This window comes from Oncorhynchus masou, chromosome 1 (genome assembly GCF_036934945.1).
Source record: "Oncorhynchus masou masou isolate Uvic2021 chromosome 1, UVic_Omas_1.1, whole genome shotgun sequence".
NCBI lineage: Eukaryota > Metazoa > Chordata > Actinopteri > Salmoniformes > Salmonidae > Oncorhynchus > Oncorhynchus masou.
Window position 1 is genome coordinate 74,510,503 of NC_088212.1, and position 288,358 is coordinate 74,798,860.

Here is a 288,358-nt window from a genome sequence, read left to right on the forward strand (position 1 = left end):
CTTCACAGATTTGGCCCTTGTCTGTTTTTTCTGGACTCCGTACCTGCATGCCTGCCGTGACATCAAGCCTGTCTGCCCCTTCTGTCTGCCCTGACATCGAGCCTGTCTGTCATTCTTTACCCCTTGGACTCAGAATCTGGTTTTGACCTTTTGCCTCTCCAAGACCAGCCTCTTGCCTTTTCCTTTTGGATTATAAATAAACTACAAAGACTAATCATTTTACTCCTGTGTCTGCATCTGGGTCTCACCTTGTGCCCTTATCGTACGAACTGGCCATGACAGACCCAGCAGACTTGGACCAGCTCCGCCACACTGTCTCCCTGCATGGAGCCACCTTCGGGAGACATGAGGAGTTGTTACAGGACCTTCTGGAAGGGCTCCGTTCCTTGACGGAATGCCAAAACCAAGGGATTAAAGAGATTATGGAGCAAATCAGGCAGTTAGCTCAGAGGCTGCCTCCTACCTCTGAGAAACCCCAACCACAGTCTTTTTTCCCCCCTATTAGTAGTGAGCTTGTACAGTCTACCCTGGCTCCCCGAGAACCCGCTTACCACCTCAGGAGCAATATTCTGGGGATCATGGTACCTGTCTGGGTTTTTTCTCAGTGCTCTCTTATTTTTGAACTACAGATATCTTTGTTTCATTCAGACCAATCTAAGATAGAGTATTTTATTACGCTAATGTCGGGAAGGGCACTCTCCTGGGATACGACAGTTTGGGAGCAACAATCCGCCATTTGTTGTCATCTGGAGGATTTCATGGCAGAAGCAAGGAAAGTATTAGATTCTCCGTAATCCAGGAGAGAGGCGGCCAGTAAACTTCTTGAATTACGTCAAAACTCCCTTAGTGTAGCAGACTACGCAGTTGATTTTCACACATTGGCCTCCGAGAGTGCCTGGAATACAGTCTCTTTTTGATACTTTTCTTTGCGGATTATCTGAGGTGGTAAAAGATGAGCTAGCTGCTCGGGAACTACCGGTGGACCTCGACTCCCTCATCGCCCCCACCATTGGAATTGATGGACGCCTAAGGGAACGCAGGAGTGAGAGAAGGTCTGGTCTCGGGCACACTCGTTCATCTGCAATGGCTCGCTCCCCTTTCGAAGGAATCCAGAAGTCTCCAAAGGCTGTTTTTCCGAGAGCCACCTGAGTTCCCTCAAATCATCGACAACGGGTGAGTCTGATACACCACAACCTATGCAACTGGGAAGAGCTAGATTATCGCCATGGGAACGCTCACACAGGATTTCATTGCTACCTGTCCTGTGAGGAGACCTAGATCATTAGTAGGTAAAAGTACTCTGGTGAGTCAGACTGGGAATTCCCTAATTCCAATTACCTGTACCCATTTTGCTGTTCTGCTGTGTGGAGACCAGTCAAAGTCCTTTCGGGTGCTCATTGACTCTGGGCTGATGAGAGTTTCATGGACGCTACCCTGGTATCTGAACTAGGTATTCCCACTCAACCCCTTTCCGTTCCCATGGATGCCAGAGCACTGGACGACCGTTCCATTGGCAGAGTCAATCAAAGCACATTTCCCAGGACTCTGTGGATATCTGGCAATCACAGTGAGTCAATACAGCTGCTTCTCATTGAGTCTCCAAACATCCCTTTGGTTTTGGGATTTTCTTGGCTCCAGAAGCACAATCCCAAAATTGACTGGACCACAGGTTCAATCCCCTTCCCCTAAACGTCTGCCTACAGGGTTCACTCTGCGCTGACTGAACGCTAACATTGAACGCTCTATGTCCTCATGGGTGGACAGGGTGGATAATTGGCGGATGGAAGACAGGGTGGTGCCGCTTCTCGTACGAATGTTGTTATTTTATCTAAAACATCAGGTGTACGCCGACCCCAGCTAAGTAACTCATGCACAGAGTTAAAGTGCAATTATGTGTTTTAGCTCTAGTACTTTTCCACGATTGTCAGTTATGTAGCTGCTCTACTGATAATCTCAGTGCGTCCTTGCTGGGATGACACAATCAGTCTACTACCGGAGAATATCAACACCAAAGAGGACAGTACACAGCGTACCATAATGTTCTGAATAATGGCCAAGTCTACCTCGCTCCCTGTTCCACTGAACCGCTTAGGCGTAACAAACACAAATTCAACATTTATTAGAAACTTTTAAACTACCTGTTCACTACCCTCCTACTCTCCGGGGATGTGCAACTCAGTCCTGGGCCTTACATCACCGAGCCAGCGATACTCACCGGAGTGGAAAGCAGTGGATGGCCTCGTCCACTGATCGTCGCTGTTGTGGAAGTGGGTGAGTGCTATGGTCCCATGGTTTCTTTTGACTCACCCGGCTCCAGGATATATTTTGACTCTTCAAACATACCCAAGCCGCTATATGAGATCCCTGACGCTTCTGGTACGCAAGCTGTTTTAATTAGTTCCCCGCATCCAGTGCAGGCGGGAGGGATTGTTAATTGCGCTAACGAACTGCCCCTAATCAAAACGAAACAAAACTGCCTAAACCCAGCCGTCAGAAAAGACAGAAAATGTCACTTTTTTTCAATGTGTCAATCACTCTCGAGTCATCTGGGACCTCGAGCTAAGCCCAAGGGACGACTAGGGGGGCACTTGAACATTCGTAATGTCATTGTAATGTCTGTAGTCGGTTGAAGAAGGAGACCAAGGTGCAGCGTGGTAAGCTTTCATGATTTTTAATAAAACTGAACACCGCAACAAAATAACAAAGTTGAACAAAACTAAACAGTTCTGTCGGGTGCAGACACAAAACGGAAAACAACTACCCACAAAACCCAAACGAAAAAGGGCAACTTATATATGATCCCCAATCAGAGACAATGATAGACAGCTGCCTCTGATTAGGAACCACACAAACATAGAAATAAAGAAACTAGAATGCCCACCCTAGTCACACCCTGGCCTAACCAAAATGGAGAATAAAAACCTTTCTATGGCCAGGGCGTGACAGTCATTCCAAAAAGTGATTCAATTCAACATCTACTCAGACTATTCCTCTGCCTCAGAGACACGGCTCCATAAAACCTCTCCATATGCTGCTTTGATTGTGCCTGGCTACAATGTTTTCAGAAGAGACAGGATTGAAGGAAGAGGAGGGGGTCTGATGATTTACATTAAAGAACATATCCGATGTAAACAAATTGAGTGGTCATGTGATAATGAACTAGAATGTGTTGGCCTGAAATGTCTCTTACCCTTATTGGAATGTATAGGCCACCTTCCACCAAAAGTGTGTTTTTTGATCAGTTTAATAACATGCTTAGGGAATGTGATTTTGGGAAAGAGGTCATCTTAATGGGAGATTTTAATATTAATTATGAAGACAAACAAACAAACAAATTATGAAGACAAATTATGAAGACAGGAAAACCCTCAAACTAATACCTTTGACCTTACACAGCTAGTTAAAGGGCCAACCAGGGTGACTTGTTGCTCTAAAACACAGATTGATTTGGTGTTCAGTAATAAACCAGAGAGCGTGACTAAATCATTCAATATGGTTACTGGGCTATCTGATCATAATCTGACATTTATAGCCAGAAAGCTGTCCAAGAGCAGGTTTAACCTCTCTTGGAAAGCCAGATCAACTAAGAACACCTAAGTGAATTAAACTCGTTTTGAAAACTCAATTAAGGGAATTAACTGGAATGATCTCTTGTCCTCTACATACGTGGAAGCTGATAGTCAGGTTTTTCTATCCACAATCCAGACTACGATAAATTGTTTCCTATAGAGAATCAAATCCAAACCTGGGCAAAAGAGCACTCTTCCTTGGCTAAATGGAGAAATCTGGAAATTGATGAAAGAACGAGATTATGCTCTAAAAATAGCCCTAAGATTCAAATTAGAGCATGACAGACGTAGGTTTACCATGTTGAGAAATAAGGTGAAGGAAATCAGACAGGCCAAAGCAAACTTTTTTTATTCACATAATTGGTGAAGCAAAGGGAAATTCTAAACTGATCTGGGAGAATCTGAAAAAGTTAACAGGGAAAGACCATAGTAACACTGCAAAAAGACTAGAAATCATGGTGAATAACAATCTAACACAGGATGCAGTCAAAATAACAATAGCCTTCAATTTCTACTTTATTGACTCTGTCAGGGTACTGACACAGAACTCCTCCACTGGTTTCTTGGGCTCAGTGCTAGTAAATGACACTCAACTTGTATTCATCATAAGGGAGGTTTCTGAGTTAAAGGTGAACAAGGTGATTAGCTCACTAAAGAACTCTGAAGCCAAAGTTATGTTTGGGCTGGACTCTACCTTTCTTAAAAACTACAAAGAGTCACTCATTGGCCCCATTACCAAGGTCACCAACACATCTATTGGTCTCGGGGTGTTTCCAAGGGTATGGAAGTCGGCCATCTTTAAATTGGGCGACCCTGCTGACGTGAGTAACTACAGGCCCATTAGTATACTACCTGTGGTGTCTAAGGTTGTTGAAAAGTGTGTATTAGAACAACTGATTGCACACCTCAACAACCGCCCCTTCACATTACACTCCATGCAGTTTGGCTTCAGAGCGAAACACTCCACAGAAACGGCCAACTGCTTTCTTCTGGAAAATGTGAAGTCCAAGATGGACAAAGGGGGCGTTGTTGGGCTGTGTTTCTGAACCTAAGGAAGGCTTTTGATACTGTTAACCATGAGATTCTCATCACACAATTGGCCAAGTTCAACTTTTCCCACGATGCCTTGAGATGGATGAAATCATACCTTGAAGGCAGAACTCAGTGTGTCAGAGTGAGCAATGGGCTGTCACCCACTCTTAGCTATGATGTGGGCGTGCCCCAAGGGTCAATACCGGAGCCCCTCCTGTTCAGCCTGTACATTAATGATCTGCCTTCTGTCTGTACTGGGTCTGAAGTTCAAATGTATGCAGATGATACAGTGATATATGTGCATGCAAAGAGAACAACAAGCTGCACAAGAACTCACTATTGTAATGGCCCAGGTTACAAAGTGGCTCAGTGACTCGTGTTTGCATCTCAATGTGAAAAAAACAGTTTGCATGTTCTTCACAAATAGGGCAACAGATGCTACTGAGCCAGATGTCTGTGTGTCAGGGAAGAAGCTCCAGGTGGTATCTGATGCTACTGAGCCAGATGTCTGTGTGTCAGGGAAGAAGCTCCAGGTGGTATCTGATGCTACTGAGCCAGATGTCTATGTGTCAGGGGAGAAGCTCCAGGTGGTATCTGATTTTAAGTACCGTGGCATCATACTTGATTCCAACCTCTCTTTTAAAAAGCATGTGAAAAAGGTAATTCAGATTCAACCAAATTCAACCTAGCTAATTTCCGATTTATACGAAATTGTTTGACTACAGAGGTAGCAAAACTACTTAAAATCTATGATACTCCCCCACTTAACATACTGCTTGACTAGTTGGGCCCATCCTTGCTGTACAACATTAAAACCTATTCAGTCTGTCTACAAACAGGCTCTCAAAGTTGATAGGAATTGCCATCATCACTGTTACAAACAGGCTCTCAAAGTGCTTGATAGGAAGCCCAATTGCCATCATCACTGTTACATCCTCAGAAAGCATGAGTTGGGAAAATCTTGTACAATACACTGACGCATGTCTTGAAGATCCGAAATGGCCTGGCTCCCACTCCACCCAGTATTTTATTTTTTGTATTTCTCCCCCTTTTTCTCCCCGATTTTCATGGTATCCAATTGTTAGTAGTTACTTGTAGTTATCGTCTCATCGCTACAACTCCCGTACGGGCTCGGTGGAGACTAAGGTCGAAAGCCATGCTTCCTCCGAAACACAACCCAACCAAGCCGCACTGCTTCTTAACACTGCACGCATCCAACTCGGAAGCCAGCCACACCAATGTGTCGGGGGAAATACCGTGCACCTGGCAACCTGTTCAGGGTGCACTGTGCCCGGCCCACCACAGGAGTCGCTAGTGCGCGATGAGACAAGGATATCCCTACCGGCCAAACCATCCCTAACCCGGATGACACTAGGCCAATTGTGCATCGCCCCATTCATTCGGGCTACAGCAACCTGGCGGCTCCCCTCTCTACACTCACCTCTCCCAAGGTACCGTTCACATGGTCCCCAATAGCAAACAAGGCTTTTGTGGATTTGAAGCAACGACTCACCACTGCCCCCATCCTCATCCATCTGGATCCGACCCGTCAGTTTGTGGTGGAGGTTGTCGCTTCCGAAGTGGGAGTAGGGGCCGTTCTTTCCCAGCGATCCGTCCAGGACCAAAAACTTCATCCCTGTGCCTTCATGTCCCATCATCTCAACTCGGCGGAGAGGAACTATGACATTGGCAACCAGGAACTTCTAGCAGTAAAGATGGCCCTGGAGGAGTGGAGGCATTGGTTGCAAGGGGCGGAACATCCCATTTTGGTTTGGACTGACCACAAGAATTTGGAATATCTTCGCACAGCCAAGCGCCTTAACTCAAGGCTGGCCCGGTGGGCTCTGTTATTCACTAGGTTTAATTTCACCATTTCCTACCGCTTAGGGTCCAAAAATGTGAAGTAGGATGCCTTTTCCCGCCTGTACAGTTCTGCTGCCACACCCTCGGAATCAGAGACCATTCTCCCTGCCTCATGTTTGGCGGCTGCGGTTGTCTGGGGTATTGAGGCTCTGGTTTCGCAAAGCACAACGTTCCCGGATGTTTGTTCCTGATCCGGTCCCAAGTTCTGGAATGGGCTCACTCCTCCAGGCTTACCTGTAAATCCTGATGCTCATCGTACCCTGGCTTTCCTCCGACAGCGCTTCTGGTGGCCCACCATGGCTCCTGATGTCTCGGCCTTCGTAGCCTCATGCATGGTGTGTGCCCAAAGCAAGACTCTGCGGCAATCTCTGTCTGTTCTCCTTCAGCCACTTCCTGTTCCTCATCGCCCCTGTTCTCATATTTCCCTGGATTTTGTCACCGGGCTTCCTCCATCAGATGCCAACACCACCATCCTGATGGTGGTTGACAGGTTCTCCAAGGCCGTCCATTTCATCCCTCTTCCTAAATTACCTTCCGCCAAGGAGACAGCCCAGCTCATGGTACAGCACGTCTTCCGAATCCATGGACTCCCGGTTGACATTGTCTCGGATCGGTGTCCCAAGTATTCGTCCTGATTCTGCAAGCCATTCTGCACCCTTTATCGGGTCTTCGAACCAGCCTGTCCTCCGGGTTTCATCCCCAGTCCAACGGCCAGTCGGAGCGAGCTAATCAAGATATGGAGACGGTACTCCGGTGACTTGTTGCCAGTAACCCCACCACCTGGAGTCAGCAACTGGTCTGAATGGAATATGCCAGGAACACTCCCCTGCTCGGCTACTGGACTATCCCCCTTCGAATGCTCCATGGGATATCAGCCCCCGCTCTTCCCTGCGCAAGATGTTCGTCCATCGCTGTCGGCGTACCTGGAATATACCTCGGGCGGCTCTTCTCAAGACAACCTCCTGGTATCATCGACAAGCAGACCGCCACCGGACTCTGGCTCCTCGCTGTCGGACCTACCCCTCTGGATAGAATCCCATAAACTTTCCCCGTGTTTCATTAGTCCTTTCCCCATTTCTAGAGTAATTTGTCCGTATGCTGTTGCCCTGTACCCTCCATGTTCACCCTAGTTTTCATATGTCCAGGATTAAGCCCTTGTCTCACAGTCCTCTGTCTTCTGTTTCTAGGCCCATCCCTCCCTCTGGGTCATCGATGGCCAGCCGGCGTATACGGTGAGACGCTTCCCGAGGGTTCAACCATGGGGCAGGGGTTTCCAGTACCTGGTTGACTGGGAGGGTTATGGTCCGGCAGAGAGGTGCTGGGTTCCTGCTAAAGACATCCTGGACCGGTCCCTCATCGCTGATTTTTCACCGCTGGCACCCCGGTCAGCCAGGTATGCACCCAGGTAGGACGCCTGGTGGCATCCCTAGGGGGGGTACTGTCACGCCCTGATCTGTTTCACCTGTTCTTGTGATTGTCTCCACCTCCTCCAGGTGTCGCTTATTTTCCTGGTGTATTTATCCCAGTGTTTCTTGTCTCTCTGTGCCAGTTCGTCTTGTATGTTTTCATGTCAAACAGCGTGTTTTCCCGTGCTCCTGTTTTCTATTCTCTTTTTCTAGTCTTCACAGTTTTAACCCTGGCCTGTTTTTATCTGGACTCCGTACCTGCCTGCCTGCCCCTTCTGTCTGCCCTGACATCAAGCCTGTCTGCCACTCTTTACCTCTTGGACTCAGAATCTGGTTTTGACCTTTTGCCTTCACCTTTTGGATTATAAATAAACTACAAAGACTCTAACCATCTGCATCCTTTGTCTGCATCTGGGTCTCGCCTTTTTCCCTTATAGACAGACATTCTACACATTTGCTTGCAAGTTGTTTGCATTAATGATTGACACTAAAGTGGGACACTTGGGTAAAGATACTCATCTTTATATTGTAATACCGTTAATGTACAACCCAGACTGCATGTTGGTGCTGGTGTAGCCTACCAAAAAGAACACAGCCCAGACAGAATGGCACAATTGTGAAGAAAGTGATTGATCTATTCTTGTATCCTACTGATTGTAGGGTGTTCCAACAACACAGTATAGGGCGAAGTTTACATCCTAATGCAACAACACAGTATAGGGCGACGTTTATATCCTAATGCAGACAAGGACATGTTTTACCCCATGACCTAGGTATTTTAAAATTGTGTTATAGGTTAGGCCTATGTGTTATATCACATGAAGTTGAAATAAATATTGTATTTTATTATACAGCATTAGGCTATGAGTTATAGAAATAGCTCTCTTGAATCAAACATGAACCTTACTTTTGCGGCATAATGCCAATTTGTCTAGATATAAGACAGTCTAAACAACACTCACATAGAAAGTATGCTATGACAATGGGATCAGCCAATTTGGACTCAGGGGTAGACGTAACACAGAAAAAAATCTATATTCCAAGACACTCAAATTAGTATATGTTAGGTTTGGTATGGTATCTATTAATTTGTGACAATATGTTACGAATTTAATACATATGATATGCTATGAATTTCAATTTGTTGTGGCCAACTTTATCTAGGTGGCTAATGCCAACGTTAGAAGTTGGGGTTAGGAGTTAGATTAAAGGGTTATTGGGTTTAGGGTTAATGGGAAGGGTTAGCTAACATGCTAGTTGCAAAGTAGCTAAAAAAATTAGTTGCAAAGTTACTAATTATCCACCAGCCTTTTGTTTTTGCCTTTAGTAACATTCTGTCTTATGTAACCATAACAAATGTAATATATCATGCTAAATTGAGTGTCCCGAAGGTTCGTTTACTATGTTATGTCTAGTCTGAGTACAGGCTGAATCAGCGGTGAAAAAATATAGCTTTTTTAACCAACTTGATCTGTGTGGTGCCAGCTGGCCGGCAAGTTATGCTGCATGCCAACAAATGGCCAGGAATCATCATTGGGAAATCAAATCCTCAGAAATAGCAGAATCACGATTTGTTGATTGCTAGAATTGATCGAAGGCTGATCAAAGTTCATCGATAGTCATCACAGCTAAACTTCCAGCCAAACCTTTGTAGAGGGAGAAGTATCCTATTGGGTAGAGGCAGGGTATAGAAACATGTGCAAGATGATATAGCCTACATAACTATTTCACAGAGGAGAGCTTAGTACAGACAGCAAAGTTAGAGAGAAAAATGGTATTAATTCAGTTATCATCCCTAGTTTCAGAAGTGTCGCATGGACAGGCTTTCTTAGGTCTGTGTAGTTTACTTATTTCCCTTATTGTTCTTTTGCTGATCCGGCAGCTTGTGAAGCAGAGGAGACCACGAGGATTCCCTCCTGGACCGTCACCTATCCCTGTTATAGGGAACATTATGTCTTTAGCAACAGAACCGCACGTCTTTATGAAGAAACAGAGTGAAATCCATGGGCAGGTACGGTACTTAACTTATTGCGTCAAAGTGGCTTGATTAAACCTAGTCATTTCTTTGTGTTGGCTACTTGTGTGCACCCCCATGTAGGCTAGTCTTCTTGTGCTCAAACCGGTTTAACTATTGCGGTTTAGCCTATTGAGTGTTAATTTATGAATACGGATTTTTTGCATTACAATATGTATTTTTTATAGCGCTTTTCATTACAAAACAGAATCTCAAAGTTGCTTTAATTTCATTCGTGAAAAAACAGTGTGAAATAAGGTTTGAAGGTAGCCTAGTGGTTAGAGCATTGGGCCAGTAACCGAAAGGTTGCTAGATCGAATCCCGAGCTGCCAAAGTAAAAATGTAATTCTGCCGCTGAACAAGGCAGTCAACAGATTGTTCACAGTTAGCCTGTCATCGTAAAAAATACTTTGTTCTTAACTGACTTGCAGAATTCCTTGTGTGTCAAAATATTAGTTAGGATGGACGCTCCATTCTTGTCCCTATATCTTGCGTCAGCCTAGAAAAAAAACTCAGAAAACTGAACAGAAGAGGCTCGCTATTCGCTAAGTGTTGGCAGGCTCCAGCTGCGCTTGCAGCGTTTCGAAAAATGGCGAAGGTACGCTTAGTCAGCATGCCTCGGCAAATAGAGCTAGACTACCTCCAAACTAGCCTAATAGATAATTTGCAATTTAGATGTTATGTCATACTACTTAAAAAAAAAAAAACATTTTGGGAAAACAAATGGCATATTATTTTGGATGTCTATTTATTCAAGTATTTTATCTCAGATTTTCAGTCTTGATTTGGGAGGCTACTCAGCAGTGGTTCTGAATGGATATGATGCCATCAGAGAATGCCTGTACCACCAGGGTGATGTCTTTTCTGACCGGCCATCGCTGCCTTTATTTATGAAAATGACAAAAATGGGAGGTAAGAAAGTCAGTTATAATGTATTCTGAAATATGTACATTATGACATTGGTATATTGTTATTAGATATTACATGCAAATACAAGCTTGGTGTTATCGAACTCTCTAGGCTATTTTATGGTACATGCTCAGTAAGGTCTCATTATGTCTGCTCTAATCTCAATATCTTCCTTCTCAGGACTTCTGAATGCTAAATTTGGCAACGGATGGATTGAACATCGTCAACTGGCCAGCAACTCCTTTCGTTACTTTGGCAGTTTTCAAAAGCCCCTCTACCAGAAGATCCTGGAAGAGTGCATGTTTTTTGTGGATGCCATCGACGAACACAAAGGGAAACCCTTTAACCCAAAGCACCTTGTGACCAATGCTGTGTCCAACATCACCAACCTCATCATCTTCGGTGAGCGTTTCACGTACGACAACTGTGACTTCCAGCACATGATTGAGATCTTCAGTGAGAATGTGGAGCTGGCCGTCAGTGGCTGGGCCTTCCTTTACAACGCCTTCCCATGGATCGAGTACCTCCCCTTTGGAAAGCACCAGAAGCTGTTCCGCAACGCAGCCAAGGTCTATAACTTCCTGGAGCAGATCATCAGGCGCTTCTCGGAGGGCAGAGTGTGCAACTTCCCGCGCCACTACATCGATGACTACCTGAACAAGTTGGACAAGAGTGCTGGCGACTTGGGCACCCCGTATTCCAGGGAGAACCTAATCTACTCTGTGGGCGAGCTCATCATCGCAGGCACGGAGACCACCACCAACACCCTACGCTGGGCTATGCTCTACATGGCCCTCTACCCCAACATTCAAGGTCAGTGTGCTGCCTTATAGCACAGTAGGCCTCAGCACCAAGTCCCCTGCCTTGTCCTTACTCAAGTCTCATCACCCTGCCTTGTCCTTACTCAAGCCTCATCACCCTGCCTTGTCCTTACTCAAGCCTCATATCACCCTGCCTTGTCCTTACTCAAGCCTCATATCACCCTGCCTTGTCCTCACTCAGGCCTCATATCACCCTGCCTTGTCCTCACTCAGGCCTCATATCACCCTGCCTTGTCCTCACTCAGGCCTCATATCACCCTGCCTTGTCCTCACTCAGGCCTCATATCACCCTGCCTTGTCCTCACTCAGGCCTCATCACCCTGCCTTGTCCTCACTCAGGCCTCATAGCACCCTGCCTTGTCCTCACTCAGGCCTCATAGCACCATGCCTTGTCCTCACTCAGGCCTCATAGCACCATGCCTTGTCCTCACTCAGGCCTCATAGCACCATGCCTTGTCCTTAATCAGGCCTCTTAGCACCCTGCCTTGTCCTCACTCAGGCCTCATAACATCATGCCTTGTCCTCACTCAGGCCTCTTAGCACCATGCCTTGTCCTCACTCAGGCCTCTTAGCACCATGCCTTGTCCTCACTCAGGCCTCATAGCACCATGCCTTGTCCTCACTCAGGCCTCTTAGCACCATGCCTTGTCCTCAATCAGGCCTCTTAGCACCATGCCTTGTCCTCACTCAGGCCTCTTAGCACCATGCCTTGTCCTTAATCAGTCCTCTTAGCACCCTGCCTTGTCCTTAATCAGGCCTCTTAGCACCCTGCCTTGTCCTCAATCAGGCCTCTTAGCACCCTTCCTTGTCCTTACTCAGGCCTCATCATGTCAAGTGGTGTATAAGACCTCCACAACGTCCCTCCATCTCTTCCTGTCCTTTTCTATTTTGTTTGTCTCTTTTTCAGATGAGGCCTATTCTGGTATTAAGCTCAGTTTCAATGGTTCGCTAACAGGTCATCCTTGGTCTTTCTTTCTCCTCTTCTCCTCTGGTGTCCAGTAAAGGGACTTGCCTCATCCTTATTTAACCTTTCTCCAAGCCATAACATACAGCAAATAAGGTATATATTTTTTCTTTCAACTGTACAAAGTTATACACTCCCTCCCCTCGGACAGTGAAGCTACAATTGTAAATGTGTCTCTATAATTCACCATTTTAGATTTGATATCAAATATTTTATATTAGGTGACAGGACAGAATGTTCCGTTTATTTGAGGGTATTTTTATATATATATATGTGATATCTGTTTTACCGTTTAGAATTGAAAGCATGTAGCAAATGTATCTAATCCCCCCCATTTTGAAGACATCATAAGTATTTGGACAAGTTCACTTAGTGTTTTAACGTAGTAAAAATGTAGTATTTGGTCCCATATTCCTTGCACACAATAACTGCATCAAGCTGTAACTTTAAAAACGTGTTGGATTCATTTACAGCTTGTTTTGGTTGTGTTTCAGATTATGCTTGGCCCAATAGGAAGTGAATGGTGGACAATGTACTGTATTTTAATATTTTGTAGACACTTGTATTGTAAGTAAGAATGAAATGTGTTTTTGAACACAGCTACATTAATGTGGATGCTACCATGATTAGGGATGTCATGAATTGGAAATAAAATTACTCCAGTCATCATCCATCATTCATAACCCAAAATTAACCAAAACAAACTCCAAATGCATCCAACGAGTGTGTAGTCACAAGCTTGATGTAGTCATTGCGTACTAGAAATATGGGACCAAATACTAAACATTAGACCGCTTTAATACACTATAAGTGAATGTGTCCAAATACATATGACATCTTCAAATGGGAGGACTAGGTATGTAAAGTGCTTTCATTTCTAAACATTAAAACAGATATAAATGAAAATACCCTCAAATGAAAGGTGACATTCTGTACCTTCGCCTCATATGAAACATTTAACAAATCCAAAATGCTGGAGTATAGAGCCAAATTTACAATTTTAGCTTCACTGTCCAAATACATACAGAGGGGAGTGTATGTTTGTAGGTAATTAATAATAGTTTTTTTAAATATATTTTTGTTTAAACTATTTTACTACTAAGGTATACGCTGAGTGTATAAAACATTATGCTCTTTCAATGACATAGACTGACCAGGTTATTGATGTCACTTGTTAAATCCATTTCAATCAATTAAATCAATTTTATTTATAAAGCCCTTTCTACATCAGCAGATGTCACAAAGTACTTATACAGAAACCCAGCCTTAAACCCCAAACAGCAAGCAATACAGATGCAGAAGCACGGTGGCTAGGAAAAACTCCCTAGAAATGCAGGAACCTAGGAAGAAACCTAGAGAGGAACCAGGATCTGAGGGGTGGCCAGTCCTCTTCTGGATGTGCCGGGTTGAGATTATAAGTGTACTAGAGCATCTGCTAAATGGCAAAAATGTAAAAATGTACATGGCCATTAAGGCCAGATCGTTTTTCAAGATCAAACTTTCATAGATGACCAGCAGGCTCAAATAATAATCCCAGTGGTTGTAGAGCATTAGAATATATTTTTGCCATCACGGGCCAGAATCATGTATTCAGGATTATACATTATACATAATGTACATTATACATTATACAAAAGTACACTGTGCATTCAGCACCACGGACAAAACTCTTAACGGGTATGCACAAAAACACAAGAAAGAAAGAGAGCTCAACATTACATTTAAACTATCACTATCAGTGTGAGGAGTGAAGTCTCTGATGGGCATTGACTAGAGCAGTGAAGTCAGGTATAGTTTTGACATCGCTATGTGCAAAATTGCTGGGAGGCGAAAGTCAGTAACAGATGATCTGTGCCTTGACTTATTATATTTTATCACTGAAAATGCCTGTTCACATACATGGGTTGACCCAAACAGTACAAACATCACATAGACTATTGCAGCATAAATACTGGAGGCTGAGACGGGGGGGAACGACACTGATACCCCCGGACAGGGCCAACCAGGCAGGATATCACCCCACCCACTTTGCCAAAGCACAGCCCCCACACCACTAGAGGGATATCAACAGCCCACCATTTCCTAAATCAAATCATATCAAAGTTTATTTGTCACGTGCGCTGAATACAACAGGTACCCCCCGGACAGGGGAATGCTTACTTGCAGGCTCTAACCAATAGTGCAAAAAAAGGTATTAGGTGAACAATAGGTAGGTAAAGAAATAAAACAACAGTAAAAAGACAGGCTATAGAAGTAGTGAGGCTACATACAGACACCAGTTAGTCAGGCTGATTGAGGTAGTATGTACATGTAGATATGGTTAAAGTGACTGTGCATATATGATGAACAGAGAGTAGCAGTAGTGTAAAAAATGGGTTGGCGGGTGGTGGGTTGGACACAATGTAAATAGCCCGGTTAGCCAATGTGCGGGAGCACTGGTTAGTTGGCCCAATTGAGGTAGTATGTACATGAATGTATAGTTAAAGAGACTATGTATATATGTTAACCAGAGAATAGCAGCAGTGTAAAAAGAGGGGTTGGTTGGGAGCGGGCACACAATTCAAATAGTCTGGGTAGCCATTTGATTACCTGTTATGGCTTGGGGATAAAAACTGTTGAGAATCCTTTTTGTCCTAGACTTGGCACTCCGGTACCGCTTGCAATGCAGTATTAAAGAGAACAGGCTATGACTGGGGTCTTTGACTATTTTTAGGGTCTTCCTCTGACACCGCTTGGTGTAGAGGTCCTGGATGGCATGCAGCTTAGCCCCAGTGATATACTGGGCTGTACGCACTACCCTCTGTAGTGCCTTGCAGTCAGAGGCCGAGCAATTGCCGTACCAGGCAGTAATGCAACCATGCTCTCGATGTTGCAGCTGTAAAACCTTTTGAGGATCTCAGGACCCATGCAAAATCTTTTTAGTTTCCTGAGGGGGAATAGGCTTTGCCGTGCCCTCTTCACGACTGTCTTGGTGTGTTTGGACCATTCTAGTTTGTTGTTAATGTGGACACCAAGGAACTTGAAGCTCTCAACCTGCTCCACTGCAGCCCCGTCGATGAGAATGGGGGCGTGCTCGGTCCTCTTTTTCCTGTAGTCCACAATCATCTCCTTTGTCTTGATCACGTTGAGGGAGAGGTTATACTGGCACCACACGGCCAGGTCTCTGACCTTCCTATAGGCTGTCTCGTCGTTGTCGGTGATCAGGCCTACCACTGTTGTGTCGTCTGCAAACTTAATGATGGTGTTGGAGTCATGCCTGGCCATGCAGTCGTGGGTGAACAGGGAGTACAGGAGGGAACTGAGCACGCACCCCTGGGGAGTTCAAGTGTTGAGAATCAGCGTGGCAGATGTGTTGCTACCTACCCTCACCAACTGGGGGGGCGGCCCGTCAGGAAGTCCTGGATTCAGTTGCAGATTCAGTTAGCTTAGTGATGAGCTTTGAGGGTACTATGGTGTTAAACGCTGAGCTGTAGCCAATGCATAGTATTCTCACATAAGTGTTCCTTTTGTCTAGGTGGGAGAGGGCAGTGTGGAGTGCAATAGAGATTGCATCATCTGTGGATCTGTTGAGACGGTATGCAAATAGGAGTGGGTCTAGGGTTTCTGGGATAATGGTGTTGATGTGAGCCATTACCAACCTTTCAAAGCACTTCATGGCTACGGACTTGAGTGCTACGGGTCTGTAGTCATTTAGGCAGGTTGCCTTTGTGTTCTTGGGCACAGGGACTATGGTGGTCTGCATGAAACATGTTGGTATTACAGACTCAATCAGGGATATGTTGAAAATGTTAGTGAAGACACCTGCCAGTTGGTCAGCACATGCCTGGAGCACACGTCCTGGTAATCCATCTGGCCCCACAGCCTTGTGTATGTTGACCAGTTTATAGGTCTTACTCACATCGGCTACAGAGAGCGTGATCACACAGTCGTCCGGAACAGCTTATGCTCTCAAGCATGCCTCAGTGTTGCTTGCCTCGAAACGAGCATAGAAGTGATTTTAGCTTGTCTGGTAGGCTCGTCTCACTGGGCAGCTTGCGGCTGTGCTTCCCTTTGCAGTCTATAACACATAAGACGAGCGTGAGAGACGGTGTAGTATGATTCAATCTTAGCCCTGTATTGATGCTTTGCCTGTTTGATGGTTCGTCGCAGGGCATAGCATGATTTCTTGTAAGCATCCGGGTTAGAGTCCCGCACCTTGAAAGATGCAGCTCTACCCTTTAGCTCAGTGAGAATGTTGCCTGTAATACATGGCTTCTGGTTGGGGTATGTACGTACAGTCACTGTGGGGACGACGTCCTCAATGCACTTATTGATAAAGCCAGTGACTGATGTGGTGTACTCCTCAATGTCATCGGAAGAATCCTGGAACATGTTCCAGTCTGTGATAGCAAAACAGTCCTGTAGTTTAGCATCTGCTTCATCTGACCACTTTTTTAAAGACCGAGTCACCGGTGCTTCCTGCTTTAATTTTTTGCTTGTAAGCAGTAATCAGGAGGATAGAGTTATGGTTGGATTTACCAAATGGAGGACGAGGGAGAGCTTTGTACACGTCTCTGTGTGTGGAGTACAGGAGATCTAGACTTTTTTTCCCTCTGGTTGCACATTTGACATGTTGATGGAAATTTGGTAGAACTGATTTAAGTTTCCCTGCATTAAAGTCTCCGGCCACTAGGAGCGCCGCCTCTGGGTAAGTGGTTTCCTTTCCTGCTTATTTCCTTATACAGCTGACTGAGTGCGGTCTCAGTGCCAGCATCTGTCTGTGGTGGTAAATAAACAGCCACGAAAAGTATAGCTGAAAACTCTCTAGGCAAGTAGTGTGGCCTGCAATTTATCACAATATACTCTACTTCAGGCGAGCAAAATCTAGAGACTTCCTTAGATTTCGTGCACCAGCTGTTGTTTACAAATATGCACAGACTGCCCCCCCCCCTCTTACCAGAGTGTGCTGTTCTATCCTCCCGGTGCAGCGTGTATCCCGCTTGTTGAATATCCATGTCGTCATTCAGCCACGATTCCATGAAACATAGGATATTACAGTTTTTGATGTCCCGTTGGTAGAATATTCGTGATCGTACCTCGTCTAGTTTATTGTCCAATGATTGCACGTTGGCGAGTAGTATTTACAGTAACGGCAGCTTTCCCACTCGCCTTTTCCAGGTCCTGACCAGGCATCCGGCTCTTTGTCCTCTGTACCTGCGTCGCTTCCTCTTGCAAATAACGGGGATGTCGGCCCTTGCCGGATGTTTGGAGAATGTCTTGTTTGTTGAAGAAAAAATCTTTGTCTAATCCGAGGTGATTGATCGCTGTTCTGATATCCAGAAGCTCTTTTTTGCCGTAAGATACAGCTGCAGAAACATTATGTACAAAATAAGTTACAAATAACGCAAAAAAAACATAATAGCACAATAAAACTGCTGCCATTTCTTCCGGTGCCATTTCTACCCTGAGACAAGGCTAAGTATAGCCCACAAAGATATCCTGCAGCACACATTTACATTACATTACATTACATTTAATGTAATGCTCGAGGGGGCGCAAAACCGGACAGGAAGATCACGTCAGTGACTCAAACCACTCAAGTCAAGTATAGTGATCAAAATCCTGGCATGATGTGACACACCCTTTCTAGGGACGGCATGGAAGAGCACTAGTAAGCCAATGACCCAGCCCCCATAATAAGGTTAGAAGCAGAGAATTCCAGTGGAAAGACGGGAGCCGGCCAGACAGAGAGCGCAAGGGGGATTCGTCACTCCAGTGCCTTGCAGTTCACCTTTACACTCCTGGCCAAGACTAAACTCAATCATAGGACCTACTGAAGAGATGAGTCTTCAGTAAAAACTAAAAGGTCGAGACTGAGTCTGCGTTTCTCACATGGATAGGCAGACCATTCTGTAAAAATTTAACTCTAAAGGAGAAAGCCCTACCTTTAGCTGTTTGCTTAGAAATTCTAGGGACAATAAGGAGGCCTGCGTCTTGTGACCGTAGAGTATGTGTAAGTATGTACAGCATTACCAAATCAGAGATAGGTATGAGCAAGTCCATGTAATTCACACATCTACCCACGCTCCTCCCCTCTGGCGTTCGGCATCGTCGGTCTACTAACCACCGGTCGTGCGATCCATCATTACACACACCTGGCATCCATCATTACACGCACCTGCAGATGGAAGCCTGTCCTCACCTGGACTCCATTACCTTCCTGATTACCTCCCCTATATCTGTCACTCCCTTGGGTTTCTTCCTCAGTCAATATTGTTCCAGTGTTCACAAGTAAACGCCACTGTTATGTTGTCTCGTTTCATGTTTGTTGCTTTATTAAACGTTTCTCCTGTTTTGCGACTCACAGATTCATCGTTACAGTAATGATTTGTAGGTTATCAGTAAAACTTAGCCTTAACAGGAAGTAACAGTACTGGAGTAATATGATAAAATTTTGTGTTTCTTATCAAGATTCTTGCAGCAATATTTCAAATCAAATTTTATTAGTCACATGCGCCAAATATAACAAGACCTTACAGTGAAATGCTTACTTACGAGCCCCTAACCAACAATGCCGTTTATAAAATACAGATAAGAATAAGAAATAAAAGTAAAAATTAATTAAAGATCAGCAGTAAAATAACAATAGTGAGACTATATACAGGGGGGTACCGGAACAGAGTCAATGGGCGGGGGCACCGGTTAGGTGAGGTAATATGTACATGTAGGTAGAGTTATTAAAGTGACTATGCATAGGTGATACCCATTTGGGTAGCCATTTGATTAGGTGTTCAGGAGTCTTATGGCTTGGGGATAGAAGCTGTTTAGAAGCCTCTTGGACCTAGACGTGGTGCTCTGGTAAGGCTTGCCATGCGGTAGCAGAGAGAACAGCCTGGTAACAACCTGACACCGCCTGGTCAAGAGGTCCTGGATGGCAGGAAGTTTGGCCACAGTGATGTACTGGGCCATTCGCACTACCCTCTGTAGTGCCTTGCGGTCGGAGGCAGAGCAGTTGCCATACCAGGTGGTGATGCAACCAGTCGGGATGCTCTCGATGGTACAGCTGTAGAACCTTTTGAGGATCTGAGGACCCATGCCAAATTTTTTCAGTCTCCTGAGGGAGAATAGTTTTTGTCGTGCCCTCTTCACGAATGTCTTAGTGTGCTTGGACCATGTTAGTTTGTTGGAGAGGTCAATCATCTCCTTTGTCTTGATCACGTTGAGGGAGAGGTTATACTGGCACCACACGGCCAGGTCTCTGACCTTCCTATAGGCTGTCTTGTCATTGTCGGTGATCAGGCCTACCACTGTTGTGTCATCGGCAAACTTAATGATGGTGTTGGAGTCGTGCCTGGCCATACAGTCATGAGTGAACAGGGAGTACAGGAGTGGACTGAGCACTCACCCCTGAGGGGCCACTGTGTTGAGGATCAGCGTGGCGGATGTGTTGTTACCTACCCTTACCACCTGGGGGCGGCCCATCAGGAAGTCCAGGATCCAGTTGCAGAGGGAGGTGTTTAGTCGCAGGGTCCTTGCTTTGAAAGCACTATGGTGTTGAAAGCTGAGCTGTAGTCATTGAATAGCATTCTCACATAGGTGTTCCTTTTGTCCAGGTGGGAAAGGGCAGTGTGGAGTGCAATAGAGATTAGAGGTCGACCGATTAATCGGAATGGCCGATTAATTAGGGCCGATTTCAGGTTTTCATAACAATCGGAAATCGGTATTTTTGGACGCCGATTTTATAATTTAATTTACATTTTTGACAACTTTATTTAACGAGGCAAGTCAGTTAAGAACACATTCTTATTTTCAATGACGGCCTAGGAACGGTGGGTTAACTGCCTTGTTCAGGTGCAGAACGACAGATTCAATCTTGCAACCTTACGGTTAACCAGTCCAATGCTCTAACCACCTGCCTCACGAGGAGCCTGCCTGTTACGCGAATGCAGTAAGAAGCCACGGTAAGTTGCTAGCTATATCATTAAACTTATCTTATGAAAAACAATCAATCAATCAATCATAATCACTAGTTATAACTACACCTGGTTGATGATATTACTAGTTTATCTAGTGTGTCCTGTGTCCTTAGGGATGCCATCCCGTTAGATAAAATACGGAACGGTTCCGTATTTCACTGAAAGAATAAACATTTTGTTTTTGAAATGATAGTTTCCGGATTCGACCATATTAATGACCTAAGGCTCGTATTTCTGTGTGTTATTATGTTATAATTAAGTCTATGATTTGATAGAGCAGTTTGACTGAGAGATGGTAGGCACCAGCAGGCTCATAAGCATTCATTCAAACAGCACTTTCGTGCGTTTTGCCAGCAGCTCTAAGCATTGCACTGTTTATGACTTCAAGCCTATCGACTCCCGCGATTAGGCTGGTGTAACCGATGTGAAATGGCTAGCTAGTTAGCGGGGTGCGCGCTAATAGCGTCTCAAACGTCACTTGCTCTGAGACTTGGAGTAGTTGTTCGCCTTGCTCTGCATGGGTAACGCTGCTTCGAGGGTTGCTGTTGTCGATGTGTTCCTGTTTCGAGCCAGATAGCGGCGAGGAGAGGGATGGAAGCTATACTGTTACACTGGCAATACTAAAATGCCTATAAGAACATCCAATAGTCAAAGGTATATGAAATACAAATTGTATAGAGAGAAATAGTCCTATAATTCCTATAATAACTACAACTTGAAACGTCTTACCTGGGAATATTGAAGACTCATGTTAAAAGGAACCACAAGCTTTCATATGTTCTCATGTTCTGAGCAAGGAACTAAACATTAGCTTTCTTACATGGCAGATATTGCACTTTTACTTTCTTCTCCAACACTTTTTTTGCATTATTTAAACCAAGTTGAACATGTTTCATTATTTATTTGAAGCTAAATTGATTTTATTGATTTTATATTAAGTTAAAATAAGTGTTAATTCAGTATTGTTGTAATTGTCATTATTACAAATAACTTAAAAAATTGTCCGATTAATCGATATCGGCTTTTTTTGGTCCTCCAATAATCGGTATCGGCTTGAAAAAATCATAATTGGTCGACCTCTACTAGAGATTGCATCATCTGTGGATCTGTTGGGGTGGTATGCAAATTGGAGTGGGTCTGGGTTTCCTGGGATAATGGTGTTGATGTGAGCCATGACCAGCCCTTCAAAGCACTTTATGGCTACAGATGTGAGTGCTACGGGTCGGTAGTCATTTAGGTAGGTTACCTTAGTGTTCTTGGGCACAGGCACTATGGTGGTCTGTATTCATCACTAACTGAATTTAATGTATTGCTTTATCTGGGTAGCCAGAGAGGAGAGCATTGCAGTAGTCTAATCTAAAAGTTACAAAAGCAAATTAGCTTTACTGCATCATTTCTGTACCAAGTTTCAGATTTGTGCAATGTTACAAAGATGGAAAAAAGCTGCCCTTGAAATATTCTTGATATGTTCGTCAAAAGATAGTCCAGCGCAATGCAGAGGTCCTTCTGTTTTATTTGAGACTGTATAACCATCAACATTCATTTTCAGATCAAACAGCAGATATCTTTGTTTCTTGGGACCTAGCACAAACATCTCTGTTTTGTTCGAGTTTAAAAGTAAAACATTTTCCGCCATCCACTTCCTTATGTCTGAAACACAGGCTTCCAGGGTAGGCAATTGTGGGGCTTCACCATGTTTAATCGAAATGTTCAGCTGTGGGTCATCCGCATAGCAGTGAAAGTTGACATTGTATTTCTGAATGACATCAACAAGAGGTAGAATATATAGTGAAAACAATAGTGGTCCTAAAATGGAACCCTGAGGAACACCGAAACATACAATTGATTTGTGAAAGCCATCCAAAGAGAGTCAATTCTATATTTTCCAACAGATAAGATCTAAACCAGCAAAGAACTTTTCCGTGTAGACCAAGAGGGTGATCAATGGTGTCAAAAACGTCACTAAGGTCTAGGAGCACGATGACAGATGCAGAGCCTTTGGTCTGACACCATTAAAAGGTAATTTACCACCTTCACGAGTGCCGTCTCAGTACTATGATGGGGTCTAAAACCAGACTGGAGTGTTTCGTATACATTATTTGTCTTCAGGAAGGCAGTGAGTTGCTGCTGCACAACAGCATTTTCGATATAGGCCGATAGTTTTTTAAATTTTCAGTGTCAAGGTTGGACTTTTTCAGGAAAGGCTTTATTACTGCCATTTTTAGTTCATTTGGTACACATCCGGAGGATAGGGAGCCGTTTATTATGATCAACATAGCAGGACCAGGCTCAGGAAGTAGCTCTTTCAGTAGTGTAGACAGAATAGGGTCCATTAGGCAGCTGGACACTATTCAGCATAAAACAGCGTAGAACTTTCTTGTATTCTGGAGCCTCAGAATGGAATGAGTTGCCTCTGCCCATAAAAGCAACGTCCTCTCTGGGCAGCTTTAAAATTAACGTAAAAATAAGTTTGATGTCTTCTGTGCCCATATGAATAACCCCTACAATGTAACTGCAATGATGAGATAATGTTCTGCTTCTTTGTTTCAATGCCGTTCTGTGTTTAACTGTGTTCGATCTTGCCTAGCCATCTTGTTTCAAGAGGACCACAATGAAAATAAGTCCCAGACTTTGAGTGTTATCCTCCATGATTTTACTCATATGCATGTATGGGTTTGTCAAGTTTTGTGTGTACTTGATTTTTAAATGGTCAAATTAATAAACTAAACAAGGATAGGGGACAGGTTAAAGAAATATGTTTAAGCCTTGAGACATGGATTATATATGTGTGCCATTCAGAGGGTGAATTGGCAAGACAAAATATTTAAATGCCTTTTAAATGGGGTATGGTAGTAGGTGCCAGGTGTAACAGTATAACTTTAGACCGTCCCCTCGCCCATACCCGGGCGCGAACCAGGGACCCTCTGCACACATCAACAGTCACCCTCGAAGCATCGTGACCCAAAAGAGCAAGGGGAATTACTACCTCAAGGTCTCAGAGCAAGTGACGTCACCGATTGAAACGCTATTTAGCGCGCACCACCGCTAACTAAGCTAGCCGTTTCACATCCGTTACACAGGCGCACCGGTTTGTACAAAGAACTGCAACGCTGCCGGGGTTTTCACGCTCAGCAGTTTCCAATGTATTTTAGGAATGGTCCACCACACAAAGGACATCCATCCAACTTGACACAACTGTGGGAAGGATTTGTATTTATTAGGGATCCCCTTGCCAGCAGCTACTCTTCCTGGGGTGCAAACATATTAAAGGTTTTCTTATTTCTGCAGATACTAGATAAGAGTTTAGCAAGTAGAAAGCACATTGTGATAAAGGTATTGACAGTTTGCTGCTGGTGTTTCCTCTGTGTAGAGAAGGTGCATAAGGAGCTGGACAGTGTGCTGGGAAGTGAGAAGTCCCCCTCGCTGGCGGACAAAAAGAGGATGCCCTATGTGGAAGCGGTGCTACATGAGGTCCTGCGCTTCTGTAACATCGTGCCCCTGGGTATCTTCCGCGCCACCACTCAGGACACACTGGTGAGCGGCTACAACATCCCCAAAGGCACCATGGTCATCACCAACCTGTACTCTGTGCACTTTGATGAGAAGTACTGGTGCGACCCTGGAACCTTCTCACCACATCGCTTCCTGGACAGCAATGGAAACTTTGTCCGACGGGAAGCTTTCCTACCCTTCTCTCTGGGTGAGTCTGGCTTCTTTCCACTCCTAGGCCCCCAAAGAGAGTAGCACAGACTCTCACACACATACTGTGTACACCCTCTCACTTAAATGACTTTCCTCTTGCCTAATCTAAATGGTAATGCTTAAAAACAGGGTTAATAGTCATCATGGGGATGAAATTCCAATATATTAGAGATTATTCTGTATATTTGTATACTTTTTAGGGAGTAGTTCTGAAAGTAGCACTCATAAGCCAAAATGGTCCCCAAAAATTGCATACTACAGATATGCAGATATGTGCACCACGTCATTGCTCTCTCTCTCTCTCTGTGCTGTGTCCACTGAGCTGGGCCCGCCATGTAACCTCATTGGATAATGCTGGGCAGGCCTCTTTCTACCTGTCACTCAAATGTGAGAGGCTGAAGCTCATTGGCTATAACTCAAATTGCTAGGTGGCAGGCCCACAGAGGGAAATGTAGGGAAAATAACGCAGCACCGCTTCAATAAAAGTCTCTTTCAAACTAGGGATTTCGTGTCTAATTGAGGTAAGACAGTACTTCTGCTCATAGATTATGCATGTATGAACTACACATTGAAAAATACTTTCTTAGTTGCCAAAGTACCGGAGCATGTCTTTAACTGTATACCCCAGCTATGATCTCATTTCATTTTACCTACAATGAGTCAAATGTAATAAAAGCTAGAGCAACTCCGGTATTACAACAACCTTACGGGTATGAAGGCCCAGTAATCTATTTGAGCACTTAATTAATAGACTGGTGAGCAAGCCTGTCCCTGGGGCTATTGCAGACGACAACGCTGCCATTAATAAAGGAAAGTACTGCTAAGACAGAAAAACACCACCATGTCAGTTCAAACAAAACAAATCCTCTCAGTCATACCACCCATACATGTGGTTCCCTCTATTGCTCAAGTTGCGCTGTGTATGTAAGTGTAAACCTTTTCCCAGCCATAACCTATATCCTAATAAGGTAAACACTAAACAGCTGAAAACAGTGATAGTAAAGGACCTTTACGATCACTTAACAGATACATTGAGTACAATAGATATGTTGTATTGGTTGAATATTCACTGGAAAACAGTAGTCAGTAGTAGCTGGTGTCACTAAATCGGCAGACGGCTCATTGTAATGGCTGGAATAGAATGGTTTGATACCGTTCCGTTGATTTCATGTCAGCCCTTCACCAGCCTCCCCTGAGTAGAGTAGATGATACAAAGTATGACATGATCTTCACAAAAGTCAATCCATGTTGTGTGGTTTGTCCTCAGGGAAGCGTCACTGTTTGGGCGAGCATCTGGCCAGGATGGAGATGTTCCTGTTCTTCACCACCATGCTGCAGCGCTTCCACCTGCAGTTCCCGCCCGGCACAGTGCCAAGCCTCACCCCCAAACTGGGCATGACACTGCAGCCGCTGCCTTACTCCATCTGCGCCGTCCGCAGGCAGCAGTGACAGATTCTCAGAAGGCACAGCCCGAAGGGGTGGGGGGGGGTTTAGTCAGAACTAAACAGGGGTCTAGAGCTTGGACTCCTACCCTGTGTATTACACAGAACTGCTAGAATTCTAAACATCAGCCGATGGTTGTTTCTGAGAAATTGCATGTTTGCACAGCACCATTTGCAAAGTAAAATATCAGGTGGAACTTCTCAGTAAGTTTAATCGAAGATAAGAAGTGTGAATATTTAAACAATACATGCAGACATATACTATGAATTAACCTTGAATTAGAATTTACTTTTTATCTGTGTCCTTATCAAATGTCTCATCTTCCCTGCGGGATTACATCAATGATTGACAGGATGGGCCTCTATGATGGTTCACAGCCCTGTCTTCTCTCTCACAGCCTGCCTAGATGAGAAATGGGAACATTACCCACTGGGCACACACTGGTTGAATCATAGTTGTTTCCATGTCATTTCAATGAAATTACATTGAATCTATGTGGAATAGACGTTGAATTGATGTCTGTTCCCAGTGGGTAGTTTCAGCTGTTTCTACAGCAGTGAAAATAAGTAGACTAGCAGCCAGCTTTTCCTAGAAGGCTCTGGACATGGTGTTTAGTCTGGATCAGTGCCATATCAAGCAGTCTGAACTAACAATGAACCCGATCTCTAGGGATTCTTCCATGGAAAAGCCTTCCCTCAGAAAGCTACTGCAATATCTGTAGAAAATGTCTTTGTGATGCTGTCCTTTGTGATTTAAGTAAATTTTACTTTTGTCTATTATGGTCATACTTTGTAATAAGAACAATGCCGTTTTGGTACTCCACTTACCTTTTTTACAATGTTTATGGTGTGCCTTTCCTAAGAGAAATTCAAGTTACATATGTTTTATGCCGCTTGTTATTTTTCTTCAACATGCTGACAGTATATCTCTCAATAAGTTATAGGAAACATTTCTGGAGAGAAAACATAGACCTATCTAAACTACAGTACAGGACTAGTCAGACATGGACTTTTGCAGTAAGCCGGCAGAATGTGTCCAGACTGGGTCGTCCAGGGATACACAGACACTATAAATAATCTTCATGTGGTTGGAGCTGAGCCTGGGGGGGGGGGGTCACCCATTTCCTTAAGTGACCTCTCACTTCTACTCAACAGACCAAAGGGCTAGAAAAAAAACTCCAATGCAATGCTGTGCTGTGCATATATCAGACTTACTGGGTAATATTTCATATTGATGTAATGTCTCTGGCTATTTTTGGCACCCAGCATACCTCTAACTGCACTTCTCAGAAAGTTATGCTGAGGTAGACAGACTGCCAATTCGCCTGGATGAGCACCTTGTTTGTGTGCATTGAAACTGTAACATTGCAGTAATTTCAGCAAACATCAGTGTTCCAACTGTGGTTGTTGGCAGGAGGATCTAAACACTTTAAGGACAAAGTTATAGTACAGTTACATTCAAGGGGATTTTTATGCCACACTCAGTACACACACACACACACACACAGTTACAATTGAGTATGTGTGTGTATGTATCAATAAAATCATTTGAGAGAACAGTTATTTTAGGGATGGTGTTTTATGACAGCTATAAATAACAAAAATAATTTCCCCCACAATTTTGATATGGTTGAACAGTTACAACAGACATACAATATCTCAATGCTACATAAGGGTAACAGCCATTCATAGAAACTTTTATGACAAGAACATTAGAGGACACTGTGGTTCGTGAGACTGCACAGTGACAAGCCAACAAACAAACTTTTACAACATAATGAGCCATAAAATGTGGGGGGAGGTGGCAGAGGCATCACAATTCACCATCAGAACTTAAGAGATGCAGTGTCGCTCAACCCGAACGGACTGAAGGGCCACGGTTAGGAGTCGTGAGCTCTCCTCCACAACACCTGGGCTGGGCTTCACCAGCATCACTTTGAGCCTGCTGTGGGACATGAAGCTCAGAGACCTCTGGGTCCAACCATAGCAAGCCCAGTGTATGAGGGCCCAGAGGTTGGGCAGTGAGCAGGGACAGTTTGGCACTGGTTGGGTGGATGGGTGGACTGAGTAGACAACACAAGAGTTGAGAGAGAAAGTGGTTATGATAAGGAGCAGGGAGATGCTGAACCCAAAAGAAAAACACCAAACCCCACAGTTCAACATCTGTAGTATCAGATAAAAACTCTGGAAACAGGATGAGAATACCAGGGTCTCACTGTACAATATGTCAGCTGTGTGTAGAAAACAGATGCATTCTGTTGATTAATTAAAAAATATAATATATTTATACACTCTATTTATATGCAGATATTTTTTTGTGCAGAGGCTAAACACTTGTTTGGTAGTAAAATGTGGACATTTATATATATTTTTGTCTTTAAATATACTAGCTTGAATTACACTGCCTATTTGAGAACTTCCTTCTCCAGAGAAAATGACTTGATAGGGTGATAAGTGAGTTCGGCTTGCAGGTCTGCCATCTCTTTCATTAAACTCTTTTCTAGTGGAATGCCTAGAGTTTTTACAGACAGAAATATAGAACTATTAGTATTAAACCATCTTATGGTACAGAGAATAAGACACTATAAAACCAAAACAAAGGTGAAACCCTGGATTACTTAAGTCCTGGCCTGGTTGTGGGTTTGGCAAAGATCTATAGTTTTTGTCAAAACATCATTTTCTGTAGAATGACTGAAATTAAATGAAGAGGTTATCTAGACAGAGTATGTGTAAAAACAATGCCAACAGCAATGCACTCAAAAACACCTTTACCTATACTGGTACATGAATAATCATGGGATTTTACTGTACAAAATGTTGCCTTGCTGCAAACAGGTCTTTTACAGTCAACTGACAATCAAGGATCCCAATTCTACAGTGAGGTCTTTAGAAGATCAAGCTGCCAGCGGGGCAGCGGAGGTTGACAGAAACACTTTGCTCTATCACAGAGGAGCAGTTCAATTGCTTGAATGTGTTTGTTTTTCAAGTTGTTCATACAAAGCTTAAAAACTATTTCAATCACCGAGATTTTGTTTTAAAGTCAATTACTTAAATTCTTGCAAAATAATGATTCAACTTCACGAGAATCCTGAGTAACCGTGAAAGAATAGATATAATCAAAAGAAAAAAAAACATCCCTTCATTGGAACAGCACTCCATTGGAACAACAGAGAACATCTCATCTCCGACAACATTTCAATGACTTGCGACCAAGCGTTCCTGAAGAAAACACACACACATACACACGCTCACACCAACTAAATAATATAATATAATAATATATCCCATTTAGCAGACGCTTTTGTCCAAAGCGACTTACAAGTCGGCTGGGGCCACTACTTTTTTACATATGGGTGGTCCCAGCGGGAATCGAACCCACGACGCTTGGCGTTGCAAGCGCCATGCTCTACCGACTGAGCCACACAGGAAACCAATAAAAAGAAGAAGGAAACATAACAGGGCGGTGGTACACATGAATAAAAGGCATCAAAAACGATGCAGGTATAATGCTCATTTTCAGTCAACATCTCCACAACGTCTCTGTGACTGAGTCAGTGATACAGTGTTTGGTGTCGCCAGCAAGGGGAGAGGACTGCACAGACCAACATAGGGTCTGGACCAGGGGACTCAGTAAAGGTTCAGACAGGCACATTTGATATATAAATTTAGAATATTCCTGACAGTGAGCCTGAAACAGTCTCAGTCTCTTGTCTTTCCACGTTTGAACTGTTCGCTTTGGTAACGGATGTCAACCACGTCAAGGTGTTTTTTCTTTTACTTTATTTGAAATCATAGGATTTGTTTTAGTACCTAAGGGAGAGTTAAGTGCTCTGCGTTCAAGGCAGCATTACAGCCAGATCACCATGGAGGGCGCATCCAGACCCTTTTCCTCTCTTCCTCTCCACACCAGTGTCCTCAGCTCTGGTGTTTGTTCTTGGTCTACTCTCCATGGGGTGAAAGTGCATAGGAGTGGGGTTCCCACCATTGCAGGAAGAATCCCCTCACAGTAGTAAGGCCTTTTTTCAAAACAACATGACTGCATTAGCGTGTCGGCACAGTGACAATTTCAACGTGTGGAGATCCAGCAGGGTCATCCTGTGTGTGTATGTGTTTGTGTATATGTCTATAGTACGTGTGTGCACGTATGTGTTGTGTATAAATATTTTTTTGTGTGTGTGTGTGTGAGAGCGTGTAAAAGGGAGGAGTTGAAGGACTTTCGCCTTCACTGTTCCGCCCTTCCCGAGCATCCTGGCTCTGTCCCTCCTCTTCCTCTTCTTCATCATGCTACTGGCGCTCCTCCCCTTCCTCCTCCTCCTGAATGACCTGGATCTGGTCGTCGGAGGGCGAAGGGGACAGGCTGAGAGGCAGGCTGTCGGCCTGCTGCTTCTCCTTGCTCTTCTCCTCCTCCTCGATGGTCTTCTTCCACACCTTGTGGTTCTCTGTCAGGTGCTGCATGATGTTGCAGAACAGCCGACGCCGGCCGTTTCTCCTTTCTGCATGGGACCACACACAAAAAAGGATTTAACATCCCAAAGCTTTTTAGTTGCACTAGCAAGAAAAAAAAACTCCTGCTCTTGATGGAAATGTTAAATGCTCAATGTTAAAATTATAAATGTATCAACTCACGATCATATATCAATTCAGAAGGGTAGAAAATGACGTCTTACTTGGTTCGAGCTCCTCCTCCAGCTCGTCTTCGTCAGTCTCTGTGTCCTCCAACTGCTCTTCCTCATCCTCAGAGCGCTCCTCGTCGATCCAGTAGCCAGGGAGCAGGCCAGCGGCGTCATACGAGTTGCAGAGCGGCCCCACGATGTGTGTGATGAAGGACTCCTGCAGCTTGGCCAGCTGGGGAGAGGAGCGGTCCATGAAAGGGCTGATGGGTAATCCCAAAGTGGCTTCCTCATCCCCCTGTAGATGATCGACAGACAGGCAGACAAACATTTTCACTAATTTGTCAATTAAGATTAATGAATAAAACAATCTAATTTCACTTCGTAGAGGGATAAATGTGACATTGTGTTGATTCTAGCAGTAACAGACAGCAGAAAAGGAAGCAACAGTTCTGGGTAGGCTATGTCTGTTTTCCAACCCTGGTCCTCCAGTACCCCAACAGTACACATTGTTATTGTAACCCTGGACAAGCACACCTGATTTAACTTGTTAACTAATCATCAAGCCCTCAATGAGTTGAATGAGGTGTGTTTGTCCAGGTCTGCAATGAAACTGTGTAATGTTGGGGGTACTGGAGGACCAGGGTTGGGAAACACTGGTCTATGTGATATGTGAAGCAACAGTTCCGGGTAGGATATGTGATATGTGAAGCAACAGTTCCGGGTAGGCTATGTGATATGTGAAGCATCAGTTCCGGGTAGGATATGTGATATGTGAAGCAACAGTTCCGGGTAGGCTATGTGATATGTGAAGCAACAGTTCCGGGTAGGCTATGTGATATGTGAAGCAACAGTTCCGGGTAGGCTATGTGATATGTGAAGCAACAGTTCCGGGTAGGATATGTGATATGTGAAGCAACAGTTCCGGGTAGGCTATGTGATATGTGAAGCAACAGTTCCGGGTAGGCTATGTGATATGTGAAGCAACAGTTCCGGGTAGGCTATGTGATATGTGAAGCAACAGTTCCGGGTAGGCTATGTGATATGTGAAGCAACAGTTCCGGGTAGACTATGTGATATGTGAAGCAACAGTTCCGGGTAGGATATGTGAAGCAACAGTTCCGGGTAGGATATGTGATATGTAAAGCAACAGTTCTGGGTAGGCTATGTGATATGAGAAGCAACAGTTCCGGGTAGGCTATGTGATATGTGAAGCAACAGTTCCGGGTAGTAGGGTATGTGATATGTGAAGCAACAGTTCCGAGTAGGCTATGTGATATGTGAAGCAACAGTTCCGGGTAGGATATGTGATATGTGAAGCAACAGTTCCGGGTAGACTATGTGATATGTGAAGCAACAGTTCCGGGTAGGATATGTGAAGCAACAGTTCCGGGTAGGCTATGTGATATGTGAAGCAACAGTTCCGGATAGGATATGTGAAGCAACAGTTCCGGGTAGGCTATGTGATATGTGAAGCAACAGTTCCGGGTAGGCTATGTGATATGTGAAGCAACAGTTCCGGGTAGGATATGTGATATGTGAAGCAACAGTTCCGGGTAGACTATGTGATATGTGAAGCAACAGTTCCGGGTAGGATATGTGAAGCAACAGTTCCGGGTAGGATATGTGAAGCAACAGTTCCGGGTAGGCTATGTAAAGCAACAGTTCCGGGTAGGCTATGTGATATGTGAAGCAACAGTTCCGGGTAGGCAATGTGATATGTGAAGCAACAGTTCCGGGTAGGATATGTGATATGTGAAGCAACAGTTCCGGGTAGGAAATGTGAAGCAACAGTTCCGGGTAGGCTATGTGATATGTGAAGCAACAGTTCCGGGTAGGCTATGTGATATGTGAAGCATCAGTTCCGAGTAGTATGGTATGTGATAATGTATAACAGGAAGGCATGGCATTGCATTACATTGCAAACCTGACATGTGTGCCATGCTGAGTGGAGGGGTTCCATACCTGCTCATAAAACTCATTGACAATGCCTTCTGTCCACTTGAGGTGCAGATCGCGTCCTTTGGCCGGCCCATTGATGTCTGCCAGCTTAATGCAGACTTGGCACACCAGCAGCCGGTCATTCTCATTAGTCCAGTCGATTCCTGGACTGTTCACATCATTCACCTATTTATAGCAACACAAACATTCACACAGTGATTATAACTGCCAGGCTCCTCATTTCTAATAGAGATCCAGCATGTTCCTTTAAGTATCAACTCTATTAGCCATAAAGATAATGTGTATTGTTATTGCCTTTGCCAGTATCGAAATGACAGGAAAAACAAAGTATCAACAGAATGGAAACAGATTTTCTGAAAATGTGAGGTTCGTCATCTTCATCTCAAACCTTTGAATTGAACTCGGCGAGGAAGTCAAAGTGCTTCTTCAGGTCTGTGGCGAGGATGGCCTCGATGACCAGGAAGCGAAAACGTTTGAACTCCACGTGGTCCAGGTTGGCCAGGAAGTTGAACTCTGGCTGGGACAGGTAGAGGCTCCAGGCCGAAGCAGCGTGGTGGTTCTCAAGGACCGAACGGTCATTATACAACACCGCCTGGGGAACAGAGGTATGAGACGGAGGTAGAGGAGAAGTGGATGAGGGAAGAAGAGAGTGAGTAGGATGAAGGGTAGGTCGAGTGGAGAGGGATGCGGGTGGGTCAGAGGACAAGAAGAAGAAAGGAGAGGGTAAAATAGGAAAGAGGAGGTTGAAGAAGGGAACGGTAAAAGAGGGAGGGGTGAGCAGGGGAAAGGAAATTGGGTCAGTGTGCTTTGGATTAAATAATGCAGACGGTCTAGACATGTTGGTGGACAGGTGGGTGATTAACTGACTGCCAACATACTGTTAATCAATATGTCAGGGTTGAGCTGCGTTAGTGGCTACGAGGAAGGCATGGCCCACATGTCAGGTTAGCAATGTAATGTAATGCCATGCCATCCTGTTATACAGTATCACATAGCCTACCCAGAACTGTTGCTTCACATATCACATAGCCCAGTGTTTACCAACCCTGGTCCTCCAGTACCCCCAACATTGCACAGTTTCATTGTAGACCTGGATGATTAGTTAACAAGTTAAATCAGGTGTGCTTTCCAGAGTTACAATAACAATGTGTACTGTTGGGGTACTGGAGGACCAGGGTTGGAAAACACAACCTAGACAGTATGCACTGTCCTATAATAGTTCATGATAGTGCAAAACACTTTTTATACAGTGGTATAGTTTGTTTGTCAACCTTTGCTGTAATGTTGTAGCAAGAAAAGGAATTGGCTGAATTCTTAGGAATTGTGGGAACTTTTCCCTGACATGTGAACTAAGTGTAATATTATACCAGTCCCTCACTTCATTGCTTTTACCATGAGATCCAAGGCTGATTAGAACCTATCTATGTAGAAGCTTTAAGTCCAATAAAGATCTCATCCATGAGTCACAGGGACCAAATGAATGCTGTCTGTGACACAAGCACAACACTTCCCCTTTCCTAGGACTTAACAGCGTGTGGGAACACAAATGGGAACACTTACTGAAGTGACGGGATAGGTTGTATCTCTTCCTGATACAGGTTTTACTGTTGAACAGGTGTGGGTTTGCTAGCTGAGATGGTAGAGCAGTGGCTTTTGGGATAATAACACTTACCTGAGCTGCGTTAGTGGCTACGAGGAAGGCGTTTGTGCGACCGGGGTGGTCATAGTCATGCATGGCAGCTGCTACATATAGTGCCATGAGTTCCAGAGCAGGGATGTTCCACGCCAGGCAGCCGTAGTTGTCGTCAGAGATGGACGAGCTCTTGGAGGAGGCGTATGATACCCGGCCCGGCGAGATCCCACTGTCTGAATCTAGAGAGAAGAGCAGCAGCTTTCAGCAACGACATACTGGGACCTCACACTGTCTGAATCTAGAGAGAAGAGCAGCAGCTTTCAGCAACGACATACTGGGTCCTCACACTGGAACTACATCATAACTGGAGAAGACTTGACTGTGTTATAAAGTGAAAACAGGGAACTAGTGTCACATTAAGAACAAAGTATGTAGAGTAGGATTTCTACAGGCAGGTTAAGCTGGTGGCCCAGTGACTCAGACTACTGCACTCCATTTGAAAGATTAAAAGGGCCAAAATAAGCCATAAACATGCTGAGCTCAGCACAGACAGATCTCTATCACGACAGAGGCTTGCTCACCACCCCATCTCCCCCCTCTCCGTTTCTCCACCCTTCCCTCCCCCTCTCTTTATCAGAAGGCAGCTGCTCCTCTGGCAGCTACTGAAGGATCAGTCAGTAAGCGAGCATTAAATCATTTCCGATGGATCAAAGATGCAGTACATAAAATATAATTAGCAGGGATGGGAGTGGGGATCCTGGCATTTTAAACTAAACCATCTGGTGTCTGCCGAGAAAAGGACAAACACTACAGGAATGCCTACACTGGTACATCAAGAGGCTATCATAGAACTAGAAAAGTCAATTTCCTAAAGAAAATGTGTGCTTGCTAGCACGTCTTAAAGTATTTATGGTTGTGAAATAAGTTAGAGTAGTTATAGTGAATACAATACTAATGGTACTGACTGGTTCATAAAGTAGAAAAAGTAGCTAGATGGGAAAATTGAATGATTGATTGATTGAATAGCCTACCCTGAACATGAAAGTTGGTGAAAGTTGGTTTGGTGTCTCTAGCTTGAACAGTTCAAGAGTTATTATTGTTGGTGGGTTATTAAATGCCAATGTATGCTAATTTGAATTGTTATAGTTTAAAAAGTTTTTAAGTTGTTTTAATGTATGTAGCTATAATAGTTAAAAAAAAAAAAAAATATTTCACCTTTATTTAACCAGGTAGGCCAGTTGAGAACAAGTTCTCATTTACAACTGTGACCTGTTGACCAGCAGTGCGACAAAAACAACATCACAGTTACACATGGGATAAACAAACGTACAGTCAGTGTGTGCAAATGTAGTAAGGTTAGGGAGGTAAGGCAAAAAAAATAGGCCATAGTGGCAAAATAATTGCAATTTAGCATTAACACTGGAGTGATAGATGTGCATATGATGATGTGCAAGTAGAGATACTGGGGTGCAAAAGACAAAAAAATAATAATAACAATATGGGGATGAGGTAGTTGGGTGGGCCATTTACAGATGGGCTGTGTATAGTGATCGGTAAACTGCCCTGACAGCTGATGCTTAAAGTTAGTGAGGGAGATATAAGTCTCCAAAAAGAACAGTAGCATTTGAAATGAATACCACTGTATTATCATGGTTGAAATTTAATTCAATAAGTGGTATGCTAATTTTTATACATTAAAATTGTTTATTGTTTATGAAGGTGTGTTAGAAAATGTTAAGTTAGGATAGCCTGAATGTTTTAAAGTTGGTCTTGTAACTTAATTTTGTTAACAGTGTATTTCTATGGTTCTCATTCCAACCTCATGTTAATTAATTCAGTTGAATAAGTATAGATGGATAGAAGGATTGATTGAGACAAGCTGGAGGAGGAGGGGCTATAGGAGGACGGTAGGAGGAGCTATAGGAGAATGGGCTCATTGTAATGGCTTGTAATGAAATTGTAATGAAATTCATGGAAACGAGTCAAACATGGGGTGGCAGGTAGCCTAGTGGTTAGAGCGTTGGACTAGTAACTGAAAGGTTGCAAGATCTAATACCCAGGTTGACAAGGTAAAAAATCTGCCCCTGAACAAGGCAGTTAACCCACTGTTCCTAAGCCGTCATTGAAAAAATGTATGTATTCTTAACTGACTTACCTAGGTAAATGAAAACCATGTGGTTTCCATATATGTGATGTGTTTGATACCATTCCATTCCAGCTATTACAATGAGCCCGTCCTCCTATAGCTCCTCCCACCAGCTGTTGGTGGGTTATTTTATACTAATTTAAATAGTTTGCTTGGAAAATGTTTAAGTTGTTTTAATGTGTGTAGTTGAAATGGTTAAAAGGCAATAGCATTTCAAATGTCTACCACGGTGTTACTATGGTTGGCAATGAATCCATGTTTTGTAAATCTATGCTAATTTAAATGGTTTCTAGTTTATAAAGGTTTTAAAGAAGTCTGAACAGTGCGCGCTAACCAAGGTTGCCAGGTGCACGGTGTTTCCTCTGACACATTGGTGCAGCTGGCTTCTGGGTTGGAGGCGCGCTGTGTTAAGAAGCAGTGCGGCTTGGTTGGGTTGTGTATCGGAGGACGCATGACTTTCAACCTTCGTCTCTCCCGAGCTCGTACGGGAGTTGTAGCGATGAGACTAGATAGTAGCTACTAATTGGATACCACGAAATTGGGGAGAAAAAGGGGTACAATATCTTTTTTTATTAAAAAAAAAAATCTGTATAAAATCTAAGGAGGGTCAGTCTGAACATCTCAACATTGGTTTATCATTGATAGCTTAAGATGTGAAAGAGGAGATAGGTCTCAAATGTTTGCTATTGAAAATATTAAATATTTTGTCAAGAATTCTAAGTTGGGGCAGTTTGCACATTTGGAAGTTGGATGCGGGTTAAAAAGCTTAAATCGTTTAAGCTCTAGAGCGTGCGGAAGAAATCCAATAATAAGAGTATGTATGAAATTTAGAGTGGTCTCGCCTTCAGCAAGCACACTAATAATAGAAAGTATGTATGTTAGGAACTTGAGTGAAGACCCAAACGCGGTTTTAACAGAAAACAGAGTTCTTTAATAAAAAACAGGAATGGCATAAATCCTCTTCCAACGTAGTCAATGGAACCAAAGAACGTAGTATAATGCAGGTTGCACCTGCCATGCATGCAGACTCCGACAGGACAGGACAAGGTGGAAGCAAACGAGACGACAGCTTGCTTCTGGCATCAAAAAACACAAACAAGAATCAGACACTGAAAGTAGCAGGAACAGAGAAAGAAATAGAGACCTAATCAGAGGGGGAAGAGAGAACAGGTGGGGAAAGAGAGAATGAGCTAGTTAGGGCAGATGTAGAACAGCTGAGGAATGAGAGACAGAGAAGGTAACCTAAAAAGACCAGCAGAGAGAGAGAATGAAGAGAAAGGACAGGAACAGACATAACAAGACATGACAGTACCCCCCACTCACCGAGCGCCTCCTGGCGCACTCGAGGAGGAAACCTGGCGGCAACGGAGGAAATCATCGATCAGCGAACGGTCCAGCACGTCCCGAGAGGGAACCCAACTCCTCTCCTCAGGACCGTACCCCTCCCAATCCACTAGGTACTGATGACCACGGCCCCGAGGGCGCATGTCCAAAATCTTACGAACCCTGTAGATGGGTGCGCCCTCGACAAGGATGGGGGGGGAGGGACGAGCGGGGCGCGAAGAACGGGCTTAACACAGGAGACATGGAAGACCGGGTGAACGCGACGAAGATAGCGCGGGAGAAGAAGTCGCACTGCGACAGGATTAATGACCTGGGAAATACGGAACGGACCAATGAACCGCGGGGCCAACTTGCGAGAAGCTGTCTTAAGGGGAAGGTTCAGAGTGGAGAGCCATACTCTCTGACCGCAACAATATCTAGGACTCTTGGTCCTACGCTTATTAGCGGCCCTCACAGTCTGCGCCCTATTACGGCAAAGTGCCGACCTGACCCCCTTCCAGGTGCGCTCGCAACGCTGGACAAAAGCCTGAGCGGAGGGGACGCAGGACTCGGCGAGCTGAGATGAGAACAGCGGAGGCTGGTACCCGAGGCTACACTGAAAAGGGGATAGACCGGTAGCAGACGAGGGAAGCGAGTTGTGGGCGTACTCTGCCCAGGGGAGCTGTTCTGACCAAGACGCAGGGTTACGAAAAGAAAGACTGCGTAAAATGCGACCAACAGTCTGATTGGCCCGTTCGGCTTGACCGTTAGACTGGGGATGAAAGCCGGACGAGAGACTGACGGAAGCCCCAATCAAACGGCAAAACTCCCTCCAAAATTGAGACGTGAACTGCGGGCCTCTGTCGGAAACGACGTCAGACGGAAGGCCATGAATTCGGAAAACATTCTCGATAATGATCTGAGCCGTCTCCTTAGCAGAAGGGAGCTTATCGAGAGGAATGAAATGAGCCGCCTTAGAGAATCTATCGACAACCGTAAGAATAACTGTCTTCCCCGCTGATGAAGGCAGTCCGGTGATAAAATCTAAAGCGATGTGAGACCACGGTCGAGAGGGAATGGGAAGCGGTCTGAGACGGCCGGCAGGAGGAGAGTTCCCAGATTTAGTCTGCGCGCAGACCGAACAAGCGGCGACAAATCGACGCGCGTCACGTTCCCGAGTGGGCCACCAGAAACGCTGGCGAATGGAAGCGAGCGTACCCGAAGGCCGGGGTGGCCGGCTAACTTGGCAGAGTGGGCCCACTGAAGAACGGCCGGACGAGTAGGAACGGGAACGAACAGAAGGTTCCTAGGACAAGCTCGCGGCGACGGAGTGTGAGCGAGTGCTTGCTTTACCTGCCTCTCAATTCCCCAGACAGTCAACCCGACAACACGCCCCTCAGGGAGAATCCCATCGGGGTCGGTGGAGACCTCAGAAGAACTGAAGAGACGAGATAAAGCATCAGGCTTGGTGTTTTTGAGCCCGGACGATAAGAAATAACAAACTCGAAACGAGCGAAAAACAGAGCCCAACGAGCCTGACGCGCATTAAGTCGTTTGGCTGAACGGATGTACTCAAGGTTCCTATGGTCAGTCCAAACGACAAAAGGAACGGTCGCCCCCTCCAACCACTGTCGCCATTCGCCTAGGGCTAAGCGGATGGCGAGCAGTTCGCGATTACCAACATCATAGTTACGTTCTGATGGCGATAAGCGATGAGAGAAAAACGCGCAAGGATGGACCTTGCTGTCAGAGAGAGAGCGCTGAGAAAGAATGGCTCCCACGCCCACCTCTGACGCGTCAACCTCAACAACAAACTGTCTAGAGATGTCAGGTGTAACAAGAATAGGTGCGGATGTAAAACGATTCTTAAGAAGATCAAAAGCTCCCTGGGCGGAAACGGACCACTTAAAGCACGTCTTAACAGAAGTAAGGGCTGTGAGAGGAGCTGCCACCTGACCGAAATTACGGATGAAACGACGGTAGAAATTAGCGAAGCCCAGAAAGCGCTGCAGCTCGACGCGTGACTTAGGAACGGGCCAATCAATGACAGCCGGGACCTTAGCGGGATCCATCTTAATGCCCTCAGCGGAAATAACGGAACCGAGAAAAGGGACAGAGGCGGCATGAAAAGTGCACTTCTCAGCCTTCACATAAAGACAGTTCTCCAAAGGCGCTGGAGGACGCGTCGCACGTGCTGAACATGAATCGAGAGAGACGGTGAAAAAATCAGGATATCATCCATGTAAACGAAAACAAAAATGTTCAGCATGTCTCTCAGGACGTCGTTAACTAGTGCCTGAAAGACAGCTGGAGCGTTAACGAGGCCGAAAGGAAGAACCCGGTATTCAAAGTGCCCTAACGGAGTGTTAAACGCCGTCTTCCACTCGTCCCCCTCCCTGATGCGCACGAGATGGTAGGCGTTACGAAGGTCCAATTTGGTGAAAAACTTGGCTCCCTGCAGGATCTCGAAGGCTGAAGACATAAGAGGAAGCGGATAACGATTCTTAACTGTTATGTCATTCAGCCCTCGATAATCCACGCATGGGCGCAGGGACCCGTCCTTCTTCTGAACAAAAAAGAACCCCGCGCCGGCGGGGAGGAGGAGGAGGAGACTATGGTACCGGCGTCGAGCGAAACCGACAAATAATCCTCGAGAGCCTTACGTTCGGGAGCCGACAGAGAGTATAATCTACCCCGGGGGAGTAGTTCCCGGAAGGAGATCAATACTACAGTCATACGACCGGTGTGGAGGGAGAGAAGTGGCCTTGGAACGACTGAACACCGTGCGCAGATCGTGATACTCCTCCGGCACCCCTGTCAAATCGCCAGGCTCCTCCTGTGAAGAAGAGACAGAGGAAACAGGAGGGATAGCAGACATTAAACAGGTTACATGACAAGAAACATTCCAGGATAGGATAGTATTACTAGACCAATTAATAGAAGGGTTATGGCGCACTAGCCAGGGATGACCCAAAACAACAGGTGTAAAAGGTGAACGAAAAATTAAAAAAGAAATGGTTTCGCTATGATTACCAGAGACAGTGAGGGTTAAAGGCAGCGTCTCACGCTGAATCTTGGGGAGAGAACTACCATCTAAAGCGAACAAGGCCCTGGGCTCCCTAACTGTCTGAGAGGAATGTCATGTTCCCGAGCCCAGGTCTCGTCCATAAAACAGCCCTCCGCCCCAGAGTCTATCAAGGCACTGCAGGAAGCAGATGAACCGGGCCAGCGGAGATGGACCGGAAAGGTAGTGCGTGATCCAGAAGGAGAGGCCTGAGTAGTTGCGCTCACCAGTAGCCCTCCTCTTACTGATGAGCTCTGGCCTTTTACTGGACATGAGGTGACAAAATGACCAGCGGAGCCGCAGTAGAGACAGAGGCGATTGGTGATTCTCCGTTCCCTCTCCTTGGCCGAGATGCGAATACCCCCCAGCTGCATAGGCTCAGCATCCGAGCCGGCGGGGGAGGGTGGCAGTGATGCGGCAGGTGGCAGTGATGTGGAGAGGGGAGCAACGGAGAACGTGAGCTCCTTTCCACGAGCTCGGCGACGAAGATCAAACCGTCGCTCTATGCGAATAGCGAGAGCTATTAAGGAGTCCAGACTGGAAGGAACCTCCCGGGAGAGGATCTCATCCTTAACCTCGACGTGGAGACCCTCCAGAAAACGAGCGAGCAAAGCCGGCTCGTTCCAGTCACTAGAGGCAGCGAGAGTGCGAAACTCAATAGAATAATCCGTTATGGATCTATTCCCCTGACATAGGGAAGACAGGGCCCTGGAAGCCTCCTCGCCAAAAACAGAACGGTCAAAAACCCGTATCATCTCCTCCTTAAAGTCCTGATACTGGTTAATACACTCAGCCCTCGCCTCCCAGACTGCCGTGCCCCACTCACGCGCCCGTCCGGTAAGGAGAGAAATGACGTAGGCGATGCGGGCTGCGCTCCTGGAGTAAGTGTTGGGCTGGAGAGAGAACACCACATCACACTGAGTGAGGAATGAGCGGCACTCAGTGGGCTCCCCAGAGTAACACGGCGGGTTGTTGATCCTGGGCTCCGGAGACTCGGAAACCCTGGAAGTGGGCGGTGGATCGAGGTGGAGTTGGTGAACCCGTCTTGTGAGGTCGGAGACTTGGACGGCCAGGGTCTCAACGGCATGTTGAGCAGCAGACAATTCCTCCTCGTGTCTGCCTAGCATCGCTCCCTGGATCTCGACGGCGGAGTGAAAAGGGTCCGGAGCCGCTGGGTCCATTCTTGGTCTGATTCTTCTGTTAGGAACTTGAGTGAAGACCCAAACGCGGTTTTAACAGAAAACAGAGTTCTTTAATAAAAAACAGGAATGGCATAAATCCTCTTCCAACGTAGTCAATGGAACCAAAGAACGTAGTATAATGCAGGTTGCACCTGCCATGCATGCAGACTCCGACAGGACAGGACAAGGTGGAAGCAAACGAGACGACAGCTTGCTTCTGGCATCAAAAAACACAAACAAGAATCAGACACTGAAAGTAGCAGGAACAGAGAAAGAAATAGAGACCTAATCAGAGGGGGAAGAGAGAACAGGTGGGGAAAGAGAGAATGAGCTAGTTAGGGCAGATGTAGAACAGCTGAGGAATGAGAGACAGAGAAGGTAACCTAAAAAGACCAGCAGAGAGAGAGAATGAAGAGAAAGGACAGGAACAGACATAACAAGACATGACAATGTATGAAATCTAGAGTGGTCTCGCCTTCAGCAAGCACACTAATAATAGAAAGTATGTATGAAATTTAGAGTGGTCTCGCCTTCAGCAAGCACACTAATAATAGAAAGTATGTATGAAATTTAGAGTGGTCTCGCCTTCAGCAAGCACACTAATAATAGAAAGTATGTATGAAATTTAGAGTGGTCTCGCCTTCAGCAAGCACACTTATAATAGAAAGTATGTATGAAATTTAGAGTGGTCTCGCCTTCAGCAAGCACACTAATAATAGAAAGTATGTATGAAATTTAGAGTGGTCTCGCCTTCAGCAAGCACACTAATAATAGAAAGTATGTATGAAATTTAGAGTGGTCTCGCCTTCAGCAAGCACACTAATAATAGAAAGTATGTATGAAATCTAGAGTGGTCTCGCCTTCAGCAAGCACACTAATAATAGAAAGTATGTATGAAATCTAGAGTGGTCTCGCCTTCAGCAAGCACACTAATAATAGGAAGTATGTATGAAATCTAGAGTGGTCTTGCCTTCAGCAAGCACACTAATAATAGGAAGTATGTATGAAATCTAGAGTGGTCTTGCCTTCAGCAAGCACACTAATAATAGGAAGTATGTATGAAATCTAGAGTGGTCTTGCCTTCAGCAAGCACACTAATAATAGGAAGTATGTATGAAATCTAGAGTGGTCTTGCCTTCAGCAAGCACACTAATAATAGGAAGTATGTATGAAATCTAGAGTGGTCTCGCCTTCAGCAAGCACACTAATAATAGAAAGTATGTATGAAATTTAGAGTGGTCTCGCCTTCAGCAAGCACACTAATAATAGAAAGTATGTATGAAATCTAGAGTGGTCTCGCCTTCAGCAAGCACACTAATAATAGAAAGTATGTATGAAATCTAGAGTGGTCTCGCCTTCAGCAAGCACACTAATAATAGGAAGTATGTATGAAATCTAGAGTGGTCTTGCCTTCAGCAAGCACACTAATAATAGGAAGTATGTATGAAATCTAGAGTGGTCTTGCCTTCAGCAAGCACACTAATAATAGGAAGTATGTATGAAATCTAGAGTGGTCTTGCCTTCAGCAAGCACACTAATAATAGGAAGTATGTATGAAATCTAGAGTGGTCTTGCCTTCAGCAAGCACACTAATAATAGGAAGTATGTATGAAATCTAGAGTGGTCTTGCCTTCAGCAAGCACACTAATTATGCTAATAAATATGTGGCATATTGTGGTATATTATGGTAATAAATGAGGGCTTGGGGAAGTCCAGAGTTATACAAAATGAAATAAAGAGAACAGAAATAGTGCTACCTGTGTCACTTCCTGTCACATGCTCATTGTGGATCTGCTGGAACCCTGGAACAGGCCGGGTAGTCAGGTACCAGACAGCATGGAGCACGTCAGTGGCATGGACCCGGTTATGATCTGAGTACAGGCAGAGATTCACACTGGACATCACACATCAGTCACAGTAATACCTCACCACATCATGTACATGAGGTAGAAGCTACTATTACATATGATGGTGCATGTCTGTATGGTGTCCTGCTGTATGTAGTGAACTGTAGACCTATTATGGGGATTCATTTCTACTTCATGACAACCTGGGTAAATCATTTCAAATAATACTTGAAGTGGGAATGATTTAGCTGCCTGGAATAGTCTAAACTGGCGTAATTAAGCGAAATTAAACGCCATTCAAATACTTTTTCAAATTCTTATTTTGATATATTTTTTACATCCCCTTTTTTCTCCCCAATTTTGTCATATCCAATTACGATCTTGTCTCATCGCTGCAACTCCCCAACGGGCTCGGGAGAGGCGAAGGTCGAGCCATGCGTCCTCCGAAACATGACCCGCCAAACCGCGCTCCTTAACACCTGCCCGCTTAACCGCGCTCCTTAACACCTGCCCGCTTAACCCAGAAGCCAGCCGCACCAATGTGTTGGAGGAAACACAGTTCAACTGATGACCGAAGTCAGCCTGGAGGTGCCCGGCCAGAGCGTGATGAGCCAAGTAAAGCCCCCCCAGCCAAACCCTCCCTTAACCCGGAAGCCGCTGGGCCAATTGTGCGCCGCCTTATGGGACTCTCGGTCACGGCCGGTTGTGACACAGCCTGGGATCGAACCCGGGCCTGTTGTGACGCCTCAAGCACTGCAATGAAGTGGACCGCTGCGCCACTCGGGAAGCCCATACCTTCATGTTTTTCACCCAGGTCTGATAATTTCTACATCTGAGTAGAGAATACACCAAGTGTTAATATGGGCTTTGTGCCTGGACTGAAGAAAGCACAGGCAGCACTATACTCACAGGGAATATCCCTATAGCCGTTCTCCAGAGCACAGAAATAGGACATGAACTCCCTCACAGGGATCTTAAACATCTCAAACAGACAAGTGTCCTGGAACAGAGTGTAGGTCACCTGGGGAGAAAGACAACAAATAAAACACCTAGATTAATTTAAAAAACAAATACATTTTTTTTGACATTAACCAAGCCATTCCCCTCAGACACAGACAGTGAGACACTGGGAGAACAGTGTACTCAAAACAGCACATAGAGGAATCCCCAAGAACACCATGAGCATTCAGGCAAATATCAGTAATGGGGATCATACCGTTCTCAACATTTAAACCAATCATTCAAGTGAGTTTCTCCAAATAAATACATTCAACGGCTGCTTCACAAAACTACTCTTAGCCCTATGGGTTCTGGTGCACTATATAAGGAATAGTGTGCCATTTGGAATACAACTCAGGTGTTGCTTATTCAAATATTAATTGATGTAACATAGTGGTTCCCAAACTTCTTATAGTCCCATACCCCTTCAAACATTCAACCTCAGCTGTGTACCCCCTCTAGCACCAGGAACCGTGCAATCTCAAATGTTGTTTTTTGCAATCATTGTAAGCCTGCCACACACACTATACGATACATTTATTAATCATAAGAATGAGTGAGAGTTTGTCACAACCTGGCTGGTCTTTCAAGCTGTCAAGCATTCCCTTGGCAGCAAAGAGCCTCTCGGTGGATGCTGCAGTGTACCCAAGTAGCGTCGGGAGCAACTGCACTATGTCTCCCTGTCACGGCTTTTGCGCCATCTTTTGCGGCATCAGTACAGATACCAACATGAGCAGCAGCTACGTTTGGCTACATACGGACCGTTAGTGGAATTCCCGTGAGAAAGTAACGGTTAATGTGATTGGATGTTAATTATTTGACTAGACTACCTGTATTTGACATTGTGTTGTTATTTGGCTGAACACTAGATGGTTGAATTTTATTTTTGGCAGTGAACCGAGGCTACTCAGGCGAGAGAAAAACCTCACCCAAATGTATAGCCCCGTTGGAAAATATAAATGTACTGTTTGAAAATGTGAAGATTATAAAATTGAAAAAATAAAATTCAAAAGTAAAATAAAAAATAAAATTTGAATCATATTTTTATTTGGCGTACCCCCGACGGCATTGCCCCAGTTTGGGAATACCTGATGTAACAGATCATGGCGTATGACAGATAGATGGTTGCTATATGGTTGGTATGTGGTTGTACTGACATAGCTGAGTATTCTTCCTGTCTTCCCTCCTGTTCTGTTCATCAGGTCAAAGATCTGGAAGTTCCAGCTGTTGATCTTCTCCATGAGGTCATCGTGGTTCTCCAGCAGGGGGTCTAGTCTGAACTCACCCTACAGGCAGGAGAAGACAACAGCACAGACACATTTTAAACAAACACACACACACACACACGTTTAGATAAACACACACATGCATGCAGGCAGGCAGACACGCTCACACACACACACACACACACACATAAAAACACACACATACATTAACACACACATACATACACACCCATTAACACACACAAACACACATTAAAACAGACACACATTAACACATACACACACAGGCCCGTAGACAACCAGACTATTCAAAACACCACATCGTAAATCTTATGAATCTCATTCCTCTGTTAAGGGGATAGAAGCAGGCTCCAGACTGACTATGTATGCATTGCTTTTGAATAATTCGCTTTTGAATTACCCCACAGAATCCTCAGATGAACCCTACACAGTTGTCTTAACAGCTGGCTTGATTTAACGAGGCTTGGTTTGTCCAATAAAGAAAGTGAGAGCACAGCCCAAGTAAACGGCGGGGGCATTCCAGGACAGAGCCAGATCAACACTACCCCCCATCACACTGGTTTACACGGCTGTTAGATACATCACAACAGACTGAAATACATGCACCCAATGAGTGTCTGAGGAAAACCTTTACTGTGTTCCCAGAACTAACTAGAGGACACATCCTATAGCTAGCTACACTGTTACATGTGTTGGCCCTCACTCAGAGGGAGTCTCCTGGTTAGGATAGTTTAGTGGCAGCAATGCTACACACAGGAAGTCTAACGAACGCTGTAAGGTGTTGGCATTGACTGAGACATATCCCTTCAAAGTTACTGTTATGTAACAGCGTAGCCTACCTTTGTTTCTTAAGTCTACACAGAACAACACAGAGTAAAATGACAGAGCCAACACAATGTATTTCAATAGGGAAGGTGCGTTGGAGTAGCTGAGGGGAGGCGCGTCAGGTTGCATGAGGTTGTGCTAAACAACGCACTACCAAAACACTCTCACAAAGGTACATAGCTCATACTCCTCCATTAGCTTGTGTGGGAATGCACCCTTAGCATACTGTAGCACTGCATACCTCTGTTTCCTGAGTCTGCTGCTCTGTGGTGGCGCTCTGCTCCTCCTCGTCTGTCTGGCCCCGGCTCCTTGCGTCTGGATTCCTGTCCCCGATCAACTCGGCCTCCACACTCTCCTCCCTGATCAGTGCCTCCCCCATGAACTCTGACCCCTCACCTGCTGTGGAGGAGACACATTGCAAATCACAGTGAGTTGACCACTGGTTTCACATTCCGGTGGGAAGCATTATTCGAATGAATTGACTCTCTGGTACAGCATGTCCAAATGGTTTTCAGTCATTTGAGAGTGGAAACAGTAAGCTAAGCCATGGGAGTGTGCCCAAAAACCCTGTGCAGCCTATGTCTGTACAGAGTGAGGCTACATTCCAGCAGGTGTCATACCTGAGCGTCTGCGCTGGGCCTCAGCATGACCAGTGAATGGCAGGTGTCCCTCCCCCGCCTCCATACTGGGCATGTTCTTCAGCATCTGACGACCACAGCTACAGGGTGAGCAGAGGGACAAACACAGCCGCACTTATCATCAACACACATACTCTACTCTACAGCTGAACTGGCTCTACAACACCAGGAGATAATGGAGGGGGTAGGGGAAGGGGGTAGTAAATTGCCCTACCTGGTGCACAGGGCAGCGGGGCTGCGATAGGGCCCCTGGAAGTCAGCGGAGCTGAGGATGTAGCCCAGGGGCTTGTGCAGGTTGACACTGGGCTTGGTGAGGAAGTCAGCTGTGTCAGGGAACTCCACCGGGGGGCGCGTAACCTGGGAGGAGAGACCTCCCCCTTGAGGACTGTGGCTGGGGGAGCTGACAGGACTCAGACTGGGGGACGCACCTGTAGAGCGAGAGAGATAGAAGAGAAATGAGAGAGAGAGATAGTCAAACTTAAAAACATATTCCACACAGTGTATCAGACCTGTGTGTACAGTAAATCCTCATGGTCTCACCTGCTCTCCTGGGTCCGGCATGGTAGGTCAGGGTCACAGAGGAGGACCTCTGCTTAGGGATGGTCAGCAGGTTAGCATTGGGCCCATTGGACAGAGAACCCGTGCTGGAACACACACACACACACACACACACACACACACACACACACACACACACACACACACACGGCACTTACTGCTAGAACTAATGAGACAACATCAGTTAAAATGCTTTCATATTCAATCTACACCATTATAAATGTCAACTTTTTCACACCCGCTCTTATGTATAATGAAGAACTTAGATACATGTTACATAGCATACAGTAACACTAATTATATGACTCATTTGGTGCTCAAAGTAAGACAATGAAAATCAATGTTGAAACTGTATCCTTGAAGAAGACAAAGATCCATAAAAGATCAAGTGACTCATCTAAACAGTGTTGGAACAAACAGAATGAAGGAATGTTATGGTCATTATCTGTTAGGCATATCAGTTTACAGAGCTTGACCACTACTGCCTCCCAGTGGATATAAAGGGGAACCACATCTTCAGGGAGTTTAATCAAGGACAGATGGTAAAGAATGTGTTGCTGAGGGAGGGCCTGCTTGTTCATATCAGGGTTAAAGATGGGGCGTGTGCCATGTTGAAAATGACTTGACCTTGAAAGATATTCTCCAGTACTTTTATATACCTTTTAGCCAGTAGTTCTGAAAGTAGTGCCCGCGAGCAAAAAGTGGTCCCCGAAAAACTCTGTACTACCACTCAAATGTGTTGATATGTGCACCACGTCATTACTCCCTTTCTCTCTCTACTGTGTGAGTGTCTTGCTAGCTGTCACTCAAGTGGTGAGGGGCTGAAGCTCATTTGCTAAAACTCTAATTGCTAGGGGACTTGCCCACATAGAACTACTAAACTAAATGCATGCTCTTCAGCTGATCGCTACCCGCACCTGCCCGCCTGTCCAACATCACTACTCTGGACGGCTCTGACTCAGAATACGTGGACAACTACAAATACTTAGGTGTCTGGTTAGACTGTAAACTCTCCTTCCAGACCCATATCAAATATCTCCAATCCAAAGTTAAATCTAGAATTGGCTTCCTATTTCGCGACAAAGCATCCTTCACTCATGCTGCCAAACATACCCTTGTAAAACTGACCATCCTACCAATCCTCGACTTTGGCGATGTCATTTACAAAATAGCCTCCAATAACCTACTCAACAAATTGGATGCAGTCTATCACAGTCAATCCGTTTTGTCACCAAAGCCCCATATACGTACTACCCACCATTGCGACCTGTACGCTCTCGTTGGCTGACCCTCGCTTCATACTCGTCGCCAAACCCACTGGCTCCATGTCATCTACAAGACCCTGCTAGGTAAAGCCCCGCCTTATCTCAGCTCGCTGGTCACCATAGCATCTCCCACCTGTAGCACACGCTCCAGCAGGTATATCTCTCTAGTCACCCCCAAAACCAATTCTTTCTTTGGCTGCCTCTCCTTCCAGTTCTCTGCTGCCAATGACTGGAACGAACTACAAAAAGCACTGAAACTGGAAACACTTATCTCCCTCACTAGCTTTAAGCACAAACTGTCAGAGCAGCTCACAGATTACTGCACCTGTACATAGCCCACCTATATTTTAGCCCAAACAACTACCTCTTTCCCTACTGTATTTAATTTATTTATTTATTTTGCTCCTTTGCACCCCATTATTTTTATTTCTACTTTGCACATTCTTCCATTGCAAATCTACCATTCCAGTGTTTTACTTGCTATATTGTATTTACTTTGCCACCATGGCCTTTTTTTTGCCTTTACCTCCCTTATCTCACCTCATTTGCTCACATCGTATATAGACTTGTTTATACTGTATTATTGACTGTATGTTTGTTTTACTCCATGTGTAACTCTGTGTCGTTGTATGTGTCGAACTGCTTTGCTTTATCCTGGCCAGGTCGCAGTTGTAAATGAGAACTTGTTCTCAACTTGCCTACCTGGTTAAATAAAGGTGAAATAAAAAATAAATGAATAAAACATAGGGGTAAATGTAGGGAAAATGGCGCCGCACAGCTTCCAGAAGAAAGTTGCTTTGAAACTAGGGATTTCATGGCAAATTGAGGTAAGACAGTTATTCTGCACATAGATTATGCATGTATGAACTACACAGTGCCACATCCAGCCGAAAACGTGAGGTTTAAAAAGTACTTATTAGTCGCCAAATTACCGGGACATGTCTTTAACCTTTAACCCGGTGTCTGAACTCTGAAGTCCCACCTGTGTGTGGTCGTACCTGGTCATATTAAGGTCAGGGTGTGTATGTGTGTGGTCATACCTGGTCATATTGAGGTCAGGGTGTGCATGTGTGTGGTCGTACCTGGTCATATTAAGGTCAGGGTGTGTATGTGTGTGGTCGTACCTGGTCATATTAAGGTCAGGGTGTGTATGTGTGGTCGTACCTGGTCATATTAAGGTCAGGGTGTGTATGTGTGTGGTCGTACCTGGTCATATTAAGGTCAGGGTGTGTATGTGTGTGGTCGTACCTGGTCATATTAAGGTCAGGGTGTGTATGTGTGGTCGTACCTGGTCATATTAAGGTCAGGGTGTGTATGTGTGTGGTCGTACCTGGTCATATTAAGGTCAGGGTGTGTATGTGTGTGGTCATACCTGGTCATATTGAGGTCAAGGTATGTGTGGTCGTACCTGGTCATATTAAGGTCAGGGTGTATGTGTGTGGTCGTACCTGGTCATATTAAGGTCAGGGTGTGTATGTGTGTGGTCATATCTGGTCATATTGAGGTCAAGGTATGTGTGGTCGTACCTGGTCATATTAAGGTCAGGGTGTATGTGTGTGGTCGTACCTGGTCATATTAAGGTCAGGGTGTATGTGTGTGGTCATACCTGGTCATATTGAGGTCAGGGTGTGTATGTGTGTGGTCGTACCTGGTCATATTAAGGTCAGGGTGTATGTGTGTGGTCGTACCTGGTCATATTAAGGTCAGGATGTATGTGTGTGGTCATACCTGGTCATATTGAGGTCAGGGTGTGTATGTGTGTGGTCGTACCTGGTCATATTAAGGTCAGGGTGTATGTGTGTGGTCGTACCTGGTCATATTAAGGTCAGGGTGTATGTGTGTGGTCATACCTGGTCATATTGAGGTCAGGGTGTGTATGTGTGTGGTCGTACCTGGTCATATTAAGGGCAGGGTGTATGTGCGTGGTCGTACCTGGTCATATTAAAGGTCAGGGTGTATGTGTGTGGTCATACCTGGTCATATTGAGGTCAGGGTGTGTATGTGTGTGGTCGTACCTGGTCATATTAAGGTCAGGGTGTATGTGTGTGGTCATACCTGGTCATATTGAGGTCAGGGTGTGTATGTGTGTGGTCGTACCTGGTCATATTAAGGTCAGGGTGTATGTGTGTGGTCGTATCTGGTCATATTGAGGTCAGGGTGTGTATGTATGTGGTCGTACCTGGTCATATTAAGGTCAGGGTGTGTATGTGTGTGGTCGTACCTGGTCATATTAAGGTCAGGGTGTGTATGTGTGTGGTCATACCTGGTCATATTAAGGTCAGGGTGTGTATGTGTGTGGTCGTACCTGGTCATATTGAGGTCAAGGTATGTGTGGTCGTACCTGGTCATATTTTGATCAGGGTGTATGTGTGTGGTCGTACCTGGTCATATTGAGGTCAAGGTATGTGTGGTCGTACCTGGTCATATTAAGGTCAGGGTGTATGTGTGTGGTCGTACCTGGTCATATTAAGGTCAGGGTGTATGTGTGTGGTCATACCTGGTCATATTGAGGTCAGGGTGTGTATGTGTGTGGTCGTACCTGGTCATATTAAGGGCAGGGTGTATGTGCGTGGTCGTACCTGGTCATATTAAAGGTCAGGGTGTATGTGTGTGGTCATACCTGGTCATATTGAGGTCAGGGTGTGTATGTGTGTGGTCGTACCTGGTCATATTAAGGTCAGGGTGTATGTGTGTGGTCATACCTGGTCATATTGAGGTCAGGGTGTGTATGTGTGTGGTCGTACCTGGTCATATTAAGGTCAGGGTGTGTATGTGTGTGGTCATACCTGGTCATATTAAGGTCATGGTGTGTATGTGTGTGGTCGTACCTGGTCATATTAAGGTCAGGGTGTGTATGTGTGTGGTCGTACCTGGTCATATTAAGGTCAGGGTGTGTATGTGTGTGGTCATACCTGGTCATATTAAGGTCAGGGTGTGTATGTGTGTGGTCGTACCTGGTCATATTGAGGTCAAGGTATGTGTGGTCGTACCTGGTCATATTTTGATCAGGGTGTATGTGTGTGGTCGTACCTGGTCATATTGAGGTCAAGGTATGTGTGGTCGTACCTGGTCATATTTTGATCAGGGTGTGTGTGTGTGGTCGTACCTGGTCATATTGAGGTCAAGGTGTGTATGTGTGTGGTCGTACCTGGTCATATTAAGGGCAGGGTGTATGTGCGTGGTCGTACCTGGTCATATTAAAGGTCAGGGTGTATGTGTGTGGTCATACCTGGTCATATTGAGGTCAGGGTGTGTATGTGTGTGGTCGTACCTGGTCATATTAAGGTCAGGGTGTATGTGTGTGGTCGTATCTGGTCATATTGAGGTCAGGGTGTGTATGTATGTGGTCGTACCTGGTCATATTAAGGTCAGGGTGTGTATGTGTGTGGTCGTACCTGGTCATATTAAGGTCAGGGTGTGTATGTGTGTGGTCATACCTGGTCATATTAAGGTCATGGTGTGTATGTGTGTGGTCGTACCTGGTCATATTGAGGTCAAGGTATGTGTGGTCGTACCTGGTCATATTTTGATCAGGGTGTATGTGTGTGGTCGTACCTGGTCATATTGAGGTCAAGGTATGTGTGGTCGTACCTGGTCATATTTTGATCAGGGTGTGTGTGTGTGGTCGTACCTGGTCATATTGAGGTCAAGGTGTGTGTGGTCGTACCTGGTCATATTGAGGTCAGGGTGGGGTCCCGGTCTCTTGCCGTTGTTGCGTTCCCAGCGGGAGGAGGCCGACTCCAGAGGGGGGAGAGTGGAGGAGGTGGAGCCGCGGCGGAGTTGGGGGGTTGGTAGGCTGTTCCTGCTGCTAAGACCCTAGGTGTGTGGAGGGGAGGAGGGAGACATTATTACATTATGGTCAATGATGCTATAACACAGTCAAAGGCAGATCTATATTCAGCTCACCACCAGGTTACATAGAGTAGAGCAGGTGTACAACTAGAAACAACTAAACTGAATCTACGTAACACTGGTGAACACATAGAAGAGGAACATTCATTATGAGGATAAGATACCATGTATAAGTGGATAATGTGTTGGCCTGCTAGTCTCAGCAGCCTTCTTTCTGTGTGTTAGTTATGACCTGCTAGTATCACATTCAGAAGGTTGCTGGAGGCCCACCTTCAGGGGCTTCCTGTCGCCCCTCTCTGCAGGGTCCTCCACCTCGGTACAGGGGTAGAAACCTGGGAAGGGGGTGAAGGGGTTGACCCTGGGCCGACAGGAGCCAGAGAAGGTCCCCATGAGGCTGCTGACGCTGCGCAGGGACGAGACGGTGTGTGGCGACAGGGACGAGTCCATCAGCAGGTCAGACACCATGTTCCTGGCCTCGTTGATGACCGACAGGTCCACTCCGTTACCACTTACCGCTCCCTGGGGACATGGAGGAGACAAGGGGACACATGTCAGAGAGATGCCTCATTCAGCAGAGCACAAACATACAGTAGATACTGTACTAGAGAAGAGAGACTGGTGTCCTTTCATCATTCCTTTACACTGTTTCTAATGAAACCAGATTGGATTTAAATGACCAAACAGAAAAGCTTCTGAAGAAGAAATTCCTTCTTAATTGCCATTTTTTCCTTAACTATGGACTTATGAAGAAAGTTAGGCGAAGGTGCTATTCCTCCAAAAGGTTCTTGTTTTTATGTTACTTCTTATGTTTCTCCTTAAACAAAAAAATAAGTATAAATGAGATGCTTGAAAATAAAGTAATTTAATTTATTCTTGGAATTCCCAGGTAGCTAAACCATTGTCTTATAGAAAGAATATGAACAAACTTTATCTGAAAGTTTCAGTGTTAATTGTTTTTAAGCCATGAACATTTTAGACCAGTAATCCCAATTAGAAATATGCTAACATGATTGCCATTGCTAGATAGACAGCTAGCTGGCTGGGTTGCCTAACGACAAACATCTCAAGATAGTTAAGAAGTTCATAAGAAGACATCTGAGAAGTTCATGAGAAAAATCATTAATTCTTAAGACATTTTTGAGGATCTGCACTAATGAGTTTATTTTTCTTCTTCTAAAGAAGCTTCTTAAGTTTTAGCGTAAAAAGTGTTTAGTGAATCTGGGCCCAGGACATCTACAGGTATCACACATACGCAGATACACTGTCAGATAGCTGTAACAGGACACTGCTGGCCTCATTGTGATGGGACTGTACTCGTCATTCCTCCTCTTACAGCAGTAGAGGGTAGTGTGAAGGGCAGACAGGCTTGCTGCTGAGCTCATGGCATTGATGCTGGGTAACTGAAAGGCTGTTTGGACCAGTGATGTCAGTAATAAAGGGGAGTGGTGCTGGCTGGGCATGGTACTGGCAGGGCATGGTGCTGGCTAGGCATGGTGCTGGCTGGGCATGGTGCTGGCAGGGCATGGTGCTGGCTGGGCATGGTGCTGGCTGGGCATGGTGCTGGCTGGGCATGGTGCTGGCAGGGCATGGTGCTGGCAGGGCATGGTGCTGGCTGGGCATGGTGCTGGCAGGGCATGGTGCTGGCAGGGCATGGTGCTGGCAGGGCATGGTGCTGGCAGGGCATGGTGCTGGCTGGGCATGGTGCTGGCAGGGCATGGTGCTGGCAGGGCATGGTGCTGGCAGGGCATGGTGCTGGCTGGGCATGGTGCTGGCTGGGCATGGTGCTGGCAGGGCATGGTGCTGGCTGGGCATGGTGCTGGCTGGGCATGGTGCTGGCAGGGCATGGTGCTGGCTGGGCATGGTGCTGGCTGGGCATGGTGCTGGCTGGGCATGGTGCTGGCTGGGCATGGTGCTGGCAGGGCATGGTGCTGGCAGGGCATGGTGCTGGCTGGGCATGATGCTGGCTGGGCATGGTGCTGGCTGGGCATGGTGCTGGCTGGGCATGGTGCTGGCTGGGCATGGTGCTGGCTGGGCATGGTGCTGGCTGGGCATGGTGCTGGCAGGGCATGGTGCTGGCAGGGCATGGTGCTGGCAGGGCATGGTGCTGGCAGGGAATGGTGCTGGCTGGGCATGGTGCTGGCAGGGCATGGTGCTGGCAGGGCATGGTGCTGGCTGGGCATGGTGCTGGCAGGGCATGGTGCTGGCAGGGCATGGTGCGGCAGGGCATGGTGCTGGCAGGGCATGGTGCTGGCAGGGCATGGTGCTGGCAGGGCATGGTGCTGGCAGGGCATGGTGCTGGCTGGGCATGGTGCTGGCTGGGCATGGTGCGGCAGGGCATGCTGCTGGCAGGGCATGGTGCTGGCAGGGCATGGTGCTGGCAGGGCATGGTGCTGGCAGGGCATGGTGCGGCAGGGCATGGTGCGGCAGGGCATGGTGCTGGCAGGGCATGGTGCTGGCAGGGCATGGTGCTGGCAGGGCATGGTGCTGGCTGGGCATGGTGCTGGCTGGGCATGGTGCTGGCTGGGCATGGTGCTGGCTGGGCATGGTGCTGGCAGGGCATGGTGCTGGCAGGGCATGGTGCTGGCAGGGCATGGTGCTGGCTGGGCATGGTGCTGGCTGGGCATGGTGCTGGCTGGGCATGGTGCTGGCTGGGCATGGTGCTGGCTGGGCATGGTGCTGTCAGGGCATGGTGCTGGCAGGGCATGGTGCGGCAGGGCATGGTGCGGCAGGGCATGGTGCTGGCTGGGCATGGTGCCTGTGTGTGGAGTAAAAGTGCAGCGCCCAGTGACGACAGCTAGGTGGCTGTGTGTATGTCATGACACTGACGGAAATCCTGCCTGCACCCCTACCCCTCGTCACCCTGTCCATACTACTGACTGTTGCTGTGCTGATAGACACCATATAAAATACTAGAGGGTTTGGAGAACTAGGCTGCCCTTTGAAGGCCCGGCTCTGTGGCCACAATGAGTGGTGAGTGATGAGTGGGGCACACGTCAGTGAGAGGAGCGCTGCTTCCTGTTGATCTACCTGTACAGTGTGTCTGCAAAACACTGTGGACCCCAACAGGATGACAACACATACAAGGCACAAAATACACACACACATAGGCAGGCCGACACACACAGTCCAAACATCTACACACACACACAAGCTTACAAAAAACACTGATGCTTCCATTTTACGATGCATGAAGTAGACCTAGCATAAAACGTGTGTCAGCGATTTGACAATAAATTGGAACACAAGGCCAGTATACTAGATTAGAAAGATTATATGGAGGCTCTCCAAAATGTATCGAGATACATCTGATTTCCTAAAAGGTTGGAGTTAGTTAAAAGAAATCCCCCCTCTATACTTATTAATTCCAGCCTCAATTCTTTGAAATATGATATACTGTACCAGTATCCAGATGAGTATATGATATACTGTAGTCAGTATCCAGATGAGTATATGATATACTGTAGTCAGTATCCAGATGAGTATATGATATACTGTACCAGTATCCAGATGAGTATATGATATACTGTAGTCAGTATCCAGATGAGTATATGATATACTGTACCAGTATCCAGATGAGTATATGATATACTGTAGTCAGTATCCAGATGAGTATATGATATACTGTAGTCAGTACCCAGATGAGTATATGATATACTGTACCAGTATCCAGATGAGTATATGATATACTGTACCAGTATCCAGATGAGTATATGATATACTGTAGTCAGTATCCAGATGAGTATATGATATACTGTAGTCAGTATCCAGATGAGTATATGATATACTGTAGTCAGTATCCAGATGAGTATATGATATACTGTAGTCAGTATCCAGATGAGTATATGATATACTGTACCAGTATCCAGATGAGTATATGATATACTGTAGTCAGTATCCAGATGAGTATATGATATACTGTAGCCAGTATCCAGATGAGTATATGATATACTGTAGCCAGTATCCAGATGAGTATATGATATACTGTAGCCAGTATCCAGATGAGTATATGTATACTGTACCAGTATCCAGATGAGTATGTGATATACTGTAGTCAGTATCCAGATGACTATATGATATACTGTACCAGTATCCAGATGAGTATATGATATACAGTAGTCAGTATCCAGATGAGTATATGATATACTGTAGTCAGTATCCAGATGAGTATATGATATACTGTACAAGTATCCAGATGAGTATATGATATACTGTAGTCAGTATCCAGATGAGTATATGATATACTGTAGCCAGTACCCAGATGAGTATATGATATACTGTAGCCAGTATCCAGATGAGTATATGATATACTGTAATCAGTATCCAGATGAGTATATGATATACTGTACCAGTATCCAGATGAGTATGTGATATACTGTAGTCAGTATCCAGATGAGTATATGATATACTGTAGCCAGTACCCAGATGAGTATATGATATACTGTAGCCAGTATCCAGATGAGTATATGATATACTGTAGCCAGTACCCAGATGAGTATATGATATACTGTAGCCAGTATCCAGATGAGTATATGATATACTGTAATCAGTATCCAGATGAGTATATGATATACTGTACCAGTATCCAGATGAGTATGTGATATACTGTAGTCAGTATCCAGATGAGTATATGATATACTGTAGCCAGTACCCAGATGAGTATATGATATACTGTAGCCAGTATCCAGATGAGTATATGATATACTGTAATCAGTATCCAGATGAGTATATGATATACTGTACCAGTATCCAGATGAGTATGTGATATACTGTAGTCAGTATCCAGATGAGTATATGATATACTGTACCAGTATCCAGATGAGTATATGATATACTGTAGCCAGTACCCAGATGAGTATATGATATACTGTACCAGTATCCAGATGAGTATATGATATACTGTACCAGTATCCAGATGAGTATATGATATACTGTAGCCAGTACCCAGATGAGTATATGATATACTGTACCAGTATCCAGATGAGTATATGATATACTGTAGACAGTATCCAGATGAGTATATGATATACTGTAGTCAGTATCCAGATGAGTATATGATATACTGTACCAGTATCCAGATGAGTATATGATATACTGTAGTCAGTATCCAGATGAGTATATGATATACTGTAGTCAGTATCCAGATGAGTATATGATATACTGTACCAGTATCCAGATGAGTATATGATATACTGTAGCCAGTACCCAGATGAGTATATGATATACTGTAGCCAGTATCCAGATGAGTATATGATATACTGTACCAGTATCCAGATGAGTATGTGATATACTGTAGTCAGTATCCAGATGAGTATATGATATACTGTACCAGTATCCAGATGAGTATATGATATACTGTATTGTAGCCAGTACCCAGATGAGTATATGATATACTGTACCAGTATCCAGATGAGTATATGATATACTGTACCAGTATCCAGTTGAGTATATGATAGGGGGGGGCGAGAGAAAGTAGAGCGAAAGAGAGAGAGAAAGAGAGAGAGATGAGGGAGCGAGAGCGAAATGGGGGAGCGAGAGAGAAAGAGAGAGAGATTGGGGAGCGGGAGAGAGATGGGGGAGCGAGAGAGAGATGGGGGAGCGAGAGAGAGATGGGGGAGCGAGAGAAAAAGAGAACACTAACCTGATACTGGGGCTTGTACCACTGCTTCAGGTCCCAGTCCCATAGGATCATCTGAACGAGAGAAACACACACATAAGTGTGTTACAGATAAATATATATATACTCATGCAGGTATTCATTCATCAAATCAAAGTGTATTTGTCAGAACAGGTGTAGACCTTACAGTGAAAAGCTTACTTACAGGTATTAGGTGAACAATAGGTAAGAAAAGAAATAAAAACAACTGTAAAAAGATAGTGAAATAACAGCAGGGCTATATACAGTAGTGAGGCTATATACAGACATAGTGTAACTGTTGTAGCATATTAAAGAGGTCAATGAGAAATAATCTATTTTACAGCATTAGACATAGTGTAACTGTTGTAGCATATTAAAGAGGTCAATGAGAAACAGTCTAGTTTACAACATTAGACATAGTGTAACTGTTGTAGCATATTAAAGAGGTCAATGAGAAAGTCTATTTTACAACATTAGACATAGTGTAACTATTGTACCATATTAAATAGATCAATGACAAACAGTTTATTTTACTGCATTAGACATTGTGTAACTGTTGTAGAATATTAAAGAGGTCAATGAGAAACAGTCTATTTTACAACATTAGACATAGTGTAACTGTTGTAGCATATTAAAGAGGTCAATGAGAAAGTCTATTTTACAACATTAGACATAGTGTAACTGTTGTAGCATATTAAATAGGTCAATGAGAAACAGGACATTTTACAGTATTATACATAGTGTAACTGTTGTAGCATATTAAAGAGGTCAATGAGAAACAGTTTATTTTACTGCATTAGACATAGTGAAATTGTTGTTGCATATTAAAGAGGTCAATTAGAAACAGTCTATTTTACAGCATTAGACATAGTGTAACTGTTGTAGCATATTAAAGAGGTCAATGAGAAAGTCTATTTTACAACATTAGATATAGTGTAACTTTTGTAGCATATTAAAGAGGTCAATGAGAAACAGTCTAGTTTACAACATTAGACATAGTGTAACTGTTGTAGGATATTAAAGAGGTCAATGAGAAAGTATATTTTACAGCATTAGACATAGTGTAACTGTTGTAGCATTTTAAATAGGTCAATGAGAAACAGTCTATTTTACAACATTAGACATAGTGAAACTGTTGTAGCATATTAAATAGGTCAATGAGAAACAGTCTATTTTATAACATTAGACATTGTGTAACTGTTGTAGTATATTAAATAGGTAAATGAAAAACAGTCTATTTTACAACATTAGACATAGTGTAACTGTTGTACCATATTAAATAGATCAATGACTAACAGTCTATTTTACAACATTAGACATAGTGTAACTGTTGTAGCATATTAAAGAGGTCAATGAGAAACAGTTTATTTTACTGCATTAGACATTGTGTAACTGTTGTAGAATATTAAATAGGTAAATGAGAAACAGTCTATTTTACAATATTAGACAGTGCAACTGTTGTAGCATATTAAAGAGGTCAATGAGAAAGTATATTTTACAGCATTAGACATAGTGTAACTATTGTACCATATTAAATAGATCAATGACAAACAGTTTATTTTACTGCATTAGACATTGTGTAACTGTTGTAGAATATTAAAGAGGTCAATGAGAAACAGGACATTTTACAGCATTATACATAGTGTAACTGTTGTAGCATATTAAAGAGGTCAATGAGAAACAGTTTATTCTACTGCATTAGACATAGTGAAATTGTTGTTGCATATTAAAGAGGTCAATTAGAAACAGTCTCTTTTGCAACATTAGACATAGTGTAACTGTTGTACCATATTAAATAGTTCAATGCGAAACAGTCTATTTTACAGCATTAGACATAGTGTAACTGTTGTAGCATATTAAAGAGGTCAATGAGAAACAGTTTATTTTACTGCATTAGACATTGTGTAACTGTTGTATAATATTAAATAGGAAAATGAGAAACAGTCTATTTTACAACATTAGACATTGTGTAACTGTTGTAGAATATTAAAAAGAGTTCAATGAGAAACAGTCTCTTTTGCAACATTAGACATAGTGTAACTGTTGTAGCATATTAAAGAGGTCAATGAGAATGTCTATTTTACAACATCAGACAGTGTAACTGTTGTAGCATATTAAAGAGGTCAATGAGAAACAGTCTCTTTTGCAACATTAGACATAGTGTAACTGTTGTAGCATATTAAAAAGGTCAATGAGAAAGTCTATTTTACAGTATTAGACATAGTGTAACTGTTGTAGCATATTAAAGAGGTCAATGAGAAAGTCTATTTTACAACATTAGACATAGTGTAACTGTTGTAGCATATTAAAGAGGTCAATGAAAATGTCTATTTTACAACATTAGACATAGTGTAACTGTTGTAGCATATTAAAGAGGTCAATGAGAAAGTCTATTTTACAACATTAGACATAGTGTAACTGTTGTGGCATATTAAAGAGGTCAATGAGAAAGTCTATTTTACAACATTAGACATAGTGTAACTGTTGTGGCATATTAAAGAGGTCAATGAGAAACAGTTTATTTTACAGTATTAGACATAGTGTAACTGTTGTAGCATATTAAAGAGGTCAATGAGAAACAGTCTATTTTACATTAGACATAGTGTAACTGTTGTAGCATATTAAAGAGGTCAATGAGAAACAGTCTATTTTACATTAGACATAGTGTAACTGTTGTAGCATATTAAAGAGGTCAACAAGATAGTGTTGTTACTTTATTCACCTCTAGTAGTTAACCTAAAGTAAACACATGAGGGTATGATAGAATCAGGTCAAACAGCTTACATAGACGAATTACCAAACGGTGGACTTTCAACTGCTGTAGAGTGTTATTTAGGCCGACACACACAGAGAGAGCTATTGTGTCTAACTTATGCCATTTGTAGAAAGGAAAAACACAAAAAGCAAACCACCGCAACCAGCTGACCACAATGAAACGTCAACAATGTTGCTCTCAGATCTTATCTTGCCCCCATTACGTCAATGACCAGCATTTCTTCATGATCTGTCAGAGAAAAGTCACCAAACAGGAGCTCACAGTCTCACACAAACAAACTGCTACTATGCCACGAGTGTTAAACTTCCGTTGTCACATACTGGGTCGTAGGTTTACTTACTACACACTGCAACAACTAGATATACAGTAGATGTTGAATATATGTGAATTGGTTTAGATAGATCTACAGTACAACCTCTAGAAACTAACGCTAACGATACCATTTTTGACATTTGTTGATATTATTTAATTCACTAGTTTGCCTGCATCTTGGACAGTATTTTCACTCCAATAAAACATTTTAAATAGGATATTGCATATACATTTGTTTAAATTGTCAAACTACCACTTCTGAGAAGAATAAAATAATAGCAACAAACATCCAACAGTATCTGTGGATGATCTATAGTCTAGACAGAGCAGAACAGTCTGTCCTGAAGTAAATGCGTCTTGGGAGCAGTTTGCCATCATACTGGGTGATCACTATACATGTCCTCTCAGGGAGAAAGGAACACAGGTTAGTCACCAGGTTGAACCCAGAGAGCAAACACTCATTCCCTTGAGACTCAGAGAGCATGTAGTCTTTCTACTGGCCACAAGGGTGTGTGCTAGAGGCATGTGGATGGATGGACACACTTCAAGGCCTCTGCTCTCTCTAGTCTTTCGTCACAGACCACCTCTCAGACTTAAACAAAAAAACACAGCAATTCACATCTAAATAGACACAAAGCCCGATCCCAAGCAGTCATTATGTAAGATTGAAGTAGACCAGTATACACTAAGCTCAACTGTCTGAGAGAACATTAGAGAACATTAGCTTAAGTGTTAGTTCCCTGGTTCCCAATGCACTGGAACATAGTGCAGGGATATGAAAACAACCTCCTTTCTGCATTGTAAGAAAGCATTTATTATCCAGGTCTCTTTGTTTCACATAATTGTAAACGTTGACATGAATCACATTAGTCCAACATGTAATCCTCATTTGCTTCTTCGCGTTAACTAATGGAGTAAATAAGGATATCTTTGTGATTGCACAAGACCCTTAGTCTAGGTTGTGTGTTCAGTAGTAGACTTCTACAGAGTGTGAGAGCAGGTGTAGTGAGGAGTGATGCACCCTGGGAGTGTGAGTGATACCAGTGTTGCTCTAAATAATAATTGAGTATCAGAGACCAAGAATTGCAACCAGAGATCCTCTGAATGAACACAGAAACCAAAGCATTTATGTCAGGGGAATGTCATCCCAAAACATATTTTACACCAGACACAAATAACACGAGGCCATTAAATAGGTTGACAAATGTATCTGTGCTGCGCTTCTATGAGATGCCTCATTCCTTCCTCTCCAATCAGAGGCAGTTTCATTGATCAGACCGGGATGCTCCGTGTTTGTCATCAGAATCTGTACAACGCAGCCAAACATTTAGTACAGCAAATAAGCACTGCCATGGCAACTCAACAGAGCCCAGCAAACAATGCTCCAAACGCCATGGTGACGGGATGGCGGGAGAGGGCCGGAGGAAAGATCTGTCAGACGTCTGCTTGTTTACAGAGAGAGCGGGGTGGAGGAGAGAGAGAGATGGGTCGGAGGGAGGGGGAGAGTGAGGAGAGACGAGAGAGAGGGAGTGACAGAGAGGGAGAGGTAAAGAGAGGGAGGGAGAATGAGAGGCTGCCATGGAGTGTAGTGGATGACGCAGTCGAGACGTGCTACTGGCCTGGCTGTCAGACTGGAGCTAGGGAGTGTGTTCCTCAGACACGTGTGTCCCTGTGACGCTTTGTTCACACCTCTGTGAACACGCACGCACACACATACACACGTACGTTCTGTTCGTATCTCTCTGTACACTCCATGTTCATCTTCACCTCAACATGTAGTCTCACACGAAAAATGCCAAGCTCTGTTCACACATGATTTGACAGTGAATGTAACAGTTTCAGAGAAAGAGGAATGTGGGTCAACAGCAGAGTTCAATGGCCACAATACACAGGCCTGTTAGCTAGCCCCCGTGTGTGTAACAACAACATTATGCACACACATACACACACACACCTGCCTAATTACAGATTCACCAGTTTTTAGGTCAAAAGAGAGCATCGTATAACATGGTACAATACTGTGTACAACAGTACCAATGCAAATATGGAGGATTGTAAATCAAGCTATGCTACATCCTCTCCTATTTTAACACAACTCTACTTGTAAATTCAAATGGAGGTAAACATACTGGGACATTCTTATCTGTATGAGACGGTCACAATATAGTTACAATATAGGGCCTGATATAGGCACAATAGTCAGAATATAGAGCCTAATATATTCACAATATCGGGCCTAATACACACTGCCGATAAAAGGTTTTAGAACACCTACTCATTCAAGGTTTTTCTTTATTTGTGACTATTTTCTACATTGTAAAATAATAGTGAAGACATCAAAACTATGAAATAACACAGAAATAACACAATCATGTAGTAACCCAAAAAGTATTTAAACAAATCAAAATATATTTTATATATTTGAGATTCTTCAAAGTAGCCACCCTTTGCCTTGATGACAGCTTTGCACACTCTTGGCATTCGCTCAACCAGCTTCATGAGGTAGGCACCTGGAATGCATTTCAATTAACAAGTCTGCCTTCTTAAAAGTAAATTTGTGGAATTTCTTTCCTTCTTAATGCATTTGAGCCAATCAGTTGTGTTGTGACAAGGTCGGTGGGGTGGAGGGGGGGTATACAGATGATAGCCCTATTTGGTAAAAGACCAAGTCCATATTATGGCAAGAACAGCTCAAATAAGGAAAGAGAAACGACAGTCCATCATTACTTAAAGACATTACACGTCAATCCAGAGCATCCCAAACAGGCTCAATGGGTGACATGTCTGGTGAGTATGCAGGCCATGGAAGAACTGTGACATTTTCAGCTTCGAGGAATTGTGTACAGATCCTTGCGACATGGGGCTGTGCATAATCATGCTGAAACATGAGGTGATGACGGCAGATGAATGGCAGGACAATGGGCCTCAGGATCTTGTCATGGTATCTCTGTGCATTCAAATTGCCATCGATAAAATGTAATTGTGTTCATTGTCCATATTAATGCCTGCCCATAGCATAACCCCACTATGAGGCACTCTGTTCACAACGTTGACATCAGCAAACTGATCACCCACATGACACCATACATGCGGTCTTCCATCCCGGTACAGTTGAAACCGTGTTTCAGCCATGAAGAGCACACTTCTTCAGTGTGCCAGTGGCCATCGAAGGTTAGCATTTGCCCACTGAAGTCGGTTACGACGCCAAATTGCAGTCAGGTCCAGACTAGAGGTCGACCGATTAATCTGAATGGCCAATTAATTAGGGCTGATTTCAAGTTTTTTTTTTTTACACCTTTATTTAACTAGGCAAGTCAGTTAAGAACATATTCTTATTTTCAATGACGGCCAAGGAACGGTGGGTTAACTGCCTTGTTCAGGGGCAGAACAACAGATTTTTACCTTGTAAGCTCGGGGATTCAGTCTTGCAACATTACAGTTAACTAGACCAACGCTCTAACCACCTGCCTCTCATTGCACTCCACGAGGAGCCTGCCTGTTACGCAAAAGCAGTTAAAAGCCAAGGTAAGTTGCTAGCTAGCATTATTTGTAAATGAGAACTTGTTCTCAACTTGCCTACCTGGTTAAATAAAGGTGAAAAAAAACAAAAAAACTTATCTTATAAAAAACAATCAATCAATCATAATCACTAGTTATAACTACACATGGTTGATGATATTACTAGTTTATCTAGCATGTCCTGCGTTGCATATTATCGATGTGGTGCGCATTTGCGAAAAAGGACTGTCGTTGCTCCAAGTGTACCTAACCATAAACATCAATAACTTTCTTAAAATCAATACACAAGTAAATATTTTTAAACCTGCATATTTAGTTAATATTGCCTGCTAACATGAATTTATTTTAACTAGGTAAATTGTGTCACTTCTCTTGCAACAGAGTCAGGGTATATGCAGCAGTTTGGGCCGCCTGGCTCGTTGCGAACTGTGTGAAGACAATTTCTTCCTAATAAAGACAGCCAACTTCGCCAAATGGGGGATGATTTAACAAAACCGCATTTACGAAAAAAGCACAATCGTTGCACGACTGTACCTAACCATAAACACCAATGCCTTTCTTAAAATCAATACACAGAAGTATATATTTTTAAACCTGCATATTTAGCTAAAAGAAATCCAGGTTAGCAGGCAATATTAACCAGGTGAAATTGTGTCACTTCTCTTGCGTTCATTGTACGCAGAGTCAGGGTATATGCAACAGTTTGGGCCGCCTGGCTCGTTGCGAACTAATTTGCCAGAATTCTACGTAATTATGACATAACATTGAAGGTTGTACAATGTAACAGCAATATTTAGACTTAGGGATGCCACCAGCTAGATAAAATACGGAACAGTTCCGTATTTCACTGAAATAATAAACGTTTTGTTTTTCGAAATGATAGTTTCCGGATTCGACCATATTAATGACCAAAGACTCATATTTCTGTGTGTTATTATGTTAGAATTAAGTCTATGATTTGATATTTGATAGAGCAGTCTGACTGAGCGGTGGTAGGCAGCAGCATGCTCGTAATTATTCATTCAAACAGCACTTTCGTGCATTTCGCCAGCAGCTCTTTGCTGTGCTTCAAGCATTGAGCTGTTTGTGACTTCAAGCCTATCAACTCCCGAGATTAGGCTGGTGTAACCGATGTGAATGGCTAGCTTGTTAGAAGGGTGCGCGCTAATAGCGTTTCAAACGTCACTCGCTCTGAGACTTGGAGTGGTTGTTCCCCTTGCCCGGCAAGGGCCGCGGATTTTGTGAAGCGATGGGTAACAATGCTTCGAGGGTGGCTGTGGTCGATGTGTTCCTGGTTCGAGCCCAGGTAGGGGCGATGAGAGGGACAGAAGCTATACTGTTACACTGGCAATACTAAAGTGCCTATAAGATCATCCAATAGTCAAAGGTATATGAAATACAAATGGTACAGAGAGAAATAGTCCTATAAATACTACATTAACTACAACCTAAAACCTCTTACCTTGGAATATTGAAGTCTCATGTTAAAAGGAACCACCAACTTTCATATGTTCTCATGTTCTGAGAAAGAAACTTAAATGTTAGCTTTTTTACATGGCACATATTGCACTTCTACTTTCTTCTCCAACACTTTGTTTTTACATTATTTAAACCAAATTGAACATGTTTCATTATTTATTTGAGGTTAAATGAATTTTTATTCATGTATTATATTAAGTTAAAATAAGTGTTCATTCAGTATTGTTGTAATTGTCATTATTACAAATAAAAAAAATATTTTAAAAATTATCAGATTAATCGGTATCGGCTTTTTTTGGTCCTCCAATAATCAATATCGTATCGGTCGACCTCTAGTCCAGACCTATAGTGAGGATGATGAGCATGCAGATGAGCTTCCCTGAGACAGTTTCTGACAGTTTGTGCAGAGGTTCTTCGGTTGTGCAAACCGAGTCCGAGTGGCTGATCTCAGATGATCCCGTAGGTGAATAAGCGGGTTGAGGAGGTTGGACTTACTGCCAAATTCTCTAAAACGATGTTGGAGGCGGCTTATGGTATATAAATGAACATTCAATTATCTTGCAACAGCTCTGGTGGACATTCCTGCAGTCAGCATGCCAATTGAACACTCCCTCAATACTTGAGTCATCTGTGGCATTGTGTTGTGTGACAAAACTGCACATTTTTGAGTGACCTTTTATTGTCCCCAGCACAAGGTGCACCTCTGTAATGATCATGCTGTTTAATCAGCTTCTTGATATGCCACACTTGTCAGGTGGATGGATTATCTTGGCGAAGGAGAATTACTCACGAACGGGCATGTAAACAAATTTGTGCACAAACTGCGTATGAAACATTTCTGGGATTTTTAATTCAGCTCATGAAACAAAGGATCAACAATTTGCATGTTGCATTTATATTATATTTTTGTTCAGTGTAATAAAACATCTCAAATAGTTCACAGAATATGTTAGGTGTTTTGGTTCTTGGTCCTGGTGTGAGGTGAGGTGAGGTGGGAGCTGTCTGTTGTGAGTGGCTGGGAGAGGGGAAAGTGTCAGCATGTGCGTTTCTCACCTGCCTGCCCCTAGCCCTGGGTTATGACAGGGAGCCGAATAACTCCACACTGACACGCTACAGCCCTCAACCGGGCCCACCCAACCCGCCCCACGACACCCACCAACCAGGACCAGCCAGCAAGCCAGGGAAGCACACCAAAACAACACCCTATAACACACCCTGGTCCTGCTGCAACACCAGCCATATTCTTTGATGACTGATGGCTGCCTGGCTTTAACCGTCAATCTCACCACCACAGTCAGCCACATCCACACAACCAAAACAGCCATCTAACTACTCTGCTACAGTCTGCAGACAGACGGCTTGCCACACCATAGACCAGAGTTCCACAACTGTGATTTTCTTGATTTTTTTCCCTCATTTTGTCTGTCATAGTTGAAGTGTACCTATGATTACAATTACAGGCCTCTCTCATCTTTTTAAGTGGGAGAACTTGCACAATTGGTGGCTGACTAAATACCCCCCCCCCACTGTATAGGAATTTATGTTTAGGAATCAAAACATTACTGCACGTAACGCGCCAATGTAAACTAAGATTTTTGGATATAAATATGCACATTATCGAACAAAACATACATGTATTGTGTAACACGATGTCCTATGAGTTTCATCTGATGAAGATCATCAAAGGTTAGTGATTAATTTTATCTATATTTCTGCTTTTTGTGACTCCTATCTTTGGCTGGAAAATGGCTGTGTGTTTTTGTGACTTGACTCTGACCTAACATAATCATATGTTGTGCTTTAGCTGTAAAGCATTTTTGGAATCGGACACAATGGGTAGATTAACAAGATGTTTATCTTTCATTTGCTGTATTGGATTTGTTAATGTGTGAAAGTTACATATTTCAAAAAAATTGTTTTGAATTTCACGCGCTGCCTTTTCAGCGGAATGTTGTTGATGGCGCTAGCGGAACTCTTGCCCTAGAAAGGTTAACAAGGACAACACACAGGTCTTTCCATCATTGTATGGGCAAATGAACTCAAGCTTACGAACAATGTCAAATGTGATATAGCGAAGCACCTAAGTGAATTGGGTGCGCTATCACGCAGGTAACCTTCCCGAAACGGATGACACAAACAACAGGAGTCGTTATCCCTATCATGCTCTGCCTCCAGTCCACTTATTGATATCTGAACAAGAGAGCCTCATTGAAATTGCAACAAGCGGTTCTGTGAAAATTGAATTTAATCAGAAGCCACTGCCAGATTTCTGGATAGGGCGGCGCTCAGAGTTTCTTGTCTTGGCAAATCGCACTGTTAAGACACTGATGCTCTTTGCAAACACGTACCTATGTGAGAGTGGATTCTCGGCCCTCACTAGCATGAAAACTAAATACAGGTACAGACTGTGCGTGGAAAATTATATAAGACTGAGACTCTCTCCAATAGACCCCAACATTGCAGAGTTATGTGCATCCTTTCAAGCACACCCTTCTAATTAACCTGTGGTGAGTTATTCACCATTTTTGATGAACAAATACAGTTTTATACACTGCTCAAAAAAATAAAGGGAACACTTAAACAACACAATGTAACTCCAAGTCAATCACACTTCTGTGAAATTAAATTGTCCACTTAGGAAGCAACACTGATTGACAATAAATTTCACATGTTGTTGTGCAAATGGAATAGACAACAGGTGGAAATTATAGGCAACTGGCTGATGTTTTGGTCACTTTTGAATGCTGACGGTGCTTTCACTCTAGTGGTAGCATGAGACGGAGTCTACAACCCACACAAGGCAGGTAGTGCAGATCATCCAGGATGGCACATCAATGCGAACAGACTCCATGAGGGTGGTATGAGGGCCCGACGTCCACAGCTGGGGGTTGTGCTTACAACCCAACACAGTGCAGGACATTTGGCATTTGCAAGAGAACACCAAGAATGGCAAATTTGCCACTGGCGCCCTGTGCTCTTCACAGATGAAAGCAGGTTCACACTGAGCACGTGACAGACGTGACAGAGTCTGGAGACGCCGTGGAGAACGTTCTGCTGCCTGCAACATCTTCCAGCATGACCGGGTTGGCGGTGGGTCAGTCATGGTGTGGGGTGGCATTTCTTTGGGGGGCCGCACAGCCCTCCATGTGCTCGCCAAAGGTAGCCTGACTGCCATTAGGTACCGAGATGAGATCCTCAGACCCCTTGTGAGACCATATGCTGGTGCGGTTGGCCCTGGGTTCCTCACAATGCAAGACAATGCTAGACCTCATGTGGCTGGAGTGTGTCAGCAGTTCCTGCAAGAGGAAGGCATTGATGCTATGGACTGGCCCGCCCGTTCCCCAGACCTGAATCCAATTGAGCACATCTGGGACATCATGGCTCGCTCCATCCACCAACGCCACATTGCACCACAGACTGTCCAGGAGTTGGCGGATGCTTTTGTCCAGGTCTGGGAGGAGATCCCTCAGGAGACCATCCGCCACCTCATCAGGAGCATGCCCAGGCATTGTAGGGAGGTCATACAGGCACGTGGAGGCCACACACACTACTGAGCCTCATTTTGACTTGTTTTAAGGACATTACATCAAAGTTGGATCAGCCTGTAGTGTGGTTTTCCACTTTAATTTTGAGTGTGACTCCAAATCCAGACCTCCAAGGGTTGATAAATTTGATTTCCATTGATAATTTTTGTGTGATTTTGTTGTCAGCACATTCAACTATGTAAAAAAGTATTTAATAAGAATATTTAATTCATTCAGATCTAGGATGTGTTATTTTAGTGTTCCCTTTATTTTTTGAGCAGTGTATGTAAGATGGCTAAATAAAGAGAAAAATTATTGATTATTATTTGTGCCCTGGTCCTATAAGAGCTCTAAGTCAATTCCCACGAGCCAGGTTGTGACAAAAACTAACACTCATTCTTATGATTAATAAATGTATCGTATAGTGTGTGTGGCACGCTTACAATGATGGCAAAAAACAACATTTGAAAGTGCACGGACCCTAGTGCTAGAGGGGGTACGCAGCTGAGGTAGAATGTTTGAAGGGGTACGGGACTATAAAAAGTTTGGGAACCACTGCCATAGACAAAAATTGGCAGTAGAATGGCCATACTGAACGACTCAGTGACTTTCAACATGGCACAGTCATAGAATGCCACCTTTCCATCAAGTCAGTTCGTCAAATTTCTGCCATGTTAGAGCTGCCCCGCTCAACTGTAACTGCTGTTATTGGGAAGTGGAAACAGCCGGGAAGTGGTAGGCCACACAAGCTCACAGAACGAGACCGCCCAGTGCTGAAGTGGTAGGCCACACAAGCTCACAGAACGAGACCGCCCAGTGCTGAAGTGGTAGGCCACACAAGCTCACAGAACGAGACCGCCCAGTGCTGAAGTGGTAGGCCACACAAGCTCACAGAACGAGACCGCCCAGTGCTGAAGTGGTAGGCCACACAAGCTCACAGAACGAGACCGCCCAGTGCTGAAGTGGTAGGCCACACAAGCTCACAGAACGAGACCGCCCAGTGCTGAAGCGCGTAGCACGTTAAAATCATCTGTCTTCTGTTGCAACACTACCGAGTTCCAAACTGCCTCTGGAAGCAACGTCAGCACGTTGTTTTTCATGGTTTGGGCTAGGCCCCTTAGTTCCAGTGAAGGGACATTTACACCTACAGCCTACATACATTCTAGACAATTCTGTGCTTACAACTTTGTGGCAACAGTTTGCGGAAAGCCCTTTCCTGTTTCAGCATGACAATGCCCCCGTGCACAAAGCGACATCTATACAAAAATGTTTTGTCGAGATCGGTGTGGAAGAACTTGACCGGCCTGCACAGAGCCCTGACCTCAACCGCATTGAACACCTTTGGGATGAATTGGAAAGCCGTCTGCAAGCCAGGCCTAATCGCCCAACATCAGTGCCCGACATCACTAATGGTCTTATGGCTGAATGGAAGAAAGTCACCGCAGCAATGTTCCAACATCATGTGGAAAGCCTTCCCAGAAGAGTGGAGGCTGTTATAGCAGCAAAGGGGGGACCAACTCCATATTAATGCCAATGATCTTGGAATGAGATGGTCGACACTTTTGGTCATGTAGTGTATGTGACCGTCTACAAATGTAAGCAAGGTTTGAAATTATTATGTTTAAGTTAAATAGTATATCCGTTTGGGTTTCTTGCAGTCAATTTGCAGTCTACAAATTATGTTTTAATGATATTGTCGTTGAAGTGGTCTGTTGGTTTATTCTGTAGGTTGGATGACTTTGAACATCATTGCTGACAGTTCTAAAGCTTTTGAAAAAGCTACCATCAAGGCATGTGACAGATGGGAGCAATAATAAATAATCTGGTGCACTCTTCAGTTGGCTCCACTTTCTTCTATTAAGAGGCTTGAAGAATGATTATTGTGATATAATGTTTAATTCATCGAGTATGTGCAGTTAAAATGTGTCCAAAGAATCAATGACTGAAATATGTATTTTCAACATCTGTAAATGATGTATTTTCAATGTCTGGAAAATTCATAATATTTTTAGTTTTTATCCCTTTTTCTCCCCAATTCTGTGACATCCAATTAGGAGTTACAGTCTTGTCCCATCGCTGCAACTACCATACGGACTCGGGAGAGCCGAAGGTCGAGAGCCATGTGTCCTCCAAAACACAACCTGCCAAGCCTCACTGCTTCTTGACACACTGATCATTTAATCCGGAAGCCAGCCGTACCAATGTGTCGGAGGAAACACTGTACACCTGGCGACCGTGTCAGTGTGCATGAGCCCGGCCCACAATAGGAGTCGCTAGAGCGCGATGGGACAAGGACATCCCAGCCGGCCAAACCCTCCACTAACCCAGACAACTCCGAGCCAATTGTGCTCTGCTCATGGGTCTCCCGGTCGTGGCCCAACTTCAACACAGCCCGGGATCGAATCCAGATCTGTAGTGACGCCTCAAGCACTTAGACAGCTGCGCCACCCGGGAGGCCGAAAATACGTATTTTTTAAGTCCAGAAAATATGTATTTTCACCTTTGATTCAGCACCTAAAACGCACCTGACGTCAACATTTGGAAAAGGATGTCTGGAAGAGATGTCTAAAAGACGTCATTTTGCTTACTGGGTTAATCTTTATCATAACTTAGTCCTGAATATTCTCCTAAAACACAGCAGTTATTTGAGCTGCTAATCAGTCCAAACCAGTCTTACACTGACCTGTTTGTTATATTTCCCCTCCACTAGCACTGAGTGTGAGATCAGATCAGACAGGGTAGAAATCATAAAAGCAGGGTAATGAGTGCGAGGGGGATTGAGAGAAGGGGGAAACAGGCAGCTGGGGATTTGTATGGAGAGGAGCAGGTCAGTGCTGACGTCAGCCGCTAGCGACACACAGCGCGTCAGCAGCCCTCTTTAGACACACACACACACCGCACCATACACACCACACCACACACACACACACACACACACACACACACACACACACACACACACACACACACACACACACACACACACACACACACACACACACACACACACACACACAATACAAAAATAAAAGACACTGAGTAGCCTAAATGGCAGAAGGAGACACAAGAACAAATATATCCAGAGGGTGGTTCTACACTAGTCTGCATCGCTGTGAAAAGAGATGTCCTTATTTTATTTATTTATTTTAATTTCACCTTTATTTAACCAGGTAGGCTAGTTGAGAACAAGTTCTCATTTGCAAATGCGACCTGGCCAAGATAAAGCAAAGCAGTGTGACAGACAACAACACAGAGTTACACATGGAGTAAACAATAAACAAGCCAATAACACAATAAACAAGTCAATGACACAGTATTAAAAAGAACGTCTATATACATTGTGTGCAAAAGGCATGAGGAGGTAGGCAATAAATAGGCCATAGGAGCAAATGATTACAATTTAGCAGATTAACACTGGTGTGATAAATGAGCAGATGATGATGTGCAAGTAGAGACACTGGTGTATAAAAGAGAAGAAAAGCATAAAATAAAAACAGTATGGGGATGAGGTAGGTATATTGGGTGGGCTATGTACAGATGGACAGCTGCAGCGATCGGTTAGCTGCTCAGATAGTTGACGTTTAGCGAAGTAGATCACTGTAGCCTGCCTGCAGTCAGTCTCTGCTGCTCTGTTCTTCCCCCCTGGTACAGATGGCCTGGATTGTAATCCAAAATCTTGAGAGGGGCGCAGGGAACCAGTCGGAGGTGTCAGCCTCAGCCGTGTCGCCAGGGCGACCTGGCAGGACCATGGAACATTCTTGGAGTGGGGAATGGGGTTGGAGGACAGCGTCATCTTTGACTTTTCACACCCGTCTACTACTTCTCCTCTCAGGTGTTGATCTGGGGCTGCACTGTGATACCCCAGACCAAGACCCAGCAGGCAGTCCCCCCATGGCTCTTCTCTCTTTCTCACACACACTGACTACAACACCAGCTATGGAAATATTGTCATATTAACCTGGATTCTTACCATATGAAATATGTCTAAAGAAACCATTAAAATGTTGAGGGGTATGCGCATACAGCCTATGGTCAATAATTCAGCCAAAAATAAACAGTTGTTTATTTCCTTCAAATACACTGTTGTGCTGGATGCAGTTTATCACAGTGCCATCCGTTTTGTTACAAAAGCACCTTATACCACCCACCACTGCGACCTGTAATGCTCTAGTCGGCTGGTCCTCGCTACATATTTGTCGCCAGACCCACTGGCTCCAGGTCATCTACAAGTCCATGCTAGGTAAAGCTCCGCCTCATCTCAGTTCACTGGTCACGATGGCAACACCCACCCGTAGCACGCGCTCCAGCAGGTGTATCTCACTGATCATCCCTAAAGCCAACACCTCATTTGGCCGCCTTTCCTTCCAGTTCTTTGCTGCCTGTGACTGGAACGAATTGCAAAAATCGCTGAAGTTGGAGACTTTTATCTCCCTCACCAACTTCAAACATCTGCTATCTGAGCAGCAAACCGATCGCTGCAGCTGTACATAGTCTATCGGTAAATAGCCCACCCAATTTTACCTACCTCATCCCCATACTGTTAATATTTATTTACTTTTCTGCTCTTTTGCACGCCAGTATCTCTACCTGTACATGACCATCTGATCATTTATCACTCCAGTGTTAATCTGCTAAATTGTAATTATTTGCCTACCTCCTCATGCCTTTTGCACACAATGTATATAGATTTTTTTCCCTACTGTGTTATTGACTTGTTTATTGTTTACTCCATGTGTAACTCTGTGTTGTTGTCTGTTCACACAGCTTTGCTTTATCTTGGCCAGGTCGCAGTTGTAAATTAGAACTTGTTCTCAACTAGCCTACCTGGTTAAATAAAGGTGAAAAAAAAACAAAAAAATCTGTCTGGAAAACAAAAGCCTTTAAATCACAAGGTCTCTTTGTGATTATGTCCGTATGTCACAGGATCGCTCAAACTTACCATGAATGAGTCCTAATTCTTAGGCGAATCTGCCAGCAAAGTCCATTTTATGAGATTATACTCAAATTGAACAATGCACTGTCCATCTCATCAACCCAAAATGAATCAAGTTGAGGGCAATAAGTGTGTGTGTGTTAATGTATGTGTGTGTTTTAATGTGTGTGTGTGTGTGTGTGTGTGTGTGTGTGTGTGTGAGAGAGAGAGAGAGCTTATGTCTGTAAGCTAATTGAGGACCCTATATTACTTTGAAAATATCAAGGATTCAACCACCTCTAGATGAGCTACCAGCTAAATCCTCCTGCTGCTGCAGGACACGGAGGACAGAGAGATCCAGGACACCAAACCAAACACTACCAGCGCAATGACGGCATCCAAATACAGCCAGCAACACATACTGTTGACCCTGCAATAGACTGCCTTCCTGTCTAGGCCTTGTACTTGTACATGAAGCCGTCTCACGCTACAGAAACAGGGGACATGCTCCTGCCCTATGGGCTGTTCTGGCTCGGACAAGGCTACTTAAGGCAACTTTTATTTTGGAGGGGGGTTGGGGGTTCTGCACTGTTTCCTGGCTCTGTGTGTGGATCTGATGGCCAGCTGTGGCCCCTCACAGGGAAACACCAGAGACCAGACCAGAGACAAACCACCAAGGGAAAGAAATACGGTCATGCAACATGGAACTCCTGAAAAGTAGATAGAAGTGTGTCCTAAGCCAGAGCCAGGAACTGATCCCAGCACTGTGATGAGGGATGTGGACTGCAACTGGGACTGGGACTGCAACAGGGAATGGGATGGGGACAGGTACGGAGCTTGGACAGGGAGTCGGACATGGACATAGAGGGTGACTGGGAGGGAGACAATGGGCTCGGCGTCCCCTGTCTCGGTTGACCCAGACAGGACCCGTTGTGGATGCGGGCGTCCTCGGTCACAGCAGACACGCCCAGTCTTGGCTGCCCTTCCTCTGCACATAGTTTGCTCCGTAGCTGCCTCTCCTCTCCACATTATTGGCGCAGCATAGAAACAGAGAACAGGAGCATAACTACAAACAATTCACAATGGGTTTTAACTAGGCAAAAAATATATATAAACCTGACAAAAATACAAACACCACCAATTTATACCAGTACACAGCAACATGGTTTTGATTGAAGTCAGTCGTGTGTGTGTGCATCTGGGGCACCAAAAAGCCTGTCTGTACCCAGTCCAGGAGTGTGACCAGCTGCTGCAGCTCAGTGATTTACGTCTCTCCTGCCCAGGGCCACCTGCCTGCAGCCCGCAGCCCGCAGCCCAGACAGATGCTGATGACGCAGGCCTGTAGAAGGCCAGGTCTCCCCCTGCTGGAGCCTAACCACTACCACCCCCTCTCCCTCATCTCCTCCCAAACCACTACCCAACCCCCACACCACATCAATTAATGAACCACAGAGAGAGACTCCCACGTTAAGCTCCCCTAGGGACTGACCCTGCCCGGGCCACCGCTCCAGCCCCTGTCCATCCAGAGGTTTGACAGCTGTGGAACAGGGGCGTCCCCAGGGCATGGGCCAGAAGGCTAGAGAGCAGGGCCAGGGCCAGACAGGTCAAAAGGGGCCTGCTTCTCCAGGGCCTGGCTCTGGGACAGGACGCCCAGCGAGTGTTTGTTGTGCCTGGCGAGATAAACTCAATCCCGTCAAGCAGTAAATCTAAAGTGAAAGTGTTGTGCTGTTGCTCTGTTCTGCTGTGAAGCCCCAGCTCTGAAGCCTTCTTCTCCTGGTGATGTTTTACTTCCCATCTCCTATTAGCAGATCTCTACCTCACTCTACTACCTGCAGTCTTCTCTTCCCTCTCATATGTCTTTACTACAATAAAACTAAAGGGCTGTTGTTTTGGAGGGTGGACAGGGGAAGGACTGGTTTAGTTTTGTTTAGGATTAGAAAATAACAGAAAAAGACAATGAAACAATTTACAGAGGAGAAAGAGATAAATAAATATACTTCAGATGTTATGAATATACAGTGAGGCAAAAAAGTATTTAGTCAGCCACCAATTGTGCAAGTTCTCTCACTTAAAAAGATGAGAGAGGCCTGTAATTTTCATCATAGGTACACTTCAACTATGACAGACAAAATTAGAAAAAGAATCCAGAAAATCACATTGCAGGATTTTTTATTTATTTATTTGCAAATTATGGTGGAAAATAAGTATTTGGTCACCTACAAACAAGCAAGATGTCTGGCTCTCACAGACCTGTAACTTCTTCTTTAAGAGGCTCCTCTGTCCTCCACTCATTACCTGTATTAATGGCACCTGTTTGAACTTGTTATCAGTTTAAAAGACACCTGTCCACAACCTCAAACAGTCACACTCCAAACTCCACTATGGCCAAGACCAAAGAGCTGTCAAAGGACACCAGAAACAAAATTGTAGACCTGCACCAGGCTGGGAAGACTGCATCTGCAATAGGTAAGCAACTTGGTTTGAAGAAATCAACTGTGGGACAAATTATTAGGAAATGGAAGACATACAAGACCACTGATAAGCTCCCTCGATCTGGGGCTCCACGCAAGATCTCACCCAGTGGGGTCAAAATGAACGCAAAAATCCCAGAACCACACGGGGGGACCTAGTGAATGACCTGCAGAGAGCTGGGACCAAAGTAACAAAGCCTACCATCAGTAACACACTACGCCACCAGGGACTCAAATCCTGCAGTGCCAGACATGTCTCCCTGCTTAAGCCAGTACATGTCCAGGCCCGTCTGAAGTTTGCTAGAGAGCATTTGAATGATCCAGAAGAAGATTGGGAGAATGTCATATTGTCAGATGAAACCAAAATATAACTTTTTGGTAAAAACTCAACTCGTCTTGTTTGGAGGACAAAGAATGCTGAGTTGCATCCAAAGAACACCATACCTACTGGGAAGCATGGGGGTGGAAACATCATGCTTTGGGGCTGTTTTTCTGCAAAGGGACCACGACGACTGATCCGTGTAAAGGGATTGTTGATGGGTATTATGTTGAAACAGGAATGCAGAGCTTACTTAGAGGAGAAAATCTCAGCTCAACTGTCAGCTCTGCTTCTCATAGTTGAGGTTTTGCTCCTGGCTGCAGGCCAGACGGAGCGGAGCTTGCATAATGACAAACACGTGTTTTGCAGGAACAACAAAAATGCCACAATCTGAGTAAGGTCAACCATATTACGTCAATGATGAACTTTTTCCCACAATGGCATGTTTCAGTCTCAAATGGCCCATTACAGACAGTTCTGCTGTGCTCACTACCATAACTCTACAGAAGAACAGCCACCATGGCTCAGCTTAGACAAAGAACGCCTGATTGGACCATTTGTTCACAAAGTTGATTAAAAGGCAAATCTGAGAATTGTGGATCTAAAACTATGGTTTGAAATGGTCTGTTTCAGAGAAATTTCATGCTTTTCAGAGAAAGTTTGTCATGTTTTCTGATATATTTTTGGATATAAAATGCCTGATGGAATATCTGTCAAATAAGCTCCTCTGGAACATCCACCTTTTACAACAACAAAACGATTTACAGGAGACTAGGTGACCATTCCAGATGGGACTTTCCTGGAAAGCCGAGGAGCTCTAGGGGTTGTGTCCAGCCGTCACACACGGGACAGGAGTGAGATATAGGCTATTCCCTATACACACCAAGCCAAAGCAAAAGACCACATGAAGTGTGCACACCTTGGAGAGACGCATGGCCACTTGGAGACACCAGTTATTCCTCTCACTCAAACCCTGTCTTACGTTGCACCTACCCCACATTTTCCTGGAATATTCTTATCATGTAACTAAATGTATCTAGAGTATTTTCAGATTTTATTATCAACAAATGCTGAAATCAAATCAGCCTATAATAAATGATATGTGAATCCTATAGGGTTCTATTGGAAAAATCACTGTAGGATTTTTTAGGTCTATATCGTAATAGATTAGCTACAACCATGGTACACGATCAGAGAGCCAATTCTCTTTTTTTCAATGAAAGCATTCCTTGAGCATTGTTTAAAAAAGAAAATAAATTCAATCTACAAACAGCTTTGCTTTCTGACATGGTATGTGAGTTTATATTTTGATTCACATATAATTTATTACAGGCTGATTGATTTCAGTTGCCAATCAATGACAATCAACAGACAAACCCCAGACTTGACTGCCCTTGACCAGCACAAAAACATCCTGTGGCGTTATGCGTTAGCATCGAATTGCCCCCGCTTTATGTAACTTTTCAGGGAAGTCAGGAACTAACATACACAGTCAGTTAGGAAAGCTAAGGATCGCTTTTTCAAACAGAAATGTGCATCCTGTAGCACTAATTCCCAAAGGTTTTGGGACACTGTAAAGTCCACAGAGAATAAGAGCACCTCCTCCCAGCTGCCCACTGCAATGAGGCTAGGAAACACTGTCACCACCGATAAATCTACGATAATCGATCATTTCAAAAAGCATTTTTCTATGGCTGACCTTGCTTTCCACCTGGCTACCCCTACCAACAGCTCTGCACCCCCTGCAGCAACTTGCCCAAGCCCCCCGCTTCTCCTTCACCCAAATCCAGACAGTTGATGTTCTGAAAGAGCTGCAAAATCTGGATCCCTACACACAAGTTGAGCTAGACAATCTGGACCTTCTCTTTCTAAAATTATCCACCACAATTGTTGCAATCACTATTACTAGCCTGTTCAACCTCTCTTTCATATTGTCTGAGATCCCCATAGATTGGAAAGCTGGGTCATCTCCCTCTTCAAAGGGGGAGACACTCTAGACCCAAACTGTTACAGTATAGACCTATATCCATCCTGCCCTGCCTATCAAAAATCTTGAAAGCCAAGTTAACAAACAGATCACCGACCATTTTGAATCTCACCGTACCTTCTCCACTATGCAATCTAGTTTCCGAGCTGGTCATGGGTGCACCTCAGCCTCGACTCAAGGTCCTAAACGATATCATAACCACCATCGATAAAAGACAGTACTGTGCAGCCTTCTTCATCGGCCTGGCCAAGGCTTTCAACTCTGTCAATCACCGCATTCTTATCGGCAGACTCAATAGCCTTGGTTTCTCAAATGACTGCCTCGCTTGGTTCACCAACTACTTCTCAGACAGAGTTCAGTGTGTCAAATCGGAGGGCCTGTTGTCTGGTAGTCTCTATGAGGGTGCCACAGGGTGCCATTCTCGGGCCGACTCTTTTCTCTGTATATATCAATGATGTCGCTACTGGTGATTCTCTGATCTACCTCTATGCAGATGACACCATTCTGTATACATCTGGACCTTCTTTGGACACTGTGTTAACAAACCTCTAAACGAGCTTCAATGTCATACAACACTCCTTCACTGGTCATCCCCAAAGCCAACACCTCCATTGGCCGCCTTTCCTTCCAGTTCTCTGCTGCCAATGACTGGAACGAATTGCAAAAATCACTGAAACTGGAGGCTTTTATCTCCCTCTCGAACTTTAAGCATCAGCTGTCAGAGCAGCGTACCAATCACTGTACCTGTACACGGCCAATCTGTAAATAACACACCCGACTACCCCATCCCCATATTGTTATTTATCTTCTTGCTCTTTTGCACCCCAGTATCTCGACTTGCACATCATCATCTGCACATCTATCACTTCAGTGTTAATGCTAAATTGTAATTATTTTGCTTCTATGGCCTATTTATTGCCTTACCTCCCTAATCTTCTAAATTTGCACACATTGTACATAGATTTTTCTATTCTGTTATTGACTGTATGTTTGTTTATGTGTTACTCTGTGTTGTTGTTTATGTCGCACTGCTTTGGTTTATCTTGGCCAGGTCGCAGTTGTAAATGAGAACTTGTTCTCAACTGGCCTACCTGGTTAAATAAAGGTGGGAGAAAAAAAAGAGAAAAAAAGAGCCACGATGTGGAAGAATTAGAAAAATGCAACAAAGAAAAATGTGTTTTCAATTTCATGAAATATCCAAAACAGAACCCAGGGGCAAAACATGGAGGTTCCATTTATATAGTTATGAACAAGGAAATAACAAAAACACCACAATTCCGAGAAGATAAGCCTGATAATACAATTTATATCTCTTAGATAAAACCACAGTGCATATTCCCAGTAAAAGGGATTTAATATCAGCGAGAGGAGTTTGATCCAAAGTTTATTGGCGACAGCTAAGTAAATCATTGTCCTATAAATAGTTGTAGGCAGTGTGCTGTGTTTCATGCACGTTAAGTTTCATCTTTGCTTAATATCCCCTCGACCTGGACCTCAGCAATGCACCAGCCGACGGGCTTTAGAGCAAATAGGGATCCATGATCTGTGGAGAGTATTGGCAGGGTGCCCTGGCAGCATAAATACCTGCAATAGTCCTTCTCAATCATAAGCACTCCTTTTTGCTTTACTTTCATTTGCTGATCTGCGTCTTCATAAAAAGATCCCGGGTTTATCTACTTTTAACACAAGCAATTATGAAAGAGAATGTTGACCCAGTGACGCACGAAATGGACGATTTGTGCGACAGCCCGGGCAGCTTTTATATATCACCTGAAATTTATGAACAGATCATTTATGGATGTGAAATAACTTTGTAGGTCCTCTCCTGAGTGGCTCGACTGTTTCCACTCTTTCAACATCCCATGAGTCCAGCAGAAACATCAAACCTGGATTCTTCATTCGCCAGAAGTTCTGTTTACAGAACCTCTTTCTCTTGGTGATCTAACAGTGTGGAAGATCCTGTTCGCTGACAATATTTTCAGCACATCTTTCGGCATTTTTAAGTGTTTACACACAGGAACTATAAAACAACAATGCTAACTCTTTTGTTCTGAAATTCCAACCTCCCTAGCTTACTAATGTCCAAGTCAGAATGTAACCGAGGCCGACTGGAGTTTTGTGGAAGTAACTTTTCGAGAGGACAGATGGTAAACAGTCCTTCCCTACAGGCAGGCATTTATACTGTAATTACACTGTGAACGATGGGGAGAGTATTAGAGGTTTGTACTCTTCACAGCTCATAGGGGTGACGTTACATCCAGAAACCTGGCCTACTGTACAACCAAGAGAAAACTCCTACTGTGTCACGCCCTGACCTTAGTATTCTTTGTTTTCTTTATTATTTTGGTTAGGTCAGGGTGTGACATGGGTGATATGTGTGTTTTTGTCTTATTCTAGGTGTTTATATTGGTCTATGGTTGCCTAGATTGGTTCTCAATTAGAGGCAGGTGTTTATCGTTGTCTCTGATTGGGAACCATATTTAGGCAGCCATCTTCTTTGGGTATTTCGTGGGTTATTGTCTGTTATGTTGCACGTTAGCACATTGTTTATATAGCGGTCACGGTCGTCTTATTCGTTTTGTTGTTTTTGTTTAAGTGTTCTTCTTGTTCTTCATTCAATAAAGAAGAATCTATTCTAACCACGCTGCACTTTGTTCCCCTCCATACGACGATCGTGACAGAATAACCAACCAACAATGGACCAAGCAGCGTGGTAACGGACAGCAGCAGCAATCAAAGGACTTCTGGACTTGGGAGGAGATTCTGGACAGCAAAGGACCCTGGGCACAGCCAGCGGAATGTCGCCGTCCCAAAGCAGAGCTGGAGGCAGCGAAAGCAGAGAGGCGCCGGTATGAGGAGGCAGCACGGCTAGAAGCCCGAGTGGCAGCCCCAAAAATGTATTGGGGGAGGGCACACGGGGAGTGTGGCGAAGTCAGGTAGGAGACCTGAGCCAGCTCCCTGTGCTTACCGTGGAGAGAGAGGGCGTTGTACCAGGCAGGCACCGTGTTATGCGGTGTCCCCGGTGCGTGTGCATAGCCCGGTGCGGTACATTCCAGCTCCTCGTATCTGCCGGGCTAGAGTGGGCATCGAGCCAGGTGCCATGAAGCCGGCTCTACGCATCTGGTCTCCAGTGCGTCTCCTCGGGCCGGCATACATGGCACCAGCCCTGCGCATGGTGTCCCCGTAATAAATAAAATCATCACTAAAAACTGAATTTTGTGTTATCTTTGTGTAATATTTAAATTTGTTTGATCTGATGTGCAAAAATACTTTTTCACAACACTGTATATTTACGCCCAGTGTGTCGTCGTGATCTCTGTTGGAATAGTCAGGTCTTCTGTTGGAAAGTTCATCCGAGCGTCACTCTGCTTCCCTTAAGTCTTCCCAGGTTAGAATGGGTACTTCAGACTACCATTCAGAAATGTTCTTATCGAATAGATGTTTCGGCTGTTGTCGGTCTTCACATCCCAGGTTGACATAATGTCTAGCTGCAGACAAGTAATTAGTATCTAAGATTTGCTCTTATTCTGTCGGGATCGATAGTCTCAGAGTTGAACCATTTCCCGTCGTGTAGCCAATGCTCCACGTGGTATGGTTAGGAATTCAACAACCATTACAACCTTAGCTTAAACTGAGTTTTTTGTGGTCTCTACTCAAACCTTTGCCCCCTCAGCTGACCGAGGTATGCATGGTCTGAAGAGGATTTCTTCAGGAGGGGTTTTTATTTGTAAGAGTAGAAAAGGGCTGTCCCATGAGCCAGATCATGCCTGTACTCATGGGGGCGGGCCAATGACTTAGTTAAACTTTAAAGTGAATACAATTTCCTCACATTAACGGTTTAACATCATTTCACAAATTGTTTAATCTTTACTAATTCATGTTATACAGTAATTAGAAGCAAACCTCATAACAGAGGCACCTGAATGAACAGAGTTATGGTAATATACCGCCCCAACAGATACATACCGCCCCAACAGATCCACAATCTCAATCGCACTCCACACTGACCTTTCTCACTTGGACAATAGGAACACCTATGTGAGAATGCTGTTCATTGAGTATAGCTCAGCGTTCAACACCATAGTGCCCATGAAGCTCATCACTAAGCTAAGGACCCTGGGACTAAACACCTCCCTCTGCAACTGGATCCTGGACTTCCTGACGGGCCGCCCGCAGGTGTTAAGGGTAGGCAACAACACATCTGCCACCCTGATCCTCAACACTTGGGCCCCTCAGGGGTGTGTACTTAGTCCTAGGGCTGGGCGGTACAGCGTATTTTATGATATACCGGTAGTGATGCAGGAACCGGTTTGGGTTTTTACTTTACCTGCTATACCAGTTTTTGAATGTTTGGTTTGTTAAATGTGATACGCCATGTGTAATGTCAATTTTTATAGTTTACTTCACTACTTGAGTCAACTCTCTCTGCTCTTTCTCACTGTGCCGCTTTCCACACAGACCTAGCCATGCCCCCTGTCACTCAAGGAGCGCATTTGATGTTCTTCAACCACGAGACATTTGCGTTCAGTCTGTATGGTCAATGCAGCACATGCAACAATGCTGATGACAACAATGCTGTTTTCACTTTGATTCTTAATATAAATCCACTATCGTTCTATAATGACACTATTAGTTGGGTTTCTAACATCAGCAAACAGCTAGTTTATATTTTCTTAGCAAGTTGCCCTAAATCTTGTGAGACGCTAATTGTTAATGCTAACTGGTAGCTAGATAGCTAATACATGTACTGAGTAAGAGTAAATGTAGCTAGCTAATACAGCCTGATAATACTAGTGATGGTGTAGACCTAAATCAGCATGTTGTTTGTGCAACAGTATCTTCTAAATCAAAGGGGAATATGCAAAGCAAGAATACGTTAGCTACATGAAGTAGCTAAGAAAAAACATGGTTCTGTTCCAGAACCCCCTGTACCGGAACCCCCTGTATAAAGCCTTGCTACTGTTATTTTATTGTTGCTCTTTGTTTTATATATATATATATATATATATAAAAGGGTTTGTAAGTAAGCATTTCACTGTAAGGTCTACACCTTTTGTATTCGGTGCATGTGATAAATACAATTTGATTTGCACTTTTTATTAAAGTATGTCAGCATGTTGAGAACCCTAACTCGCATAGGTATGTGGTGCCAAACTGGATCAGAACATTTACTGCTTTCTCATTTAGGCAGGAGACCACTTCCTGCTGTAGATGAGCAACCCAGAACTGTGTGTGTGTTTGCCTCAAAACATATCTTACTTGTATTTTAACAGCAACGGTTACAACCTAGACTTGTTTTCAACAATAATTTCTACAACAAAATGTACAGTAGGCTTACATTTTTCATCTTCAGCTGTACTGTTTCTTAGGGTTGCACTATCAGTAGCTAGTTAGCTTGCTTTGGCTAACGTTAGCTATTAGCTGTGTAACGTTACAAACCCAGGGGATTGTTTGAAAGAGAAACTCACATCTACTACTATGAGAGATAGTACTCACTAATTTCTGCTTATGATCACCTGTTATAAAATGACAACGCCATGCTAGCTGACTTACTTTTCCAATGTTGAAGCACTGTTTCCTGAAGCATTCTGCCCTGTTCTGAAATAACTCCCTGGATTTACCATCATGCTGTGGATGTTTGGTCAGGACGTGTAGTTACATTCATTTGTTTGTTTTGATTGACTCATTACTAAGCACTTCCCCGCACAAAACACATTGTGTGCGCTCCTCGTAATTTCTCAAAGTTTGTATGAAAGAGAGAGAAACTCATCTGTGTATTTGCGTTTTGTGACGATTGAGCTCAGCTAAGAACTTGTTGCTAGCATGAGTCCCTTTGATGACAGCGGTGAGTGATGGCGAGTGAGAAGGACAAGTCAGTAGCTGACAGTGCATCATCTTCTGCTGAACGACAGCGCCGCAGCCTGTGTTGCTGAGTGATCTTTAAGAAAAAAGACCTGGTAAACCGCAAAGCACACAGGCATCTCCCTCTCCCACTAGCGCAGCTGCCAAACTGAGCAGAGACCGCTGCTAAGCAGAGAGCGTACTGAACAGAGGCCGCAGTTGCACTTGGCCAAATCAATTCCAGTAATAAATAAAATAATTATATATTTACTCTGATACGTCGCGACCAACCATTAAAGGTCCGGGATCCACTTTGGGTTGCGACCCATACTTTATCAAAGGCTGAATTAAGAGATGGATCAGGGAAAGTAAGGCACATCACTCACAAGGACATCCAGCACAGGTATTTACACACTAGTTAGGCACTTAGACACATTAATGAAAGTGGGGCTCCATTTTTCCGGTTCCTCAAGTATCTGCTTACGTTCTTTTGGAAAATAACCCTGTTAATCCTATTACTCTGAACTCACACACAGGGCTTTTTTACAATGTACAGTATGCATGGTGGGGAGAATTGACACGTTGTATATTAAAAAGGCTCTGTTGTATTGAAGTATAAACACTTCCCTTAGTGTCCTTTGTATGCAGCTGTGTTAGAGCCAAGCATTGAGGCGCCCAATTAAAGGCCAGACAGCAGCTAGTGTTGAGCCTGGGAGGCTTGAGTACAACAGGAAGACTATACCTGATATGGACATGAGTGCCAGATCGAGGAGTTTGGAGGCCTTGTAAGGGAACATCTGGCTTTATCATGGAATCAGAGCAGGCTCCTCTCATAAACAAAGCCTAGCGCCTGAGCCCTGGAACTCAGGCCAATAACAAGCATGCGAACAGAGCCACCATCTATCTATCTCACACACGAGAGAGAGAGAGACAGAGAGATGTGAGAGTGAGTGAAATTGCCTGTTGTCAAGTAAATGATTTACAAACAAGGGCCCACCGCTGGCCCAGGTACAACGTTTTTATTTTACAGCGGTCACTTGCCTCCAGCTTTCTCTCTATGTGCATCTCATTCTGGGTGCCAACATCAGGCCCTAAAGTGACCAAAAACAACACTAAAACAAACACAAACTTTACACTTCTCCTGTTTTCATGATGCTCACACATCATTACACAATGAGAGCAATGGGCCCCATAGCTTGTTACCCTCATCTGAATTTCATAAGGAAACCCTTAGGCCCTTCTAGAATCAGTGAAATAAAGGTCAGCTCTGCTGCCTGCCACAATGCTGTGTGAGCAGTACAAAATGCCACAGTGGTAGGCTACACAAGATGTCTGGGCTCTTGGCACAACTCACAGCCCTGTAACCTGGGCCTCCAGGCACTGGGAGAAGTTCTAACACAAAGCTATGGAGCATTCCCTTCTAACCCAATAGGATACGGTGGAAACAGCAGATCAGCTTCAGTCAGAGCTGCTCCTGCTCCATGGGATTTAAAACTGTTTGAATCTTACAACTATGTTGCGAAACACCTAAAAAATGCCTTCTTGTAGCCAAGTGTGAGAGTAATAAGTTTATGTTTTATGAGAATAAAATGGGGCTTGGGCTGGTAGGGAGTGTTGAGTCCCCGGTATTCAGCAGCAGCACAGCACATGTCATGAACTGAACTGAAAAAGAGAGTCCCTTGCCATGTGCCCTGTGCCATACACTACCAGGGGAGAACACAGAGACCCTGCCGCGAGGCCAGACTGACAGACAGACAGGGTGGGAAGGATACATACAGACAGGGAGAAGAACACTCGTCACCAAACACAACATCACTCACTGGAAGGGCTTTAGAGCAAGGCCAGAGTACATTTCACTTCATAAATCAGAACAGACATAGGAAGGAAAGGTTGATCTGATCCGAGACCAGTGCTCTGAGGTAGCATAACTCTTACTCACAATGGCACAAATACCATCATCTGACAGCTCAGTCTATGGCACGTGTCAAACTCATTCCATGGAGGGTCGAGTGTCTGTGGGTTTTTGCTCCACCTTTGTACTTGATTAATTATTGTCACTTATTAGTAAGGAACTCCCCTCACCTGGTTGTTTAGGTCTTAATTGACCTGCAGACACTCGGCCCTCCGTGGAATGAGTTTGACACCCCTGGTCTATGGGAATGAGTATGTATTATTCACAATCCTTAAGATTCAGTCAGATGGAAAAATAATAAGAGACGTCATTTCCTGTTATGAATGAGACTCCACAATCCCACGCGCTCTAATGGTCTACAATATGGTAATATGGTAACATTAAATGCCAGTTCCTAAAATATAGTTGAGTGTATTTCAGCACAGGATGCTCCAATAGCATAGTTCCGCCTTTTCAGTAGTTTTCATCACTGACAGTTGGCCTATTTCAAAATGTGAAAACAGATAGGCTAACTGGTTTGCTTGACTATTTATTTCCAGCTTTCAATCCATTTGGTCAACAATAGCCCCTGAAATATCTTTGTGTTAGTCATTGCACTTCCAAAAAAACTATACAAACAATGACAATAAATCTTGAATGAAGAGGGAACTTAAAGCTACATGTAATTTATCAGATTCTTCAGTAATTTTGGTAATTAACAGAAAATCTATGCCAATCTATCGTAATTTTGTCATTTTTTTTATGTGTATTATTCATATCCTTGAAAGATACCAACATTCTTGTGGTTTACTGGTAGGGACACTAGAAGGGACACTAGAACTCCCCCTTTGTCTTCTCCTGTCTCTCCCCCCAAAGTAAAGTGACACACATGGCGTCCATTTGCACATCATCCTCTCCAGCCGGGGCAGCAGACAGAGACACCACATCTCATTCTGGCCCACTGGCTCATGGAACATTGATTAAAGGGAAAAGAGCACTAAAACCAACAGCAGAAAGAAAGCCTGGTGAATTATAGGTCAATCAAAACTGTAATGAATGATCTAAGACCAGCAGCTGCAAGAGTCTCTGCACAGGTATAAATAAAAGGAGACATTACATTTGCATGCTTTCAGGGGTCTTAGGTTACCTGAAATAAATCAAGCACATTCCACAGCTTGTAGGCTAGCCTTTAAATTACCTTTTAAATACCTTGGAACTGTGCCCCATATCCTTTTGTCACTGTAATGGGACAGTGTTATTTTAACAAAGCACATTAGATCACATCACTTTGGGCACAGTCAACAAACACTGACTTTTCTCACTGTGCTATTTATAACTCTAGCTAGCTACTGTACCATAGTAGTCATGTCCCCGTCTAGTCAGAGTGTAGGCCTGTCTATATGAGGGACACACAAGGCTTGGTACATCTCTACTCCCAACCAGCTCCCGCTGCTCTCTATCCCTGCTGCCCAATACCAAGGCAAATAGCACCAGGAGTCCATAACCACAGAACCTCTGCTGGAGCAGCAGCACAGGAGAGCCAGGCCACAGAAAGACACACAAAGCAGCTGTTGCTATCATTCCACACTCAGCAGAAAGCAGCCCAACAGACTGCACTCACAATCTCACTTTGCACACAGGAAAACACAACGCACTGCACAAAACCAGTGAGCCAATTGCAATATCAAGAGAAAGGGGAAAAAAATCAACTTCTGAAGTGGGAAATAAATCATTCTCAATTTCAATATTATTAGCCGAGGACTTTGCTACAATGATCTGTATTAGGCTGCTCTGCCTAGGTTTATAGTAGGGATGCACAATTAATCAAATTTCAATATTGACATGTGCAATGCCATATCGCAAGAGATATCCATATCGTAGGAGATATCCATATTGCAAGAGATACCCATATCGCAATATTCTGAAAAGGCCACTCAGTGTAATATCCATTTTTATAGTTCTCTGTCATCTCTCTCCCTCTATCCTCTTGCGGCTGCTTCCCACACAGACAAAGCCTCACCCCCTGTCACACAAGCAGTGCAGGTCCTCCTCCCCGCTGTTAGATTCACTAGAAGTTTGCATGCTGTTCTGTTAGGTCAAATGGAGTCAACAGATTGTTCCAAACATGAAATTATTCAGCTATGCGCTTTCAATAAAAGAAGGAATGTCCACAATTCACAGATTTCTTAACTGCTCTTTGACTGACAGCGGAGCAGAGCTAGCAGGGTACAAAAACACGTCACAAGTCACATGATACATCAATGTACAGAATCACTTGGAACATTTTGGATTTTAGGTAAGCTTCCCCTTTAATATAAATCATTACATGTCTATCATTCCAACAGTTCACCCAAGGGTTTTGATCTTTATCACAAGTCAAATCGCAATCACAAAGTTACAACAACAAAAATCGCAATTCGATTTTTTGCCGACAATGTGCATCCCTAGTTATATGTGATATACAGTGGGCCCCAAAATTACTGGCACCCCTGACTGGCAATGCACAAACAATACAATGCACAAACAATACAATAAATATAAACAATATAATTATAGTGATAAACTCAAAATACCAATGTGAGAAATACTGTACTTTTTTAATGTTTCAATGGAACCCACCAAAATCATACAATTATTTAATACAAAATACATTTCACCAAAATCAAGGTTTCATAATTATTGGCGCTCTTCATTTAGTACTTAGTGCCACCACCTCTGGCAAGGATAACAGCATGGTCTTTTCCTGTAATGTTTGACAAAATGCTTGTTGCCTCATTTTTATACCCTAGTGAAAAAGGAAGTGATGTAATAGCTCAATATAGTTCCTTAACACTTAGAAACACCTATATAAGTGGAATTTAATTCCTGGTTTAATTTTTGTATTTTTTGTATTTTTTGTTATTTACAATCATCTTTAAAGCCATTATTTGGGAAACCTTGATTTGGAAGACATTGATTTTTAATTAAATCAATAAATAATTTTGTTGGGTTCCATTGAAACATTAATAAAGTACAGTATTTTTCAAATGTTGATATTTTGAGTTTCTCTCTATATTTATATTGTTTATATTTGTTTATTGTTTGTACTTGCCAGTCATAGGTGCCAGTCATTTTGGAGCCAGTGGCCATATTTACAGTGGCCAGTTTTTTAGGTACACCACCCCGTTCACAAAAACGGTTTGCTCCTGCCTGGTGTAAACGATACAGGCTCGTGGTGTAAAAAAAAAAAGCCTAACTGCAGCTAAAATAATTGAATTTCCCAGAGACCCATGTAGCTGGTCTTTTATTTCTGGCCCAGCTCTTACTGTGACTTCTGGGTGCAGGAGTGTGATATTTGTGACAGTTGGGTCACAGCTCTGATTTGATCTACTAGGGCACATTGGGCACGGCAGGAAAGTTCAGTTAACAACTCACCCAAGTATCACCTCCTCTGTGCTATGAGTCCAGGCCATAGGGCTGGGCGATAGGCATAAAAATCATATCTCGATCTTTTCAAACTTATTCACAATGTATATATAAATTTAAAAAAATATTTTCTCAAAATAAGAGTTGCTGTACAATTGAAGGTAAAATACACTTAATTTCACACAATCAGCAATAATCTAATGAATTCGGGGCTTGTGAAGTTATACCTAGGATGAATATAAGCTTTCGATAACCATACCCACAAATAATTCTATTATTTTATCAAAATAGTTTAACCTGCTTCTTATTGCAATATCACTAATCTGGCTTTAAAGTATGTCTATGATAATGCCCTTTTTTGTTACAAATGTAACCAGAACCATGCAGAATGCACATTCGCTAATAACGACTAACTTCTTGTAGCAGCCATCAGGCTATAGAAAATGAACACAGGTCTCATCAACAATCTCTCAAGACCACGTGCCAGTGATTAGCCAGCTAATCTTTATAATTCAAGTTTAGACAACTTGAATCAGTTTGCGAGCTAACAAGGTTGCTAACAGTTGCATTGTTATGAACAGACCCTTCTGTCAGTCTCCAACTGTTTGAAAATTTGTGACCTAAAATTGTGACCTAAAAAGGGTAGCATTAAAAAAGTTAACTTCTCCTCTATTACAGTAAAATAATGTCTCAATGTGTTTTGGTGGACCAAATCTCAAATGCAAATAGCGAGTTGAAACCGCTGGTCAGAGAGGAAGATGACAATCTCTGAACTTTGCTGGGGTGAGAGGCGCGGGGTGGGGGGGCTTGATATGTGTGTAAACCATAGAGGCGAAGCAAGAGGTTTCACTCTCGCTCACTCTCGCTGGTTTATCTCTAGTGACAGCACACGTCATTCATTGCTGACATACCAAAGACAGGAGGCTTTACGCACTTCTTTAGGCAGAGCTAGGCGAGAGTGGACACACACAACTACAGTTGTGGCTTTTGTGTTTTGCTACTGATGTCTTCATAAGTTATTTTTTTCTCTTTTCTTTCCAAGTGTTGACATAGTTTTCATCTAGGCCCATTGCTATCTCCGCTGTGTAGTTTAGTGTGTGACAGTGAGTTTGATTGAAAGGCAGAGAGTGAAGAAACCCAGTGACTGTGGATAGAGACAGACACCTGGGAGAGAACAATATTAAACAGAGACTACTGAATGATCAGTGCTGTTTCTCTTCTTTCTCAGAAACACAAAACCCTCTGTTCCTTTCCAAGCATTAAAAGAGCTATGAGAAAATAGAGCTATGAGAATGTAGAGCTATGAGAATATAGACAAAAATTTGAACAAAAACAAAACCACAGGCAAATGTTTTTTTTATTTACCTTTAGCGTGTGAATAGCACTACATACATCCCTCAGTAGAGTAGGAACACTATAACATGGTGTTAAAAAGGCTGTTTCATTGCCAGTGCCTCAGACAGTGTAACAGGACAGGGGTGAGATTCTACCACTGGAGGGCTGGAACATAATGAGACAGACAGGCAGGGCTGGGATGTGTTAACCCCCAGGGGAGGGAGTCAGGCAGCCAGACACCACAGAGGAAGGGTCTAGGATGGATGGTTTGCAGGTAGGGAGGCGGTTCCCTTCACTGTCAGGTGGCCAGGCTTCCGGGAGCTCGAGACTCTTCAACAAAATGTTTTGTCTGACTCTCCTTGGTAGGGGAGAACTGATGAGAACTTGAACTGGGGACAACATCCAAAGCAGCAGCAGAAATAACAAAAACAACAGCGACAACAATACAAGCAATGCAATTGTGCAAAAACAATCAATAACTAGAGGAGTTCCATCAAAGTATTGCTGAGGGTAAGATATATACATTGCCAAAAGAAAGTATTTATTAGGGTTGAATTTTCCCAGTATTGTTTTTTTATGTTCCCTCCCGGGAATAAATCCCTTTACTCCCGCGTAACCAACCGCCAAAACCAGAAGTGTGATTCTTAAGCATATCAAGCATATATACTAAACAAAAATATAAATGCAACGTGTAAAGTATTAGTCCCATGTTTTATGAGCTCAAATTAAAGATCTCAGAAATGTTCCATACGCACAAAAAGCTTATTTCTTTCAAATGTTTGTGCACAAATTTGTTGACATCCCTGTTAGTGAGAATTTATCCTTTGCCAAGATAATCCATCCACCTGACAGGTGTGGTATATCAAGAAGCTGATTAAACAGCATGATATACAGGTGCACCTTGTGCTGGGGACAATAAAGAGGCCACTCTAAAATGTGCAGTGTTGTCACACAATAGAATGCCACAGATGTCTCAAGTTTTGAGGGAGCATACAATTGGCAGGAGCTGTTGCAAGAGAATTGAATGTTAATTTCTATACCATAAGCCGACTCCAACATCATTTTAGAGAAAATGGAAGTATGTCCAACCAGCCTCACAACCGCAGACCACGTGTAAGCACACCAGCCCAGGACCTCCACATCCAACTTATTCACCTGTGGGATCGTCTGAGACAGCTGATAAAACTGGGGTTTTGCACAACTGATGAATTTCTGCACAAACTGTCAGGGAAGCTCATCTGCAAGCTTGTCATCCTCACTAGGGATCTGGACCTGACTGCAATTTGGCGTCATAACTGACTTCAGTCGGCAAATGCTCACCTTCCATGGCCACTGGCACGCTAGAGAAGTTTGCTCTTCACGCATAAATTATGCACGGCCCCATATTATGCACGGCCCCATATCGCAAGGATCAGTACACAATTCCTCAAAGCTGAAAATGTCCCAGTTTTTCCATGGCCTGTATACTCACCAGACATATCATCCATTGAGCATGTTTGGAATGCTCTGGATCAACGTGTATGACAGTGTGTTCAAGTTCCTGCCAATATCCAGCAACTTTGCACAGCCATTGAAGAGTGGGACAACATTCCACAGGCCACAACCAACAACCTGATCAACTCTATGCGAAGGAGATGTGTCGCGCTGCATGAGGCAAATTATGGTCACACCAATTACTGACTGGTTTTCTGATCCACGCTCATTCTTTAAAAAAAGGTGTCTGTGACCAACAGATGCATATCTGTATTTCCAGCAGTATAGGCTCCTCAGAGGAGGAACATCCTCCTCAGTGAATGTAAATTTTTTTAGATAAAACTATACTAAAAATACTCAGTCATCCAATATGCTGTAATAGAAATAAGGCCATGCTCATTAAAATAAAAAATACAAATCCTCCATCATCTTAAATAGCACTGACTGCCACTGTCTCCCAGTCATGTGAAATCCATTGATTAGGGACTAATGAATTCGTTTCAATTGACTGATTTCCTAAAATGAACTATATTTCAGGAAAATTGTTTAAAACGTTGCATATTGTGGTCGACCGATTATGATTTTTCAATGCCGATACCAATACCAATTATTGGAGGACCAAAAAAGCCGATACCGATTAATCGGACAATGTTTTTAAATGTATTTGTAATAATGACAATTACAACAATACTGAATGAACACTTATTTTAACTTAATATAATACATGAATAAAAATCAATTTAGCCTCAAATAAATAATTAAACATGTTCAATTTGGTTTAAATAATGCAAAAACAAAGTGTTGGAGAAGTAAAAGTGCAATATGTGCCATGTAAAAAAGCTAACGTTTGAGTTCCTTGCTCAGAACATGAGAACATATGGAAGTTAATAGTTAATTTTAACATGAGAATTCAATATTCCAAGGTAAGAGGTTTTAGGTTGTAGTTAATAATTTGCCTCATGCCGCGCGACACATCTCCTTCGCATAGAGTTGATCAGGTTGTTGGTTGTGGCCTGTGGAATGTTGTCCCACTCTTCAATGGCTAGGACTATTTCTCTCTATACCATTTGTATTTCATATACCATTGAATATTGGATGTTATTATAGGCACTATAGTATTGCCAGTGTAACAGTATAGCTTCCGTCCTTCTCCTCGCCCCTACCTGGGCTCGAACCAGGAACACAACATCAACAGCCACACTCGAAGCAGCGTTACCCATCGCTCCACAAAAGCAGCGGCCCTTGCAGAGCAAGGGGAATAACTACTCCAAGTCTCAGAGCGAGTGACGTTTGAAACGCTATTAGCGCACACACAGCTAACTAGCTAGCCATTTCACATCAGTTACACCAGCCATTAGGCTGATAGGCTTGAAGTCATAAACAGCACTGTGCTTGCGAAGAGCTGCTGGTAAAACGCACAAAAGTGCTGTTTGAATGAATGCTTACGAGCCTGCTGCTGCCTACCATCGCTCAGTCAGACTGCTCTATCAAATCATAGGCTTAATTATAACATAAGAACACAAAGAAATACGAGCCTTTGGTCATTAATATGGTCGAATCCGGAAACTATCATTTCGAAAACAAAACGTTTATTATTTCAGTGAAATATGGAACCGTTCGGTATTTTATCTAATGGGTGGCATCGCTAAGTCAAAATATTCTTGTTACATTGCGCAACCTTCAATGTTATGTCATAATTACGTAAAATTCTGGCAAATTAGTTTGCAATGAGCCAGGAGGCCCAAACTGTTGCATATACCCTGACTCTGCGTGCAATGAACGCAAGAGATATGACACAATTTCACCTGGTTAATATTGCCTGCTAACCTGGATTGCAGGTTTAAAAATATATACTTCTGTGTATTGATTTTAAGAAAGGCATTGGTGTTTATGGTTAGGTACAGTCGTGCAACGATTGTGCTTTTTCCGCAAATGCGCTTTTGTTAAATCATCCTAGATAAACAAGTAATATCATCAACCAAGATTCTATCAGTTATAACTAGTGATTATGATTGATTGTTTTTTATAAGATAAGTTTAATGCTAGCTAGCAACTTACCTTGGCTTCTACTGCATTCGCGTAACAGGCAGGCTCCTCGTGGAGTGCAATGAGAGGCAGGTTGTTAGAGTGTTGGACTAGTTAACTGTAAGGTTACAAGATTGGATCCTCCGAGCTGACAAAGTGAAAATCTGTTGTTCTGCCCCTGAACAAGGCAGTTAACCCACCATTCCTAGGCCGTCATTGAAAATAAGAATGTGTTCTTAACTGACTTGCCTAATTAATTAAATAAAGGTATTTAAAAAAAATGTAATCAGCAAAATCGACACCCAAAAATACAGATTTCCGATTGTTATGAAAACTTGAAATCGGCCCTAATTAATCGGCCATTCCGATTAATCGATCGACCTCTAATATTGTGTTAATATTTTTGTTCAGTGTAGTATATTAACCTGACTATCCACAATAATCACATTATTGTGTGCATGCTCACTGACTCAAAACATTTCAGCATTTCATATTTTATTAATTTGTAAAATTGTCTAAAAAAAAGTCATTCCACTTTGACATTGTGTGTAGGCCACTGACCCAAAAATCTAAATGTATTCCATTTTAAATGCAGGCTGTAACACAACAGAATGTGGAAAAAGTTAAGGGGTGTGAATTAGAGTCTGGAGGTTTCCAGATTTTATATACATCATCAATCTACACACAATACCCCACAATGAAAGAACATTTCAAAAAACTTTTTTTTTGTATCTCTGCAAATGTATTAAAAATAAAAAACAGAAGTATTCAGACCCTTTGCTATGAGACTTGAAATTGAGCTCAGGTGCATCCTGTTTCCATTGATCATCCTTGAGATTGTTCTACAAGTTGATTGGAGTCCACATGTGGTAAATTCAATTGATTGGATATGATTTGGAAAGGCGCACACACACCTGTCTATATAAGGTCCCACCATTAACAGTGCATTTCAGAACAAAAACCAAGCCATGAGGTGAAAGGAATTGATCGTAGTGCACCAAGGGCCTTGGTCAGGGAGGTGACCAAGAACCCGATGGTCACTCTGACAGAGCTCCAGAGTTCCTCTGTGGAGATGGGAGAACCTTCCAGAAGGACAACCATCTCTGCAGCACACCACAAATCATGCCTTTATGGAAGAGTGGCCAGAAGGAAGCCACTCCTCAGTAAAATGCACATGACAGCCTGCTTGGAGTTTGCCTAAAGGCATCTAAAGACTCTCACACCATGAGAAACAAGATTCTCTCATCTGAGGAAACCAAGATTGAAGTCTTTGGCCTGAATGCCAAGCGTCACGTCTAGAGAAAACCTGGCACCATCCCTACGGTGAAGCATGGTGGTGGCAGCATCATGCTGTGGGAAAGTCTTTCATCAGCAGGGACTCGGAGACTAGTCAGGATCGAGTGAAAGATGAATTAGCAAAGTACAGAGAGATCCTTGATGAAAACCTGCTCCAGAGCGCTCAGGACCTCAGACTGGGGCAAATGTTCACCTTCCAACAAGACAACGACCCTAATCACACAGCCAAGACAACGTAGGAGTGGCTTCGGGACAACTCTCTGAACGTCCTTGAGTGTCCCAGTGTCCCATAGCTGTGCAGCAACGCTCTCCATCCAACTTGACAGAGCTTGAGAGGATCTGCAGAGAAGAATGGAAGAAACTCCCCAAATACAGGTGTGCCAAGCTTGTGGCGTCATACCCAAGAAGAATAGAGGCTGTAATCGCTACCAAAGGTGCTTCAACAAAGTACCCTAGTAAAGGGTATGACTACTTATGCAAATGTCATATTTTTTCCTAAAAAAAATGTTTTTGCTTTGTCATTATGGGATATTGTGTGTAGATTGACGAGGGGGGAAAAACTATGTAATCCATTTTAGAATAAGGCTGTAACATAACAAAATATGGAAAAAGGCAAGTGACCTGAATACTTTCCGAATGCACTGTATAATATATATATATATATACACAGTGCTCCTATGGGTAGGAGTTACTGAATGTCCTTTTTGGTGAGTTTGGACATTTGCAAGTGAATGTGAATGAGAGACATTGTGTAGATGAACAAAGTTTTGACGCATGCTTGTCTGAAGGAAGAACAGTATTGTATACACACACCGTGTCTGTGTGGAGTCCAGGAGTCGAAAGGGCAACGAGCCTGTCTTCACTACTCTGAGAAGATAGGGGGAGGAGCAGACGGGCCCAGAACGGAGAGGAGAAAAAACGCAAGGATATAAAGCTGCACTGGCAGTTTTACAGAAAACTCAACCGAAGGGCTTTGACTTCTCAAACACGGCAGAAAGCTTAACACAATATGATGCCCTGTGAACTTATTAATTCAGCCACTTACTTAGATAACTAGCAAGTTAAACTTAGGGGTCGCCCTTATACAGAATTCTTCATTTTCTTTACACAGGAAATAATTACTAAAACGCATAAGAAATATCTTCTTGCGTTTTGAAAACGCAGATCTAAAATGTTTCTTATTGTAATTTCTGCTCAGCATCAAACAAATGTTGTGCTTCAGTTGCACCTCTCCACTCGGATGAGAATTCACGAACAGGCATTCTACCAAAAGATAGCATTCTGACTTTTGTTTTGTTATTTAACCTTTATTTAACTAGGCAAGTCAGTTAAGAACAAATTCTTATTTATAATGACAGCCTACCTCGGCCAAACCCGGACAACGCTGGGCCAATTGTGGGCAGCCCAATCATGGCCGGATGTGATGCAGCCTAATCAGGGACTGCAGAGAAGCCTCTTGCACTGAGATGTAGTACCTTAGACCGCTGCGCCACTCAGGAGCCCTGATGTGTAGCTACTTTTCTCAGGTACTTTTATCCGGTAAAATACAAGATTAACTTTATGCAAAACATTAGGATATGTAGCTGGTAACATTCTTTCCATGAAAAACAATAGAAATATGATGGCCATGCATAGTTTTTAGCAAAAAAAGACCTTGCTTTTTCATTGTGTGCACATTTACTTGTGTGGCTGCCAACCAAATAGTTGTTGCACTTCTGTTGTCATTTGATGACAATGAAGCTATTTTCTGGCAAATGTATGTGTTGCACTAATGTATTGTCTGTAACTACAAATATTAAAATGTATTGATTTGTTTTTTAATTTTTTATTATACGGTATTGAAAAAACATCTTGTGGCTATTTCCAAATACCCCGGTATACACGGTATACCGCCCAAGTCTAGTCTGAATACTTTCTGAAGGCACTGTATTCATCCAGAGGAAAAGGGAAAGTTGTACAACTGAATGCAATTCAACTGAAATGTGTCTTCCACATTTAACCCAACCCCTCTGAATCAGAGAGGTGCGGAGGGCTGCCTTAACCAACATCCACGTCTTCGGCACCCGGTGAACAGTGTGTTAACTGCCTTGCTCAGGAGCAGAAGAACAATGGGTTTGGGCGGTGAATCTCGGTAACCTGGTTTCCCAAATTCAACCCATTTATCACATTGTTGCCTTAGACAGAACATTCAATGCATTAAATTATTGTATTTTTCACTGGTCTAAACAATCTACTCTACAATTTCTAAGTGAAATAAATATTGTGTGAATTAGTCATTTATTTTGCTTACATTCAGCAGAATAGTTCACTTTCTTTACTAAAATAAACAAACATGCCAAGCCTAACTTTTGTGTAATTTGTTTAGGCTATGCACAGTGCGGTGTTGATCTGTGCTATCCAATAGGGCAGATGTTCTAGTCCAGAGAGAGAGAGAGGGATTGAGGGAGAGAGATACGGGTTCCCAGGAATTGGTTACACTAAACAATGGCAAGCAGGCTCCAGAGCAACCTTGGCAACCTTGATTCTCCCCCCCTCTCTACAAAATATTGCTTACGTCATGTGCTCTGAAAACAGAAGGGGGTTCCTGGACTGGTATTTGAGCCTGTGTGGGGGGGGGTTAGAGAAAAGGAGACATCGAGGGAGTAGGGAGAGAGAAAGATAAAAGGGGGTGGGTATTGGCAGGGTTGACAGATTCTTTTTTATTTTTTTACCTTGTAATTCCTGATCGCAGGTTTACAGAAGGTGTCTGCATGAAATGCTCACAATTATTTAGAGTGGCTATCCTTGGACACTGAAGTTTAGGTTTTTATTGCAATGACTAATAGTGCTTCATAGTTTTGCCCTTTTCAGTGGGGTCTGCCCTCAGCAGCCAAACACACAAGACCTCCTTCTGTAGCTGCCACTGACGTCAGCCGTCACCTAGCAACAGCCATTTGGTGTAAAAGTGGCAGCTCTAACACTGTTTTCAATTGAGAGAGGAGAGGAGAGGAGAGGAGAGGAGAGGAGAGGAGAGGAGAGGAGAGGAGAGGAGAGGAGAGGAGAGGAGAGGAGAGGAGAGGAGAGGAGAGGAGAGGAGAGAGAGAGAGAGAGAGAGAGAGAGAGAGAGAGAGAGAGAAAGAAAACATTTCATCAGAACAGTGAACAACAGTTCAGTTCCCATCTTGAATTTGACAGACAGGATTATTGGTGCTATTCAGTCACAAATAAGCAGTGGTGTAAAGTACTGAAGTAAAAATACTTCAAAGCACTACTTAAGTAGTTTTTTGTGGTATGTGTACTTTACTATACATTTTTTGACAACTGTTACTTCACTACATTCCTACAGAAAATAAAGTACTTTTTACTCCATACATTTTCCCTGACACCCAAAAGTACTTGTTACATTTTGAATGCTTATTAGGACAGGAAAATGATCCAATTCATGCACTTATCAAGAGAACACATGGTCATCCCTACTGTCTCTTATCTGATGGACTCAAACCCAAATGTATAATTTGTCAATTATGTCTGAGTGTGTTGGAGTGTGCCACTGGCTATCTGTACATTTTTGAAAGAAGAAAATGGTGGCGTCTGCTTTGCTTAATAGAAGGAATTTGAAATGATTTATACTTTTACTTTTGATACTTAAGTATATATTATCAATGACATTTACTTTTGATATCTAAGTATATTTAGAACCAAATACTTTTGGACTTTTACTCAAGTAGTATTTTACTGGGTGACTTTCACTTTTACTTGAGTCTTTTTCTATTAAGGTATCTATACTTTTACTCAAGTATCACAATTGGGTACTTTTTCCACCACTGCAAATACGCTGTAATTGCCAAAACAGCTAAACAGCAATAGGGCTTGTATAGAGGTGAGATAACCCCTGGCTGGAGATAACCCCTGGCTGGAGATAACCCCTGGCTGGAGATAACCCCTGGCTGGAGATAACCCCTGGCTGGAGATAACCCCTGGCTGGAGATAACCCCTGGCTGGAGATAACCCCTGGCTGGAGATAACCCCTGGCTGGAGATAACCCCTGGCTGGAGATAACCCCTGGCTGGAGATAACCCCTGGCTGGAGATAACCCCTGGCTATCCATAAATTGAAAAATCAAGAAAATGGTGCCGTCTGGTTTGCTTAATATAAGGATTTATTTTGTATTTTTATACTTTTACTTTTGATATTTAAATATATTTGAGCAATTACATTTACTTTCGGTAGTTATGTATATTTCAAACCAAATACTTTTAGGCTTTTACTCAAGTAGTATTTTACTGGGTGACATTCACTTTTACTTGAGTCATTTTCTAATAAAGGTATCTTTATTTTTACTCAAGTATGACAATTGGGTACTTTTTACACCACTGCAAACAGAAACTAACCATCCTGGCAGTCCCATTGCTCCAACATTCTCCAACCCCCAGCGAGCCAACTAACTCAACTGAGATCTTTCACGTACGTCACTGGATCTCTGATCTCAGCTAACCACCCCTCCTCCCAACCCCATTATGGTCTCCCCTGCTGTCCCTCCCTCCTATCCAACCCAGCCACTGGGCTAAACAAACAGCTTCTTCTTATCTGTTTTTTCCTTCACAGGACACATGCAAGGTTCAACAACCTCCATGTCGACTTAAAAGCTACCAGGCCACCTTAATTGTTTGAACTGTTGGGAACCTTATGGTGCAATAATCCTTTCCAGATGAGCCATGCAGAAAACCACTGCTCCTCTTGAAACAAATGAGAGGTGCTGAGTATATGGCTAATAAAGTTCCAACAGTCTGCCCCTGGGTTGAGCAGAGTAGGCTTTCTCTCCCTGTGATCAGTGGAGGTGTAAAAATGTCAGTTGGTTGGTGTGTCCACAGACTCAACACAGGCCCAGAGAGAGAAGCCTCTTAACTCTCAAATATAACCATTAAATATTACTACTCATCACTAACCGACCGCTCGGGAACTTTATGCACCACACACACACACACACACACACACACACACACACACACAGATAAGAGACGAATGTCAATGAGGGCTCATTAGAAGAGCATTTAATGGGAACTCTCTCTGCCTCGTCATCTCACTTTTATAAAAAACACCACTCTTCAGGTAACTTTCGAAATATATACATTCTGTAAAAAATGTAACATGGAATAAGAAACTTTTAATTGTCTTTGAAAACAAAAAAAATGACATTACAAAATATAGGTAAAAAGCATCAATTATTTCCTAGCGATGTTTGGAGGATAATTCCTTTCGCTGTTAGCAACAGCCATTGGACTAAGCCCTGGTAGACCTATCTTGAAAACTAAAGAGCTGCAAGCTAATTGCTGGTGATCATGACGCAAACCGTTTCCAAGGTAACCCACGTTTTAGAGTACCCGCTCCAGCATTTCCTCATCTGTTTGCACTCACACCAGCAGGCTGACAATGCAGTCGCTGCATCCTGTTTCACTCTGCAGTCAGCCAAACACACAGAGCACCTCGCTCGGCTGGCTCCCTCGCTGCTGCTGTTAACCCTTTCATTCAACAAGTCCTAATGTCTGCTGCCAAGTAGAAAATTAGCACCAAACCACTTACAGAGAACACTGAATAAATAAAAAATAATTTTAAAAAGACAACATTCAATTTAACTAGCAAATAAATAATAGTTGCTAGAATAATCTGATACCTGTGTATATTTTATCTACAGTTGAAGTTGGAAGTTTACATACACTTTGGTTGGAGTCATTAAAACTAGTTTTTCAACCACTCCACAAGTTTCTTGTTAACAAACTATAGTTTTGGCAAGTCGGTTAGGACATCTACTTTGTGCAAGAGACAAGTAATTTTTTCAACAATTGTTTACAGACAGATTATTTCACTTATAATTCAATGTATCACAATTCCAGTGGGTCAGAACTTTACATACACTAAGTTGACGGTGCCTTTAAACAGCTTGGAAAATTCCAGAAAATTATGTCATGGCTTTAGAAGCTTCTGATGGAATAATTGACATAATTTGAGTCAATTGGAGGTGTACCTGTGGATGTATTTCAAAGCCAACCTTCAAACTGAGTGCCTCTTTGCTTGACACCATGGGAAAATCAAAAGAAATCAACCAAGACCTCAGAATTATTTTTTTAGAACCACTGCTCCAAAACTGCCATAAAAAGCCAGACTACGGTTTGCAACTGCACATGGGGACAAAGATTGTACTTTTTGGAGAAATGTCATCTGGTCTGATGAAACAAAAATAGAACTGTTTGGTCATAATGACCATCGTTATGTTTGGAGGAAAATGGGGGAGGCTTGCAAACTGAAGAACACCATCCCAACCGTGAAGCACGGTGGTGGCCGCATCATGATGTGGGAGTGCTTTGCTGCAGGAGGGACTGGAGCACTTCACAAAATAGATGGCATCATGAGGTAGGAAATATTATGTGGATATATTGAAGCAACATCTCAAGACATCAGTCAGGACGTTAAAGCTTGATCACAAATAGGTCTTCCAAACGGACAATGACCCCAAGCATACTTCTAAAGTTGTGACCTCAATCCTATAGAAAATTTGTGGGCAGAATTGAAAAAGCGTGTGCGAGCAAGGAGGCCTACAATGCTGACTCAGTTACACCAGCTTTGTCAGGAAGAATGAGCCAAAATTCTTCCAATTTATTGTGGGAAGCTTGTGGAGGGCTACCCAAAACATATGACCCAAGTTAAACAATTTAAAGGCAATGCTACCAAATACTAATTGAGTGTATGTAAACTTCTGACCCACTGGGAATGTGATGAAAGAAATAAAATTTGAACTAAATCATTCTCTCTACTATTATTCTGACATTTCACATTCTTAAAAGAAAGTGGTCATCCTAACTGACCTAAGACGGATAATTTTTACTCTGATTAAATGTCAGGAATTGTGAAAAACTGAGTTTAAATGTATTTGACTAAGGTGTGAACTTCTGACTTCAACTGTATATAATGAGGAGTTTTGTCTTAATTTGAGCTGAAATACAACAAGATAATAATAAAATATTAGCCTAATAAAAATATTATTGTATTAAAACATGGCTGATCATTTTGGGGTATTTTATGAATATTTTTAAGTATTTTTAATCTAATAGTGAAAAAAATAAAACAGACAGCATCTATAGCTAGGCTGCACCGTATGTATCAATAAATTGAATTAACAATGCAAACTAAGTTTTGGATTTAACTGTCAAGCTTACACACTGAGATCTGAATGTTCTGATTAAGAGTCACACTGAACAGATATACAGTATGTGTCAAGAACTGTGAATATTGGATAGATCTGTTCACTCATAGCCGCTGGAAGAGATGTGCTACCTTTATTACCTATCCATTATCTATCTAGTTCAAAAAGGATTCATGTAACAATAATATAAATGTTACATTTCAAAGGCTAAAATCTGTTCCTTTTACCATTTATTGCTGAATATGTTTTGCATAAGTCAGTAATGTATATTTTAAAATTGACTGTAGGAAGCTTTGAGGACTTGTGTCTGATGAGACCGATGTATGTCTACTGCCCTTATTGGAGAGGCCCTGCCTGCTGCTTGTGTGTGTGTGTGTGTGTGTGCGTGTGTGCGTGCGTGCAGCAGCAATGTCCTGACCATGTGTGATGTGAAAAGGCCTGAGTAGTGTCGTGGCCTTAATTTAAAGTCTAATTTGATTACCACTCATGCGTTTACTTGTGCAAGGCAGGAGTGACTCACTTCCTTAGTCCAACATTTTACATAAGTAAAAAAATAAATAACGTTTACTATTCCAAAAAAGAGAGAACCATGTTACATTGTTATCAAGCAAATGTTAGGCTACAATATTTGTCTTTGTGGATTACTGTTGACAAAACATCTTAATAGTATTGACAGTGAAAGATTAAAAGGTGTATTTGGTATTATAGAACATGTAATTCAACACCATAAGCAATGTACTGTAGCTAGCTCCAGCAGACTGTTGTATTTTGTCATCCTATCAGTGCTTTCTAGGACCTGTTTTTCAGTCATTCAGGAACCCCTTATCTCTGGGCCCACTACAGCAGAGCACAATAGGAGCTAATGTACTGAGACTACACAGAAATAAATGAGTTGAGGAGATAGACTAAATAAGTTGGATGGATCACAGACAACAACAAGTAGGTCTATATATTTTTTCCTTAGTCAAGAATCACAGAATTGCTAGAAATTATCAAAAGAACGACTAAAGACATGTTGTAGCCTTATTTTAATATTTAATCAAATAAACTATGTTCCATATTCCAGAAACATGCACGTAAATTACATATTCTATTACTATATAGAAAAAACATTAACTGTCTCCAAATGTCTCAAAATATAGAGTACTTAAGATATTACACACGTCATTCATCATCTTTGTCAAACAGAGCACTAATTTGTTAAATACACTCAAGCACTTTAACAATCAGTTTAGGCTAAATATAATGACCATCAACTACCAACACTTTTTTAGTTGGCTCTATTTAATTAATGTTCATCTTCATGAAAATATTTACAAAGAACAACAACAATGTGAGAAAAAAAAGAAATCGCCTTGGTCTCTCAAGAATAATGTAAAAAATTATGATAAATGATACATTTTATTTGACTAATTTAAACAATCCTACATACAACGTTAAATAGTATTTGCATTTTCCTTCGTGCATTCTCTCCCCTTCTCACCAGAAGCTAGATGCAGTCACTAAATTCTACAGGGCGATTAGTAAAACTACGTTGGCTTTTTTTCAGTCACACTCGTACGTCACTGGGTAGTGACGTCAATGTTATATCATTCCACATGGCTTTACAGCAAGAGAACGTGACAGCTGAGAGACGCTCTGCTTTTCCACCGCCTTGCTCCCCCTCCCTCCCACCCCCCTCCCTCTCCCCCCCTCCCTCCCTCCCCCCTCTCTCTATTGCTTTCTCTTTATGCAGCCTGCTGCACTGTCCTCATGTGTATAGTTAAGAGTTAGTTAAGAGCATTATTTACCCCTGCCTGGCTCCCAAAACACCCAGGAGCACTAACACCACACAATCAGGGGTCAATCTATGGTTCACCCTCGCCTGACCAGGTTTAAACCACCCTTCCCTCTCTCCATACGGACAAGGAACATCGCAACTGTTCTGACAGGATATTTTAGAATATTACATTGAAACGCCATTCTTCATACGACATACTATGCTCTTTTAAATAACAGCGTTTCATTAGATTATTATAGAAACAGTAATTTTGCCCTGAATTGCAGAGAGGACCTGATCAACACATGGGTTGGACTCAAAGTGGGATGTGGAAAACAGAAGGATAATGTCGACAGCATAATTACGGGTCTGTCCATCAGAGCTGAGTAGAAATGCTTCTGTAATGACACAAAGCGGAACATCATCATTTGACAGTTTTTGTGACTGAAGTTATATTGCAGGAGATTGTAGAGATCATATTTGGAATATCTTACTACAAAACAAAACAAATCCATAGTGCAGGATTCATCAACTAAATTCAGCCACGAGCAAATGGTCAGAGGGCGGAACATAATTACAAATCATTTGTAGACTGCATATTGACCGCAAGAAGCCCAAACAGACATACAATGTTTGACTAAAACATACCTTGCTTGCATATATACAATACCAGTCAAAGGTTTGGACACACCTACTCATTCAATGGTTTTTATTTTTTTTCTATATTTTATACATTGTAGAATAATAGTAGAATTCAAAACTATGAAATAACACATTTAGAATCGTGTAGGAAACAAAAAAAGTGTTAAACAAAATATATTTTAGATTTGAGATTCTTCAAAGTAGACTACCCTTTGCCTTGATGACAGCTTTGCCTTCTCTCAAAAAGCTTCATGAGGTAGTCACCTGGAATGCTTTTCCAACAGTCTTGAAGGAGTTCCCGCATATGCTGCGCTTGTTGGCTGCTTTTCCTTCACTCCGTGGTTCAACTCATCCCAAACTATCTCAATTGAGTTGAAGTCGGGTGGTTGTGGAGGCCAGGTCATATGATGCAGCAATCCATCACTCTCCTTTTTGGTAAAATAGCCCTTACACAACCTGAATGTGTGTTTTTGTCCTGTTGAAAAACAAATGTTAGTCCCACTAAGCGCAAACCAGATGGGATGGTGTATCGCAGCAGAATGCTGTGGTAGCCATGCTGGTTATGTGTACCTTGAATTCAAAATAAATCACAGACAGTGTCACCAACAAAGCACCCCCACACCTCCTCCTCCATGCTTCACGATGGGAACCACATATGCAGAGATCATCCGTTCACCTACTAAGCATCTCACAAAGACACGGTGGTTGAAACCAAAAATCTCAATATGGACTCGTCAGACCAAAAGACAGATTTACACCTGTCTAATGTCCATTGCTCGTGTTTTCTGGCCAAAGTAAGTATCTTCTTCTTATTGGTGTCCTTTAGTAGTGGTTTCTTTGCAGCAATTCGACCATGAAGGCCTGATTCACACAGTCTCCTCTGAAATGTTGATGTTAAGATGTGTCTGTTATTTGAACTCTGTGAGGTGCAATCTGAGGTGCAGTTAATTGCCAATTTATGAGACTAGTATCTCTAATCAAGTTATCCTCAGCCTCAGAGTTAACTCTGGGTCTTCCTTTCCTGTGGCGGTCCTCATATGAGCCAGCTTCATCATAGCGCACGATTGTTTTTGCAACTGCACTTGAAGAAACTTGAAAAGTTCCTGACATTTTCGGATTGACTGACCTTCATGTCTTAAAAGTTATTTAATAGTTTTGATGTCTTCACTATTATCTCTATTGTGTGGGAATATACATTTTTTTTACAGTCTTTTATGTCCAGCCATTAAAAAAAATGAGGAATCTTGGCATATAGCATGATTTAGGTGAGGTGTTATTATTTTTATTAATTGTGCCTGTAATTTCTTTAAATACAGTTATTTCAATTCTTAAAATGTGGCTGCTGGACATTGTGGGACAGGGGCCGAGAGAAAGCAGACTCAAAGTGCCTGATGGGGAGAGGGGTGTCAAGTGTAAGATAACATGTAGCATAATCACTGTCAAACGCTCCCTAAAACACTTCACCAAGCAGGCTTTCTAAACGACCTGATCCGGGTATCCTGGAAGGAAATTGACCTCATCCCGTCAGTAGAGGATGCCTGGTTATTCTTTAAAAGTGCCTTCCTCACAATCATGAATAAGTATGGCCCATTCAAAAAAAATGTAGAACCAGGAAGAAATATAGCCAGTGGTTCCCTTCAGACCTGACTGTACAAAAACATCCTGTTGCGTACTGCATTAGCATCGAATAGCCCCCGTGATATGCAACTTTTCAGGGAAGTAAAAAAACAATATACACAGGCAGTTAGGAAAGCTAAGGCTACATTTTTCAAACAGAAATTTGCATCCTGTAGCACAAGTTCTGGGACACTAAAGTACATGGAGAATAAGAGCACCTCCTCCCAGCTGCCCACTGCACTGAGGCTAGGAAAAAATGTCACCACCGATAAATCCACTATAATTGCAAATTTCAATAAGCATTTTTCTACGGCTGGCCATGCTTTCCACCTGGCTACCCCTACCCCAGTCAACAGCCCTGCACACCCCACAACAACTCGCCCAAGCCTCTCCCATTTCTCCTTCATCCAAATCCAGAAAGCTGGAGATTCCCAAAGATTGGAATGCTCCCGTGGTCATCCCCCTCTTCAAAGGGGGAGACACTCTAGACCCAAACTGCTACAGACCTATATCTATCCTACCCTGCCTTTCTAAGGTCTTCCAAAGCCAAGTTAGCAAACAGATCACCGACCATTTCGAATCTCACCATACCTTCTCCACTATGCAATCTGGTTTCAGAGCTGGTCATGGGTGCACCTCAGCCACGCTCAAGGTCCTAAACAATATCATAACCGCCAATGATAAGAGACAATACTGTGCAGCCGTATTCATGGACCTGGCCAAGGCTTTCGACTCTGTCAATCACTGCATTCTTATCGGCAGACTCAACAGCCTTGGTTTCTAAAATGACTGCCTCGCCTGGTTCACCAACTACTTCTCAGATAGAGTTCAGTGTGTCAAATCTGAGGGCCTGTTGTCCGGACCTCTGGCAGTCTCTATGGGGGTGCCACGGGTTCAATTCTCGGGCCGACTCTCTTCTCTGTATACATCAATGATGTCGCTCTTGCTGCTGGTGATTCTCTGATCCACCTCTATGCAGATGACACCATTCTGTATACTTCTGGCCCTTCTTTGGATACTGTGTTAACTAACCTCCAGACGAGCTTCAATGCCATACAACACTCCTTCCGTGGCCTCCAACTGCTCTTAAATGCAAGTAAAACAAAATGCATGCTTGCAGACTCACATTAAGCATCTCCAATCCAAAATTAAATCTAGAATCAGATTCCTATTTCGCAACAAAGCATCCTTCACTCATGCTGCCAAACATACCCTCGTAAAACCATCGTACCGATCTTCAATTTCGGTGATGTCATTTACAAAATAGCAAATTGGATGCAGTCTATCACAGTGCCATCCGTTTTGTCACCAAAGCCCCGCATACTACCCACCACTGCGACTTGTACACTCTCATTCGCTGGCCCTTGCTTCATACTCGTCGCCAAACCCACTAGTTCTAGGTCATCTACAAGTCTCTGCTAGGTAAAGCCCCGCCTTAACTCAGCTCACTGGTCACAATAGTAACACCCAGCCGTAGCATGCGCTCCAGCAGGTATATTTAACTGGTCACCCCCAAAGTAAATTCCTCATTTGGCCACTTTTCCTTCCAGTTCTATGCTGCCAATGACTGGAACGAACAGCAAAAATCACTGAAGCTGGAGACTCATATCTCCCTCACTGACTTTAAGCACCAGCTGTCAGAGCAGCTCACAGATCACTGCACATAGCCCATCCAACCTCCTCATCCCCATACTGTATTTATTTATTTTGCTCCTTTGCACCCCAACATCTCTACTTGCACATCCATCTTCTGGCACATCTATCACTCCCGTGTTTAATTGGTATATTGTAGTTACTTCGCCACCATGGCCAATTTATTGCCTTACCTCCCTTATCTTACCTAATTTGCACACACTGTACACTTTCTACTGAATTATTGACTGTATGTTTGTTTATTCCATTTGTAACTCTGTGTTGTTGTATGTGTCGAATTGCTTTGCTTTATCTTGGCCAGGTCGCAGTTGTAAAGTAGAACTTGTTCTCAACTAGCCTACCTGGTTAAATAAAGGTGGGGGAAAAAAGAAGGGGAAAAAAGAGTAGTGCTTTATAAGAGGGTCATATGTGAGTCTAGAGGTTGACCGATTAATTAGGGCCGATTTCAAGTTTTCATAACAATCAGTAATCGGCATTTTTGCACACCGATTATGGCCGATTACATTGCACTCCACGAGGAGACTGCGTGGCAGGCTGACTACCTGTTACGCAAGTGCAGCAAGGAGCCAAGGTAAGTTGCTAGCTAGCATTAAACTTATCTTATAAAAAAAAACAATCAATCATGTTTAAAAATATATACTTGTTTATTGATTTTAAGAAAGGCATTGACATTTATGGTTAGGTACATAATTGGTGCAACGACAGTGCTTTTTTCGCGAATGCGCTTGTTAAATCATCACCTGTTTGGCGCGGTAGGCTGTGGTTCGATGATAAATTAACAGGCACTGCATCGATTATATGCAACGCAGGACAAGCTAGAAAAACTAGTAATATCAACAACCATGTGTAGATTACTAGTTACCTACACATGGCTGATGATATTACTAGTTTATCTAGCTTGTCCTGCGTTGCATATAATCAATGCGGTGCCAGAATTGTACATAATTAGGACATAACATCAAAGGTTGTGCAATGTAACAGCAATATTTAGACTTAGGGAGGTCACCCGTTAGATAAAATACAGAACGGTTCTGTATTTCACTGAAAGAATAAACATTTTGTTTTCGAAATTATCGTTTCCGGATTTGACCATATTAATGACCTATGGCTCATATATCTGTGTGTTATCATATTATAATTAAGCCTATGATTTGATATTTGACAGAGCAGTCTGACTGAGCAGTGGTAGGCAGCAGCAGGCTCATAAGCATTCATTCCAACAGCACTTTCCTGCATTTGCCAGCAGTTCTTTGCTTTGCTTCATGCATTGCGCTGTTCAAGCCTATCAACTCTCGACATTAGGCTGGCAATAATATAGCGCCTATAAGAACATCCAATAGTCAAAGGTATATGAAATACAAATGGTATAGAGAGAAATAGTCCGATAATAACTACAACCTAAAACTTCTTGCCTGGGAATATTGAAGACACATGTTAAAAGGAACCACCAGCTTTCATATTCTGAGCAAGGAACTGAAATGTTAGCTTTCTTACGAAGCACATATTGCACTTTTACTTTTCTAACACTTTGTTTTTGCATTATATAAAGCAAATTGAACATGTTTCATAATTTATTTGAGACTAAATTGATTTTATTGATGTATTATATGAAGGTAAAATAAAAGTGTTAATAAAGTATTGTTGTAATTGTCATTATTACAAATATATGTATAAAAATCGGACGATTAATCGGAATCGGCTTTTTTTTGGTCCTCCAATAATCGATATCGGTGTTGAAAAATCATAATCGGTTGACCTCTATACGAGACAGACACTGTAGGCGGGTCACATCCAGGCAAGGGGCCTGGGCTTCCTCAGTCAGGGGCCAGTGTTAACACTCTACGCCTCATTCCTCCATCTTTTATTACGGACCAGATGAGGATGAAGAAAAAGAGTGCAACAGCATTGCAATACATCTGGGGGTCACAAACTTATACCAACGACTGACATTTTAATAATGTATCAATTATTAAGGTCAGGATTATTTTTAAAAGTGTATTTCTACAATTCTATCTTTTAAAAACTGACAGCTAGCAGAGAGTGGAAAGGAGGATGATATGTTCAGATACCAATATAAGCAATAAATTCATCAATACCAATTAAGACATTTTAATATCAGGTCAGCCCAGAATGTCTATATTACACATCCCTACTATAGCTAGATGGTTTGGGGGTTGTTTTCAGGACTTTAATTGGTGAGGATAATAGTTCCCGTGGATTTCTGATGTAAATTATTTTGGAAAAGGAAAACATTGAGGTCATTTGTGGGAAATCCTATGACTTGGTGACTTTGCCTATCCATATTCTTGGGGGCAAATGTTTTCACTTTGTTCCGTTGATACTTCATTTTTAATCATACGAACACCTTCGCTGAGACAAAAACACAAATCCCTCCCATCCTGCTCCATGAATTATGTATCAGTAGTCTCGCCATCCCTTCATTAATACATTATGTTCACAGTGAGATCTCTAAAATGGCAGCAGCAACATCCGTGTTGAGTAGGGCTTTCCCTCCCAGACCGCCTGACACATTGAAGGATCTCACAAACAACAGACAGATGTGTTCACTCCACACAGAGGTCGTCAGCATACATACAGCTGCACTGCAGGACATACCGACTGGTAGGTCACATGAACACAGGGCCACGGCTTATTGTTTTGAAAACTTGGAGATCAGTTTTCTGGTAAACACAAAAGGCTATTTTGACACTTTCAGAGCCATGTATGTCAGACTATGGAAAGCAGCATAGGAATGCTGCCCATTCATTGACAGGTTGTTGTAACTTGTTCTACACCTTGCTGTGTTAATGTGGTTCAGAAATGACATATGACAACATGCGTATTATTAACAGTATTTATCTCAATTCAACAACTGCTGAACTGAAAAGTTCCTGTTTGAGATGGAGAAAGACCAGATTGTCCACCTGAATAGTAAAGTACATGTCGACAATATATATATATATATTATAGCTTTGGAAACATAGCTGTTTTTTGTTTCCAAAGCTATAATGTTCCCAATAATATTCCCAATCAATGGTTCAAATCAGAGCTAGAGAGAGTACAAATAAAGAGCTTTAAACATCTAAGAATCAATTTGGAGGCAATAGGACTGAATGAGCAATAGGGAGGTGACTGAGGGAGTTGTTGGAGCCCATGCAGCCATGTCCTTTTCAGAGCAAAAGCAGTCATGCACTGAGAAGCCAAACACCTGCGATAACAGGCCCTCAGCAAGCGTCAACGCCCGCCCACCACACCGACCCACATGCCTCCAGCTGCACAATGCCAAACCCACAGACAAACTTCCTCATGAGCTCAAGATAAACCGATAAAGCCACAACTACCCATAGACTCCCACCAGGAGAAACAGAACATACAGCTCAGTTACCAAAGGACAGCAAATCAGTTTCCCTAGTCAAAGGAAAACATTGCTGTGTGTGTGTGTGTGTGTGTGTGTGTGTGTGTGTGTGTGTGTGTGTGTGTGTGTGTGTGTGTGTGTGTGTGTGTGTGTGTGTGTGTGTAGGACACAAGTTCTTTAGGTCACCCATTAACCTTGGATCACTTTCTATTTAAATACTTTCTATTTGTCCTCATATCTAGCCTACCAATATGCCAAAGTGTAGTGATGTGACACAGGATGTCAGTGCACTACACAGGATATCCAACCTGCCCCTTTTGTAGGAATGACACACATGTTAAACAATAGACAAACAAAATTTGATTTTGTCATGATAGTCCAAACACCACCCAAACACCACCCAAAAAAGAGAAACGGTATGCTACCAAATCATGGATGTATTTTCCCAAAAGACATGCAACGACTTTGGTTTATGCCTCGACGAAGTGACTGTTTTTCATTTGTCAGAACTCTTTAGGAAGTGTGGGGCCAACATGTCTGTTCCATGAAAACATTGCTACAAATGTAGGACTTTTTTATTCTGTGAGAAATGTGACCTATACAGGTAAAAGCACTGTATGGTCTTTCTACCGTTCTCATGTGTGCAGTATTTTACCAGTATTCTATCACTGAAAAAATAACATGATAACAACTGTGTAATACTTCCAGAATAATACTGCCTATATATTAGTGCCTAATCATCTAGGCTGTCCATCTTACTACAGAAATCAAGCATTTAATACAATTACAAGTTCAAAACCTCAAAACCTCACTGTGTGAACTCAATTGTTTAATTGTTCTATTGACTGCTCCTATAGTATAATATGAAATACTGGCACATTATACTATAGGAATACTTGCACATTATACTATAGGAATACTGGCACATTATACTATATGAAAACTAGCACATTATACTATAGGAATACAGGTACATTATACTATAGGAATACTGGCACATTATACTATAGGAATACTGGCACATTATACTATAGGAATACTGGCACATTATACTATAGGAATACTGGCACATTATACTATAGGAATACTGGCACATTATACTATAGGAATACTGGCACATTATACTATAGGAATACTGGCACATTATACTATAGGAATACTGGCACATTATACTATAGGAATACTGGCACATTATACTATAGGAATACTGGCACATTATACTATAGGAATACTGGCACATTATACTATAGGAATACTGGCACATTATACTATAGGAATACTGGCACATTATACTATAGGAATACTGGCACATTATACTATAGGAATACTGGCACATTATACTATAGGAATACTGGCACATTATACTATAGGAATACTAGCACATTATACTATAGGAATACTGGCACATTATACTATAGGAATACTGGCACATTATACTACAGGAGTAGTCAAGGCACACTGTTCATTGTATTCTTTTTCAAAGGACCATGCACTGCAAATGTGTTTGTCAATCTCCTGTTTTCTGTTACCAAAATTGCATTTCAGGTAGAGAAGACTCCACCACTGGGGCCAGGATTTTACACCTGTTTTACTGTAGATCCTTGTTCACAGTTTCAGGTTAGGTTTTGCTTTCTTTTGAGTTTGTGCAATGCAAACTAATAATTCAATGTCAAACAGATTTCAAGCAGCACGAGACACACCTTCTGGTCCATGCCACTGTTGTTGGGTTTAAAGACGTAGTAGGATGCGCTGATGACGAGCACATAGCCATTACACTGTGGGAAGGAAGGCTGTGACTCACAGGCAGGGGCCAGGGAGAGGGCCTGTTAGCTGGGCTCATCAGGTGGAGAAGCCATGAGGCCAGACATGACGTGAGACAGCGCATCAATGAGATATTCCCACAAAACTGCAATGACCAATTATCACTACAGTTGGCGCTAGTCCATCAGTTTAGGAACCACAACGGGGTCTGATGGCTACCAAATGGCTAAAACACTTCAAAAGTGCAAGCGTAATGTATGATGACTAAGTTTCCAAAGAGAATCAGGAAGTGCAGGAGAGGCCGAGGTGTTGTGGTGTACCATCTAGATCATAAGATCACAGGACAGAGTGTGGCACCTTAATCTCAACCAAGTAAGACGCTCATAAGCTTAATGTCGCTCTCCAGACACAACACATTCACAGCCATTTGCTAGTCAGCAAATAATACAGATTCAATGTACCTTTCCTCAGTAACATCCCCTGAAAGTATGACAATTGTACTATCTATATGAGGTAGGGTACTATTACAAGATAATGAGTTACATCGTCTGTCCGAAATACAATGTAAGCAAAGACGCCCAAGAAAAGTAACATTTTAAATAGTTTGGAATAGGCCTAATGCTGCTTGCAATGTCATGTGCAAAGCCCTTTTACACTGTTTACCTGAACTCTTCATAAATGATCCCTACCTTCCCACAGACATCGTAAACAGAAGGCTACTGCGACTGCGTGTATTATGTTCCAGGCCTATTTGTGCTCTGCGAGGATCGTTTTGCGGACAGATGTCACCCTTAAAGTCAAACTGCAATAAATGTCAATGTATGTCAAGTAATCTTGAAAACAACACAATAAATAAGATAACACACTGATGATTATGTAGTGATTTGATCTGATTTGAAATGTAAGACGTTTGTCCAACTGTGTGTCCAACACTTAAGAGCCAAACTAGTCGACATCTGGACTTCTTTTGCCTGGCTGTTTTGGCTGTACTATTCATTGCTTTTTAGCATGAACTATCAAGCTGAAATCCAAACTTCAGTATCTTTATGAAAAACATGACTGATGTGCCAATGTAAACCAAACATTAAATATGTAAGGTATCAGAGTCCAAAATAAGAAATACTGTATCAGTGCTTATGGCCTATCACTGATCATTCATCACTGGGACACTAAGGCTTACGCTCAGAACGTCTAACCTAATACCAGAGGTTTCAGAATACATGACACAAAGTGAGGTGATAGACATGCAAATGAGATGTAAAACTTTCTCTTCTCTGCATTATGGTCCTCCTTACTCATGCCTTTGTTGGCCTATATAATTCATAATGAAGTAGACCTATACCATAACTATTTTAACTGTATTAGTAGGTGTACAAAGGAGTGTCAAGCACAGTATGTAGGCCTACAAAAGGAGCATTGTGTAACTTTGTGATCCACATTTAAAAAACCGCATAGTGAATTGTAGCAGCAGGGCTCTACAGTGCAACCATTTTACTTGCATATGCGCCTAAAATATTATGCTGTGAAACCCCCCAAAAATATCACCCAGATGATAATTGTTGCAATGATTACTTCACTATACCGCAGCCCCCCCCAAGTGCCGTGGAAAATACAATGAGCTCAGATTCATGACCGTCATGCTTGCACCATTACTACCTCAAATACTTTTCATTGTGCTCCTAAATTTCTTTGTATGCTCCTACATTTTTCAACTTAGGCGCACACATGCTCCTTGTGAAAAAGGTCACTGTAGAGCCCTGAACAGAATGAGATAGTGTGCCATAACAAGGCCTACATAGCTATCATTGGAGAGTTCCGGCAAGAGACAGGCCTATTAAAACAGAGTTGTCTTTCAAAGACTTTAAATTATTTGGATTGCAGCTGCACATGGTCTCATATCAAAAGGTGTTGGTATTGATATGTGTCTGGCAGCTAACACTGAACTTTTGTTGCGTGGAAACTAGAAACAATTAACAGACAAGGTCTAAATGCATCACTGGCTGGCAACAAATGGATTTAACGCAGAACAGAACACACAGCATACCATCATGTCAATACCAACAGAGCTTCAGGACAAAAGCAAGGATCGTGTCTAAACTTTGTAAGCAAACCAAAATATGGTTGACCACTGATCGTATATGGTGGTGTTGTTAATTTGTAAATATTCATTTGTGGAAACCGTTATTATATAAATTGTGTATTTTTACGCATTGCCAATGTTGCAAGACACAACCAAAATCATCATTTTTTTTCAAGTGACATGAGTTAGTCTTTTCCACATTCCACACAGCATGTCATAAGCATCATGTGCTGACCCCAAAAAAGATTAATTATTTTACTATATATTTTCTGATGAATCAATGACCAGCAAATCATGTAATGTCATGATACACGAGGTGCCATTTAATGTGTGACCAAACAAGTCCAGTAATCTATGCATGTGTGGATGACAAGTATGATCTATGGTTAGTATTACGTTTGAGTTTGTCCTTTCAGATCCAAACTGAATGTGTCTGCTCAGACCACATTTGAGCTAGGCTTAATTACTATTATTCTACATTACATCATGACAAAGAGTCACATACAGGACTTGACTGTGGACACTGAACCTGACATGCACATCATCACACTCTTAAAGTCCTTGCCTGTGATACTCAAATATGGTCCTTCAGTTAGGACAGTAGCATGTTTTGGGTGATGCTGGCACTCCTATCCTCTCTTGTTAAGTCAATACAGTTGGACAACAGGCAGTGACATCTTTATTTCACTGATCAATACTGGTCTACACAAATGCCCCTCACTGCCTGACAACATTAACGCTAGACCAGACCTGTATGGTAGTATCCAGACTTGAGTCTGCAATCTATTCCTGACAACATCCACTGCAGGACAATGAGTCAAATGAACAAAGAACAAATTCAATGTTGTGTTGTATGAGTGAAGTGTGCTATTACAACACCGTAATAAAACATCCTTTATGCAGCTTATGTGTCTTATCTTTTCTGAATAATCTCCATCTTTAAGGTAGTCCAGTTTACAACAAAGGCTATTGCTGAAACAATATTTGGCAGGGCACTTTTATAAAACGTCACAGTTTCAGACAGAATCAGAGAGGCAAAACTAAATTCGAATAAATCTAATTGACAATGAAAAATATGATAGGCTAATCTAATATGGTCAGAGAGGGCAGAGCATATACTAAAATGTCAGCTGAACATATTTCCCTCATTGGATTTGAATACTCTTATTATTAATGTGTGACATTTCGCCTAAATATTTCACAAATAAACTAGAATCAACTACAATCACTGATAATAAGATAAAGCCAAACTGCAATCCATAAAGTTTCTATACACAAATTGCCTGTTATTATACATCTTTAAAGGAATTACATTCCTTTGGGGTTTTAAAATATGGAAGATCATTTGATGCCAAAGCCTGATGTCTATTTACTGTCAGAGTGGACGGCCCTGTCCTTCCAAAAACAGCTTCTTTCTGATACACAATTGGTTCTGGAGCTCAGATGTTGAAAATGTAAGCAAGTTAGCAATATTTCACATCCCTGCAAAGAATGTTATGATTGGTCCTGCGTAAGAAAGTAATAATAGGCCATTTCATCAAGTTGTCTTCTTCATAAAATCAAGGGTACAATTTTTGTATAAATACACTGTGGCCCTCACTCAGCTGGGCCACAGTGACATTGTTTGTTACAATCAAATGTAAGTGTGAACAGGATGTTTGACTATTGGGGGGGGGGGGGGTCTTCCATCTTGAACTATTGGGGAATGAATATCTTCCATGGTCACAATACATTGCCTGGAATACAGTGAGTGTTGAAGCCAAATAAATACACTTGATGTTACTCACACTTTCCATTGCAGTGGCCTCACACCATATCCTAACTACAGTGAATTAATAACCTTATAGAGAACTTTAGAGATTAGTCAATATGTAGCACTAACCACTTATTTTCTAATCCTATATGAAAAGTATGCCTGTGAGTGTATTACTAAATAATGTTCATTGCATTGCTTACTCTACCATAAGTGATCACGCTTTAGCTTGTTTGACAGGTTTTCCTGTCATCAACACAACTCTCTCAACAAACAAGAATAGAATGTCTGAATAAAAATCACTTAAGTAAATTAACTTATGGTGCGTGTTTGCTGCATGTTATAGTCATATGGGTTTAATTATAGCAGGACTATCAGACTAGTTTATTTCAAGAGATGATTATTTGTGTGAGTTGAGGTGAATGACCTGGATGGTGAATAGTTCAGCAGTGTAGGGGTGATTGTCTGTCCTGACTACTGTAGGCCTATGCATTCTGGATATGGGGTTGAATTGCCTCCTTGCTGGAGACCACAGGTTCAAGGTTGTGTACTCTTGCGCACGTGTGCTCACCCTGAGCAGTCAGTGACACTTTTTGCACAAATGAATGTAGGCAATGATGAACTTTATGCCAGCCCATGACCTACCTGTTCTCTGGATATGCACGGTAACGAAGGTCTGCGAGGCATTTTACAGCTGCCATAATAGCTGGTCGACGTTTCCCCCAAAGAAACACAACTGGACCTTCTCCTGGGTCTGATCACAGGGACTTTCTCCTCGATGCTGGAGATCCTACTCGGCGTTTCCCTCGACGGGTAATAATGGTCAAAACAGAGGGACAAGAGCGAGCCTGAGACACCCGCCAAACACGCAAACACGGGTCTCAGGAGTGCAGGCAGACAGCTCAGACTGGTGAAAGACACCAACCACACAACACTGGCAAACACCAGGATCAGAACACTGTGTTTGAGTTTCAAAGTGGGGATCAGTGTTAGGAGACCCACACACCCCAACACGAATAACAACCTGCCAATCATTTGCATCTGGTGTTGGTCCTCTCCCCACTGCAAAAACCGCAAAACTAAAAAATCCCCTAAGTAACATGATGCTGGCAGTGACACAAGCCAACATTTATTACTTTCCCTCTTCTTTCTCTTTAAATAAAAGGTCAAAAAGAAGAATGCACAGCCTATGCTAAAGAGAGGGCTGATGGACTGAGAGAAGCCCGACAGAAAAGTCCGCAAATCCCAAAAGCTGAAGTCACTTTGCAAGCTCCTGGAAATAAGCAACGAAACTGCAAAAATTGCGAATGCACTTAGGTATAGGCCAGAAATTCTAAATATTTTTGAATTCAGAATGTCCTCAATGCAAAACCTACAGACGTTAAACAAAAATCCCCTTTGGTGGACTTGTTTTAAAGGGGTGACGCAGCTCTTCACATAGCCGTTCCTGAAGCTCTCTGTGCTGTTTGCATTGGCAACCCCATCGTGGTGCCTGATTTTACTGTGCAAAACCTCTCCTTCTTCGCGAACAGCCATGTTTCCAACTGTAGCTCCTTGGATTCCTTAAAAAGTTTCCTTCTCCCAATATTCTCGCCGTATTAACTCTCAACTACCTGGCGGCAAACGCACTCCATGGTCACTCAAACGTGCTCAAGCATTTTGACTAAAAGAAAGAAAGGTGAAATGTTGTTGTTTTTAGAGAAAAGGGACTCTGTGTCGCCGCCTAGATGTGACAATCCGCTACAAAAACTACAGATCGACACAGGCACGCGCTCTGCAGCACTAAAAACAAACCGTGCACTCTCATGGTCTGTCAGTAGAAGAGTGCTACTATATAAAAACTAAGACTGTCAGAGTTAACCAGCTCGAGTTAACATTTTGTAATTTTAGTGCACGCTTATTTAAATCACAATCAATTGCATTGTCTGAACGCGTTCAAAATACACTGAAAACCTCAAAAAATAGATAATCTATACAGCTAAAAACAACCACACAACGTCAACAGGTTGACAGTGAGGTTAAAGAAAGTGTGCGTTTATCAATTTACCTGATGTTGGTTACCGTTACTTTGGACAAAATCCAAACGTCAAATGATCTTGCTTTCAAACAGATATGCAATTTGATCTGTTTCTTTGGGATTTTAGGATCGGTAAAGTACATGTTGGCCAAAAATAAGGCCCATTATTTGAAGGTTTAGCCATTATTATTAGTGGTAGTAGAAGTAGTAGTAATAATAGTAGTAGTATTACTATTATTATTATTATTATTACAATTTTTTTATAGTGTAATTACATAGCCAGGCTATTGTACCCCTATCTAGGCCTAGTTACTCTGGCAGGCCTGTGATATTGAAAGATTTCCAAATATGTTCAACTAACGAAATCTACCACATCATTTTTGAAAATATGTTTAATCTTAGAATACCTATTTTTGTATGTGTTCTAATGAGACTTTGTAAATGAAAGCATTGTTCCTCCACGGAATCGCATCTTTAGAGCACTACATATATCAGAGGACTCTATTTGGATAAAGCAAGTGATATGTATGTAAGAATAAGGAAAGCACCTTCAAAATCGAAATTCGACGAGATTGTAGATCATGTTTAACATTAGGTGTATTGAGTAATTACTTTGTGCATTGTGGGTGGTTTCTGATTTATCCAGCAGTGTCTGGTGAAGAATTTCACATCACATCTGTAATCTACTTGTTTCCCTTTGCACAGACGTCAATAGGAAAAGTAATCAAGCTCTAATCGGTTATCTGAGGCGCTTGTTGGTGGAAAGCTCTATCATCATGGTAAGCTTGGAAGAAATAATATAATATGTACGATATATCAAAAGTGACTGCAAACGTAATAATTAAATGCACCAGAAATATCTGTTATCTGTAGTTGGATGGAAAGGCTACTTAGCTAGCTATCCATAGCAATGAGTAAGCATTTTGTTAAGCTTACTAGCCACGCTGCTGTAACTTACCGGTTAAGAAAAAGGTAATGAAATATAATAGCTGGCTAGGCTAACAACAAATGCTATGGCTGCACCCCTAACCTGTGACTATCCCATATTTTGGGTAGAATATGATAGTAGTAGCTAACTTCTTTCTTAATGTTATTGGACATTTTAATCAATGGTAGCTAACTAGCTAGCTAATGTTATACATTCTGCTAGCTATCTACCTACCTACTTACCTAGATTAGTTCACACAGTGAAGTTTGACTTCAAGTTGTGAAGACCAATCTGTGTTGCTAGCTAGTTAGTTAAATCAGATCTATTTTAGCTGAGTCATTGCCTTGTTAAAGATACGTAAGAAGTAACTGTTACCATTAAAAAGTGGGCTTTGGGCAGCCAATATAAACAATGGAGCAATAATGGGTTGAATGATAACATTAAATGGAACTTGATTTCTATTATGGAATCAATGATGACATATTGTCCTATGACGACAGCAACATGTAGGTTTCTAGATTGTAAGACTCATTTTTGTATTTTTCTTAGTTCCGCAACCAGTATGACAATGATGTCACCGTTTGGAGTCCACAGGTAAGAGTCTGCAAATACAGGTAATGTAACAGTCAGCAATTGTAGCTGCAATATTTGTGACTCATAACAGGTCACTGTCTTGTGTTTCAGGGGCGCATTCATCAGATTGAATATGCTATGGAAGCAGTGAAACAAGGATCTGCCACAGTGGGTCTGAAATCTTGCAGTCATGCTGTACTTGTGGCTCTGAAGGTACAATTTACATTGATTTTACATTTGCATTCAAGAACATTATTATATGAAAAGCAGTGTAAATGTAGTCTATTTTTAATCCTAATTTTGTGTTCTTGTCCAGCGAGCTCAGTCCGAGTTGGCTGCCCATCAGAAGAAAATTCTACACGTCGACAGCCATATTGGCATCTCCATTGCTGGCCTCACTGCTGATGCAAGGCTACTCTGGTAAAAGGATCTGTTGTGCATGGTTTTTCATATTCTTGAAGAGAATTAGACAGTATTCTTCTGACTGAGGTTAACACTTCTCTCTTCCATCATACTCCTTCAGCAACTTTATGCGTCAGGAGTGCCTGGACTCCAGGTTCGTGTTTGATCGGCCTCTCCCTGTGTCCCGCTTGGTCACACTAATTGGAAGCAGTATCCTTTTACCACAAATGTAGTTTTTATGATGCTTAACATGAATTGTCTGTATTGATCATTTGAAAAGTTATTATACCTTTGCAACTAAGACAATCCACCTTGACCTAGCACTCAGAAACCCAGATCCCTACACAGAGATATGGAAGAAGGCCTTATGGTGTGGGATTACTCATCGCAGGATATGATGTAAGATATGTATTGGTTGGTTTGTTCCTCTGTAAATATTAGTGGAGTAGTATGTCATATCTAATATTGTCTGTCTTTTCTAGGATATGGGGCCACACATTTTCCAGACCTGCCCCTCTGCCAACTACTTTGATTGCAAGGCCATGTCCATAGGGGCCCGCTCCCAGTCTGCACGTACCTATCTGGAAAGACATATGGACACTTTTCTCGACTGTGAGTATTTTAAGCCTTTTCTTGTCTGCTTCTGATGTAAGCACGTTGTAGAACTTTCATTCTGTCTTGTAGGTGAACTGAATGACCTGGTTCAACATGGCCTCCGGGGACTGAGAGAAACTCTACCTGCAGAACAAGACCTTACCACAAAGGTAAACCTTAAGCTTACTGCAAGCTCTATGGAGACGCAAGATTCAGAGCGGAGCGCAATGTTGGAATGTCGTTTTTTGTCACAAAAGGGGCGGCTTCTTGTAATACCATCCGGCATTCAACATACTTTTCTACTACCTGAAAATTGAGATGCGCCGTATCATTCTTTCCGCAGCCATGGGGGGCAGTGTTGTCACTTGGTTCCATCGATCCGATCTATCGGTTATTAATCAAGTAGCCTATTTTGCATTGATAATCAAACAACAAGAATCCACCCAAAAGGGTATTTTGTTTAGAAGTTATAACTATCAGGCTAGTGTGAAATGGTATAACCTGCTATAGCCAACTAGCTAGCCATATGATTTTTTTTCTCTGCGAGCAAAACATTATGATGTTCTGTTTTTAGCTGCTATGGGAATTAATACACAAGCAGCATATCAAACTGTGATAATGTTTTGGGTTACACTTAGTTTGATGCCTGAATTCTGAGGCATACGTCAAAATCACTAAGAAGTGTACTTCAAGGCAGTGTGCAAATGCCTGTATCACGAATATCAGAAGCATGTGATTAATGACATGAAGCTTCGTTTCGTCGAACAACCACCTGATTGGTTTGGTAGAAGACAAAAAGGCTATGCTGAGCACACGCTAATTTGGCTGCTCTAAATTATTTTGGAACAGCAGACGTAACTAGTGTACACTGTGTTGATTAAATCCTTGAGTAATGAACCTATTTGACACAATTGTCTTGAAAACCTCAGCTTCAGGAAGCTTTGTTTCCCCATCAGTAGTTAAACCTGCAAGTATACGAATATTTGCCAGTGCATATGTTTTAATTATAAATCTGATTTATTTCATAAGGAGATAGATGTGGGAAGTAAAAAAAAAAAGTCTAGCTAGCTTCCTATGTTTAAAGCCAGCTAGCCAGGCTACCAGCTAGCTACTAATAAAAATGAAAATATTACAAAACTTTGCTATCGCCCCCATGTGAGTCACTTTACATTTACCTACATGTAAATATTTCCTCAATTACCTCGACTAACTTGTGCCCCCGCATATTGACTCTGTACCGGTACACCCTGTATATAGCCTCGCTACTGTTATTTTATTATTGTTCTTTAATTATGTTATTTTTCTATTCTTGTTTTATGTTTTTATTTTTTAACCTCAGTTTATTTTAGTAAATAATTTCTTAACACCTATTTTTCTTAACTGCATTGTTGGTTAAGGGCTTGTAAGTAAACATTTCACTAAGGTCTACACCTGTTCTATTTTGGCGTATGTGACAAATAAAATTGTATTTTATTTTAATGGGAGTGGGACTGGCAAGGATATCATGTTACCAAAATGTATCCCCTGCTCCAAAAATCCCGCTCCACCCACGTGCACGTAGATCAACGGAGTGAAGCTTGTAGTAACCTTAAGACTTTTAATATCAGGCTACTGTCCAATTATCTACTCCTCACCCTGACGTGGGCTCTCATTCGCTCCCCCTTATGGGATGGACTGGTATAACTACTATGTGAAAACACCTTCTAGCCATTCTCACACTAATCCAGTGTTTTTAAATTCATGAGGGGTTCAGAGAGAAGGGTAGGGGTTTGGGAACACAAGTTAATTCACAGATTGACAACTTACTGTCTGCCCTTTTAGAATGTGTCCGTTGGGATTGTTGGCAAGGACATGGAGTTCACCATCTACGATGATGGCGATGTGGCATCATTCCTTGAAGGCCTTGAGGAGAGGCCACAGAGAAGGGTAAGGAACGACTTGGCAAATGTTGAATACAAATATTTTCTCTGAGGAAACTTGTCAAGAGGAACGGTTATTGCCTTAACTGAATAATGTACCGTCAATAATCTTATTATCTCCATACCTGACAATGCACATGCCTTGTCCTCTTGTTGTGCTGCAGGTTGCCCAGCCAGATGACGAGCCGGCAGCAGAGAAGCCAGAAGAGCCCATGGAGCTCTGAGATTGAAGTGTGTCCCAGACAGTGTGAAGATGACAACGCTCTTATCCCTGATTCATTCAGTCAATATTACTCCCACACTCACTTGTACCTGTATCAACATGGAGAACAATTACCATTATACTTGTGTATGTTCAAGTCGACTATCTATGATTTTTGTGAACGGTTCAATGTTTGCATAAATTTTGTCATTAAAAAAGACAAACCTTTTCTGAAATTGTCTGGTTCGTTAAACTTCTTATGTCTGGGGGGCAGTATTGAGTAGCTTGGATGAATAATGTGCCCAGAGTAAACTGCCTGCTACTCAGGCCTAGAAGCTAAGATATGCATATTATTAGTAGATTTGGATAGAAAACACTGAAGGTTCTAAAACTGTTTGAATGATGTCTGAGTATAACAAAACTCATATGGCAGGCAAAAACCTGAGAAACAATCCAACCAGGAAGTGGGAAATTTGAGGTTTGTACGTCTCCAAGTCTTTGCCTATCCAATATACAGTGTCTATGCGGTCATTTAGCACTTCCTAAGGCTTCCACTAGATGTCAACAGTCTTTAGAACCTTGTTTCAGACTTCTACTGTGAAGGGGGAGTGAATGAGAGCTGTTTCAAACAGGTATCTGGCAGAGTGCCATGAGCTCAGGCTCGCGTGCGCCCGTGAGAGTTAGCTGCGTTTCTTTTCCTTTCTAAAGACAAAGGAATTGTCCGGTTGGAATATTATTGAAGATTTATGATAAAAACATCCTTAAGATTGATTCTATACATCGTTTGACATGTTTCTACGAACTGTAATGGTTTTGTCATCTGAACTAAGTGCCTGCCCCTTGTGGATTTGGATTTGTGAACTAAACGCGTGAACAAAAAGGAGGTATTTGGACATAAATTATGGACTTTATCGAACAAAACAAACATTTATTGTGGATCTAGGATTCCTGGGAATGCATTCTGATGAACATCATCAAAGGTAAGTGAATATTTATAATGCTATTTCTGACTTCTGTTGATTCCACAACATGGCGGGTATCTGTATGGCTTGTTTTGGTCTCTGAGCGCTGTACTCAGATTATTGCATGGTGTACTTTTTCCGTAAAGCTTTTTTGAAATCTGACACAGTGGTTGCATTAAGGTGAAGTTTATCTATAATTACATGCATAAAACTTGTATCTTTTATCAATGTTTATTATGAGTATTTCTGTAAATTGATGTGGCTCTCCAAAATCACCGGATGTTTTGGAAGCAAAACATTAACGAACATAACACACCAATGTAAACTGAGAATTGTGGATATAAATATGAACTTTATCGAACAAAACATACATGTATTGTGTAACATGAAGTCCTATGAGTGTCATCTGATGAAGATCATCAAAGGTTAGTCATTAATTTTATCTCTTTCTGCTTTTTGTGACTCCTTTGGCTGGAAAAATGGTGGTGTTTTTCTGTGACTAGATGCTGACCTAACATAATCACATGGTATGCTTTCGTAGTAAAGCCTTTTTGAAATCGGACACTGTAGTGGGATTAACAACAATTTGATCTTTAAAATGGTGTAAAATACGTGTATGTTTGAGGAATTTTAATTATTACATTTCTGTTGTTTGAATTTGGCGCCCTGCACTTTCACTGGCTTTTGTCATATCGATCCCGTTAACGGGATTTCAGCTGTAATAGGTTTTTAAAAGAAATGTAACATCACGTTTATCTTTTCTCATGACAGCATTGTCATTCTATGTTCTTATGTGGCCACTCGGTGGTGGATGTTTTCAAAGAGGTAGGAACCAAAGTGGGGGTTTATTTATGCCTAAACACCAACTGAACTTTGAACAAAAAAATAAAAACCTAGATATTCAAACTTCATGACTAACCCAGGATTACTATGGACTTTATTGAATCGTAATCACTGGTAAGACAACATACTTACAAACCCAACTGAAAAGGTAACCTTATATAATGTGGCTTGGTCAACCTTCTGGATTGGGCCATACCAAGTAAAGGCAAAAAAAAGGCCATGGTGGCAAAGTAAATACAATATAGCAAGTAAAACACTGGAATGGTAGATTTGCAATGGAAGAATGTGCAAAGTAGAAATAAAAATAATGGGTGCAAAGGAGCAAAATAAATTAAATACAGTAGGGAAAGAGGTAGTTGTTTGGGCTAAATTATAGGTGGGCTATGTACAGGTGCAGTAATCTGTGAGCTGCTCTGACAGTTGGTGCTTAAAGCTAGTGAGGGAGATAAGTGTTTCCAGTTTCAGAGATTTTTGTAGTTCGTTCCAGTCATTGGCAGCAGAGAACTGGAAGGAGAGGCGGCCAAAGAAAGAATTGGTTTTGGGGGTGACTAAAGAGATATACCTGCTGAAGCGTGTGCTACAGGTGGGTGCTGCTATGGTGACCAGCGAGCTGAGATAAGGGAGGACTTTACCTAGCAGGGTCTTGTAGATGACATGGAGCCAGTGGGTCTGGCGACGAGTATAAAGCGAGGGCCAGCCAACGAGAGCGTACAGGTCGCAATGGTGGGTAGTATATGGGGCTTTGGTGACAAAACGGATTGCACTGTGATAGACTGCATCCAATTTGTTGAGTAGGGTATTGGAGGCTATTTTCTAAATAACATCGCCAAAGTCGAGGATTGGTAGGATGGTCAGTTTTACAAGGGTATGTTTGGCAGCACGAGTGAAGGATGCTTTGTTGTGAAATAGGAAGCCAATTCTAAATTTAACTTTGGATTGGAGATGTTTGATATGGTCTGGAAGGATAGTTTACAGTCTAACCAGACACCCAAGTATTTGCAGTTGTCCACGTATTCTAAGTCAGAGCCGTCCAGAGTAGTGATGCTGGACAGGCGGGTAGGTGCAGGTAGCGATCGGTTGAAGAGCATGCATTTAGTTTTACTTGTATTTAAGAGCAATTGGAGGCCACGGAAGGAGAGTTGTATGGCATTGAAGCTTGCCTGGAGGATTGTTAACACAGTGTCCAAAGAAGGGCCAGAAGTATACAGAATGGTGTCGTCTGCATAGAGGTGGATCAGAGACTCACCAGCAGCAAGAGCAACCTCATTGATGTATACTGAGAAGAGAGTCGGTCCAAGAATTGAACCCTGTGGCACCCCCATAGAGAGGTCCGGACAGCAGACCCTCCGATTTGACACACTGAACTCTATCAGAGAAGTAGTTGGTGAACCAGGCGAGGCAATCATTTGAGAAACCAAGGCTGTCGAGTCTGCCGATGAGGATGTGGTGATTGACAGAGTCGAAAGCCTTGGCCAGATCAATGAATACGGCTGCACAGTAATGTTTCTTATCGATGGCGGTTAAGATATCGTTTAGGACCTTGAGCGTGGCTGAAGTGCACCCATGACCAGCTCTGAAACCAGATTGCATAGCAGAGAAGGTATGGTGAGATTCGAAATGGTCGGTAATCTGTTTGCTGACTTGGCTTTCAAAGACCTTAGAAAGGCATGGTAGGATAGATATAGGTCTGTAGCAGTTTGGGTCAAGAGTGTCCCCCCCTTTGAAGAGGGGGATGACCGCAGCTGCTTTCCAATCTTTGGGAATCTCAGACGACACGAAAGAGAGGTTGAACAGGCTAGTAATAGGGGTGGCAACAATTTCGGCAGATAATTTTAGAAAGAAAGGGTCCAGATTGTCTAGCCCGGCTGATTTGTAGGGGTCCAGATTTTGCAGCTCTTTCAGAACATCAGCTGAACGGATTTGGGAGGAGGAGAAATGGGGAAGGCTTGGGCGAGTTGCTGTGAGGGATGCAGTGCTGTTGACCGAGGTAGGAGTAGCCAGGTGGAAAGCATGGCCAGCCATAGAAAAATGTTATTGAAATTCTCAATTATGGTGGATTTATCAGTGGTGACAGTGTGTCCTATCTTCAGTGCAGTGGGCAGCTGGGAGGAGGTGTTCTTATTCTCCATGGACTTTACAGTGTCACAGAACTTTTTTTGAGTTAGTGTTGCAGGAAGCAAATTTCTGCTTGAAAAGCTAGCCTTGGCTTTTCTAACTGCCTGTGTATAATGGTTTCTAGCTTCCCTGAACAGCTGCATATCACGGGGGCTGTTCGATGCTAATGCAGAACGCCATAGGATGTTTTTGTGTTGGTTAAGGGCAGTCAGGTCTGGGGAGAACCAAGGGCTATATCTGTTCCTGGTTCTAAATTTCTTGAATGGGGCATGTTTATTTAAGATGGTTAGGAAGGCATTTAAAGAAAAAATCCAGGCATCCTCTACTGACGGGATGAGATCAATATCTTTCCAGGATACCCCGGCCAGGTCGATTAGAAAGGCCTGCTCGCTGAAGTGTTTCAGGGAGCGTTTTACAGTGATGAGTGGAGGTCGTTTGACCGCTGACCCATTACGGATGCAGGCAATGAGGCAGTGATCGCTGAGATCTTGGTTGAAGACAGCAGAGGTGTATTTAGAGGGTAAGTTGGTTAGGATTATATCTATGAGGGTGCCCGTGTTTAAGGCTTTGGGGAGGTACCTGGTAGGTTCATTGATAATTTGTGTGAGGGCATCAAGTTTAGATTGTAGGATGGCTGGGGTGTTAAGCATGTTCGAGTTTAGGTTGCCTAGCAGCACGAGCTCTGAAGATAGATGGGGGGCAATCAGTTCACATATGGTGTCCAGAGCACAGCTGGGGGCAGAGGGTGGTCTATAGCAGGCGGCAACGGTGAGAGACTTGTTTTTAGGGAGGTGGATTTTTAAAAGTAGAAGTTCAAATTGTTTGGGTACAGACCTGGATAGCCTGCAGAGTTCTGTCCTACTATCTTTGCAGTAGACTCCAACACCGCCTCATTTGGCAGTTCTAACTTGTCTGAAAATGTTGTAGTTTGGAATTAAAATTTCAGAATTTTTGTGGTCTTCCTAAGCCAGGATTCAGACACAGCTAGAACATCCGGGTTGGCAGAGTGTGCTAAAGCAGTGAATAGAACAAACTTAGGGAGGAGGCTTCTAATGTTAACATGCATGAAACCAAGGCTATTACGGTTACAGAAGTCGTCAAAAGAGAGCGCCTGGGGAATAGGAGTGGAGCTAGGCACTGCAGGGCCTGGATTCACCTCTACATCGCCAGAGGAACAGAGGAGGAGTAGAATATGGGTGCGGTTAAAAGCAATAAGAATTGGTCGTCTAGAACGTCTGGAACAGAGAGTAAAAGGAGGTTTCTGGTGGCGATAAAATAGCATCAAGGTATAATGTACAGACAAAGGTATGGTAGGATGTGAATACAGTGGAGGTAAACCTAGGTATTGAGTGATGAAGAGAGAGATATTGTCTCTAGAAACATCTTTGAAACCAGGAGATGTCATTGCATGTGTGGGTGGTGGAACTAATAGGTTGGATAAGGTATAGTGAGCAGGACTAGAGGCTCTACAGTGATGGGCGGATGGGTCAATTATAAACAAAATCTACAATTCAATATTTCATAAATAGCAAATGTATAAATTACTTGTAGCAAAAACATGTAAAGCATCAGTTCAGTACATCCATGGAGGCAATATAGAATATTGTTACATTGGGCAACACTCATAATTAGAATTTCGTCTTCGCGTCTAGACATCCGGGTTATTTGTTCCTTTTCACTTGCTGTATCAGTGATGTGGCTCAGAAAGTAGCTAATCTTCCACGTCACAGGGAAGTGGGGAACGGACAGCTCGAGAAGATCTCTGAGCAATTTACAGATGCCCAAGTAAATAAGAGACGCGACATCTGAGGCTATTTTGAAATATAGTAAACGTGCAGTAAGGTAGCTAAGTGCTTATTTCTCTATCGTAACCAAGTGCGGAAGGATTGGTTTGGGTAATTGTATTCCAAATATGTTTTGGTATCTATCCACCATTTGCAAGCTAACGCTAGCTGTCATGGACGACAAGGGTTTGAGCTTGCTCTATTTGCAATAACAAAACGTCCGACTAGTTTACTAGGCTCTGTGAAGCGATACTGTCATATTGCATTTTTTTGTGTGAATGTCACTGATTGAGCTGCATAATTCGTTAGGCTATTGACTTGTCAATAACTAGCATACTAGCTAACTAACAGCCGAGGCGGCCTGTGTGAATGAATAACATTTACTGGCTACTCAACAACAACAAAAATCCTAGCTTCTATAGTACAAGCTAGCTAACTGACTTGTCTACGTGGATGTGTCAACTAGCTACCACGTATTTCTTAGTTACGGCAGTGCAGTATTCGAAAGCACGAATCGTGTTCAATAACTTATATGTGTAATAGCATCTATGTTTACATTTGTTGGATTATGCATGAACATTATTTGATGGGTACTTCATAGGAATCATCTTAACAGTTTTGTTGATTGGGGTGCTGCAAGAGGAAAGACGATCCATCCGGTAAAATGACAGCTGCAGAGAATGTTTGTTACACTTTGATCAATGTTCCAAATGACACCGAACCTCCATCGGAAGTCAGTCTCAAAGCAGACTTGGGTAAGTATCCTCTGTTGACCCTATCTGCATTGGCAATAGGCACCTAACCGCCCCTAAACTATCAGTGTCACTGATCTGTGATTCGTGTGACTTTAAGCGTAATACAATGTTATTTTTTCCTGATATCAGAAAAAGGAGAGATCAAGGCAAAGACAGAGGCACTGAAGAAGGTAATCATCATGATACTGAATGGAGAGAAGCTGCCAGGCCTACTGATGACCATCATCCGATTTGTCCTCCCACTTCAAGACCACACCATTAAAAAGCTTCTGCTAGTCTTCTGGGAGATTGTCCCCAAAACGACTCCAGATGGCAAGCTGCTTCAGGAGATGATCCTTGTCTGTGACGCCTACAGAAAGGTATTGGAGCATACTACACAAGTGTACTGTCACTGTATGTCTGAATGTTAGATACATTATATAATTAGCACAAGAAATTAGGACTTGTGACTATTTCATTTAATGCCTCTTATTCAAGGGTATGTTTGTCTGTTTCAGGACTTGCAGCACCCCAATGAGTTCATCCGTGGATCCACCCTGCGCTTTCTGTGCAAGTTGAAGGAGTCTGAGCTGCTGGAGCCCCTCATGCCAGCCATCCGCGCCTGCCTGGAGCACCGCCACAGCTACGTTCGCCGCAATGCTGTACTGGCCATCTACACCATCTACAGGTACACTTACTGTAGTGATACAATATGGAAGTCCCGTATGACTGTTTATGACCCTTAATGGGGAACATGGCATTTACTTGAGCAATTTTATTTCCATCTCAGGAACTTTGAAAATCTTATCCCAGATGCCCCTGAGTTGATCCATGATTTCCTTGTGAATGAAAAAGATGCCAGCTGCAAGAGAAATGCTTTCATGATGCTCATTCACGCAGACCAGGTCAATTGCATCTTCACTTTTTTTAGTAGAGACCGATCACCAACATTTTTCTGTGTCTGGGACTAACACTGGTCATTTCCACTGTGCAGGACAGAGCTCTGGATTACCTCAGCACATGCATTGATCAAGTGCATACATTTGGAGATATTCTCCAGTTGGTCATTGTGGAGCTGATTTACAAGGTGAGTCCTTCAGACATTTTCCCACCAGAAACCTCCCAGATATCTCTCTTGAGAAATATGTAGAGAATCCATTTGGCCGTCAGGGATGTCCTTGTCTCATCCCGCACTAGCAACTCCTGTGGCTGGCCGGGCTCAGTACATGCTGACACGGTTGCCAGGTGTACGGTGGTTCCTCTGACACGTTGGTGCGGCTGGCTTCTGGGTTAAGTGGGCATTGTGTCAAGAAGCAGTGTGGCTTGGCTGGGTTGTGTTTCGGAGGACGCACGACTCTCCCGAGTCCATAATGGGAGTTGCAGCGATGAGATAAGACTAACTACCAATTGGATACCATGAAATTGGGGAGAAAAAGGGCAACAAAAAAAATCTGCAATTGAAAATTATATTCACGTAAGTACTAGCATTTTTATTTGCCATGTCTCTTGTTTCCTCAATGTTTAGGTGTGCCACGCTAACCCGTCTGAGCGTGCCCGCTTCATCCGCTGCATCTACAACCTGTTGCAGTCCTCCAGCCCAGCTGTCAAGTACGAGGCAGCTGGCACTCTTGTCACGCTGTCCAGCGCACCCACTGCCATCAAGGTACCCCTCTCACTTATCTACATCACGGCACTGCTGTCGATTTTTGTCTGGCATTGTGTCTTTCAATGGCATTTGTGTGTTTGTTCTAGGCTGCTGCCCAGTGCTACATCGACCTGATCATCAAGGAGAGTGACAACAACGTGAAGCTGATCGTCCTGGATCGTCTGATAGAGCTGAAGGAGCATCCCACTCATGAACGTGTTCTCCAGGTACTCCGACTTCACTTTCATTAATGTTGCTCCTGGTGAACAGACTCCATGTTAGGTACCAGTAAGTCTTTGAAGTGTAATAATAACCTGGTTAACATATCTGTTCTCTGTCCACCCAGGACCTGGTGATGGACATTCTGCGTGTTTTGAGCACGCCTGACCTCGAGGTCCGGAAGAAGACCCTGCAGCTGGCCTTGGACCTAGTCTCATCCCGGAACGTAGAGGAGGTGGGGGTGTCATCCTCAGGACTATTCTCTCCTGTCTCTGTGGACTCTCCTGTCTCTGTGGACTCTCCTGTCTCTGTGGACTCTCCTGTCTCTGTGGACTCTCCTGTCTCTGTGGACTCGCCTCTCCTGTCTATTTTGTAAAAGGATGATTATTCTAACTAAGGTGTTCATGTGTTTGTGTTCCAGTTGGTGATAGTTCTGAAGAAGGAGGTGATTAAGACCAACAATGTGACGGAGCATGAGGACACTGATAAATTCAGGCAGCTGCTGGTGCGCACCCTCCACTCATGCAGTGTACGCTTCCCTGACATGGCGGCCAATGTCATTCCTGTGGTGAGTCTACTGATCTACCCTGTTCTCACACACACCCTGAAATCAAACACAGCTAGGGTCATTCTGTCCTCTGTGATGTCATCTAAATAACATACGTGTGTCACTCAGCTGATGGAGTTCCTGAGTGACACTAATGAGGCAGCTGCGGCTGATGTGCTGGAGTTTGTGAGGGAGGCCATTCAGAGGTTCGACAACCTGAGGCCCCTCATCATCGAGAAGATGCTGGAAGTCTTCCACGCCATCAGGACTGTCAAGTAAGACCAAGACCGACAAGCTTACATATAAATAGACAATCACAGGATGCTTTTGGAGAATTACTGATTTATTTTTTTATGCTGACATCCAATCTTTTAAACTGTGTTAGGATCTACAGAGGAGCGCTTTGGATCCTGGGAGAATACTGCAGCACTAAAGAGGACATTCAGAGTGTGATGACAGAAGTGCGCAGGTCGCTTGGAGAGGTGTGTGTGTGTGTGTGTGCTTATGGATTATTCATTCACTTTCAGCGCCCAATACCAGAGTGATCCTTGATGCCAGTTGCTCATGTCTGTCCCTTTTCCAGATTCCCATAGTAGAGAACGAGATCAAGAAAGAGGCTGGGGAGGGGAAGCCGGAAGAAGAGGTGAGCGCAGCGCCAGCAGCCAAACTGGTGACAGAGATGGGCACCTACGTCACACAGAGCGCCCTCAGCTCCTCCCGACCCTCAAAGAAGGAAGAGGACAGGTAAAATAAATCACCTTTTGTGTCTAAAATGCATAGTTTCTTAGCTTGCAGTGATTGTCTTTCAGGAGTGGATGATATGTCACTAAATGAAACTGTCGTCTCTTTCCCTGTAGGCCTCCTCTCAGGGGCTTCTTGATGGACGGAGACTTCTATGTGGCAGCCTCTTTAGCCACAACCCTGACCAAAGTGGCCCTGCGATATGTCACCATAGTTCAAGATAAAAAGAGACAGAATGTAAGTATAGAAACGATTGTGAAACAGTTGTGATTTAGGTGTTCCATGTTCACTGTCCATTGAAAGTCATGAAGTGATTCTAATGCTCTCTATCACCGTCTCCCCTTCAGTCCTTTGTGGCTGAGTCTATGCTGATCATGGCCACCATCCTCCACTTGGGCAAGTCCTCTCTGCCCAAGAAGCCCATCACAGACGACGATGTGGACCGCATCTCGCTGTGCCTCAAGGTGCTGTCCGAGTGTTCGCCCCTCATGAACGACATCTTTAACAAGGAGTGCCGCAAGTCCCTGTCTCACATGCTCACTGTCAGGCTGGAGGAGGAGAAGCTATCTCAGAAGGTAGGGAGGAGCGCTGGCTGCTAGATTACTAGGCCATAGCTTCCAGTCCACTCTTCTCACTAAACCACTGCCTTCTCCCAGTTCAATCAGCTATACTCTAGTTCTCCCTTCACCTGGCTGCCTATCCATTTGGACACTGCTGGATTGTATTGCTATGTGCTGATGGTGTTCTGTGCTCTTATCCACAGAAAGAGTCAGAGAAACGGAACGTGCTGGTGCAGGCAGACGACCCCATTTCCTTTATGCAACTGACGGCCAAGAACGAGACGTCCTCCAAGGAGGACCAGTTCCAGCTCAGTTTACTGGCTGCCATGGGAACCACTCTTAAGAAGGAGGCTAACGACCCCATGGCCTCCAAACTCAACAAGGTACACCTACAAGGACCCAGTAGACACACACACTGTTCTGTTACAGAATTACAAAATTATGTGCTTGTGAAATCACACGGTGTGCCTTTTTGGATAGTAGATGTGTGATATACCTCAAGTTGCCAGCAGGTGGCTTTGTTTCTCCAACGTGACATGGAGCCATTGCAAAAGAGAAATCAGTGTTTTCTAGTTCTGTTCCACAGGAACGACTATGAAAGAGGGAATGAATATAACAACATTTCTTGGTTCAGGCTATGGCATGGATTGTATCAGGATCCTATTCCGAAATGTACGTTTTCATCTTAGCTATTAGTGCTGTTGAGGTAGTTATAGACAGTTGCTCCGTTGTATAACAACAGGTTGGTGAGGACCATGTCATTCTGAGTGTATGTTGTATTGCAGGTTACCCAGCTGACTGGTTTCTCAGACCCAGTCTATGCTGAGGCCTATGTCCATGTCAACCAGTATGACATTGTGCTGGACGTGCTGGTCGTCAACCAAACCAACGACACCCTTCAGAATTGCACCCTGGAGCTGGCGACATTGGGTGAGGTTCTAGTCTATAGTTCATATGACTATAGATCATATGACTATATGCAGAGTCATACAACCTTACTAAGGGTTGTTTCAGGGCAATTTCTCTTGTTTGCCATAGGTGATGTATGTCTAATGCTGATATAAACCTTTTAATCCAACAGGTGACCTAAAGCTGGTTGAGAAGCCTTCTCCTCTCACTCTGGCACCCCATGACTTTGCCAACATCAAGGCTAACGTCAAAGTGGCGTCCACAGAGAATGGCATCATATTTGGCAACATAGGTAAGAGGATCACTTCTAACTTCTGTCAGAATACTTGTCATGAATAATCTGATGCCAGCCTCCACTCCATGTGTACGACATCAGTTCTAATGTCTGTCTGTCTCAGTGTATGACATATCAGGAGCTGCCAGCGACAGGAACTGCGTGGTCCTCAGTGACATCCACATTGACATCATGGACTACATCCAGCCAGCCTCGTGCACAGATGCAGAGTTCAGACAGATGTGGGCTGAGTTTGAGTGGGAGAATAAGGTACTACCGCTAGATAAGAGGACAGTCCATATTTGGTTTTGTTTTGTTAGTGTGTTCAGTGGATGATCGTAATAACACTGTTTATTCTAGGTGACAGTGAACACCAACATTGCAGACCTGAACGATTACCTCCACCACATCCTCAGCTCCACCAACATGAAGTGCCTGACCCCAGAGAAGGTACAGCAGTCGTGGAATATTGCCGTTAGAACTACATCAATAGGACGATGATGTGTAGAAAAGAAAACCTGGCAGATGGGAAGGCTAATGAGTGGAAGTTGTCAGAGCGTCTAACTTTTCTGTTGCTGCTACCTTTTTTACAGTGTTAGGGTTTGATTTCTAAATGGCGTTTTATAATTATCTGATTGAATCAATCCGTTTGATAAGAAAAGGGCGCCCTGCGAGATACAGGCAATATGTACCTATTTACTTTGTATCAAGTTCTTCATCAATCCACTGATGGATTTAGACAGTTAAGATGAGCTTGACTCTCTTGTCATAGCCCTGTCTTCAGCAAACTCAGCACATTTCATACTCATACTACTGGGTCAAATAGGTAGTAATGCATGTGATGCTCACTCACACAACCTTGTCTGTCCTTACAACCAGGCACTTTCTGGCTTCTGTGGCTTCATGGCTGCCAACCTGTATGCCCGCTCCATCTTCGGTGAAGACGCCCTGGCCAACGTCAGCATTGAGAAGCCCATCCACCTGGGTCCTGATGCCCCTGTCAACGGACACATCCGCATCCGGGCCAAGAGCCAGGTGAGAAACTCACTCCCCACTCAGACTACATCCACTCTTTTTGGGATGCCGACGACATAATGATAGAATAATGCAAACATCGGGGTGGAATTGTTTATTAATGTTTATACATTGCAAGTAACCCTTCCCTTCTCTCTACAGGGTATGGCATTGAGTCTGGGTGACAAGATCAACCTTTCCCAGAAAAAAACATCTGCATAAAGTCAACTGAAAACCAGCAGTCCAACTGAGAACTCTACATTGCTGGATAAGATTAATCTGCAAAGAAATGTGCTTTCTGCTCGTCCTCTCTAGTCCCGTCTGTCTCTGGCCATAAAGCGCCACAATATTTTTTTGATGGCCATTTTGATTAAGTACTGTTCTATGTCTGTATGAGAAATGGTTTTACACCTCCTGTGTCAGGACAAAACTCCCTCTTATTGTCCTCCAAGTGGTATCCTTGGCCTTTCTTTCATTTTCAATAAACATGACATAACAAAACATACTCCCAACATTTGTCAGACGATGGGCTGTTTGCGTGTTCAGTTGTTCTTTACTCACACTAAAGGAACTCGAGGTAGGAAAAACTTACATTTAACATTTAAGTCATTTAGCAGACGCTCTTATCCAGAGCGACTTACAAATTGGTGAATTCACCTTCTGACATCCAGTGGAACAGCCACTTTACAATAGCATTAAATCATTTAAGGGGGGGGGGTGAGAAGGATTACTTTATCCTAGATGTGGCAACTTCAGATCCACAATCCCTTAACTACGCCATTGACAAAAGTTATGACAGTAAAGTGAAATGCAATGTCAGACAAAACCATGAAATATGGATGCAGTTTGAATTTACATTCAATCCACTACGGCTGTGTTTACATAGGCAGCCCAATTCTTATGTTTTTGCCACTAATTGGTCATTTGACCAAACAAATGATCTGAATTGGGCTGCCTGTGAATAAGCAGCTTAGCTGATCTCATGTCCCATTATTGTCTTTATACTTCAGATAATGACTCATCGAAGTGGTTATTGTATCAGATGCATGCAAATTCCTTGAAAGTAAAACTTAAAGGTTTGTGGAAAAAAGTTATTGCTTCTGTTAATTGCATCAATGAAGTGAAAATGTATGTTTCTGCCAGGTCTCAATATTTGAGTGAAATAGAAATGTGGAGTGAACACGTTCAACGTGCTGTGTGAGATCAGTCTTTGCTATGTATTTGAAATGGTGATCGATCAGCGTCAAATCCCTTGTCAATTTCTAATCACAGTCACATACATTTACATTGCTTTGACTGCCTTTCCCACCTCACCATTATATAAAACTTCTCAAGTTGAATAGACACTCAATTTCTCTCGCTTCTTGGAAAGGAAAATGCATCACGTTTTGCCTTGTATGGAAAGATTTGGAATGTGAGCACTTCACACACGTTTTCTGAATTTGGTGACAATTTCAATTCGATTCTCATATTGAGAGAGGCATGTTTAAAGGACACATTACTGTGAAATGATTGCTTGTAAGAAAATAGTTTGAAAAACACGGTTTTAGGCCTATAGTGAAGAGTTCAGACACTAACCAATAAAACCCATGATGAATCATTAGGTCCTTTTCCTCTCAAGTCCTCATCTCACCCTAAAATCTGCAGATATACAACACCACAAAATAGTTATCGGAGAGAAATTATGAATGACTCACATTTTTTTCAGTGATTCACATATTTTTCTTAAACTTCCCTGCTTGTGTGGTATCACAATGACTGAATGGATAAAAGAGACCCCAACAACGCAGTAAATCAACAAGAGTTCTTCCATTACAAATATCTCTCCTCTTTTTCAATCCAGAACTCCCCTTTAGCCTCACCGTTTTAACTTAGTTGACATAAGGATGTTAGGGCTGGAAGTATAACATAGGTATAGAACCATTAAGTGACCTACTGAAACATACTTAACAAGCCATATTTCCTGAAGTGTGGAGGGACTCGTGCACCGCCCCTGTTGTTCCTCTGCTACCCCACAGCCTGTGTGGACTGTGATTTCAGCAGTTCATTTAAATTCCTCAAATGCCTCTGGCACTACGTTGCAGAGTGGGAGTCAATTGGAATTTATTCATTCAGGAGTCTAAAATACAACATCTTGCTGAATAGCCCTCCTGGGAGGAGACAGAGGAAAAATGAAGGAAAATCATATCTACTGTTCAAAGATTTTGCTGAGTTACAGTTCATATAAGGAAATCAGTCAATTGAAATCAATTAATTAGGACTTAATCTATGGATTACACAAAATGGGCAGGGGCACAGCAATCGGTGGGCCTGGGGGGGCATAAGCCCACCCACTTAGGAGCCAGGTCCAGCCAATCAAAATTATTACAGACAGAGATACTCTTCAGCATCTCCCTCCTCTGACGATCTCGCAGGTGAAGAAGCCGGATGTGGAGGTCCTGGGCTGGCTTTGTGACATGTGGTCTCTACAATTCTCTAAAACAGCATTGGAGGTGTCTTATGGTAGAGGAATAAGCATTACATTCTCTGCCAAAAGCTCAGGCGGACCATTCCTGTAGTCAGCATGGAAATTGCATGCTCCCTCAAAACTTGACACATCTGTGGCATTGTGTTGTGACAAAACTGCACATTTTAGAGTGGCCTTTTATTCTCCCCAGGACAAGGTGCACCTGTGTAATGATCATGCTGTTTAATCAGCTTGATCAAGCAAAATGCTTGTTTTTCTAGTTCCGACAGTGCAGCAATATCTAACAAGTAATATCAAACAATTTCACAACATATACCCAACATATACCCAATACACACAAATCTAAGTAAAATAATGGAATTAAGAACATAAATATGTGGACAAAGTGCCTTTGTGGGAAAGCTCTTACTCTGGGGGCCTTGATATTGGCGAAAGGTGTCTGTGAGGACAGCGCTTCACAGCTGTGGAAAACAGAGAGTGTCAAGCTGCAGCATATCTTCCCATTTTTTAAGGTAATAAATGGAAATTTGCCAAAAGCCATCCTTCCAGGCCAGACTAAACTTGTCTTTCCCACTAACAATGATGTGCTACTTGGAAGATAGACTTATTGATCATCCAGACCATCAGAGATTAATGATAGCTGCAAGTATGACATCCATTACAATCACCATCCATCCATGTGTGGGCTGGATGGTGGATACTGTTAATTACATTAACATGGACATTAATACTGCATGACCTAATTGTAGCCTACTGAGGATAGTCTGTGCACGGCCAAAATTAATGCTTATAAATGTTCTTATTGGCACAGCACATAACGAAAACAATGGTAAGCCCTACATGACAGGAACATAGGTCGTAAAGTGAGTATTCTACAATGGTAATATTTAAATAACCCTCTAGTCGATGCTACTCATGAGAAGTAAAGTGCCCCTAGCGACGGACATTTGTATTGGACTAACTGATTACTGTTTCACATCTTAAAAACGCAGTGGTGAGCAACGCTGTTGAGGGCGTACGGACTCGGTCGGCCGTAGGTCAGTGAGCAGCACTGTTAATTCCTCTAGTCTGGAACAGATTGTAGACGCAGTTATCATTTCAGTCTAATAGGCTCGCGATTTTCCTTCGTTCCATTTTTCAACTGAAGGCCTTTCACTGAAAAGTGGGTGTCTCCTCACTACTGGTGTTCAGACAGCGGCGAGTGCAGAAGTGTGTCCTCGATGGCAGGGTGGAAGGACGGCTCGGTGCAGGAGAAGTATCGACTGGTTGTGGTTGGAGGTGGTGGTGTCGGAAAGTCAGCCCTAACTATACAATTTATCCAGGTTAGTAAAATAGTCGGCCGTTTCTCCAGCCACTTTGCACGGAATGTTTGGGAGTCTGGACGGAGGCTGGCTGAGGTGTTGCGAATGGGGATCCCACAAGTGTATGCTGGGGTTTAGTTCATTTTCTTCTCGCAAAAGTGGGCTACATTCGCCGAGGCCTGTTTAGCACAGAACATATTCTGTAAAAACACTTGAAATTGTGTTGGATACAATTTTTACTTTAAGCATATTTGTCAGTACAATGAATAACGCCAATTGGCAATGTAATCTCGCTGGGCTATGGAAAGTAATTGTGGAATAAATAGTCTCACAATTGTGATTTAGGCTGAACTCTGATTTAAAACTGTATAACCTATGTATTATAACATTCGGCTACCTGTACAATCTGTACAACCGAAATAAAAAAATACTTATTTGAAAAGTTGAGTTGTCAACATCTCTCTTGTTTTGGAGCTATATTTGGGTGGATCGTCCTGCCCGTTGCGGCGTTACATACATCAGTCTATAATTGTTGGCTACAATATAACACGTCGTTCAGGATTTCTGGGCCTGCTGTACTTGAAAACATAAATCTGAAACAAAAGCCCTATGTAAACTCACATTGAACGTATTTTCCATCATAACCATTAGGTGCAGTATTGACAAATCTCTTGCCTACCATTTTTATTCATGTAGACCATGTTCATTATCAGACAATGAATATGCCTATTGAATAGCCTAATAACGGTTTAGCCAGCAGACTAACTAACATTCATTTGGATCCCAAAAAATCTAAGTGAATCAGACTAGGATATAAAGAAATTCATACACATCCATAACTGTAAGCATATTCATTACATAGAATATCCCTGCATGTCTTTCTCTAACGTTGATATCATGTGTGAATCTTGATCAATCCCTTTTGTTGCTCAAACAGTTGCAGAGCAATGACAGCTGCTGCTAAAGACAGTTGTTCAAGCGAGTGGACCAAGCAGCCATTGCCCAGCCACAGTTGTCCTTTATAGTCTTGTCAATGGCATTCCAACACACACAGTGTGTTGTCCATAGGTACCCCCACTTTTAACTCTTTGTCTTTCCCCTTTCACTATCAAAACCTTACCTTTATCCTTTATATTCACAGTTAGTTTCTTGGTGTAGCTGCTCATAAAAGTGTAACTGAGAATGAGTGGACAAGCGTAGGAATCCTCTTTGTGTCTTCAGGAGTCTGTAATGCCAGGTCCTAATTCCAGGAGACTCGACTGGGGGCGGGCAGCTGCATGTCTAAAGTGACTGAGACAATAGTGGGGCAGTCAGCAGCATGTGCTGCTTGGGGATTTTGTTGTGATCTGAAGGTCTAATAAGCTTTCAGAAAGCTCATTAAATGTATACCATGGATATTGGTCAGATCAGATTACTGTACCACGGTTCAACCATTCTGACCCTATTCTTCTTTGGAATGGAACAGTAGGCTAAGTATTGTATAAACATTTCAAAGTCCTTTAGTATTTTTAGCAAATACTTGCGTTTTGGTCCAAACAAGGAAATATGCACTGTTGACTTGTTCCAGTAGGGATAGGAAACAGTAAACCACAGGACAAGTGCCGTATTACAGTGTAATGAGACAGTAATGTGATTAATTACCATGTGATATGAAACTAATAATACGGATAGGACAGTAACACCAAGATAATAATAGACTGGTTATTACATTTTGTTTAAGCAACAAGATTGTTGTTTGTTAACAAGATGAGTAGAATATAGGGTAGGTAGGAGAAGACTGTATGCAGCTCAGCGATCAGCAGTTCACAGATATTTTCTGGATGATTACTTTGTCATGGCAACGGTGCCTCTGGAGCCTTTAGTTGAAACTTGCAGGTCAGTCCGCACTCACTAAAGAACATTCATTTGGGAAATAAGACCATTTATTTGTATGCACATAGTATTTCAGAATGTGTCCAATCCAGTCTTGATCAACACTCTTTATTCCTCTATAATAACCATACCACAACTGTGTTCATTGTGAATAGTGGTATAACATAATAATGTGCAACCATATCTTTTAGATGAGCATCAACCTCTTATTTGTCCCTTGACATGCAAAGGAATTCCCAATATATACAGTATGCCAAATCTGTGAGAAATGAGTGCAGTATAAACGGCCTATATGCTCTGCATGCATAGTCTATAGCAGGGTTCCCCAACTGGTGGCCCGCTTGTTGGACATAAAGTACTGTAAAAACACCGGGAAATCAGCTCCAAGTCATTTTAATTTTGGAAATATTTTCCAAAGTATTCTCACACATAATAGAGAGATCTATGTGATTGTATACAAATGTAAGCAAGGCTTGAAATATATATATTTTTTGGTGAAATGTAGTTGGTGTGTTGACTGCATTCCTTTTCTTATTTATTTTGTATATGTTTGTGGATGTAAAGAAAAATGAATTTGGTCATGTGTAGAATGTTGACATGGAAAGCGCCTACATCCTATTAGAGTTTTCTAGAAGCCGGCTGCCAGGAGAAAAGCCTCGCAGCTGGCTGTTGAGTCCAGACTTTCCCATCCAGATCTATGGAGGTGTGGAGGGTCAGTTGGGGTGGGGGACAGAGTGTTGTCTGAGTCATGTTGGGTTAATGACCATGGAACAGCCAGAATCAGCGCCTTTGGAAAAGGAAGTCCCTCCACTCCTGTTCGTTTTCTATGGACCACTTAGATTTGAAAAAGAAAACATGAGCCGCAGCCTGCCTAACTGGCTGGGCTTATGGGTGTAATTGTGTGTGGTAGTGTGCACTTGATGGAATTGGATAAGATTTACAGGTGAAAAAAAACCTGACACCCTTTTAACAGTAAAGGGATTACAGAGATACATCCGAATCTATAGAGAAATGTAAAGCCTCTCCCTTATTAAGCATACTGTCTTGGCCCAATTTGAGTGGGATGAACAACAACAAAAACATTCTTGGCTCAGTAACCATGTTTCCATCCACAGTTTGTATGTGAGTAAAGTCATACCTTATTAAAAAAAATCACGACAGCTGTGATGGAAACAGGAAGTTCCGGTACAATTTTAGAGATGTCGACAGATCAATAGTTCGTTCGACTTGGTGGGATCTTTTTGTGTCGGCAAAATGAATAATGTGAGAAATCGAGGTGAAAACACCTTTATGCGCAAATATGCAGTTTATTAGGCTACAGATGAAATAAGTTATGAACTTCACAAGGTGGTGAAAGTGCACAATGATCTTGATGCTCCTTTCCAATAAATCTCAAGGGTCTATATAAATTCTGGTGATCGATGCTTAACTGCCATTTTGACAAATACAAACATTCTTGCTCTTATCCATAATAATCTCTTCATATAGACTAGCCTCCCTGCACAGTCTACCCACACTGTGAGCTGTTGGATAGAGCGCACATGTCAAGACCAGAGTAGACACATTTTGTATTTAATGCAAGAGTTTTTTGTGACAAAACTATAGGTAGAGTTGAAAATGTGATGGAAACATTGAAGTTCAGATTTCTATTCGGCACATGAAAACTTAAGCGTGCACTACGTCGTCACGCACTGATTTTTATCTCAAACAAGTCCATTTGGTGGAAACACACCACTGTATTTTAGAATATTCTCATGAAAATCTGTCGCCAATTGGATGGAAACCTAGTTACTGAAACCGTTGTAGTGTATACTAGACTAGTCACACAATGGCTGAAGTGAGGGTCCTTTTACAGTGCAGGGAGGATGATGTCACTCTACAATAACAGAGTGACAGAGCAGGCAGGTCATCGCCACTGGGAGTAGTTGAAGTAAGAACACAGCGAAGCCAAGCCAAGCCAATGAGTAGAATGGCAGAACGGTGACATAACATTGAGTCATCTGACAAAGGTTTTGGAACACAGAGTGTTATTCAACAGATGGAAAACATGACTCAATGTGGGGTGGTGGGGTTCAAGCCATTTGATCCCATATCTAATGTCACTCATTTGTTTGACCGATGATATGAACAACATTTCTGCTATGGTCCCTTTGTGGAAGTTCTCATTAGCAACCATGGCACCTGTGGGAGTGAAATGCTATCTTCTCGCCAGACTGGATGACAGAGTAGTAAAGCATGGTGTTGCATGAACACACAGCTGCTAATATTAGTCCTTATCACGGACTCTCTTTCATTTCTGCTGGAGTTGACTCCCCGCTGTGTGATTCAGTGGGAGAGCACAGTATCCAGCCTGATAGAGTCATGAAGGATTAGATACAGACCAGTATGATCAGAGGTTAAAGACACCTAAACAGTGAGTACTTAAGTGCTCTCTTTCTTTTTTGCTCTCTCTACCCCCTCTCTCTCTGTCTCATTCTGAGCATGGTTTTGATTACTGAGATGAGGTCATTTAGGAGAAATGCTGCTGCTCTGGGTTCTAATTGAATAAATACAGATTAAGCATGTGGGCGTTCTTTCCTGGGCATTTGCAGGCAAGGTGTGTGTGTGTGTGTGTGTGATGGGGGTAGGGGGATTGTTTCATGCACATTTCTCTGAAATAGATGCAGCGGGCTAAGTAAAGTGTTTGCAGCAGTGGTGATGGGGGTGTGCATTCCCACACACCCAGGACAAGGTGGCTGAGTACCAGGTAGTGTGGAAACTGCCATGACCAGCACACTTTAAACCTATTTTTGGACATAGTCAGTGTTGTAGCATTCTATCTAGCTTGGTGATACATCACATACCATATACCACTGATCCATTTTGGTTTGAGCTGGTTTTTCATTTCCTTTGAGGGAGTTGGTAACCCCACACATTTAGCTGTGTGTGGGTGTTTGGTAGTGCTGCCAAGGTGGGTGATGAGGGAACATTGTTGGTTTTGTTCTCCAGGAGGGTCACATGTTGATTTCTCACAGAGCTGGCTCATTGACTGAGCGTTCCTGTGAAGTGAACCAGTCTGCGCTCATAGCAGGGAAGTCATTTTCACAGCACTTCATTCTGAGCTACTTAAACAACAACTCTCCTGCTTACATTGCAAAAAAAGTCCCGTAGAAGTAATTTTCCAATTCCATATGGGTGTTGTCAGAGGGAGAGAAAATTCATACATTTCCCTCTAACCTAAATGTTATAATTTGATGAACATGTTATAATGACCATACACATTCCTATTTGTATGATAGTTTTGAGTGCATGATGCAGCACAATGTTTGCGCAACATTGTAATCATGTTTAGTTCTTAAAGGCTTAGACTCAAGGGTTAAGAGATAACGTTGAAATTATTTTGGTTTTCAATGACACAAGTCTGTGCTGGTCTCTTACCCTAAAGCAGGGGTTCCCAATTAGATTCAGACGTGGGCCTATTGTTTTCTTGAGTGGAGGGTTGGGGGGCCGGAACATTATAAATGATTTAAAATCACTTTGAGCTGATTTCCTGGTGATTTTACAGTAATGTATTTATTCTTTGCTCAGAACTTAGGGGGGGCCAAATAAAATTGTCTGAATTTGGCCCGCGGTCCGCCTATTTGGGAACCCTGCCCTAAAGGATAAGGAATGATGTAATACCAGTCTGTAACTTGATAGTAGATCGAGTTGGAATAGAAACTCTATGGGGATCTAATCACAATAAAACCCATTCAGCAGGTCTTGCAGTTGGTGTCTGTGTACCCAGTTACTGATGTGATGTTATTCTGAGCAAAGATCAGGTTTATTATAGATGTATCATTAGACTGGGTGGAGTCAGGTTTCTCTACTATCTTTGTTTTCTGTCCAAACATCTAACATTTGTACCTCAATAGGCAGAACATGGTTACATAGTAGAGGTCGACCGATTAAGATTTTTTTCAACGCCGATACCAATTATTGGAGGACCAAAAAAGCCGATACCGATTAATCGGCCGATTGTATTTTTTTTAAACATTTATTTGTAATAATGACAATTACAACAATACTGAATGAACACTTATTTTAACTTAATATAATACATCAATAAAATCAATTTAGCCTCAAATAAATAATGAAACATGTTCAATTTGGTTTAAATAATGCAAAAACAAAGTGTTGGAGAAGAAAGTAAAAGTGCAATATGTGCTATGTAAGAAAGCTAACGTTTAAGTTCCTTGCTCAGAACATGAGAACATATGAAAGCTGGTGGTTCCTTTTAACATGAATCTTCAATATTCCCAGGTAAGAAGTTTTAAGTTGTAGTTATTATAGGAATTATAGGACTATTTCCCTCTATACTATTTTGTATTTCATTAACCTTTGTACTTATAGGCACTTTAATATTGCCAGTGTAACAGTATAGCTTCCGTCCCTCTCCTCACTCCTCACTGGGCTCGAATCAGGAACACAACGACAACAGCCAACCTCGAAGCAGCGTTACCCATGCAGAGCAAGGGAAACAACCACTCCAAGGCTTAGTGAGTGACGTTTGAAACGCTATTAACGCGTGCTAACTAGCTAGCCATTTCACTTCGGTTACACCAGCCTCATCTCGGAGTTGATAGGCTTGAAGTCATAAACAGCGCAATGCTTGACGCACAACGCAGAGCTGCTGGCAAAACACACGAAAGTGCTGTTTGAATGACTGTTTACGGGCCTGCTTCTGCCTACCTCCGCTCAGTCAGATACTTGTATGCTTGTATGCTCAGTCAGATTATATGCAACGCAGGACACGCTAGATAATATCTAGTAATATCATCAACCATGTGTAGTTAACTAGTGATTATGATTGATTGATTGTTTTTTATAAGATGAGTTTAATGCTAGCTAGCAACTTACCTTGGCTTACTGCATTCGCGTAACAGGCGGTCTCCTTGTGGAGTGCAACGAGAGAGAGGCAGGTCGTTATTGCGTTGGACTAGTTAACTGTAAGGTTGCAAAATTGGATCCCCCGAGCTGACAAGGTGAAAATCTGTCGTTCTGCCCCTGAACGAGGCAGTTAACCCACCGTTCCTAGGCCGTCATTGAAAATAAGAATGTGTTCTTAACTGACTTGCCTAGTTAAATAAAGATTAAATAAAGGTGTAATATATAAATAAAATCACGATTTCCGATTGTTATGAAAACTTGAAATCGTCCCTAATTAATCGGCCGTTCCGATTAACCTCTATTACATAGTAATGCTGATAGTAGTACATTTCAATAAGATCAGATCAATGATAAACTCACTGTCCGTGGTCCCTGTGGTAAAGAATAATGCAGGAGATCAACTCTTTTAAAAAGTTTATGGAGGACCACTTCCTTGTTGCCTGGGTAACAGACCAGAACCTGGCATGGTGCCAATTCTCACTCCTTGGGCAGGGGTGTCGACTAGCACGGACTTTGCTGATAACTACTTTATTGAGGGAAAATGTACTTGCCATGACTGTGATATGTGGTTGTCTCGTCTAGCTCACCCGAAAAGCACCAACATGATGTATTTCGACCCCTAAAAGCACCAAAAGGGGTAATTTTTTACACAATTGGAAATTATGGAAAAATTACACTTTCTGTCAAACAGTAACACTTCTTATTTTATTAACCTTTTCTAACACAAGTAAATGGTTTAAATTCCCCCTAAATAAGCATATATTTTAACACATTTCTTTCCATTCAAAATGTTGTGTTTCTGTGAAACGTTGTTGGGAACAGACAACAGCACAAAGGGCAAGAATTCATTTTATTTGACCTTTATTTAACTAGGCAAGTCAGTTAAGAACAAATTCTTATTTTCAATGATGGCCTAGGAACAGTGGGTTAACTGCCTTGTTCAGGAGCAGAACGACAGATTTTTACCTTGTCAGCTTAGGGATTTGATCTTGCAACCTTTCAGTTACAAGTCCAACGCTTTAACCACTAGGCTACCTGCTGCCCCGAAGGTAGAAGAAGGTAGATACAACAATACATCACACAAAGCAGCCACAACTGTCAGTAAGAGTGTCCATGATTGAGTCTTTGAACGAAGATGTTGAGATAAAACTGTCCAGTTTGAGTGTTTTGTTACAGCTCTTTCCAGTCGCTAGCTGCAGCGAACTGAAAAGACGAGTGACCCAGGGATGTGTGTGCTTTGGGGACCTTAACAGAATGTGACTGGTAATCTGACATACCAGTATAACCTAAGATAGCCACCGAGATAGGAGTTATAGGCAATATGGTCACCGGTGTCATCAGACTTTTAGGTCTAACTTTGGAACACTCTGGGCTATAAACACATTTCCAATTGCATCTGAAAGTTGACTCTCCACTTGGTATGGAGACATTGACTGGAATCTAAATGAAATTAAATGTTTATTTATTCATTTTACTGGCTGCCACACCCCCCCCAGGGACCACATCTGTGGTGGCTCATATCTCCAGTGCATTCGGAAAGTATTCAGACCCCTTGACTTTTTCCACAGTTTGTTACGTTACAGCCTTATTCTAAAATTGATTTAATATTTTTTCCCCTCATCAATCTACACACAATACCCCATAATGACTGTTTTTTTAGAAATACCTTATTTGCATAAGTATTCAGACCCTTTGCTATGAGACTCGAAATTGAACTCCAGTGCATCCTGTTTCCATTGATCATCCTTGAGATGTTTCTGCAACATGATTTGAGTCCACCTGTGGTAAATTCAATTGATTGGGTATGATTTGGAATGGCACACACCTGTCTATATAAGGTCCCACAGTTGACAGTACATGTCAGAGCAAAATCCAAGCCATGACGATGAACGAACTGTCCGTAGAGCTCCGAGACAAAATTTTGTCGGCATAGATCTGGTGCAGGGCACCAAAACATTTCTGCAGCATTGAAGGTCCCCAAGAACACAGTGGCCTCCATAATTCTTAAATGGAAGAAGTTTGGAACCACCAAGAATCTTCTAGAGCTGGCTGCCTGGCCAAACTGAGCAATAGGGGGAGAAAGGCCTTGGTCAGGGAGGTGGCCAAGAACCGATGGTCACTCTGACAGAACTCCAGAGTTCCTCTGTGGAGATGGTTGTCCTTCTGGAAGGTTCTCCCATCTCTGCAGTTCTCCACCAATCAAGCCTTTATGGTAAAGTGGCAAGACGGAAGCCACTCCTCAGTAAAAGGCACATGACAGCCTGCTTGGAGTTTGCCAAAAGATACCTAAAGTACTCTCAGAACATGAGAAACACGATTCTTTGGTAAAACGAAGATTGAAATCTTTGGCCTGAATGCCAAGTGTCACATCTGGAGGAAACCTGGCAACATCTCTACGGTGAAGCATGGTGGTGGCAGCATCATTTGGGGATGTTTTTCAGCAGCAGGGACTGGGAGACTAGACAGGATCAAAGGAGAGATGTACAGAACAAAGTACAGCGAGATCCTTGATGAAAACCTGTTCCAGAGCGCTCAGAGAGGGGCAAATGTTCACATTCCAACAGGACAACACCCCTAAGCACACAGCCAAGACAATGCAGGAGTGTCTTTGGGACAAGTCTCTGAATGTCCTTGAGTGATCCAGACAGAGCCCGGACTTGAACCCGATCTAACATCTCTGGAGAGACCTGAAAATAGCTGTGCAGAGACGCTCCCCATCCAACCTGACAGAACTGAAGAGGATCTGCAGAAAGAATGGGAGAAATTCCCCAAATACAGGTGTGCCAAGCTTGTAGAGTCATACCCAACAAGACTTGAGGCTGTAAGCACTGCCCAAGGTGCTTCAACAAAGTACTGAGTAAAGGGTCTGAATATTTATGTAAATGTAACATTTCAGTTTTGTTATTTTATACATTTGCAAAAATAAGCTGTTATTGCTTTGTCATAATGGTTTATTGTGTGTATATTGATGAGAAAAAATAGGATTTAATACAATTTAGAATAAGGCTGAAACGTAACAAAATGTGGAAAAAGTCAAGGAGTCTGAATACTTTCCAAATGCTTTCCGAATGCACTGTATATCTTTTCAGGGTACATACATCTACACCTGTGCCAAAATTGGTGCTTTTATCACAAATGTTATATTGAGTCCACATTTTCAGCTTAGGCACGCACCACTAGTATACAAAATAGATGACATTTTTGACCCCTGTTGGTGATTTTAGGGTTAAGATTAATGCATTAATTTAAAGTCTGTAAGTCTGCTAAATGACAAAAATGTAAAGATAAATAATAATGGGACTGGGATTTGAATGGACAGGACACCCCCGCCCATCTGCATGCAGTGGGTAGGAGAGATCTTCTCGGGTTCAGACCAGAACAGACCCGAATACAATCGTACCCTAACAGGTCCGGGTCTAGACCAGACACGATTGGAACGAGTGACAAAAAATTGTGCCAAATTGCTCTTCTGGTTAAAAAATACGTCTTTAAATTTTGGCTAGGCCTTCTATAAGTTAAGAAATTCACCTTTATTAGCGTAAAACAAATGTGCTATAGCCTATGCAAAGCAGTGGTCTGGTGGACTCTGGTCTATCAGCTGTAGTTACATAGACCTGAGACCCACTGACAATCAAACAGGACCCACCCGAGGGAAAAAATAGAACTTTGGACCTGGTCGGGTCTCGGATATTCAGGTTAGGGTCTCGGGATTCAGGTTGGGATGGACCCGTGACCCGTGAATTCCTCTAGTGGGTGGTGTATTCCACGTTCACTGAGGGCAGGCCTTTCCATTGGCTCCTAGTGAATAAACTGCATTACAGAAGGCTTCCACTGAAGGCAAGTCTTCTCATCATGACTATTATCAGTGTCTAATTGACCCTGAGTCTTAGACAGACAGAGACTAGAGACGGAGGGAGTCGGTGACACTGAATGCCCCCCCCCCCATGCAGAAGTGCTACCACCAATCAGAGAGCTTACTACTGTGTTATTACTGGATATTTTATGGATATTAATGTTGATAATGTATGGTCAGGTGGAATGTTCCTCCCTGTTGAGTTTCGCTATACTTGAGTGCCACAGCAAAGGGTTTTTGTTGTTGCTCTAACATGGTCATCGATATTCATAGAGGAGGGGAGATGAGATGATAGACAGGTGTTGAGGGAAACAAGTGATGGTTAGAGAAAAGCAGTAGGTATGTGTTTACCCCTCCCCCTCGATTCACCACAGGGCCTCCTCTCTCTCTCTCTGTCTCTCTCTCTCTCCCCTTTGGTCTCACATCAGGGCATGTATTTACTCCTGTGGCTTTTCAAAGGCCCTGCCTCTACTTTAGGTATCCTGTTTACCTGAATCAACTGCTTGTAGAAACCATGTCTGGCAGGGCATGAGCTGACACACACAGACACACACACACACACACACGCACACACACACACGAAAACAAGACTGGGGTGACAGTTAGTCAAAAAGATTCTATCTCTCACCTTGCAGAGGATAAGAGTTGTTGTTTCCACTAAGCCAGTGAATTTCTTCGGGTAGAATTCAGATTCTATTTCTATCCCCTTTTTCATGCAGTCACAGTAAAAAACTATTTCCAGTTCATCTGTGGGTTTAGCATACAGTGACTGTGATTCTCTATGTTCTCAGGGACAGCAGGGGAGAGGATCCAGAGAGTGCATGTGTTTCTGTTCAGATAATCACTTCCCACCATGAACAGGAACAGATTAGAATCCGGCTGCCTGGCCTGGGGCTGTGTAAATGTTCATGGTCTGCACGGACACAGGGAACATATGCCTCCCATCTCCAAGCTCACACAAATGACATCTGCTGGAGGATCTGTCGCTTATGCTTACCAGCCTCCTCTCATTTGGCCCGATCCATAGAGTCACATTGAAACAGGGAATATCAAAGAGTGACGAGGAAAAGTAATGTGTGTCACATCATCTTTAACACAATCTGCCTGTGTGAACTTTGGTCTGTAACTGTAACTTTCTCACATATTGAGCTTTGACTTGGTTGACTGTTCACATAAGATATGGAGGCATGGGCCCCTCTCAGACCTCTATCATCTATGACAGGGGTAGACAGCCCTGTTCTTGTAGTCCCGCATGTACGGCAAGACAACCTGACCAATTGAGCTAATTAAACAGTTCAGTGCCTAAATTCAACACACCTAGTTTTCAAATACATTAAGTTCCTGTGGTCCTCCAGGACCAGGTTTGTCTACCCCTGATCTATACTGAACACAAATATCAATGCAGCATGTAGAGTGTTGGTTCCATGTTTCATGAGCTGAAATAAAAGATCCCAGAAATGTTCCATACACACAAAAAGCTTATTTCTCTCAATTTTGGTGTACACATTTGTTTACATCCCTGTTAGAGAGCATTTGTCCCTTGGCAAGATAATCCATCCACTTGACAGGTGTGGTAAATCAAGTAGCTGATTTAAACAGCACGATCATTACACAGATTCACCTTGTGCTGATCACAATAAAAGGCCACTCTAAAATGTGCAGTGCCACAGATGCTACAATGTCACAGATGTCTCAAGTTTTGAGGGAGCGTGCAATTGGCATGCTGACTGCAGGAATGTCCATCAAACCTGATGCCAGAGATTTGAAGGTTCATTTCTCTACCATAAGCCGCCTCCAACGTAATTTTAGAGAATTTGTCAGTACATCCAAAGGGCCTCACAACCACAGACCACATGTAACCACTTCAGCCCAGGACCTACAAATCCGGCTTCTTCACCTGCTGGATCGTCTGAGACCAGCCACCCGGACATTGGATGAAACTGAGGAGTATTTCTGTCAGTTATAAAGCCCTTTAATGGTGAAAACTAATTCGGATTGGCTGGGCCTGGCTCCCCAGTGGGTGGGCCTAAGCCCTCCCAGGCCCACCTATGGCTGCACCCCAGCCCAGTCATGTGAAATCCATAGATTAGGTCCTAATGAATTGATTTCAATTGACTGATTTCCTTATATGAACTGTAATTGTTGCGTTTTTATATTTTTGTTCAGTATATGACATGGTGAGGCTGTGGGTGTATGTGACACAGCACTTCCCCAGACAGGAATTGGTTTAAAATGATTTCTCAGCAGCAACCCCCCTGGGACATTAGCTATCTAGAGCAGGTATTCCCAAACTGGGGTATGCGCAATGGCGTCGGGGCTACGCCAAATAAAATGTGATTCACATTTTTAAACAGTCCATTTATATTTATAGCCGAACATAGTGGCTGCTCATGCCTGTATCTGTACTGATGGCGCAAAAGCCATGACAGGGAGACCTAGTGGAGTGGTAATGCGCGTGCAAGCAGTTGTTCCCTACACCACTTGGGTACACTGCAGCATCCACCGAGAGGCTCTTGGGTTCACTGCAGCATCCACCGAGAGGCTCTTGGGTTCACTGCAGCATCCACCGAGAGGCTCTTGGGTACACTGCAGCATCCACCGAGAGGCTCTTGGGTACACTGCAGCATCCACCGAGAGGCTCTTGGGTACACTGCAGCATCCACCGAGAGGCTCTTGCTGCCAAGGAAATGCCTGACAGCTTGAAAGACGTTTTGGACAGTACAGTGAAAATGGTTACCTTTGTTAAAGTAAGGCCCCTGAACTCTTGTGTATTTTCTACACTCTGCAATGATATGGGCAGCGACCATGTAACGATTTTACAACATACAGAAGTGCGCTGGTTATCAAGGGGCAAAGTATTGACACGTTTTTAAAAATTGAGAGACGATCTTCAAGTTTTCTTTACTGACTAATTTTCACTTGTCTGACCACTTGCATGATGACTGGTTTCTCACACGACTGGCCTATCTGGGTGATGTTCTTCTCGCCTGAATGATCTGAATCTAGGATTACAGGGACTCTCCGCAACTATATTCAATGTGGAGGATAAAATTGAGGCAATGATTAAGAAGTTGGAGCTCTTCCCTGTCTGCATTAACAAGGACAACACACAGGTCTTTCCATCATTGTTTGATTATTTTGTGGGCAAATGAACTCAAGCTTACGAACAATGTCAAATGTGATATAGCAAAGCACCTAAGTGAATTGGGTGCGCAATTATGCAGGTAACTTTCCCGAAACAGATGACACAAACAACTGGATTCGTTATCCCTTTCATGGCCCGCCTCCAGTCCACTTACCCATATCTGAACAAGAGAGCCTCATCGAAATTGCAACAAGGGTTTCTGTGAAAATTTAATTTAATCAGGAGCCGCTGCCAGATTTCTGGATTGGGCTGCGCTCAGAGTATCCTGCCTTGGCAAATCGCACTGTTAAGACACTGATGTCCTATGCAACCTTGTATCTATGTGAGAGTGGATTCTCGGCCCTCACTAGCATGAAAACTAAATACAGGCGCAGACTGTGTGTGGAAAATGATTTAAGACTTATACTTAAATACAACCCAACATTGCAGAGTTCTGTGTATCCTTTCAAGCACACCCTTCTCATTAACCTGTGGTGAGTTATTCACAATTTCTGATGAACAAATAAGGTTTTATATGTAAGATGGTTAAATAAAGAGCAAAATTATTGATTGTTATTTTTTGTGCCCTGGTCCTGTAAGAGCTCTTTGTTACTTCCCACGAGACGGGTTGTGACAAACTCAAACTCATTCTTATGTTTAATATATGTATCGTGTGTGTGTGTGTGTGTGTGTGTGTGTGTGTGTGTGTGTGTGTGTGTGTGTGTGTGTGCAGGCTTACAATGATGGCAAAAAACAACATTTGAGAGTCCGCTGACCCTGGTGCTAGAGGAGGTCACAGCTGCAGGAATGTTTGAAGGGGTACGGGACTATAAAAAGTTTGGGAACCACTGATCCTCCTTCAGCCACCTTTCCTTTCAGTTCTATGCTGCCAATGACTGGAAAGAACTGCAAAAATCCTGAAGCTGGAGACTCATGTCTCCCTCACTAGCTTTAAGAACCAGCTGACAGAGCAGCTCACAGATCACTGCACCTGCACATAGAGCCCATCTATAAATAGCCTATCCAACTACCTCATCCCCATACTGTATTTATTTATCTTGCTACTTTGCACCTCAGTATCTTGCACATCCATCTTCTGCACATCTATCACTCCAGTGTTTAATTGGTATATTGTAATTACTTTGCCACCATGGCCTATTTATTGCCTCACCTCCCTTCTCTTACCTCATTTTCCGGGGGCCAGAGTTGTGTCACACTTTTCCCCCTTCCCTAGCAAACACAGCTGATTTAAACTAATTGCGTTGTAATCTGAAGATGATGATTAGTTGATTATTGGAACTGGGTGTGTTAGCTGGGGTTGGGGCAAAAGTGTGACATCAATCAGGCCTCCGAGGACTGGAGTTGCCCATCCCTGGTCTAGACTCTATGGTATGATGTGGATGGCTGTCAGTCGGCCTTGAGACTCCAAGAGCCCTTGGCTTCTGCCTGATCCAAAGAGAGGCAATTGGTCTCCCCCCCCCCTCTTGATCTGTTAGAACATAAAATATTTGTCTGTCTGTCTCCCTATATGTCTCTGCCTTTTATTTACTCTCAACAGAAATTTGTGTCAGATCTGCCAGGCTGTTTGGTTTGCTATAATGCTGCTATTGCAGCCCATTCGTTTAGTCATACTTATATGATATATTGACGTGTTTAATTTGCGCTCAGTGGGGATGCCCTGAGTGGGTTGGTTTTGAGAAACATTAAATTAGACATGGCTTTTGTTTTCTTCTCAAATCTGTCCGTAGAGGCCATAGTTGTCCATACTAGCCACAGGCTATTGTTGCCATAACATTTGACTATCATCTTGCAAAATCATGATCTGATCTGCCTAAAATGCCTTGTGTCAACAGTACCACAGCATTCCAGTCAGTCTGGTCCCTGATCTCACCACAGCACGTTATACTGGTTCTGTTTGTTTGATTTGGATAGATCTGATCTGGGTCCCAAATGGCACCCTATCCATGAGTGACTGTGTTTCTGAGTGTCTGAGACAACAGTGGCCTGGAGTCGTTGTGTAACGGATGGCTCCAACAACAAACAGCAGTGGCAGTTAGCTGTGGCAGTTAAAGGAGAAGAACCCACAGATTCTATTATCCCTCCTGTTTGTTTTGATTTCATTTTCTCTCCCCAACCTCTGAGTACAGCAGTCTCTCTGGGACAATGTCACTGTGGATTAGGCATAATGACTGTTTCAGGAATTCACTGGATCAAGCTCTCTTTGTTGTTTAAAAAATAAAAGATGCTAGAGCCTTGATGTAGGGTTGTTCAGTTTGGTCCCCCAGTATATGAGTAACGGTTTGCATTACGGAAAGATACAATCCCAAACGGGCATTAAAAAGGCACAGCAATCGTCAAAACAATAATTGGATCGGTCCCTATCCGAACAAATGTAGACATGGCTAATCATGATACTCACTGATCACAATAGGAGGAATTCCTAGCATTCCTTCTGATGTTTGCTTGCTTAATGTGTGCTGTTGAGAACTAATGTAATGTATGCTGCCGTGTCAGAGGCAATACTGCAGAGCATGCTGAAACATACTCCCTCCAGCCCAACACTGCAATTTGACTCAAATCTAAACCTGTGTTTACTCAAATCATTCCTCACTCCAGACAGTCCTCTTCCCGACTCTTGTGCAGTCTGTTAATTGAATTATTAATAGTGTGCTTATCACATCGAGTTAGGCTTGTCAAATGCACCTCCTGTCTGAATCACAGAACATCTCAGGCTGTTGGTCCCTGCTGGCTGCCTGTCACCCAGGTGAGAGATACTGACAGAGAGAAGAGAAGTGTGGGTACTTGGGAAGCTGCACGTGTTGTCTTTGATAATCTCCTTCTCTACTTCTCTACTATTCCACTGCTGAGGCCTGTTTCACTGTGACCGTATCATTCCTCACATCGAAGATTCATATAACAAGATATCTATGGCGAAATGCCATGCTGTGAAGCTCATGACCCCATATCTCTCAACCCCATGCAGCCAATCTGACTAAAAGGCTTTTATACTATGCACAGAGGATACTCCTTAGTCAATTTGTTTTGGTATTGTTTCGCAGAATCCATGCGCCATTTGTCCCTCATTATCATATCTATAGAAGTTATTTTTCACTGTGGGTATTGTAGAGAGAGTGCCATGTCACTCCTGCATCACTGTTATTTCCCATCTAGACATTGTACAGAGAGGGATTTCACCGTGCCTCTCTACAGTCCGTTTCCCATGTGGGTGTTAGAAAATCAAGGTCTGTGTAGAGCTAGAGAAGTGAGGAGCTTCACAGCATGGCATTTTCCCATAGTCATCTTGTTGTTATATGAATCTCCGATCTGACTAGTCTCTCAAAGCACTTCATGATGATGGAAGTGAGTGCTACGGGCGGTAGTCGTTTAGCTCAGTTACCTTAGCTGTCTTGGGAACAGGAACAATGGTGGCCCTCTTGAAGCATGTGGGAACAGCATACTGGGATAAGGATTGATTGAATATGTCCGTAAACACACCAGCCAGCTGGTCTGCGCATGCTCTGAGGACGCGGCTGGGGATGCCGTCTGGGCCTGTAGCCTTGCGAGGGTTAACATGTTTAATTGTTTTGCTCACGTCAGCTGCAAGCAGGTTTTGGTAGCGGGCCGTGTCAGTGGCACTGTATTGTCCTCAAAGCGAGCAAAGAAGTTGTTTATTCTGTCTGGGAGCAAGACATTCTGGTCCGCGACGGGGCTGGTTTTCTTTTTGTAATCCGTGATTGAGCCATTGAATTGCTACTCTACTTTGTCTCTATACCGATGCTTGATGCTTAGCTTGTTTGATTGCCTTGCGGAGGGAATAGCTACACTGTTTGTATTCGGTCATGTTTCCGGTCACCTTGCCCTGGTTAAAAGCAGTGTATATAGCAGTGTTCAGTTTCGCGCAAATTCTGCCATTAATCCACGGTTTCTGGTTTGGGAATGTTTTAATAGTTGCTGTGGGTACGACATCGCCGATGCACTTGCTAATAAACTCGCTCACCGAATCAGCGTATTCATCAATGTTGTTGTTTGACTCAATGCGGAACATATCCCAAATCCACGTGATCGAAGCAATCTTGAAGCGTGGAATCAGATTGGTCGGCCCAGTGTTGAACAGACCTGAGCGCGGGAGTTTCCTGTTTTAGTCTCTGTCTATAGGCTGGGAGCCACAAAATTGAGTCATGGTCAGTTTTTCTGAAAGGAGGGCGGGGGAGGGCCTTATATGCGTTGCGGAACTTAGAATAACAATGAACCAGGGTTTTACCAGCCCTGGTAGCACAATCGATATGCTGATAGAATTTAGGGAGTCTTGTTTTCAGATTAGCCTTGTTAAAATCCCCAGCTACAATGAATGCAGCCTCAGTACATGTGGTTTCCAGGTTACATAGAGTCAAATAAAGTTTGTTCAGGGCCATCGATGGGTCTGCTTGGGGGGGAATATATGTGGCTGTGATTATAATTGAAGAGAATTATCTTGGTAGATAATGTGGTCGACATTTGATTGTGAGGAATTCTAAGACAGGTGAACAGAAGGACTTGTGTTTCTGTATGTTGTTATAATCACTCCACGTCTCGTTAATCATAAGGCATACCCCCCGCCCCTCTTCTTATTTCTGTCGGCGCGATGCGTGAAGAAACCAGCTGGCTGTACCGACTCCGATAGCGTGTCTCGAGTGAGCCATGTTTTCCGTGAAGCAAAGAACTTTACAGTCACTTATGTCTCTCTGGAATGCTACCCTTGCTCGGATTTCATCAACCTTGTTGTCAAGAGACTGGCCATTGGCGAGTAGTATGCTCGGGAGCGGTGCGCGATGTGCCCGTCTCCGGAGCCTGACCAGAAGACCGCTTCGTCTGCCCCTTTTACGGCGTCGTTGTTTTGGGTCGCCAGCTGGAATCCGATCCATTGTCCTAGGTGGTGGGCAAAACACAGGATCCACTTCGGGAAAGTTGTATTCCTGGTCGTAATGATGGTGAGTTGACGTTACCACTTATATCCAGTAGTTCCTCCCGACTGTATGTATTAAAACCTAAGATTACCTGGGGTACCAATGTAAGAAATAACAAAAATAACAAAAAAACAAAAATACTGCATAGTTTCCTAGGAACGCGAATTCGAGGCGGTCATCTCTGTCGGCGCCGGAAGTAATGAGAACCTCAGGAGGCTGAAGAAATTTGGCTTGTCACCAAAAGCACTCACAAACTTTTACAGATGCACAATCAAGAGCATCCTGTCGGGCTGTATCACCCCCTGGTATGGCAACTGCTCCGCCCACAACCGTAAGGCTCTCCAGAGGGTAGTGAGATCTGCACAACGCACTACCGGGGGCAAACTACCTGCCCTCCAGGACACCTACACCACCCAATGTCACAGGAAGGCCATAAAGATCATCAAGGACACAACCACCCGAGCCACTGCATGTTCAGCTTCTATCTCAAGGCCATCAGACTGTTAAACAGCCACCACTAACATTGAGTAGCTGCTGCCAACATACTGACTCAACTCTAGCCACTTTAATATTGGAAAAATTGATGTAAAACATGTATCTCTAGCCACTTTAAACAATGCCACTTAATATAATGTTTACATACCCTACATTACTCATCTCATATGTATATACTGTACTCGATACCATCTACTGCATCTTGCCTATGCCGTTCTGTACCATAACTCATTCATATATCTTTATGTACATATTCTTCATCCCTTTACACTTGTGTGTATAAGGTAGTTGTTGTGAATTGTTAGGTTAGATTACTCGTTTGTTTTTACTGCATTGTCGGAACTAGAAGCACAAGCATTTCGCTACACTCGCATTAACATCTGCTAACCATGTGTATGTGACAAATAAAATTTGATTTGCTGCTAGCTGACCAAACCAAAGGCTTGTCTGTTAGAACGTCTGTCCACTCCTGAGACTAAAACCCCCGAGTCTGTTCCGAGGGGGATGGGGACGGTCAGGCAGACTAATGGTGTGTCACTGAGAGCCTGGTTCTGGGACGTCCCATCACTGGCTGCCCTACCCTGGGGCCTTGGCTAGGCTTAGGCAGGTTCTGGGCTGGTTGACAGTTGGCACTGCCTGGGCAGGCTGCTGGCTGTCTGCAGACAGCTGAGGCTGAGCTGAGGCTGAGCTGAGACTGACTCATTACTGCCGGGCACCTGCTGTCCAACAGGGGGAGAGAGGAGAGGAGAGGAGAGGAGAGGAGAGGAGAGGAGGGAAGGGAAGGGAAGGGAAGGGAAGGGAAGGGAAGGGAAGGGAAGGGGAATGGAACAACCCCTCTCAACAGGTGAGGAGTGAAGCATTAATGACTCCCCATCTGTGCTGATGACAGTGGGTGAGCAGGCTTGTGGCCTCATTATGCCCTTAACAACTGGTCCTGGGCCTATCTTGTGGTTTAGGTTAATGGTTAAGGTTCCAGATGGGATATGGAGAGCTGATCTGTAATCAGTTTTCAAGGGGTAGGTAGAAAGAAATGGCAGTGGGGACGAGTGGGAGGCTCAGCTGCTGTTCTGTGGCCGCTAAGAGAGACTGGATCACTGGTTATGGCTCCTAATATGTACTCGGCACCAGTTTGTCTCAATAAACACAAATGAACGAGAATGTTTAGTTGGCACAAGAAAGCGCACACCAAGTTAACAGCCGTCTAACAAGTGTGTTTCATAAATGTTTGGTATGTATAACTGCAACATGTTCCTTTATCCTCCCCTCAACCTGATTCCAGATGCAATTTAAAAAAGTGGCCAAGTTGAAGACCTGAGAGTCTTAGCTGTCTTACTACAACAAACAGCCCTGATGGCAATCAAGCTAATTGTTTCTGGATTTAAACATGACTAAAAGGGACTTGAGGGCCTCACTTCTTTGTTTGATTTAGCTCAAGCCATATCCACTTCCCTCAACGGGAACGGTTTGTGGAAGTGAAATATATCACCTATATTTATCATGTTGTTACGTAAGGGCTTATGAGGCCGGTAGGCGGCTGGTCTATGTGGGGGAGGCCTGTCTGTCTGTCTGCCCTGGGCCTTGGGGCTGGGAGCAGGAGAGTGACGTCCATTAGCTCTTATTTATGAGGAGCTGCCTGCTGAGGTAATAACATTTCCACTGTCTGTGTTGTGTGACTGGTGGCCTAAAACGGTAATGGTGCTGCGTTTCTGACATGCTGCCAAGGAGAGGCCTTATTCCTCCTGACATATCACCCTTTGCAAAGCTTACCATCTGGAGAAACACCACTAATGCAAATACATGGAGCGTTACTACAGCAGATGGAGGGAGATGAATCTGTAACAGGAGCTGTACTGTAAAGTAGGATACATGTCATACCTGATATTACTACTAGTAAATGAAAGTGGAATAAGAACAACGTGGGTGGTTGGGTGCTAGGTGGAGAACACAGGGCGGTGTGTGTTTGAGCTGGGGTGGTCAGGAGAGGCCCTGTCCTGGGTCCCAGTCATGTTTTTTACTCACGACATGGCTGACTGGCCATAACGGACCCCTGACTCTCTGTGCATCTCTTCTACAGCAACCCGTAAGCTCATAGACTGTCCTACTTCCTGTCGTGGGAAAACAACCCTCTGTCCTATCAGATGCAGCTTTATGAGGGCTTATCAGTATTATGTACCCATCTCTGTCCCCATATCTCATAATAAACAACCCTCTGTCCTATCAGATGCAGCTTTATGAGGGCTTATCAGTATTATGTACCCATCTCTGTCCCCATATCTCATAATAAACAACCCTCTGTCCTATCAGATGCAGCTTTATGAGGGCTTATCAGTATTATGTACCCATCTCTGTCCCCATATCTCATAATAAACAACCCTCTGTCCTATCAGATGCAGCTTTATGAGGGCTTATCAGTATTATGTACCCATCTCAAATCTCTGTCCCCATATCTCAGTCATAATAAACAAGCCTAGTCAGAGGGGTTGGGTTTAATGTGGAAGACACGGTTCAGTTGAAGGCATTCAGTTGTATCCCCCTTTCCCTTTCCCTAGTGACCTCATCCCATACCAGATACAGTGCCTTGCCAAAGTATTTGGCCCCCATGAACTTTGCGACCTTTTGCCACATTTCAGGCTTCAAACATAAAGATATAAAACTGTATTTTTTGTGAAGAATCAACAACAAGTGGGACACAATCATGAAGTGGAATGACATTTATTAGATATTTCAAACTTTTTTAACAAATCAAAAACTGAAAAATTGGGCGTGCAAAATTATTCAGCCCCCTTAAGTTAATACTTTGTAGCGCCACCTTTTGCTGCGATTACAGCTGTAAGTCGCTTGGGGAATGTCTCTATCAGTTTTGCACATCGAGAGACTGACATTTTTTCCCATTCCTCCTTGCAAAACAGCTCGAGCTCAGTGAGGTTGGATGGAGAGCATTTGTGAACAGCAGTTTTCAGTTCTTTCCACAGATTCTCGATTGGATTCAGGTCTGGACTTTGACTTGGCCATTCTAAAACCTGGATATGTTTATTTTTGAACCATTCCATTGTAGATTTTGCTTTATGTTTTGGATCATTGTCTTGTTGGAAGACAAATCTCTGTCCCAGTCTCAGGTCTTTTGCAGACTCCATCAGGTTTTCTTCCAGAATGGTCCTGTATTTGGCTCCATCCATCTTCCCATCAATTTTAACCATCTTCCCTGTCCCTGCTGAAGAAAAGCAGGCCCAAACCATGATGCTGCCACCACCATGTTTGACAGTGGGTATGGGGTGTTCAGGGTGATGAGCTGTGTTGCTTTTACGCCAAACATAACGTTTTGCAATGTTGCCAAAAAGTTCAATTTTGGTTTCATCTGACCAGAGCACCTTCTTCCACATGTTTGGTGTGTCTCCCAGGTGGCTTGTGGCAAACTTTAAACAAAACTTTTTATGGATATCTTTAAGAAATGGCTTTCTTCTTGCCACTCTTCCATAAAGGGCAGATTTGTGCAATATACAACTGATTGTTGTCCTATGGACAGAGTCTCCCACCTCAGCTGTAGATCTCTGCAGTTCATCCAGAGTGATCATGGGCCTCTTGGCTGCATCTCTGATCAGTCTTCTCCTTGTATGAGCTGAAAGTTTAGAGGGACGGCCAGGTCTTGATAGATTTGCAGTGGTCTGATACTCCTTCCATTTCAATATTATCGCTTGCACAGTGCTCCTTGGGATGTTTAAAGCTTGGGAAATCTTTTTGTATCCAAATCCGGCTTTAAACTTCTTCACAACAGTATCTCGGACCTGCCTGGTGTGTTCCTTGTTCTTCATGATGCTCTCTGTGCTTTTAACGGACCTCTGAGACTATCACAGTGCAGGTGCATTTATACGGAGACTTGATTACACACAGGTGGATTGTATTTATCATCATTAGTCATTTAGGTCAACATTGGATCATTCAGAGATCCTCACTGAACTTCTGGAGAGAGTTTGCTGCACTGAAAGTAAAGGGGCTGAATAATTTTGCATGCCCAATTATTCAGTCTTTGATTTGTTAAAAAAGTTTGAAATATCCAATAAATGTCTTTCCACTTCATGATTGTGTCCCACTTGTTGTTGATTCTTCACAAAAAATACAGTTTTATATCTTTATGTTTTATCTTTATGTTTGAAGCCTGAAATGTGGCAAAAGGTCGCAAAGTTCAAGGGGGCCGAATACTTTCGCAAGGCACTGTATGTGTCAGAACTGTGGCACAGGTTGTTCATTGAGACAACAATAAGACATCTCTCTTCTGTTAGTGCTTTGTTTCAGCCACCACATATGTGAGCTCTAAAAAGATTGGGACAGTGACAATTTGTTGTTGCTTTGGCTCTGTACTCCAGAACTGGGGATTTGAAATGATACATGTTAAAGTGCAGACTGTCCACTGTAATTTGAGGGTATTTTCATCCGTATCAGGTTAACCGCTAAGAAATTACAGCACTTTTTATAAAAGTATTGGGACAAATCCACTTATGTGTATTAAAGTAGTCAAGTTGAGTATTTGGTCCCATATTCCTAGCACGCAATGATTACATCAAGCTTATGACTCTACAAACATGTTGGATGCATTTCCTGTTTGTTTTGGTTGTGTTTCAGATTATTTTGTGCCCAATAGAAAATAATGGTAAATAATGTATTGTGTCACGTTAGTTTCTTTGTGTAAGAAGAATATAATATGTTTCTAAACACTATTACATTAATGTGGATGCTACCATGATTACAGATACTGATACAGATACAGGTACTGAATGAATCTGAATAATTATGAGTGAGAAAGTTAGACTCACAAATATCAATTTGTTTTTTCTGCCCCTCATAGCAAACTACCGAAGGCCACAGAGAAGGCTACATCAACACCACCACAATGGTTAGGCTTAAGGCTAGCTTAATGGGGGGAAGGGGACATTGGTAACATCACATGACCTGCTGGAACAGAAACTAGGCTCGTTCACACAGCTTTTTACTGCACACTGCTCGAATAACTCTGTGGCTTTCTACTGTATCTAAAATGGTGCCTTGTGATGAGAAAACATGACCAGAAACTGAGGTGAAGAAAGAGATGAGGTAGTGGTGTGGTCAGGTCCCAGTGAACATGTTAAGTTGGCTGTGGATTCTGAATGCTTTGAGCTCTGCTGGCCAGCCGGGGAAGAAAGGCCTTTTACTGGCTCCTCTTTGATGGCGCCCTTTGAGTGGGTTCAAAAGCAGTGAAAGTCCAGCACACAGGGATATTTAGCCTGCCGATTGAAGTCATAATGCCAATAAGGGCAGAGGAGCGCCTGGTTGGCTCAGCGGACTTGATCAACATTTCCCTCCCTGCTTTAGACTCAGCAGGAACACTCTCCTTGGTGCTACGCTCTTTATGGTGTACAGTACCAGGACCACGTAGGACTTTCAGACCAAGGCCAGAACATATGCTTTCATTATGCATGTAGTTTCATGCCATAAAGCTACTCTGTCTCATGTTTGAGGTGAAACGTTGCTACTGCTGTGGCGTGTGTTTGTGCGCGTCTGTGTTCTTTTCCGTTTGGTGGAAAGTCATGACTCCTGTTCCAGAGAGCCCCCAGGCAACATGACCTAGTCTTGACACAGAGGAGGCCATTCAGCCTCTCAGACTCTAAATGATGCTAATCTAAGATGATTCTCTAATTGATGGTAACCTCACTATTATCCAGTCCAGAGCTGTGTGTGGGGTGAGACCAGAGCAGAGGCCTCAGTAGACTGACAGAGGGCTGCTGTGTAATTGTATATGTACACAGTATGAGACCTGAGCACAGGGGTGAAGAAGGCTCTAACTATGGAGAGCCAGTTAGCTAGTCGTTCCCCTGGTGATGTTTCGTACCATGGCCTGTGGCTGAGCCCTGGCTCCAGTGCAGTGAGAACATCTATTTGGGAGCTAAATAGATTTTGGTATCTGAGGTGGGGGGCTCCTCTGCTGGGGTGGGGCCTGGGCGTGGGCTGCTGAATGAGAGGCCCTGGCAGAGGCAGGGGCCAGGGGATCTGTTCTATCTGGCCATTGGGAGGATGACAGGCGGGGGGGGGGGGTTTTGCGGACACTTCATTTCATGGCTTAATTTGTTCAGAATCATTCTGGAACTTTCCTCTCTTTGCTAAGTCGAGTTAGATATGAGTTTTGAGATATGATAAAACAACAGGTAATGCTAGACATTGGCACTAGTTTCTGCTCACTGAGACTAAGGAAGAATTCAATCAGATGAAATAATTCCAGATGCTAAAGCCCTAGCCACCACCTCAAATGTGGTGAGATGTGATGTGATGATTATTTATGAGGAATAGTAGAAGCGTTTTCAGTACACCTAAAAGATTTCAAATTGATGTTTTTTTATTGAAGCAGTGTAATAACATTTACAGTAGATAGAGGCTTCCTTCAGCCTGAGGGGTGAGGTCCCTGGCGCCCTTTTAAGGCGGTGGACCCATTGTGTGCTGCTGTGCTCACCCTCTTCATGTGTATTAGTTATTGAATATTTGACCTTTCTGGTTTGCATGAGCTCATGGGACAAGTGGGTTTTTCCCCAGGAAGTGGAGGTCTTTCACTCTCTCTCTCGTGCTCCCTCTCCCTCTCTCCTTCTCTTTCTCTCTCTCTCTCTCTCTCTCTCTCTCTCTCTCTCTCTCTCTCTCTGTCTCTCGTGCTCACTCTCCCTCTCTCCTTCTCTTTCTCTCTCTCTCTCTCTCGTGCTCACTCTCCCTCTCTCCTTCTCTTTCTCTCTCTCTCTCTCTCTCGTGCTCACTCTCCCTCTCCCTCTCTCTCTCTCTCTCTCTCTCTCTCGTGCTCACTCTCCCTCTCTCCTTCTCTTTCTCTCTCTCTCGTGCTCACTCTCCCTCTCCTCTTTCTCTTTCTCTTTCTCTTTCTCTCTCTCTCTCCCTCTCTCCTTCTCTTTCTCTCTCTCTCTCTCTCTCTCTCTCGTGCTCACTCTCCCTCTCCCTCTCTCTCTCTCTCTCTCTCTCTCGTGCTCACTCTCCCTCTCTCCTTCTCTTTCTCTCTCTCTCTCTCTCTCTCTCTCTCGTGCTCACTCTCCCTCTCCTCTTTCTCTTTCTCTCTCTCTCTCTCTCTCTCTCTCTCTCTCTCTCTCTCTCTCTCTCTCTCGTGCTCACTCTCCCTCTCTCCTTCTCTTTCTCTCTCTCTCTCTCTCTCTCTCGTGCTCACTCTCCCTCTCTCCTTCTCTTTCTCTCTCTCTCTCTCTCTCTCTCTCTCTCTCTCTCTCGTGCTCACTCTCCCTCTCTCCTTCTCTTTCTCTCTCTCTCTCTCTCTCTCTCTCTCTCTCTCTCTCGTGCTCACTCTCCCTCTCTCCTTCTCTTTCTCTCTCACTCTCTCTCTCGTGCTCCCTCTCCCTCTCTCCTTCTCTTTCTCTCTCTCTCTCTCTCTCTCTCGTGCTCACTCTCCCTCTCTCTCTCTCTCTCTCTCGTGCTCCCTCTCCCTCTCTCTCTCTCTCTCTCTCTCTCGTGCTCACTCTCCCTCTCTCCTTCTCTTTCTCTCACTTACTGACACACACAACAAATTGTAACTGTGTTCTTGGCTGGACCTCTCCAGTGGGATGAAGTCACACATGAAGGTGAGGAGAGGGATGGAGTAGAGCAGACGGTAGTATTGGACAAGCAGAACTCCTACGCTCCCATCTGCTTCTTGTTAACCCTTAATGGTGGCTATTTGTGCTGGGTGATGTCTGATTACTGACGGCTACCGGAGGCCATTCGGCCCCTGGACAGTCCCCCAGGTTCAGCAGAGGTTAACCCTGTAGGACAAGGGAGGGCAGGGGAACAGGAAGGGGATGGCTAAGGGAGTGGTGTAAGTCTACAGCTGCCTGACTGACACATATGAAACTCAATGTTCACAGGTGTTTATTTACTCTGAGCAGTTCCACAAAAAATCAAATCAAAAAATCAAATCAAATTTATTTGTCACATACACATGGTTAGCAGATGTTAATGCGAGTGTAGCGAAATGCTTGTGCTTCTAGTTCCGACAATGCAGTAATAACCAACAAGTAATCTAACTAACAATTCCTAAACTACTGTCTTATACACAGTGTAAGGGGATAAAGAATATGTACATAAGGATATATGAATGAGTGATGGTACAGAGCAGCATAGGCAAGATACAGTAGATGGTATCGAGTACAGTATATACATATGAGATGAGTATGTAAACAAAGTGGCATAGTTAAAGTGGCTAGTGATACATGTATTACATAAGGATGCAGTCGATGATATAGAGTACAGTATATACGTATGCATATGAGATATATAATGTTACTTACCCTACATTATTCAAGGTAGCATTGTTTAAAGTGGCTAGTGATATATTTACATCATTTCCCATCAATTCCCATTATTAAAGTGGCTGGAGTTGAGTCAGTGTCAGTGTGTTGGCAGTAGCCACTCAATGTTAGTGGTGGCTGTTTAACAGTCTGATGGCCTTGAGATAGAAGCTGTTTTTCAGTCTCTCGGTCCCAGCTTTGGTGCACCTGTACTGACCTCGCCTTCTGGATGATAGCGGGGTGAACAGGCAGTGGCTCGGGTGGTTGATGTCCTTGATGATCTTTATGGCCTTCCTGTAACATCGGGTGGTGTAGGTGTCCTGGAGGGCAGGTAGTTTGCCCCCGGTGATGCGTTGTGCAGACCTCACTACCCTCTGGAGAGCCTTACGGTTGAGGGCGGAGCAGTTGCCGTACCAGGCGGTGATACGGCCCGCCAGGATGCTCTCGATTGTGCATCTGTAGAAGTTTGTGAGTGCTTTTGGTGACAAGCCGAATTTCTTCAGCCTCCTGAGGTTGAAGAGGCGCTGCTGCGCCTTCTTCACGATGCTGTCTGTGTGAGTGGACCAATTCAGTTTGTCTGTGATGTGTATGCCGAGGAACTTAAAACTTGCTACTCTCTCCACTACTGTTCCATCGATGTGGATAGGGGGGTGTTCCCTCTGCTGTTTCCTGAAGTCCACAATCATCTCCTTAGTTTTGTTGACGTTGAGTGTGAGGTTATTTTCCTGACACCACACTCCGAGGGCCCTCACCTCCTCCCTGTAGGCCGTCTCGTCGTCGTTGGTAATCAAGCCTACCACTGTTGTGTCGTCCGCAAACTTGATGATTGAGTTGGAGGCGTGCGTGGCCACGCAGTCGTGGGTGAACAGGGAGTACATGAGAGGGCTCAGAACGCACCCTTGTGGGGCCCCAGTGTTGAGCGGGGAGGAGATGTTGTTGCCTACCCTCACCACCTGGGGGCGGCCCGTCAGGAAGTCCAGTACCCAGTTGCACAGGGCGGGGTTGAGACCCAGGGTCTCGAGCTTGATGACGAGCTTGGAGGGTACTATGGTGTTGAATGCCGAGCTGTAGTCGATGAACAGCATTCTCACATAGGTATTCCTCTTGTCCAGATGGATTAGGGCAGTGTGCAGTGTGGTTGAGATTGCATCGTCTGTGGACCTATTTGAGCGGTAAGCAAATTGGAGTGGGTCTAGGGTGTCAGGTAGGGTGGAGGTGATATGGTCCTTGACTAGTCTCTCAAAGCACTTCATGATGACGGAAGTGAGTGCTACGGGGCGGTAGTCGTTTAGCTCAGTTACCTTAGCTTTCTTGGGAACAGGAACAATGGTGGCCCTCTTGAAGCATGTGGGAACAGCAGACTGGTATAGGGATTGATTGAATATGTCCGTAAACACACCAGCTGGTCTGCGCATGCTCTGAGGGCGCGGCTGGGGATGCCGTCTGGACCTGCAGCCTTGCGAGGGTTAACACGTTTAAATGTTTTACTCACCTCGGCTGCAGTGAAGGAGAGACGGCATTTTTCCGTTGCAGGCAGTGTCAGTGGCACTGTATTGTCCTCAAAGCGGGCAAAAAAGTTATTTAGTCTGCCAGGGAGCAAGACATCCTGGTCCGTGACTGGGCTGGATTTCTTCCTGTAGTCCGTGATTGACTGTAGACCCTGCCACATGCCTCTTGTGTCTGAGCCGTTGAATTGGGATTCTACTTTGTCTCTGTACTGACGCTTAGCTTGTTTGATAGCCTTACAGAGGGAATAGCTGCATTGTTTGTATTCAGTCATGTTACCAGACACCTTGCCCTGATTGAAAGCAGTGGTTCGCACAAGTGAGGCAGTTTTAGAGGACGGCTCAGTGTAAAAACTCTGGTTGGGGACAGAGCTAAGATGAACTCAGATGGACTATATTCTGAAAAGTACACCATGTGCTTTGCACACACAACCTTATCAATGGACTTTGACCCTAAAGAGACAACACAGCTGGATGTTTGTGGGCCCATTTTTTTAATGGCCAACTGTGGCTCGTGGCTCTCATCCTAGTGAACTCTCAACATGACTATACCTAACACCCCTAATGGAAGCAGTGACCAGGATGATAGTGTAGACTACCCCTATAACAGCCAGTATAATGGGCCAGTCTAGTTCGCCAATCACATCCATGATAAGCTGGGGAATGAAGGAGAATCTAGGGAAAGCCTGACTATGCAAATCCCTGGAACAGCTCTACTTCAAGGGTGGAGTTCTGTTGCTGCACTTCTAGAAACAAATGAGAGGGCTTAAGCAGGTCTGGAGTTAAAGCACCGGGCCTCACCGGGATCTGCTTTGAGCTGGCACTGGTTCAACTCTCCCATAAATCAATGCACATGAAAAGGCAGTTCAGTTCATCACCTGTATTTGCATGCAGTCATCAAGTCCTGCATACTTCCAAAACATGTAAGATTAGCAGTTATTTGTGTTATGGCTGACTGCTGTTGTGCAGGTACTATAAATTAAGGTAAAGTTGTGGTGGTGGATGGTTCATACATCTTTATCAAGGGTTTGCAGGCAGGACTGGGGTGTTGACCAAGTACCACCCTGTCAGTTGTTATTTCTAGAGTCTACTCTCGGTGGTCTGGCCTGAGTTTAACAGTATTGTTAATTGAAATTGCTGCACTTGGACCTGGGACCCTACTATCTCCCCTACCCCTTACTGGACCTCTCCTCCACAGTGTCCTGGTCCTACCCTACCCCTACTACCTCGTCTCCCCTACCCCTTACTGGACCTCTCCTCCACAGTTTCCTGGTCCTACCCTACCCCTACTACCCTGTCTCTCCTACCCCTTACAGGACCTCTCCTCCACAGTGTCCTGGTCCTACCCTACCCCTACTACCTCGTCTCCCCTACCCCTTACTGGACCTCTCCTCCACAGTGTCCTGGTCCTACCCTACCCCTACTACCTCGTCTCCCCTACCCCTTACTGGACCTCTCCTCCACAGTGTCCTGGTCCTACCCTACCCCTACTACCCTGTCTCCCCTACCGCTTATTGGACCTCTCCTCCACAGTGTCCTGGTCCTACCATACCCCTACTACCTCGTCTCCCCTACCCCTTACTGGGCCTCTCCTCCACAGAGTCCTGGTCCTACCCCTACTACCCCATCTTCCCTACCCCTTACTGGACCTCTCCTCCACAGTGTCCTGGTCCAACCCTACTACCCCATCTCCCCTACCCCTTACTGGACCTCTCCTCCACAGTGTCCTGGTCCAACCCTACTACCCTGTCTCCCCTACCCCTTATTGGACCTCTCCCCCACAGTGTCCTGGTCCAACCCTACCTTGGGCCCAGCCATAGTGTGTGTCTCTCTAACGCTGTGTCAGTGCAACCAGGTGCTGGAATTGGCCAGAATTGGCTGAGAGGGGAGCTGTATTGGGATTGGGGGATATTATAAAGTTGCAGATATTTGCATCATTTTTCTAAGTTTTCCTACCATTTAATCTACATTTTCTCATTAGAGAAGCTCAAGCTCTTGATTTGGAAGTCAAGGTCTCTGAATCTTCATAGGGCATTATGGGCACGTATGGAAGGCAATTAACTCTGCCGTTTCCTCTTATTCTGCTGTGGTCCCACTTATTATGATCCAGTAGGCAGGCATACCATTTTCCTCAAAAATGTGTGTTTTTGTTAATTAATCGCCTAGAGTATTTTGGAGAGAAATCTCCGGCCTCCCTTCATCCACAGAACTGGTTGGTGAAACCATGGCTGAGCTCTGCTCTGGCTGTTTATCTTATGCTGGATCAGCTATAATGGTAATCTACGTGAGACTCCTGCTACCCAAACGAGTGGGATGGCTGTCTCAGATAGAAAGGAGTGTATCTATATATAGCACGGTAAGCTGTTTGTGTGGTGAGGAAGTGGGTGCATGGTGGGTGCATGGAGGGTGCATGGAGGGTGCATGGTGGGTGCATGGTGGGTGCATGGCGTTTATTGCACGCCTACACGTATCCTTGTTTTCCCGTTGGTGGAAATGAAGCTAGCAGCCAGCAGTCGTAACACAGGATCTGTTAGATTGTCTATCAGAGAGTCGGAGACAGACAGGGTTAGTATAGCAGCTGTCGACTAGGGAGACGACTCCTCAGCGCTGCAGCACAATGTAGGCTAACTAAATCAGTACAGAGGCTGCAGCTGAGAGAGACTCTGGATCCACTGACCTTCTTTTCATGGTGAACAGACAGCTAATGTTGTTATGGTGTGGAGTGGGTGGGGTGGTGGAGCTGAAAGGCAGCAGTGGAAATGGGTGGCGGTGGGTGGGCGGGTTAGTGGGTGAGTAGGTGGGGTTTGGGGAATATCTCCTCTGTGACATCAGAGGGCTTTGCTGGCCTGGACCGGCTGCCTTGGTGTGTAGGTTTAGTTTCCTTCCTTCTGGCTGAGTGGCTGGGGCTGAGTGGAGTGGAGGGCTCTGCTCTACTCTATACTCTGTTATCAAATAAAATTAAATAAAATTTTATTTGTCACATACACATGGTTAGCAGATGTTAATGCGAGTGTAGCAAAATGCTTGTGCTTCTAGTTCCGACAATGCAGTAATAACCAACAAGTAATCTAGCTAACAATTCCAAAACTACTACCTTATAGACACAAGTGTAAGGGGATAAAGAATATGTACATAAAGATATATGAATGAGTGATGTTCTGCACCGCTCTACTCTACTCTACTCCGCTCCACTCCACTCTATACTCCACTCTACTCTATACTCGGCTCTACTCTGCTCTATGCCTTACTCTACTCTACTCAATACACCCCTCTACTCTGTACTCTGCTCTACTCTGCTCTACTCTATACTCCACGCTATACTCCGCTCTACTCTACTCAATACTCCGCTCTACTCTTAACTCTGCTCTGCTCTACTCTATACTCTGCTCTACTCTATACTCTGCACTACTCTATACTCTGCACTACTCTATACTCTGCACTACTCTATACTCTGCACTACTCTATACTCTGCACTACTCTATACTCTGCACTACTCTATACTCTGCACTACTCTACTCTGTGCTCTGCTCTATACCCTGCTCTACTCTGTACTCTGCTCTGCACTCTGCTGTACTCTACTCTATACACTGCTCTTCTTTGCTATGCTCTACCGTATACTCTGCTCTACTCTATACTCTTCTCTGCTCTATACTTTACTCTATAATCTACTCTACTCTATACACTGCTATACTCTACACTCTACTGTATACTCAATGCTCTACTCTATACACCACTCTACTCTATACTCGAAACTCTACTATATACCCTATACTCTGCTCTATACTCTGCTCTACTCTATACTCTACTCTACACACCACTCTACTCTATACTCTACTCTATACTCTGTTCTACTCTATACTCTACTACAGTTGAAGTCGGAAGTTTAAATTCACTTAGGTTGGAGTCATTAAAACTAATTTTTCAACCACTCCACAAATTTCTTGCCAAAACTATAGTTTGTTAACAAGTTGGTTAGGATATCTACTTTGTGCATGACATGACACAAGTCCTTTTCCCAACAATTGTTTATAGACAGATTATTTCACTTATAATTCATTGTGTCACAATTCCAGTGGGTCAGAAGTTTACATACACTACGTTGACTGTGCCTTTAAACAGCTTAGAAAATTCCAGATAATGGCTTTAGAAGCTTCTGATAGGCTAATTGACATCATTTGTGTCAATTGGAGGTGTACCTGTGGATGTATTTCAAGGCCTACCTTCAAACTCAGTGCCTCTTTGCTTGACATCATGGGAAAATCAAAAGAAATCAGCCAAGACCTCAGAAAATACATTTTAGACCTCCACAAGTCTGGTTCATCCTTGTGAGCAATTTCCAAACGCCTGAAGGTACCACGTTCATCTGTATAAACAATAGTACGCAAGTATAAACACTATGGGACCTCGCAGCCATCATACTGCTCAGGAAGGAGAGGTGTTCTAGAGATAAACGTACTTTGGTGCGAAAAGAGAAAATCAATCCCAGAACAACAGCAAAGGACCTTGTGAAGATGCTGGAGGAAACAGGTACAAAAGTATCTATATCCACAGTAAAACAAGTCCTATATCGACATAACCTGAAAGGCCGCTCAGCAAGGAAGAAGCCACTGCTTCCAAAACCGCCATAAAAAAGCCAGACTACGGTTTGCAACTGCACATGGGGACAAAGATGGTACTTTTCAGAGAAATGTCCTCTGGTGTGATGAAACAAAAATATAACTGTTTGGCCATAATGACCATTTTTATGTTTCGAGGAAAAAGGGGGAGGCTTGCAAGCCGAAGAACACCATCCCAACCATGAAACACGGGGTTGGCAGCATCATGTTGTGGGGGTGCTTTGCTGCAGGAGGGCCTGGTGTACTTCACAAAATAGATGGCATCATGAGGGAGGGAAATTATGTGGATATATTGAAGCAACATCAGTCAGGAAGTTAAAGCTTGGTCGCAAATGGGTCTTCCAAATTGACAATGACCCCAAGTAGGTCTTCCAAAGTTGTGGCAAAATGGCTTAAATACAACAAAGTCAAGGTATTGGAGTGGCCATCACAAAGCCCTGACCTCAATCCTATAGAAAATTTGTGGGCAGAACTGGAAAAGCGTGTGTGAGCAAGGAGACCTACAAACCTGACTCAGTTACACCAGCTCTGTCAGGAGGAATGGGTCAAAATTCACCCAATTTATTGTGCGAAGCTTGTGGAGGGCTACCCGAAATGTTTGACCCATGTTAAACAATTTAAAGGGCAATGCTACGAAATACTAATTGAGTGTATGTAAACTTCTGATCCACTGGGAATGTGATGAAAGAATTAAAAGCTGAAATAAATAATTCTCTCTACTATTATTCTGACATTTCACATTCTTAAGACAAAGTGGTGATCCTAAATGACATAAGACAGGACATTTTTACTAGGATTAAATGTCAGCAATTGTGAAAAACTGAGTTTAAACTTCCAACTTCAACTGTATATACTCTATGCTCTACTATATACTCAAATCAAATGTCATACTCTGCTCAATACTCTGCTCTATTTTATACGCTGCTCTTTGCTCTACTCTAATCTATACTACACCGCTCTACTCCACCATTGTTCCTGTTCCCAAGAAAGCTAAGGTAACTGAGCTAAACGACTACCGCCCCGTAGCACTCACTTCCGTCATCATGAAGTGCTTTGAGAGACTAGTCAAGGACCATATCACCTCCACCCTACCTGACACCCTAGACCCACTTCAATTTGCTTACCGCCCAAATAGGTCCACAGACGGCGCAATCTCAACCACACTGCACACTGCCCTAACCCATCTGGACAAGAGGAATACCTATGTGAGAATGCTGTTCATCGACTACAGCTCGGCTTTTAACACCATAGTACCCTCCAAGCTCGTCATCAAGCTCGAGACCCTGGGTCTCGACCCCGCCCTGTGCAACTGGGTACTGAACTTCCTGACGGGCCGCCCCCAGGTGGTGAGGGTAGGCAACAACATCTCCACCCCGCTGATTCTCCGACCTTTTGCCACATTTCAGGCTTCAAACATAAAGATATAAAACTGTATTTTTTTGTGAAGAATCAACAACAAGTGGGACACAATCATGAAGTGGAACGACATTTATTGGATATTTCAAACTTTTTTAACAAATCAAAAACTGAAAAATTGGGCGTGCAAAATTATTCAGACCCCTTAAGTTAATACTTTGTAGCGCCACCTTTTGCTGCGATTACAGCTGTAAGTCGCTTGGGGTATGTCTCTATCAGTTTTGCACATCGTGAGACTGAATTTTTTTCCCATTCCTCCTTGCAAAACAGCTCGAGCTCAGTGAGGTTGGATGGAGAGCATTTGTGAACAGCAGTTTTCAGTTCTTTCCACAGATTCTCGATTGGATTCAGGTCTGGACTTTGACTTGGCCATTCTAACACCTGGATATGTTTATTTTTGAACCATTCCATTGTAGATTTTGCTTTATGTTTTGGATCATTGTCTTGTTGGAAGACAAATCTCCGTCCCAGTCTCAGGTCTTTTGCAGACTCCATCAGGTTTTCTTCCAGAATGGTCCTGTATTTGGCTCCATCCATCTTCCCATCAATTTTAACCATCTTCCCTGTCCCTGCTGAAGAAAAGCAGGCCCAAACCATGATTCTGCCACCACCATGTTTGACAGTGGGTATGGTGTGTTCAGGGTGATGAGCTGTGTGGCTTTTACGCCAAACATAACGTTTTGCATTGTTGCCAAAAAGTTCAATTTTGGTTTCTTCTGACCAGAGCATCTTCTTCCCCATGTTTGGTGTGTCTCCCAGGTGGCTTGTGGCAAACTTTAAACAACACTTTTTATGGATATCTTTAAGAAATGGCTTTCTTCTTGCCACTCTTCCATAAAGGCCAGATTTGTGCAATATACGACTGATTGTTGTCCTATGGACAGAGTCTCCCACCTCAGCTGTAGATCTCTGCAGTTCATCCAGAGTGATCATGGGCCTCTTGGCTGCATCTCTGATCAGTCTTCTCCTTGTATGAGCTGAAAGTTTAGAGGGACGGCCAGGTCTCGGTAGATTTGCAGTGGTCTGATACTCCTTCCATTTCAATATTATCGCTTGCACAGTGCTCATTGGGATGTTTAAAGCTTGGGAAATCTTTTTGTATCCAAATCCGGCTTTAAACTTCTTCACAACAGTATCTCGGACCTGCCTGGTGTGTTCCTTGTTTTTCATGATGCTCTCTGCGCTTTTAACGGACCTCTGAGACTATCACAGTGCAGGTGCATTTATACGGAGACTTGATTACACACAGGTGGATTGTATTTATCATCATTAGTCATTTAGGTCAACATTGGATCATTCAGAGATTCTCACTGAACTTCTGGAGAGAGTTTGCTGCACTGAAAGTAAAGGGGCTGAATAATTTTGCACGCCCAATTTTTCAGTTTTTGATTTGTTAAAAAAGTTTGAAATATCCAATAAATGTCTTTCCACTTCATGATTGTGTCCCACTTGTTGTTGATTCTTCACAAAAAAATACAGTTTTATATCTTTATGTTTGAAGCCTGAAATGTGGCAAAAGGTTGCAAAGTTCAAGGGGGCCGAATACTTTCGCAAGGCACTGTATATACTGTACTCGATACCATCTACTGTATCTTGCCTATGCTGCTCTGCACCATCACTCATTCATATCTTTATGTACATATTCTTTATCCCCTTACACTGTGTAAAAGAAATTAGTTTTGGAATTGTTAGTTAGATTACTTATTGGTTATTACTGCATTGTCGGAACTGGAAGCACAAGCATTTCGCTACACTCGCATTAACATCTGCTAACCATGTGTATGTGACAAATAAAATTTGATTTGATTTACTCTATACTATGTTCTACTATGTTCTACTCTATACTATGTTCTACTCTATACTCTGTTCTACTATATACACCGCTCTACTCTATACTCTGCTCTACCATATACTCTACACTCTGCTCTTTACTCGACTCTATTCTCTGTTCTACTCTATACTCTATACTCTCCCTATACTCTGTTATATACTCTGCTCTACTTTATACTCTACTCTATACTCTGCTCTACCCTATACTCTACTCTGTACTCTGCTCTATACTGCTCCACTCTACTTTACTCTACACCATGCTCTATTCTCTGCTCTACTCTATACCCTATACTCTACTCTGTACTCTGCTCTATACTGCTTTACTCTACACCATGCTCCATACTCTGCTCTACACACACATACACACACACACACTGGTGCTCATATGGATGTGTGTCTAAGGCTGTCTAATTGGTGCACACAGGAATAGAGGTAATTTATGGAAGGGTTAGCTGAACCCTGTCAGACTACAGGAGCACTCTGTTTTGTTAAAGAGGGATTTAACCTCAGCCGCTCTCCAAGTTACTGCTGCAGAGCTGCTTTTAATTCAAATTAAATGTAATTCTATGAAAAAGGATCGCTACCATTGCAGCAATTGGCTAATTCACTTGAGAGGAGAATATTTGCATTTCAGGAGTGTTTGAACAGGGAGTGTTTGTTTTTCAGTTCCCACTGGCATCTGTGTTAAGGTGCGACTGAAGGTCAGGACACTTCACCGTGCAAAGAGAGTCCACTGTGTGTGTTTGGGGGGGGTGCAAGCAGACCAGACTTTAGGTCCCCTGCAGATTGAGCGACTGACTCTGGACTCTGGACAGGATCAGCTGTCTGTGCAGTGATGGCTGTCCAGTGTTGTCATGGAGACGGTGGTGTGAGGCTGCACAATAGAAGTTCAGTAGCCTGGTCCCAGATCTGTTTGTGCTCTTGCCAACTCAATTGCTGTCCTTGTTAAGCCAAGCATGACAAGGAGTGACAAGGAGTTGGCGTGATAGCACAAACACAATTGTACATACAGTGAAGACTGAATGGTGCTGGGAAGAACAGTGAGCTAAGCTCCTTCCCACCCTGGGAGGCTGTTGTGGTTGTGTTGTCCCAGTTAGTCACCCACCCCACAGTGGGAGTCATCCTGTGTTGAATAAGGAGCTAATGGTGATGTACCCAATGAGCCATATGAGGATCCATCACATATATTACTGGACAGGGATATACATTCTCTTGCGCTCTCTCGCTTTCGCTCTCTCTCTCTCTCTCTCTCTCTTCACTGTACTGCAGCCTCATCAATCATGGGAACCAGCACAGAGAGAGCAGCAGAGCAACAGTCAGTCTCTGCTGGTTAACAGGCTCACTGAGAGTAGAGCTCTTGGAGACAGAGAGACTGGGACTCTGATGTTATAGCTGAGGCTGTGGAGAATGGAGAGCATGAACCTCAAGTTCTGGAGGTTAAAAATAAGAGCGTGTGAGCAGTAGGTAGATTCTCTCTCTCTCTCTCTGCAGGCACATGGTCAGCATTGTCATGTAGTAGTGTAGTGCAGTGCAGTGGAGCAGCAGAGCAGGCTGCAGACATGCAGGACCGCTGATGAATTATTGAACAGTGCCAAGTGGACGTGATGTCGGCATGCATGCAGGGCATACAGAGGACTAGGGAGAGGCATGGGGAGAGAGGGAGAGGCATGGGGAGAGAGGGAGAGGCATGGGGAGAGAGGGAGAGGCATGGGGAGAGAGGGAGAGGCATGGGGAGAGAGGGAGAGGCATGGGGAGAGAGGGCGAGGCATGGGGAGAGAGGGCGAGGCATGGGGAGAGAGGGAGAGGCATGGGGAGAGAGGGAGAGGCATGGGGAGAGAGGGAGAGGCATGGGGAGAGAGGGAGAGGCATGGGGAGAGAGGGAGAGGCATGGAGAGAGAGGGAGAGGCATGGAGAGAGAGGGAGAGGCATGGGGAGAGAAGGAGAGGCATGGGGAGAGAGGGAGAGGCATGGGGAGAGAGGGAGAGGCATGGGGCGAGAGGGAGAGCATGGGGAGAGAGGGAGAGGCATGGGGAGAGAGGGAGAGGCATGGGGAGAGAGGGAGAGGCATGGGGAGAGAGGGAGAGGCATGGAGAGAGAGAGAGAGGCATGGGGAGAGAGGGAGAGGCATGGGGAGAGAGGGAGAGGCATGGGGAGAGAGGGAGAGGCATGGGGAGAGAGGGAGAGGCATGGGGAGAGAGGGAGAGGCATGGGGAGAGAGGGAGAGGCATGGGGAGAGAGGGAGAGGCATGGGGAGAGAGGGAGAGGCATGGGGAGAGAGGGAAAGGCATGGGGAGAGAGGGAGAGGCATGGAGAGAGAGGGCGAGGCATGGGGAGAGAGGGCGAGGCATGGGGAGAGAGGGAGAGGCATGGGGAGAGAGGGAGAGGCACGGGGAGAGAGGGAGAGGCACGGGGAGAGAGGGAGAGGCACGGGGAGAGAGGGAGAGGCACGGGGAGAGAGGGAGAGGCACGGGGAGAGAGGGAGAGGCACGGGGAGAGAGGGAGAGGCACGGGGAGAGAGGGAGAGGCATGGGGAGAGAGGGAGAGGCATGGGGAGAGAGGGCGAGGCATGGGGAGAGAGGGAGAGGCATGGGGAGAGAGGGAGAGGCACGGGAGAGAGGGAGAGGCACGGGAGAGAGGGAGAGGCACGGGGAGAGAGGGAGAGGCACGGGGAGAGAGGGAGAGGCACGGGGAGAGAGGGAGAGGCACGGGGAGAGAGGGAGAGGCACGGGGAGAGAGGGAGAGGCACGGGGAGAGAGGGAGAGGCACGGGGAGAGAGGGAGAGGCACGGGGAGAGAGGGAGAGGCACGGGGAGAGAGGGAGAGGCACGGGGAGAGAGGGAGAGGCACGGAGAGAGAGGGCGAGGCATGGGGAGAGAGGGCGAGGCATGGGGAGAGAGGGAGAGGCATGGGGAGAGAGGGAGAGGCACGGGGAGAGAGGGAGATGCACGGGGAGAGAGGGAGAGGCACGGGGAGAGAGGGAGAGGCACGGGGAGAGAGGGAGAGGCACGGGGAGAGAGGGAGAGGCACGGGGAGAGAGGGAGAGGCACGGGGAGAGAGGGAGAGGCATGGAGAGAGAGGGAGAGGCATGGAGAGAGAGGGAGAGGCATGGGGAGAAAGAAGGAACGAGCTTGGGTGAGGGAGAGACAGATAGTATGGGAAGGGGTGTGTTTATGTGTGCAACAGAGAAATATTGCGAGAAAAGGGTATTTGTATGAAATAATGCAAGTGTGAGAGAGTTGGAGAGTGTGTGGAGTAGGTAGTAAGAAAGAGGGGTTTATTGAGGGAGAGAAGGCAGTATATTTCCATCTGCGTCAGTGGATTAACTGAAAAAGACAATGCATATTTTAACAGTCAAATAGGTGGCCATGTGCCATGAATCAATACACATACACAGATTTAATCCACTACCAGATTAGATCCACTCCTGTCACAATAATTTATTTAAAATGGAAAGATGATTCATGCATTGGAACAAACTTAGACTGTTGTATTCATGGTAACCTAGCAGTTAAGAGTGTTGGGCCAGTAACCGAAAGGTCGGTCATTCAAATCCCTGAGCCTACTAAGTGAAAAATCTGTCAATGTGCCCTTTTTTATTTTTTTTTACCTTTATTTAACTAGGCAAGTCAGTTAAGAACAAATTCTTATTTTTCAATGACGGCCTAGGAACAGTGGGTTAACTGCCTGTTCAGGGGCAGAACGACAGATTTGTACCTTGTCAGCTCGGGGATTAGAACTTGCAACCTTTCGGTTACTAGTCCAACGCTCAAGGGGCGGCAGGGTAGCCTAGTGGTTGAAGCAAGGCACTTAACCCTAATTGCTCCTGTAAATTTCTCTAGATTAGAGCGTCTGCTAAATGACTCAAATGTAAATGTATTTTTACCTGTGACATCCTGTCCACATGGAGCCAGAGCCAGAGCCAGTCCACTCTGATATAGGACATGCTTTGCATGCTGTTCTCAGCTGTCACTTAACTAGTCCCACAGGAGAGGCCTACAAAACATGCAGAGAAAATGTAATAAAATGCACAGCTTCAAGCTCTGTCTCAACCTACTCCGAGCATCCTGCTCACATTGGAGACAGACAGGCAGTCCCAGTCACTGATTCATGGCCAGCCTCTGGAAGATGGCTAATTAGTGTCATTGTTGGAATAGTGGCGACAGAAGGGCCAGTGACATTAGCAGTGTTTTGGTCATGAACACTCCAGATGACCTCGTTTTCCTGTGTCCCTCAGAAACAGTGGAGTGGTTATGTGAGTCCGTATTTACGCTGGCTTTCACAACACACGGGTCAGGATTATGTGTTTACCTCCTGCATGCTGCATAGTAGTGTAGAGGTCAACGAGTTACTGAACAACACACATGGATGGAGTGTTTACTCTCTAGAAGACCGAGCCAAAGCCGGATGTTTATCTCAATGCCTTCTCTGCTGTATGTCTCCTCAGTCCTTACTGTACTCCATGTTCACTCTCCCTCTTTCTCTCTCCCTCTTTCTCTCTCCAGTCCTACTTTGTCACTGACTATGATCCCACGATTGAAGACTCGTATACGAAGCAGTGTGTCATTGATGAGAGGGCGGCCCGGCTTGACAGTAAGTATAGACCCTCAGCCTGTAAACAAACAGGAGAAATCTGACCACAACACTAATGTTCATTGAGAAATAGCAGCCTTCACAGGAGATTACTGTTCTTATCTTGGAGGGTTTAGTTTTGTACAGTACCTTTTCAGGAGAGGTGCTACTGTGTGTGTGTCTAACGTGTCTGTCCCCGTGTTTGTTAGTCCTGGACACGGCCGGACAGGAAGAGTTTGGAGCCATGAGAGAACAATACATGAGGACAGGGGAGGGCTTCCTGCTTGTCTTCTCAGTCACTGACAGAGGAAGGTGAGTGACAACCCAGTCACGTGTCGCCCCCACGCTGCCTCTCTCTGTCTGCACCAATCTCTCTTTGCGCTTTTCTCTCTCTCACTGCGCGTCTCTCTATCTGCGCCTATCTTCGTCTGTGCTTCTCTGTCTGTCTCTCTCTTTCTCCCTCTGTCTGCCTGCTCCTCTCTCTTCTCATGCTAAACACATACATCTCTCTCACTCACGCTCTTGTTCTCCCACACGTCCGTTCTCTCCAACCTGTGTCGTCATTCTCTTTTGTTCTCCTCTGCTCATATACCTCTCTTTCAACATCCACCTCTTTACAGGCTTTGTTTTTCTGTGTGAAAACTCTGCATTAAATCACCTGCATGAGAATGAATGCATCCCCTCTATATGTGCTGTCCTGTAGTGCTGTGGTCGGCAGTCTTTGGGCCCTTGTCACCCCTCTGGTCCCTGTACAGCAATGTGATGGTGGTGTGTCTCAACCCACCCCTCAGAGTCCCCTCTCTCCGTGCTGTAAACAGTCTTTCCTTCCTCCATTTACGTTAGCCAAGGCTCTCCAGATTTACTATGTGCTCGCCAAGCTGCCCGCCGGCAGCCATTCACTAGAACACACTCCTGGGTTTGTGGTTACATTCTGTTTCCCTTTCTCTCTAGGGGATATTTCTATGTATGCCGTTTGGTTCAAACAGTTAGCATGATATTTGTATTACACTAAAAGCCTTTCAAGTCAACGGGGAGCAAAGCTCTGGTTAAAGGGACAGACCTGCTTAGGGCTACCCCTCCTTGGTCAATGGAAGGCAGGCAAGCCTGTGCTGAGGCTGCTCACAAGTTCACCAAGGCTTTACTGCAATACTCATGCAAACATTTCTGGAACATTGAGGCATGCAGTACCACAGGAGTTCATTGACTTTTCTGTCTGCTCTGAAGTACCTCCCTTCACCCTTCACCCTTCACCCACCCTGTCTGATTCCCAAATGATGGCGCTGACTCACTTAGAGTTCTTAGGAAACTATGCAGTATTTTGTTTTTTTATGGGTTATATCTTACATTGTTACCCCAGGAAATCTTACGTTTTATTACATACAGTCGGGAGGAACGATTGGATATAAGAGCAACGTCAATTTACCAACATTACCACCAGGAATATGATCACCACCCGGGACAATGGATCAAATTCCAGAAGTCGACCCAAAACAATTGCGCCGCAGAAAGGGCAGGCGAAGCTTTCAACTGGTCAGACTTCGTAGACTTGCACATCGCCCAACGCTCCCGAGTATTCTACTAGACAATGTCCAGTCTCTTGACAACAAGGTAGACGAAATTCAAGCAAGAGTTGCCTTCCAGAGAGACAACAGAGATTGTAACATTCTCTGTTTCACGGAAATATGGCTCTCTCTGCATATGTTATGGGAATCGGTTCCGCCACTGGGCTTCTCCATGCATCGCAACAACAGAGATAAACTCCTCACTGGGAAGAGGAAGGGTGGGGGTGTATGCTTCATGATTAGCGTCTCATGGTGCAATCATAACAACCTACAGGAACGCAAGTCATTCTGCTCACCCGACCTAGATTTCTTTACAATCAATTGCAGGCCATTTTACCTACTAAGATAATTCTCATCAGTTATAGTCACAGCTGTGTACATTCCACATCAAGCAGACACCAAGACTGCCATCAAGGAACTTCACTGGACTATATGCAAACTGGAAACCATATATCCCGAGACTGCATTTATTGTAGTTGGGGATTTTAACAAAGCAAATTTGAGAACAAGGCTACTTAAATTCCACCAGCATATTGATTGCACTCCACGCATGAGCAAGACCCTCGACCACTGCTACTCTAACTTTCGCGATGCATACAAAGCCCTCCCCCGCCCTCCCTTCGGCAAATCCGACCTCGACGCCATCTTGCTCCTACCGTCATATAGGCAGAAACTCAAACAGGATGTACCAGTGACTAGAACCATTCATCGCTGGTCCGACCAATCGGAAGCCACGCTTCAAGGTGGTTTTGATCACACACATATGTTCCGGTCAACCCCAGAGAACAACATCGACCTATACGCTGACTCGGTGAGTGCATTTATAAATAAGTGCATTGGAGATGTTGTACCCACTGTGACTATTAAAACCTACATTAACCAGAAACCGTGGATGGATGGCAGCATTTGCGCAAAACTGAAAACCATGGAAAGAGGTCTGGGAATATGACTGAATATAAACAGTGTAGTTATTCCCTCCGCAAGGCAATCAAACAAGTGAAATGCCTGTACAGGGACAAGGTGGAGTTGCAATTCAACTGCTCAGACACAAGACGTATGTGGCAGGGTCTACAGGAAATCACGGACTACAAAAAGAAAACCAGCCATGTCACGGACACCGATGTCACGCTTTCAGACAAACTAAACACCTTCTTTGCCCACTTTGGGGATAATACAGTGCCACCGTTGCGGCCAGCTAACGAGGACTGTGCCCCCCGTCTCCGTGGCTGATGTGAGTAAAACATTTAAACGTGTTAACCCTCGCAAGGCTGCTCGCCCAGACGGCATCCCTAGCCTCGTCCTCAGAGTATGCGCAGACCAGCTGGCTGGTGTGTTTATGGACATATTCAATCGCTCCCTAACCCAGTCTGCTGTCCCCACATGCTTCAAGATGGCTATCATTGTTCCTGTACCCAAGAAGGCAAAGATAACTGAACTAAATTACTACCGCCCCGTAGCACTCACTTCTGTCATCATGAAGTGCTTTGAGAGACTAGTCAAGGATCATATCACCTCCACATTACTGGCCACCCTAGACCCACTTCAGTTTGCATACCACCCCAACAGGTCCACAGATTACGCAATCGACATCACACTGCACACTGCCCTATCCCATCTGGACAAAAGGAATACCTATGTAAGAATGATGTTCATTGACTGCAGCTCAGCATTCAACACCATAATACCCTCCAAGCTCATCATCAAGCTGGAGGCCCTGGGTCTCAACACTGCCCTGTGTAATTGGGTCCTGGACTTTCTGACGGGCCGCCCCCAGGCAGTGAAGGTAGGAAACAACATCTCCATTTTCAGTCAATGTCAAAAAAACAAAGGAGATGATCGTGGACTTCAGGAAGCAGAAGAGGGAGCACCCCCCCTATCCACATCGATGGGACAGCAGTGGAGAAGGTGGACATTTTTAAGTTCCTAGGTGTACACATCACAGAAAAACTCAGATGGTCCACCCACACGTACAGTGTGGTGAAGAAGGCACAACAGCGCCTCTTCAACCTCAGGAGTCTGAAGAAATCTGAGGTCAGTACAGGTGCATCAAAGCTGGGATCTAGAGACTCAAAGACAGCTTCTATTCCAAGGCCATCAGGCTGCTAAACAGCAATCACTAAATCAGAGAGGCTGCTGCCTACATTGAGACCCAATCACTGGCCACTTTAATAAATGGATCACTAGTTTCTTTATACAATGCCACTCTCAATAATGCCACTCTAAATAATGTTTACATATCTTACATTACTCATACCACATGTGTATACTGTGTTTATACCACCTACTGCACCTTGCCTATGCCGCTTGGGCCATCGCTCATCCATATACTTACATGTACATATTTTCATTCACCCCTTTAGATTTGTGTGTATTAGGTTGTTGTTGGGGAATAGTTTGATTACTTGTTAGATATTACTGCACTGTCGGAACTAGAAGCACAAGCATTTCACTACACTCGCATTAACATCTGCTAACCATGTGTATGTGACAAATAAGATTTGATTTGATTTTTATAGAGACGCCAATCCCATCTGACTGGGTGCTGTGGGGGAAGGGAGGGCAGGGGGGGTTCATTTTTGTGGCTGTGAGACAACATTCCTGGGAGGTCCACAGAGGCACCAGCTTTATCTTTATGTCTGAGCTTTACTGGGGGCATCGAGTGATGCTGTGTGCTTTATGTTTCACAGCTTTGAAGAAATCTACAAATTTCAAAGACAGATCCTCAGAGTCAAAGACCGGGATGAATTTCCCATGATCCTTGTAGGCAATAAAGCAGACCTGGAGCTTCAGAGACAGGTGAGTAGCAGTCATCATAATGGCCCAGAGGCCTCAGCTCAAATACACATACATGTTAGGGTGATGTGAGGAAAGTAAATTTAAAGCAACAAGCTTTAAAAATGTGTCATTTCTAATTTATATTTTTAAATGTGAAAATGGATAGTGGTGGTGGTGGCTGTAGCTATTTGGGTAGACAAAGAGGGAGTGAGAAAAAGAGAGAAAGAGAAGATGACCAACAAAAACATTGTGAGACAGAGGAAAAGAGGAGGGAGGAAGGGTATGAAAAGGAGAGGGCTCATTCTGTGGCCTTCATTGGCTTTCAGCTGCAGTTCACTTTCCCACATGACTCCACACTGTCACCTGCTGGAATAAAACACATTCTCTCATCTGATCAAATATAAATGCATTTATCACATCAATTACTGTCATAATTATTTTTATTGGCTGAATATAATGTGGGGCCTCTGTTAGAATTGATAACTCAACATGATTCATCCAAATTAAGTAGTCTAAATGTGGGCTTTAACAAATTAGTTGAGGAGTATGATTCAATTCTACCCATTACTGGCAACTCAATGGGTTCAGCTGTTTTAGGACGGTAGAATAAATGATTTTGCAATGAGGTCTGGGCCGTATCCACAAAGTGTCTTAGAGTAGGAGTGCTAATCTAGGATCTGTCCATAAAATCTTATTTATTATGAACTAAAAGGCAAAACTGATCCTAGATCTGCACTCCTACACAGAGACGCTTTGTGTATACGGGCCCTGGTCTCTAATCTTGTCGTAATAGTTTAAGATGGACCAGAAGCAAAAATATTCTAGCTAAGCACATAGAAATCAGATGCTATTTGAATGTAAAATGTAATGTGATACATTTGCTGTATTGTTTACACATTTCATAGTGACCCACTCTTGGATGTGAACCCTCTGACCCATGTTTCTCAACCTTACCAGCAGATGTCACCAGTTTCCTGATTCTTGTGTTTTGTCAATGGTCATGCGTTAGAGGGTGGTTCTTGCTCTCTCTGTGACTGTCGCCTGGTGGGCAGAGTTTGATCATTTGTAACCGTTCAATTGGTCCTAAAGTGAAATCTACACCCAGATAGGGCACAGGGTGATGCAAAATAGCACTTGCTATTTATCTAAGATATATACCTGTACCTGTTTCGTCCCTTCAGGTGACCCAGGAGGAGGGCCAGCAGCTGGCCAGACAGCTCAAGGTGACGTATATGGAGGCTTCAGCCAAAATCCGTATGAATGTAGACCAGGCTTTCCACGAGCTGGTTAGAGTAATCAGGTGGGTGGATTCATTACCGACTTTATAGTTAGAGTAATTATGTGGGTGGATTCATTACTGACTGTAGAGTTGGTTGGAGTAATCAGGTGGGTGGATTCATTACTGACTGTAGAGCTAGTTCGAGTAATCAGGTGGGTGGATTCATTACTGACTGTAGAGCTAGTTCGAGTAATCAGGTGGGTGGATTCATTACTGACTGTAGAGCTAGTTCGAGTAATCAGGTGGGTGGATTCATTACTGACTGTAGAGCTAGTTCGAGTAATCAGGTGGGTGGATTCATTACTGACTGTAGAGTTAGTTAGAGTAATCAGGTGGGTGGATTCATTACTGACTGTAGAGTTAGTTAGAGTAATCAGGTGGGTGGATTCATTACTGACTGTAGAGTTAGTTCGAGTAATCAGGTGGGTGGATTCATTACTGACTGTAGGTGGCACCACAACCCCACTATACCTCCCTGAATACAGTGGCAATGGGTTGAGGGAAATAAATAGTTTCAGCTTTTGTTCCTTCACTGGCACGAGTCTGTCTTTCTCAAGTTGAAAGGTACATTTGAAAGGTGCTTTATGCAATACTTTCACATATCCCCTTAGGATCTGGACCATTTGGTACCCTGATCTGAGCTATAATGGCACAAGGTTGAGACCCAGATGCAGACACTGGAGGCAGATGGTTTGAAACTTTGATATTTATTAATCAATCCAAAAGGGGTAGGCAAGAGAATGGTCATGGACAGGCAAAAGATCAAAAAAAGTCCAGGAGGTACAGAGTGTCAGGCAGGCTCGAGGTCAGGGCAGGCAGAATCGTCAGGCAAGTGGGTACGGAGTTCAGAAAACAGGCAATGGTCAAAAACCAGGAGGACTTGCAAAAAGAGAATAGAAGCAGGAGTACAGGAAAACATGCTAGTTGACTTGAAAGACATACAAAACGAACTGGCCCAGAGAGACAGGAAACACAGGGATAAATACACTGTGGGGAGAAAGTGACACCTGGAAGGGGTGGAGACAATAATGAGGACAGGGGAAACAGATCAGGGTGTGACAGAAGCATGTTTAAAACATAAACGAACCCTAGCTGAAACAAATCCTTGTCCTGCGTGAGTAGTGGGTTCAAGATCTAGGACTAGAGTACCAAGTATTTACGCGGCAGTGAGAGACGCGTGGAACTTTTTTGCCCATGTGGACAAGCTAGCTTGCTAACATCATGTACAACAGTGTTTACCAACCCTGGTCCTCCAGTACCCCCAACATTACACAGTTTCATTGTAGACCTGGAGAAACACACCTCATTCAACTCATTGAGGGCTTGATGATTAGTTAACAAGTTAAATCAGGTGTGCTTGTCTAGGGTTACAATAAAAATGTGGAGGACCAGGGTTGGAAAACAATGATGTAGAATGTGCGTCTTGCTAATTGCACCCCGAAACTGTTATTTTCAGGTCTTGTGAAATCAAAATTCTCACAAACGCTCCAGGAATCTGAACCAGGGTACCGAATTTCATATGTGAGAATGCCCTAATGTCAATGATATATCTGTAGAGGTAAAGGAATACCATTTCTATGAAGACAACTACAGGATGTGATCCCATCTACACTCAAAGCCAGAACAAAACAATTGTTGCTTGAATGAGTCAGATTATTTTGTTAGAATCCTTCTTTCTCTGCTTACTCATAACGTAATAATGCACTTTCTCCTCACAGGAAATTCCAGGAACAGGAATGCCCGCCCTCGCCAGAACCCACGCGGAAAGAAAAGGACAAGAGTGGCTGCCATTGTGTGATCGTCTGAGTGGGCCTTATCACTGTCAGTCACCCAGCTGCTGTCACCAGTCCCTGTCTCCTGCCTGACATGACATCCTGTATGGATGACTGAGTGCTGCCTTCTCCACGTGCATGACTTTAACAGAGGTTCCTGTGGTAGCAACCAGGAACTGCCCTCCCCCCACCCCCAGACTTCACTTCTAGAAGAAACTGACAACGCCAAATGTTAAACTCCTCTTGACCTTCAACAATAATCCAATTCATATGAGAAAGTCCTAACACTAAACATTGCCTCTTAAATCAGCTAAACAATATCATTTTTTGTATTCTGAAGGACTTTTTCTTGCCTTGCAGTGACATTTGTACTTTTTGCCGAGATTGAATGAGAAATTATATATCCAGAATGTCAATGAGAGGTTTACTAGTTACCAGTTTCTCATCAGAATAGAAAGGTGATCTTATGAAGATCTGTATATGTCATCCGTTTTTACTTCCATGTGCTCATCCGCTACTGTACATAAGTGACATTTGTTGTGATTTTGAAAGCGCGTTTGTACTGACTTATTAAATCGCCACAGTACAGCGTGTAAGGTTGATGAGTTTGGTTTGACTTCTATGAACATAACATGTATACAAGTATGTACACTGTACAGTATAAACCTCGATAGCCCTAACGTTATGACAACTTAACTTTCCAGCGTCGTCAGCGGATCCATTTCTATGTCTGTGGATTCTGCACTCATCTCACTGGCCAAATATGGAATGTTTACTGTATTTGCATTGTAAGGTTCATAGACTTTAGGCTTTTAATAACATGATATCAAACCTGTTTTATTTATTTAGTTGTACAACTATTCTCTGACTCTTACCTGTTGTTGTTGACTAGCTCAGAGTCAGGTTGGCCTAATCAGAATTAAACATTTTAAACTCTTATATTTTTAATCTTTGACAAGCAGAGCAGAAGAGACCATGGGTAGTATTTATGTACCTCACTGATAATGATGTTAATAGCAGAGCAGAAGAGACCATGGGTAGTATTTATGTACCTCACTGATAATGATGATGTTAATAGCAGAGCAGAAGAGACCATGGGTAGTATTTATGTACCTCACTGATAATGATGATGTTAATAGCAGAGCAGAAGAGACCATGGGTAGTATTTATGTACCTCACTGATAATGATGATGTTAATAGCAGAGCAGAAGAGACCATGGGTAGTATTTATGTACCTCACGATAATTATGTTAATAGCAGTGCAGTTTCAGAAATGTTCCTCTCTGACATATCTTTTCAAATCAATCCCTCTCAGTTGGAACATTGATTTTTGTACCATCTATTTGGCTCTCTTTTGGAACGTAGTTATTACTTAAAGTAGACAGAGGTATTGAGCTGTTGAAGCTCACTCATAAACAAACTGTAACTTAATTTCAATGACATGGTTGTTTGTTACACACTGCCTTCAATTATTCTTGCAGATGTGTTCATGTCCTCCAAGGTTATTGGTGTGACTCTGGGCCAGTTTGGAGCTATTTCCATGACTCCCACAGTCACATGGAGGTTACATCATTGCCATTACATCACCTGACCTCTCACCTTTAAAGTTAACATCAAGACAATTCACACATTCTGTTGTCTTGTCATCCTTTTCAATATGATCTGTATTTCTGCTTAATAGAAACCAATGAACTATTGTAGTGTTGTTATATCATCATGTAATATAAGACAAAAAGAAACATGAAAGTGATTATTTGATGGACTTGATTAAATGTTTTTACTTTATACTTTTATACATTATTTTCTTATCAAACTAGTTGACAAGTATTTTTATATGTCTGTAAGTGAATATGCTCTCACAGCACAGCTGTGTGTATATGTAAAGAGGAATGTATAATTCCCTTAGCTGGTTTTGAACTGAAGAAGACTAGGCCTACATTGGTTCTTGACCAACCTGTGGTCCAGAACCTTTCCTCCTCTTGATTTGATTAGTCCTCATTTGGACAAATCTTCCAAGAGTTCTTGGTGTTGGTGACACATTTTCCTTGACCATTCCCCACTACCTTACCCAATGCCTATACTGCAAATGTCAACCAATGTGTTGGTTGAACGCCTCCACTCAGCCCACCTGACCTACTAGCAGGGTGGATCGTGGGTAGGCCGTTCACTCTTCTCTTCACTGTTCTCTAGGTCAATGTTTGGGTCACAGATTCATGTGTTCTGCTCAATGGTGGAGTCTGAAAGTACCACCACCTCTCTTTTGGTAAACTTTATGTACAGTACATTTAATTCATATATTTTATTTTATTTTCACGTCCATGCCCCTTGCCCCATGTATAGCTTCTGGTGCTATAATAAAATCTGTCATTCAGCCAACTATAATAGAGAATATTCCTTTTGTTTTTGTTTTTATGAGAAGTCCTGTATTTGGTGAACTTCATATTTTGTTGACCTTGTATTGTGAAGCGAGGTGGAACAATAACAGTTGTGTTGGCAGATATTGCTTTGAGATGTTTGCTTTGAGAAAAGGGATGTATCCAATCAAAGAGGAATAATATGAGAATATTCCATCATTTCATACCCACTGAACACCTGTTGTCATAATGGGGATGGACCACTGTCTTCACTAATAACATTCCAACATTAACACCACCTCTGAACTGTCTGCATGAAAATGTCTGTCTTATTGGTGATGCAACTCATTCTACTATAGCTTATTGTCTTCCAGCTGGATAGATCTGCCTTACAGGAACAAATGTGTTCTTGTATGGAGGGTAAGTGTACTCGTGTGGCTCACCTCTCTCTGGCTGATGGTCATGTTATTCCTGTCATCTCCATCATCACATCAGAAATATGGGGTCAGACGCCAGGCAGCACTTCAGTTCTTCACGTCTGATTGGCCGTCTCCTGACTGTAGAACACAACTCGGGAGTGGAGATAGCAGGACAGGGCCATGGTTTCCATAGCACCCTGAACAAATGTCTCATAAATCAACAGAGGATCACTGTGCAATTTGGTTTGAAAAGAACCCTTGAAGATAATTCCTACTTTTGGCTGTGTGTTCTCGGTGGCCTTGACTCTGAGCCATCTGCGTGGTGTTGCTGGGCTGGAAACAATACAGTGTGTAGTGCACTCAAGTCAAGCACAGTCATTTAAATGCTATTACCATTCTACCTGGCTTTGTCACCAAATAACCATACAATGTATCATTCTGACTGCTACGGCTGTATACTGGAGAAATCCTTACGTGATGTGGTTCATGAGTCTGAATACATAGCCTCTGAACATCTACTGTGTCGGCTACTGGAAACCAAGATGAGCTGTTGTCCTTTGACTGGTTCTACATTATCTAAAGAATTGTATTGACTGGGGAACAGATGGCTATGGCAATCCAATCACATTATGCTTGGACTCATTCATAACAGCTGTAGCAATTTACTGTCACTAAACAAGTCAGAGACAGTTTTGTCACTGCAGGCCAGGGCTTCTTTACCTAGAAAGACACAGGGGGCACAAATTTGTCACTGCTGGGCCTCTGTACCCCACAGCTGTCAAATTATTTCTCAGATATAAGCTCCGGTGATATTTGTGGAGTTAGGTTTGATCTGTAATGGTCCTAAAAAGTCACGAAGAGGACATTATTCTCATCAACTAGATCTCTGCCAGCAGAAATTAAAGCAAGGCTTTGACCAGGCACCATGGCAGCAGTTGGGCTCATGAGACATTTCCTCCTTAATTCTCAGATATATAATGCATGAAAGACTCTCTGGAGATATATCTCAGTTGGCTATAGACCTCCACTCAACTGCAGTCTTTTGATCAAAATATACAGAGGGAAGGAAGGGAGACCATAATGCACAACAGTATCCTTGTTACATTTGATGCAGAGCAGCTATGGATGCACAGAGAGATGGATCCTCCTGATGCATACTACTGTACAGTAAACTACATCCATCTGGCTTCTCTCTCAAACACATTTATACTCCAGTCAGACGCACACAGGTACTGTACTCAGAGAAGAGGATGTGCAGGGCTCTGAGGGTGCAATACTGAAGTAGGGAGAGGAGTAGAGATCTCTGACAATGCAACAATTCTGGGTGAATAACTCCAGTTATTCTCACTGAAGTATCACAGAACATTACAGTCTGTTTTTCCCTCAGGGGTTCCTTTGTAGAGATGAACACACAGTGGCCTATACTGCATTTCTCCCACATGGACACACAACTGCAAACACTGTGCTTATGCACACACATTCATGTGGCTCATTAGAAGGTGTGACACCGACAGTTGTGTGTGTGCTCAGTGGTGTCCGTCAACTCTGTTGCAGTGATTATCGGCTCCACTACAAATGAAAGGTGAGAGGGTCGGAGTATAATTATACGACAGTTTCTCATTTCAGATTAAGATAATGGGATATGGAGAAAATAGTGTTGGGAGGGCACAATTCCCTTACGCGCTGTAATGAATTTTCTTTATTCCAGCTCTGTTAAAATACCAGGATATTACCATCTTTTCACTGAGAGTTTAAGCTTGGTGGTAGTCATCTCATACATACTGTATGAGCGTTGTGGTTTCTTCAGAGCTTTTTTAGAGAGAGATGAACTTACCACTATTACCTTATTGCATGTCATCGCTCTCCCTCTCTCTCCTGTTCTTTTATTTGTTCTCTCTCACTGTCTACACTAGAGGAAGCCGAGACAGGATATATGTTGGGAAGTGCAGTGCCTCTAAAGTCATAAAACTGTCAATTGTATGTATCAATGATGATGGTGGATTATATTCCTTGTCTTTTAACATGGTTCAATCTAGAATTGAATAGCAATGAAAGCCCACACATCAACTGGCTACAAAAATACACAAATATCATGTTGTTGTAGGTATTTTATGTTTGAGTGACTCTGTTAATGGATTTCTGCATCCCCTTGGTTACCACTTGGTTTCATATCCTCTACCTGTGTTTTGCTGACTCACTCTACTGTATTCAAAAGCCTAAAATGTGGGCACTAATAAGGACAAGGATTTCAATGGCACCCTTTATTACTGCAAATCACCTAATTAAATCAAAGGGAATTCTGTTCCTCGTTCGCCAGCACCATCATCAATCAGCAGTCATGCTGAGTTTCTCTGGGGGGAGTGGGAGATTTCTTTGGAAAGGTTACAAGACATTGTATAATTGTTACATGGCATTGTATAATCTCAACTGCTCACTGGGACACAATTTCCCAGCTGGCTCGTGTTTTTTAAAGTCGTGACTCAGTGGGCTACTGCACATCCCCAAACTCTCACGGTTTATCTGAGCTGCCTGTCCCAGTTGTCAGAGAGTCAACCCCTTTGTCTATTGAGCTTGGGTCGGATTCACCATGCCTCTGAGGGACCCCTATTGAGACTGCCAAGGTCCACCGCCACCCCCTCATAGCGTCTATCCATTGACGCTGGGGTTTGGCAGGAGAAAGGAAGGGAGGGTGCCCACTCATCCACACTTCCTAGGCGAATCCCTCTCAATGTCCCAATGAAAGAGCTCGCTTTGCATTTGGCTGAAAGTCACAGTCCGGAAGGCAGGCATCCAAACCAGCTGCTTTAGAAAATCTGATGACCATTATATGTGTTTACCTCATTCTTGTCACTGACACAGATTTTTGTGTGAACTTTCAATGTACCTGATAATGAGGGACCCCTTTATTCATCCGCACACTCTCTTTCAATCCTGCTGTGCTGTTAGAAATGTTGAGGAGAATTTCTGCCTGTAATAAAGCCCTTTTGTGGGGAACTACTAATTCTGATTGGCTGCCCAGTTATGTGAAATACATAGATTAAGGCCTAATGAATTTATTTCAATGTAATGATTTCCTTATATGAACTGTAACTCAGTAAAATCTTTGAAATTGTTGCATGTTGCATTTATATTTTTGTTCAGTATAATTATGTTCTAGTTTGAACTATATGACTGCTACGAATTCTCAACTGTCAATCTGCTTTTTCAATGCCTTTGCTTAGCGACCTTCAAGGCCAATCCTAAGGGACATTGGCTGTCAGGCATTCATCACATCTCTCTCTCTCCCCCTCTGAGCTGTCAAGGACAGTTTAAGGGATTCAGGGTCAACAGGTTGTATTCAAGACAATAATAAGCCTATGTGCCAAACACTTCCAGAAAGATTAAACCCATGCTTTCTGTAACTGGCTTATGTTGTCAATCAGTGTTAATAAATATATTTGATTTTGCTAGAACAATGTGTGTGTGTGTGTGTGTGTGTGTGTGTGTGTGTGTGTGTGTGTGTGTGTGTGTGTGTGTGTGTACGTACGTACGAAGCAGTGAGTTCTCTTTGTTATTAAGGTCTTGCTTTTGGTCAATGTTGATTTTCTGAAGCAAAGACAGTTTTACAGAAGGAGTGTCTCCCCAGAATACATAGGTATACAAGGCCATGAAATAACAACAGATATTTAGCTCTGACCACGTGTATATGCCTGAAAATGATGTTTCATTCACAGTGCAACCAGAAAAAAATAATATGTAAGCATGTGTAGGCTATCAATCATGCCCAAGGAGATAGAGCTCAATGCTGTCCATTAATAATTAAACAATGATGGTATAAATGGCAGGCCAACAAATGGATTTAATAATTCAAATTACAATGCTACACCTTTCCAACATCACAAGATGAGACTAACGGGCGTTACAATCTGGGGGACGCTGTTACAGAGGATGGAGATTTTACATATTTTTTGCTCGTTGTGATGTGAAAATTACGCGATGATGTATTTAATCGAAATACAGGCGACATGGCTGCGTGCGCGCAACCAATGGAGCAACCCATGCATTCGTCAAATTATTGACAAGCTTGTCAATTTGCGCGCACTGATTTTTCCCTTCTCATTCCAAATGGTATAGCCTATAGAAAGTGAGTCCCTGAATCGATGTGCACCACATCTCAACTCTCATTCGTTCGAGGAGTAAATGCTAGAACTGGTGGGAAATATCGGCGTGGCATCTAAACCCAGGTTTTATTTTCGTGTCACGTTGAACCCTATTTAGCAACACCCCATAGAAGTCATGGAAGGAGTCAGCAGCAACAGGAACATGTCATACAGTCGATGGAGTTATGACAGGTAAGCGCATATCATTTGTCAACATTTACCTTGTTTTGCGAGCTGATATCACCAACTTGCCAGCAGAACCTCTCCTTTGCCTTTGTTTAGTAGGCTACTATTGTCATATCTAATCAGAAGTTGGTTGTGATTGATTAACCAACCTACAAAACCAATTAAATACAGTAGCCTAGTCTAGACATATGTATAAATAAATTGACATGCGCTGTAATTGGGTGCAATCCTGATATTGATAGAATATGTATCAGACTGTGGCATGACAAATCAATAAGGTGTGTGTGTGTGTGTGTGTTGAAGCAGTGATTTGTCTGTAATACAACAATATTGCTTCCGGTCAATGTTGATTTCCTGAAACAAATACAGTGTGAAGGATCCTAGAAGACTGTACATTCTGTAACTTACTTTTTTAACTCTGGTCAGATGAAACAGCTTTCAGTGTATTTGAGTTGTAGTAAGCTTTGTCAACACTCGTACAGTAAGTGGAGAAATAGCTTCTCATTTGATTTCTACATCCAACAGCTACAGTACAGAGCAATGCTTGCTAGTCTTTATGTTCTGACTATAAGGTCTTTCCTTATTGGTCAGCAGACATGGGCACACACAGCCAGTCAGTAAGCAACATCCCACTGAGCACACACTGGTTATATCAACATTGTTTCCAACGTCATTTCAATGAAACGATGTTCAACCAACATGGAATAGATGTTGAATTGACATCCGTGCACAGGTTCTCATAAGCTCTTACAGTGTGATTTGTATTCTAGACACCGTAATTGTGCTGAGATTGCAGCGAGAGCTTCTGGGTCTCGTACACTTATTTTAACTTAATATAATACATGAATAAAAATCAATTTAACCTCAAATAAATAATGAAACATGTTCAATTTGGTTTAAATAATGCAAAAACAAAGTGTTGGAGAAGAAAGTAAAAGTGCAATATGCGCTAACATTTCAGTTCCTTGCTCAGAACATGAGAACATATGAAAGCTGGTGGTTCCTTTGAACATGAGTCTTCAATATTCCCAGGTAAGACGTTTTAGGTTGTAGTTATTATAGGACTATTTGCCTCTATACCATTTGTATTTCATTAACCTTTGTTCTTGTAGGCACTTTAGTATTGCCAGTGTAACAATATAGCTTCCGTCCCTCTCCTCGCTCCTCCTTGGGCTCGAACCAGCAACACAATGACAACAGCCACCACATCGAAGCAGCGTTACCCATGCAGAGCAAGGGAAACAACCACCCCAAGGCTCAGAGCGAGTGAAGTTTGAAACGCTATTAGCGCGCACTAACTAGCCAGCCATTTCACTTCGGCCACACCAGCCTCATCTCGGGAGTTGATAGGTTTGAAGTCATAAACAGCGCAATGCTTGACGCACAACGAAGAGCTGCTGGCAAAACGCACGAAAGTGCTGTTTGAATGAATGTTTACTCCCCTGCTTCTGCCTACTACCGCTCAGTCAGATACTTAGATACTTGTATGCTTGTATGCTCAGTCAGATTATATGCAACACAGGACACGCTAGATAATATCTAGTAATATCATCAACCATGTGTAGTTAACTAGTGATTATGATTTTTTTTTTTTTTATAAAATAAGTTTAATGCTAGCTAGCAACTTACCTTGGCTTACTGCATTTGCGTAATAGGCAGTCTCCTGCAAGGAGAGATAGGCAGGTCGTTATTGCGTTGGACTAGTTAACTGTAAGGTTGCAAGATTGATCCCCCGAGCTGACAAGGTGAAAATCTGTCTTTCTGCCCCTGAACGAGGCAGTTAACCCACCGTTCCGAGGCCGTAATTGAAAATAAGAGTGAGTTATTAACTGACTTGCCTAGTTAAATAAAGGTGTAAAAAAACAAATAATAATACATCGGAAAATCAGGGACCAAAAATACCGATTTCCGATTGTTATGAAAACTTGAAATTGGCCATTGGACATTCCGATTAATCGGTCGACCTCTAATCGTAATTCATGGCTGTGCCTGCGAAGGTAGGAGCAGTGCACTCACAATGTGTTAGTTCAACAGGCCTGTGTAATCACAGCAACCACAGAACGATGGAGAGCCAAGGTGGTGAGGGGAGATACTATTCAACGAGAGGAGGGGATCACATTCTCTCAGATTGTGTTTTAATAATTATTGTGTGTCTGTTGAAATAATCTACATAAATGCCAGGCGATCTCATTAGTCTCCGATTTGGTATCGCCTCACATGGTACATTGCAGTTTTACAGCGCTTATTTATGGACCTCTAACAATTCCTTCTTTACAGAAGAAACCTATTTCATATCAATTATTTCATGCAATAATGAAGCCAGGACTACAATAAAGTGCATTACTGCAGGGGCAAACTTTTTACGTAATCATTTGATGTTTTTTGGGTTAGTGAGTAGTGTTGGTGAGAGTGAGACATTTTCTGTGTATGCTGCCATTGTATTTCTGAGAACATCTCTGGGGGTTAATGCACTGTTGGAGTATGGATGGTCCACGCTGCACACCTGCTTCTACGTCACAGATGAATGGGTGATGACACAGGGTACCAATGTGTGAAGATCTCACATCCATAAGCTGTGTAGTGGAGGGGAATGATTCACACACACACACACAGAGTGAGACACTGTAGGCACTAGGCTAGGCAGACATACATAATATAACTTATGGCCATTAATATTGTAACGTCAATAATGACATACTGTGCATAGTACATTAAATATACACACATGCACATACATATTACTGTGCGTACTAACATATACACTTTGGTACGAGTTTATATGCTATGTAAAGACTGATCTAAAGACAGGAAGCACCATTTACTTGAATATTACGGCTAAATAGAGTAGAAAGATTAAATGATTCCCACATCCTAACCTGTCTGTCGTATTGTTATTAAGTGTTCTGTCTCAGTAACACAGTAACAGGACACATGAGCACCAACATGTGAAGCTCATAGGAGCATATCAAATGAAAGCTAAAAGTATATATTTTTTTATTAAGGCATATACATTTTTCAACCCCTTTTCCATCCTTAAAATTTGGAATAAGCAAAGGCTTTGATTTCTGGTCGAACAGATGGAGAAGTAGTCTTAGAATACATCTACCAGAAAAAGTCCTTAAAGGTTTTATCAAATATATCAAAGAACCTTACCAACTAATATCAACACATATTTAATTTTGTATACATTTTTCTGCCTTCTGCAAGTTTAAGAAACCTTGTGGCTTGAAATTCCGTTACAGCATGTGGGTTTTTGGTATCTGTAAGATATTTTTTAATTTCTCTCCATCATGAGGAGGGATGATAATGAAAGTTCACAGAAGTAACAAGTAAAGGTAGACCTATCAATTAGTGTTTTTACTGATTACAATGTTGTTTCTGAATTATTAAGTGATTAAAACTCAATTTCGTTACCAAATCAGATTGTAGTCAATTCAATGGGAAATCATAGTGGCCATAAGCCACAGTTGGGGTCATCAGTTTGGACTAGAGGTCGACCGATGGCTGATTTCAACTTTTCAGAACAATTGGTAATCGGCCTTTTTGGATGCCGATTACATTGCAATCCACTAGGAGACTGTGTGGCAGGCTGACCACCTGTTACGCGAGTGCAGCATCAAAAGGACCTTGTGGATGCAAGGAGCCAAGGTAAGTTGCTAGCTAGCATTAAACTTATCTTATAAAAAAACAATCAATTAATCTTCACATAATCACTAGTTAACTACACATGGTTGATGATATTGTTAGGTTAACTAGCTTGTTCTGCATTGCATATAATCAATGCGGTGCCTGTTAATTTATCATTGAATCACAGCCTACTTCAACTTGATGATTTAACAAAAGCACAATCGTTGCAATAATGTACCAAACCATAGACATCAATGCCTTTCTTAAAATCAATACACAAGTATATTTTTTAAACCTGCATATTTAGTTAAAATAAATTAATGTTAGCAGGCAGTATTAACTAGGGATATTGTGTCACTTCTCTTGCGTTCAGTGCAAGCTGAGTCAGGGTATATGCAGCAGTTTGGGCCGCCTGGCTCGTTGCAAACTGTTGAAAGGCCATTTATTCCTAACAAAGACCCTAATTAATTTGCCAGAATTTTACATAATTATGACATAACATTGAAGGTTGTGCAATGTAATATTTAGACTTAGGATTGCCATCCGTTCGATAAAATACGTAACGGTTCCGTATTTCACTGAAGGAATAAACATTTTGTTTTCAAAACGTCAGTTTACGGATTTGACCATATTAATGACCAAAGGCTCGTATTTCTGTGTGTTTATTATAATTAAGGATATGATTTGATCAAGCAGTCTGACTGAGTGGTTGTAGGCAGCAGCAGGCTCGTAAGCATTCATTCAAACAGCAGCTCTTAGCAATGCTGGGATGCACAGCGCTGTTTATGACTTCAAGCCTATCAACTCCCAAGATTAGGCTGGCAATACTAAAGTGCTTTTAAGAACATCCAATAGTCGAACGTATGAAATAAAAATGGTATGGAGAGAAATAGTCCTATAATAACTACAACCTAAAACTTCTTAGCTGGGAATATTGAAGACTCATGTTAATAAAAGGAACAACCAGCTTTCATATGTTCTCTTGTTCTGAGCAAGGAACTTAAACGTTAGCTTTTTTACATGGCACATATTGCACTTTTGATTTCTTCTCTAACACTGTGTTGTTGCATTATTTAAACCAAATTGAACATGTTTTTATTTATGTATTATATTAAGTTAAAATAAGTGGTCATTGTTAATTCAGTATTATTGTAATTGTCATTTATTACAAATATAAAAATAGTTCGATTTAAATCGGTATCAGCTTTTGTTGGTTGGTATTGGCTTTGAAAAATCATAATCGGTCGACCTCTAGTTTGGACAGTACAGAAAATAAAAGTACAGTACTATAGAGTTTAGTACAGTACACAGTAGATTAACTAGAGTTCAGTACACTATTATACTGTACTGAACTCTACTCTGCTGTACTGTACTCTGAGTTCTACTGTGCTATACTTGATGTCCAAACATGTGAAACATAGATATCTAGGATTGGTTCAGATTTGGTCCGGACCAACCAAATTTGGTCTTGTTTGGGGGCAGAGCTCATTAAAATAATAGCCAGTGTGTAGAATAATAGTCAAATATGCAAAGGAGGGTATTGTATATTTATACATTTTGTGAACCTATTTAGATCACCATGAAGAGAATAACATTCATATCCATAATTATGCATTTCTGTGTCGTACAGATCAGGGACCAATGATGAAATTCTGTTACTGCAATTCCAATACCAGATGTAAATCCACTTCACTTGTAGTTCAATAACCAAAATAGATGTTTTTGAAGTCAATGTGTGAAGTCATAGCTGGGGCGGCAGGGTAGCCTAGTGGTTAGAGCGTTGGACTAGTAACTGAAAGGTTGCAAGTTCAAATCCCCGAGCTGACAAGGTACAAATCTGTCGTTCTGCCCCTGAACAGGCAGTTAACCCACTGTTCCTAGGCCGTCATTGTAACAATCCGGGTGTCGTGGGTGTGGAGTCAAAGGCAGGAGACAGAGAGTCCAATGCTGTGCTCTTTAATGCACTAAATGCACCACAGGGTGCAAACAATGATCACGGCCCCAAAACACAGGGAATGTCAAAATGACGATTCAAAAATGCATGACTAGGAACTAACACGTTCCTCTGATACAGAGCAGAAGGTTACAAAGAATAATCCCGCACAACGACCAGGCGGGCCGGCTGTCTAATAAAGACAAACTAATCATACACACAGGTGCTACCAATAAACATACAAGGAGGGGGAGGAAAGACAATCAGTGGCAGCTAATAGGCCGGTGACGACAACCGCCGAGCGCCACCCGACCGGGAAGGGAAATCACCCTCAGTCGGACTCGTGACAGTCATTGAAAATAAGAATTTGTTCTTTAACTGACTTGCCTAGTAAAATAAATAAAAATAGCTGACACCATTCTATCTGCAGACATGTTGAATTATTTGGAGCAGATATTTAACTAACGTTGACAAACTTTTAGAGAATTTACTGAAACTTTGTATCTGCACAGTTCTTCCACTAAATTAGTTTTTGTAAAATGTTCAGTGTAAATTGGTCAAAGTAGTCATTGTGCATAGAGGTGCATGGTTTAAACTTCTAAATCAATGGTTTGTTTTGGCATACATTTTAAATGAAAAATGTAGTTACAGTGGAATTGCCCACAAGTAATTAGATGCCCCTGCTGTTTCAGATGTGAGTTTTGACAGTATGGATCGTCTGCGAAGGTCGACAGTTTATCTTCCACGTCCTCCTCCCTATCGCTGAATTTATATGTGTCTAAGTAGATAAGTGTCTGTCTGTTCCACTCTGAGTCGGTAAGAAGCAGAGGGGGAGAGAGGGGGCCTGTGTTGGGGAGAGGGGGCCTGGGTTGGGGAGAGAGGGGGCCTATGGTGAATCACTAAAACAATGCAGAAATACACAAAGCTGTGAACGATCTGAGAGACGAGGCAAGAAGAGCATTCTATGCCATCAAAAGGAACATAAAATTCGACATACCAATTAGGATCTGGCTAAAAATACTTGAATCAGTTATAGAACCCATTGCCCTTTATGGTTGTGAGGTCTGGGGTCTGCTCACCAACACAAAATGGGACAAACACCAAATTGAGACTGCATGCAGAATTCTGCAAAAATATCCTCTGTGTACAATGTAGAACACCAAATAATGCATGCAGAGCAGAATTAGGCTGATTCCCGCTAATGATCAAAATCCAGAATAGCGCCGTTAAATTCTACATCCATCTAAAAGGAAACGATTCCCAAACCTTCCATAAAGTCATCACCTACAGGGAGATGAACCTGGAGAAGAGTCCCCTAAGCAAGCTGGTCCTGGGGCTCTGTTCACAAACACACCCCACAGAGCCCCAGGACAGCAACACAATTAGACTCAACCAAATAATGACAAAACAAAAAGATAAGTACTTGACACATTGGAAAGAATTAACAAAAAAACAGCAAACTAGAATGCTATTTGGCCATAAACATAGAGTACACAGTGGCAGAATACCTGACCACTGTGACTGACCAAAACTTAATGAACACTTTTACCCTGTACAGACTCAGTGAGCATAGCCTTGCTATTGAGAAAGGCCGTCGTAGGCAGACCTGGCTCTCAAGAGAAGACAGGCTATGTGCACACTGCCCACAAAATGAGGTTTAAACTGAGCTGCACTTCCAAACCTCATGCCCAATGTATGACCACATTGGAGACACATATTTCTCTCAATTTTGATAAAGTCCCATATCTATTGGGTGAAATACCACAGTGTGCCATCACAGCAGCAAGATGCGTTGCCACAAGATAAGGTCAACCAGTGAAGAACAAACATCAATGTAAAAATATGATTGTAAAAATATTTATGCTTATTTAATTTTCCCTTTTGTACTTTAACCATTTGTACATTGTTACAACACTGTGTGTAATAATGCATAATATGACATTTGTAATGTCTTTCATTCTTTTTGAACTTCTGTGAGTATAATGTTCACTGTTCTTTTTCTGTTTATTTCACTTTTGTATATTTTCTACTTCACTTGCTTTGGAAATGTTAACATATGTTTCCCATGCCAATAAAGCCCCTTTTGAGGGGGCCTGGGTTAGGGAGAGAGGTGGCCTAGGTTGGAGAGAGGTGGCCTAGGTTGGAGAGAGGTGGCCTAGGTTGGAGATGGTGGGCCTGGGTTTTAGGGAGAGAGGTGGCCTAGGTTGGAGAGAGGGGTCTGGGTTGAACAGAGATTGAGAGAGAGGGAGATAGAAGGGGCTGGGTTTGGACATAAGCGGGCAGATTTATAGGGGTTACATATTAGAGACTGTTTTCAAAATACTCCCTCTGCTGCTGCAAGGCCCAGACTGAATTCTGCTCTGTCAGTGCCATACACAGGTTGGTGTGTGTTATTGTATTTTCTTATTTCACCTTTATTTAACCAGGTAGGCCATTTGAGAACAAGTTCTCATTAACAACTGCTACCTGGCCAAGATAAAGCAAAGCAGTGCGACACAAACACAGTTACACATGGAATAAACAAACATACAGTCAATAACACAATAGAAAAGTTTATATACAGTGTGTGCAAATAAAGTAAGATTAGGTAGGTAAGGCAATAAATTGGCCATGGTGGCGAAGTAATTACAATTTAGCAATTAAACACTAGAGTGATAGATGTGCAGAAGATGAATGTGCAAGTAGAGATACTTGGGTGCAAAGGAGACAAAAATAACAATATGGGGATGAGGTAGTTGGATGGACTATTTACAGATTGTTATGTACTTGAGTGAAGACCCAAAAGCGGTTTTAACAGAAAACAGAGTTCTTTAATGAAAAACAGGAATGGCATAAATCCTCTTCCAACGTAGTCAATGGAACAAAAAGAACGTTAGTATAATGCAGGATGCACCTGCCAGGCAGACTCCGACAGGATAGGACAAGGTGGAAGCAAACGGGACGACAGCTTGCTTCTGGCATCAAAAACACAAACAAGAATCAGACACTGAAAGTAGCAGGAACAGAGAGAGAAATAGAGACCAAATCAGAGGGGGAATAGAGAACAGGTGGGAAAGAGTGAATGAGCTAGTTAGGGGAGATGTAGAACAGCTGAAGAATGAGAGACAGAGAAGGTAACCTAAAAAGACCAGCAGAGAGAGACAGAGTGAAGAGAAAGGACAGGAACAGACATAACAAGACATGACAGTACCCCCCCCCCCCACTCACCGAGCGCCTCCTGGCGCACTCGAGGAGGAAACCTGGCGGAAATCATCGATCAGCGAACGGTCCAGCACGTCCCGAGAGGGAACCCAACTCCTCTCCTCAGGACCGTACCCCTCCCAATCCACTAGGTACTGATGACCACGGCCCCGAGGGCGCATGTCCAAAATCTTACGAACCCTGTAGATGGGTGCGCCCTCGACAAGGATGGGGGGGGAGGGACGAGCGGGGGCGCGAAGAACGGGCTTAACACAGGAGACATGGAAGACCGGGTGAACGCGACGAAGATAGCGCGGGAGAAGAAGTCGCACTGCGACAGGATTAATGACCTGAGAAATACGGAACGGACCAATGAACCGCGGGGCCAACTTGCGAGAAGCTGTCTTAAGGGGAAGGTTCTGAGTGGAGAGCCATACTCTCTGACCGCAACAATATCTAGGACTCTTGGTCCTACGCTTGTTAGCGGCCCTCACAGTCTGCGCCCTATTACGGCAAAGTGCCGACCTGACCCCCTTCCAGGTGCGCTCGCAACGCTGGACAAAAGCCTGAGCGGAGGGGACGCAGGACTCGGCGAGCTGAGAAGAGAACAGCGGAGGCTGGTACCCGAGGCTACTCTGAAAAGGGGATAGACCGGTAGCAGACGAGGGAAGCGAGTTGTGGGCGTACTCTGCCCAGGGGAGCTGTTCTGACCAAGACGCAGGGTTACGAAAAGAAAGACTGCGTAAATGCGACCAACAGTCTGATTGGCCCGTTCGGCTTGACCGTTAGACTGGGGATGAAAGCCGGACGAGAGACTGACGGAAGCCCCAATCAAACGGCAAAACTCCCTCCAAAATTGAGACGTGAACTGCGGGCCTCTGTCGGAAACGACGTCAGACGGAAGGCCATGAATTCGGAAAACATTCTCGATAATGATCTGAGCCGTCTCCTTAGCAGAAGGGAGCTTATCGAGAGGAATGAAATGAGCCGCCTTAGAGAATCTATCGACAACCGTAAGAATAACTGTCTTCCCCGCTGATGAAGGCAGTCCGGTGATAAAATCTAAAGCGATGTGAGACCACGGTTGAGAGGGAATGGGAAGCGGTCTGAGACGGCCGGCAGGAGGAGAGTTCCCAGATTTAGTCTGCGCGCAGACCGAACAAGCGGCGACAAATCGACGCGCGTCACGTTCCCGAGTGGGCCACCAGAAACGCTGGCGAATGGAAGCGAGCGTACCCCGAACGCCGGGGTGGCCGGCTAACTTGGCAGAGTGGGCCCACTGAAGAACGGCCGGACGAGTAGGAACGGGAACGAACAGAAGGTTCCTAGGACAAGCTCGCGGCGACGGAGTGTGAGCGAGTGCTTGCTTTACCTGCCTCTCAATTCCCCAGACAGTCAACCCGACAACACGCCCGTCAGGGAGAATCCCCTCGGGGTCGGTGGAGACCTCAGAAGAACTGAAGAGACGAGATAAAGCATCAGGCTTGGTGTTTTTTGAGCCCGGACGATAAGAAATAACAAACTCGAAACGAGCGAAAAACAGAGCCCAACGAGCCTGACGCGCATTAAGTCGTTTGGCTGAACGGATGTACTCAAGGTTCCTATGGTCAGTCCAAACGACAAAAGGAACGGTCGCCCCTCCAACCACTGTCGCCATTCGCCTAGGGCTAAGCGGATGGCGAGCAGTTCGCGATTACCAACATCATAGTTACGTTCTGACGGCGATAAGCGATGAGAGAAAAACGCGCAAGGATGGACCTTGCCGTCAGAGAGAGAGCGCTGAGAAAGAATGGCTCCCACGCCCACCTCTGACGCGTCAACCTCAACAACAAACTGACTAGAGATGTCAGGTGTAACAAGAATAGGTGCGGATGTAAAACGATTCTTAAGAAGATCAAAAGCTCCCTGGGCGGAAACGGACCACTTAAAGCACGTCTTAACAGAAGTAAGGGCTGTGAGGGGAGCTGCCACCTGACCGAAGTTACGGATGAAACGACGATAGAAATTAGCGAAGCCCAGAAAGCGCTGCAGCTCGACGCGTGACTTAGGAACGGGCCAATCAATGACAGCCTGGACCTTAGCGGGATCCATCTTAATGCCCTCAGCGGAAATAACGGAACCGAGAAAAGGGACAGAGGCGGCATGAAAAGTGCACTTCTCAGCCTTCACATAAAGACAGTTCTCCAAAAGGCGCTGGAGGACGCGTCGCACGTGCTGAACATGAATCGAGAGAGACGGTGAAAAAAATCAGGATATCGTCCATGTAAACGAAAACAAAAATGTTCAGCATGTCTCTCAGGACGTCGTTAACTAGTGCCTGAAAGACAGCTGGAGCGTTAACGAGGCCGAAAGGAAGAACCCGGTATTCAAAGTGCCCTAACGGAGTGTTAAACGCCGTCTTCCACTCGTCCCCCTCCCTGATGCGCACGAGATGGTAGGCGTTACGAAGGTCCAATTTGGTGAAAAACCTGGCTCCCTGCAGGATCTCGAAGGCTGAAGACATAAGAGGAAGCGGATAACGATTCTTAACTGTTATGTCATTCAGCCCTCGATAATCCACGCATGGGCGCAGGGACCCGTCCTTCTTCTGAACAAAAAAACCCCCACTCCGGCGGGAGAGGAGGAGGAGACTATGGTACCGGCGTCGAGCGAAACCGACAAATAATCCTCGAGAGCCTTACGTTCGGGAGCCGACAGAGAGTATAATCTACCCCGGGGGAGTAGTTCCCGGAAGAAGATCAATACTACAGTCATACGACCGGTGTGGAGGGAGAGAAGTGGCCTTGGAACGACTGAACACCGTGCGCAGATCGTGATACTCCTCCGGCACCCCTGTCAAATCGCCAGGCTCCTCCTGTGAAGAAGAGACAGAGGAAACAGGAGGGATAGCAGACATTAAACAGGTCACATGACAAGAAACATTCCAGGATAGGATAGTATTACTAGACCAATTAATAGAAGGGTTATGGCGCACTAGCCAGGGATGACCCAAAACAACAGGTGTAAAAGGTGAACGAAAAATTAAAAAAGAAATTGTTTCGCTATGATTACCAGAGACAGTGAGGGTTAAAGGCAGCGTCTCACGCTGAATCTTGGGGAGAGAACTACCATCTAAAGCGAACAAGGCCATGGGCTCCCCTAACTGTCTGAGAGGAATGTCATGTTCCCGAGCCCAGGTCTCGTCCATAAAACAGCCCTCCGCCCCAGAGTCTATCAAGGCACTGCAGGAAGCAGATGAACCGGGCCAGCGGAGATGGACCGGAAAGGTAGTGCGTGATCCAGAAGGAGAGGCCTGAGTAGTTGCGCTCACCAGTAGCCCTCCTCTTACTGATGAGCTCTGGCTTTTACTGGACATGAGGTGACAAAATGACCAGCGGAGCCGCAGTAGAGACAGAGGCGATTGGTGATTCTCCGTTCCTTCTCCTTGGCCGAGATGCGGATACCCCCAGCTGCATAGGCTCAGCATCCGAGCCGGCGGAGGAGGGTGGCAGTGATGCGGCAGGTGGCAGTGATGTGGAGAGGGGAGCAACGGAGAACGCGAGCTCCTTTCCACGAGCTCGGCGACGAAGATCAAACCGTCGCTCTATGCGAATAGCGAGAGCTATTAAGGAGTCCAGACTGGAAGGAACCTCCCGGGAGAGGATCTCATCCTTAACCTCGACGAGGAGACCCTCCAGAAAACGAGCGAGCAAAGCCGGCTCGTTCCAGTCACTAGAGGCAGCGAGAGTGCGAAACTCAATAGAATAATCCGTTATGGATCGATTCCCCTGACATAGGGAAGACAGGGCTCTGGAAGCCTCCTCCCCAAAAACAGAACGGTCAAAAACCCGTATCATCTCCTCCTTAAAGTCCCGATACTGGTTAATACACTCAGCCCTCGCCTCCCAGATTGCCGTGCCCCACTCACGCGCCCGTCCGGTAAGGAGAGAAATGACGTAGGCGATGCGGGCTGCGCTCCTGGAGTAAGTGTTGGGCTGGAGAGAGAACACCACATCACACTGAGTGAGGAATGAGCGGCACTCAGTGGGCTCCCCAGAGTAACACGGCGGGTTGTTGATCCTGGGCTCCGGAGACTCGGAAACCCTGGAAGTGGGCGGTGGATCGAGGTGGAGTTGGTGAACCTGTCTTGTGAGGTCGGAGACTTGGACGGCCAGGGTCTCAACGGCATGTCGAGCAGCAGACAATTCCTCCTCGTGTCTGCCTAGCATCGCTCCCTGGATCTCGACGGCGGAGTGAAAAGGGTCCGGAGCCGCTGGGTCCATTCTTGGTCTGATTCTTCTGTTATGTACTTGAGTGAAGACCCAAAAGCGGTTTTAACAGAAAACAGAGTTCTTTAATGAAAAACAGGAATGGCATAAATCCTCTTCCAACGTAGTCAATGGAACAAAAAGAACGTTAGTATAATGCAGGATGCACCTGCCAGGCAGACTCCGACAGGATAGGACAAGGTGGAAGCAAACGGGACGACAGCTTGCTTCTGGCATCAAAAACACAAACAAGAATCAGACACTGAAAGTAGCAGGAACAGAGAGAGAAATAGAGACCAAATCAGAGGGGGAATAGAGAACAGGTGGGAAAGAGTGAATGAGCTAGTTAGGGGAGATGTAGAACAGCTGAAGAATGAGAGACAGAGAAGGTAACCTAAAAAGACCAGCAGAGAGAGACAGAGTGAAGAGAAAGGACAGGAACAGACATAACAAGACATGACACAGATGGGCTATGTACAGGTGCAATGATCTGTAAGCTTCTCTGACAGCTGATGCTTAAAGTTAGTGAGTGCGATATTAGTCTCCAGCTTCAGTGTTTTTTGCAATTTTTTCCAATCATTGGCAGCAGAGAACTGGAAGGAAAGGCAGCCAAAGGAGTTGGTTTTGGGGGTAACCAGTGAAATATACCTGCTGGAGTGTGTGCTACGGGTGGGTGCTGCCATGGTGACCAGTGAGCTGAGATAAGGCTGGGCTTTACCTAGCAAAGACTTAGATGATCTGGAGCCAGTGGGTTTGGCGATGAATATGAAGCGAGGGCCAGCCAACGAGAGCATACAGGTCGCAGTGGTGGGTAGTATATGGGGCATTGTTGACAAAACGGATGACACTGTGATAGACTGAATCCAATTAGCTGAGTAGTGTTGGAGGCTATTTTGTAAATGACATCGCTGAAGTCAAGGATCGGTAGGATAGTCTGTATGTTTGGCAGCATGAGTGAAGGATGCTTTGTTGCAAAATAGGAATCTGATTCTAGATTTAATTTTGGATTGTAGATGCTTAATGTGGGTCTGGAAGGAGAGTTTACAGTCTAACCAGCCACCTAGGTATTTGTAGTTGTCCACATATTCTAAGTCAGAACCGTCCAGAGTAGTAATGCTAGACGGGCGTGAGTGAGATCAGGGCTCTGCTGGGGCCATTAGCCAGGGTTTTGATTGCAAACACATCACTGGTGGATAATATCTGGTGGTTGTAATATCAATGTAACAATATAGGTCCTATGTTGAGACCTGTTCCAGTAACTGGCCCTAGCAGTATATAGAGCACTCAATAGGTCTTTATCCAGTTCCCTGAGGCTTCACATCAAGGATCATGGCATTGATTATTAATCATTTCCAGTTGAAATCTTCAAGGCTTCAAAAACACAGCCCCCCAGGAATGTATAGTTTTAAGCTCCTGTAACCATATGCTTTCTGAGTTTAGTTGGGTAAACACAAAATCCATGAGGTTTGGATATGATTTCCTCAGAGCATAAAGCTGTATAATGTTTGGGCCATTGTCTATCAGTAGTTAATTGATGCCTATCCTCCTACCCTCTATTACCTCTAATTGGATCCCATCTGATGAATCTATTGGAAGGGGAGAGGGCTTGTCGTAAGGCAAAGTTATTGTTCCGGAAGGAATGAATTATGAGACCAAGATACCACTATGAGGGGAGCAGCTGTCTGCTATCACCTGTCTTTCTACTAGATAGCTAGTGTGAATAAGATGCATTACCACTGAGACTGTTCTGGGAACTGCTGCTATGCTCTGAGGAGTGCGCTACATATCAGTAACTATAGCCCTCAATCAGATAGTGGTGTTGGAAGTGGAAATGCTTTTTACCAATGTATTGTTTAGGGAGGAACACTGCATATATTAGATTAATTAAATATTCAAATGTGCATCTAATAAGCAGCTGGAGACAACCATGTTCACAGACTTTGCCTTTGGCTTTTATAAAACGGCACTGTATTTCAGTATATACTATGGTTTATCAATAAGGTCTGAAATATCCTATTTATCTTTTATGAAAAACTACAGTAATGTTTCTATTCTCACAACCTACTTTTACAGTCTAAGATAAACATTCACCCAGCTGGCTGTAGAGCACAGCTCCAGATTGGTCTGGTTGGCAGTACATTCATATGATGAATGTTTTTTAAATGCAGCATCTTGCCAGCAGCTATCAAAATATATTAGAATTCCTGGGTAGCTGTATGCGTTTTTCTGTGTCAGCCTCTAAGAGGAGTGGGATTTAAGTGATGCTTAACTCTGTTTCACTAGCAGCTCTAAGATGCTGCCGGCAGGAGAAGCAGGCAGAGACAATGACAGTCTGACGGATCTTCAGATCTTACCTATGTGACAGGACTATGACCACGACTGTAGGGCTGACGTGCTTTAGGAGATGAATGTATGTCTGTTTTCTAGGATCTTTCCACAGGGTTTGAATGTTTCGCCATCATCCTCCATCTGACTGTATTGTGATACTCTCATACGCTTATAGTCTCATACTCCCATACACTACCTCACTTTCCCAACCTCAAAACATACATTGATATCAATCTGGTGGCATGGTAGAAAGGAAGTCTTTGTTCTGTTTGGTCCTTTGCTTGAGATGTCCTGGTTGTGTTCCTAATGGCACCCTATTCCCTTTATAGTGCCCCAGACTGTGTTCAATAGGTGCTATTACCTAGAATCTGGCTACTGTATATCACATGATTATAGGTTATGTGGCAAACCTCTTCAAGGTTAGGAGCGTTTGTCACAAACTAAGTGGTAAACTGTCACCAAATCACCCAAGAATGAGAGTTCTTTCGAACAGGACAGTACCTGTGTGTTTGTTTCTCCGTCCTGGTCCACCCAGGCCGTAGGCGAGGTCAAGGATAACAAGGTTCGGTACACGAATCGGGTTCTCGGTAGGTCCAGGTCCAAACACCAACAGGTAAGTCCAAAACAGTCCAGCTCATACACGGTAAATCCAGCCAATCTCTATTGTCTCTTTCTCTATTGTTCATAGATCCTTCCAGCACTCTCTTCTTCTCTTCCTGGTTTTTCTTGACCCTTTATCTGTGGGTTGGCTCCACCTTCTGAGGGTTCCCCTTGCTTCTGGGACTTGTAGTTTTGGTGGTCGGCCATTTTGTGATCTGTAGTTCTGACAGGGGTGGCCATTTTAGTGATCGGGCAAAGCCCGTTTATTAGTTCTGCTCTCACATATCTGCCATTTACCACTCGACCCCCTTCTTTGCCACAGTTATTATTACTTTTCAGCTGAATGTAAGTGTTTGAATGATGTGCATTGACTGCAATATACACTACCATTCAAAAGTCACTTAAATTTGTTGTTGTTTTTGAAAGAATAAAATAATAATAATAAAATAAAAAGTTCATTAAAATAACATCAAATTAATCAGAAATACAGTGTAGACATTGTTAATGACTAATGTAGCCAGAAACTGACTATCTACATAGGCGTACAGGCCCATTATTAGCAACCATCACTCCTGTGTTCCAATGGTAAGTTGTGTTCGCTAATCCAAGTGTATAATTTTAAAAGGCTAATTGATCATTAGAAAACCCTTTTGCAATTATGTTAGCACAGCTGAAAACGGTTGTTCTGATTTAAAGAAGCAATAAAACTGGCCATTTTTAGATTAGTTGAGTATCTGGTGCATCAGCATTTGTGGGTTCGATTACAGGCTCAAGATGGCCAGAAGCAATGAACTTTCTTCTGAAACTCATCAGTCTGAGAAAAGAAGGCTGTTCCATGCGAGAAATTACAACGTGGTGTACTACTCCCTTCACAGAACAGTGCAAACTGGCTCTAACCAGAATAGAAAGAGGAGTGGGAGGCCCCAGTACACAACTGAGCAAGTACCTTAGAGTGTCTAGTTTGAGAAACTGATGCCTCACAAGTCCTCAACTGGCAGCTTCATTAAATAGTACCCGCAAAACACCAGTCTCAACATCAACAGTGAAGAGCCGACTCCGGGATGCTGGCCTCTATACGCCTTTGTAGATATTCCATTGAAAATCAGCCGTTTCCAGCTACAATAGTCATTGTTAATGTCTACACTGTATTTCTGATCAATTTGATGTTATTTTAATGGACAAAAAATGTGCTTTTCTTTAAAAAATAGTGACCCCAAACGTTTGAATGGTTGTGTATGGCACAGTGTTCACTGATAGCTTGAATGTTAGGAGGTTGAACATGATGATGAAGGGGTGTGTGTGTCTAATATATACAGTTGAAGTTGGAAGTTTACATACACCTTAACCAAATACATTTAAACTCCGTTTTTCACAATCCCTGACATTTAATCCTAGTAAAAATGCCCTGTTGTAGGTCATTTAGGAGAGAGAGGCGAGAGTGATTTATTTCAGCTTTCATTTAATTCATCACATTCCCAGTGAGTCAGAAGTTTACATACACTCAATTAGTATTTGGTAGCATTGCCTTTAAATTGTTTAACTAGGGTCCAATTTTTCAGGTAGCCTTCCACAAGCTTCCCACAATAAGTTGGGGGGAATTTTGGCTCAATCCTCCTAACAGAGCTGGTGTACCTGAGTCAGGTTTGTAGGCCTCCTTGCTCGCACACGCTTTTTCAGTTCTGCCCACACATTTTCTCTAGGGTTGAGGTCAGGGCTTTGTGATGGCCACTCCAATACCTTGACTTTGTTGTCATTAAGCCATTTTGCCACAACTTTGGAAGTATGCTTGGAGTCATTGTCAATTTGGAAGACCCATTTGCTACCAAGCTTTAACTTCCTGACTGATGTCTTGAGATGTTGCTTCAATATATACACATAATTTTTCCTACCTCCTGCCGCAAAGCACCCCCACAACATGATGCTGCCACCCCTGTGCTTCACGGTTGGGATGGTGTTCTTCAGCAAGCCTCCCCCTTCTTCCTCCAAAGATAACGATGGTCATTATGGCCAAACAGTTGTATTTTTGTTTCATCAGACCAGAGGACATTTCTCCAAAAAGTACAATCTTCTTCCTTGCTGAGCGGCCTTTCAGGTTATGTTGATTATAGGACTCGTTTTACTGTGGATATAGATACTTTTGTACCTGTTTCCTCCAGCATCTTCACAAGGCTCTTTGCTGTTGTTCTGGGATTGATTTGCACTTTTCGCAAAAAAGCACATTCATCTCAAGACAGAACACCTCTCCTTCCTGAGCGGTATGACGGCTGCGTGGTCCCGTGGTGTTTATACTTCTGACCCACTGGAATTTTGATACAGTGAAAGAAAAATTACTTGTCATGCACAAAGTAGATGTCCTAACCAACTTGCCAAAACTATAGTTTGTTATCAAGAAATTTGTGGAGTGGTTGAAAAATTGGTTTTGATGACTCCAACCTGTGTATGTAAACTTCCGACTTCAACTGTACAGTATATATCTATCTGGACTGTGTTTGTATTCCAGCCTCTGACATTGCTCATTCTGATATTTATTTATTATTATATTTTGGATAAATGTATTGTTAATTGCTAGATATTACTGCCCTGTTGGAGCTGGAAACACAAGCATTTCGCTGCACCTGTGATAACACCTGCAAAACTGTGTGTATGCAACCAATACACATTGATTTGATTTGAAAGCCTCATCTGGATTTATTTTCACTTGTTCCTTGCGATCCATAGGTTATGATGCTGTGCTGCGCTGTGCTGGTTCCCAGGTCTCTCCATGTGAAAACATCACACTGGTGTGGTGGCCTACCTGCAGCTTTTGACCACTGCAGAGTGTGTGTTGTTAGGATTATGGAGGATGTACCATAGGGTACGTCTATCTTACCCCTTGGCTGTGACTGGGCTGGTGTACAGTATATGGAGATGATATTACAGTGTTCACATCCACGTGTTCACATCCACTTCTAGACAGGCTGCTATTTAATGATCAGATGCTGCACTGCTGAATAATATTGAGTTTTGTCACAATGGAGAGCTTATTTAATTGGTAAACAATCTTCTTTTCAAAGCATAATTGCACGGTATGTAAAGAAAATGTAATTAGATGTTCTAATGAAAATTGCATGATTATGTCATTTGAAATGGAATATTTCTGTAACTGAAATGTAGTTTCAATATCAACAAAGAAGATGAGAGTCAATCTCTATTCTGGCCTGTATTTAGACAGAAATGTACACTCGAGTTTGCGTCCCAAATGCATCCTAAATGACACCCTATGTTCCTGGTTCAAAAGTAGTGCACTACATATTCTTTCCTGCGTTCAGATTAAGAGACATAGACTGGTCTCTCAGTTTACTGTGTGCTAAACCTCTCTTTTGAATAATTGATCTTACGCAGAGAAGGTTGACCTCTGGTATGCTGTGTGGAATGCTAACATGTTTTAAAGTAATAGTCAGCGCTTGACTTGGGCAGGTGCTCACTGGATCTGAGTACTGGAACCTCAAATGTTCTACTGCTTGAGCTCCTGTTCCTCTTATTTATTTTTTTATTTCACCTTTATTTAACCAGGTAGGCTAGTTGAGAACCAGTTCTCATTTGCAACTGCGACCTGGCCAAGATAAAGCATAGCAGTGTGAACAGACAACAACACAGAGTTACACATGGAGTAAACAATAAACAAGTCAATAACATAGTAGGAAAAAAATAATCTACATGCATTGTGTGCAAAAGGCATGACGAGGTAGGCAATAAATAGGCCATAGGAGTGAATAATTACAATTTAGCAGATTAACACTGAAGTGATAAATGATCAGATGAACATGTGCAGGTAGAGATACTGGTGTGCAAAAGAGCAGAAAAGTAAATAAAATAAAAACCGTATGGGGATGAGGTAGGTAAATTGGGTGGGCTATATACCGATGGACTATGTACAGCTGCAGCGATCGGTTAGCTGCTCAGATAGCAGATGTTTAAAGTTGGTGAGGGAGACACGGGTCCTGTGTGGCTCAGTCGGTAGAGCATGGCGCTTGCAACGCTAAGCGTCGTGGGTTCGATTCCCGCTGGGGCCACCCATATGTAAAAGTAGTGGCTCCAGCCGACTTGTAAGTCGCTTTGGACAAAAGCGTCTGCTAAATGGGATATATTTTATATATAAGTCTCCAACTTCAGGGATTTTTGCAATTCGTTCCAGTCACAGGCAGCAGAGAACTGGAAGGAAAGGCGGCCAAATGAGGTTTTGGCTTTAGGGATGATCAATGAGATAAACCTGCTGGAGCGCATGCTACGGGGGAGTGTTGCCATCGTGACCAGTGAACTGAGATAAGGCGGAGCTTTACCTAGCATGGACTTGTAGATGACCTGGAGCCATTGGGTCTGGCGACGAACATGTACCGAGGGCCAGCCGACTAGAGCATTACAGGTCGCAGTGGTGGGTGGTATAAGGTGCTTTAGTAACAAAACAAATGGCACTGTGATAAACTGCATCCAGTTTGCTGAGTAGAGTATTGGAAGCTATTTTGTAGATGACATCGGCGAAGTAGAATGTTAGATCAGAAGTCTTTTGGAGCTCTTGCACCCAAATGCAGTCAGTTTAATCAGGTTAAGGGTAGAGAAATCTTTTTGGACACTAAGGATGCTTTGTTGTAGAGCATTTAGCACAAAATCCAGGGAGAGGCCAGTTGAGTATAAGACTATATCATCTGCATATAAATGAATGAGAGCGCTTCCTACAGCCTGAGCTATGTTGTTGATGTAAATTGAGAAGTGTGGGGCCTAGGATCGAGCCTTAGGGTACTCCCTTGGTGACAGGCAATGGCTGAGACAGCAGATTTACTGACTTTATACACCGCACTCTTTGAGAGAGGTAGTTAGCAAACCAGGCCAATGACCCCTCGGAGACACCAATACTCCTTAGCTGGCCCACAAGAATGGAATGGTCTACCGTATCAAAAGCTTTGGCCAGGTCAATAAAAATAGCAGCAAAATATTGCTTAGAATCAAGGGCAATGGTGACATCATTGAGGACCTTTATGGTTGCAGTGACACATGCGTAACCTGAGCAGAAACCAGATTGCATACCTGAGAGAATACTATAGACATCAAGAAAGCCAGTCAGTTGATTATTGACAAGTTTTTCCAACACTTGATAAACAGGGCAAAATAGAAATAGGCCTATAACAGTTAGGATCAGCTTGACAAACTGTGGCTGCCTTCCAAGAAAGGAGAGACAGGCTTGGCGATGATAGGGGCAGAAACCTTAAAGAAGAAAGGGTCTAAACCATCTGACCCTGATGGTTTTTTGGGGTCAAGTTTAATTAAGGAGCTCTTTTAGCACCTCAGACTTTGTAGGAGAGACTTTGTAGCGGGGCAGGTGCAAAAAAGGGAGAAGCATTGTTGCATTAGATGGGGTGGGACATGAGGACATGTTGGATGGGCAAAGAGGCATGGCTGAGTCAAATAGGAATCCTGATTTAATGAAGTGGCGATTAAAGAGCTCAGCCATGTGCTGCTTGTCAGTAACAACCACATCATCAACATGACATTGACCTCATCCCGTCAGTAGATGATGCCTGGCTATTCTTTAAAAGTGCCTTCCTCACCATCTTAAATAAGCATGCCCCTCTCAAAAAATGTTGAACTAGGAATAGATATAGTCCTTGGTTCACGCCAGACCTGTCTGCCCTTGACCAGCACAAAAATATCCTGTGATGTTCTGCATTTGCATCCAATAGCCCCCGTGAGATGCAACTTTTCAGGGAAATTAGGAACAAATATACACAGGCAGTTAGAAAAGCTAAGGCAAGCTTTTTCAAACAGAAATTTGCATCCTGTAGTACTAACTCAAAAAAGTTCTGGGACACTGTAAAGTCCATGGAGAATAAGAGCACCTCCTCCCAGCTGCCCACTGCTCTGAGGCTAGGAAACATTGTCACCACCGATAAATTCACTATAATTGAGAATTTCAATAAGCATTTCTCTACGGCTGGATATGCTTTCCACATGGCTACCCCTACCCCGGTCAAGTGCCCAGCACCCTCCACAGCGACCCGCCAAAGCCCCCACCATTTCTCCTTTACCAAAATCCAGATAGCCAATGTTCTGAAAGAGCTGCAAAATCTGGACCCCTACAAATCAGCCGGGCTAGACAATCTGGACCCTCTCTTTCTAAAATTATCTGCCGAAATTGTTGCAACCCCTATTACAAGCCTGTTCAACCTCTCTTTCGTATCGTCTGTGATTCCCAAAGATTGGAAAGCTGCCGTGGTCATCCCCCTCTTCAAAGGGGGTGACACTCTAGACCCAAACTGCTACAGACCTATAACTATCCTACCCTGTCTTTACTAGGTCTTCGAAAGCCAAGTTAACAAACAGATTACTGAACATTTCGAATCCCACCATACCTTCTCCGCTATGCAATCTGGTTTCAGAGCTGGTCATGGGTGCACCTCAGCCATTTTCAAGGTTCTAAACGACATCATAACTGCCATGGATAAGAGACATTACTGTGCAGCCGTATTCATCGACCTGGCCAAGGCTTTCGACTCAATCACAACATTCTTATTGGCAGACTCGACAGCCTTGGTTTCTCAAATGATTGCCTCGCCTGGTTTACCAACTACTACTCTGATAGAGTTCAGTTTGTCAAATCGGAGGGCCTGTTGTCCGGACCTCTGACAGTCTCTATGGGTGTGCCACAGGGTTCAATTCTCGGGCCAACTCTCTTTTCTGTATACATCAATGATGTTGCTCTTGCTGCTGGTGATTCTCTGATCCACCTCTACGTAGACGATACCATTCTGTATACTTCTGGCCCCTCCTTGGACACTGTGTTAACTAACCTCCAGATGAGCTTCAATGCCATACAACTCTCCTTCCATGGCCTCCAATTTCTCTTAAATGCAAGTAAAACTAAATGCATGCTTTTCAATCGATCGCTGCCCGCACCTGCTCGCACGTCCAGCATCACTACTCATCTATAAAATAGCCTCCAACACTCTACTCAACAAACTGGATGCAGTCTATCACAGTGCCATCCGTTTTGTCACCAAAGCCCCATACACTATCCACCATTGCGACCTGTACGCTCTCGTTGCTTGGCCCTTGCTTCATACTCGTCGCCAAACCCACTGGCTACAGGGTATCTACAAGCCCTTGCTAGGTAAAGCCCCGCCTTATCTCAGCTCACTGGTCACCATAGCAGCACCCACTCATAGCATGCGCTCCAGCAGGTATATCTCACTGGTCACCCCCAAAGCCAATTCCCCCTTTGGTCGTCTTTCTTTCCAGTTCTCTGCTGCCCATGACTGGAACGAATTGCAAAAATCTCTGAAGCTGGAGACTCACATCTCCCTCACTAGCTTTAAGCACCAGCTGTCAGAGCAGTTTACAGATCACTGCACCTGTACTTAGCCTATCTGTAAACAGCCCATCTATCTACCTACCTCATCCCCATACTGGTATTTATTTATTTATTTTGCTCCTTTGCACCCCAGTATATCTACCTGCACATTCATCTTTTGCCGATCTACCATTCCAGTTTTTAATTGCTATATTGTAATTACTTCGCCACCATGGCCTATTTATTTCCTTAACTTACCTCTTTTGCACTCACTGTATATAGACTTTTTGTTTTCTTTTGTTCTACTGTATTATTGACTGTATGTTTTGTTTATTCCATGTGTAACTCTGTGTTGTTGTATGTATCGAATTGCTATGCTTTATCTTGGCCAGGTCGCAGTTGCAAATGAGAACTTGTTCTCAACTAGCCTACCTGGTTAAATAAAGGTGAAATAAATAAAATTAAGGGACATGGGCAGCTGTGAGGAGGAGGGTTTATTCTCTTTAACCGTTTTCCAGAACATCTTGATGTTAGACCCACTGAGAGAGAACTGCTCCTTAAAGTAACTTACTTTGGCCTTCCGGATAGCCGGAGGTCACTTATTTCTCATTTGCCTGAACGAGCCAGTCAGCCTGAGTGTGTGTGTGCCGAGCCTTTCGCCAAATGCAATTCTTGAGGTGGAGTAACTCTGCGAGATCATGGTCGAACCAGGGCCTGGACCTGTTTTTAATTCTCATTTTCTTCATGGGGTGTGTTTGTTAACCTCTTGAAACTCCCCATCCCGGATCCGGGATTGTGACTAAGCCTCAGGCTCATTAGCATAACGCAACGTTAACGATTTTTGAAAATCGCAAATAAAATTAAAATAATGCGTTTGCTCTCAAGCTTAGCCTTTTCTTAACAACACTGTCATCTCAGATTTTCAAAATATGCTTTTGAACCATAGAAATTGACTAATTTGGGTAAGAGTATGCAAAGCTAGCATAGCATTTTGTGTAGCATGTAGCACGCAACATTTTCACAAAAGCCAGATAACCAAATAAATAAAATCATTTACCTTTGAAGAGCTTCTGATGTTTTCAATAAGGAGACTCCCAGCCACATACCAAATGCGCAGTGTTTCCTGAAAGCGTCTGTGTGTAGGAGAAATCGTTCCGTTTTCTACATTGCGCCTGGCTACCGAAACGAACCGAAAATGCAGTCACCTACAACGTGAAACTTTTTCCGGATTAACTACATAATATTGACCGAAACATGGCAAACGTTGTTTGGAATCAATCCTCAAGGTGTTTTTTCACATATCTCTTCATTGACATGCAGTTCATGGAAGCTTGCTTCTCTCTCTGTGCCCCATGGAAAAATACTGGCAGGTGACTTTTGCGCACCAATTTCGGCGCAGGACACCGGGCGGACATGTGGTAAATGTGGTCTCTTATGGTCAATCTTCCAACGATCTGCCTACAAATACGTCACAATGCTGCAGACACCTTGGGAAACGACAGAAAGGGCAGACTCATTCCTCTTGCGTTCACAGCCATATAAGGAGATCATGAAAGACAGAGCCTCAAAAATCCTTGTCATTTCCTGGATGCCAAGTCATCTTGGTTTTGCCTGAAGCTCACGTTAAAGGGCACGCACAGAGAAGATATTTGTATTTCTGGACACGTCAGAGTGTTTTCTTTCGAACAGTAGCAATTATATGCATAGTCGAGCATCTTTTTGTGACAAAATATCTTGTTTAAAACGGGAACGTTTTTCTTCCAAAAATTAAATAGCGCCACCATAAGTGTAAGAGGTTAACAATACCACTGAAAATATCAAAAAAGAAGGTCCAATCGTCTTCGACAGAGTGGATCAGGCTGATTCTGTGCCATTTTACAGAGGCCAGTTCATGAAGGAAGGTTTGCTCATGAAAGTTTTTTGCAAGCATCTATGACAAATTAGGACAGGTTGTTTCATTGAGCAGCCATTACGAACACAGGCTGTAAAACAGTGATCACTAAGGTCATTACAGAAAACACCAGACTTATACCTATCAGGATTATTTGTGAGGATAACATCGAGGAGAGTAGCCTTTTCTGGGTGTTTGGAGTCTTACCTTGTGGGATCGGTGATCATCTGAGAAATATTTAGGGAGTCCCCTTGCTTTAGTACTTTTTCAGGTGGTTCAAGCATTTCCAGGTTTAGGTCACCTAGCAGGACAAATTCAGACTTAGTGTAAGGGGCCAGGAGAGAGATTAGAGCAGGTAGGGTACAGGCCGGTGCTGATGGAGAACGATAGCACCCAGCAACAGTCAACAAAGAGCCATTTGAAAATGTAATGCTTAAAACCAGCAAATCAAATTGTTTGGGGACAGACTTGGTGGAGGCAACAGAGCAGTGCAGGTGATCCTTGGTAAATATTGCCACTCCCCCACCTTTGTAAGATCTGTCTTGACAAAAAAGTTTATAACCAGAAAGGGTAACATCGGTATTCAAAACACTCTTCCTTAACCACGTCTCAGTAATGACCAACACATGTGGATTGGAGCTGTGAACAAACACTTTCAATTGATCCATTTGAGGTAATAAGCTTCTAGTGTTAACGTGCAGAAAACCCAGGCTTTTATGAGAGCCGAAATTAGTGAAGCAGATAATCAGAGCACGTCAGAATTGGGGCTAACAACAGTAGATGGGACAGAGTGTACATGCACATTTCCAGATAGCATCAGCAGTAATACAATCAAGGCAAGGAATAGGACAGGGAGAGCTCTGCAGTGCTGATTTAATAGTGGAGGACTGCAGCACGTGCACTGCCTGTGCTGTAGAGATAATTAAGGGAAGTGTGGAGCACCTCTTGTCAAAGCCAAAGTGTGCTGGGCCAACTGCAAAGACAGCCATTAGAGTTGGTAGCTGGCTGCCTGCGACTGACGATCACAGTGAATGCAACATGTGTAATGATATAGCTAGACTCTAAAGGATACCAGAGCTGGATAAGTAAATAGCCAATTTCACTGCTTATGTTTTGTAGGAAGGGGCTTGTGTTTGTGTAAAGAAGCCTTGTGTTGTGATGAAATAGATGGTTCTGCATTGAAGGGAAAATGGGTAATTACCAGTAGTTATGGTTAGGCCTTTATACACGGTGTACAAAACATAAGGAACACCTGCTCTTTCCATGACATAGACTGACCAGGTTGAATCCAAATTAAAGATATGATCCCTTATTGATGGCACTTGTTAAATCCACTTTAATCAGTGTAGATGAAGGGGGGGAGTCCGGTTAAAGAAGGATTTTTGAGCCTTGAGACAATTGAGACATGGATTGTGTATGTGCCAATCAGAGGGTGAATAGGCTAGACAAAATATTTAAGTGTCTTGGAACGGGGTATGGTAGTAGGTGCCAGGTGCACCAGTTTGAGTCTGTCAAGAACTGCAATACTACTGGGTTTTTCACTTTCAACAGTTTCCTGTGTGTGTCAAGAATGGTCCACCAGCCAACTTGACACTGTGGAAGGCATTGGAGTCCACATGGGCCAGCATCCCTGTGGAACACTTTGGACACCTTGTAGAATTGAAGCTGTTCTGAGTGCAAAAGGGGTGCAGCTCAATATTAAGAAGCTGTTCGTAATGTCTTGTACACTTAGTGTATGATTCTACATAGTATCGGTATTATACATTGTGACGACCCTCCCACTCTGTCTGCCGTATTCTGTCTGTTCTTGTTTCCTTATTAGGATGCCGGTGGGCGGAGTTGGGGAGGGTCGTCAGCTACATGGGAAACACCTGGGCCAGGTGTGTCCCAGGATAAATAGACCTCTTCCACATTCATGGAAGAGACTCTCTCCATGCAGACACCTTTGTAGATTGTGTTGTGGTTCTTGGTGGCCTTTTGTTTGTTTGCATTGGCACCTTTCAACACCCTGCATTATCACATTCATGCATGCAAAACACTCACTTACACTACTGATTACTGATTACACACACCATTGTATATTTTCCTTAGTTGCTTTGGTTAATAAATATATATTTTGTTACTCCTTATCTCCACGTTGTCTCCCTTTGTTACGGGCTTTGAGCCGGTTCGTGACAACATCATGTTGGAGGTACCTCTCAATAGATGTTTTTTTCTGACCCTCTAACCATGAAATGGAGTGCTTAGTGTTTGTAGAGGTATACAGTGGACCCGTACTGTAGACTGGCAATGCAGGGAACACCCAGAGTATTCTTTTGTCTTATCATTTTCTATCAGTCATCGTGCTCCGCTCTGCTTGTGAATGAGCAGAACAACAGAACACAACCAGTAAACTCTCTGATAATTACTGTGTGGTCTCTGGAGGCGTTTTGAACATATCTGATATGTAAGGAAAGACCCCAACCATCCCACTCTTTTCACAGAGTGAGGCCTCTTTGTTCCAGTATGCTGGCCAATTGCCAGAAAAAGCGATCAGTGGCAATATCCCACATCGTAGACAGGGGAACTGTCCAAGGTCCTTACCAATGATGTATATAAACCCTGCATAGCTGTTGCTATGTTTTGGCCATGGACAGGCTTTCAAGTCACCCGTCAGGCATATTGGTACTCCTCAGAAAAGCATTTAATTAAAATGTTTTAAGGACAAATTAACATGTATTATTTTGTTTTAGTGGGGACAGTAACATTAATACTTTCAAAAAAGTATACCTTAATGAAAATGTTTTTCTGTTTAGCTCACATAATATCATTTAAAAGTATGCATTAAGGTGACTGTAATAGAATAAACATAGCAAATGTTCACATTAATACATTTAATTTCTATTGCTTCCAAAATATTGTTTACAATGGTGGGGACTGCCAAGATGGCGTCGTGTTGCTTCAAAACAGCGTCCCTTGCCAGTCATCTAGTGTATATATATAAATCATTGGTCCTTTCATTGATCACACACTGATTAACTGTCTTAATACTTCAGCCTTTGACATATTTCTTACATGTGGATATTCTTGGAAATGCTCCCGGCAATTAAAAAAACATGTGATGCTGTTGAGTCAATGAGGCACTCTGACTCCTCTACTCTGGAGGTGGGAGAGGTTGGAGAGAACAAAGCCCTATGGACTGGATTAGTCATTTAGCTGTAGACGAGCTCAACGTCCACTGACAGGAGTCCATGGGAAACCATTTATTAAACTGGCTGGCTGATTGCAGGTTCCTAGTTGACATGGAGTAGGCCACTGTGTGGGACGGATACCACATTATCTCATCACACTATGGACCACAGATCATCGAGCTGGATGCTTTTTTTTATCTCTCTCTGAGCCATTGTTCCTGGCTGTAATGAATCACTCACTGACAAGTTTCAGCAGAAAAAGTAATAAGAAAGTAAATAGATCATCAGTCCTGCAGCAGGCAGCCTGGGGTTTTTCAGGAATGTATCAGCAGACTTGGCTGATGATGCCTCAAGGTGAGCATGGCCATTGTGACACTGGCTCAGGGATAATGATAAATTACTCCTGGATGAAGCAAACAGATTGTTAAGGCTGTCCTCCTACACACTTGTAGTTGAATGTTATCTTAAATGTAAATGTTATTTTTTATTCCCATGCACCTGCAACAAGCAACCTCAGATGTGCAAGTGTTTTTCCTAGATGTTACGAAAACATAAAAGTTTTATTTCTTACATTTGTTCTGTCCCTGCACTGTTATGGTTGCATCACCTCCCTCCCCTTGTTTGGTAACATTATATCTAGGTACAATGTGCTTAGTCCTACTAAACTGTGTTTTTATATTTTTCCTATTATCTTGGGCAATTACAGTTAAACGAAGGCTTTAGAGAAAAATCACCATCTCAGTGACACACCAGCATTGAGTAACAACGCTTGAATCAGCAGTGAATCACTCAGGACAACAGCAGATTGCAATCAATGTGCCATCGCATCGTGGTGTAAGTATTGAATGCGTGGCTATTATCACAACATTTGAGAGAAGTGGACAGAAATGGGACTGAAGAAGGAGTACTGGAGTATTGTAGAGGGAAAGGGGGGATACCCAGTCAGTTGTACAACTGAATGCATTCAACTGATATGTGTCTTACACATTTAACCCAACCCCTCCGAATCAGAGAGGTGCAGGGGGCTGCCTTAATCGACATCCACGTCTTTGGCGCCCGGGGAACTGCCTTGCTCAGGAGCAGAACAACAGATTTTTACCTCGTCAGCTCTGGGATTCGCTCCAGCAATCTTTCGGTTACTGGCAAAATGTTCTAACCATTAGGCTACCTGCCGCCCCTATGAGGATGTCCCAGAGGCCCTATTTGAAAGCCTGAGCTGCACATGCTTGTCTTTAACCAGGTGAGGTAGTAGGTTAGCCACCCCGTAACAACACATTACTGTCAGATAGCCCACAGTGTACTGCTATACTACCAGGTATAGGAGGACTTTGATGCAGAGTGCACACATGACAAACCAGCTGTGCCCTGATGTTCCTGTGTGCTATCAGGTCCAACAGAACATTCAGGTCAGTAGTAATGGTTGGTAGTGGAAGAATATTCAAAATTACAACATTCATGCCCATTTTTATTTGAATAAAAAAATAAAATACATGATGCTTTGTTCAGTATTGTGGACGGATCAATTGCAGCTGGTTGCATCCATTCCCTTGTGTTATATCATGTTAGCTTTAAATCTAGCGTGATAACAGTAAATCTGTCTACATTATTGCCTCCCTGGGTCTGCTGAGATTTAGTCCTACAGCAGCCTGACATCTATGGCTGACATACATGAGATGAGGCCTTTTCAGAATGACAGATTTACATCACACTCTGTCTCAGAGGGACTCTGACTGACACCAGAGAGAGAGAGAGAGAGCGCCTGTTGGTCCCCTCCCTGAGGGTGTGTGGTTTCCTGTATTCACCTTTTGTCTTGGTTTCTTCCCTTTCTAGAATAGGAACTTTAATGACCCCGAGGGGGGAGATGGTCTGAGACACACAGTAGACATGGAGGTATTTAAATGAAGATGAAGCTAACTGTGTTGGTGCAACTTTATCAAATAGTATCTCCTTATTTAATAGAAGGTTTCCTCATATCTTCTATAACAACATTAGTGTTAGACTTCACGGTCTGACATGAGGTATTTTAGGAAATGGAGTAAAGCAAAGAAGCAGATTTCTTTGTATCTTTTCTTCAGCATTGTCTGTCATCTATGTGAGTGAGAGAGAGTGTTTGCATAAAAGGTTCTTTCCCCACTGTGACAACACTACGCGCTATCTTTTGAGACAGTCACTGGTTCCACAGTGCAACAGTAGAGAACTCCAGAGGTGTGCAGCCAGTGTGGATGAACAGAGAACAACAGAGCTCTCACCTCAGTAAAAGTGGGAATTTAATCACTGTAAGGGGTGAAGATGCTGAGGGATAGAGTTCTTTTTGTTCAAGCCTAGAACACACTTTCACAAGGTAGTATAAAAGACTAACCTTTTCACCTGCTCAATACACACCATACATGGCCTTCTCTAATAAAAGTGAAGAGCTTGTGTTTCAAAGGTCAATTTGTGTGGTTGACACGTCTCTCTGCCCCCTATAGTCTGAGGCTCTGAGCTGAGAATCAATCTTCTCTTCTGCATCTGAAGCATCACAAAGCAGCCATCTGTTGCTCTCCCTTATTCTCCCAACAACACAGCATGTGATGTGCTCTATTTACCCTATCTGACTGGAGATGAGTGAGAGGGTGAGTTAGTGGTACTGGCTGCTGTAGCTGACACACGCTGCCTGATGCACACACAGACCATGTGCACACACACACACACACACTGCTACGTGCTACCAGCCTACCACACTTAATCAGTCATCAGGTATTCCTCATGAGAGACTTCAGGGGCGCAGGAGCAGACATATACCAATTCAGAACCTGTTACTGAACTGGAGATCTCTCTAACCCCTGGGTGATAGGCCTCTCTAACCCTGGATGGTAGACCTCTCTAACCCTAACCCCGGGTGGTAGACCTCTCTAACCCTAACCCCGGGTGGTAGACCTGTCCAACCTCGGGTGGTAGACCTGTCTAACCCCGGGTGGTAGACCTCTCTAAACCCGGGTGGTAGACCTCTCTAAACCCAGGTGGTAGACCTCTCTAAACCCGGGTGGTAGACCTCTCTAAACCCGGGTGGCAGACCTCTCTACCCTAGCCTCTCTAACCCTAACCCTGGGTGGCAGTCCTCAACCCTGGGTGGCAGACCTCTCTAAACCTAGCCCTGGGTGGCAGACCTCTCTAAACCTAGCCCTGGGTGGCAGTCCTCTAACCCTAACACTGGGTGGCAGTCCTCTCTAACCCTAACCCTGGGTGGCAGTCCTCTCTAACCCTAACCCTGGGTGGCAGTCCTCTCTAAACCTAACCCTGGGTGGCAGTCCTCTCTAACCCTAACCCTGGGTGGCAGTCCTCTAACCCTGGGTGGCAGTCCTCTAACCCTAACCCTGGGTGGCAGTCCTCTCTAACCCTAACACTGGGTGGCAGTCCTCTCTAACCCTAACACTGGGTGGCAGTCCTCTAACCCTAACCCTGGGTGGCAGTCCCCTAACCCCAACCATGTGTGGCAGTCCTCTAACCCTAAACCTGGGTGGCAGTCCTCTCTAACCCCAACCATGGGTGGCAGTCCTCTAACCCTAACCCTGGGTGGCAGTCCTCTCTAACCCTAGCACTGGGTGGCAGTCCTCTCTAACCCTAGCACTGGGTGGCGGTCCTCTCTAACCCTAGCACTGGGTGGCGGTCCTCTCTAACCCTAACACTGGGTGGCGGTCCTCTCTCACCCTAACCCTGGGTGGCAGTCCTCTCTAACCCTAACCCTGGGTGGCAGTCCTCTCTAACCCTAGCACTGGGTGGCGGTCCTCTCTAACCCTAACACTGGGTGGCGGTCCTCTCTAACCCTAACCCTGGGTGGCAGTCCTCTCTAACCCTAACAAAGTGATTGGCAGTCCTCTCTAACCCTAGCACTGGGTGGCAGTCCTCTCTAACCCTAGCACTGGGTGGCAGTCCTCTCTAACCCTAGCACTGGGTGGCAGTCTTCTCTAACCCTAGCACTGGGTGGCAGTCCTCTCTAACCCTAGCATTGGGTGGCAGTCCTCTCTAACCCTAGCACTGGGTGGCAGTCCTCTCTAACCCTAGCACTGGGTGGCAGTCCTCTCTAACCCTAGCACTCACTGGGTGGCAGTCCACCCTAACCCTAACCCTGGGTGGTAGTCCTCTAACCCTAGGTGCTAAATATAATCTCTCCTACTCCATATTACTCCACCTCCATCTCTTCCATTTCCTCCTCACAGAGTTTTCAATCCCAGAGCGCAACATCTCAATAATTCCAGGAATGCGTCGCGAAGCAAACTCGACAGACCAGACTGGGGTTTGGGAAGTCAATGGGAAAAGTGAAAAATGTATCCTTAGTTGTTAATTTTCTTGAATTCTAAAGGCAAAATCTAGATTTGAGCCAATGTCTTAAGTTGCTGAACCTGTCATTACTTTCAACTTCGTGAAAGCGACAAACTGACATGTTTTCATTTTTGTCAAAAACAACTTTATGTTGGAGTGCCTTTCATCTGATGGCCTGCTCCTGCGCAGTTCGGCGCAACACGGCCGTTAGACCCGACAACGTGTTTCTGCGCATGAGCGTAGCTAGCCAATGTCGCCAAGATGTATACTCTTCATACTGTACTGTCTTTGTTCTCCTCTTCCTACTGCCCTCCTCTACTACTTTCTACCTCCTCCTGGACCCTCCTTCCCATCATCACACCTGTATGTGTGTTGGGGGGGGGGGGGGGGGTACCCATGGAGCCTGTTGCTATGGTGAACAGTGATAGTGGAATAGGGGAACTGACAGGAGGATCCACTGACATCAGATTGTATGTGCTGCATAATTACTTCCCCCATCTTCTTTTTCAAGAGGAGAGCAGGCTGAATGTGGAAACTTGCTAAGCCCTCTCCTTCTCTCTCCTTCTCGCTCTCTTCCCCTCTCTCTTGGTCTATCTCTTACTGTTTCTGACTCTCTCTCTCTATCACATGAAAATAATGAGATGAATACTCTATATCTCTGTCTGCATGCTGTGTCTGGAATCTATAGCAGCAGGATTTCATGCTGCATTTAATATTAATAATTCATATCGCAGTGTGAGAGAGCCAAAGATCTGAAGAGACGACCAGTAATATTCAAAATCACCTATTTTGATAATGGCCATTATTAGTTATCACAGAGGACTTTCCTGTTCCAAATGTGTTTGGTTTATAGATGCATTGACAGTAAAATACATCACTTATTCTTCATCTGAAATGGCTGTGTGAAAGATGTTGTGATGGCTGCTGTTTTTTGAGGACGGTTTTACTTGAAATGGTGATATGTGTTTGTCATACCGACTTCCTCAATTAAATGCAATGACTGTAAGTTGCTCTCAATATTAACATCTGCTAAATGACTAAAAATGTAATCAGTCCAAGCATGTCCATGAATACGGTCTTGTGGCCTTGTATAATCACATGTAAACATACATTTGTGTAATCATTGAGACAGCTGATGTGTTATGGACCAGAAGACAGTGATTACATTGAAAGGAATTCTAAAGAGTCCAATGATAGACTCATGTTGCATAGAGTCATCATCCTTCGCCATACAGTATATGTTATGTCACCCTGGTCAGAGCATGCTAATGGGCTTTTGTACAGAACACTTCTAAGAGACAGAGACCGTATATCAGAGTGACGAGTGCTGATTTTATATCAGTTTTGCTTTTTAGTTCACAATAAAAAAGGTTATATGGTCATCCCAGATCAGCACTCCTGTTCTGAGATGCTTGATACGTACTGTACATCAATAGTGGTGAAAGTCTCCCAGATTCTAGTGAAGGATACCACATGTGGTTGTTCAAAAGCTCAATGATTGAGGGAGTACTAGTGTACATCTCTGGTCATATCTGATCCTGAACAGCACCACCATGTGATGATGGAACAATGCCTGTAGTGGATCACATGATTCTCTAACTTCCTGGTTTTTGTGTTCCCTCCTGTGGTCGAAGGGAATAAGCATATGTGCAAGATGAATTTGGTAGAGTAGTGGTCAAACACGTTGTGTTTCTGGGCTACCACTAGGTGTCAGGGTAGAATGCTGAGGAAAGCTGTTATCTACAGTATCATGGGTAGGAGGAAATTCTTACCATGGATATGTCCATAATGATAGACCTCATATAGACTCTAGTGTGTGAACCTGAGTGAGTTTAGTTTATGATCACCTGCTAGTAGTCAAGAAAATAAATAATCTTACCATCATCTTTCCCTCAGTTCATCATAAATTGTAGCAAAGTAGCCCACGAGATATTGCTTGCATGTCAGTCTCTCACAGGCGGCTGGTGGCAGCTTTAATAGGGGAGGATGGAACAGAATGAATGGAATTGAGTCAACATCAAACACATGGTTTCCTTCTGTTTGATACCATTACATTCACTTAATTCCAGTCATCTCTATGAGACCTCTTCCCATCACCAGCCTCCTGTTGGATTATATTTCAGTCTTAAACATCATAACATGAATAAGATCTAAACAATCACTTAGGTCATGGTATTTTGTGATGTGTGTATTATTGAGGTTGACATACTGCTTGGTGCAGTATCTGTTTTGGGTGGACTACCACTAGGTGTCAGGGTAGTCTGTGGTTGCCATGGTCACGAGAAACCCAGAGCAGCTATGCTGTCTAAAGGCATGGAGAAAAGACGTCCGTTAATTTACTGCTTTTTTAATTAAATGATGTATGGGATGATTACATGCACGCATAAACACACGCACATAGTTGATTTCCTTTATTTTGTTTTCTGTCATGTCCTGCCAGATCAGTGATGATCATGGAGCGAAGGACAGAGACACAGCCAGGGGGAGATTCACATTTGGACGAAATACCATTCTCTTGTCCTCTCCCCTCCGTGACTCGGAAACTGATAAGTGGTCGATGAGTGTTAATTTGTTAGTTGGCAAATGAAGCAGGCTGCGCCCCTCCTTGATTTATCTACAGTGCCTTGCAAAAGTATTCATCCCCCTTGGCGTTTTTTTCCTATTTGGTGAAGTGAAATGAAAAAAATTACTCTTTTAAAAATTAAAGAAAAAATGGTGAGTGCATATGTATTCAGCCCCTAAATAAGATCTGGTGCAACCTATTACCTTCATAAGTCACATAAATAGTTAGATTGCACACAGGTGGACTTTATTTAACTGTCACATGATCTGTCACATCATCTCAGTATATATACACCTGTTCTGAATGGCCCCGGAGTCTGCAATATAACTAAGCAAGGGGCACCACCAAGCAAGTGGCACCATGAAGACCAAGGAGCTCTCCAAACAGGTCAGGGACAAAGTTTTGGAGAAGTACAGATCAGAGTTGGGTTATAAAAAAATATCTGAAACTTTGAAAATCCCACAGAGCACCATTTAAATCCATAATAAAAAAATGGAAAGAATATGGCACCACAACAAAACTGCCAAGAGAGGGCCGCCCACCAAAACTCACGGACCAGGCAAGGAGGGCATTAAATCAGAGAAGCAACAAAGAGATCAAAGATAATCCTGATGGAGCTGCAAAGCTCCACAGCAGAGATTGGAGTATCTGTCCATAGGACCACTTTAAGCCGTACACTCCACAGAGCTGGGCTTTACGGAAGAGTGGCCAGAAAAGAGCCATTGCTGAAAGAATAAAATATTTGGTGTTCGCCAAAATGCATGTGGGAAACTCCCCAAACATATGGAAGAAGGTACTCTGGTCAGATGAGAATAAAATGTAGCTTTTTGGCCATCAAGGAAAATTATATGTCTCATCATCCCGAGAGCACCATCCCCACTGTGAAGCATGGTGGTGGCAGCATCATGCTGTGGGGATGTTTTTCATCGGCAGGGACTGGGAAACTGGTCAGAATTGAAGGGATGATAGATGACGCTAAATACAGGGAAATTCTTGAGGGAAAGCTGCTTCAGTCTTCCAGAGATTTGAGACTGGGACGGAGGTTCACCTTCCAGCAGGACAATGACCCTAATCATACTGCTAAAGCAGCACTCGAGTTTAATTGTCTTGGAATGACCTAGTCAAAGCCCAGACCTCAATCCAATTAAGAATCTGTGGTATGACTTAGATTGCTGTACACCAGCGGACCCCATCCAGCTTGAAGGAAATGGAGCTGTTTTGATTTGAAGAATGGGCAAAAATCCCAGTGGCTAGATGTGCCAAGTTTATAGAGACATACCCCAAGAGATGTGGAGTTGTAATTGCTGCCACAGGTGGCTCTACAAAGTGTTGACTTTAGGGGTGTGAATAGTTATGCACGCTCAAGTGTTTTTTTGTCTTATTTCTTCTTTGTTTCACAATAAGAAAGATTTTTTATCTTCAAAGTGGTAGGCATGTTGTGTAAATCAAGTGATACAATCCTCCCCAAAAAATGTATTTTAATTCCAGGTTGTAAGGCAACAAAATGGAAAAATGCCAAGGGGGTGAATACTTTCACAAGCCACTGTACTTTGACAGAGGATGCACAAGAGTATCCTCCTGGCAGGTAGCGCCAAAGTGTTTTATATTGAATCAGCTGTTGTTTTCTCAAAGGAGAAAAGTATGCAAACATTTAAAATCATTATGCTACTTATTTTATGTCTTGCACATTTTTTATTTTATTAGTTTACACATTTATTGTTGGATTCCACCCCTGTAAACGTCATTTGTATGATTACTTGTGAGTGGAGGAGTCCTTTTACAAAAAGAGCAGAGGAGGGGACGGAGGACAGATGAGTTAAGGAAACCAAATTGAGAATCTCCGAGGGTCTCTCCTTTTCTGTTGGAGTTGACACTGTAGTTTTTCACTAGATGGTGCTAGAGGTGTGGAGAGGTTTTTCTGCAGGCAGGTTTTCTGAACTGATGTTGCCTTTAATGGAAATATGCCTCCCATTTTTATCATTTCTACATTTCTAACAGCACTGGAATTCATAATGATGAAAAGAAGAACATTATGACTAACATGATACATTTCACTCTTACTCACACTATTTAGTCTTACTAAATAGAGAGCGTCATTTGGCCTAATGTAAGACGGTCACGATTTGATAGTCTTTGAGAGAGTAGAATTAAGTATTTATCTTCATATTATCTATGGGTGTCTCATTTTTAATGACATTGCCTTTACAACCATGCAACTTTGTTTGCTACCATGGAAACTGATGACACATAACTAGGAAAAAAACATCTTGTGCATAATGCTCTCCAACGGGAAGTTAGGATTTTATAAACAATGAATGCTTTGTTTACATATCTGAATACATGTTCAGCAAGAGTGTGTTGACATGAGATAACACAAATGAACAGTTACAACAGAAATGCATGTATCAAAAACATTTTATTCACCAAGTTGAAGATGTACTGTTCACTCTTTTGTAGACTTAAACAAACAATATTGATAATTACAAAATAAGGAAAGTAAAATACTCTGCCATATACGCAGTCTTGCCTTTTTCTCTCCCATCTGAGAATCAAGATGGTGGTCAGTCGACATCCATGTCATTTGTGGTGTTTCTTCCCTGTTGGTTCCCCAGACTTTAGTAGATTTGCCATTTAGAATGTGATGTAGATTGGTTCAGTTCTGGAGAAAGATTTGAGGGAAATTGGAAACCACCACGATGAAACAGTGGGAATGAAATTGTCTGGATCAGCTGAGAAAGTGTGAGACATTCGCGTAATGCCTTCTAAACATAGACATAGGGCAGAGATACTGTATACCAGTTGTCAAGATGGCACCCTCGTTTTTACACACCTCCCCCTCGTCTGTCGGTCTGCAGGGCGAGAGGTGTGAGTGTGATCTGGAGCAGCAATCTGTCTGTCTGCGCTTGAGATGCACCCCCTGAGTGGCTGAGGTGGTAGCTGGTGATAAGAGAACTAGCTTCACCTTGTCTCTGAAAAACAGACTGCTTGATCTACTCATAAACTAGTGTCAAAAATAACCCAGAAATGAACCATGAGAATCCACCTTTTGTACCTGCTTCAGCTAAGCTGCAGAACCCAACAAATTGAGGGATTAAATGTTTGCACCTGCCATCCTTTGCAAGCCGTAGCAACATTACCTGTAGCTCGTTGTTTGCTCCACTTCCTTGGTTTTCTCTGTATATCCCTGTTATTATTTATCCTGTTGCAGTAAATATCTTCACTAATATAGTGTATAAGAGGTCATACAAGAACTTTTGAAGTGATTCCTATGTTATTGATGTAAAGAATATCTGTTGGTCCATGTTGTGTAATGAGGAGCAAACAGACACTGCATTTGACACATTTATGAAATGACTTATTCCAGTTGTTAATAATAATAAGCATGCACCCATTAAGAAAATGACTAAAAACTGTTAAATCCTGTGCGATTGATGAGGAATTGAAAAATTGTATGGTTGAGAGGGATGAGGCAAAGGGAATGGCAAATAAGTCTGGCTGCACAAACGATTGGCAAACGTATTGCAAATTGAGAAATCATGTGACTAAACTGAAATAAAAGAAGAAGAAACTACACGATGAAACCTAGATAAATTAAATGTAGAATGATAGTAAAAAGCTTTGGAGCACCTTAAATTAAATTCTAGTAAAAAAGGCAAAATCGGCTTCATTATTCATTGAAACAGATTGCTCGTTCATCAACTACTTTAATTATTTTTTTCATTGGCAGCAAGATTAGCACATTTAGGCATAACATGCCAGCAACAAATTTTGACACTACAAATCCAAGTATATCTGACCAAATGATGAAAGACAAGCATTGTAATTTTAAATTCTGCAAAGTTAGTGTGGAAGAGGTGAAAAATTATTGTTGTCAACAATGACAAGCCACCGGGTTCTGACAACTTGGATGGAAAATGACTGAGGATAATAGCGGACAATATTGCCACTCCTATTTGCCACATCTTCAATGTAAGTCTACTCAGGCTTGGAGGGAAGCAAAAGTCATTCCGCTACCTAAGAATAGTGTTTGACCAGATACTATGCTATTTTACAGTAAACAGATTGACAACAAATTCAGCATGCTTATAAAGGACATTCAACAAGCACAGCACTTACACAAATTACTGATGATTGGCTGAGAGAAATTGATGATAAAAAGATTGGGGGGGCTTCAGTGTGGCCTTTGACATTATCGATCATAGTCTGCTGCTGGCAAAGCTTAGGTGTTATGGCTTTACCCTCTGGATAAAGAGTTACCTATCTAACAGAATACAGAGGATGTTCTTTAACTTGTTATGGCTGCAATCCCGTTAACGGGATAATTGTCATCAAGAATCGCTGAATTGCATAGCGTCACATTCAAACAATATTACTAAAAATATTTATATTCATGAAATCACAAGTGCAATCTAGGAAAACACAGTTTAGCCTTTTGTTAATCCACCTGTCGTGTCAGATTTTGAAAATATGCTTTACAGCGAAAGCAATCCGTTTGTGTAAGGGTGGCAGTTAGGGTTAGAGAGGACTGCCACCCAGTGTTAGGGTTAGAGAGGACTGCCAGCCAGGGTTAGGGTTAGAGGACTGCCACCCAGGGTTAGAGGACTGCCACCCGTTTGTGTAAGCGTTTGTGTAAGTTTATCGATCGCTCGACAAAACATTATGTACACTTACATTCAAGTAGCTTAGTCACGAAAATCAGAAAAGCAAACAAATTAATCGTTTACCTTTGATGATCTTTCAGATGTTTTCACTCACGAGACTCCCAGTTACACAATAAATGTTCCTTTTGTTCCATGAAGATTATTTTTATATCCAAAATACCTCTGTTTGTTTGGCACGTTATGTTCAGAAATCCACAGGAATGAGTGGTCACGACAACGCAGACAAATTCCAAATAGTTTCCATAATGTCCACAGAAACATGTCAGAGTTTTTTTATAATCAATCCTCAGGTTGTTTTTAAAATATATAATCGATAATATATCAACCGCAACTGTATTTTTCAGTAGGAGAGGGAAAGGCAATGGCTGCCCAAACTCTGTTGCGCGAGCAAAACTCATGCGAACACCTGACGCGATGTTATCTTTCTGGCTCATTTTTCAACATAAAAGCCTGAAACTATGTTTGAAGACTGTTGACAACTTGAGGAAGCGATGGGAAAAGGAATCTGGTTGATATCCTTTTAAATGGAGCAAAGGCAGGTTATGGAACATGGAGTTTTCAAAATAGAGGCCACTTGCTGGTTTGATGTTCCTCAGGGTTTTGCCTGCAATATCAGTTCTGTTATACTCACAGACAATATTTTGACCATTTTGGAAACTTTAGAGTGTTTTTGATCCAATACTAATAATAATATGCATATATTAGCAACTGAGACTAAGGAGCTGGCTGTTTACTCTGGGCACCTTTTCATCCAAGCTACTCAATACTGCCCCTGCAGCCATAAGAAGTTAATGGAAGTCTCCAACATAATCCAGGTTGAATCAGGAATTCCCCAAGGCAGCTGTCTAGGCCCATTTACTTTTTTCAATCTTTACTAATGAATTGCCACTGGCTTTGAGGAAAGCCAGAGTGTCTATGTATGCGGATGACTCAACATGATACATGTCAGCTACTACAGCGACTGAAATGACTGCAACACTTAACAAAGAGTTGCAGTTAGTTTCAGAGTGGGTGGCAAGGAATTAGTTAGTCCTAAATATTTCTAAAACTATTTGGGACAAATCATTCGCTAAACCCTAAACCTCAACTAAATCTTGTAATGAATAATGTGGAAATTGAGCAAGTTAAGGTGACTAAACTGCTTGGAGTTACCCTGGATTTTAAACTGTCATGGTCTAAACATATTGATACAACAATAGCTAAGATGGGGAGAAGTATGTCTATGATAAGGCACTGCTCTACCTTCTTGACAGCACTGTCAACAAGGCAGATCCTACAGGCCCTAGTTTTGTGACACCTGGACTACTGTTCAGTCGTGTGGTCAGGTGCTGCAAAAAAGGACTTAGGAACATTGCAATTGGTTCAGAACAGGACAGCACGGCTGGCCCTCGGATGTACACAGAGAGCAAATATTAATAATATGGAAGTCAATCTCTCCTGGCTCAAAGTGGAGAAGAGATTGACTTCATCACTGCTTGTATTTATGAGAGGTATTGACATGTTGAATGTACCGAGCTGTCGGTTTGATCCATAATAAATACAAATATCCCTGGAATGATCCAGGGGACCGTTGGAGTAGAGGCAGTCCATCTCCAGCCTCACTGGGATGTGGGGACACTGTTTCATTCTGCCTGACATTTCCTAATCCAAATCATGTTTTATGCATGTTTCTGTTTGGCGCTGAGAGATGAGGATGTGGGGCTGTGTTGATATAGGGCGTCCAGTGTGGGTATGCACATTTTATATGTGTGTGTTTGTGTGGTCTGCAGGCCTAGGTTTTGACTGGTAAAACGTCCTCTAATAAGAGTGAGCCTCTCTCCGCTCAATGTCTCCACTCTGCCCACGCAGGCCTGCTAAACACACTGTCGTTCAGGCCTAGCCTGCTGGTTGGGCTTCCTGCTCCCATGCTGCTTAGTGGCTGAGAGAGCACAGAGGCCTTCCTGGCCGACACACTCACACCACGCGCTGCAACATGCTGATCAGTGTTAGTACAGGGAGATGTGGTTGGCTACAGTAATTGATAGATTTTCTACATGTATTCTGCAGGTGATGGGGTCGTATTGGCATTACTCTGATGATGGAGGAATATTCTTAGCTGTAGGACTCTGTTCATCTACAGTATCACCCACACATTGTGACAGTACATCTGTTATGGTCTCATGCAAAGCCCCAGTAAAAGCCTGCTCTGTGGAGTTTGAGCTGAGAGGGGGGGGGGGGGTTATCAACAAAGAAGAGTGAAGTGTGAGTGCTCATTTTATCTCTTTCTCTGTATATATCTCTCTCCTGCTGTGTGTTCATGGGGAGGACCTGGCATACAGAGGTCCAGCTGGCTTGGTACCACACTGCTGCCCTATACCTCAGCAGGCTGGCAGGCAGTGCCTTGCCATTACTGGGGATCTCCGTGACCTTCACAGGTGTCCTATTACACTCCACTGATGCAGCAGCAGCCCTGCCATACCACGCACGCACGCACGCACGCACGCACGCACGCACGCACGCACGCACGCACGCACGCACGCACGCACGCACGCACGCACACACACACACACACACACACACACACACACACACACACACACACACACACACACACACACACACACACACACACACACACACACACACACACACACACACACACACACACACACACACACACCTCCTCTGGGCAGGATGATCCTCATTCACCCTGGCCTGCAGTATTCCCCATAGGGGACTGGGAGAAGGGACAGTGAGACCCAAACAGGGACAGAACCTATCATAACCTACCGCTGGGCTGGAACCCCAAACACACAAGTCTGTTTATCCCAGGCAGCACACAGTGTGAAACACTCAGGGAGGGAGATGGGGGGGAATTTGTCCAGCTGTAACAACCATGGAACACATTGCTATTTTCAGATGCATTATCCTGAAGCATATTTTGCATATGAATAGAAGGGAGGTTGTGCATGTGAGCTGTTACACACACAGCCCCAGCCTAGTTCTATCTAGTGAAGAGGGAGATAGGAAGGATGTTATTAGTGTTACCATTGCATTGATCTGTGTTGCAGAGTAAAAATAAGTCTATAAAAAGCAATAGCCATCCATCACCATTGGGTGGGATTGACTGATCAAGCTGATCCTATATTGTTGAAAAGGTTGCTTAGCTCTGACATGACCACTCCATTCAGAAATAGATAAACAGATTTAGCTTTTCCTAGTGTGCTCATTTAGCCCATGTGGGTGAAAACACCATTGATTCTGATGAATTAATGGCTCCATGAAACAGACTACAGACCACAGTATAGTACATCACTACAAAGCAGTATAGTTTGTGGCCATTGTGTAGTGGTGGGAAGCAATAATGCCAGTCTTGACATTTGGTGCACCGACTTCAAATCACATTTTATTTGTCCCATGCGCCGAATACAACAGGTGTAGACTTTACTGTAAAATGCTTACTCACGAGCCCTGTCCCAACAATGCAGAATTAAAAAGTAAGACATTTGCAAAAAATAAAATAGGAAATAGTAACACAGTAAAATAACAAGACTATATACAAGGAGTACAGGTACTGAGTCAATGTGCAGGGGTACGAGGTGGTTGAGGTAATATGTACATGTAGGTAGAAGTAGGTGTGTGTGTTGTGTTGTGTTGTGTTGTGTTGTGTTGTGTTGTGTGTGTGTGGAGCCGGTGCAAATAAAAAAGGGGTCAATGCAAATTGTCAGGGTAGCCATTTGATTAACTGTTCAGCAGTCTTATGGCTTGGGGGTAGAAGCTGTTTAGACTCCTTTGGGCCTAGACTTGGCACTCCGGTACCGCTTGCGGTAGTGTTGAAGGAATCCTAAATTCCTCTGTTTTATTTCCCAATCAAAATTAAACACTCTGTCATTGCATTAAGAGGTTTGTAAGACCCTTAATTTATAAGAATGGACAGAGCCCCGGTCTTAAAAGTCAGGTAACAGCGTTTAATTCAAGAGAGTACTGCCTTCATACACATTTTACCACAGGTTATAAACTGAAAATGACGTCAGCGTTTTCTCTCTTCTTGACACTGGTAGAGAGGCCCTATAGTTCAAGCCTTCCCTCCTCGCCTAAAGCCAAGGTCAGTCAGTGTAGATAAGCATTCTAGACAGTCTGGAGATAGTTCATTCATTTGTACAAAGGAACAGACCGTCATTGTCCTAACTTTTGCCCACGTTCACACACCTCCGTTCCAGTACCAAGGCTGTGTCTCAAGCCTTCCCACATCCGTCTCCCTACCAATTTAATATAATTTACGAGTCAAGGTTTTCTTGTGTGGATAAGCATTCTAGCCAGTCTGATTCATTTGTACCAATGAACAGACTGTCATTATTACTAAACTCTTGACCACATTCACTTCAGTACTGGGATCAGATAAGAAAATTCATACATATACAGTAACATTTAGTATTTTGATTAGTACATATACAGTACCATAATTGTATTCTAATTACTACATCCTGATTGAAATGTATACATAATTAGTCATTATAGATAAAAAAATTCCCTTAACAGGTAGCAGAGATCAGTCTATGAATAGGGTGGCTGGAGTCTTTGGCAATTTTCAGGGCCTTACTCTGACACTGCCTGGTGTAGAGGTCCTGGATGGCAGGAAGCTTGGCCCCAGTGATGTACTGGGCCTTACGCACAACCCTCTGTAGTGCCTTACGGTCGGAGGCTGTGCAGTTGCCATACCAGGTGGTGATGCAGCCAGTCAGGATGCTCTTGATGGTGCAGCTGTGTAACTTTTTGAGGATCTGAGGACCCATGCTAAAATCTTTTCAGTCTCCTGAATGGGAATAGGCGTTGTGCCTTCTTCTTGACTGTTTTGGTGTTTGGACTATGATAGTTTGTTGGTGATGTGGACACCAAGGAACTTGAAACTCTCAACCTGCTTCACTACAGCACTGTCGATGAGGCTTAGCCTTCCTTTTCCTGTAGTCCACGATCATCTCCTTTGTCTTGAACATATTGAGAGAGAGGTTGTTGTCCTGGTACCACACTGACAGGTCTCTGACCTCCCTATTGGCTGTCAGATAAGATCACTTCAGCAGTAATAAATTCATGAACTTCTTTGAGAAAAGATCATGATCATTAGAAAGCAAATTACGGACTCCTCTGCGTATCCCTCCAAAGCTCAGTTGACCTGAGTCTGCACAACTCTGACCGGGATCTTAACAGGCTGCCTCGTTGTTGTCGGTGTTCAGGCCTACAACCGTTGTCGTCTGCAAACTTATTGATGGTGTTGGAGTCGTGCTTGGCCACGCAGTTATGGGTGAAGAGGGAGTACAGGAGAGGACTAAGCACGCACCCCTGAGTAGCCCCCTTGTTGAGGATCAGCATGGCAGATGTGTTGCCTACACTTACCACCTGTGGGTGGCCTGTCAGGAAGTCCAGGATCCAGTTGCAGAGGGATGCGTTTAGTCCCAGGGTCCTTAGCTTAGTGATGATTTTTGAGGGTACTATGGTGTTGAATGCTGAGCTGTAGTCAATGAATAGCATTCTCACATAGGTGTTCCTTTTGTCCAGGTGGGAAAGGGCAGTGTGGAGTGCAATAGAGATTGCATCATCTGTGGATCTGTTGAGGCGGTATGCAAATTGGAGTGGGTCTAGGGTTTTTGGGATGATTGTGTTGATGTGAGCCTTGACCAGCCTTTCAAAGCACTTCATGGCTACAGTTTTTTTGGTTTTTGCTTGGAAGCAGGAATCAGGAGGATAGAAATATGGTCAGATTTGCCAAATGGAGCACGAGGGAGAGTTTTGTATGATTTTCTGTGCATGGAGTAAAGGTGGTCTTTTTTCCTCTGGTTGCATATGTAACATGCTGGTAGAAATGAGGTCAAATGGATTTAAGTTTCCCTGCATTAAAATCCCCGTCCACTAGGATCGCCACCTCTGGATGAGCAATTTCTTGTTCGCTTATGGCCTTATACAGCTCGTTGAGTGCGGTCTTAGTGCCAGCATTGGTATGTGGTGGTACATAGACATCTACGAAAAATAAAACTCTCTTGGTAAATAGTAGGGATGCACAATATATCTGTGAACATATCAGAATCGGACTATATTAGCTAAAAATGCCAACATCTGTATTGGCCGATGTCTAGTTTAACTGATTTCAAAGCTGACGTGCATACCTATATAACGAAGGTACATGACGTAATGACGCCAAGTAAAATGTTGCGCTATACGTGCAACACAGCACTCCTAAACTAGCCCACAATGTCTGCTGTGTGGATCAAGCAGTCAACAAGTCAAGCAATCATTTGAAAGAGTAACAAAATTTCAACGAGACAACTAAACGTCGAAAACCATTAAAGCCAAGTTAATGGAATTCATTGCCTTTGACAAACTGTTCTCTGTCGCGGGTGATGTTGGCTTTCGCCAACCGGTCGAGCACTGGTTATTAACACTACCAAGTGCGCTATTTTTCCGATGTTGCCCTACCAGAGTTACACAGTAATAGCTTCACTGCTATTTACTTCACGACATTCATTCTATGGAACGCTGTTTGTGTCTTTGCGCATCAGAAAAGATACAGTAGCACTGTCAAATCTGTACAAAAATATCAGCAAACACCGGCCACGAACGATGTGTTTACAATACTGTGTTGGTAATAAAGCATCATTTGTTTGACTGCAACTTCTGGGGTCGTGAGCTTTAGCTTGGTACCTAGCTAGCATCAATACAACTAGCCTGAAAACAATGACCAGTAAAAACAGCAGTCATTTTCATTATTCTTAGCAATGATTTAGGAATCCTTGTGAGTAAGTATTGTTGTTCGCCTATTGAAATTGAATTTCAGTTCATGAAAATAAATAGCTAGCCAGCTACTTAACCCTGTTGCCCAAAGCTAATGTTATAAGCAGCCAGCTAGCTTCATCTGGCTAGACCGGTTATGTGTTGTGAAGCTAGCCACTAAGGATGAGGCACAATAGTGGAATTTGCGGTTTGCCTTCAAAATAAAAGTATGTAATTGACAGTGATGCAAATTAATACAAATAGTAGAATTATGCCATACTTTTATTTTGAAGGCTAACCGCAAAGTCCACCACTATTGTGGCTAATCCTTATTGTGGCTAGCTTCACATAGATGGGTCCGGCCACCATTAATCAACTAACAACTGTCTTATAAATTAGGGTTATTTTAGATGATGACACCGAGCTACATAGTTAGCTAGCTAACTATAGATACTGAAACAGATTATGTCGTTTTGCTATGTTTTTGGGGAAGAACATTGTTTTTGTAGGGGGGGATCAATGAAAATATTGGATATCAGTATCGGCCAAAAATGTCATATCGGTGCATCACTACTTTCAACACCATAGTCCCCTCCAAGCTCATGACCGAACTGGGCAACCTGGGACTGAACCCTTCCCTCTGCAACTGGACATCCTGATGGGCCGGCCCTAGGTGGTGAGGGTAGGCAACAACACCTCCGCCATGCTGACCCTCAATACAGGGGCCTCACAGGGGTGTGTGCTTAGTCCCTTCTTAAATCACTCACCTCAGGGGTGTGTGCTTTGTACTCCCTGTTCATCCATGACTGTGCGGTCACACACGACTCCAACACCATCATCAAGTTTGCTGATGACACGATGAGTCATCCTACAGGGAGTAGGTCAGAGACTTAGCAGTGTGGTGCAAGGGACAACAACCTCTCCCTCAATGTCAGTAAGGCCAAGGACCTGATCGTGAACAATAGGAGAAAGAAAGGAGAGCACGCCCCTATCCACATTGAAAGGACTGATGTGGAGCAGGTCCAGAGCTTCAAGTTCGTTGGCATCCACATAAGGATTTAACATGGTTCACACAGTCGTAAAGAGGGCATGGTGGCTGAAAAGATTTGTCATGGTCCCTCAGATCCTCAAAAATTTCTACAACTGCACCATCGACAGCATAGTGACTTGCTGCAACACTGCTTGGTATGACAAATGCACCACCTTCGACCACAAGGCACTACAGAAGGTGGTGCTGACAGCCAAGTGCATCACTTGGGCAGAGCTCCCTGCCATCCAGGACTTCTATATCGGGCAATGTCAGAGGAATGCCCGAAAAAGACTGCAGCCACTCACGCCATGGACTGTTCCCGCTACTACCGTCTGGCAAACGGTATCAGAGCATCGGCTCTCGGATCAACAGGCTCCAAGAGAGCTTCTACCCCCAAGCCATGACTGCTAAATAGTCAATCAATGGCACCCGAACTGCACTGACTCCATCTTGTACTGACCCTGCGCACTCACTAGACTATATGTACACACACTCACTCACACACACTACATTGACACTCCAACACAAAACCCACACAGTCACATACACTTCATACGCACACACAACACAAACACACATACAGTGGGGCAAAAAAGTATTTAGTCAGCCACCAATTGTGCAAGTTCTCCCACTTAAAAAGATGAGGCCTATAATTTTCATCATAGGTACACTTCAACTATGACAGACAAAATGAGAAAAAAAATCCAGAAAATCACATTGTAGGATTTTTAATGAATTTATTTGCAAATTATGGTGGAAAATAAGTATTTGGTCAATAACAAAAAATAAACTTTTGTTATTGACCATGGTTTGCTTTTTTGTTTTTAATATTTAAATTCTATTTTAAATAATGTGAAGATGGGTTTGTTCTTTGCCCACTACATTTTATGGATAAAGAATCTTCCATGAAAAATAAACAGTAACAATGAAAGTTAAATCAGGCTCCATATCATTTGTTTCAAAATAAAACATAATATCAGACTCTCTCAGATTAACATTAATAGTTGTTTATTTTCAAATAAAATCTTCTAACTCACTCCAAAGTTTTCTGACATAAGAACAGTCCCAAAATAAATGGTCAAGAGTTTCTGGGTCACAACCACAAAATACACATTTGTTATCAATAGTTGTTTTAAATCTGTGTATAATAAAGGTATTTCCAGGGTAGATTCTATGAATGAGTTTGTATGATACGTCTTTCACCTTATTAGATATTCAATATTTGCCAGACAACAAGACTTTTTCAGTTCACATGTTCTAGGGCTGTATTCCAGTACATTTTAGCAGAGGGGATTGTAACATCTTGACATAGTTTTCTTATATACATGTTATTACATTTACAGTTTAAAATGTCAATTCCTTCTAGTTGTATTGAGGCTACAAAATCCTCAACAATTGCATTCTCCTAAAAGAAGAATAACAACAATTTGATACTCCTCAGGAGTGAATGTAACATTGTGTGTTCTCATGAATTCTGGATAATCAAATAATTGTCCATCATTATTCAACATTTGTTTAACCCAGATAATGTTTTTGTCAAACCAGTTCTGGAAAAACAAAGACTTTATGTGTTTTATGTCTTTATTATTCCAGATTGTATACCTATGTGGGGAAAAATTGTGAATATGCACATGATTATTTTTTCTTAAATAGTTTTGTATCCATTTGATCTTAAAGATTATATTAGAGGTTTTAAAATCCAGAGCATTCAACCCTCCCTCAGTTTGGGTGCTACATATTACCGCTTTTCTTAAATAATGAGGTTTACTCCACCATATGAAGTTAAATAATTTAGTATCAACCATTTTAGTTACTGACAGAGGAACATCCAAGGCAAGGGAGGTATAAACTCATCTGGACAGACCTTCAGATTGTGATAAAAGTACACGTCCAGATAAAGACAGATCTCTTAATAACCAGGAGTTAAATCTCTTTCCAATTTTCTCTACAATAGGAGAGACATTTAAGTTGGCCCTTTCTTTCTGATCTTTGCTCATTTTAATACCAAGATACAGTGCCTTGCAAAAGTATTCATCCCCCTTGGGTTTTTCCTAATTTGTTGCATTACAACTTGTAATTTAAATTGATTTTTATTTGGATTTCATGTAATGGACATAAACAAAATAGTCCAAATTGGTGAAGTGAAATGAAAAAAACTACTTATTTCAAAAAAATGATATATATATATAACAAAAAACGGAAAAGTGGTGCGTGCATATGTATTTGTATATATGCACTGCCTTTGCTATGAAGCCTGGGGCAACCAATTACCTTCAGAATTCACATGATTAGTTAGATGGCACACGGGTAGACTTTATTTAAGTGTCACATGATCTGTCACATGATCTCAGTATATATACACCTGTTCTGAAAGGCCCCAGAGTCTACAACACCACTAAGCAAGGGGCACCACCAAGCAAGCGGCACCATAAAGACCAATGAGCTCTCCAAACAGGTTAGGGACAAAGTTGTGGAGAAGTACAGATCAGGGTTGGGTTATAAAAAAATATCAGAAACTTTGAACATCCCACGGAGCACCATTAAATCCATTATTAAACACTTTTAAGAATATGGCACCACAACAAACCTGCCAAGAGAGGGCTGTCCACCAAAAGTCTCGGACCAGGCTAGGAGGGCATTAATCAGAAAGGCAACAAAGAGACCAAGATAACCTTGAAGGAGCTGCAAAGCTCCACAGCAGAGATTGGAGTATCTGTCCACAGGACTACTTTAAGCTGTACACTCCACAGAGCTGGGCTTTACGGAAGAGTGGCCAGAAAAAAGCCATTGCTGAAAGAAAAAAATAAACAAACACATTTGGTGTTCGCCAAATTGCATGTGGGAAACTCCCCAAACATATGGAAGACGGTACTCTGGTCAGATGAGACTAAAATTGAGCTTTTTGGCCGTCAAGGAAAACGGTATGTCTAGCGCAAACCCAACATCTATCATCACCCCAAGAACACCCATCCCTACAGTGAAGTATGGTGGTGGCAGCATCATGCTGTGGGGATGTTTTTCCATCGGCAGGGACTGGAAAACTGGTCAGAATTGAAGGAATGATGGATGGCGCTAAATACAGAGAAATTCTTGAGGGAAAGCTTTATAGCGACATACCCCAAGAGACTTGCAGCTGTAATTGCTGCAAAAGGTGGCTCTCCAAAGTATTGACTTCGGGGGGGGTGAAGAGTTATGCACACTCAAGTTTTCTGTTTTACTTTTGTCTTATTTTTTGTTTGTTCCATAAAAAAAAACATTTTGAATCTTCAATGTGGTAGGCATGTTGTGTAAATCAAATAATACAACCCCCCCAAAAATCTATTTTAATTCCAGGTTGTAAGGCACCAAAATAGGAAAATTGCCAAGGGAGGTGAATACATTCGCACGTCAATGTAGAAGCTTTTTGGACTTTTCATGCGTGTGCCTGCCTCTGTGCCCCCTCCCCCCATCAGACACAATCAATACTGGGTAGCAGCCAGCACTCCAATTTGTCTTTGTATTGAAAGTGACACACACACACATACAGTTGTAAAGCTGGGAGATGTAGTATTCAGCTTGAAATAAGGAAGCCTCTGTTTGTACAAATCCCTCACAGGCACCCTCTGAAACTGCCTCTTGTGTCTCCGCCACCACCCCATCACTGCCAATTTAGGTTTCTGCTGGATAATATTTGCATGTACAATTCCTGCTCTAATGAGAGTGCATGCATAATCCAGCTGAATACTCCTCCGGCTGCTGTACTTAGTGGTAATTAGAAGCATATGACATCTAGCTACAGTACCTAGTGAAAGTCTACACACCCGTTGCACAGTTTTCACATTTTGCTGCCTTAAAATTAAATCTAAAAAGGGATTACATTCGATTCTGTGTTGTAGAGTTAAAAGCAATCTATAAAAAGCAATAGCCCTCCATCACAATGGGGTGGGATTGACTGACCAAGCTGATCCTATATTGTTGAAGTGGTTGCTTAGCTTGACATGACACCTCCATTAAAAGAACAGACAAACAGATTTAGCTTTTCCTAGTGTGCTCATTTAGCCCATGTGGTTGAAAACACCATTGATTAATGCTATTGATGCCACCATGTAAACATACGCAGCATAGACCACATTATATCATTATAGAGCAGTGTGGTTTGTGACCATTGTGTAGTGGTAGGAAGCAATAATACTAGCCTTGACATCACACATGGAATTGTGCTGACAGAGATGGCTGCCTCGCTTCTCTCTCTCTTGTTTTTTATGTATTACATTGTTAGCCCAGAACATTTTTGATGTTATTACATACAGCCTGGAAGAACTATTGGATATCAGAGCGGCGGTAACTCACCAGCACTACCAGCATTATGACCAGGAATACGAATTTCCCGAAGCAAATCCTTTGTTCGCACACCCAGGGCGATTGAACTGATTCCAGAATCCGACCCAAAATAATGCCGGCGAAGGAACGGTACTAAGAGCAGTCCTCTAGTCTTACTTAGGTGGCGCGCACACCACCCATCGCTTCACAGTATATTACTCGCAAATGTTCAGTTTCTGGATAATAAAGTTGACGATCTCAGGGCGAGGGCTTCTTTCCAGCAAGACATCAGGGATTGTAACATACTCTGTTTCACAGAAACAATGCTCTCTCGGGATATACTTTCTGAGTCCGTCCAGCCAGTTGGGTTCTCAGTTCATCACGCAGACAGGAATAAATATCTCTCCAGGAAGATGTAGGATGGGGGTGTATGTTTCATGATTAATGACTCATGGTCTAATTGTTATAACATACAGGAACCCGACCTAGAATACCTCACAATCAAATGCAGACAGTATTATCTCCCAAGATAATTTTCTTTGGTTATAGTCAGAGCCGTGTATATCCCCCCTCAAGCCGATACCACAACGGCCTTCAAAGAACTTCACTGGACTTTATGCAAACTGGAAACCACATATCCTGAGGCTGCATTTATTGTGGCTGTGGATTTTAACAAAGCAAATTTGAGGAAAAGGATGACGAAGTTCTATCAACATATTGACTGTAGAACTTGTGCTGCTAAAACACTCGAACCCTGCTAGTCCATCTTCCGGGATGCCTACAAGGCCCTCCCCCGCACTCGTTTCAGCAAATCTGACCACCACTCCATTTTGCTCCTCCCTTCCTATAGGCAGAAACTCAAACAGGAGGTACCCATGCTAAGGACTATCCAAAGCTGGTCTGACCAATAGAAATCCATGCTTCAAGACAGTTTTGATCACGCAGACTGGGATATCTTAGGTAGGAATTTGATTTAATTTGATTTGTTTTCTACTGATAACCAACTCCACATTTTAAAATAAAGATAATAGAATATTTTCTAAATGAATTAAAAATAGAAACGATGATGTCTTGATTGCATTAGTACTTGGTTGAAGCACCTTTGGCAGTGATTACAACTGTGAATACTTTTGACTAATACTGCCAACTGCACCACTCTTAAGGACACATACTGTTGTGTCTTTACTATCATTAAACTGAAGACTTATAGTTTTTATCAAAGATTCTCTGTAATTAGTATTACGCGATCAATCTGTTTAATCATGTAACTGTAATTAACTAGGAAGTCGGGGCACCATGGAAAATATTCAGATTACAAAGTTATAATTTCCTAATATAACCTTTCAGATATTTTCATATAATTTATTCATTAACTAACTAAACAATCACAGAAGTGCACACACAAACAAACAAACAAAGCAAATATGGTTACAAGAAATGATAGGAGAATGTGCCCTAGTGGGCTAAACCGGCATAGCGGCTTGTTAGACAAAAGGGGAGTGGGGTTCACCTGAGAAGTCACGACAGAGTTAATAATTATAACAATTGCAGTCAATATATATATTTACGCTCAGTGTGTCATCTTGATCGCTGTTGAAAAGTTTGTTTCTTTTGCAGAATTGTCCGTCTCTCTGTGTCTGTCTTGGTTAGAGGGGATAGTTCAGAGCAACATTCATTCATGTTGTTGTAGAATGTATGTTTTGGCGGTTGTCGTTCTTCGCGTTCAATGATACCGAATTCCTAGCTGCAGACTAGTAATTAATATCAAAGAGTTGTTCTTATTCTGTCGGGATCGATAGTCTAAGAGTTTAACCACGTGGTATGGTTAAAAGATTCAGCAATGGTCTGCAACCTTCGTTCTCTCGTAATGGAGAAAAACATGGTCTCCTGAGAATATCTCAAAGTTGGGGTTCTATTAGGAATTGCAGAAAAGGGCCTGTCCCAGGATGTACGACCCTAACTGGGCTCATGGGCGGTCCTCTGATTTAGTTAAACTCAAAATGGAATTGGAGTTTCCTTCATTAAACAGTCCAAAATCACATTACACAATTCTACAAACAGTATCATCCTCACTCATTCATCTTATACAACAATTAGATGTAAACCTCATATTTGAGCTTATTATATAAACAGCGTTATGGTAATGTGGCCGCACCGTCTCCCATGAGTTTATAAACTTGTACCAAATGGACCAGTTCGTAGCTGGATTTTTCACCGATCTTTTATACCTTCTCCGAAACATAAATGTTGTTCGGACCTCAGGTTCTGTGAGGTGGAAGAAATTCCTTTGTTTGTTCTCTATGAAACTTCACTCAGTCTATACTGTGTGGCCATGAGGCATGGTCTTTCCTAGGAATTTACGACCTCTCTGACCACAGCAGCCTGGTTGTAGGAGCAGAGAGAGGCAGGGACAGGGGGGTGGGGCTTCCTGTACCCAAAGAGGCTAATGTATATACAAGTCTATGTTGCCCAGCAACAGCCCCAAAACACCACTGCTCTAGAGGAGATCTGCATGGAGGAATGGGCCAAAATACCAGCAACAGTGTGTGAAAACCTTGTGAAGACTTACAGAAAACGTTTGACCTCTGTCATTGCCAACAAAGGGTATATAAAAATTATTGAGATAAACTTTTGTTATTGACCAAATACTTATTTTCCACCATAATTTGCAAATAAATTCATTAAAAATCCTACAATGATTTTCTGGAATTTTTTTTCTCATTTTGTCTGTCATAGTTGAAGTGTACCTATGATGAAAATTACAGGCCTCTCATCATTTTAAGTGGGATAACTTGCTTAGTGTTTATGTGCTGTTTAATTTGACTTTTGCCTATTTGAAATGATGAGTCCTTCTTTACATTCACCTATTAATGTTTATTAAAATACTCATCATTCAAATCATATGGTTTGGTTTCTATACTTCAAAACCAAATGATAGGTACAGGTAGTCACAACAATGGATGTGTGTTGGTTAAATTGTTAGTGCGGAGTGGTTTTTAGTGGAGCGGTTGGAAAGGAGGTGGAGTGCTGGAGCTGAAGCAGAGCTCCATGAGCAATGCTCAACTCCGCTCACATACTCTGCTCTGCACACACACACGTTTTCGCTAGCTAGCTAGTTACCCAACATTTGCTTTGGTCCAACATACTCGGAAGTTCAAAGACAATCAAAGTTCCTTCATAGAAGCCACTCCTCTGTTGGTATAATTATGTGGGCCAAATTCAGATAATACATGTCATAACAAGATTCCCAGCGCTTCAAGGCAAGCTTTTTCCATCCTCTCTCCTCCCCCTCAAAACGTCAGTTGCATCTCGCACTCTACACTTTGACACTGTGTTTTGTCTTTCATTATGGTTAACCCACGCTGTTACTGAAAAATACATTTTGCTGTTAGCGAATTTCCTACACAGATTAAATCACTAACCTGCTCCATAGCAAGCTGCTTTACCCGCACTGATAGGTGAAGTAATTTAATGTTGAGCTAAATGTATTTTTTTAAATGATGATTTCAGAGGTTTAAAAAGGAACAGAAGAGAAGGACATAAATCCGTACTTAAATTGGTTCGATCCAGTTCAGAACTTTATTTTGCTGGTCGGAATAGTGGAGCGGAACAACAAAAATAATGGTTCTGTTCAGAACAAAATTATTGGACAATAATTTTGGTTCCAACCCCTGCAAGTAACAAACATACCCATAACATGATGCTGTTGACAAAAAAGACATACCCATAACATGATGCTGTTGACAAAAAAGACATACCCATAACATGATGCTGTTGACAAAAAAGACATACCCATAACATGATGCTGTTGACAAAAAAGACATACCCATAACATGATGCTGTTGACAAAAAGACATACCCATAACATGATGCTGTTGACAAAAAGACATACCCATAACATGATGCTGTTGACAAAAAAGACATACCCATAACACGATGCTGTTGACAAAACATACATACCCATAACATGATGCTGTTGACAAAAAAGACATACCCATAACATGATGCTGTTGACAAAAAATACATACCCATAACATGATGCTGTTGACAAAAAAGACATACCCATAACATGATGCTGTTGACAAAAAAGACATACCCATAACATGATGCTGTTGACAAAAAAGACATACCCATAACATGATGCTGTTGACAAAAAAGACATACCCATAACATGATGCTGTTGACAAAAAAGACATACCCATAACATGATGCTGTTGACAAAAAAGACATACCCATAACATGATGCTGTTGACAAAAAATACATACCCATAACATGATGCTGTTGACAAAAAAGACATACCCATAACATGATGCTGTTGACAAAAAAAGACATACCCATAACATGATGCTGTTGACAAAAAAGACATACCCATAACATGATGCTGTTGACAAAAAAGACATACCCATAACACGATGCTGTTGACAAAACATACATACCCATAACACGATGCTGTTGACAAAAAAGACATACCCATAACATGATGCTGTTGACAAAAAAGACATACCCATAACATGATGCTGTTGACAAAAAAGACATACCCATAACATGATGCTGTTGACAAAAAAGACATACCCATAACATGATGCTGTTGACAAAAAAGACATACCCATAACATGATGCTGTTGACAAAAAAGACATACCCATAACATGATGCTGTTGACAAAAAAGACATACCCATAACATGATGCTGTTGACAAAAAAGACATACACATAACATGATGCTGTTGACAAAAAAGACATACCCATAACATGATGCTGTTGACAAAAAAGACATACCCATAACATGATGCTGTTGACAAAAATACATACCCATAACATGATGCTGTTGACAAAAAATACATACCCATAACATGATGCTGTTGACAAAAAAGACATACCCATAACATGATGCTGTTGACAAAAAAGACATACCCATAACATGATGCTGTTGACAAAAAGACATACCCATAACATGATGCTGTTGACAAAACATACATACCCATAACATGATGCTGTTGACAAAAAAGACATACCCATAACATGATGCTGTTGACAAAAAAGACATACCCATAACATGATGCTGTTGACAAAAAATACATACCCATAACATGATGCTGTTGACAAAAAAGACATACCCATAACATGATGCTGTTGACAAAAAAGACATACCCATAACATGATGCTGTTGACAAAAAAGACATACCCATAACATGATGCTGCCACCAAAATCTGTGATGTGTTGTATTGGATTTGACCAAAACAGGAAGTTTTTTTATTGAAGACAAAAAAAAAGTTAGACCTGCCATACTGAATTCTTCTGAGTACTTAACCCTGGGATAGTTCGTTTTTTTCAAGGATGCAATTACAGACATTTTCATGCCAAAGACACACCAGAATGTCTTGCCAAAAGGTGTTGTGTTTCTGAATGGTTCAGTCACAGTCCTGACCTTAAATCTGCTTTAAAATCAGACTAGGTTTGAATATTGCTGTACATCAATGATTCCCAATCAAATGTACTGGGCTTGAGCAATTTTGACAAAAACAATGGATATTTCTTGCTCTAAAAGTTTTGCAATGTTGGTAGAATTTTATTCTAAGTTATTCACAACTGTAATGACGGCCAAAGGTGCTTCCACCAAGTATTCACTGGGGAGGAAATACATATGCAATCAATACATCTATATTTTATTAGTTTGGAAAATGTTATAGAAAATTGTAAATTAACCAAAAATGATATCACTTTGAATCCAATTGAATCCCTTCTTAGATGGCAGAAGAAAAATATGAAAACTGTGCAGGGGGTGTGTAGACTGATATCAGGATGATCATAATATTTATATCTTACGTAATCAATGATTCAAGACCAAGTTCTCAAGCCTGAGGGCATGTCTGTGGCCATTAGCTGTGTTTGTGTTTAAATCTATTTATATTAGTGGGGGGGGGGGGGGGTATTCAATGACCTGTATATAGGGCTGTTTTTAGTTCTAAAGTAATCCCTGGACCCATTAAAGGATCTTGTCCTGGCTGGTTGGTGCTAGGCAGAACTGAACAATCAATTGATACCTGATTGAGACAGAAATCCAGGGATTTAATTTAAAGCAAACGGTGGAGGGTCAACAGCTCTAATTGGAATATGTAATGTAATCAGTGGGCTTTTAAGAGGCACTGTCTTCAGAAACATAATGCTATTGTGTTTTCCAGGTGTGAAGAGGTATTATCAACAAGCTTTGTGTCTAATTCCTTCAGAGTACTGTAATACTTGTCTCTCTTAGCAAGATTAATTAGTTAGATTTTGAAATGTCTTATGTCTTCAATAAGTTGGATAAGCAGGTTGGTCACATGCTGTTTTCCAATTACACAGCAAAACAAACACACACACGCGTGTGCGCACACACACAGACACATTGACAATGGTAAAAGTGGTTCATCAGAGAGTGTGCATGGCATGTCCTGCATGCCTGATCAGACTGATGTATTATTAACAGTGTGGCTCCTCTGCTCCAGAACTAAGCTCTGCAGCTGTGCATCACACTGACTGTCTGACTGGAACAGATTTTTGAGGAGACCATGCATGTTTTACCCATTTTCAAAGGGAATCACATCTGCAAGGGTCCAGGGCACAGGACCATTATCACAATCACTGATCCTGCCATCCTCCAGTTTCCACAATGCCTCTGGACAAGCCTCTCACAAAGGTCTGTTTTGGGACAATCTAATTGTTCTGGGTAGTTTATAGTGTTAGTTCTGTAATGATATAACCATGATATGAGACAGTGCCTGAAACGTTTTCATTGAATTGATTCTGTCCAGGGCTTGTTGGATATATACTGCAGTATATTACATTTCTGTCCTTGGAAAGTGTATGTGAGGGTAAACAAGAAGGGAGGGAGTCTGGTAGCAGGGGCACAGTGAGAATTATGATGATGATGTGATGGCTTGCAGGGATGGAGGGCGATCAGGGAGGGAGGGAGGGTGATCAGGGAGGGAGGGCAATCAGAGAGGGAGGGAGAGACCAGGGAGGGAGTCTGGTACAGGAGGCACAGCGAGGATGATGATGGAACTAAAGGGGCCCCCTGCTGTCTGTCATCTACCTGACCAGATCAGCCCCAACTTCAAAGGGCTCCCCCTCTGGCATCAAATATTTACCAGCCTGCTGTGCTTCCACCTGCTCTGAGAAGACGAGAAGGGAGTAACTCGTCTGTCTGTGCTCTCAGACATCACACACTAATAAAGTACAGCACTCACTCGGGTGGACTGATGTTAGTAATGTCAAGGCTTACTGTGACAGTCCCACTTTACTGTCATGCATTTAGAAATGTGTTCACAGTGTTTTATCACTCTGCTGCAGATTGCTTAGCCTATGTTTAGTGTTGAAGTACAGTCCAGTGGTGCAGACAGACTATTATGGCTGAGCTTGATGATAATGATGATAACTGTGAGGATAGTGAGGAAGATGTAGCTTATTTTCAACAAGCCAATATGTCAGAGGCACCTTTTTATTAGCGCTGTTGCCTAGCGAGAGTTGTCATATGGAGCAGCCAAGCCCTCAGAAGATTAGAGTATGTGGATCTCATGCTATACAGTACGGGAGGGACAGAACATGTACTTACTTAGTATCCCTGCACATTATAAATATGGTTCTGGAGCTGACCCTGTATACAGCATAGTATGCTTGCTTACTTCATCGTATTCTTCTTATTTTTATATCTTGTGTGTTTTTTTTTTTTGTTCTACCTTGTTATTTTTAGTATTATACTGTTGTTGATTACTGCATTGTTGGGGTTAGAGCTGCAAGAAAGGCATTTCACTGATGATATGCTGGTCCTAACTCCCCCAGGGCCCCGGCTTTCTCTGCATCGGCTTATTTCACTGAATTTATTTTACTATGACTGTTATTTACCTCCATTTTGTATTTGTTGCTGAAGCCTGGATGTGTTGCCAGTCAGTTCTGTTTCCCAATATACCAGCGTACCAATATACCAGCGTACCAAAGTAACCTACAGATCAGTGATGCCTGTCATTGAGGCATGTCGTAAATAATTGAGAGAGAATGCTGAAGCGTCCTCAATACTGCCTCTGACGTGTTAATCTGTCACATGACTCCAGTGACATTTATTTGACTAGCATTGTGTGCTATCGTAAATAATATGCAGTGAAAAAGAAAGCAGATGACAATATATCATGCCATAATTTATGTGCACGGTATCTGTATCAAAAGAACAGTCTCATCTGCACCGCTCTGACCTTGTTGGGGAAATACATGCATGTTTTCCCAAGCATCACACATGCCTCAGCATAGCACATCCCTAAGATGGTGTGTGTGTGCTGAGTGGATCAGCAAAATATCTGTCAGCTGTGCTGAATATCCGACACAATGGCCAGGTTCACTGAATGTACACTAAATCAAAGTGACTGAATGTGACCGTGATAGTGATGAGCAGGAAAGAGCACAACATCCCCGTGATGAAATGCAGTTAAAACCTGGGGATGTTGTGGTGAAAATACAGTATACGGAAGGGCATTTTGTAACCATATAAAACCGGATATTCACCTGGTCAGTGTCATGGAAATGGCAGGTGTTCTACACTCAGTATAGGTTTGACAGAGAGAGCAGGCTGGTGGACCAGATTAATAGTTTATATATTCTATTTTGAAATTAAATGTTTATTAAACACATCTGATTTGCATTTTTTTCAAATACATTTTTCAGATTGCTGATTAAGCCAACATGGAATTGCATCAATAAGCAGTTTTAAGGGAAATCTATTTGATTGATTTATTGTTTAGTGGTAACCAACAGAACACACCAGGGGTGGGTGGGCGGGTGGGTGGGGGGCCAGCAGAGGTGTGTGTGTGTGTGTGTGTGTGTGTGTGTGTGTGTGTGTGTGTGTGTGTGTGTGTGTGTGTGTGTGTGTGTGTGTGTGTGTGTGTGTGTGTGTGTGTGTGTGTGTGTGTGTGTGTGTGTGTGTGCGTGCGCGCGCGTGCGTGCGTGTGTGTGTGAGAGAGAGAGAGAGAGAGAGGGAGAGAGAGAGACTGGGGCAGTCATTATCACAGACAGACCGTGTGTCTTTGTTCGGAGCATGTTAAATGACTACTACAACTACTCTGTACAATCATATGTTAATGACATTCACTCTCAGAGAATGAATACATCATGTCTCAGAAAACACATCTGAGTCCATGCTTTAGCAGCTAGGTGTGTGTGGGGGGGGGGGGGGGGGGGGGGGGACAGGACCGGACTGGAACACTACGGCTGAAGCATTAACGCAGCAAGACAAAAGAGAATCTCTGGTACCTGTTTCCTCTGCCTTGCGACTTGGTGCTCGATCCCACTCTAACTGATGCTCACGGAGAGATAGTAAGAGAGAGAGCCAGAGTGCGAGGGATAGAGAGAGCGATAGAGAGGTGGAGGAGAGAAGTGAGAGAGCACTGAGAGCGGGAGTGAGAGCAGAGCAGGGTGTGAGCGAGAGAGCACGAGAACCAGAGAGAACGCGCACATGAAGGAGAGGAGACTGAGAGAAGGGGGATGTTTTATGTGTGCTGCTCGTGTGCATGACTGAGGAGCCTTCCTGTCTGGATCGTTAGTCATCTCCAGCCCCAGAGCTGGGCTCTGTGCTCCATAGGCTGTACTGACTGAGGAACACAGGGACAGACAGACACAGGCTGGTGGACTTGAGAGGGCTGTGCAAAGGATGTGCTGGCTGCGTCGGCTCTGTCGCCGTGATCGCTGTTGCCAGACCCCTCAGCTGCCTCTGCCTCACTCGGCTGCTATTGCAGGCCCCCCCTTAGCCCAGCACTCGGAGGACATCAGCAGTCAGTGGCAGAGAGATGAGCTCCAAGCACTCTTCCGACTGGATCCCCTACAGGTACAGTACAGTCCTCTGGGTGCTAGTCAAGACTCCAAAGACCATAAGAGAAGGGAGTGTGTGGAAGTGTGTACAAGTGTGAATAGCTATGCATGTTCCAGCACTATTAAGGATAGACAGAATAAAGGATAACACTTGGGTGCGTGTTTGGAAATTTAGATTGTTGATATCGATTGACCCTTCGCTAAGACCCGCCTCAGAATTTTGGGCAAGCAATCGTAGTGCTCCAATGGATAACAACTCTCATTGAATCTGACACCTCAGTCAAGCTCATAGGAAAAATAGTTTTCTTTCAGATATAAATTGTTTAAATGATTAAATAATTTAACTCTGCACCAGGGATAGTACGAGCTACTGGGATTCCTGAAATGCAGAGCCTCTTGATGGAGTATTTTTTCAAATCTGAAATTATTTGTTTGCTTGCTCAGCTGGTTAGTTATCCATCTCATTGAACACAAAATAGTTCATGTGACGACTGTTGTTCATCGAATGATTTAAAGTTTCTAATTGCGTGATTAACTGAATCAAGCAATTATTAACTCATTAACCTGGGGAACCATGGGAAAACAACTAGTTTTTATTGAGTTTCTATTTCTCGAATTAACTCAAAGAATATCAGAATATCGATTTTACAACAGCCGCTAATTAACCAGTTACCTCTACCAATCTCGTTCTGAACGTCGTATAGCCCGTGAATCTGCACGGACCCGGGTCTCACCAATGAGTTCATACCACACCAATCTTTGTTGAATATTTATTTACTAAAAAGCTAAAATGATGATAAAACATACCCATAGACAAAACACATTATAGGCTATTGATTAGAACTTAGTATAATGGGCCAACACACTATGGCGCGTGTTACCCAAAATGGGGATTTCAAAGAGAGAGAGAAAAAAGAAAGTACCTGAGAGAAATATACATTTGGGTGAATTTGTCAGCTATGCTATTCTAACCCTAGCCTTGCCCCAAACTGCCGCTCTTATGGGTCAGAATATAATGATGTAATTACGTGGGGATGATCTCCGAGGATTCTCTGCGTGGACCGTTCAGGGGACCGTTCAGGCTGCTCGATGACGCACTACTCCGGCGCACCTCTCTGATCATCCTCCCGATGTCAGTGTCCTTTTGGCTTAGGAGTCTGTTCCCTCACCCTTTGCTCTGGAAGGGGTCTTCTGAGGACAGACAGCTCTGTAGCTCAGAGCTCACAGCATAGGAATGAAACACTTTAGATTCCACGATTCGCTGGGATTGGATGCTAAGGGGGTCCGGCTTGAATTCACCCACTTAGACACAGCTACTCATCCGTAGCTTGGGTAGAAAATGATTTCTTTGTCTTCAAACTTGTGTTGCGTTCTGGGTTCGTTGACTTTTTAGACCTTGGCTGCAGCTTGGGTCACGTAGTCTTCTCTGGAAATTCTTTACTCACAGGTTTTATACCCTTGAGTTAGAAGTGGGCGTAACCGCCTTTAGGGCAATTCTCTGGGAGTACCAAGTTAAGAGGGCAAGGTCTAGATTTGACTTAAATCCAATTTTAGACAACTAACTTCACATTTCATCTTCCCCAAAACATTCTCTTTGATTTGGATATTTTCCACACAACGTACTATGTATAAACATCCAACATATACTAGGAAAACTCTTCACGTTACAATGTTTTCGTAATAACGATGATGGAACTAAATATCTATTAACCTTTAATTAAAAAACAAAAAAGACAAACATTTTCATATTCCATCTATTGTCATGACCACCATTGTGGCTGACGGAAACCATTGTTCCAAAGTCCCTTTATTGCATGTTTAATGTTCTGAGACTGGTTCTCAATAGTAACAGGACAAAGGAATTTGTCTGTGGCCGGAGGTTTACCTGGGGCATGAGGGGTCATAAAAACCCCTTCAGACCCCTAGATCTCTCCTCCTCTGTTGGGGTTGAGAGATAATCTGTATTCGCCTGTGGTCTCCTGTAACCTGACCTGGTCAGGACAGTCATGACACTAGCTAGCCACTTACTATAACTTGTTTTCTCTAAATGTATGTTAGCTAGCTAAATTAGCCATGTTGTTAATACAACTCCCAACTGCAGTCAACATTAGGATACGATTTGAGAGCACTAGCTAGTTTAGCTCCAAAAGTGAGCTGCATCCCAATATGGGGTCCAGAGTATGGGCGAGTGGGTGTGTCGAAGGGAATGTAGTGGGCGTGTGGAAAGGAATGGGTGTGTCAAAAGCGCTCTGCTATAGGTTAGATGGTTTTGATTGGTGGTGAGTTTTTTTTCATACAATTACCGCACGTTGAGCTACCGTACCGTGATAGTTTGGACTTTTGTTTTTAAACCAGAGTATTAACCTGAGTCATATTTCACTGTAAGTTTTATACAAATAGTTGTACATTTTCAGTTTTAAAACACATGGTTTTCCATTCACTACATTCACTACACCCCATTCCTGACATTATTATGAGCCATCCTTGCCTCAACAGCATCCACTGGTATGTACGTATGTATGTACAGGTGAAGTCGGAAGTTTACATACACCTTAGCAAAATACATTTAAACTCAGTTTTTCACAATTCCTGACATTTAATCCAAGTAAAAATTCCCTGTCTTAGGTCAGTTAGGATCACCACTTTATTTTGAGAATGTGAAATGTCAGAATAAATAGTAGAGAGAAGGATTTATTTCAGCTTTTATTTCTTTCATCGCATTCCTAGTGGGTCAGAAGTTTACATACACTCAATTGGTATTTGGTAGCAATGCCTCAAACAATTTAAACATTTTGGGTAGCCTTCCATAAGCTTACCACCATAAGTTGGGTTAATTTTGGCCCATTCCTCCTGTCAGAGCTGGTGTAACTGAGTTAGGTTTGTAGGCCTCCTTGCTCGCACTTGCTTTTTCAGTTCTGCCCACACATTTTTTATTGGATTGAGGTCGGGGCTTTGATGGCCACTCCAATACCTTGACTTTGTTGTCCTTAAGCCATTTTGCCACAACGTTGGAAGTATGCTTGGAGTCATTGTCCATTTGGAAGAACCATTTATAACCAAGCTTTATCTTCCTGACTGGTGTCTTGACTTTTCCATCCTCATGATGCCATCTACTTTGAAGTGCACCAGTCCCTCCTGCAGCAAAGCAAAATGATGCTGCCACCACCATGCTTCTCGGTTGGGATGGTGTTCTTCGGCTTGCAAGTCTCCCCCTTTCCCTCCAAAGATAATGATGGTCATTATGGCCAAAAAGTTATATTTTTGTTTCATCAGAACAGAGGACATTTCTTCAAAAAGTACAATCTTTGTCCCCATGTGCAGTTGCAAACCGTAGTCTGGCTTTTTTATGGCAGTTTTGGAGCAGTGGCTTCTTCCTTGCTGAGCGGCCTTTCAAGTTATGTCGACATAGGACTCGCTTTACTGTGGATATAGATACTTTTGTACCTGTTTCCTTCAGCATCTTCAAATGCTGTTGTTCTGGGATTGATTTGAACTTTTTGCACCAAAGCACGTTCATCTCTAGGAGACAGAACGCATCACCTTCCTGAGTGGTATGACTGCTGCGTGGTCCCGTGGTGTTTATACTTGCGTACTATTGTTTGTACAGATGATAGTGGTACTTTCAGGCATTTGGAAATTGCTTCCAAGGATGAACCAGACTTGTGGAGGTCTACAATTTATTTTCTGAGGTCTTGGCTGATTCCTTTAGATTTTCCGATAATGAAAAGCAAAGAGGCACTGAGTTTGAAGGTATGCCTTGAAATACATCCACAGGTACACCTCCAATTGACTCAAATAATTCAATTAGCCTCTAAAGCCATGACATCATTTTCTGGAATTTTCCAAGCTGTTTAAAGGCACAGTCAACTTAGTGTTTGTAAACGTCTGACCCACTGAAATTGTGATACAGTGAATTATAAGTGAAATAATCTGTCTGTAAATAATTGCTGGAAAAATGACTTGTGTCATGCACAAAGTAGATTTCCTAACCGACTTGCCAAAACTATAGTTTGTTAACAAGAAATTTGTGGAGTGGTTAAAAAAGTTATAATGAATTTAAACAAAGTGTATGTAAACTTCCGACTTCAACTGTATTGATGTATGTATGTGTGGGGGGCGCGCACGATTTCCTTACCCAAATATGAATATTTGGTCATTTCTAAGGTCATAAAACCCCTTATGAATATGGTTTAGTTTGTTTACCAAAGTAATTGATTACTTTCTGCAAGTTATTCACCTCTAAAACAATTAAGTTAGCGACAACACTAGATGCCCAGATCCGCTATCTAGCTCAAGAACTAGCTTGTCTAACATTACATGGAAACTTCCAGAACCAAAAGAAAAGAAATGGAGAAATCATCAGTTGGACAATTAACAGCAAACAATGGTATGGTTTCAGGTACTCCTCTTCAGAATTTAACTGTGGGGGGAAATACTGCTATGGGTGATGAACATTTGGTGAACACAGACAACAATGGTCACAACTTGCATCCAGTCCCCAACTCGGGCCGTTACCTTACGACCCCGGCACTCCAGTCAAGCCCCAGGGGAAAAGGATGAGAGGCCAAGAGGATATGTCACTTCTTGAGATGCAGAACAATATTCTAATGCTTTTGACAGCAAAGATAGATGAAAGGGAGAATACGATGAAAATTGAGGCCAAGAAAAAAATCTGACTATCTTTGGAAAAGTGAAAACCCTCAAAAGCGACATGAAGAAAGTGAAAGTTATCTGCAGGAAAATGAAAAGAAAGTGGCTGAACTCGAGCAAAAGGTGAATTAGGCAGAGAGATACCAGCGCAGGTGGAACCTGAGGCTCCATGGAATACCAGAGCAGGCGGGTGAGGACATCAAATGCAGAGTTGTTGACATCTGTGGATCTGTCATTCCCGATCAAGACAAGAGACAGAGGACAACCATCATCCGGTTCACCAACAGATCTACACAGGATCATCTCTGGAGGCGAGTGAAGAATTTTGAGTTCCTCATCGAGCAAAAATTGAGGTTCACGGAGGATCTGACCTCAGTGGACAAAGTGACACGAGAGAAACTGTGGCCGATGGTGGCTGCAGCTCGAAAGACAGAGAACGTCATTTTTCTGTTTGTGCAAGAGTGTGATCATCGAATGGAAAGAAATGCAGACAAATCGGAACATTTGAGAGAGAGCCAGAGTCTATTTCGGACAGAACTGGTTGGCCTAAAAACTGCCTAATTTCCAGGTGAAAAGCAGCCTTTTATTATAAAAAAATTTACACAAACATTTGAATGAGAAAAGGCTGACCTGAGGACTGGTAAACTAAACATTAACTATGGGTGAGTAGCTTATTCTAAAGTCTACACAATGTCTCCCCCTTGTGGGAGTAAGAATGCTTTGGTAACTTTATGACCAGTATTTGTTTGTTCTTTGTTGGAGAGGTTAATAATGGGATGGAAATCCTTTTGAGTTACATATCCTTAGGAAAAGCTTATATTGGCATAACAAGGTTATTGGTTGAAGTTTGTTTAAATAATGTTAGGGGCATTCGTAATTTACTCTATTTTCCTGTATTGCAAACGGTTCTTTATACAAGAGACTCATGCTTGTTCTTCCGATTTAGCTTTTTGGACAAATCAATGGGATAACAATATCTGGTTATTATATGGCAACAACCACTCTGTAGCTGTAGCAGTTTTAAGAGGTGCATCAGTAGTAAGACTCAACACTCTGGACGCTGGTTAATTTTAACAGTGAATTTCAACAGTGAAATATTTTTTATTAGGGAATATTTATGCATCCAACAAAAAAAAAACGTAAGGATATTATTTCAAGAATTTGAAGAGATTAATAATATAGGTGTATTTCAGAATATCAAAATGATCTTAGGTGGACATTTTAATTCTGTATCTAATGTGATGATTGACAGATAACAGATCCAGCATTGTTAATCCTGAGTTTAATAACCTATGTCTTGGTCTTGGATTAGTCGATATTTGGAGATGTAAATATCCTGATAAAAAGGACTTCACTTGGAGCAACAAGGACATGTCCAGACAGTCATACATGGACTTCTGGTTGATCTAATTCATTAGATAATTCTGCAGTCAAGGAATCCATTGAAACATCAATTCTTACTGATCATAAAGTTATATTCTTATATTTAAATGTTAATGGATCTGAAGTTATTAAACCGAATCAGAGTTATTGGAAACTCAGTAGTAGATAGTCTCAAGACCGATGCCAAAGATGTTATACAAGAAAATTGGAGGAAACCAACTATTTAAGTCTTGTGGAAAATATTGTGAATTAATGAAGTATGAAATAAAACTAACATCCAGGAAGAGAGGTAAAGAAATTGCTGAACTTAAAAGATTGAGGGAAGATAAAATCCTTTCTCTAATCTCTATGGACCTTGATGCAGAAGGAAAGGTCAGTTATTCTCTTTACAACTAGAAATGGACTGACTGTATGAAGAGAGAGCAAAAGGTGCATTTGTAAGATCAAGAAGGAGATGGTTGGAGGAAGGTGAAAAAAACACAAAATACTTTTACAATTTAGAGAGAAAAAACGAATGAATTTACATCTATTCATAAACTTAATATAAACTCAGCAAAAAAAAGAAACATCCTCTCACTGTCAACTGTGTTAATTTTCAGCAAAGTTAACATATGTAAATATTTGTATGAACATAACAAGATTCAACAACTGAGACATAAACTGAACAAGTTCCACAGACTATTTTATTTTATTTCACCTTTATTTAACCAGGTAGGCCAGTTGGGAACAAGTTCTCATTTACAACTGCGACCTGGCCAAGATGAAGAAAAGCAGTGCGACCAAAAACAGCAGAGTTACACATGGGATAAACAATCGTACAGTCAATAACACAATAGAAAAATCTGTATACAGTGTGTGCAAATGAAGTAAGGAGGTAAGGCAATAAATAGGTCAACAATGGCGATGTAATTACAATTTAGCAATTTACACTGGAATGATATATGTGCAGATGAGGATGTGCAAGTAGAAATACTGGTGTGCAAAAGAGCAGAAAAACAAATATGGGGATGAGGTAGGTAGTTGGTTGGATGGACTATTTACAGATGGTCTGTGTACAGCTGCAGCGATCGGTAAGCTGCTCTGACAGCTGACTTTTAAAGTTAGTGAGGGAGATATAAGTTTCCAACTTAAGTGATTTTTGCAATTCGTTCCAGTCATTGGTAGCAGATAACTGGAAGGAAAGGAAGCCAAAGGAGGTGTTGGATTTGGGATGACCAGTGAAATATACCTGCTGGAGGATGTGCTACGGGTGGGTGTTGCTATGGCGACCCGTGAGCTGAGATAAGGCAGAGCTGTACCTAGCAAGGACGTTTGGCGACTAATATGTAGCGAGGACCAGCCAACGAGAGCAAGTCACAGTGGTGGGTAGTATATGGGGCTTTGGTGACAAAACGGATGGCACTGTGATAGACTACATCCAATTAGCTGAGTAGTGTTGGAGGCTATTTTGTAAAGGACATCGCTGAAGTCAAGGATCGGTAGGATCAGTTTCACGAGGGTATGTTTGGCAGCATGAGTGAAAGAGGCTTTGTTGTGAAATAGGATGCCAATTCTATATTTAACTTTGGATTGGAGATGCTTAATGTGAGTCTGGAAGGAGAATTTACATTTACATTACATTTACATTTAAGTAATTTGGCAGACGCTCTTATCCAGAGCGACTTACAAATTGGTGAGTTCACCTTATGACATCCAGTGGAACAGCCACTTTACAATAGTGCATCTAAATCATTTAAGGGGGGGGGGTGAGAAGGATTACTTTATCCTATCCTAGGTATTCCTTAAAGAGGTGGGGTTTCAGGTGTCTCCGGAAGGTGGTGATTGACTCCGCTGTCCTGGCGTCGTGAGGGAGTTTGTTCCACCATTGGGGGGCCAGAGCAGCGAACAGTTTTGACTGGGCTGAGCGGGAACTGTACTTCCTCAGTGGTAGGGAGGCGAGCAGGCCTGATCAGAGCCTGGAGGTACTGCGGTGCCGTTCCCCTCACAGCTCCGTAGGCAAGCACCATGGTCTTGTAGTGGATGCGAGCTTCAACTGGAAGCCAGTGGAGAGAGCGGAGTAGCGGGGTGACGTGAGAGAACTTGGGAAGGTTGAACACCAGACGGGCTGCGGCGTTCTGGATGAGTTGTAGGGGTTTAATGGCACAGGCAGGGAGCCCAGCCAACAGCGAGTTGCAGTAATCCAGACGGGAGATGACAAGTGCCTGGATTAGGACCTGCGCCGCTTCCTGTGTGAGGCAGGGTCGTACTCTGCGGATGTTGTAGAGCATGAACCTACAGGAACGGGCCACCGCCTTGATGTTAGTTGAGAACGACAGGGTGTTGTCCAGGATCACGCCAAGGTTCTTAGCGCTCTGGGAGGAGGACACAATGGAGTTGTCAACCGTGATGGCGAGATCATGGAACAGGCAGTCCTTCCCCGGGAGGAAGAGCAGCTCCGTCTTGCCGAGGTTCAGCTTGAGGTGGTGATCCGTCATCCACACTGATATGTCTGCCAGACATGCAGAGATGCGATTCGCCACCTGGTCATCAGAAGGGGGAAAGGAGAAGATTAATTGTGTGTCGTCTGCATAGCAATGATAGGAGAGACCATGTGAGGTTATGACAGAGCCAAGTGACTTGGTGTATAGCGAGAATAGGAGAGGGCCTAGAACAGAGCCCTGGGGGACACCAGTGGTGAGAGCGCGTGGCGAGGAGACAGATTCACGCCACGCCACCTGGTAGGAGCGACCTGTCAGGTAGGACGCAATCCAAGCGTGGGCCGCGCCGGAGATGCCCAACTCGGAGAGGGTGGAGAGGAGGATCTGATGGTTCACAGTATCGAAGGCAGCCGATAGGTCTAGAAGGATGAGAGCAGAGGAGAGAGAGTTAGCTTTAGCAGTGCGGAGCGCCTCCGTGATACAGAGAAGAGCAGTCTCAGTTGAATGACTAGTCTTGAAACCTGACTGATTTGGATCAAGAAGGTCATTCTGAGAGAGATAGCGGGAGAGCTGGCCAAGGACGGCACGTTCAAGAGTTTTGGAGAGAAAAGAAAGAAGGGATACTGGTCTGTAGTTGTTGACATCGGAGGGATCGAGTGTAGGTTTTTTCAGAAGGGGTGCAACTCTCGCTCTCTTGAAGACGGAAGGGACGTAGCCAGCGGTCAGGGATGAGTTGATGAGCGAGGTGAGGTAAGGGAGAAGGTCTCCGGAAATGGTCTGGAGAAGAGAGGAGGGGATAGGGTCAAGCGGGCAGGTTGTTGGGCGGCCGGCCGTCACAAGAAGCGAGATTTCATCTGGAGAGAGAGGGGAGAAAGAGGTCAGAGCACAGGGTAGGGCAGTGTGAGCAGAACCAGCGGTGTCGTTTGACTTAGCAAACGAGGATCGGATGTCGTCGACCTTCTTTTCAAAATGGTTGACGAAGTCATCTGCAGAGAGGGAGGAGGGGGGGGGAAGGGGAGGAGGATTCAGGAGGGAGGAGAAGGTGGCAAAGAGCTTCCTAGGGTTAGAGGCAGTTGCTTGGAATTTAGAGTGGTAGAAAGTGGCTTTAGCAGCAGAGACAGAGGAGGAAAATGTAGAGAGGAGGGAGTGAAAGGATGCCAGGTCCGCAGGGAGGCGAGTTTTCCTCCATTTCCGCTCGGCTGCCCGGAGCCCTGTTCTGTGAGCTTGCAATGAGTCGTCGAGCCACGGAGCGGGAGGGGAGGACCGAGCCGGCCTGGAGGATAGGGGACATAGAGAGTCAAAGGATGCAGAAAGGGAAGAGAGGAGGGTTGAGGAGGCAGAATCAGGAGATAGGTTGGAGAAGGTTTGAGCAGAGGGAAGAGATGATAGGATGGAAGAGGAGAGAGTAGCGGGGGAGAGAGAGCGAAGGTTGGGACGGCGCGATACCATCCGAGTAGGGGCAGTGTGGGAAGTGTTGGATGAGAGCGAGAGGGAAAAGGATACAAGGTAGTGGTCGGAGACTTGGAGGGGAGTTGCAATGAGGTTAGTGGAAGAACAGCATCTAGTAAAGATGAGGTTGAGCGTATTGCCTGCCTTGTGAGTAGGGGGGAAGGTGAGAGGGTGAGGTCAAAAGAGGAGAGGAGTGGAAAGAAGGAGGCAGAGAGGAATGAGTCAAAGGTAGACGTGGGGAGGTTAAAGTCGCCCAGGACTGTGAGAGGTGAGCCGTCCTCAGGAAAGGAGCTTATCAAGGCATCAAGCTCATTGATGAACTCTCCGAGGGAACCTGGAGGGCGATAAATGATAAGGATGTTAAGCTTGAAAGGGCTGGTAACTGTGACAGCATGGAATTCAAAGGAGGCGATAGACAGATGGGTAAGGGGAGAAAGAGAGAATGACCACTTGGGAGAGATGAGGATCCCGGTGCCACCACCCCGCTGACCAGAAGCTCTCGGGGTGTGCGAGAACACGTGGGCGGACGAAGAGAGAGCAGTAGGAGTAGCAGTGTTATCTGTGGTGATCCATGTTTCCATCAGTGCCAAGAAGTCGAGGGACTGGAGGGAGGCATAGGCTGAGATGAACTCTGCCTTGTTGGCCGCAGATCGGCAGTTCCAGAGGCTACCGGAGACCTGGAACTCCACGTGGGTCGTGCGCGCTGGGACCACCAGATTAGGGTGGCCGCGGCCACGCGGTGTGGAGCGTTTGTATGGTCTGTGCAGAGAGGAGAGAACAGGGATAGATAGACACATAGTTGACAGGCTACAGAAGAGGCTACGCTAATGCAAAGGAGATTGGAATGACAAGTGGACTACACGTCTCGAATGTTCAGAAAGTTAAGCTTACGTAGCAAGAATCTTATTGACTAAAATGATTGAAATGATACAGTACTGCTGGAGTAGGCTAGCTGGCAGTGGCTGCGTTGTTGACTTTGTAGGCTAGCTGGCAGTGGCTGCGTTGTTGACACTACACTAATCAAGTCGTTCCGTCGAGTGTAATAGTTTCTACAGTGCTGCTATTCGGGGGCTAGCTGGCTAGCTAGCAGTGTTGATTACGTTACGTTACGTTAAAAGAACGACAATAGCTGGCTAGCTAACCTAGAAAATCGCTCTAGACTACACAATTGTCTTAGATACAAAGACGGCTATGTAGCTAGCATGCTACGATCAAACAAATCAAACCGTTGTACTGTAATGAAGTGAAATGAAAATGTGATACTACCTGTGGAGCGAAGCGGAATGTTGACCGGATTGTTGAAGTTCTATTCGGTAGACGTTGGCTAGCTGTTGGCTAGCTAGCTAGCAGTATCTCCTACGTTAAGGACGACAAATAGCTGGCTAGCTAACCTCGGTAAATTAAGATAATCACTCTAAGTCTACACACTCTAAACTACACAATTATCTTGGATACGAAGACAGCAAAGACAACTATGAAGCTAGCTAACACTACACTAATCGAGTCGTTCAGTTGAGTGTAATAGTTTCTACAGTGCTGGTAGACGGTGGACGTTAGCTAGCTGCTGGGCAGATAGCAGTGTAGACTACGTTAGGACGACGAAATACGATAATTACGCAATTATCTTTGATACAAAGACGGCTATGTAGCTAGCTAAGAAGAAATTGCTAAGATTAGACAAATCAAACCGTTGTACTATAATGAAATGTAATGAAAAGTTATACTACCTGCGGACCGAAGTGTAGATGCGACCGCTCGCTCCAACCTTGTCTTCACTGTATTATTTAAATCAAAAAACAATATTATTTTCGTTCACACCATAGTAACATTTATAGACAGACAGAAACAACTGAATGTCTCAATATTAGTACACGTGTAGAAAACTGATAATCGTTACATTTATCTCCAAAACAGTAGTGCAACCGTAAAATGGTGTCTCTGCTGCACCCTCACTGCCTTTACAGTCTAGCCAGACACCTATGTATAGTTGTCCACATGTTCGAATTCAGAACCGTCCAGAGTAGTGATGCTAGTCGAGCGGGCGGGTGCAGTGATTGGTTGAAGAGCATGCATTTTGTTTTACTAGCATTTAAGAGCAGTTGGAGGCCACGGAAGGATGTGTTGTATGGCGTTGAAGCTCGTTTAGAGGTTTGTTAAAGCAGTGTCCAAAGAAGGGCCAGATGTGTACAGATTGATGTCGTTGGTGTAGAGGTGAATCAAAGAATCACCCGCAGCAAGAACGACATCATTGATATATACAGAGAAAAGAGTCGCCCCGGGAATTGAATCCTGTGGCACTGCCATAGAGACTGCCAGAGTTCTGGACAACAGGCCCTCTGATTTGACTCACTGAACTCTCTGCCGATAAGAACATGGTGATTGACAGAGTCGAAAGCCTTGGCCAGGTCGATGAAGACTGCCTTTTATCGATGGCGGTTATGATATCGTTTAGGACCTTGAGTGTGGCTGAGGTGCACCCGTGACCAGCTCAGAAACCAGATTGCATAGCGGAGAAGGTACGATTGGATTCAAAATTGTTGGTGGTCTGTTTGTTCACTTGGCTTTCAAAGACTTTAGAAAGGCAGGGCAGGATGGATATACATCTGTAGCAGTTTGGGTCTAGAGTGTCTCCCCCTTTTGAAGAAGGGGATGACCGCGGCCGCTTTACAATCTTTAGGAATCTCAGACGATATGAAAGAGAGGTTGAACAGACTAGTATTTCAGGTTGCAACAATAGCAGCGGATCATTTTAGGAAGAGAGGGTCCAGATTGTCTAGCCCAGCTGATTTGTAGGGATCTAGATTTTGCAGCTCTTTCAGAACATCAGCTTTCTGGATTTGGGTGAAGGAGAAGCGGGGTGGGGGGGTGGGGGGGGGCTTAGGGCATTTTGTTTGCCGGGGATGGGGTAGCCAGGTGGAAAGCATGGCCAGCAGTAGAGAAAAGCTTTTTGAAATTCTCAATTATTGTGGATTTATCAGTGGTGACAGTGTTTCTTCGTCTCAGTGCAGTGGGCAGCTGGAAGGAGGTGCTCTTATTTTCCATGGATTTACAGTGCTGCAGGACATGTGACTAACAGAAATTGAATAATGTGTCCCTGCACAAAGGGGGGGGGGAGTCAAAATCAAAAGTAACTGTCAGTATCTGGTGTGGCCCCCAGCTGCATTAAGTACTGCAGTGCAACCCCTCCTCATGGACTGCACCAGATTTGCCAGTTCTTGCTGTGAGATGTTAACCCACTCTTCCACCAAGGCACCTGCAAGTTCCCGGACATTTCTGGGGGAATGGCCCTAGCCCTCACCCTCTGATCCAACAGGTCCCAGACGTGCTCAATGGGATTGAGATCCGGGTGCTTCGCTGGCCATGGCAGAACACTGACATTCCTGTGTTGCAGGAAATTACCCACAGAACGAGCAGTATGGCTGGTGGCATGCTGGAGGGTAATGTCAGGATGAGCCTGCAGGAAGGGTACCACATGAGGGAGGAGGATGTCTTCCCTGTAACGCACAGCATTGAGATTGCCTGCAATGACAACAAGCTCAGTATGATGCTATTATGACACACCGCCCCAGACCATGACGGACCCTCCACCTCCAAATCAATCCCGCTCCAGAGTGCAGGACTCGGTGTAACGCTTATTCCATCGACGATAAACGTGAATCCGACCATCACCCCTGGCAAGACAAAACCTTCGACTCGTCAATGAAGAGCCCTTTTTGCCAGTCCTGTCTGGTCCAGCGATGGTGGGTTTGTGCTCATAGGCGGCGTTGTTGCCGGTGATGTCTGGTGAGTACCTGTCTCAGCCTATTGCGGACAGTCGGAGCACTGATGGAGGGATTGTGCGTTCCTGGCATAACTCGGGCAGTTGTTGTTGCCATCCTGTACCTGTCCCGCAGGTGTGATATTCGGATGTACCGATCCTGAGCAGGTGTTGTTACACATGGTCTGCTACTGCGAGGACGATCAGCTGAGTTTAGTAATAAATAAAAATATTTTTTGGGGTGAAGGTGCCGCCCCTGCTCATGAACTACTGGCTAAAAATATGCTGGTGTACCGGAGAATCTCTTTAATTCAGAGCCATTCAGTGGCTAACCATGTTATTAACATCATTTTATCAGGTTCCCATGAAGCAATTGTAATGACAGTCCACCACAACATACCAACATACCAACATACCAACATACCAACATACCATTGTGTATTAAAAACACATTTTGAGATCATTGTTAGGGGATTTCAACAGTGGTTAGAAGGGGGAATTGGGCTTCCCTGGAAAATGTTGTCTGAGGTTGCAACAGTAACCAAGGGGGGCAGGGCTTAGTGAAGGGTCTGTTGTGGTCATTGGTGTGTGGTAGGATCTAATTGATGTTTCTTTGGTTTTGTCATTCAACAATGATGACAGCCTCACTGTATCTTTTAGTGCTTTATAATAACTGTAGTAGTTATGACTGGTTATTCATGTGAAAATATTTTGGACCTGTCTTTATGGTGTACCTATTGACCCACTTTTTAAAAATATCCTTAAACTGAAGTACACATCCAATTCCAATGTTGTGTAGGTTACTGTATTATTGGTGAGTCGTAAAGTTTAACTGTAAAGCTCATATGAAAGTCTATTTGGGGAATATATGGCACCGTTTTACTGTAATCCAATTACATGGGTATTTTCTCATGCAGAATCTGGTGTAGTAGAATCCATAAAAAGCTCTGCTCATTTCCCCCAAAGTGTATTTTCTCTACTACTACCACCTTGGGAAGCAGCAGCCATTGTTTTGCTCTGTGTGACCCCTGCATGTCTCTCTCCATACATTGGTAATGCATTCTGCTGATTATAGGCATTCTCGACTCAATATCTGCCCCAAATTGTTAATAATGTCAGTGTTATTTATCAGTTAGCTTATTTTTAGGTGAAATAAAGACTTATGTCTGCTCTCGATGGCATTACTACTGCTGCTGTTGCTACTGCTGCTGCTGTTTCCTCCAAGAGAAGCTCTATTGCCATGGTTGCACGGCTTCCTCTGCTCCTATTGGCTCCTCGTTGCTATAAGTTACGGAGCTGTCTTGCCATGAATCTCATTGAGAGATTGCGTCAGGAGAACTGGCCTCCTATGATGGAGCAATAAAGGTAGTGATAGATCTGTGTGTACGTATGTACACATACTCATGTTGCTGCTTCTACGAGAGCACACACAGATACACACACCAACATTAAACACATACGCTTGAGTGTCCTGGTTTTGTATTTGGCAGGGTCGAGGGTTCCTTAAACCACTTATTAGAGGATGTATTCATCTGAGAGGAAGAGCAACCATAGGGATTGGTTCAATATGAGCCTACCAGGAACAGTAGTTCAAAATATCTCTTATTTCAGTCAATCTAGAAAACTAATAAATTCCTTTCATTAAATAAAATCTCCTCATAGAAAATAATAATTGAACATTTAATTTAGTTTTGTTTTTGTATTTTAACTTTTTTTTCTGTATAGTTTCTTGTTAAGCGTGTTCATCGTTAAGTGCTCTATGACAAATAACTTTGTGAAGAGAACGCATCAAAAAATATGTTTCTTATATATTTTCTATATTAAGATGAGATTACGATGGTAAGAGTGATATAGCAGTAGTCAGTGACATTAGTAATGTAGATAATAAAGGTGGTATTGATGTTGTAGGCCTAGGTGTTAAAGGTAATAGACAGGATGACGTATTAGGTGACGCAGTGCCCTCTTCAATAACTGTCCTCAGGGACAAGAGCCCGTAAACAACACACTACACTGACATGCTCAGGCACTGCCACGGATTCACATTGCTTACCTGTGGGAGGTTGACATGGAAGGGGAGCTGAGGGTTGAGAAGAGGGGAGGGGGGAACAGGCGGAGAACGGGTGTTCCTCTCGACTTGGAGTCCTGGCCAGCCCTTCATGGATGGTTTCTCAGAGCGATAAGCAGTTCCTCCCATCAGATGAAGCCTGCCTGGTGCCTTCCATGAAAAATGTATGTATGGGGCCTGGTGGCGAAGCCGGGCGAGACAAGGGGAGGTGACCCGGGACTCAGCTGCACCTCTGTGGCCTCTCATTGAATCCCATGTGAGCCAGCTCTAAGCCAGCCCAGTATACCAGATTCACCCTGGCTCCAGCAGGTCACAGCCAAACACAAACAGCACTGCCAGGGAGGGACGCCAGGCTACCTATACTGTTCCTACTGTACACAGAAGCTAACAATTACATATCTACCTTCTGTAAAAAGTGCCTAACACTTTAAAGTACACAAACTTTAAATGTGGGCCATGTACTGTATTGTGCATACTAAGAAACGTATACGCGTACTATACACACACAGGCTACTTGAATATAGTGCAAGTGCTTGCACAACAGTCATACAATTTCTATGAAAATGTTTGATATTTAAACCAAGGAAAAAACAGCATAAATTGCATCAAGGACTTAGCAACAGAAATTGTGGAATTGGCATGATTTCAGAGAAATGCCATTGGAAACCTGTATCATATTGAGTGTATTAGACAAGAGTGTATCAGGGAAAAATATGTCCCTGTTTTATTATGTAAAATGTAATGTAAGGCATTTGAACTAATTGTTTTCTTTACGACGACAATCCTCATTGATTATTCATGTGATGCTGGTAGACAGCATAACATTCAAACTCTATTCTGTGGAGGGAACATCAAAATAGAATATCTGCTAAGACATCCCTCTGCACTGCAGGTAAAACACATAAAACACTCACTAGGAACTTCACCAGCGCTGTTCCCAATAGGGGGAGCATGACTGTTGGGGGGGTCAAGGGCTACTATTCAGACTACGTTGTTATTGACATCAATGGGCATGGGTGGGGGCAAGAAGAGTAGAGGTGTCTAATGCACATCTAGCTTACCACTGATGCAGATATATTAACATGTCTTCTCTATCGTAATGCGGTAGTTGACCCTCATTGTAACAGCTGAGTTTATGTCATTACCGACCTGTCTGAAACACATTCACACACTTGATTGCTGACTCGCTAGTGAGTGTTTTTCTGTGTGTGTTTCAGAAAGGGAGATGTACAGTGTATGTGGCACACACGTGCCCCCCCTCCCCCCCCCCACTCCCCCAGCTGAAGGAAGCACTGTTCCCCTTCCCCTGACCTTCAGCCTCTTATTGTCTTTAATTAAGAACCCTTTTGTTTAAATGGTCTGGGCAATGCCAAGCAACACAGAGTGATTGGGCAATCAGGGAGTATGTCATTGCTGATTTAGAGGTTGCGCGTGTTTGGGGGTGGGAGGGATGGGAAAGATGGCGACTGGCTGAGACAGAGCATTACCATTGCCTTTATAGTCACACAGGATAAAGACGTTAGATCAATGTCCAATTGTGATTATGATTAGAATTTTCCCTAGTACTTCATATCCATGCTGTTTTGACCGATCTCTGTATGATGTCATTCTACACGTTTTGTAATGTAATCGTAAGAGTTATGTGTCGCTACATGACATGTCACTCCCAATAACTACTGCGTCTCTTCCAGTGACAGGCACTGCATTTTCAAGAGATCACCTGTTGTTTTCTGCTTCACAGGAAAGCTTCATGAAAGAGATTAATGTATCACCTTTTTCCATAATTTCCAAGTGGTTCTCGTAGTGTATCAAACAGGAGAGGAAACTCATGTTTTTCTTATCTGGAGTGTGTGTCTGTTCTGTAGAATGTCAAAGAAATGGAAAGAGCTTTTGTTTTAACCATCTCTCTCGCTCTCTCTCTCTCTCTCGCTCTCTGCAGTACCTTGGACGATGAGGGCAGCAACCTCCGCCAACAGAAGCTAGACAGACAGGTAAGTCTCCCATGTCCCTGTACTGTACCAGAGTAGAGCAGCTCAGCCACTTATTGATATGAACCTCATCTGTTGTTCCTTGGCTGGTAGAGGAGCCTGTAGTGTGAGGAAAAGTGAGGAAGAATACACTCTACAGCGGGGCTGCACAATAATTGCTCAATTTCTGTGAACTACAAAGTTCACACACCTGGTTTTCATGGTAGAAAATAATTCCATCTCTTTGATTATTCCTTTCATTCCAGTTCTCTGCTGCCAATGACTGGAACGAATTGCAAAAATCACTGAAGCTGGAGTCTTATATCTCCCTCTCTAACTTTAAGCATCAGCTGTCAGAGCAGCGTACTGATCACTGTACCTGTACACAGCCAATCTGTAAATAGCACACACAACTACCTCATCCCCATATTGTTACTTATCCTCTTGCTCTTTTGTACCCCAGTATCTCTACTTGCAGAGCATCATCTGCACATCTATCACTTCAATGTTAATGCTAAATTGTAATTATTTAACCTCCCTGTCCTATTTATTGCCTTGCCTCCCTATTCTTCTACATTTGCACACACAGTACATAGATTTTTCTATTGTATTATTGACTGTACATTTGTTTATGTGTAACTCTGTGTTGTTGTTTTTGTCCCACTGCTTTGCTTTATCTTGGCCAGGTCGCAGTTGTAAATGAGAACTTGTTCTCAACTGGCCTACCTGGTTAAATAAAGGGATCAAAGCCAGCTTATCTGGCTAATTGTTTTTTAAGGAAATTCGTGTTATACTTAAGCAATAAGGCCAGAGGAGGTGTGGTATACAGCTATTAGCTGTGGTATATTGGCCATATACCACAAACCCCCAAGGTGCCTTATTGCTTTTATAAACTGGTTACCAACGTATTTAGAACAGTAAAAAAAAAGGAAATCATACCCGTGGTATAGGGTCTGATATACTATGGCTTTCAGCCAATCAGCATTCAGCGCTCAAACCACCCAGTTTATAATGTGTAATAATGCGCTATCAGAAGTGTATTATGCCAATCAGCCTTTTTCACTTCTGTGAAGTTTTGATGTCCATGATACATGATAAAGATGTTTAGCAAAGTGATGTCTCAGACCTGACCAGCGTAGAAAATGGCGTCTACAGCAGTGACACACTCAAGAGACTCATTGATTAACATATTTTCATCAGCCCTGTGTAATTCCATCAAGATACTGGGTTACATCAGCAACCTCTCCCTACATGTTACATTTATTGCATTTCCTGAAATGTAATGTAGGAACAAATTGCAGGAGATTATTTTCCAAATGATGATCTGAGGCTAATCGTAGTGGATTAAAAGGATAGGCAGGGGATTAGTGTTTACGGTACTACATTAACTTAAACCAAATCAGCAGAGAGACTTTCATGTATTTAAATTAACACTACTCCACACTGCTTACACAAATCAATCTGCAATGCTTTCTGAGGATTAAAAGTCAGGAAATGGTTGAAGATGCTAATTGTTAAGTGATCTAATAAACATGGGAGTGGTTTTAATGAACATTGCAAAACTCACTCACCTACTCGCAAATTGTGCGTCTAACTTTCTCACTCATCATTATTCACGATTCATTCAGGTCTCAATACTTTGGGTCCCCTAAAATGGGGGGACTATGTACAAAAAGTTATGTAATTTCTAAATGGTTTATCCGATATGGATGCAAATACCCTCAAATTAAAGCTGACAGTCTGCACTTCAACCTCATAGTCATTGTATCATTTCAAATCCAAAGTGATGGAGTACAGAGCCAAACAACAACAAAATTGTCACTGTACCAATGCTTTTGGAGCTCACTGTATATCAAGTTATATTTCTGTTTGTGGATTAATTTACTTCTGCGAGAGGCCTTTTATGACGTTTTTGCGCTGAAGCAATTGTGCTACGATTTTACCCATTGAACACCGTTCAAAAACATCTTACTGTAAAACTACGCATCACTTTCATACCGTATTGTGCTTAGGGCTGGCATAATTACTGTAAAAATACGCATCACTTTCATACCGTATTGTGCTTAGGGCTGGCATAATTACTGTAAAACTACGCATCACTTTCATACGGTATTGTGCTTAGGGCTGGCGTAATTACTGTAAAACTACGCATCACTTTCATACGGTATTGTGCTTAGGGCTGGTCATAATTACTGTAAAACTACGCATCACTTTCATACCGTATTGTGCTTAGTGCTGGCATAATTACTGTAAAACTACGCATCACTTTCATACCGTATTGTGCTTAGCGCTGGCATAATTACTGTAAAACTACGCATCACTTTCATACCGTATTGTGCTTAGGGCTGGCATAATTACTGTAAAACTACGCATCACTTTCATACCGTATTGTGCTTAGGGCTGGCATAATTACTGTAAAACTACGCATTACTTTCATACCGTATTGTGCTTAGGGCTGGCATAATTACTGTAAAACTACGCATCACTTTCATACCATATTGTGCTTAGGGCTGGCATAATTACTGTAAAACTACGCATTACTTTCATACCATATTGTGCTTAGGGCTGGCATAATTACTGTAAAACTACGCATCACTTTCATACCGTATTGTGCTTAGGGCTGGCATAATTACTGTAAAACTGTGTGACTGACAGTTATGGATGAAGACCATCATGAAAATAAAATAACCTTCAAACCCGTCAAAAAATTGTATTCTATTTTTTGGGGTGGAATGAACAGCTGACTGAAGACGGGACGGCCGGGCATTTGTAGCTTTGTAAGAACCATCCTGATCACTGCAGAGCTGCAGTGGTCTGCTGGTATTCACTCAGGGAGTTACCGTTGGGTTCACACAGTGTGATTTTAGTGACAGAGGAGATGAGACAGTATTATAGTCTGTACCATGGGTCTGGTGTGCTGCAGACGGTTCTGTTTGTCTGTGTATCTCTGTAGATTTTCTGCAGAATTGACCAGGTCCCTCTTGCAAAACCATTTGTCATGTTCAGTAATGGGACATACTGGACAAATAGATTTTGGTTGCATTGGTTTGAGCCTTGAGTTTGAGGTTTTGGTTATGTGGTTGTCTTTACTGTGAGTCTATTATCCATGAAATTCCCATGGCTTGGTCACTCAATAGCTGAGGACAGAATTACCATTAATGCTCAGCTGCTTTGCATATGAAGACAGAAGGATCTGAGGCTGATGGGATTTCCGCATAACAGAATAATTTGGATATCCACTCTAGCTTCTCCCTCATGTGGGTGCTAGCAAGCATGCTAGGTATCAACAGCCAATCCAGTAGGCGCTGGAAGCTATAGTGAGCTTTGATTGGTTCATAGTGTCGCGATATCACAGAGTATTTGTATACAGTTCAGCTTTCCCCAACTTTGGTCCCGCCCTGTTCATGCTCCCTCGCCCATGCTCGCATCACCCAACGTTCCCCTCGTCCACTTCACTTCCCTCCATTGAAAAGGAATGGGGCTCTGTTGTTTCATTGGCCCTAATGTGTTATTTGGAAATGCATTGTAAGGTTGTTCAGCATGACATGTACAGTATGACCTCCATCATGTGTTCTTGCTATAGAACTTAAGGAGCCTGTGATTGCATCAATTTGGCAAAGACTGAAGGAAAGCTCAGACCAACCGTCCATCTGCTGCAACCACACCACTTTAGCATTTTATTCTCAGAGTAGATCTGTTTTAAAGGAATTGTTTGTTAAATAACATAATATTAAATGTACTGCTTTTCCACAAAAGGCCGAGGAACATATCAAATCAAAGATATTCTATGCAAAAGAAAGATTGACACTTGCTCTTTTCTTCACCTAGTGTGGTATCCCTGCTGAACAAGCCATTATTTGAATATCAAAGTGGGTATGGATATTCATACTGCATTACTGAGACAGGTACCCAAGTAACATGATCTCGCCATCACGGTTGACAACTCCATTGTGTCCTCCTCCCAGAGCGCTAAGAACCTTGGCGTGATCCTGGACAACACCCTGTCGTTCTCAACCAACATCATGGCGGTGGCCCGTTCCTGTAGGTTCATGCTCTACAACATCCGCAGAGTACGACCCTGCCTCACACAGGAAGCGGCGCAGGTCCTAATCCAGGCACTTGTCATCTCCCGTCTGGATTACTGCAACTCGCTGTTGGCTGGGCTCCCTGCCTGTGCCATTAAACCCCTACAACTCATCCAGAACGCCGCAGCCCGTCTGGTGTTCAACCTTCCCAAGTTCTCTCACGTCACCCCGCTCCTTCGCTCTCTCCACTGGCTTCCAGTTGAAGCTCGCATCCGCTACAAGACCATGGTGCTTGCCTACGGAGCTGTGAGGGGAACGGCACCGCAGTACCTCCAGGCTCTGATCAGGCCCTACACCCAAGCAAGGGCACTGCGTTCATCCACCTCTGGCCTGCTCGCCTCCCTACCATTGAGGAAGTACAGTTCCCGCTCAGCCCAGTCAAAACTGTTCGCTGCTCTGGCCCCCAATGGTGGAACAAACTCCCTCACGACGCCAGGACAGCGGAGTCAATCACCACCTTCCGGAGACACCTGAAACCCCACCTCTTCAAGGAATACCTAGGATAGGATAAGTAATCCTTCTCACCACCCCCCCCTTAATGATTTAGATGCACTATTGTAAAGTGGCTGTTCCACTGGATGTCAGAAGGTGAATTCACCAATTTGTAAGTCGCTCTGGATAAGAGCGTCTGCTAAATGACTTAAATGTAAATGTAAATGTAACAGTGTTCCTTAAGCAGCATTCACATCCAGCTTCAGTCCTGAAAAGTCTGTTCCTCGAAATGTCAGGAGTTACTGTAGCAAGTTGCGTAACCAGTCCTGATGCTGTAGCGATTTTGTTTTAGGTCCAAAAGGTGGCACATGCGATGTTGGTTATTCACCTCCCATGCTTTTCAAATTGTGAATTTCTTGGTAACCTCCTGGCTGTACACGCACTGTCAGGCATTGTGCATGAGAGAAGGACAACATCTTGTTAGTGGAGAGAGAGGAGGCAGAGTAGGAAGAGGAGATAACTTATTAGTTGGTTATTTCACTGTACAGTGACTGGTGATTTTTGGACAGCCATAGAGCTCCTCCATGGTTTCTCCTGGTTAACTTAGTTCAGACCTCCTCCTCCTCCACACTCACTGCTAGAGTGTGCTGAGACGTTGTGTTCTGGTCATGGCTGAAGTGATGGGCTAAATGACACAATGCCAATTCTCCACCCTTTTCCCAAAGTGTGCACTTGCACACATCCTATCATGGAAACTCCCTCTAGCCAATCCAAATACTTTTCGATTCATTACAGAAAGTGTGCAAGGGGTGGACAACTGGGACACAGACATAGGTTTAGATTAAGGGAACTCTGTACTGGTACAGCAGACAACAGTACAGCAGAGTACAGTCTAGTGGTGTTCCTGCTTCATCAGGGATTCTCTCAATATTTGATGAGCTTCCAGCCTTGGGATCTCCCTCTGTTTGTAAAGTTACATAATCTCAGATGACTGCTGACTGCAGCAGGATGGAAGGGATACCCAAGCTGTAGTAATATTTAATGTAGATTTCCACATTGCCAGAGAGGGGGGATAGAGCTGAGGAGAAATGGATTGGGGCAGTGGTCCTGAAACATTAATTACAGAAGCAGAAGACGTTCCATTTTTCTGGCTCTGAGGAGGTGTTTCTGAGACGGTGCTACGTGGAGGTTTGAAGCAACTCTTCTTGCTCTAGCTTTCTATATTTTTGAACTGAGGGTGTGGAGCTCTAACACTCTGTGCCCTCAGGAGAGCTGAATTTGACAGGAAATTAAAAAGTTTGTGACTGCTCAAAACTAGGATTATGACGTAAATTTAATTGGCTCATGTGGGAAAAGGAAAGTAATTATGTAGTGTGAAAGTAGGATAATGAATCTGTGCAATGACACAGATTCTACTGAGCTACCAGATGAGGATAGGATTTATGTGAGAAAAGAAGAGGTGTGATATGAATTTTTGGTTTGTATGTGTCAGTGTGTGAATGATGTTAGAGAGTTCATATACTGGTCACTTCTGCAGCTGATGGTTCAGGCTTATCTTTGGTCAGTCGTGTGATTAAAGGCTTTCCCACACTGTACATAGGAGTCCGTCTTTTACGAATATTACATGTCACACTGTGCAACGTTACCAAATAAAAATCTTGATATCCACCAGTGGTGTAAAGTACTTAAGTAAAAATACTTTAAAGTACTACTTAAGTTGTTTTTTTAGGTATCTGCACTTTACTGTTTATATTTTTGACAACTTTTACTCCACTACATTCCTAAAGAAAATAATGTACTTTTTACTCCATACATTTTCCCTGACACCCAAAAGTACTCATTACATTTTGAATGCTTAGCAGGACCGGAACATGGTCCCACTCACACACTTATTAAGAGAACATCCCTACCGCCTCTGATCTGGCGGACTCACTAAACACAAATGCTTCATTCGTAAATTATGTCTGAGTGTTGGTGTGCCCCTGGCTATACAGTGGGGCAAAAAAGTATTTAGTCAGCCACCAATTGTGCAAGTTCTCCAACTTAAAAAGATGAGAGAGGCCTGAATCCAGAAAATCACATTGTAGGATTTTTAATGAATTTATTTGCAAATTATGGTGGAAAATAAGTATTTTAATAAGCCCCACTGTATGTGAATTAAAAATACAAGAAAATCATGCCATCTTGTTTGCTTAATATAAGGAATTTGAAATGATTTATACTTTTACTTTTGATACTTAAGTGTATTTTAGCAATTACATTTACTTTTGATACTTAAGTATATTTAGAACCAAATACTTTTAGACTTTTACTCAAGTAGTATTTTACTGGGTGACAAACTTAATAGACAATTACTCAAGTTATCTTTACTTTTACTCAAGTATGACAATTGGGCATTTTTCCACCACTGACTTCCACCTGGCCAGATTGTATGATTTACTTCGGTTTTGTTTTCACATTCTATGATTGGCTTGCGATACAATGTCAGCTACGTTTAAATAGAACTGTTATAAGACACGTCTGTCAACTAGTCTGGTTCGGGAAATGGTAAAACAAAACAAAAATGAAGGCAATCACCCACCTACAGGTGAACGAATTGTGGCAGACACAGTCAGACAGAGGTCAAACTCATGTCACAATGATCTTGTCCTTGATAGGGTGTTCTGTAGCTCATCGTATGAAGACAAGCAGAAATGTAATTTATGTTGGACTGTGGCATGATTGCAGGCTGAGCAGGTCCACATGTTTTTCCAGTAATCAATCTTTAATCTACTGTAGCTCAGGTGATTGGAGGGCCAGAGCGCACAGACATATTTGTTCTCTCAAGGACACAGTCTTGTGTCTTTGTTACAGTGAGGGTGCACTGTACATGTGAGACAGCGTTTGTGTGTGTGTTTGTGTGTGGATGAGTTTAACTACACTTGTAGGGACCAGAAGTCCCCTAAGAATAGTAATCAAACAACAATTTGACCATCTGGGGACATTTTGTTATTCCCCACAAGGTCAAATTCTATTTCTAGGGGATTTAGGGTTAGGAGCTAGGGGTAGGTTTAGGTTTAGGGTTAAGGTTAGGTTTTGGGGTTAGGGAAAAATGGATTTTGAATGGGATGGAATTTTGTGTCCCCACAAGGTTAGTTGAAAAAGAGTGTGTGTGTGAAGGTAAAACATTAGTGTTATAAAATATCTATCCATCTTAATGTATTATATATGACACAATATTAGAAGATATGTTTGTGCATAATACCAAAATAATTGAACACTATTGAAGAGTGTGTGTGTGTGTGTGTGTGTGTGTGTGTGTGTGTGTGTGTGTGTGTGTGTGTGTGTGTGTGTGTGTGTGTGTGTGTGTGTGTGTGTGTGTGTGTGTGTGTGTGTGTGTTTCAGCGAGCACTCCTAGAGCAGAAGCAGAAGAAGAAGCGGCAGGAGCCTCTGATGGTGCAGTCCAACGTGGACGGGCGGTCTCGTGCCCGCAGGACCAAGCAGTGTGAGGAGCAGGCTCCCCTGGTAGAGTCTTACCTCAGCAGCAACAGGAGCACCATCTACCACGGTAAGTGAGCCAGCCAGGATCCTTTCACCACCAGGACCCTATTACCAGGGTAATATCTCAAATGGCACCCTATTCCCTGTATAGTGCACTACTTTTGGCTAAGCTCTGTATACTACTACTATATATGCTCTGTCCAAAAATAGTACACTTTATAGGGAATAGGATGCCATTTTGGAAACCCAGGACCCTATCAACAGCTGTTTACCATAGGAACCCGCTTCCTCTCATCTCTGATGAAGCTGCTCCAGTGGTGCCGGGCAATTACAGAGATGTCCAGTAACGCTCCGGCATGGGGCCCTTTCAGGGGCTATTCACAGCCATGACCGGGTGGTATTGATCCAGGTTACTCACATAGAGTGCTTGTGAAAGGTGGCTGATTGAATTACTGTATCCATGTTCTTGTCCTTATGCGCCGCTCACTGTTTTACCAAGTTTGTCTATTAATTCTTAGCTCCTGGGCCAAAGGAACACTTTTCTACTGTAGAGACTTTTTAGTGTTACTTTCTGCTCTGCATAGTTACAATACTGAGATATCTATCAATACCATGTCAAGGTTGGCAAAAGAAACATGTAATACTTTATTCATTAAATAACTTTGTGTCTTTGTGTGAGAGAGACTGCAGGATTTACCAGTACATGCCTTTCAACTATAAAACTCTATTGGTCAGAGCTCTGCAGTAGTCCTTCCAGATAGAGCAGAGATGGTGTTAGTGCTGTGGCGATTGGGCCACTGATCTCCACAGACGGACTTTAGCTACAGTCTTAATCCCCAACTCAGTGACTGAGTCTGTGATCCAGACCATGCATCCACACAGCACAGCCTGGATGGCTGGCTGCTGGAGAGGAAGACAATGCCCAACACAACATAAATGGGTACAAAAAAATAACTGAAAATTCAAATATACCATTAACCACTATTAGGGCAACAATTAAGAAGATTAAAACCATTGGCACTGTGGTAAACTTGCCTTGTAGAGGAGTGAGGAAGATGGTTCGGTAGGCAGAAAAGTCCAAGGGTCACAGTTGGGCAATTACAGTACTTGGTCGCATAGTGGAGTCTCCAAATCTACAATTAGATGCCACCTCCATGCCAATAGGCCATATGGAAAGGTTGCCATAAAAAATGCCTTTATTTAGAGCAACCAACAAATGCAAATGCCAGGAGTTTGCTAAAGGCATTGCCACTTGGATTGGAACCAGGTGCTATGGTCAGATGAGACGAAGACGGAGCTCTTCGGCCACACACACTAGTGGTATGCAGAAAATAACCTCATACTCATTGTAAAATATGGTACGGGATCTTTGATGTTATGGGGCTGTGACTTGAACCCCATTGAAAACCTGTCGTTTGAATTGAAGAGGGGAGTCCATAAACACAGACCGAAGGATATCAAGGATCTGGAAACATTCTGTATGGAGGAATGGTCTAAGATCCCTCCCAATGTGTTCTCCAATCTCATAAAACATTAAAGAAAGCTCAGTGCCATTATCCTCGCAAAGTATTGAAAACAGTTGGTGCCAATAATTTCGACGCCTGTCTTTTAAAGATTTTTTTTGTTACTTGTTATATAACATATTTTTCTCTGAGCAATTGTATTATTATTAAATAACTAATTTTGCATACAATAAATCTCAGTATTTGTATTGATTTCATACAGTATTTTCTCCTCATCTTTATAAAGGGTGCCAGTAATTTTGGAGATGGCTTGTATATGAAAGCTCCAGAAACAGCTCAGTGCATATGAGTGGACTGACGTCAATACAAAGTATATGATTCATCTTCCTTCAGTGAGTGTACATCCTGATGAAAATATTCCCCTCTGACACTAGTCAAACAGCCCCTGCTATACACAGAAGACACGGAAGCTTTGAACTTCTCTGAATGTTTCCCGTTGCAATCTCAGCCACATCCTTCCAAAGATGTCAAAAAAGATGCCTTTGAGCTCATTCAGTACAGCAGCAAACATATGGAGAGAGTCCCTTGATTCATACCTTATGCTTAACAACACACAGATGGCACTACGCTGTTAGTGAAGGAAGCATACGCACTGTTTGGTCTTGATAAAAATAGAATCCCCCTCTCTCTCTCTCTCCTGTCCTTGTGTTTCACCATCCTTAGATTAACCACTGTTTTTCTCTCTTTAGAACTTACATTTTCTTGTCTCTATTTTAAGAATCAATTCAACACTAAGAGGGATTACGTGTTCTCTGTACCTTTCCTATTTCCATCTGATTAACCTCAAACTGTATGCATTTCCACATCTACAGTATATCCTTCAGATAATATCCATGAAAGGTTAAGTTCAGTATTAAGTGGAAATGCTGTTTCATACAGTCCTATTCCAGCTTTTATTTACGTACCCTATCTGGATTCATTGAAAAATGATATTGCACTTCTACTATAAGTGGTACTTTCTGGAATTTTCAAAGAAGTACTGTAGTATGTAATGTCAAAGTATACCATGTACAGTGGCAAGACAAAGTATGTGAACCCTTTGTAATTACCTGGATTTCAGCATAAATTGGTCATAACATTTGATCTGATCTCACAACCATAGACAATCAGTGTGCTTAAACTAATAACACACAAATTATTGTATTTTTCTTGTCTATATTGAATACATCATTTTAACTTTCACAGTGTAGGTTGGAAAAAGTATGTGAACCCCTAGGCTTCTCCAAAAGCTAATTGGAGTCGGGAGTCAGCTAACCTTGAGTCCAATCAATGAGACGCGATTGGAGATGTTGGTTAGAGCTGCCCTGCCCTATAAAAAACACAACATTTGAGTTTGCTATTCACAAGACGCATTGCCTGATGTGAACCATGCCTTAAACTAAAGAGACCTAAGATTAAGAATTGTTGACTTGTATAAAGCTGGAAATAGTTACAAAAGTATCTCTAAAAACCTTGATGTTCATCAGTCCACTGGAGAAAGTTCAGCACTGTTGCTACTCTCCCTAGGAGTGGCTGTCCTGCAAAGATGACTGCAATAGCACAGCGCAGAATGCTCAATGAGGTGAAGAAGAATCCTAGTGTCAGCTAAAGACTTACAGAAATCTGCTAACATCTTTGTTGACGAGTCTATGATCCGTTATACACTAAAAAAAGAATGATGTTCATGGAAGGACACCACAGAAGAAGCAACTGCTGTCCTAAAGAAAGATTACTGCACATCTGGGGTTCACAAAAGGATGTTCCACAGCGCGACTGGCAAAATATTCTGTGGACAGATGAAACTAAAGTTGGGTTGTTTGGGAGGAACACACAACACTATGTGTGGAGAAAGAAAGGCACAGCACACCAACATCAAAACCTCATCCCCACTGTAAAGTCTGGTGAAGGGAGCATCATGGTTTGTGGCTGCTTTGCTGCCTGGACAACTTGTTATCATCGACAGAAAA

The 288,358-nt window shown here is 43.2% G+C and overlaps 6 protein-coding genes across 15 annotated transcripts in view; 5 read left to right on the forward strand and 1 right to left on the reverse strand.

Annotated features, from left to right (window-relative positions):
* The first annotated feature begins 9,505 nt into the window (after window positions 1-9,505).
* LOC135550481 (vitamin D 25-hydroxylase-like) lies at window positions 9,506-26,995 on the forward strand. 2 transcript variants are annotated; one of them, XM_064981345.1, is made up of 5 exons: window positions 9,506-9,881; window positions 10,655-10,796; window positions 10,974-11,195; window positions 23,904-24,233; window positions 25,503-26,995. In XM_064981345.1, exons 1-5 carry the CDS (start codon window positions 9,642-9,644, stop codon window positions 25,682-25,684), a joined length of 1,116 nt encoding a protein of 371 aa, XP_064837417.1. In that variant the 5' UTR covers window positions 9,506-9,641; the 3' UTR covers window positions 25,685-26,995. The 2 variants fall into 2 exon arrangements, with proteins under 2 accessions (XP_064837417.1, XP_064837406.1); XM_064981334.1 differs by having other exon boundaries at window positions 9,507-9,881; window positions 10,974-11,606.
* Window positions 26,996-27,237: 242 nt separating this feature from the next.
* Window positions 27,238-120,552, reverse strand: LOC135550467 (cGMP-inhibited 3',5'-cyclic phosphodiesterase 3B-like). 2 transcript variants are annotated; one of them, XM_064981322.1, is made up of 16 exons: window positions 119,470-120,552; window positions 58,466-58,516; window positions 53,098-53,346; window positions 52,643-52,791; window positions 47,693-47,796; window positions 47,367-47,580; window positions 47,135-47,232; window positions 46,756-46,910; window positions 45,600-45,728; window positions 44,353-44,464; window positions 43,354-43,467; window positions 33,922-34,121; window positions 32,638-32,841; window positions 32,253-32,414; window positions 30,345-30,585; window positions 27,238-30,170 (listed from the first exon to the last, which is right to left on the reverse strand). In XM_064981322.1, the coding sequence occupies exons 1-16, from the start codon at window positions 120,358-120,360 to the stop codon at window positions 29,962-29,964; spliced, it is 3,282 nt and encodes a 1,093-aa protein (XP_064837394.1). In that variant the 5' UTR covers window positions 120,361-120,552; the 3' UTR covers window positions 27,238-29,961. The 2 variants fall into 2 exon arrangements, with proteins under 2 accessions (XP_064837394.1, XP_064837385.1); XM_064981313.1 differs by having other exon boundaries at window positions 46,756-46,913.
* A 966-nt stretch (window positions 120,553-121,518) lies between these two features.
* Window positions 121,519-125,695, forward strand: LOC135550487 (proteasome subunit alpha type-1-like). The gene is made up of 10 exons (XM_064981359.1): window positions 121,519-121,620; window positions 122,319-122,363; window positions 122,454-122,555; window positions 122,659-122,762; window positions 122,866-122,954; window positions 123,073-123,143; window positions 123,227-123,356; window positions 123,429-123,508; window positions 125,160-125,264; window positions 125,422-125,695. The coding sequence occupies exons 1-10, from the start codon at window positions 121,618-121,620 to the stop codon at window positions 125,479-125,481; spliced, it is 789 nt and encodes a 262-aa protein (XP_064837431.1). The 5' UTR covers window positions 121,519-121,617; the 3' UTR covers window positions 125,482-125,695.
* A 5,387-nt stretch (window positions 125,696-131,082) lies between these two features.
* On the forward strand, window positions 131,083-138,318 carry LOC135550493 (coatomer subunit beta-like). Of its 5 annotated transcripts, none has more exons than XM_064981406.1 (22): window positions 131,083-131,164; window positions 131,765-131,918; window positions 132,048-132,277; window positions 132,416-132,585; window positions 132,688-132,802; window positions 132,892-132,984; window positions 133,423-133,560; window positions 133,650-133,769; window positions 133,889-133,996; window positions 134,183-134,329; window positions 134,438-134,583; window positions 134,694-134,790; window positions 134,892-135,052; window positions 135,166-135,286; window positions 135,397-135,624; window positions 135,813-135,992; window positions 136,395-136,539; window positions 136,691-136,810; window positions 136,917-137,062; window positions 137,153-137,242; window positions 137,672-137,827; window positions 137,969-138,318. In XM_064981406.1, the coding sequence occupies exons 2-22, from the start codon at window positions 131,828-131,830 to the stop codon at window positions 138,026-138,028; spliced, it is 2,862 nt and encodes a 953-aa protein (XP_064837478.1). In that variant the 5' UTR covers window positions 131,083-131,164; window positions 131,765-131,827; the 3' UTR covers window positions 138,029-138,318. The 5 variants fall into 5 exon arrangements, with proteins under 5 accessions (XP_064837478.1, XP_064837443.1, XP_064837460.1 ...); XM_064981371.1 differs by having other exon boundaries at window positions 131,087-131,274; XM_064981388.1 differs by having other exon boundaries at window positions 131,087-131,274; window positions 131,780-131,918.
* Window positions 138,319-141,245: 2,927 nt separating this feature from the next.
* LOC135550513 (ras-related protein R-Ras2) lies at window positions 141,246-192,775 on the forward strand. The gene is made up of 6 exons (XM_064981419.1): window positions 141,246-141,595; window positions 182,932-183,019; window positions 183,208-183,310; window positions 187,248-187,356; window positions 188,517-188,635; window positions 190,333-192,775. Exons 1-6 carry the CDS (start codon window positions 141,494-141,496, stop codon window positions 190,418-190,420), a joined length of 609 nt encoding a protein of 202 aa, XP_064837491.1. The 5' UTR covers window positions 141,246-141,493; the 3' UTR covers window positions 190,421-192,775.
* A 4,564-nt stretch (window positions 192,776-197,339) lies between these two features.
* LOC135550521 (tubby protein-like) overlaps window positions 197,340-288,358 on the forward strand; it is a 118,603-nt gene continuing 27,584 nt past the window's right edge. For 3 of the 4 annotated variants that reach the window (XM_064981431.1, XM_064981450.1, XM_064981458.1), the window contains exons 1-3: window positions 197,340-197,490; window positions 276,865-276,916; window positions 284,794-284,956. In XM_064981431.1, the coding sequence (XP_064837503.1) occupies window positions 197,435-197,490; window positions 276,865-276,916; window positions 284,794-284,956 (271 nt within the window). In that variant the 5' untranslated portion in view covers window positions 197,340-197,434. Of the gene's footprint in view, window positions 197,491-258,744; window positions 259,221-276,864; window positions 276,917-284,793; window positions 284,957-288,358 lie in introns of those variants that run through there. The other variant, XM_064981440.1, reaches the window with a different exon arrangement.

Bases quoted from the DNA above. Each gene is read 5' to 3' on its own strand.
- LOC135550481 (XM_064981334.1), top strand. From the start codon at position 9,642: ATGGTATTAATTCAGTTATCATCCCTAGTTTCAGAAGTGTCGCATGGA. The intron at 10,797-10,973 runs GTAAGAAAGTCA...CTTCCTTCTCAG, and splicing joins GAAAATGACAAAAATGGGAG to GACTTCTGAATGCTAAATTT. The intron at 11,607-23,903 runs GTCAGTGTGCTG...TCCTCTGTGTAG, and splicing joins CCTCTACCCCAACATTCAAG to AGAAGGTGCATAAGGAGCTG.
- LOC135550467 (XM_064981313.1), bottom strand. From the start codon at position 120,360: ATGGCTGTTCGCGAAGAAGGAGAGGTTTTGCACAGTAAAATCAGGCAC. The intron at 47,797-52,642 runs GTACGACCACAC...TGTGTGTTCCAG, and splicing joins CCTGACCTCAATATGACCAG to CACGGGTTCTCTGTCCAATG. The intron at 34,122-43,353 runs GTAGCACTATTT...TCTTCTCTCTAG, and splicing joins TGTGACAGGAAGTGACACAG to ATTCAGACAGTGGGATCTCG.
- LOC135550487 (XM_064981359.1), top strand. The intron at 123,144-123,226 runs GTAAGATATGTA...TGTCTTTTCTAG, and splicing joins TACTCATCGCAGGATATGAT to GATATGGGGCCACACATTTT. The intron at 123,357-123,428 runs GTGAGTATTTTA...TCTGTCTTGTAG, and splicing joins TATGGACACTTTTCTCGACT to GTGAACTGAATGACCTGGTT.
- LOC135550493 (XM_064981406.1), top strand. From the start codon at position 131,828: ATGACAGCTGCAGAGAATGTTTGTTACACTTTGATCAATGTTCCAAAT. The intron at 132,586-132,687 runs GTACACTTACTG...TTTCCATCTCAG, and splicing joins GCCATCTACACCATCTACAG to GAACTTTGAAAATCTTATCC. The intron at 135,993-136,394 runs GTACACCTACAA...GTTGTATTGCAG, and splicing joins TGGCCTCCAAACTCAACAAG to GTTACCCAGCTGACTGGTTT.
- LOC135550513 (XM_064981419.1), top strand. From the start codon at position 141,494: ATGGCAGGGTGGAAGGACGGCTCGGTGCAGGAGAAGTATCGACTGGTT. The intron at 183,020-183,207 runs GTAAGTATAGAC...CGTGTTTGTTAG, and splicing joins GAGGGCGGCCCGGCTTGACA to TCCTGGACACGGCCGGACAG. The intron at 188,636-190,332 runs GTGGGTGGATTC...TTCTCCTCACAG, and splicing joins GAGCTGGTTAGAGTAATCAG to GAAATTCCAGGAACAGGAAT.